This window comes from Globicephala melas, chromosome 1 (assembly GCF_963455315.2).
Source record: "Globicephala melas chromosome 1, mGloMel1.2, whole genome shotgun sequence".
Taxonomy (NCBI): Eukaryota; Metazoa; Chordata; class Mammalia; order Artiodactyla; family Delphinidae; genus Globicephala; species Globicephala melas.
Window position 1 is genome coordinate 45095885 of NC_083314.1, and position 288358 is coordinate 45384242.

The 288358-nt window shown below is 36.8% G+C and overlaps 4 protein-coding genes and 1 non-coding gene across 18 annotated transcripts; 2 read left to right on the forward strand and 3 right to left on the reverse strand.

Moving 5' to 3' along the window:
- Nucleotides 1–7909: 7909 nt before the first annotated feature.
- Nucleotides 7910–27931, forward strand: IVNS1ABP (influenza virus NS1A binding protein). Its single transcript, XM_030873037.3, has 15 exons — nt 7910–8247; nt 14160–14380; nt 15329–15456; nt 15678–15847; nt 15976–16051; nt 17146–17319; nt 17666–17791; nt 19147–19254; nt 23178–23307; nt 23544–23768; nt 24236–24357; nt 24454–24580; nt 24664–24795; nt 24901–25074; nt 26395–27931. The coding sequence occupies exons 3-15, from the start codon at nt 15346–15348 to the stop codon at nt 26646–26648; spliced, it is 1929 nt and encodes a 642-aa protein (XP_030728897.1). The 5' UTR covers nt 7910–8247; nt 14160–14380; nt 15329–15345; the 3' UTR covers nt 26649–27931.
- A 4528-nt stretch (nt 27932–32459) lies between these two features.
- SWT1 (SWT1 RNA endoribonuclease homolog) lies at nt 32460–124157 on the reverse strand. Of its 5 annotated transcripts, none has more exons than XR_009563260.1 (20): nt 124054–124157; nt 120881–120970; nt 119308–119391; nt 118073–118131; nt 112419–113157; nt 108545–108604; nt 106847–106976; nt 105789–105890; nt 105198–105386; nt 99024–99117; nt 92405–92550; nt 90634–90797; nt 89133–89271; nt 84312–84460; nt 80467–80654; nt 77659–77790; nt 51448–51514; nt 47414–47478; nt 33599–34106; nt 32460–33039 (listed from the first exon to the last, which is right to left on the reverse strand). XR_009563260.1 is itself a non-coding variant. In XM_030873042.2 (19 exons), the coding sequence occupies exons 2-19, from the start codon at nt 120959–120961 to the stop codon at nt 33977–33979; spliced, it is 2718 nt and encodes a 905-aa protein (XP_030728902.1). In that variant the 5' UTR covers nt 120962–120970; nt 124054–124157; the 3' UTR covers nt 32460–33976. The 5 variants fall into 5 exon arrangements, 2 of the variants coding, with proteins under 2 accessions (XP_030728902.1, XP_030728907.1); XR_009563259.1 differs by having other exon boundaries at nt 33440–34106; XM_030873042.2 differs by having other exon boundaries at nt 32460–34106.
- Nucleotides 124158–124384: 227 nt separating this feature from the next.
- Nucleotides 124385–161068, forward strand: TRMT1L (tRNA methyltransferase 1 like). 6 transcript variants are annotated; one of them, XM_030873049.3, is made up of 16 exons: nt 124385–124865; nt 126295–126432; nt 129283–129393; nt 130699–130812; nt 133716–133780; nt 135404–135533; nt 136993–137116; nt 137609–137688; nt 142271–142520; nt 142921–143133; nt 144059–144249; nt 153856–153934; nt 155869–156035; nt 156703–156762; nt 159101–159227; nt 159331–161068. In XM_030873049.3, exons 1-16 carry the CDS (start codon nt 124631–124633, stop codon nt 159581–159583), a joined length of 2337 nt encoding a protein of 778 aa, XP_030728909.1. In that variant the 5' UTR covers nt 124385–124630; the 3' UTR covers nt 159584–161068. The 6 variants fall into 6 exon arrangements, with proteins under 6 accessions (XP_030728909.1, XP_030728908.1, XP_060151346.1 ...); XM_030873048.3 differs by having other exon boundaries at nt 156700–156762; nt 159331–161067; XM_060295364.1 differs by lacking the exon at nt 124385–124865 and adding an exon at nt 124949–124967 and having other exon boundaries at nt 156700–156762; nt 159331–161066.
- RNF2 (ring finger protein 2) lies at nt 136274–237809 on the reverse strand. Of its 5 annotated transcripts, XR_009563262.2 has the most exons (9): nt 237505–237809; nt 196061–196149; nt 193175–193335; nt 192313–192528; nt 185876–186148; nt 184633–184804; nt 183043–183121; nt 181145–181197; nt 136274–139849 (listed from the first exon to the last, which is right to left on the reverse strand). XR_009563262.2 is itself a non-coding variant. In XM_060295367.2 (8 exons), exons 2-7 carry the CDS (start codon nt 196145–196147, stop codon nt 183080–183082), a joined length of 951 nt encoding a protein of 316 aa, XP_060151350.1. In that variant the 5' UTR covers nt 196148–196149; nt 237505–237809; the 3' UTR covers nt 136275–139849; nt 183043–183079. The 5 variants fall into 5 exon arrangements, 4 of the variants coding, with proteins under 4 accessions (XP_060151350.1, XP_060151351.1, XP_060151348.1 ...); XM_060295367.2 differs by lacking the exon at nt 181145–181197 and having other exon boundaries at nt 136275–139849; XM_060295368.2 differs by lacking the exons at nt 181145–181197; nt 183043–183121 and having other exon boundaries at nt 136276–139849.
- A 13135-nt stretch (nt 237810–250944) lies between these two features.
- Nucleotides 250945–251052, reverse strand: LOC115861887 (U6 spliceosomal RNA). Its single transcript, XR_004042924.1, has one exon. It is a non-coding gene; the product is annotated as a U6 spliceosomal RNA (small nuclear RNA).
- Nucleotides 251053–288358: the final 37306 nt, after the last annotated feature.

Genomic DNA, 288358 nt, shown 5'->3' on the forward strand with positions numbered 1-288358 from the left:
GAATAAAAATGATGCGGCATTAGATCGACGGTCAGATAAGAGAAAGCTGAGGTAGGGCCTAAACTTCTAAATTGTATAATTCAAAACTTGAGGTTATTTGTAGAGTTTACATGTGGCCTCCTGACCTTTAGTCAGAGTCACCTCCAAAGGACTTACTGTGAACTTGTTAGATAGGATCAATAACCAAACAGTCTGTGACAGAGAAATGATGTTTGCTGCTTGCTAGTTTCAAATGTGCAGTGTAGGTTCCAGGAAATATAAACATCTGCAGTATTGTAAAATGAAATAAATTGGACAGAAACAGAATAACACGCAGGAGGGACACTGTTGCAAATGATGGAAATCACTAAACTGGCTATTTCCACTTCCACCTTTGGCTTAAACAAGGTGAAAGTTTGTTATTCTTTCACACAGAGTAATTCTAGAGTTTGGCAGACCAGAGCAGGATGGCAGCTCAGAGGTCATCAGAAGCTAGACTCTTCCTATGGCACGCTGCTCTGGTCATCCTCGACTGATCCAAAATGGCTACTTGACTTCAACCCATCACATCTGCATCCCAGCCAGCAGGAAGAGGAAAGGCAGAAAGGTACTCCTTTTTCCTTTGAAGAGCACTTTTATGAAGTCTTCACATTTCAGTTTACCGTAACTAGCTGCAAGGGAGACTAGGAACTGTGGCCTTTAGCACCGCGTTTCTAAGGAGGAAAAGGAGAATGGATGGACAACATAGGCAACCAGCCATGTCTGCCTCCCCTTGTTTCTCTTAGAGACCTGTTCACGGAGTTAGGTTAATGCTGTTTACCAAGAAGTGTTACTCAATTTCTTAGGTCTGCCTGCCAAATTGGTGTGTTTGCAGCTCTATGTACTGGTTACATTATGCTTCTGATTATTCTTAGTGGCTAATTCCACTAGCACCAAAGACAAAAGTTCATTTATATAACCTATCAATATCCTCTCTGTTGCCCCTTCCCCTAGATGAATTAGTTGTGCTAGCTGATTCATTTGTCTCCTACGGAAATTAGTAATAAATCAATTTAGTAAACATGTACTGAAAGGCACGGTGTGGTGGTAGAACAGGGGTAAGCTTCAGATCAGACTCTCCTGGATTGAACTCCTGGCACCAACATTCAAGTAACATGACTTCAGGCAAGCATCCCAACATCTCTAAATTCCCATTTCCTTACCTATAAGATAAGAATGATAATATATCTTCTTTTTTTTTTTTTGGCAGTACACAGGCCTCTCACTGTTGTGGCCTCTCCCGTTGCGGAGCACAGGCTCCGGATGCGCAGGCTCAGCGGCCATGGCTCACGGGCCTAGCCGCTCCGCGGCATGTGGGATCTTCCCGGACCGGGGCACGAATCCGTGTCCCCTGCATCGGCAGGTGGACTCTCAACCACTGCGCCACCAGGGAAGCCCGATAATATATCTTCTTGAGGCTGTTGTGAGAAGTGAATAAAATAACATCAGAAGTGACTATATGCCCCTATAACAGTCAAAATTGCTATTCTGTAATTCCCTCAATCATCTGCTATGTGCCCGGCATCATGCTTGGCACTGTGGCTGTTAAAATCTGGAGAAGACATGCAAGAAGCTTGTGATATAATGGAGGAGCTTAAGAAACCCAGAAACAGGCTCTGCAGAGTAGGAGAGGCTTCTCGTATGTGCAACATTAGAATAATGAGACCTCCCTCGACTCATATCAAAACTGTGGATACATTACCTTCCAGAAAATGAAATGACTCAAACTGTTAAGAATTTGTGTGCTTGACTAGCTGTTTGGTGACTAATGTTGACATGTGGGCCATAATATGTAGGTAAACAGAGTCACGTCAAAGGCTTGCAGTGGCCCCACTGATGCATTTTTCCGAAAAGTGACAGAGAATTACCTACATGGTACTTTCTTGACTACAAGCTTTGTGAACATCGCGTATTATTTTAGTTTAGAATTTGAAAGCTAAAACGAATTGATCATCACACTACAAAAATTCAGGCAAAAGTCACTTCTTGTCTTGTACATTTTCGTGTCTTCAAAGCTCAAGGCAATAACAATAACGCATACCATTCCCTTCTTCGTTTGTTGTAGTGATGTGTTTTGAGGATCTCTACATGCCTGGTCCAGGGTAGGTACTGAAGATGTGACGGTGAACAGGATGGCATCTGTCCTCCCAAAGCATAGTATACAGATGGGGTGCCTACAAGTGGTACTTTCATTACTGTGTGATTAACGCTACAAAGAGGGGAGATGTCCCAGGATATCGCGTGAGTTCATAGGAGGGACAGTGGCCCAGCCTAGGCCCATCCAGGAAGGCTGCGTGGAAGAACTGAGTTTTCTACAGTTCTACACTGAGGTTTGGAGGATGAGTAGAAATTAACCAGGTAAAGGGTGCTTCAGTTAGTACCATGGCACACCCAAAGGCATGGTGTATTAAGGAAGGGAGAGGTTCAGTGTGGCTGAAAAGGAACTTGAACATTGAGATTTGCTAGGGCCAGATCTTGCGTCCTGGGAAGAACCTTGACCCCCAATGTATTTCAGATCATAGGCTTCTCCTAATTTTCTAGGAAATACGGAGCAAAAAAATCAGGATTTATTTTGTTATGGCAAAGAATAATTTTATGTAAAAAATCTGAGAAACAGCTACATAATGACACTTTTCCACTTGGAAGAGACACAGGAAGCAGTATTTAGGATGTTTGTATACACACTTCCCTAGGTGAAGGGAAGATGGAGTTGAGAATCCTACATCCCCTTCAGCACATTGGAGACCACTTTGAGAAAGAGAAAGGAAATCAGCCAAGGAGATCCGACGTCCTTGTTCTGCCATTTGAGGTGCCTTTATTCCCTCTGGTTTGTGATATGCCTCAATAACCACTTCCGTCCTTATTTCCCTAGTCCTCTATCATTCCAGCTTCCTCTAGCGCTTATCTTCACTATTTGGAAACATCAGTCTGACAGAAAGAGGCACGAGAGGCACATGTGGTTTAGACATTCATTCATCCAACACTTCAAGGTGTCTGAGGGCAGAGGAACAACCTGCTTAAGAGCCTGGGTTGCTGCTATGCTTCAAACCACTCATCTCTTAACTCTGCGAGCATAAAGGTACCCCAAGGTAGATTAAGAGACAAATGAATTTTATAGGTGATGTGCCAGGGTTCAGGGAGATGGGAGAAAAGTCATGTATGCTGGAGTAATTGGAGGAGGCTTTTAAGTAAAGAAATATCTACTCATTGCCCTCCATGCGCCAAGTATAGAATTCTGTGAGGCAAGTATTATTGTTCCCACCTTGAACATTAGAAAACAGAGTCACCAAGAAGACAAGAGATTTTCCTTAAATAGTTAAGTAACAAAGCCAAGATTTGGACCTAGACCTCCAATTGCAGCACTCTTTCCATTTATCTGAGCCCACTTCTTAGAAGTGGCAAAGTGCTGATTGGGTCTTGAAGGATTGGTGGGTACTGAGAGGGAGGGTATCTTACGCATAGTCACCTTTAAGGGCACTGGTAGAATATGTCACCACCAAAGTTTTTCTTTCACATTTTTCTCTCTAGTAAGACATTAGAGATGACTGGGAAAGATAACATTTCACTTGATAATTCTGTTCCCTAGGGTACCAATTTTGCAGAATTGTGGCCAGGAGGGATTACTCTCAGGGTAGGAATTCTTAGATGACAATTTTATGACTTTCCGTCTTCAGTAGTTTCGAAAGCCCAGTTCACAAGAATCTCGTAAAATTTCAACATTTTCTCACTGTGCTTCACTCTGGTCTCCTTCAGACAGTAGAAAGCATTATAGAAGAAGGGAGAACTGATGTTACAACCCCACTGCTTTATCCTTTCTGATTTTTTTGAAGTAGTCTCTTGACTTCATATGTTAAGTGATCAGTTTACACTAGCAACGGTTGGCTGGCTAGTCCGGCTGAACTGTATTGTGTAACTTTCCTCCATCAGGTGTCAAATTTTGGATGCAAATATCACAAAAGATCTCTTTCTGGATCGAACTGTACAGACTGTGCTATATGTTACCACACTTTTGTTTATACGTTTGATTTTAATATTTATATTAAAAACTCAGCTTAGTATAAAGGCTGCTTATTCCATGCCTTGCTTATTCTCAGCAGTCGATTTAAAAAAAAAAAAAGAAAAGACTTTTTGGATGAAGGCTTTTGGAAAGGTTAGGTTGCATTTTAGAATTCAAGAGCTGAATATATGATTGCTGGCCACAAAGAGGTAGCTGGCTTAAAGGTCATATAACGTCACAGAAAGTATGTTTGAATGACATGAGAAGTTTTAATTCCTAAGAAATTGTTGAAAGAGAAAGAAACTATTAGGGGATTCTGGTTGTTGGAACAGGAGGCTAGAGTTGTTCTCAAAATTTTAGCAGTGATGACTTTAGAAAACTAGCAAAAAGTCATTAGTAAAATAGTCAGCTTGGATAATGTAATAGTCAGTAAGGATAATGCAGGACCAAAATAATCTGATTTTATAATCTCTGGATTAAATATATATATATATATTTCTGAACAGCTTGCCTGTTCTCTATGGAAGTTTTATCAGGAAAATGGAAGATTCTCTCTAAAAGGGAATATTTAAAACAATTTTTTAGAGAGGCATCAAGTTCTCAATTTGTCATACGTTGAAATACATAACAGTGTCCAATGACCTATTTTAATGGAAGTTTTAAGATTTTTTCCCTGTGCTTCTTGTGTCTTTTATGACTCTACCATTTTCTTGTTTCTGCTTTTAAGGCACCACTAATGTACCCTAAAAATATTTTCAAATGCCAGAAGTAAAGAAGAGAAAGAAATTGAGAGAATAGCAGCATGACTGCAAGGGATGAGAGAAATATATGAAACAGACAAGGCAGGCACTCTGAGTACAGGAGAAACTAGTGGACTGGAGGAGGTGCAGCATTGCTTTGCCAAAGCCAGAGATTGGCAACAATTTTCATCAGACAAAGGGCATCCAGAGGATGTAGACAGTTGACCCAAAATAATGTAATATGGTATCGAAATTTTAAAATAGAAACAAGTTTCCAGTACAGGAAGACATATAAATTGTGTGAATTGCTAAATTGTAATACTTAATTAGATTATCTTATCATAATTAGCATGGCTAATAAATAAGAGAGGTAACTGATATCTGGAACAAAATGGAGCACGCACATACGCCTAGAAAAGGTTTTTGTATGTGCAGTGTTTCTCAAACTTTAGTGTGGGTAAAAGTAGTTGAGATGCTTGTCAAAATGTACGTTTCAAGGCCCCAGAGATTCTGATTTAGCAGTTCTAGGGTACAGTTTCTTAAGCTTGGCCCTGTTGACATTGGAGGTGGGATCATTTTCTTGTTGTGGAGGACTGTCCTGTGCATTGTAGGGTGTTTAGCAGCAATACCAGTAGCACCTCTCCCCAGTCCTGTTTCCAGACATTGCCAAATGTCCCCTGGGGGCAAAAAAAATCACTCCCCTCATCTGAAAATCACTTTTTAGGGTGAAGCCTGGGAACCTTCATTTCTAATAAGAATATCCACGTTATTTTGATAAATGTGGTCCGTGGACCAAACTTGGAGAAACACTGAACTAAAGTGGTATGAGTTGAATTATGTCCCCTCCAAAATTCATGTTAAAGTCGTAACCCTCAGTACCTCAAAATGTGACCTTATTTGGAAATGGAGATTTGGTTAAGATGAGGTCATACTGGGTTAGGGTGGGCCTCAAAGCCAGTACGACTGATGTCCTTATAAAAAGGGAACATTTGGACACACAGACAGGCACATAGGGAAAATGCCATGTAAAAACTGGAGCTACGGTGCCACAAACCAAGGAACTACCAGAAGCCAGGGGAAAGGCTTGGAACAGATCCTTCTCAAGTGCCTACAGGGGAATCAGGACCCTACAGATGTCTTGATTTTAGAAGTACAAACTGTGAGACCATAAATTTCTGTTGTTTAAGCCACTCAGTTTGTGGTACTTTATTACAGCAGCCCTAGCAAACTAATACATAAAGAATAAAACACAAGCCAGAGTTTAGGACTGGGACAACATTTAAAGCAGGATCAGAGAGGAAAACAGGCAGATTGCAGGTTGGCATCAATCCCTAATTTATCTCTCTCAGTGCCTGACATAAAATAGAAGTTGATAGTTTTAATTTTTATTAAACACTGTCCAAATATACGTTGTGTAATTAAAATATTGAGTGAAATCTTATAATTTATTACTTTACTGGGTTGAAATTGTCCACAATGTTCCATTGTTAAATTTTCATCTGGATTATATAGTAATTGGAAAGATAGGCTTAAATCTGGAGTTGCCTGGAAGACAAATGGAATGCATAAATTGTCATTATTCATAGAGAAGGTAATATGCAAATGTGAAATTCCATACAAGGCAAAAATGCATTGACTGATCACACTGTAGCTTTAAGAAAGTGGTGACTGTTTCAGGTCACAGAGGCACTATTTAGAGTACAGTGAGTGGGACCATGTGTCCAGCAGGCCACAAAGTCATGTGCCTACCTGAAGTGGGAAGTTCATACTCTCTCTCTGGAAAGATGAAGTCTATGGTATTAAAGGAATGTAAAAGGTATGTACTCGAATAGTTTCATTTGCAATAAAAGTGAACACTGCTGTCAATTATTATCAGAAGACAAAAACAAGAGGCCAGTGGCAAATGTCAGTCTTTTTCTCCTTAAGAAAGGTATAAGAAGTATAGATATCTTAGACCCTGTTTCCTTCCACAATTGAATTGGAAACAAAACAAAAATCTCCTTGCCTCAATATTTTAGACTAAAAAGTTGTAAAGCTTCTATTGCAGATGAAGGGCCCCAACATTTTTCCTGCTCCCATAAGCATATACGAAATAGTTAATGATAAAGAATGGTAGGGAGTGATGACAAAGAGCTCCTAGAAATATGTCTACTAATTAAGCAGAGGGATCAGATACAAACAAGGTTAGGTGTAGATGGCTTAAGCGCCCTCACCAAATCAGGATAGGCTTAACAGGACATTAACCTGGAAGCTTTTGCCAAACTCTAAACAAGTTTACCTCACGAAATCCCCTCACCTTCAATCTAGGAAGCTTTCCAGTGTGCCCTTCAGAGTCCCATGAAGTTGCTGTCAGCCTGCTATACCCCACGTTCCCCCTGAACAGGTTTGTCTTCTGGGGACAAGGTGGGTGAGTGCGTGGGGATAATTAAGGTTGCTATCTGGTCTCAAGGTTATTTTCTTTTTCCAAGAGGGCAAGTCCAGCAAAGAGCTGACTCAGTGTCGCCGAGAGGAGAGCTGCACTCAGACAAAACAAATCCCGGGGACGAAAAGTAGAAGTAAACAGTTTTTCAGAGCAACACTGATATAATATTAGGCCTTCTCTGACCTCTCCAATTATTTTCTCTAAGTTACTGAATCCTCTCACCCCTTTTCGTCGGCGTGCCTCTGCTCTTCCTCACAATCACGCTTCCTCCTCGCACCACCCTCCTACAAAGGTAAGGGCAGACGGGCAGCTACAGACTCTTAGGTCCACTGCGGCCAGCTCCAGTCCTAGGGCTGTTGCCTAGATGTACGTCTGACGCCGAAAAATCTAATCTCTCACGTCTAATCTGTCTGGCTATATTGTGCCTCCAGGGGATGGCAGAACAGGTGAGGGCGGCTGGAGGGAACCAGTTCCCACCCTGAAAGGGCGAGGGCCGACGGCGCGACAAGTGTCGGGCCCCGAGCACCCGCTCTTCCAAAGATCACCTTGCTTTGACCTAGTTGAGCTGCGCAGGACGGAACCAAACAGGGCGGGGGAAAAGGGTGGGGGCGGGGCCAGCGGAGGGCGGGGCCTCGAGCGCTATATTGCTGTGCTCGCCAGTCATTTGCCGACGCTTTCCAGCCGGAAGCGTCGGGGAGGCGTTGGCGGCGGCTACGGCAGCGGCGCACGTGGTGACGTGCGAGGGGGTGAGGCGCTAGCGGGCGGCTGCGGCGGGGGCAGTGTCTCCGGGACGCGCGTGGAGGTCGGTCTCTCGGAACTGCTGGCCACAGTTTCGCCGCCTGCGGCTTCAGCGTCGCTGTGCCAGCGAGCCAGCGAGCGAGTCCCTGCGAATTTCCGGTGCGCTCCCCTTCCTCGCAGCCTGTGCGGGCTGTTCGCTCGTCTCCCCGCTCGGTCGCTCCCTTCTCGGTGGCCTCGAGACGCTTTCCGTTGGGCCGATTACCGCCCGCTTCCTTCTGCTCCCCTTTGAAGCTCCAGAGATGAGTTTTTCCATCTCTTCAGAGATGAACCAGGTAATACGCGCTGGTCCCGTCGACGGTGGAGGAGGAAGAGGGCGCAGCCAGACTGCGAACTGGGGAATGGCGCGGAGCGGTGCCGGGTGCCGGGAGGAGGACGCCCCAAGCCGCGGCCGCTGCCGCCGTCGCTCTCTGGGGGCGAGGAGCCGCAGCCGAGCGGCCCTCGCGCTCCCGGTGCTGCTGTGGTTGCCGGATCGCGTTAGCGGCCAAGGGCGGGCTCGGGCCGCCTCGGAGAGCGCTGGAGTCGAGGAAGCAGGGCGTGAGGAGCGAGAAGTTTTTACACGAGGGGTCCTCAGGGGCCTGGGTCAAGACGCCGCGCGCGGGCCAGGGATGACCTCCCAGAAGGAGGGCGCGGGAATCTCCGTTCCTGCTGTCAAGAATCGATGCCCAGTGTTGGGGTCGGCCCGGGGTCTGGACTCTCTTCCGTGAGCCTTCCCAGGACCCGGCGAGTGTGGGCGGGGAGCTGGTCCAGGGCCCCATCGGTACCCCGGGCCTGGGGTACGGTGGCACCGCGCCCCTGATCGCCGTGGGCCGCGGGGTCCTTTGTTCCCGCTCCACGTTGCCCGCTTTTCTTGCCAAGCGCGGGGAGAAGGGGGCGGGAGGAGGGAGGAAGGGAGCGGCTGCCCTGACGTGTCGCGCTGAATGACTGCGGGGCTGGCCAATCCCGGGCGGGGGTGTGCAGACGCTGGGCGCTCTGCCTCCCAGCCTTCGGAGTGGGCTCCCGCCCCGCCGCGCGGGGATGAAGGCCTGGGACTGCAGGACTCTCCAGTCACTCTGGGGCGCTCGCCACTTCGTTTTTGCCAAAGAAAATCGGCAGAGAGGTTTGCTGTTTTTCCGTCCTTCTGCGCATCTTGCAAAGGGACTCTGGTTGTAAGCTCATGATGGTAGGAAGGTAGTAGGCAGTATCAGATTGAGGATAGACCGTAGGGAAACTTGAACCACAAATACTTCAGAAACAGATTTACTTTTCCCCCAATACAAAGTAGACAGATCTATTGTTTGAGGGCGCTGACGTTTCAAAAACTAGATAAGTAGAAATCAGAGGGCTAAAGGGTTTATTTTTGTTTCCTTAATGTCTGTTGTCAGTCATGGAGGATTAGAACACCCTGGCATCAAGCTGTTCTTTGAGAACTTGCGTGTGGTGATCTTCTGTCTAGTAGTAAATAACAACCCTGTAAGCATAGTACTACTCTAAACAGTTCAACAAGTACAGCATGGACTAGACTACCAGAGACATATTTTTTTAAAATAATTCTAGCACTGGTGGTTGTTTAAGGATAACAGTATGAGTAGCTTTAGGCATAATCATGCCTAAAGTTATTCTTTGTATATCTGGAGATGAGGTGTACACTGTTTAGAATTGGATTGAGAATACTATAACTTAATACCAGCTGGCAGGCTACTTGTCAAATGTCTATAATTTGGTAGTGAGAGGTAAAACTGGACTAGCATCACTGACCTAAAGGACACCCAGAATGGTTTTTCCTCTGTTTTCCTAATAGATGAAATCTCTATCATTAGTTAATATTAATTTCTTAATTGCCTTAATTTGCAGGTCTGTTTTTATGACTTTTCCCCCCAAAACAAAGTGTTCCAGGTTTTGGTTTTAGTTTTAAATTAGTGTCTTTTTGGCTACTTATTGGGTTGGCCAAGAAGTTCGTACGGGTTTTTCCTGTAAGAAGTTACAGAAAAATCCGAACGAACTTTTTGGGCGCCCCAATACTTTGGAGTGGGGTTTTGTTTTTTCTTGATTGAAGGATATTTTAGGTGGCAATTGAATGTGTTTCGCAAATAAGTGTTGTTGTTGTTTTTTTTAATGCAAAATGTTTTCCTGTTGGGGAACTGTCTTAATCATTGATATTAAGATGAAGTACCCCTAAAAATAATTTCATTGACTTTTCAACAGTATGATTGTATAGTCAAATCTACAAGAGGGTTGGGGAGCCTCCTACCTTGTGCTAGAGAGTGTAAATGGAGGAATTAATGAATAAGGGAGTATTTCTGAGTTTTTGTTAGAACCACAGAAAGTACACGATTATATTTACTTGTAAACTTCAATTACCGCCTTGTAAATGATTTATAAACCGATACATCGCTCACTATCCTTACTTACACTTTTGGTATCAACCTGGATGCCCAACAGGTACCTCAGCCTTATAATGTCCCAAAGCAAACTCCTCTTTTCCTTCCTGACTTTAAGCATGCAGCAAACTAAAAATGTCTCTATTATGCTTTTTGGAATTCTAATTTTGATATTGATGCCACATATCTACTCTAAAATATCCTTATTACCTTAGTTAGGATAAGCAAGGGTTATAAATAATTTCCTTGCATCCATGTTTTACCCATTCCTCCAGACCATCCCCTATATTTCTGCTAGTGTCCTATGCCTCTGTGCTAAAAATTCTGCTCTGTTTAAACCTTAATGTTGATCTCTTTTACTTCCTCTCCTACTGTTTACCATATGCATCCTGCAAACTACAGTCTACTTAAACAGAGATCGCTGCAGTTTCTGGAATATGTGTGCTTTCATACCTTTTCCCCCTTTTGTTTGAACTGTTTTCACTGCTTGGTTTGTCTTTCTGATTGGTCTGTGGAGTGTTCAAGGCTGGGGAATGGAGTTAACTTCATTGTGTTATGAGCATCCCATTCCAGACTGTGCCTGCCATATGTTTGGAGCCATAAATGTTTGTGGGATATAAGAATTACAGAACAATGGGGTTAAAAGCATGGAGTGAGTGAGTGAGTTTGGTGAGTTTTGATATAGATGGATCGTTTCAGACATTGGGAATCTATAACTTCTGGTTTTTAAGAGATTCATTGACTTACTTTGTATTATAACGTCTGTCCTTTAAAAATGGAGTAGGTTACTATTTTGTGAGTTGGCTACCCTCAAAAGATTGCCTTGAAACTTAAATAATACTTGTAATTTGCCTTGAGGTTTTAAGGATTCTTTGAAAGTTTGATAACATTTTATCTTGCTCTTACTGAAGGCCCAAGAAGAATTTGGGGGCAGGTCATATTGTACCTACATTTTTTACAGCTCCTTGATAAGGCTTACTGAATTGTATTTGGGTTCAGCTGATCTTTGGGGGGGCTGTGGTAACATGTGAACTTCTGGGTTTTACTAAAGCAGTTTAATTACTCATTTATAAGTCATCTGTATCCCTTTTCTTGCACTGGCCATATGAAGAAACTGAAGACTGTTTACCAGAATATATTGCATTTGATCTCAGTTTTAATTTTAAAAGTGGATTAGTCGAATGTGTTTTTTAAATATCAAATAAAATTCTAAATTTTATAACTGTATGTAAGCCTGGGATGTTGGGGCTTTTGGTTTGGCTTTTCAAAGATAAAAAATTCTCCGCACATTTTTATTCCATCAGTTTTTGAGCTTGAGTTTCATAGACCAAACTGAGATCTGTGACTCTGTGGAATGGCTTAAAACTCAGTTTGTCCACACTAACTTTACTGAAAGTGAATGTGAACTTTGAAAGACATAGTTTTGCAGGCAGAAGCTGAGGTGACCTCCAACTTGGGGGTGGGTGAGAGTAGGGGCATATAGTATATAAGGACCGTAATTAGATAAAGTTTGTTGCATTAACTTAAATGTTGAGTGGACTTGGGCTAGCTTTTAAAATCAAGTAGGGTTATACGGATCAGCAGATGTTAAAGAGATGAGGTTCATGTTAAGACCTTAATGTACGAGAAAATCATCGAGTACTAATGTAGTAGTACTCACTCTATTGCGGAACTAATAATATTGTACAAATTTGTATGGCAAGAGTTGCTCCAAAAATTCTCCAGTATTTTCTCCCAAAGGACTGAAGTGGTTTTAACCATCCAGGTTTTTGTTGTTCTTGTTGTTTTCCAAAATAAATTTAAGGTAGAACTTTCAATTTATCAAATACACCCACAGAGATACTGTGAGTTTGGTTCTGGGCCACTGTGGTAAAGCGAGTCACGCCAATTTTTTGGTTTCTCAGTGCACATAAAAGTTATGTTTACACTCTGCTGGAGTCTATTAAGTGTCCAAAACATTATGTCTTTAAAAATAACATACATACCTTAATTTCAAAATACTTCATTGTTAAAAAATGCTGACCATCAGCTGGCAACTCAGGGTTGCCACAGACCTTCAATTTGCAAAAAAAAAAAAAAAGTAGTATTTGTGAAGCAGAAAAAGTGAAGTGCAGTAAAACGAGGTATGTCTATATATTTATAGATGCCACTTTTATTCTTGGTAAGATCAAGGCTAGTTTACAAATAAATACTGAATAAAACTGGTCAAAGTTTAAAATACTTATAAATCTCCTTTTGTTTTTGGTTTTTCAGAGGGCATACATTTTAATAATATCCAACATAACTTGCATGGAGGGGTCCCCCCCTTTCACCCTTGCATAGATTTTCCCAACTTGAGCTAGGTCTTGGCTGAAAATGTTTGAAGGTTTCTTTTGGATAGTGTGTTCTCTCTGTACATAGAATTGTGTGTTACTTGGAAAACATTTGTTTTGTTAGAACTGGTTTCTTAAGAAAAGCTGAATTAACTAATCTGGATGCAAGTGTAGAGCAGAGGAAATCAATATTACATAAAGGTATGAAATACTTTCATTGCAGGAGTAAGCATTGACAACAGTCCCAACCTGAGTCAGAATACTCAGGTTTCCTTGAAATAAAACCTAAGCTATGGAGAAACCAGTGAAGGCGTACGGGATACAGATTGCGCGTGTGTTGCACTTAATACAATAGTTTGTTGAAATGGAACTGGACTAGCCTTCAAGTGGGTTCTGGGGTAAGGGACCATACACATTAACATAATTGTTAGATTTAGAATTGTGGGCTTGATTGATATATAAGGAAAATACAGGTAATTTGAAGATGTCCATTTTAAAAAGTATGCACATCTTTCACATAATTTCTTATTTAGTTCTGGTTTGTTGAATTAGTGGTGTAATAGCAGTTCAGATGATTAAAAACTAAGTACCATCTGACTTTGACACTTTTAGTTAATGACATGTGAAAATGGGGGGAGGACTGAATGTAATTTCCCTGAAGATTTGATTTGAACCAGAATTGTTCCATTGGTAGTTTATTACTGTATATGAGAAAAATGATCATACAAAGCACAGACATTAATATTTTCCTTTTTGTTTATTTAGTTCATTTCAACAAATTACTCATCTTTATATTCAGGTTTCTAGGCTAGTTGTTTTGGTGGGGGGAGATGGGAAGGATACAAAGATAAAGAAAACAGAGGCTCTGCCTTCAAGAGGCCTTGAATCAAGGAAGATAAGCCAGTACAGACCAGCTGGAAGATCACACATACACACTTTCAGAGAGGGTTCAGTATGTGGAGGATGGGGAGGAACTACTCAGCTGAAGGGATTTGGCAGGGGCTCTGGAGGTAAGATTTCAGCGGGCAGAGGTTGGGTTAAGGGTATTCCAAGAAAGGGAAACTTGAAGTTACAGAGGTGGGTACCTACAGAGCACATTTTGGGAAACAGTATATCTGGTTTGACTGTAACATTGTATACATGTCGGGGAATAATGATGGTTGCTTGCTGGCTGGTAACAGACAGAACACATGTTTGTATATTAGTTGGAATCTAATAGTAAAGAATATTAGAATTAACCAATATTTATATTTTTCTCTAATTTTGTGCTTGTGTATCTCACTTAAATGGTAAAAGTTACTAGCTCCTTCTGGGGAGGGATTTTATTTTTTTTAATCACCTGAGTGGTTGCAGGTTAAATGAAAATGCTTATGTATAGTAGCATTCGTGTTATTTTCTGTATTGTGCCATTTACCTCAAAATGTCTTCAAGATCAGGACTTTGCATGATCTGATCTACCTAGATCATTGGCAGTCTTTGATCATTCTGAATATCCAACAATTGTCATTATTACAGATTATGATGCATGATTATCACAGAAGAAGTTCGTGTCTATAGCTTTAAAGGACTTGATTACATCATTTTCAAGCCTGATAGTTTTGGAATCACCATTAGAGCTTCAGACACCTCTGCCTTCACTTCAGCCACCTGTCTTCATACCTCAACAAAGCGCTGAGTTTCCTTTGTCCTTGATTATTTAAAACACCCCGGAAATACATTTCTCACCAGTATAGTAGGTAAGTGGATAGTCAGTGCCCAGTGCACACATTTTTTTTTTTGAAGACTGTGCCAAGTACACTAACAGCCTTTCATAATTTTTTTAAAAGGCGAAGTCAGTAATATTCATAGAAAAAATTTTTTTCCTATATTTTCCTTTCTATAAACTATTTTGAATTTAAATAAATCAGTTACTTCAAAGTGAAATCTTCTATTACCACTTTTTAATGATGCATTTTGTGTAGCCATTAGTCACTTGTTCACAAGAAACGGTGAAATGGAAAATTTTTTAAAGAACATACATTTCTATCTTGTATGTTTATGAGATAAGTGATTTAAAATATATGAAACCTGCAAAGGGAACAGAATTTTTAAATATTTTTATTTTATTGGCGTATAGTTGATTTACAGTGTTGTGTTAGTTTCAGGTGTACAGCAAAGTGATTCAGTTATATATATACATATACAGTTATACATATATTGATTCTTTTTTAGCTTCTTTTCTCACATAGGTTATCACAGAATATTGAGTAGAGCAAAGGGAACAGAATGTAAGTTAGTCGTATATATCAGTGAGTAAAGGAATGACTGCAGCCCCAACCAAGGAATCTATATGTGATGACCACTTCACATCCTTCCAGGCTTTTCAGTTGCTTGTTATATGGGTTTGGGCAGGGCTGGGTTTACATTTTTTTCTCCTTCACAATGAATGTACTAATAGGAATAGAAACCTGGCCAAAATTGCTGGCACACCATAACACTACTGTATGAATCCTTGAAAAGACTTAGGACCAAAGTATAGGGGTACAAAGGCTTAGACGTTCAGTGTCAGTGGTGTTTTAGCAATGTTTTTGTATGATAACATTTTTATGTGTTGTTGATAGGATGAAATTTGAAAATTAAAAATACTGCATTACTCTTTAAAATGTTATAAAAATCACCATTCATTCTTTCTTTCTGCCCTTTAGCCAAATTATAAGGAAAAATGATTCCCAATGGATATTTAATGTTTGAAGACGAAAATTTCATTGAGTCTTCTGTTGCCAAATTAAATGCCCTGAGGAAAAGTGGCCAGTTCTGTGATGTTCGACTTCAGGTATTTAAAACGTAATTGGAAACTTACAGAATTGATCTTTCATTACTAAAAACCGTATGTTCTTGGATTGGCTTGTTTTGTTTTTCACAGGAGGCATTTAATGAAATAAGTTTAAAAAAGAATGATTTACCCAGAAATGTAAGATGAAGGATACGATGTAGTAATTAGCTAGAGAAATACATAGTCCACAATGCTTCTAATGTTAATTCCTCACTTTGCAGGTCTGTGGCCATGAGATGTTAGCACACAGAGCAGTCCTGGCTTGCTGCAGCCCCTATTTATTTGAAATCTTTAATAATGATAGTGATCCTCACCGAGTTTCTCATGTTAAGTTTGATGATCTCAATCCGGAAGCTGTTGAAGTCTTGTTGAATTATGCCTACACTGCTCAGTAAGTTCTCTGAAGTACATCATATAACTAGGGAATGAAATTCCAAGTCCCTCTAAATTTATTTAAATTAAGTGTCTGTGTTTCAAGGCCTTGGTATGATAAATGATAAAGAACCTTTTTTCTAATAGGTTGAAAGCCGATAAGGAATTAGTCAAAGACGTTTATTCTGCAGCAAAAAAGCTGAAGATGGACCGAGTAAAGCAGGTAGAGTAACAGAAGTAATATACAAGGAGTACTGTTACTAGGGGGTCTTATTTTATATGATTAGTGTGTACAGTTTGTTATAAGACATCTGTTGGACTCAAGAACTTGAAAATGTCCCTTTTTTTCCCCTAGAGAACCAAATATGTATGTAATTTTAACTGTTTAGCCAATGTAACACAGCAGGGTCACACTTCCTCTCAGATAATTCAAGCTACAATCTTGCTCTTTCAGTAGTCTTCTCTGGCAGGGTAAGTCTTGATTTTCTCAGTTAATCATATAACTCATATCCTTAATTCTCCGTTCTTCTACACTTCTCGGTTGTTCTTTAGAAGTATTCTTTCTAGAATTTAATGCCACTGAGAAGTGCTTAATAATTTACAGGAAAAAGGCATTTAATCCTCTAATGTGGGAGTCAGAAAACTGCAGGCCTGAGGCCAGCTGCCTGCTTTTATAACATCTTATTGTAACATAGCCTTCATTTACATACGGTCTATGGCTGCTTTCCACCTGCTGTGACAGAGTTGAGTAGTTGTGAGAAAGTACGGCCCACAAGCCTAAAAACTTACTGTCTGGCCCTTTGAGAAGAAGTTTGCTAAGCCCCTCACTCTGCTTAAAAATCCTTTTGTGGTCATAGCACACGTCCCTCAGGTTAGAATTCCAGGCTCTCCTTAATATAGTTGCTATTCTTCCAAAACTATTTTGATTGTCTTATGTTTTGTTCTGGCCAAACTAAATTGTTGCAGCATCTTCCCTAGTTTCTGTGTGCATTCAGCGTCATCTCCCCTGTAGAGCCCCATTCAGATTACTGCCTTTATGAAGTCTTATCTATTATTCTAGTTGGAAATACTTGTCTGAACATTTCATGTGCATTTTCATAGCATTTCAGTTTGTTGCATTTTTTTCTTATATATTTGAATGGCATTCTTTGATGTTTATCATTTGTATACATGTATTCTTCCTACTGTTAAACTTGTTCTAAGGCAGTGATTTTTGGTTAATCTTTATATATCCACATAGTACTTACACACTGAGTATTAAATATTTGTTAAATAAAATGTATGTAAATGTTGGCATTCGTGTATTTCTTTTCCAAGGTTTGTGGTGATTATTTACTATCTAGAATGGATATTACCAGCTGCATCTCTTACCGAAATTTTGCAAGTTGTATGGGAGACTCCCGTTTGTTGAATAAGGTTGATGCTTATATTCAGGAGCATTTGTTACAAATTTCAGAAGAGGAAGAGTTTCTTAAACTTCCACGGCTAAAGGTAAAATCTATAAAGATGAAAGATGTAAAGGTTAAATAAAGAGATACATACTACTTAGTTCCAGGAATGTAATCTTTCTCCATGTTTCAAGCAAGTGAGTAATGGTTATGAAAAAGACAATACATTGAAACCATACGGTTATTTTTAGCAGTGTAATGGTTTTCTGCCTACCAGTTTGTTTACTTTCTTTTCTTTTTCTTCTCTTTTTTTTTTTTGGCTACTGGTTTCCTTAAAAAATAGAGTAAGCGTATGGAGTGCAGTTGGGCATCTATGACCTCTTTATTATGAAATTGAGAATTAGAGGCTCAACACTGATCCATGTGTCTTTGTTTTTTCCCAACTCTAGTTGGAGGTAATGCTTGAAGATAATGTTTGCTTGCCCAGCAATGGCAAATTGTACACAAAGGTAATCAACTGGGTGCAGCGTAGCATCTGGGAGAATGGAGACAGTCTGGAAGAGCTGATGGAAGAGGTTAGTTTTAAAGTAAATGGGATTCAACAATTATTAAAAATTATTTTGCTATAACATGAAGGATTCCCTTTCACTTTTATTTTATAACCATGACCCTAAAGAATTTAAATTTTGCTATAGGTACCCCTAAGCTGAGAAACAGGGGGGGTGTCCAGGTGAGCTGAATGAACTGTTCAGTTTGGTCTTCTGCTTTTCTTTTTTTATTTCTTTGCTTATTATGTGCTGTTAACTTTCTTTAAAGTAGCATGTAATTTGCTTTAGAAATGGGAGGTGGTACTGAAATTTTCTGTAGATTCTTAATTTTTCTTCACAGGTTTTTGCTTTAAATTGACAAGTAGGTAAAAGCTTCTAATGGTTGTTCCTCCCCATTGATTTATCTCCCCATAGGTTTATTAACAAAACTAGGATACCCAAGACTGAAGAAACAAGAAGAATCCTCAAGTGTATTGACACGTAAAGAAGCAGCAGTCCTGCCCCAGTTCTCCTAAGAAAAATCCGCTGTGGGCAGAGAACGATGATGATTTAATGGTGTTTACTCCTTTACAGGATTCTTATCTTTAAAGCTTTGTGTTTTTCAATGGTGTTGTTCATACATATAGTCACTCACTTAACTTGGGCTACTTTTTGAAAAATACACAAGAAAAAATTGACAGAGAAATGGTGGGAATTAAACATGCAGATGGAACAGTGGAGTGACCTTGAGTTTATCCCTCCACTTAAGCCTTTCGGATTCACTAAAGGCTTACCAAACCTGTTAGGCCTTTAAAAATGCAGTTATCATTATGCTCTAAAAAGGCTAACAGGTGATTTTTAAATTCTATATGGTTTCCCACTTGAAAATCAGATGCATTAGCCATATGTTTGCATCTGTTAAGGGAGGTATCTCTGTAGCTTGCTTGAATTTTTGCACTTGTTTTTTATCTGTTTTTCTTGACATTGCTTGCGCAGGACGGAAATATGTTTATGCACATTAGACTACTTACTCTTCAAAGGTGTAAACCATATTCAGTATTTTATTATAAATATGTATATTCTTTAAGAGCCTATATATTGTACTAGTGCCTTTTTTTCTTAATGCTGTATAATAGAAGCTATGAAAAAACGAAGATTTCTTTCAAGCCAACCAAGCCAAGGACTCTTCAGCCAGTATTAGAAGATTCTGTATCTTATTTTTGTTTTTTAAATTTTTACCACCATGACATGTATTTTCTTTACTTTGGGATCCTGCCAGAGTAAGATGTCAAGAAGCTCAAGAAGCACACTGGAGGTTACCTTGAGGCGTTTGTGTGATCTGCATACTAGTGGAGTAGCCATGGAGACAGTAGCCACATGGGTGTTCTGTTGCTGTTTTGCAGGTTCAAACCTTGTACTACTCAGCCGATCACAAGCTGCTTGATGGGAACCTACTAGCTGGACAGGCTGAGGTGTTTGGCAGTGATGATGACCACATTCAGTTTGTGCAGGTACACATTGCACATCTGAGGTAACCTCAGGTTAAAATTTGATTAGAGCATTTTATAGTATACTGAAATTTTCCTTTAATAAAGGAAAGTGGAAGACTTTCATTAGTATGACTGCACAGAAACACTTGTGGGAGAAAACAAGCATACCTTTCATACCATTACTACCATTTTTGCCACATAAAAAGAAACTAACAGAACAAAGTAGGGAACCCCACTTAAGATTTTTTTCTCAATCAAATAGGATTTATAAGCAGTAAGAAAAGGGCCAATAAGATGAAGCAAAATAGAAATTAAATGTTATTTTGGTCAGATTATAAAAAATAGTTGTTTGTATTGGTAATGACCGTTAGACACAATTTTTTAAAAAAATATCTCAGGTATAAACTTTTTCAGTTTATGGATAAATAACATAGAGAAAAGAATACAAATCATAAATGTCACATAGTGAACCCACTGGTTTAAACACTACCTGGGTCAAGAAGAGACTTCTAGCACTCTGGAAGCCTTCCTCTTGCCCCCTTCCCAGTCACTGCCCTACACTACCCCAAAGGAAGCCATTATATCCCAACTTCTGAAGCATTAGATTAGTTTGCCTGTGTTTGAAATTTATGTAAATGGTTATACAATATGTATTCTTTTTGTTTGGCCTTTAGCTCAACATTGTATTTGTGAGGGATAACTATAAAGTAGGCTGAGTCGACCCAAGTTAATGGGTGTTTTCCTTTAATAATTAGAAGGTAAATGATAGACTCAGAAATAACGTGTATGGTGATACTATCAGGTGTTCTGTGTCAATAGTGGCTGAATATTTTTATTTTCACAAAAAGCTTTTGGGGCTGAGTTAGTTGAGAATTTTGTCCATGTTTGTGTATTTTGAACATTGAGGATATTTTCCCTCTTCTCTCTAAACATCTCTAAACTGTAATTTAATGGTTTCTTAAAGTACTCTTTCAACAAGCAGTGGTTGAGTGCCTGATAAGTGGCAGGCCGTGATGTTAGGTAAGAGGGCCCAGAAATGTGTAAGAGACAGTTTCTGCTTCCGGGACCTTACAGGAGTAGGTAAAACAGAACAGATTTGTACGAATTACCTACGGAAGACATTAAGGGGAGGGTGGAACCAAAAGGAGAAAAACTAGGGAAATTTCACAAAGGAGGCGACATTTGAGCCATCTGAGGATGTGGAAGAGTTTGCATAGCAGATGGAGGTGTGTCAGATAGCAAAGGATACCTGTGAAAGGAGGATACTGTTGGAATTGCAGGTCACATGACTGGGAGAGTAGGTAAATAACAGCTGATCGAGGATTATACTTTATTCTACAAGTAGTGTGGGACTTTCAAAGAATTTTAGACAAGGGAGTAGAGTGATCTGAACAGATATATTTCACAACTTTAATAATAGTGAAAAACTGGACAAGAGTCTAGCAATAGGGGGATTGGTTAAATTATGGTATTTCCATACAGCAGAGATCTATATGTTCATTATCATATTTTAGACAGATAGTTAACTATCAGGTGGCAGTCTCTGGGTCGTGGGAGTCTAGCTCATTTGAGGGTTTTTTTTGTTTGTTTGTTTTACTTAATGCATCGAACCCTTCTATTTTTATGACCAGGTACAGAGGGTAGATTAAAGCTTGTGAGAACAATTTGTAGACTATTACAAGCAGTAGTTCAGGTGAAAAGATGAGGGCTTGATCTAAGGATGAGAAGGGGAAAGGGTGGAATCTAGACATTTATAGTTACAAAGGTCTTTAATGATTGTTTAGATTCGGAAAATTAAGGAAACGAAGAATTTGAGGGTGAGTAGGACTCTGACCTGTGTGACTTATTCCAGGGAAGTGCCATGAATAGAGATGATAAAGTAAAAAGGATGAGGAAACACACTAAGCTTCAGGAAGAGAAAAAGTTGAGAAGCCGCCATTGGAATCAAATTGTGTTGTACAAGCTAGCTAACATAGGAAAAGAAAGTTTGAAGGAGGACTGGATTGTTAACTGTGTCAAATCATCCTCTGGGAGGTCATGTAAAAGAAGATTAGGGATATCTCTTCTACATTGGTTTTAGGAAGCCACTTTGTAACCTTTAGTGGGTATAATTTCCAGAGAGTATTAAGGTTAAGAAACGCTTAGCTTCAGAAGTGATGGTGGCTGACAAAGAAAGAGCTACCAGGGACCACCCCTTGGGGAGGTCAGAGGCAAAGAAAGTGTGGGCCAGTGGGTGGGCTGAGTGGGAGGAGTTGATAGGGTAAAGTTTGAAAATAAAGGAGAGTAAAGAATTAGGTTTGAAAGTGTTCTGGAAGGAACATAAAAGAGTTAACCAGCATTTCTATATAAGGCTTAGTTACATAACACCAAGTAGTCTTCATTGTTACTGTGCTTTTTTTTCACATTTGATTTTCTCTCAATTAAAGCCATACATTAGAACAGGTTTCTTACTACAGTGAAAGCTCTTAATCAAGCATCATCAACTTGTGTTAGTTTGGATCCCTTCTTCCCACAGATTGGGATAGAGTTTTATGTACCTTGTACTTCCTAGTAGCACAGGACACACCAGACTATCGTAGTATAAAAGAGTGGCTTTATACTCAGAATTCCTAATCCTTATTTTTCTTGCATTGCCTTAGGCAATGCATATTTTCTCTCATTTTCAGTATTTTTACCTATAAAATGGGGAGATATATTGCCCTTAATGGATTAAAAGAGACAGTATGAATAAAGTACCTAATAACACCTAGGTACATAATAAATGTCTAAATGGAATGTAATTATAACCATTAGCATGGTACATTCTCCGCCTTTTCTCAAAATAGCCTACTTAAGCTATAACCACATTTGCTGAATTGCTTACACCAAACTTGATAGTTTTTTCACAGCTTCAAGTAGCTATCAAAATCTTTTTCTCTATTGTTTCATGGCCTTTTTCTTCCACTCGAAACAGAAATTTCCGTTAGAGATTCTGTCTACCCATGAGGCTGTGGCCCTGGGGATCAAAATAAGTGGATGAGCAAACTTGGCCAGGTACTGAAGGTGGTACCTATTCATTCAGCAGGCAGTTCCTACCAGGGTAATCTTGACTCTTCTAATGACATGTGATCATATCCTTTGGAAGTGTCAAGAGCTAAAGTAATTGGAAGAAAACCATCAGAGAACTCATACACGAGGGTACAATGTAATCTTCTTACAGTCATTTGAAAATTTGCAGCTTTGCCCATTTCTCCCTCTTTTATGTTCTCATGTATTCCTTTAAAAATATTTGGTTCTTTTAGTATTATTGCTTCCTTAATTTCTGATTACCATTTTTACTTCAGTGTTTTGATGTAGTTTTACTTGTCTAGAAAACCACTCTATAATACCTTTAAGGTAATCCTAAAGAAATATACTTGTAAATATTTCTTGTAATTGCCACTTTTTTTTCCTATAAAATAACTTTCAGAGAGATTGGATGGATATATGTCTGCTAATATGAAGGATACCAGTACATATGATTTAGTTAAGTTTCGCAGTTTCATGGAGATAGTGGGTTAAATGTATTCTCTCAGTTAATTCATGCTGTTTTAGATTTATAACATTTTGGAAAATTCTATACTTAATATAAAGACTATGTGGATTATGAAGGAGGAGGTTCCGTTTTTTCCTCTCTTGACTATTCTGATACTTGACCCACAACATGTTTTTTTAATTGTTGAACTTGAACTTTTTCTTGACCAGGGTAGGTGTAGTTGTTTCCTTATTAAGTGGAGATGGAAGAATGCCAGTGATATGTGTCAGTCAGAAAGTGTTGTTTTGTGTTAAACCTAGGTGTGCTATAAATGTCATGCATAAGTGGAGGGTACTAAGGGTTTTCTCAGTGTTGTGGAATAGCTCAGGAGCAAAGGTACACCAGGTATGGTCTTTGGCTAGGTTTCTGTAGCTGCCTTTTGATTTTGCAGAAAAAGCCACCACGTGAGAATGGCCATAAGCAGATAAGTAGCAGTTCCATTGGATGTCTGTCTTCTCCAAATGCTACAATACAAAGCCCTAAGCACGAGTGGAAAATCGTTGCTTCGGAAAAGACTTCAAGTAAGTGTATTACACTTGTCAGATTGCCTTCAATTTATTTCTTTTTTTAAGAAGGAGTTTTAAGTGGAACCATATAACACTTCTAAAGTGATTGAGGAAAAAACTCAGAAGCAACTAAATTTGGAAAAGAGTAGCAGGTCATCCCCTGTCTGGAATCTGGAGTCCAATTCAGGATCACACAGCAACCAAAAGTAATAAAAATTGCATCTTTAAACATGGAACTCTTGTGCTTACAGATAACACTTACTTGTGCCTGGCTGTGCTGGATGGTATTTTCTGTGTCATTTTCCTTCATGGGCGAAACAGCCCACAGAGCTCACCAACAAGTACTCCAAAACTCATTAAAAGTTTAAGCTTTGAGATGCAACCAGATGAGTTAATAGAAAAGCCCATGTCTCCTATGCAGTACGCACGATCTGGGCTGGGGACAGCAGAGATGAATGGCAAACTCATAGCTGCAGGTAAGAATAGAAGGATGAGTGACTTATCAGAAACCTTCAACTGGCTAAGCCTCTATAAGTGGACGTTTATGCTTGCTTGTGACATGCAAACTTTGGAAGACAGGGTTTATTTAATATGCCTTCTTCTGTGACATTCCACTTTACCACATTCTAAGAAGACAAATAAAAAGTCAATACTATAGTATTGCCTAGCCTTCAAGTTAATGTCTCTAATTCTTAAAAAACTATGAAGTGGGTAATTGTTCCCTCCTAATTTTCAAGTCAAGACTAAGCAATTTACTTACACTCATAATTTTGTCATTCAGCTGTTACAGGCACTTAGTTAAAACATTAACTAATGTGGCCTTATTAAGTGTGTGGACAAAGATTCTTTTTCTCATTTGTACAGATTACTTAAACCATTCTAGACCAGAAAGGCTGGTCCAGTTTAATACTTTAAGCATAACTCTTTGTGGTTCTTGTACCAGGTGGCTATAACAGAGAGGAGTGTCTTCGAACAGTTGAATGCTATGATCCACATACAGATCATTGGTCCTTTCTTGCTCCCATGAGGACACCAAGAGCCCGATTTCAAATGGCCGTACTCATGGTAAGTGCACTATATTGCAGGAAGAAGCAGCCCACATTTAGTTTTTTCTAAGAACTTGAGAATGGCAGAAATATTAATCTCTCGCTTTTGGCATAGGGCCAGCTCTATGTGGTGGGTGGATCAAATGGCCACTCAGATGACCTGAGATGTGGAGAGATGTATGATCCAAACATAGATGACTGGACTCCCATTCCAGAATTGAGAACTAATCGTTGTAATGCAGGTAATACTTTTCTGCTGAGATCATCAGTATTTAAGTATGATAATTAAGTTATCAATTTATAACCTTATTTTATACTCACATAGGAGTGTGTGCTCTGAACGGGAAATTATACATCGTTGGTGGCTCAGATCCATATGGTCAAAAAGGACTGAAAAATTGTGATGTATTTGATCCTATAACAAAGTCATGGACAAGCTGTGCTCCTCTTAACATTCGTAAGTTGATTTTTTTTTTAAGACCTCTGAATCAATGGTATGTGTAGTGCACACTTACAGTTTGGGGAGATAGAATAATAATTTTGGTTTGACTTGATTTTATAGGTAGACACCAGTCTGCAGTCTGTGAGCTTGGTGGTTATTTGTACATAATTGGAGGCGCAGAGTCTTGGAATTGTCTGAACACAGTAGAACGTTATAATCCTGAAAATAACACCTGGACTTTAATTGCATCCATGAATGTGGCTAGGCGAGGAGCTGGAGTGGCTGTTCTCGGCGGTGAGTTTTGGGATTTGGAGAGCTGAGGAGTAGGTAGTAGCAAGAGTTTGTTCTAAAATTCCAAGAGAATGTCAGTGATAACTATCCACTTGTATAATTAAGAATTCAGAACTAGCCTTCTTTTCTGACGCAGTGGGGATTGGTGGTTTGTCTTTTAGAAATGTCTTTTCTAATCACTCAGTACTGGATATATAACATTAATTCATCTTCTTCCATAAATCATACTCATAATGCATCATCTTGGAATTTGAGTTTGTTTCTTTAGAGCAAGAATTTTAAAAAATTTGATTTGTAAAACAAAAGAAATGGAAATCATCTAAATCTAGTCTTTTCTAATTGTCTACTCCATGCCTAATTGGAAGCAGTATTTTTAGATTATTTTTAACAAGTGTTTGCAAATCATCATATGTAGACACAGTTTTCACATCCATTTTATGGATTTACATAATGTTTAATTACATAATTACAATAATGAATTCAGTTAGAATTGTTTTTAGAACAAAGCTTGTGGCTCAACTGGCAAGAGCCTAAGTGTGTAGGCACACCAGTAAGTAGCCTACTGGCCTGCAACCCCTGGCCTACTATGAGCCTTGTCGGTTCTTTTATGGGTAAGTACATGGATGCAGGTAGGCTAAGTGACAATCAGATGAGAAAATAATGAATTCGAGAATCACTAATAAGGTTTTTCCTTAAACTCCAGAGAATATTTAATGCTAACATTTTATTTGTCTGAAATTAATTTAATTATTAACTGCCCTGCATGTATATTTGAAAATAGTCACAGTTCAGTCTGTTTCCAAGAAGAAATTTCCATGCCAAAATCATTTTATACAGTTGGAGAGCTCTAGAAAATGTTCAGTTATCTGAAACCTGCTTTCCTATAACTTACTTTGAATCTTAGTTCTTATGCACTGGACTAATAACAAAACTTGCAGTGCACAGAACTACTCTGGTTTGCCACTTACTAGTTGCATCTCTAGGCAAGTTGTCCAACTTCTTTGTTCATTATATCTTCATCTGTGAAATGGCAGTAATAGAAACAACCACATAGAATTGTTGTGAGAATTGCACTGTAGTTAGATGGTGCCTCCCCTTCCTTTAAATTGCCTGACTTACACATACAAACGGGTTCTTTTCAACTCTATTCCATTTGTATCCCCAGCTTCTAGGGAGTGCTTGCTACATTAGTAGGCATTCAATAAATATTTTCTGACAGAATGAACAGTCTTTTCTACCAAGAACCACTGTTTTAGCAAAAGATCAATTTAAGGGTTTCTTTCTTAGCCTCCCTAGATTAACCTTGTCTCTTTTCTCTTTTAGGAAAACTGTTTGTAGGTGGTGGCTTTGATGGTTCTCATGCCATTAGTTGTGTGGAGATGTATGATCCAACTAGAAATGAATGGAAGATGATGGGAAACATGACTTCACCAAGGAGCAATGCTGGGATTGCAACTGTAGGGAACACTATTTATGCAGTGGGAGGATTTGATGGCAATGAGTTTCTGAATACGGTGGAAGTCTATAACCTTGAGTCAAATGAGTGGAGCCCCTATACCAAGATTTTCCAGTTTTAACAAATTGAAGACCCTTTCAAACTAACAGGCTTAGTGATGTAATTGTGTTAGGTAGAGGTACACTTGTGAATAAGGAGGGTGGGTGGGTATAGATGTTGCTAACAGCAACACAAAGCTTTTGCATATTGCATATTATTAAACATGCTGTACATACTTTTTGTGTTTATTGGGAAAGGAATGCAAAGATGAAGGTCTGTTTTGTGTATTTTTAGGGCTACTTTGGTTATTTTAGTTTTCTGGAAGTTGATATTGTAAAAGAATAAACCAAGAATTGATTGGGCACGTCATTTCAAGAAGTCCCCTCTCCTCCACATTTGTTTGCCAATTTGCACATTAAATGACTCTTCCCTCAAATGTGTGTATTATGGGGCAAGAGAGGTAGGGTTTTAAGATATAGGCAGTTGGGTTTTTTAAGGTCCCTTTTTCAATAACTGGAACATTCTATAACAAAGAGACTTATTTAACTAGATGACAATGACTATTTTTGTTTTTATTAAAAGAAAGCTTACATGCCTACCGAGGTTTAATCTTTTATGATGGCCTTTTTATAAATTTTTGTATTCTCAGCAGAGTGCTTTACTTGTTGAAGTAAAATGTGGCAGGTTCAAATTACTGAAGCAGAGTGACAGTCTTAAAAGTATGCAGTGAGGTGTTTTACACGCCCAGAATGCAAGCTTCAGAGAGCTCTTGCCTCAGCTGCAATTTTTTTTTTTTTTTTTTTGAGAATGCAATACCAATGTTTATTGGAATGGAGTTGCTGAACAGTAACATGGCTGTGATTTTTATTTGATACACTGTTTTTAAATACTTTGACTTCTTGGGAGTATATTTTATATAGCAAAACACTCAATATTGTATTAATAACAGTAAAGAACAGTGAAGTATTTTATCTTCTAAATAATTCCTATTTTTTATTTATCATTAAAAAAACAATCCTAAATGGCAGCCCTTGATTGTAAAAAAAAAAAAAAAAATTACCTTAAACTGTATTGGGTTTATGAATGCAGCCTTTATCAGAACTATGTTTTTGTTCAGTTTTCCTATTCATATGGATAAATACTGGTTGGGGTGGTGACTTGGTATCTAATGTGTAATGCTACACATATAACTTACGGTGCCAAAATTAGAACATCCTAATGCTTGCTGCTGATGCAAACATATTAAAGGTACTTTGCAGGAAATCCTTGCACCATGGGATTACTATCCAAATGTTGTTGTGTACTCATTCATTACTAAAAGTTTTGAGGGGAAATTTTTTTTTTTCAAGTAAAAATGAGCTTAAGGTATTTGTGGGAAAATAGTTAACTGGCATCTTATATCTGAAATAAGGACTGATGTAAAGGGGGTTTTTTAGTTTTGTTTTCTCTGGGAAGACAAAGAGGCACACAGGAATCTAATGAGCCAACTGGGACAACATGACTATCCACTGGCTAACCTGGGTGAGAAGAAAATTAGGTATTTTTTTTTTTTACAAATGTTCCGCTGGGACTTTGACACCTTATTTCACTCACCTATCCCCACAGAGAACCAACGAGAAAGGAAATCAGTTTGCCTGGTGGCTGTGTAGTTCCTGACTATCACTGGTTTGGTTCTGGGCTAAAACTGGGTTGGCAGATTTGAATTTGCCTAGTATGATGAAATATTTTTAAAATAGATCTGTATATGTTCTATTTATTTAGCACAAGGAAATAAAATTTTAGTGGGGGGAGTCAGTGTAAAATCCTTGAAATCACTTCTCAATTCCTATGTAACATGCTTAATGCAATAATATGTGGGAATACTTTGGGTCAAAGTTTACCTATATTACCATTGATGCCAAACAGGTAGTTTGGTAGCCAAAATTATGTTCTTTAAGTATGTTTTGAATATAAGAAAGTTTCATAAAGAAAAAAATAGTGCTCAGTGACCAGTTCTGTTTATCTACATTTAAAAGGTAATTTTTTTTTTGAGGGAAGGACAAAATGGCATAGCCTCAGCATAAATTATTTTCTTTTTAAACCAGTATGGGTTTTGGAATAGTTTAGAAATGATATTGGTAATAACCACTCGTGCAATCAATAGTAATAGTGCACAAAACATACTAGACTAAATCTCTAAAAGTAGCAAAACTATAAAATACCTGTTTGAATTAACAAAACAATTGATTATACTCAAGCATAAATCACAATAAATTCTTTTACTGTGATTTTCAAGGATAGGGTTTTGATTTTTGGCTTCTAGTATGTCTTAAATACTTTACCATTTTCAATGTTTTAGAATTCCTTACATAATCATATGTTAGGAAAAGACCTGGATTTGGGAATATCATTAGTGCTTAATATATTAGGTGTACGCCCTATAATCTCTCCAGATCTCAGAATTCTTAACTTAAAACTGAAGTAGGCAAAGGAGAAAGTCCCTCTAGGACATTACTGTAATTCCAGAGTTGCCTTTAGAAGACTATGAGTCACAGAAAACACGGTCTCTATAGGATTTATTAGTCAATTTTTTGTACCCTACTTTGTTTCAAAAAAGGATTTGAAGAGTCTCTCATTGAGACGTAAGATACAGGGTAAACTGAGTGAAAAAAGAGGAGAAAATGCCAACATATGAATCAAATATATCAATCTCAAATAGTAAGGCCAAGCCACAAATTTGGTCCTGTTAACAGGAGATCTATTAAATCAATTATCTGAAGGTTAAAAAGCAATTACTGTGAAGCATCAGTTTTCTTAATAAGACCAGAAGTTTCTTAAGAGTCTTAAAAATGATAATGATACATTGAGCAATAAGTAGAGTACATAAAGAGAGGGATGTATTCAAGTGCATATCATGGGTTCTTTAACTTACCGTTACTAGCACAATGGCCAATAAAGTACTTAGGCTTCACTGTTAGGAGCTCAATTCTCTATTGGGGGTTTGAATAAGGGTGAGAAGCAAAAGCTCGGTTATTAAGTTGAGTATATACAGAGTTGACATCTTGTGGAAATACAAGATATTTGCTCAGAGAGAACAACAGGACTAATACAATTTCAGCCTGGAGAAAGGCACACAGAATACCAAACTTCAGTGAGCGAGAGACTGAAACTTCTTACGAGATGAACTGAACTGTCCTGCAAGTTAAGAATAAGAGTTGCCAAGTTTGAAGGCATCTATCAAATGTAATGGTGGTCATCCAATCAATAATTAACAGGGCCAGCTATCCATTAAGGCTACTCTCAAATCATGATAGTAAGATCTACCTTCTGCATTATGCAAGTGTTCTGTCTCTATCTTAACCAAAAGTGATGCCAAATCCTTACAAGGTACAGGCTTGAAAGAAAACATCTGATAAGGGATTTGCATCCAGAGCTCTCTAAGCTCAATAAAACCATCCAGTTTTCAAATGGGCAAAAGGTTTAGAACAAGACACTCCACCAAAGAAGATAAATGGAGTCTAATAATAACATGAAAACATGCTTACTGTCATAGATCATTAGGAAAATGTAAAAAGCAAAATGACAACTGGAGCTCTCAAATTGCTGGAGGAATTACAAAATTGTAAGGTCAGTTTGGAAAAAGTTTGACAGTTTTTTATAAAGTTAAATATCCTATGACACAGTAATCCCATTCCTAGGTATTTATCCAAGTGAAATGAAACCCTGTTCTTACAGAAACCTGTGTATGAATATAGCAGCTTTATTCATAATCACCAAAAACTGAAAATTCAAATATCCTTCCAACTGGTGAATGAATGGAAGGGTACATGAATAAAATGGAATACTACTCAGGAATAAAAACACTGAAGTATTTATTGATAAAACAACATGGATGGATCCTCAGAAGCATCATGCTAAGTGAAAAGCCAGCTTCAAAAGCCTCCATTTGCATAGCATTCTGGAAAAGAGCTACATGGATAGCAGACACATCAGTGGCTTCCTGAGATGGGGATGGGAGTTGGCTACAAAGGGGCACAAGGGAATTTCGAGGAGCAATGGAACTCATTACTTGAGTGTGCTGGTGATTATGTGATTGTGTTTGACAAAACTCAAAACTACAGTTTTACACTTGAAAAAGTTTTGTCTTTCTAGCTTAACCAAACCTTTAAAGGGAAAAGCCTTTTTTAAAAAGTCTAGGACATGTCAATATTTTACCTGACTGGAAATCACATCAGGGAACCGTTCATCCCCACTGGCCATGCAAGGGTATGTACTGAGTTAATGTAGTTCAGCGATAACCATTAGTCTACAATAAGAGTTGCAAAGGCTAGGATACTGAATTTGGTTTGTAGTTAGGAGCAGCGAGCCATGTTGGTAACTGAGATTTGAGTGTCTTACTGCCTTACCTTATAGGTTCATAGCTGTAAATTCTGCTTAAGCTCATGGAGTTGTTTATTTTCACTGGAGTGGGGTTTTTTGTTGTTTGTTGGCAAAATAGCTTAAAGAGCCACCAACTGGGAGGGAGACTGGACTGTCAGTCCAATCTAAATCGGAAAAGGAGTATGGGTGGCAGCACTTCCTAAGTGGAGGATGCATTTCATTATTCAGTAGTGAGGTATATTCCCTCTGAGAAGATAAAGGTAACTTCATCCCATCTCACACGGTAGGGAGCTAAAAGGCTCCAATAGATAGGTGGGCGTGGGGAGATGTCACATCAGGAGTATAAACAATAAAAGCTAGGTTCTTAAGGGAGACCATGACACTAAATAATTGTGGATCAACCCTGAAAGGGTGAAAGAACTTGTGTTTTAAGATGATGGCCAAAAGATCAAGGAAATAAAGTTTCAGGTTTGTCTTGTGTCCCCTGTCTTTCATGACAGGCAAAGACAATGATAGGAGAGTGAAATTAATCCATCTATGAAGTTCCAATCTGTGCAGTCCCAAGTGCCCACTGCAGGTCCTAACAGGAGGACCCAGTAGGGTACAACAGACTCTAAGTCTTTAGCCAACTTTTCTTTGGCTCAGAATGCTGGAAGAGCTGTGGCCTGGCCAAGCCAGGGGACCCTCCCTGGTCCTTTCCAGAAGGAAATGGACTATCTTGTGGAGGTAAGCTGGAAAAGGCTACAGTAAAATGGTTCCAGGAACTTTGCTGTCAAAATCCTCAGGGATGCTTCTCAGGAAGTTATCACCAGCTTCTCACTAAGGCAAGACTTTATGTAGAGAGCCCTTGCCCTCATGTGACTTTTCCCATCAGTCCCTTCTGGTTCATGGCATGCTTATGAAGCTTCTGCCCCAAATATAATAGCTATGTTTACTGAATGGAGATTTTAAAACCTGGAGTTCTAAAGATATGATAATTTCCCATGAAAACAAACTTACCAAGGTGGGGCTTAGGATCCTTATGTCAACTGAGTTACTCCAATCCAGAGGGGAGACCCAGAAAAGAGCGAGCAGGGGATGGGAGGAAAGGGATACCTCAACTCCCACACTGTACTGTTAGAAAAAAAGTATAAATTAAAGTTTAAGAAAAGAAGGCAACAAAAAGAAGGAAAAAAAACCCCAAAACCCTTACATTTCAAAGAAACAAACACTAAAAAAATTTTAAAGAATGTCTTCTAAAGATAAAAATAAGACTAGAAAAGTTAAAACATTTTCACATATCAAAATAAATATTTAGGGCTTCCCTGGTGGTGCAGTGGTTGAGAGTCTGCCTGCCGATGCAGGGGACATGGGTTCATGCCCCGGTCCGGGAAGATCCCACATGCCGCGGAGCGGCTGGGCCCGTGAGCCATGGCCGCTGAGCCTGCGCATCTGGAGCCTGTGCTCCGCAACAGGAGAGGCCACAACAGTGAGAGGCCCGCGTACCGCAAAAAAAAAAAAAAAAAAAAAAAAAAAAAAATTTAAAAAGGTTGAAAATTGACAAATTAACGCACAAAGTGAAAGACACATAGATTAGGATAAAATTAAAATCCACATGCATAGGGTGAAATACGTAGAAGTATTCAGATGATAGGAGTGAAAAGAAATTTCCTAAAAAGTATAACATATTAAAAAGATAAGAGAGAAAAAGGGAGGTAATGAAGCACAGCAAGGAGTTCCCTGGCAGTCCAGGGGTTAGGACTCTGCGCTTTCACTGCAGTGGCCCACGGTTCAATCCCTAGTCAGGGAACTAAGATCCTGCAAGCTGCGACCAAAACAACAACAACAGCAACAAAAACAAAGCAGGGCAAAACTCAATAACAACTAGAAGCAGCTGAGGGATAAAAGTCTGAAGACATATTTGGTAGGGGGAGGGGATGGAAAAGGAAAGAGGCAGACAGCAGAGGTGCTCTGGAAGCTTCTCCTTCTACCCAGGCTCATATCCCTGAGGGCACTTTGAGCCCCAGGAGGAGGTGTGGCTTTCTAAGCAAACAAAGCTCATTCGGATCCTTCTTCCTGCTAGTGGGCATCCTGCATAGTTCTCTTTCATTGGAGGTTCACTTTTATAATCATACCTGTATGCAGTTCAGAAAAAAAATTTGGAAGTAAAATGAAAAGCAAAATCACTAAAAATAATTCATTGCTTTTTAAAAAAAATAAATTAACATTTATAATAGAATACCAAATTAGATTTAATCTAATGTATTAACAAAAGCATAATATACTTTAGTAAACAAGGATTTCCATAGATGGTATTTATAACTAAAGAAGTCAGTTAAACACTTGGTTTAGCCAGGGGCAAACATCAGCCACTGCTACCTGATAAATCCATGCTGTTTCACATTTAAGAGGACACTGAGCAGAGGGGTCTCCCTGTTTATCCCATGAGAAATGCACTGAGAAGTGACAAGGCCAGGGAAGAAAAGAGGCTACTGCAGCAAGTTGGAGCCAAAGTCAAAATTCTACTTCCCTTACCTTGGGGGAAGTAGAAGGGATACGTATTACGTATTGTGTCTACATGGAAGACAGTTTGATCATAGAACAGCCCAGGGTAAGATTTCTCTTGTGGAATATGGTGAGCATGGTCATGTCCTAATTCTTTCTTGAGGTTTGGAAACGTCTCTGGTCACATACCCAAATTTATTGTTGAGAGAGATGCTAACACTGTGTCCTGGGCCTTCCTCAGATGCCGCAGTGGCTCTTGCCCTAAGATGACCAAAAAGATGGCTCTCCTTTCCTTAGACACACTGGCTCAGTATTAGGAGTAGAGGTAGGGAGGTAAAGTCAACTTCAGACAAGTTGAGTTCACAGTTTATCCCACAATGGACACATCAGAACCTCAATGAGGTTGTCAGTAATAGGCAATCATCTTTTTGTACTTATGAGACATTGACATTTGAGACATTTCTTAAGACATTTCTTGCAAGTCTCCCGGGTTTGGCACAAAAGGTTGAAAGCTACTCTGTTGTTCCTGAAGACAGATGCATTCCTTCTAAGTTACAAAATCAGCACTTAGGTTCTATAGTTGAGCATGTCTTCACACCATCCCCTGTTTTTGGCCTCCATATAGACGGAGGCATTGCACTGTTGCATGGTGTGTTCCATCTCAACCAGCTGGCGGCATCCGATGGTTAACTTTTCCCTAGGGGATAAAGAAATTTTATATCACTACAAGAGAGCTAGTCAGATAAATAAAAAAAATCTTAATACAACAGGAGAACACTGGGAGTTGAAATACATTATTTGATATCTGAGAGCGAAAATGCCAAAGTTATGGATCCTTAGCCCAAACCAAACAACATGGGAGGATAAGCACTTAGCAGCACGTGTTCGCAGACAGTCAACATGGAGATGATTTTGGTGCAATTCCTTCATTCAGGAATAAAGCTTCCCATGGCAGACCTGCTGTCAACAAGAACGCTGTGGAGTAGATCACATATTTTTGTTTTATTTGGCTTGGGAGTTAGAGAACAGGTAAACTGGAGGATACTAAGAGGGTGCAACTCCAGACAGGAGCAGACACTGGTGAGGGGATAGGAAGTTGACAGAGCTTCAACTCTTAAAGAGAATTGTCAAGATAGGTAACCTAGTCATTAACAAATGAATACTAGATAATTACTCTAAACCAGAGGTGGGGAAGCAGGGAGTAAAGGCCTGATATTTGCCATGACTACTCACAATTTTATCTAAGATGAAGCCTGGCTGGACTCTCAAAAGCTGACAGGAGGCCTACAAGCTGTGAGGTCTTTAAGTTATCGGTTAGAGCACCAATCCATTATACATGGTGTCTATAGAGTTCAAATCTCATGGAAACCTATTTAAATCTATTGAGAGATGGTCTACACAAGTTCACGAAGAATACCCAGTACCCAGTACAGCATCTGGTATATAAAGGTGTTCAAGAAATGGCAGTTATGAAAATTACACTGTTATGACTTCTTTGGCTTCTAAGATTGCTCTGAACCATGTCCAGAGTGTCGGGGAGGACTTCCAGCTGCCTTTGCACACTGCCCCTCCTCCCTCACGGATCCCTTGATGCAGGGTATGAAGAAAAAAGAAGTCAATCAGAGCTCAAGGACTAGGATGAGAGCTAGGAGCCGCAGCAAAGTAAATACACTGTATTTTGAGCAGCCTCACTTCCTGAAGACGTGTGGCTTCCCTGGGGCTGGCTGAAACCTGACTTTTGGCTTTGTGTTACTCTAGTCCTGTTTCCTGCATTTGGAGTGCTTAAAATCAGTGTTATGTCGTTGCCAGTTCTTTATAACTGCTCAGAAAATGATTTTCCGAAGACCCTAAGAGGTCCAAAATTGGAGAGATGTAAAATGTCTTCTTATAAACTTGAAAATGAAATAAAAAGGGCAGGCCCCTATTCCTGTTCTTGGTTACTTATTCCACATGTGGAAGAAAATTCCTTAGTAACTAGACTTTTAATCTATTTCGATGTCTTTTCTTTTTCTTCTCCTCTTTTTTCCTCCTCTCATAGCTAAGAGGAGAGCCCTATCCCCTCTTTTCATCCTAATGGCATTTGGTTTTACTTGTGGGAGTCAGCATTCTGACAATGGATTATCACCTACAGATTTTGCTTCCTGCATCAAGTTGTCATTGCTGGCTGAGGAAAGTACCAGGTGTTTTTCATCACATGTGTTGGGTCTATAACTAGACTATGAAGATAGTAATTCTTGAGTTCCTTTTCCCTGTGGATTATATGTAGAATGGCAGAATATTAGATATGGCAGAATATTAACACTTTTGTCTACCATTCTGTAGCATCCCCAATGAATCATCTCACCTTGGCTTTCACCTCCAGGTGATGAGATATTTACAACTGAGAGAAAGGCCATTACATATTTTGATATCTCTTAATTGCTAGAAAGTTCTTCCTTTACATTGGGCCTTAAAAAATTACCTATCTGACCTGTCTGCCTAAATTAAAACAAAACAAAAAGTTGCTATTCTTATTTCTTCTAATAGTACAAATATTTTATGTCCCTTATAGTGACCCTATTTCTCTTTTCCAAACTAAACAATCCCAACTCCTAATCCTTTCTGGAACAAAGCTCGAGACTGGAGGTTGCTTCTAGTTCTGCAATTCTATATTGCTCATGAAACTTCTAAAGAACTGCCGCTGTCTTTCTAAATTGTCCTATTATGAGTATCAAACTTAATTTGACCAAATCTCAGATGGGTCAAAATAACTGGAAACTTGATCAGATCAATTAAAAAATAATTCCAGTGGTTATCTGACTCATTTCCATAGCTAGTTTTGTCAAAGTGGCATGGCAGTAGTGAATTTAAGTGCCCTAACTCCAATATTTGATGCAGTTTTTCCAAAATCCTTTTTAGGTACAAGAAAAAAGTCTACAATGGATATGTTTTACAACTCTCTCAATGTTTCTATACATTTGCAATGTGCATCTCAAATAAAGGAAAAATGGAATACAGTGTAGTGCATATAAAAACAGTATATAAACAGTTTCTGATTCAGAAGGTCTGGGCTGGAGCCTTAGAGTTTGCATTCCTTGCAAGTTCCCAGGTGGTGCTGACACTCAGGTCCAGGAACCACAGCTCTAATGTAATCTAGAAGATACTACCATGGAGCCAATTCCTGGAGTCAGAAAGCAGTAATCCCTGAAAGCACCTGCTAGAAGGAAAACAAGGCTGCTCCTGATACACATGCCTCAGGCAGCATATTACGTGGATACGCCAGGTACTTTATGGAGCTGATGTCACAAACTAATGTGCATTTCACATAGAAAAAATGACCTTAGAGACTTGTCTTGCCAACATGTCAGAACATTCTGTCAAACAAAGTGAATTAAATACTGTTCCTATTTCTCATATATGTAGAAGATATCACACATAAGATATTTGTTTGATAATCTTGTTATAATTTACCATCCTGGATTTTCTGAGCAAACTCCTCATCTGCTCAGGGTAAGCAGTGCTCAGACCCCACTGGCAAGAGCAAAAGCTATAACAAAGAACCTACAAACTGCAGAAGACAGAAAACACTGATTTATACATATAAACATCAAGGTTCTACTGTGTCATGGAATTCAACTTTTGATCAAAGCTACTTTCAATCTGAAACCTTAATTACTTGCTTTATCAGAACCTACAAAATAGTTTTCTGTTCTTGAGCTACTTAATTTCCTCCCTATTGCAATAAATATGGTGTTGGGCACATCATAGCCTCTTCCTTCACAAGGAACACTTTACAAATCAAAAACAAAGATTAGCAAATTCAGACAATCTAAGTAACTGTCTTTGCCAAGTTAAATCATTCTTCTGTTCTCACCTCTGAGTCACAGGGAAACTCTGCTACCTCGTACCTATTGTGTTTGGCTCTGTGTCTAGTATAGACTACTGAAACGAAAAGAACCTCTGTCTTCTGGCAGCTTACATGAGCTGTGGAGTACACCAGAGGCTAATATGGGAGGGACCATTCACTGAAAATATGGCAAATAATTTCAAAACAAACAACAGAGTAACAAATCTAAAAGCTAATAACCAAAAGCCCGTTGAACAGCAATCCCCATTTTCTAATGCATTCAAGATATTAGATGTATTTGATTTCTCTTAAAACTCACACTTTTAGGATATAAGAGGGAGCTTATTAATTAATATCATAATTCAAATCCCTGGCATAGTAAGTGGAGGGAAAACAAAGAGAAAAATGGGTACTACCACTTTAACTTTGAACATTCAAGCTTGACCCTTGCACCCTCCCCCCTGCAAAAAACAAACAAACAAAAAACCAAAACCTCCAAAGTATTTAAACAGTAAGCTGAAGTCAAAATAATTTTAGACACTTGATTGAAACCATCCTGCAAGGGACTCTGCCCTCCAAGTTATATATGGTGACCTTTCTACACCTTCAAAAGTATCACTAAGGTTGGAAGACATTATATTTTTGACACAAATCTCATGTACACAAACCTTTAAATGTGGAGTATTTGTAAAGATATATAAATAAGAGTACAACTGATTAATTGAGAGTCTGAATATCAGGGTAAAAAACCATTTTCACCCCCAGCTACAACAGATAATGCATGCCCCACTGGCTTCAGATTTTCTTAGAAAACTTACTTTAATCTAGTGAGTGAGTGAATTTTCATAGTTATGCTGCCTAGTAACATTTGTGTATGATTATCAATCCTAGTGTCTTGATATCATCAAATATATTTATCAATCTAGAGTTTTACCAGTAGAAGCACCTTGATAATTAACTCTGTCACCATGTCTTCTCATACAATTTTATAGCTACACAAATACATCTGCAAATTACAAATGGCAAATAAACTGTGGTTTAGTGATACAGTGGCACATTACATAGCAGTAAAAATACCATCAGTTCTGTTACAGCTCTTGTTTAGAACACAAGAATTTGTTGCAACACCATCAATACATTAAGGAACAATTTGAGCACAACAAAAATTTTGCATTTTCTTAAACAGGATTTCAACAGTGAAAAATGCTAGATGAACAGAGAAAACTGCACAGCAGCTAAACCAAACTGCTTAGGAATACACACAATACACACATGCATGTACTTCAAATACGTACCAGCTACCTCAGCTTTCCTCCTGTTATGAGCCACAACTATTCATATCTGGTGCTACACCCTTATATCCAATTTCAGATTATACCACATCACACTAATCCACAGGCTACAACCTTTCCTATGATCACGTCCATAGCAAACTTCACCTTCTTTTAAAGGTAAAGTGTTAGATTTATTTTAGGACTTATGTATTTTTTAACCATTTTTTAACCATTTTAGGACAAATGTGTCCTAAAATGTGTAAAACTGTGATACTATTTAGATTAGGTTCCTATCTTTTTTTCAATGTCCTTTATTAAGTTTTTTTTTTTTTTTTCAGTACGTGGGCCTCTCACTGTTGTGGCCTCTCGTGTTGCAGAACACAGGCTCTGGACGCGCAGGCCCAGCGGCCATGGCTCACGGGCCCAGCCGCTCCGCGGCATGTGGGATCTTCCCGGACCGGGGCACGAACCTGTGTCCCTTGCATCGGCAGGCAGACTCTCAACCACTGTGCCACCAGGGAAGTCCACTTATTAAGTTTGTGAGTGATGTACCCCAACTCCACCTTTTCTATGAGACCTGTGGCTTTTATTGCATGAATTTGCATAGTTCAGTATGCAGTATGCAATCTGCATAACAGTGATACTTAGGAACACATATGTCATGTTATAATAGAACTGAGTGTAAACTGACTATTGCTCCATGCCTCAATGTGGATGAATCTCAATGTTGAAATAAGGAACAATACAAAGAGGGCAGACAGCAGAAGCAAGAAGAACAATTCTGCAGCCTGTGGAAGGAAAACCACATTCGCAGAAAGACAGACAAAATGAAAAGGCAGAGAACTTTGTACCAGATGAAGTAACAAGCTAAAACCCCAGAAAAACAACTAAATGAAGTGGAGATAGCAACCTTCCAGAAAAAGAATTCAGAATAATAATAGTGAAGATGATCCAGGACCTTGGAAAAAGAATGGAGGCAAAGATTGAGAAGATGGAAGAAATGTTTAACAAAGACCTAGAAGAATTAAAGAACAAACAAACAGAAATGAACAATACAATAACGGAAATGAAAACTACACTAGAAGGAATCAATAGCAGAATAACTGAGGCAAAAAACAGATAAGTGACCTGGAAGACAGAACAGGGGAATTCACTGCTGCAGAAAGGAATAAAGAAAAAACAATGAAAAGAAATGAAGACAGCCTAAGAGACCTTTGGGACAACATTAAGTGCAACAACATTCGCATTTATAGGGGTCCCAGAAGGAGAAGAAAGAGAGAAAGGACCTGAGAAAATATGTGAAAAGATTACAGTCGAAAACGTCCCTAACATAGTTAGGAAATAGCCACCCAAGTCCAGGAAGCGCAGAGAGTCCCAGGCAGGATAAACCCAAGGAGAAACAGGCTGAGACACATAGTAATCAAATTGACAAACATTAAAGACAAAGAAAAATTATTGAAAGCAACAAGGGAAAACGACAAATAACATACAAGGGAACTCCCATAAGGTTAACAGCTGATTTCTCAACAGAAACTCTACAAGCCAGAAGGGAGCGGCACAATATATTTAAAGTGATGAAAGGGAAGAACCTACAACCAAGATTACTCTACCCGGCAAGGATCTCATTCAGATTCGACAGAGAAATCAAAAGCTTTACAGACAAAAAAGTTAAGAGAATTCAGCACCACCAAATCAGCTCTACAACAAATGCTAAAGGAAATTCTCTAAGGGGGAGACACAAAAGAAGAAAATGACCAACAAACACAAACCCATAACAATTAAGAAAATGGTAACAGGAACATACACATCGATAATTACCTTAAATGTGAATGGATTAATGCTCCAACCAAAAGACACAGGCTCGCTGAATGGATACAAAAACAAGACCCATACATATGCTGTCTACAAGAGACCCACATCAGACCTAGGACACATACAGACTGAAAGTGAGGGGATGGAAAAAGATATTACATGCAAGTGGAAATCAAAAGAAAGCTGGAGTAGCAATACTCATATCAGATAAAATAGACTTAAAAATAAAGAATGTTACAAGAGACAAGGAAGGACACTACATAATGATCAAGAGATCAATCCAAGAAGAAGATATAACAGTTATAAATATATATGCACCCAACATAGAAGCAACTCAATACATAAGGCAACTGCTAACAGCTATGAAAGAGGAAATTGACAGTAACACAACAATAGCAGGGGATGTTAACACCTCCCTTACTCCAATGGACAGATCATCCAGACAGAAAATTAATAAAGAAACACAAGCTTTAAATGACATAATAGACCAGATAGATTTAATTGGTATTTATAGGACATTCCATCCAAACACAGCAGATTACACTTTCTTCTCAAGTGCACATGGAACATCCTCCAGGATAGATCACATCTTGGGTCACAAATCAAGCCTTGGTAAATTTAAGAAAACAGAAATCATATCAAGCATCTTTTCCGACCACAACGCTGTAAGATTAGAAATCAATTACAGGGAAAAAAACGTAAAAAACACAAACACATAGAGGTTAAACAATATGTTACTAAATAACCAGAGATCAAAGAAGAAATTGAGGAGGAAACAAAAAAATACCTAGAGAAAAAAGACAACGAAAACACGACAATCCAAAACCTATGGGATGCAGCAAAAGCAGTTCTAAGAGGGAAGATTGTAGCAATACAAGCCTACCTCAAGAAACAAGAGAAATCTCAAAAAAACAATCTAACCTTACACCCAAAGGAACTAGAGAAAGAAGAACAAACAAAACCCAAAGTTAGTCGAAGGAAAGAAATCATAAAGATCAGAGCAGAAATAAATGAAATAGAAACAAAGAAAACAATAGCAAAGATCAAGAAAACTAAAAGCTGGTTCTTTGAGAAGGTAAACAAAATTGATAAACCTTTAGCCAGACTCAACAAGAAAAAGAGAGGACTCAAATCAATAAAATTAGAAATGAAAAAGGAGAAGTTACAATAGACACCACAGAACTACAAAGTATCATAAGAGACTACTACAAGCAATTCTATGCCAAGAAAATGGACAATCTGAAAGAAATGGACAAATTCTTAGAAAGGTAAAACCTTCCAAGACTGAAACAGGAAGAAACAAAATATGAACAGACCAATCTCAGGTAATGAAATTGAAACTGTGATTAAAAATCTTTCAAGGAACAAAAGTCTAGGACCAGATGGCTTCACAGGTGAATTCTATCAAACATTTAGAGAAGAGCTAACACCTATCCTTCTCAAACTCTTCTAAAAAATTGCAGAGGAAGCAACATTCCCAAACATATTCTATGAGGGCACCATCACTCTGATACCAAAACCAGATAAGGATACTACTAAAAAAGAGAATTACAGACCAATATCACTGATGAATATAGATGCAAAAATCCTCAACAAAATACTAGCAAACAGAATCCAACAACACACTGAAAGGATCATACACCATGATCAAGGGATGCAAGGATTCTTCAATATATGCAAATCAATCAATGTGATACACCATATGAACAAATTGAAGAAGAAAAACCATATGATCATCTCAATAGATGCAGAAAAAGCTTCTGACAAAATTCAACACCCACTTATGATAAAAACTCTCCGGAAAGCAGGCATAGAGGGAACCTACCTCAACATAATAAAGGCCATATACAACAAACCCACAGTAAACATCATTCTCAATGGTGAAAAACTGAAAGCATTTCCTCTAATATCAGGAACAAGAAAAGGATGTCCATTCTAGCCACTATTATTCAACACAGTTTTGGAAGTCCTAGCCACTGCAATCAGAGAAGTAAAAGAAATAAAAGGAATACAATGGAAAAGAAGAAGTAAAGCTGGCACTGTTTGTAGATGACATGATACTATACATAGAGAATCCTAAAGATGTCACCAGAAAACTACTAGAGCTAATCAATGAATATGGTAAAGTTGCAGAATACTAAATGCACAGAAATCTCTCACATTCCTATACACTAACAACAAAAGATCAGAAAGAGAAATTAAGGAAACAATCTCATTCACCACTGCAACAAAAATAATTAAATACCTAGGAATAAACCTACCTAAGGAGGTAAAAGACCAGTACTCAGAAAACTATAAGACACTGATGAAAGAAATCAAGATGACACAAACAGATGGAGAGATATACCATGTTCTTGGATTGGAAGAATCAATATTGTGAAAATGACTATTCTACCCAAAGCAATCTACAGATTCAATGCAATCCCTATCAAATTACCAATGGCATTTTTTTACAGAACTGTAACAAAAAATCTTAAAATTTGTATGGAGACACAAAAGACCCCGAATAGACAAAGCAGTCTTGTGGGAAGAAAACGGAGGTGGAGGAATCAAGACTCCCTGACTTCAGACTATACTACAAAGCTACAGTAATCAAGACAATATGGTATTGGCACAAAAATAGAAATATAGATCAATGGAACAGGAGAGAAAGCCTAGAGAGGAACCCATGCACCTATGGTCAACTAATCTATGACAAAGGAGGCAAGGATATACCATGGAGAAAAGACAGTCTCTTCAATAAGTGGTGCTGGGAAAACTGGACAGCTACATGCATGTAAAAGAATGAAATTAGAACACTCCCTAACACCATACACAAAAATAAACTCAAAATGGATTAAAGACCTAAATGTAAGACCGGACACTATAAAACACTTAGAGGAAAATATCGGAAGAACACTCTTTGACATAAATCACAGCAAGATCTCTTTTGATCCACCTCCTAGAGTAATGGAAGTATAAACAAATGGGACCTAATGAAACTTAAAAGCTTTTGCAAAGCAAAGGAAACTACAAACAAGACAAAAAGACAACCCTCAGAATGGGAGAAAATATTTGCAAATGAATCAACAGACAAAGGATTAATCTCCAAAATATATAAACAGCTCATGCAGCTCAATATTAAAAAAACAAACAACCCAATCCAAAAATGGGCAGAAGACCTAAATAGACATTTCTCCAAAGAAGACATACAGATGGCCAAGAAGCACATGAAAAGCTGCTCAACATCACTAATTATTAGAGAAATGCAAATCAAAACTACAATGAGGTATCACCTCACACCGGTTAGAATGGGCATCATCAGAAAATATACAAACAACAAATGCTGGAGAGGGTGTGGAGAAAAGGGAACCCTCTTGCACTATTGGTGGGAATGTAAATTGATACAGCCACTATGGAGAACAGTATGGAGGTTCCTTAAAAAACCAAAAATAGAATTACCATAGGACCCAGCAATCCCACTACTGGGCATATACCCAGAGAAAACCATAATTCAAAAATACACATGCACCCCAATGTTCATTGCAGCACTATTTACAATAGACAGGTCATAGAAGCAACCTAAATGCCCATCGACAGACGAATGGATAAAGAAGATGTGGTACATATATACAACGGAATATTACTCATCCATGAGAAGGAACGAAATTGGGTCATTTGTAGAGATGTGGATGGATCTAGAGACTGTCATACACAGTGAAGTAAGTCAGAAAGAGAAAAACAAATATTGTATATTAACGCATATATGTGGAACCTAGAAAAATGGTACAGATGAACAGGTTTCCAGGGCAGAAATGGAGACACAGATGTAGAGAACAAATGTATGGACACGAAGGGGGGAAGTGGCGGGGGTGGTGGTGGTGGTAGGATGAATTGGGAGATTGGGATTGACATATATACTCTAATATGTATAAAATAGATAACTAATAAGAACCTGCTGTATAAAAAAATAAATAAAATAAAATTCAAAAAATAAATAAAAACAAAATAAGCCTTGATTCCCCATTCATATCATCTGAGAGGGTCCCTTTAAAGATGGAGGCTGATGGAAAATTTGAAAATGGCTATCACTTGTAGAATATATGACCACTATTATTGTATGTAATTTTTGTTTGTTTTTTGGCTGTCTTTCCTCCCCATCCACCAGCCCCCTTCCCCTCCTTTAACATGAGCTAAAGGGCAGAATGGTGTGATGGGAAAAAGAAAAGAAAAATTTTGGTAAAGCTAGTATTTTGATAAGAACCCTAAATACTTCTTTATACATTAGTAGTTTCAAAAATAAACTACGAAAATCTTTGGGGAGAAGAATTTGTCAACAGATTATCAAGATCTTTTAAGATGTTCATAGTCTAAAGAAATAGAAACATGGTCAAAGATTTCTGCAGATACTGAACACAGTATTACATAAAGTGGTTTAAAAATGGAAATATGGTCAATGTCCAACATTTAAGGAAATACTTAACTGAATAATGGTACATTTAGACAATGTAAGTATATATAGACATTAAAAATGATGCTTGTTGAGATTCTGGTTACAGAGGTGTGGGTTATTGAGGTTTGTTAAGTTGGAAAATAAATAGTATACAGAACCATATATATACAGTATAATCTATGTAAAAGTATATTAAAAAATGAAATTTATCTGCAATTTCTGCATTTTTATAAGCATGTATTATATTGATTACATAATAAAATTTTTAAGTAAAAACAAACAAACAAAACAATATGGATCAATGGAACAGAATAGAGAGCCCAGAAATAAATCCACACACCAATGGACAATTAATCTTCTACAAAGGAGGCAAGAATATACAGTGGGGTAAAGACAGTCTCTTCAGCAAGTGGGGTTGGGAAAGTTGGACAGCCGTATGTAAACCAATGAAGCTAGAACACACCCTCACACCATACACAAAAATAAACTCAACATGGCTTAAAGACTTAAATATAAGACAAGACACCATAAAACTCCTAGAAGAAAACATAGGCAAAACATTCTCTGACATAAATCGTAGCAATGTTTTCTTTGGTCAGTCTCTCAAGGCAACAGAAATAAAAGCAAATATAAACAAATGGGACCTAATCAAACTTATAAGCTTTTGCACAGCAAAGGAAACCATAAACAAAATGAAAAGACAACCTACAGAATGGGAGAAAATATTGGCAAATGATGCGACTGGCAACAGCTTACTTTCCAAAGTATACAAACAGCTCATACAACTCAACAACAACAAAAACAAACAACCCAATCGAAAAATGAACAGAAGACCTAAATAGACATTTCTCCAAAGAAGACATACAGACGGCCAGTAGGCACATGAAAAGATGCTCATCATCCCCAATTATTAGAGAAATGCAAATCAAAATTACAATGAGGTACCATCTCACACCAGTCAGAATGGAAATGGGTGTGGAGAAAAGGGAACCCTTTTACACTGTTGGTGGGAATGTAAATTGGTGCAGCCACCATGGAAAACAGTATGGGGGTTCTTCAAAAAACTAAAAATAGAGTTGCCATATGATCCAGCAATCCCACTCCTAGGCATACACCCAGACAAAGCTATAATTTGAAAAGATACATGCAGCCCTGTGTTCACAGCAGTACTATTTACAATAGCCAAGACATGGATACAACCTAAATGTCCACTGACAGATGAATGGAGAAAGATGTGGTATACACACACACACACACAGACATACACACACACACGATGGAATATTACTCAGCCATAAAAAAGAATGAAATAATGCCATTTGCAGCAACAGGGATGGACCTTTTAAGTGAAGTAAGTCAGAAAGACAAATACTGTATGATATCACTTACACGTGGAATCTAAAATATGACACAAATGAACATATCTTTGAAACAAAAACAGACTCACAGATACAGAGAACAGACTTGTGTTTGCCAAGGGGGAGGCGGGGTCGGGGAGGGAAGGATTGGGAGTTGGGGGTTAGCAGATGCAAACTATTACATTTAGAATGGATAAACAACAAGGTCCTACCATATAACACAGAGAACTATATTCGATATCCTGTGATAAACCATAATGGAAAAGAATATGAAAAAGAATATAAATATATATGTATAACTGAGTCACTTTGCTGTACAGCAGAAATTAACACAACACTGTAAATCAACTGTACTTCAATAAAATTATAAAAAAAAACAATATGGGTTGGGGGTTGGGGGCAGGGGTTATGGGACTGGAGGGCAACCCTGGAAGGGTTAAATGGGTATTTAATCCTCATGAATTTGTCTGCCTTGGCCCAGGATTGAAGGGCTTTACACCTATACCCTGTGTGTACTACGTATATATCCCCACTAAGGAGAACATGGGAGGGAGGATACAAATAAAGGTGGGTAAAGGTCTATTTTATCAACTGAATGGCAGGCATATGAGTATTCTTTATACGAGCTGTTCTTCAAAACATAGACTGGGGAATGTAGACTCTTTCAAAGGGTCTGTGAGGTCAAAGGTACTTCCGTAAGACTAAGACGTGATTTGCCTTTTGAATTCTCGTCCTTATGAGAGTGTACAACAGTTTTCCATAGATATGTAACATGGGATTACTGAGACTAAATGCAAAAGAAGCAATGAGAATCTACCTGTCTTCTATTAAGTCAGACATTAAGAGATTTGCAAAAATCTCTTACAACGCCATGCTTGTAAGTAATATTTTGTGTTTGGGAAAAATTATTTTCATAATTATGTTACTTATCATAACATGTAATTAGCTGTTATTTTTAAATGAATATTTTTAAATTTCTCAATTCTAATTTCTAATACAGTAAATATAGATAAGACCCACATAAACAAAAGCTCTTAGGGGTGTTCAGTATTTTTAAAAAATATAAAAGAACCTTGATGCCCCAAAGCTTGAGAACCACTTTCAAACTTAAACTTGCTATATGCATACATACATACACACACAGCTCTTATGTATGTATGAGATATTTCATATTTAGAAAGGTTAAAAAAATGTCATAGTTTAGTGAAGACGTAAAAAGAACCCTTCAGCACCACCACCAAGTGGTGCTATACATGGTAAAAGAGTGTTACACTGATATATCTACACACAGATATGACTTACCGATACTCAGCCTGTGAAACACAATCATAAAGTTCCTGGGCAGTAAATTTGACATTTTTATTTACCTGAAAAGAACCAAGATATAGCTATTTAAAATGCATATTAAGTCAAATGAGTGGTGAGAGCACAATTAGAATGGCCCATATTCTGAGGAAGCAGAATGTCAAGTTTCCAGTTTTTGCATAAAAAGGACTAAATAATAACAATTAGAAGATCAGTGACCATAATACTAACACTGAACTATGTGTAAAAATATTAGTCCTATTGTTACAACTTAATCTGTTCACAGAACCAGAAGAAGTGAGATGGTCCTGGGGTTAGTGGGAATCTCAAAAAGCAGATGATCATTTTATACATCAAACGGACAGAAAAAAATGTGTAGTACATGAAACACTAAATTCTACCACTACTGGCTCTTATCAACAGATTCATACATCAATTAGCCTAGCCCTAATGTATTTATTCAATATTTATTTTCTGGGAGAAGTAAATAAATTGTTAAAAAAAATTTTAACAGCTGTACTTAAAAGACTAGAGTCTAGAGTCTACTAGTCTAGAGACTAGTAGATCATAGGTAGACTACTGTAAGCAGAATCAGCCAGCTCTTATTTCATGAATAGAAATAATTCAAGCTGAAAGAAAAAGTTAAATATTCAACTCTAACAATATTTGAATACTATGATTGACACTTCTGAAAGTTATTACTGAATAACTTTCATTTAAACACTAAGGTTATAAACTGTGTGGAAAGATCTACCTGTTTAGGAAAAAGCCTGATTTATAGACATTTTCTGAAGAAATGTGTTTTTCAGACTACTGAGGTCTAAGTATTTAAACTAATATGTTTAAGTTTATAAATATTATAATTCAGAGACAATTTACAACACTATAAAAATATAAAAGTCCTTCATCATACAAAAACTTGTTGTGGCACACGTGGAGAACACACTGAAGGAATCCTGTATTTCTTGCGACTTACCACTGATTTAGACAGTATTGTACTTAAGTTGCAAGGAACAATCTGGAAATTTGTAGAAGGAAATTCTTTTTATCAGATTACTCAAGATATAACCCAGTGTCTAAGTTTTTAGAGATTCTGTATTAGTGAAGGGAAACTAAATGAGACTGTCTTCTATTCGATTTACTTTTAAAAATACTCAAGCTATTATTAGCCGTATGCAGGTTTTTTTTGTTTTTGTTTTTTTTTGTTGTACGCAGGTCTCTCACTGTTGTGGCCTCTCCCATTGCGGAGCACAGGTTCCGGACGCACAGGCTCAGCGGCCATGGCTCACGGGCCTAGCCACTCCGCAGCATGTGGGATCTTCCCGGATCGGGGCACAAACCCGTGTCCCCTGCATCGGCAGGCGGACTCTCAACCACTGCGCCACCAGGGAAGCCCCGTATGCAGTTTTTTGATGAGGAAAAATGCTCCTACCCAGATTTAATTAACACTACTTTAAAGATTTATATCATGAAAGTTTTCTATGGATTTTAGGGTTTTGCTTATTTGCAAAAGTTCTACGAGCTTCCTCAGTATTTTCATAAGGTCACCATATTTGTATAGAAAATGTTCCATTCACTGAAGGTTAAAAACACCTAGTTTTTAAATATAACAGTTGAAATGTATATAATCCTAAATTTTCACTTAAAATTAGGATTATATATTTATATATAATTTAATGTTATTTAATTATACATAATATTTACTATTATATTTAATGATTTATGAAATTGGTATATAATTGATCATGATTAAGTACTTTATAATTTTTATTAAAATAATCTTCCAAAAATGTTCTAAAATATACATTTAGAGTTAACTTATCGACCAGTCCAATTCCTATTTCTTTACATATTCTGCCCTGGTCTCAAGGGCCTTTGATATTTTCACTACTGCCCCAACATGCTAGGACCTATAATGTATCCAAACTTAGGCCAGCAAATTTCAACAATCAACACTGCAGATCTTTGATCAGAAGATGAATGGAATAATCTATTCTCTATCAACTGCTAAGAAAAATCAGCTGAAGAACTGATTTTGAACCTGATATAATATGAATACAAAATAGTTTTTGAAGCCATTAGTAGATTTTTAGCAAAAAGTATTTAGATTTATCTTTACTTTAAAAAACAATCATCCACGTACATTTAGACACTTATGCCAGAACGTGGCTGGAGTGTAAGTGTGATGTGGCTCCAGGTTACAGCAGATGACTTATAAAGTAGGCAGTTAATCTACTACTAATAAAGGAAAACTGAAACACAAATTCATGACATACATCACAGGTTCTAGCCTGAAATATACCATTTCATTCTATTCATTAATTCTGATACAAGACATTTTAAATTACTCATATTGGGACATTTTAAATTACGCTATTAAATATCATTTAATAATTCACAGAAAACAAAGAGCTAAAAGATGCCTCCCCATCAGTAAACGTTAGAGTTGTGATTGTAAATGGATTATGGAATTGGTGTCGTTAATTCTTAGCTGTACTATTTACAGTGAATGCCAAATATCAGAAATGACTATATTATTTTTAATTCTTAAAAAATCAAGATCAGAAGGCAAAGGTTAAGTATAAAAATAGCCAAACATCTTAAAAAATTTAAATCGTTGTATCACTGTTTATGATGTGAGACAAATATATCGAATGTAGTAACTGGTACTGGGGAGGAAGTTCTGCTAAGAGAAATACTTTCAAAATCTGGGACTCAGATCCACATATTCTTATAAATAGCAAGTTGGGTATTTTCTCCTAATGCTCTCAGCAACAGAAAGCACTAAATCCAAAGAAGACCTATATATCAGATTTTTCAAGGATATGTGATTTTAAAATTGTCCCCATTGTTTCTACAAATATACTTTTATTGAATTTGAAATTCAGAAAGTATAATGAAATAATTATTTCACTGAATCATCTCAAAAGAGATGATTTAAAAAGTACATGTAACTTTAAAAAAGTACATGTAAACAACCACTCTTTCCTTAAATAAAATAAGTAACACTTATTGAACACTTACTCTGTGCTTGGTACTGTTTGGAGCACTTTATATATATTAAGTTATTTAGTCTTTAAAGAATAGCTGTAATTTATCTACTTATGTTATTCCCATTTTACAGATGAAGCAACTGAGGCAAAGAGAATTAAATAACTCGTCTAAGATCATACAGTTAATAGGCGGCAACATTTGAACATGAGTAGTTTGACTTCAGAGTCTGTGTTCTTAGTCACTAGGTTCTTAATGTAAGATGTGGCATAAAAAAGTTAAATAAAGAGCTAACCAGGAATAAAAGTGAAGAAATATATTTAAAGAAGTTTGACTCCATAAGAAAAGTGACACCTGAAAATATGTCATATTCCTTTATTTAGAGTATTTTAAAAATTAAACACACACACACTTAAAAAGAAAGAATATATGGGCATATGGGTAAAGAACTTTAGGCAAACAAAAACTGAAGATCAACGGATAAGAAAAGCATGCAGATTAATTTACAAAATACACTGGAGCCTCACCAGAACTTTAATTCCAAGGTCTATACTGCTGCTATGGAGGAAACTAAATTATAGCTTTCTTTTTCAGCAATCAGTAGTTCTCAACCGGAGGTGGTTCTTCCTCCCTAGGGGCCATCTGAGTGAGTGGGGTGCGGTGGGAAGATATTTTTGCTTGTCACACTGACTGGGGGAGCTACTGGCATTTAGTATCTGAGGAGCAGAGATGTTAAAGCATCCTGCAACGTTCCACACAATGAAGAAATGACCTGTCCAAAATGCCAACAGCACCCCTGATGAGAAACAATTCTGTGTTGGATAAAGTGTATTATTATAGGTCTCCACTGTATGTTTTTACTTAGAGAATGAAAAAAAGAAAAAAACTGACTGGCACTGGCAAACTTCTGTGGCATTCAAGAATTTAAAGCAAATATCAATTAAATAGCATTTGATTACATTTTAGAACACCTATGTTTGTTTATATTAAAGCTTGATTATAATGGAAATATGATAAACATTTAAAAATATTTCTCCTACCTCATACTTGATTAGGAAGTTATAGAGGGTCTCAACATCTTGATAATTACTACTGGGTGCCAAAATCCTAAAAAATAAAATAAAAACAAAGGAGGAAGAATGAATGATTTAAGAAAAAACAATACCTTGAACTTTTCTCCCAGCACATATTCATACTGTGAGAGATACCTTATTGTATAACAAGCTTATTAAAATGTTTACAATCTTTTGGGGGCTTTATTTATCAATTACAGTTATAAAACCATGAGCTTACTTCAACAAATATCGATTATCAATTGATATCAAATTATTAAAAAATTTTTGTTTACTTATATTAATATTTACATCATCAGTTAATCAACAACCATTAGCATTCTAACATGAAATTATAGTTCACATTTTGAGTTACAATGATACATATTTTTCAAAAGGTAGGTAGAAATGTGAAGTACCTTTACACTCCTTATCTTTTAAGCTGCAGATAAAGCTTAAAGATTTTCCACAAAAATGTGCAACCAATCCAAGTGGACAACTGATATAAACTATCAAACACATAAAAAAAAATCCTAATAAAGATTCTGTGACTAAATTCAAATAATACTGTTTGAACTAACAGCATAGCAGTTGATGAAAAAGCATTAGTAATCAGACTATGTCAGTTGTTAGAAGTAACACTGACTCATAAAAATAACATAAAAACAGGGCTTCCCTGGTGGCGCAGTAGTTGAGAGTCTGCCTGACGATGCAGGGGACACGGGTGCGTGCCCCGTTCCGGTAAGATCCCACATGCTGCGGAGCGGCTGGGCCCATGAGCCATGGCTGCTGAGCCTGCGCGTCCAGAGCCTGTGCTCCGCACCGGGAGCACAACAGTGAGAGAGCCACAACAGTGAGAGGCCCGGCCCGAGTACCGCGAAAAAATAAATAAATAAAGTAACATAAAAACATAAAATGGAAACAAGAAATAAGAAGGAAATGGAAGACCATGTTTCTCCCTCTAGCGGTAAAGTATTAATTCTCATTTTCTTATACTAAGTATTTTTTTAATTCTTTCAAGATGAATTTTTTTTCTTTTGAAAAAAGGGAAAGAAAAGGAAAGCAGTCCTTTCATTATGGTAAAGTGGTTAAGAGCAATGTCTGCCTGGGTTCTGTGTTCTTGAGTGAGTTCTGTGCGATTTATTTTCCTTATCTGCTAAATGAGGATGGTGACAGTCTTTACTTCATAGGATTATAGTGACAATTAAACAAGTTACTGTAAAGTCTTTATAACAGTGTCTGATATACAGCAAGTACAATATATATGTATATATAAAATAGTAACAACAACAACTATTACCATCTAATGCCTAATACTTTCAAGCCACAGAATAAGTTCATGATGATTTAACTTATGAGAAATCAATCCACCCCAATTAATTCTTAAATTCCAAGTGCCTTTTAATTACAACAGTGTCTCTAGGTTCTCACATCCTTGCCAATGCTTGATGCTGTCAGACATTAGAGTTAACTCATCTCAATAAACTTAATTAGATCTTTAAACAAGTTGGCCCTCATCAGACTTGTGGGAGAGCTTTTATAAATAATTTCTCAGGATATAGTCAAATTTTTAAATGGGTCATACTCTTTTGGAGGAGACACATACAGAATATCTTTAAGAACAAACAAATATCTGCCTATGGGTCTTCCCTGGAGGTCCAGTGGTTAAGACTCTGTGCTCCCAATGCAAAGGGCACGGGTTTGATCCCTGGTTGGGGAGCTGAGATCCTGCATGCCTCACGGTGCAGCCAAAAAAAATCTGCCTAAAAATGTTTCATAGAAAAAATTATTCTCCCAACAAGTAATTTTAAGACACAATCTCAATACCGAAAAAAAGAAAGAAAAAACAAGAGGATAAATACATTGGACAGAGTCCATAAATAATTTGTTTTCAAATATGAGAACAAAGCTATAGAGATAAGCTAAACTAATCTTCTAGAAAAGCAATGGAAAAATAGTGTGTTCCAACTTTGTAACCTAGTGTAAACAAACTATAAGCAATGTAGAATAATTTACACCCATTCTTTTTTATAGCTTTGGAAATAATCCAAACTGTCCATAAAGAGGGTAAAAAAAATAGATAAAACAAGATGTTTTATAAGAGAGCCTTATAAATTTCAAGCAAAGTACGCTCTTTGCCAGAGAATAAAGTTAACATTTCTCTGTACTGAAATACTTTGCAGAAAAACTAGTTTTAGGTAAAATAGTCATTTATCTATAGCAACAAGTCATAGCCATAGTACGAAATAAAGAAAACAATTACATCATCCTAGTTTTCCAATTAGCAAAAACTGAAAAAATTTTAAACTCCCAGCATGGTTTTATTTTTTTAACAGTCTTACTGTTCAAGACTGTAAAACTATTTTTTAACAATCTTACTGTTTATTTTTTAACAGTCTTACTATTCACTCATTTTAACAATTCAATGATTTTTATAAATAAATTTACTGAGATGTACAATGATGTACATTGTACAAACTTAAATACTTGATTATTTGACAAAATTACCACAGAATTATATTCTAATGAAAAAAGGCTTATTGGGATGTCAGCATCATTCACAAATATATTACTATTATAATCAGAATAAAATTGTACATGTTATTTTTTAAAACAAGGATACACATTATAGGATTTGTTATAAAATTTGCTACTCTTAAAAATGTTTTGATTCACTGTACAGCAGAAACACAGCACTGTAAAACAACTATACCCCAATTAAAAAAAAATGTTTTGAGGTAAATTGAGCCCCAAAGAGACTAGACAATATTTATTAAAATACACTCAATTTAGGGTTGAATTTAGACTTCATTATGTCCAATGAAGTTTGAGTTTATGAGAATGGAATTTGGCCTGGTATAAACAAAAACTGCCAACTTTTACTAACTAGAAGTACAGCTTGTTGAAAATACACAAAAAATGAAATGGAGAAAAATAGTTTATGGACTTTCATGCCTTAGTAATTCCCCACACAAAAATTCTTGAGAGGTCAGCCTTCTCTATAGCTTTCTCATTTCTTTTTAAAATACCAGCACAAAGACAAAAGACTCTTAGAATGAAAGCCCTAAAATTACCCTTCAATGGCAACTTTTAAAAAGAATAATAGAAAGGATTAGCCCTTAGAGAAAATGGCCATTTTTTAATTTATAAATATATCCACATCTGTTTTTCAAGAGAAATTCATAACAATCAATAAGTATATATCAAATGCATACTATTCTCTCAAATGTATATGATACTAAGAGCTATGGAATATAAAAGAAAAAAGACATGGTTGCCTATCTTCAAGTTGTTATAATCTTGAAATTTCACTTTAGAATTTTGGAATCAGAATTAGGAAATAGACTGAAGTAGGATTTAATCTGCTGCTCACAGATTATTTACAAACCAAGTTGATCAAGTTACCTACTTTTCTGTACCCCAGCTCCTCACCTGTGACATGAGGAGAAAGTAGTATTTACTGAATAAGGTTATTATATGAAGTAAATAAAACAATGTATCTAAAATACCAAAATGTTTATTAGCACAATGCCTGGCACATGTCAATAAATATTAGGTGCTATGAAAACCAGTTTTCAGATGTAGAAACCAAGGCTCAAGGTTGTAAAAAACTTGCCCAAGATTACAGAGTGGTGGTAGGTACCTGAATCTCTATTGGTTTGACTCTGGAGTCCATGCTTTTTCCACTAATAAAAAAGGATAACCCGCACATCTTCTTGCCTTAAATGATTTTATGAAATCAAATGAAATAAAATTCTTTAAAATCTTTTAAGAATTTCATATGTAAGCAAAAACAACCTCGTTAATTTGCCTTGTATCAAATGCTTCTGGCAAACTATTCCGTGTATGTTCAAACACTAAATCTTTGTAGTTGTTATATCTTTTTCAAAACCACAAAGGAAGTCAGTAGCAGAACCAACAAGTCCTGACTCTTAACCACATAAGCACTTTGAGTTTTCTATTTATTTACGCGCAATTAACATTAAGTAAGCAACAAGTTAATCTGAGTTAAACAAATTTCATTTCCATCTTATCAATATTAGACAAATATCAATGTATCTCATCAAGAAAAAGACTATGCTACTCAAAAATTTTAAAAAGAAACGAAAGTTAATCTGACTAAAATTTAAAAATCAAATAATGCATTAAAATGGACTAATTTTTAAATAAGGATTTTAAATATTCAAATAAAACTTTTCTCCTATATAGGAGAAATAAAGCATCAGACTCAGGAGTGGGGAAATAAATCTAGAATATTCAAGTTTAATATCTAATTCTAGAAATTCAAAAGAAGAGAGAGCATATTCTTGGATATTTATAAATCTTAACTTACAACCCACAGAACTGAATAAATTATGTTCCCTGCTGGCAAGGCAGTTTCACATTAATATAATATTTTAAATAGTTTTTCATGCTTGAAGAAAATTAAAAATAAGTTTAAAAACTAATTATATGACTTATTTTACTTAGCATACTGTCCTCAGGGTTCATCCATGTTGTAGCATATGTCAGAATTTCCTTCCTTTTTAAGGATGAATAATATTCCACTGTTATCCATATACCGCATTTTGCTTATTTATTCATCTGCTGACAGACACGAGTTACTTTCATGTTTTACTTACTGTGAATAATGCTGCTATGAACATAGGTATGTAAATATCTCTTTGACACTATAATTGCAGAACCAGCCCAAACTGGCCCTGTCCTGTATCTAACAAGATACTGAGTTGTTTTTCAGAGACAACAAAACAAAACCACAAGTCATGCAGCCGAAGCACACGCAGAAGAGAAAATTTTGACCTCAAATAACACCTGGAACCAAAGTTTCTCCCCTCCACAGAACCAAAGGACCAGATGTGACCAGAACCCTTTCAGAAGTGAAGGGTCCATTGTTCAGGAAGATCCAGTGCTGAAGCCCCTTTACCTAACCTTACCATAAATGGCCAAGTTCCAAAGCCCTCCAATGGAAACCTGCCCCACCAGGGCTCAAACCAACCCTCTTCCCCTAACTCATGAAAGTTTGACCAAACCCCAGATTGATGAGACAGATTTGAGAGCCGTGCCTCCTTGTTTCCTTGCCAGTCAACCTTACAATAAAGTCTTTCCTCTTCTCAAAAGCTGGTGTTATGGTACTGGCTTGTATGCGAATTGGGCAGCAAGCCCTTTGCACAGAAACAAGATTTTATTTTCAATTCTTTTGTGTATATACCTGGAGTAGTCAAAATTATAGATAGGCAGAATGGTGGCTACCAGGGGCTGGGGAGGAAGCGGAAATGAGGAGTTACTATTTAATGGGAATAGAGTTTCAGTTATACAAGATGAAAAGAGTTATGGATATGGATGGCGGTGACAGTTGCACAACATTATGAATGTATTTAATACCCCATTAATACATTTTTAAGAACACTTAAAAATGGTAACAACGGTAAATTTATTTTACGTGTATTTTACTACAATAAAGAAGTTAGATTAAAAATATGTAATTAGGGCTTCCCTGGTGGCACAGTGGTTAAGAATCCGCCTGCCAAGGCAGGGGACACAGGTTCGAGCCCTGGTCCGGGAAAATCCCACATGCCATGCAGCAGCTAAGGCCGTGTGCCACAACTACTGAGCCTGTGCTCTGGAGCCCACGAGCCACAACTACTGAAGCCCGTGTGCCTAGAGCCTGTGCTCCGCAACAAGAGAAGCCACCTCAATGTGAAGCCCGCGCGCCGCAACCAGAGAAAGCCCGCACGCAGCAACGAACACCCAACGCAGCCAAAAATAAAATAAATGAAATAAATAAATTTATTTAAAAAAAATACATAATTACATGAAGTAAAAATGTTTGTTTACAACATTATTTTAAAAACTCATTGTACATTCTCCAAAGCTAAGAACTGACTCAGAGCTTAAATTTTACTATGAATCAACTATTCCATCTTTATTGAGGACAATATTTATTCAGCATCTACCAAGTGCCAGGGATGGAACAAATGCTGTCTCCTTTAATTTCTGCAATTTAATAAAGCAATTATTATAAACTCCATTTTATAGATTAGGAAACAAATACAAAAAAGGTTAATTAACATATCTAGGTGACAGAGATAGTAAGTGGATGGAACTAGGATTCAACTTCAGATCATTCTGACCCTAGAGTTCTGTCCTTTTTCTCCTTCCTTTTTTTAAAAATAGTAGTTTGTATCTGCTACCCCCAAACTCCTAACTTATCCCTCCCCCACCCCTTTAATAACCGTAAGTTTGTTTTTTATGTCTGTGAGTCTGTTTCTGTTTTGTAAATAAGTTCATTTGTATCATACTTTAGATTCCACATATAAGTGATATCATATGGTATTTGTCTTTCTCTGTCTGACTTACTTCACTTAGTATGATAATCTCTAGCTCCATCCATGTTCCTCTTATTTTAATACAGTGACATGCAAACTGAATTTTGCTGATGATGAATTTAAGTTGTATTACTGATAAACTGGGTGAAAATTTATCAAATTAACAATAGGATATGCTCATCAGGAAAATGTTATTGGATCTTAGAGTACATTTTTGGGGGTCCTTTATTACAAGTAAAATTAAAATCATATGTTTTCTATAGTTAATTTGGTGAAATCAGCTATGCAAGTGGAAGATATCCATCAGCCCCAGATTTTAAAAGAACACCATATGCAATTAAAAAGCAAAAAATAAAGTTAAACAACTTAAACAAAATAAATTATTTTATGTTCCTGTTTTCCCTTTAGAGCGAAGAATTTTGTAGATATAGGTATTAAATGTAGGAACTTTGGATTAGTTTGGATACAGTTAATAATTAAAATTTGATCTATTCAGAACACTGGAGATTTTTTTTATAAAGTTGGTGGTAGGAACAAGGAGAGTTTATAGGTAATTTTAATGACTACATTTGAAATTTAATTATAAAAGCAAATTCTACAGAAAGAAAATATCATTTAGATTAAGGAAAAGATTATACGGCTTACATGTGTGCTACACATAAACATACATACAATTAGAACATACTGGCAAATACTACAGCTTTCTGTTAATTTTGCAGAAAGGTTAAAACACCATATAGCCATACACTTTCCACTAATTCTCTTATAAGGGTCACCAGCCTCTTCCGCCAATGTATTTTCTACATTGGCATTTAAGCATAACGATATAATGATTATGATCATGGTCTCTGGACTCAGTCTGCTTGAGTTCAAATCATAGTTCTACCACTTTCCAGCTGAGTGGCATCAGGTATATTACTTTACTCCTCTGCACCTATGCTTCTCATGTATAACATGGATAATAACAGTACTTATCTCCCAGGACTGTTAAGAGGATTAAATGAGTTAATATGTATAACATACTTGGAACAGTTCTTGGCTCAACAAAATGTTAGCTATTATTATTCTTCTACCTCTTATCTTAAAAAACACCCCCAGGGCTTCTCTGGTGGTGCAGTGGTTAAGAATCCGCCTGCCAATGCAGGGCACACGGGTTCGAGCCAGCGCCCTGGTCCGGGAAGATCCCACATGCCACGGAGCAAGTAAGCCAGTGAGCCACAACTACTGAAGCCCGTGCTCTGCAACAAAGAGAAGCCACCACAATGAGAAGCCCGCGCACCACAAGGAAGAGTAGCCCTCGCTCGCCACAACTAGAGAAAGCCAGCAGGCAGCAACAAAGACCCAATACAGCCACAAATAAATAAATAAATAAATAAATAAAATTTTTTTTAAAAAAAACCACCCCCAATTATCACTGTAGCTTATCAACTGAGAACTAAATAAATATTTAGTTCAAACCGTTAGGGGACCTGTTATCTCCTTGTAAAGTCTGTCCAGCAGTGAACTTTTATGTGATCTATATGAACGGTGACAATCTTCTCTCTTTAGTCTTGGATGTTGATGTAAACATCAATAAGGGAATTCCAGAAAAATGAAAGGCAGAGAAGATGGCCAATATGTAACCAATAACATTTTCAATCCCTAATTATTGCAATTAAGGTAAAGGTGGAGCCATACTCTAACAAAAACATGATTATTATCAATACAGAACATAATCTATAAAATATGATCTGAACATGGAGAAACACAGGAACTATGCCCTACCCATTGGCTGCCAACCAGATGAGAGCATACTGTTTCACATCACCAGGATCTAGGAGCACCCCTAGAAATAAAAGCTGTTACTATGATAATCAGCTGCAGCCATATTACTGAACTTTGCTTAGCTGTGTTGGCCACACCCAGACAGAACATGCATATTCCTAGCCTCAGTTTTATCTTTATGTGACTTCACAGGAATTATGGGAACTGACATCAGTACTACAATTTATTCCCAGAAAGGTCATGGAAATGACCTTCTAAAATATTTAGAATCTCTGACTGACGAAAAGACAGCTTGTGGTGATATCAAAAATCCATCTCACTAGGTTTAGTGTTCAATTAAAAGCCATCTTCAGAAAAATCTTAACTATGTTCACAAAGCAGCATATTCTTACCTCAGCTAATGAGTCTATAATAAGGTACAATCCAAGCCTCTGTCACATCTTCTTCTGTGATACACTGGTCAAGTACTGGATGGATGGCTCTTCATTCATAACTAAAGAGACATTTTTTAGCAAAGGGATCTGGATTGGTCTAGTGAGGCTAGGTCAGAAGACCCTAGGATCCTATACCATTATTCAGGAAATTCTGAAAAATGCCAGCCATCATGCGTCCCAAGAGTTTTATCACAACACTCGCAGTTTCCTCAAATCCAGCACTTATTATTGGGCCTTGGCTACTGTTATGGGCTGAATTGTGTTCCCCCAAAATTCATATGTCAAAGCCCTAATCCCCAGTACCTCAGAATGTGACCATATTTGGAGATGCCTATAAAGAGGTGATTAAGTTAAAATGAGGCCATCAGGATGAGCCCTAATCCAACCTGACTGTCCTTATAAGAGGTGTCCTTATAAGAGGAACTCTGATACACAGAGACACCAGGGATGCACGTGCACAAAAGGATGTTTATACGAAGAGGCAGCAAGAGGGCAGCCATCTGCAAGCCAAGGAGAGAGGTCTCAGAGGAAGCTAACCCAGCCAGCACATTGATCTTGGACTTCAGCCTCCAGAACTGTGAGAAAGCAAATTTCAGTTGTTTATGCCACCCAAGTCTGTGGTATTTCCTTATGGCAGCCCTAGCAAATGAATACAACTGACATTCCTAAATACTGAGGGCTCAGCTTTGAGGAGCCATGGACCTCAAGGTTAGAAGCAAGATGGACCACTTCCCATAACGTGAGACCGCTGTAGAATTCATTGAGTAGTTAGCTGCCAAGTAACTACTTTGCTTTGCTTCATAGCATTATGCTTCTTGCTAAAAGATAACCTTACTACTCGAGGTGGTGCTGCTGGAGGCCAGTTCCAGGCGTAGTACTAACAATGTACTCAAAGGGGCCAGAAGTATGAAAAACCAACTCATTTCTCTTCTATTTAGTGTTGAGGCCCCTATCGGGCTCAACGATGTTTTCACAATTTAGATCTTCATAACTAGGTCTTCAGTGAGTCCTATGCCCACTATATGCCAGCTAAATCTGCATAATACTCAATCACATTTCCTCCTAATATTTTATGAATGTTATTTCCTAGATGATTAATCATACCTCACTACCAGGTACCTACTATCTTTCCATTGTAACATGGCAAATAAGACCTCTCTAGATCACAAGGAAGGGGCAGAGCCAAGATATGAGCTCATAGTGAAAGAAACAGAAGACTGAGTTATCTTGTGCTCCCACCATTTAGTGCTGTAAGATCTCAATATATCCAGCTGGGGCTGAGACACAATTTTATTACTGCCTTATTATAAGCACACCTCACTATATATAGACATTGATAATAGATCAAAAACATTAGAGAAATGTTCTATTTAGAATAAGTCTGAGGAAAAAAAATTTGAAAATAAAATACCTCTTTTGTAATACAAATACATTTAACTAATCAACACTGAAAGAGCTTTTAAAATGCATTAGATTTTTTATAAAAAGAAGGCAAACCAAATCAGGAGATACCACCTCACACCCATTAGGATGGTTATTTTTAAAAACACAGACAATAACAGGTACTGATGAGGATGTGGAGAAAATGGAAGCCTAGTGCACTGTTGGTGAGAATGTAAGATGGTACAACTGCTACGGAAAACAGTATGTGGTTCCGCAAAAAAATTAAAAAATAGAATTACCACATAATCCAGCAGTTCAACTTCTGGGTATGTACCCAAAAGAACTGAAAGCAAGGACTCAAAGAGATATCGGTACATCTTTGTTCCCAGCAGCATTACTCATAATAGCCAAGGAGTAAAAGCAACCTAAGTGTCCACCAACAGATGAATGGATAAACAAAATGTGGCATATATGTGGAACATTACTGAGCTTTAAAAAGGAAATTCTGGCTACAACAGGCTATAACATGGATGAACTTTGAAAACATTGTATTAAGTGAAATAAGCCTGTCACAAAAGGACAAATGCTGTATGATTCCATTTATAAGAGGGCAAATCCTAGCAGAAAGGTCTTTTTGAGGAACCAGAAGACTTTAGAATTATTGCAGTGAAGGGGTCAAGAATAACTTCATGTACTGTTATTACAAAATCACTGTCTTTGCTGTAACTCTGATGTTTATTATAAATGGTTTTATCTTTTCATATATTGATATTATCTAAGAAATATTTACACTGACTTGACTGTTTTCTCAAGGAAATCTGGAACACAGTCTCTTCCCCTGGCCTCATGACCTCCCGCAGTTTCACAGCATCCTTCTGCCGCCCCCGCTCGGCCTACTGATGTTTAACGTCTGCCCCCACACTCTCATGAAACTGCCACCAACAAATTCACCAACGACTTCTATGTTGCTCAATCTAACAGACAGCCTTTTTTTTTTTTTGGCCTCTCAGTAGTAACAAGACACTGTTAAAGATTCCTCCTTCTTTTTTGGAACTCCTTCCTTCCTTGATTTTTTTTTTAACTTGGCCGAACCACGAGACTGGCAGGATCTTAGTTCCCCGACCGGGGATGGAACCCAGGCCCCAGCAATGGAAGTGCCAAGTCCTAACCACTGGACCGCCAGGGAATTTCCAGATATTTGTGTTGCCAGTCTCTGGAACTTTTCAGTCTATCTTTCTGCTAAATCAACTTCAGTCTGCTTTTACAGATCTGTAATAATAAATTGGGCTAATCCACCCTTGCTACATAGGCATGGCCAATTTAAAAAGGCACGAGCACTCCAGCACTGTTCAAACAAGAACGCTTTGGATCTTTTCATCCTGTTTCCTCCCTTGTCCTTTGTTCTCTACTAATTTCCAATGTGTTCCAGGCTTCTTTCTTATGCGTTTTTTTTTTTTTTCTTATGCGTTTTTACCTCAAATTTCTAGCATCACATTTGCCCCTTGGGCTTAAGGATAGTTTCACGTATCTTTATTACCCCCCTGGTACTACCTAAGATACCATGTGCACTCTTCCTCTAAAATAAATAACCATTGTTTTCCTTTCTCTTCTCAATCGTAGAAATACTGTTTCCAATCCAACTACGCATCGTAAATTCTAAGGCATTTCTGAAATACATATCTAATCCATTACAAAGTAAAAAATGTAAGCAAATGACACATTTTAAAATGCATGAAAACAACAAATTTACCTATTTTTTTTTTCTATGAATAACCCACTGTGTTGGTACATGGATGCTAACTTAATCTTGACCTAGTCTGACCATTCCACAGGATAGAACTTTTTATTCCAGCTTTAAGACAGGTCTTAACCGCTCTTCCAAATTGCATGGGGCTGACTGTCAGCAATATCACCCAGATACAGTTTTCTTTCATGCTTTTGTTACCCCAGTTGTTTCATTTGTTAACATCTGTCTCTTGAGACAAGATCATCTACCAATGGAAACCTTTTTTGGGATATTCATTTCAACCAAGGTAACTGGACTCATTCTCCTCCCAGAAAAATGAAAGGTAGAAAAGACAAATTTGGAAAAACAAAGAAGGAAAATTTCCTTCTAAGGCAAAGATATTTTGTATTTTTTTGATCAGTCATTTAATATTCTTTTAAATTAAACTTAGAAGTTTTCTAAAGTTCTATGAAACCAACTAAAAAATACCTCTGGAATATAACTAACATTAAAGTAATTTTTTCAGTCAGAAAGTTTAGTGTATTTAAAAAGTGAGCCCTCTAGAATCAGACCAATTTCAATAAGTCATTCTGCCAAGTATAAACTGTGTGACCTTGGGGAATGATATAATGCCTGTGATCCTACTTCCCCATGTGTAAAATGGGTGTGATAGTGAAAGCCTGCCCCCCACAGGCTTAAAAAACCCTTCCTGAAACCATGCCCCATAGGTTTAATAGAAACTGGTGACTAACAGAAGTTCTTGAGCTTGTCTTACAGAAGAGCAGATAAGGGAACAGCTTGTTAAAAACCCCTCTGCTCATAAGACAACAAAACTGGCTGAAACTGTGTGGAACCAATGGGGCCAATCAGAGTCTGCGCAGAAGAGACTTGTTTGTCCAGGGGATGACCTTTCCACGTCAGAGGGTCAAAAACTCTATCTTCAGAGCATGATAACGCTGCCATTTTCTGAACATGCATCCCATGAAGAAGCACGTAATTCAGATACGGCTGAGCAAAGCAGCAGTTACCGCACCTTTTTCCTACCTCCAGTCACCTTCCCCTGCACTTCTGACCACCCTATACGCTTTGCCCATAAATATCCCAAGCCCTCAGGGAGGTGGATCTGAAATCTGTTCTCCCGTCTCCTCACTTGGCTGCCTCGTAAATAAATTCTTTCTCTGTTGCAAACCTTGACATCTCAGCATTTGGCTCGTTATGAGAAAGGCAAATGAGCCTGGTTCGGTAACAATAGCATCTCTTGAGAGGGTTATTGTATGAATTAAATAAGATCACATAGGTAAAGAGCTTTACCTATGTACAGTGACTAGGACATACTAACTACTTAATAAATGTTACTTATTTATTCATTTATTACTATTATTAAATAGTACTGGGTTCAAAGCAACATGCAAGATATCTCGGGAACACCAAGGATATAAGATATTGATCCTGCCTCATGGAGTTCACAGTTTAGGAGCAGAGATAAAATGTCTGCAAATAATTATAATGGGAGGCAACACGTGCTAAGAATCTTAAGGGTTCAATACAAACAAACTGTAAAGTCTGTTTGTAGTAGGTGGCTTCTGAACTGGGATTGGACAAATGGATAGAACTTTGAAAAATACATGTAGATTAAGAGGTCACTCCAAGCTCTAAGAAGATATTGTGTCAAGGTTCAGAATTAAGATAACATAAGGCCTGCCTTGAAAACCACAAAAAAATTAATTTGGCTTAACTACAAAGTAGTCTAGAGGACTATAAGACTAAAAAGGTATGTTAGGACCAAGCAGTCAAAAGCCTTGTCTGACAAAGGCTGTATTTGAACCAGAGGGGAATAAGAGAAAATAAATGTTTTTGAACAAAGGAAAGAAATGAAACCATAAAATATGATTTAAGGAGTTTAAGGAACTGTCAAAGGAGCCTAAAGGCAAGGAGACTTATTAGAAGATTATCACAATAGTCCAGGCATTAAGGAGTTAATGCTGGAACCAGAAGTTCTGTTAACAGTAGGAAAAAAGGGCACTAATATGGAAAAGTAGTAAAGGGATTATCAACAGGATCAGTTATGGAATACACAGTAATCTAAGGTAATGCTGGATCTGAACAAGAACAGTATAAAAATGATCCTATAGTTAGTCCACACAGAGAGTATGGTTTCCAAAGAGAGTAAACCTCCACAATTTAGAACCAAGGCAAAAAAAAATTTTTTTTCTGAAATATAAATCAGTAAGAATAATAACAACAAAACAACAGCAATAGTAATAATTTATATACTATTTGTCAGGTACTGTTCTAAATTGTCCTAACTCCTTTACATACAGTAATTCACTTCCTCATTAATCCTGTGAGAGGATATTTTTACTTCTCCATTTTTGAGAAAATGGAGGACAAAGGTTTTAAGTAACTTGCTCCAGGTCAAAATCCTAGGAAGTAATAGAGCAGTGATATGAACCCAGGGAAGATGGCTTTAGGACCACTTTCCTACCCAGTATACAAAGTGCCTCTAGATATGTAACACATGAGATTAATACCAACCCTAAGAGATAGTGTGCAAACATGCTGCTGATAGACCTTAGTAATCAGCCAATTCTAATCAGTCATCAAGATAGCACCTTAGGGAAATAGGAATGTAATTTAAGCAATGTAAATAACACTGAAATCTGACCAGTTGTGTTTTGACATTTTCAGATAACTATTAGTTGACACAACTGACAAAAAGTAGTAGTCTGCACAGAGCTTAGAAAAGGGAATTAAAGAAAAAGAATATCCCTGTGTAGGGGAAAGGCTGACTATTTGGCAAATAAAATTCCAGAGAAGAAAAGAGATTACTTTAGCTTGAGGTCAACATCCCCAGCAGTCAGCAAGAAAACTTGGTAGTAATCTAGTTTGCAGCGTAAACTTTCCTCTAGGAGTCACTTAATTTATAAATATTTCAGTTCAGCTGGCAGTTACTGATTTCAATGTAAATAAATAAATGGGCATTCTGATATATCAGCTTGCTTCTAAATTTGGTTACTGTTGAGTCTGGTAAGTTTTCAGTAAACTGGTAAAATAAAATTCCTAAACTTACAAATTTGAGGATGAACTCTTCCAAAACTATGAAATCATGGTGTTAAGATCCAGGTGACCAGGCAGTTTCTTTCTCTTTATTTCTGTACTAATTGATTACTCAGTATACATTAACTCCTGGGTGAGGTGGGGCTATATCAAAAATCGAAACAAAGAGTTCTTGTCCTTATAGAGCTTACAGGCTAGTCTCACTTTAAAACAGGTAGCATAAGCAAAAGTATAGACAAGAGAGAGTCTACACTAATTAATTTTGATTGTCCTTGAAGATAATGAGCTAACTGAGGTAAAAGACATGGAAAGAAGAATTTTCACTCACTGTATATTCTTTTTCACCTAATGAATTATTTTTAAGCAATGTGAAGGCATTATATATTTTTAATGATTAAATAAAATTATTAAAAATTGGTAAAAGTAATTAATGAATCAGAAAATAAATTTGAAGAATTATTCAGAATACAGCACAGAGGGATAAAAGAGATGGAAAAAAGGAGTCAAGAGATACGGCTGACAGAATGAGGAGAGTCAGCAATAGGAATTCCAAAACAAGAGAATTACGGAGAATGAGGGGGAGAATAATTGAAGAGATAATAATTGAGAATTTCCAGAGTTAAAGATGTGAGTCTTCAGATTGAAGAAAACACACCACATCTCAAGAAAGATAAATAAAACAAAACCTATACTAGACATCTTGTGATAAAATTACCAAACATAAACGTTACAGAAGAAAATCTTGAAAGCATTCCAGGGTGGGACGGGGGTGGGAGGAGAGACAGACTACCAGCTAAGAAAAAAGCAGTATGCTGACAGCTGACTACTCATTTCCAGGAAGATATAAGATAATGAAATTACATCTTCAAAGTGTCTAGGGAGGGACTTCCCTGGTGGTCCAATGGCTAAGACTCCACATTTCCAATGCAGGGGGCCCGGGTTCGATCCCTGGTCAGGGAACTAGACCCTGTATGCCACAACTAAAATGATCTCGCGTGCCACAACTAAGACCTGGCATAGCCAAATAAATAAATAAATATTTTTTTAAAAGTGCCTAGGGAAAATAACTGTCAACCTACAATCTACACACAGTTAAGTATCAATCAAGAATGAAAGCAAAATAACACTTTCAGTCAGAAAGGCAATGTCATTACAAGCAATAGAGCTTCCACCCGTTATTTTGGGACGATCTTGGAAACCAGCCTTCAGTCTATGAGGAAGCCCAGGCTACATGGAGATGCTACATGTTTGTGTTCTAGCCGACAGCCAGCGCCAGCCAGCCTTTGAGATGACTCCAGACACCATCTGACCACAACCACACAAGAGTAGTTCTCAAGTGAGAACTACCCACATGTGTCCAGTCAAGCCCTGGAACCATTAGAGAAAATAAATAATTGACCGCTATTGTTTTAAGCTAGTAAGTTCTGGGATTTAGCAATAGGTGACCCAGAACATGAGGACTGAGGTAAGGGAAAAAACCATCAACTACATAAACTGCAAAGTATGAAATTTCTTCTGCAGCTAATCATTTGATTGGTTCAGCACAAGGAATTGCTGAACTCCTTTTGTCTAATTTTTTTCCTTTTGCTTAGTCATATATTCATTAGCCTGTTAGTGAAGGTTCCTTCTATAAAGTCCTATGGTATCTTAGTTGAACTAAGAGAGAATATTTTCCATATCTCAGCATGAGAAGAGAAATTAGTACCTCTGTTGGTGGTAGACAGATATGATCGTGGCAGCAGGAGCCAATCACCCCTGAGCCCAGGTAAGACATAGACCTGAGATGGAGTGTAGAAATCCATAAGGAGTAGGTGTATAAACAATGGCCCCTTCCTACATAGTCATTCTGTCACAGAGGTATCTAAGTTGAAGAACTGGCAGTTAAATTTCTGAACATGGAGTTCTATTTTAAGTGACTTTTCAATGGAAAGTTGAAAACACATAGGTATGAAAAATGCATTGGCTCAGGTTATAATAAAATTTCTGTACCTTCTTTGAAAATTTACACATTTATGAAAGAAAATTAATTCCTGATTAAAGGTTCTGAAAATAAGTTGGATTTTCTTTGTTTTGTTTGAGAACAGATGGTTGCTTGTACATTAGGTCCTAAGCCTATATATGTAAAGGAAGCATAACAATTACACCTTAACTGAATGGAACACTAGACTGAAGAATGTTTCTACTTCTATACACAAAATATTTTATAGGATCACATCCACTTCTTGTAATTGTTTACAACTATTTCCAAGCAATCTAGAGGAACTGTTGACTTTTTAAAAATAAGTACAGTAATCATGTAATATCGTGCTCCTATGGTACAGGGGGCACCAAGATACAGAAAATTTCAAAATTCATTAAAAACCCTCCTCTTTTTTGCCCCTCCAGATATTACCACTTTCTCCCCTTTGCTCTTCCAGTCCTTCCAATAGCACTGAAATTAAGTTTGTATATTAAATTTTGTTTGAAATACCTAGAGTGGCTTCTGTTTTCCTGACTCAGCAATGACTGAAACAGTACTTGTTAACAGAAGTTACTTGGTTTAATTGTAGAGAAACCACTACCACTTCCCTTGATTCTTGGATCTACATTCTGACTAAGGGAGAAACAGCATCATATACAGCATTATCTAGGACAGCACCCTAACTTCATAGGTTACAGCTGGTATGGAAAATAAGTCTGTTTTACCAAGCCAGTTCCTTAGATTAGTATATGATAAAGCCAGCAAATTCCATGTAACCATAGTTGTACTTCTTTTGCTATAAAATTAGTTTTTTAGCTGTATGGGTTATCAAGACAGTAACCAACAAATCCCTTAAATCGACAGATGGAGTTGCTGATAGAAGCACTGCAGTAAGAGAAGTTAATTCCATATTTAAAAGAGGTGTCTATTCCAGTGAGGACAAATCACTGCCCCTTCATGATGGAAGGGGTCTGAATCACTGCCACTAGTGGCTTGATGGTACCCTAGGGAATGGTGCCTTATAGACTGCTTAGCATTTACCTCAGCTGTTGGCAGTTTGGGCTTTCAGCAGTGGTAGCATCCGGAGCAGCCTTCTAAGGGGAAGTCCCACGTTTGAGCTCATGTTATCCAGGCTGCTATTTATTGTCCCTTTGCATATGAGATCACTGACCAAACACTGGGGTGGCTAGGGGAAGAGGGTGACTGACATCCACAGGACAGCTGATCTTGTCCATTTGACTACTGAGAGTCTCCACTGCAGTGGGTAGTCTTTGATGAGTATTCACATGGGACACATGTGCCCATTACAAGATGCCCATCCACACATCTCTCCTCTAGACTTCCTGTCACCAATCCTCAAATTCTGTTTTTTCCAAGTTTCCAAACAAACCAGTAGTCACTGCTTATTAATCAAGGTAGATCTGTTTCCCTGATCATTTCTCCAACTACAGTGAAATTTTAGGTCCCCGGAGATTAGTATTAACTCAGAGTCAGTATCTAGTAACCCCCCAAAAGGTCTGAGTATTTCACTTTTTCTAGGATAGAGTCACCCCAGTAAGTGGATACAAATCCTTTTAAAGAAGACTGATACATTCTTTATACTACCTTACACTCCAATGCTGTACGAAAGTATTCACACTTTTTCATCTACGTTCTCAAGAGTTTAAATAAAATCTGCATAAATTACTATCTTTAATATAAAAATATACTTTTGATGATTTTACTTATTTGTCTTAGCTCAACAATCAAGTTGGGGAAAATATATAGCTTTGTGCTGTCAAAACATAATCTTAATGTTAGCAAAAAAGAAACATTAATTGGAAAATCTACAACTTATAGTTCCAGTTACATTATTACTAATGGTTAAGTATATGTTGATTCTTGAAGGTTTATTATGCCTTATTGACAAGGATTGGACCATCAAAATGTAACATAATTCCAGGGGTTTCTGATGTATAATAAATGTTTACTGAGTTATCTTCTAGGGAGAAAACATTGTCCTGAGTTGGACTCAACCTTTTATATTACTAGAAACAGCCTTGAGAACATTGATTGCATCACTTCTCACTATGGGCAGATGGTTGGTCTACTACAGTGTTAAAAGTTCTTTAGAGGCACAAGAAGATATTTCTCAAAATACATGAGACTAATCCTAGAGTCTAGGGTACACTCTAATGTTAAACCTTTTGTACAACTATTCTGTAAGAAGGAATTAGAACTGATCATCTGGCTTTATCCATGTATTTATTATATACTTATTATTTAAGTTAAAATTATTATGATAGAGCCCTTGTTGAGCACCTTTGATCCCCCCACCCCATTTCATTTATTTTACTGATGTCTAACCCCACTGACTTAGTCAGTCAGTCATCCCATCTGCTTCTCTGAAAAATGTAGTGTTTGGTAGTTTTAGAATTTCTTAGGGTGACTTAATAGCAGGGATAGCAGGGAATTTTAGTTAAATTATCAGATCAATAAATCATTAGGCAGAAATAATCAGCTAAAAAAGAAAAATTTTCAAGTATTGATTTTAAATAAAAACAACTCTATAAACAAAGTAAAATATTTGTTATCTTCAAGAAGTAATCTTCATTTATATTTGATTATTTGATTCTGGTGTGATCAAGAAGTTTATGATGGGAAATATTTAACTCCATCACCAAAACTGGATTTTACTGACTAAAACAAAAGAACACCAACACTTAGAAATGCTTTAGGGGTAGCAGGAATAACTGGCATCAGAACGCAGATATTTAGGATAAAAATAAACGTCCTCACAACGCTGACATTTAGGATAAAAATAAAGGTCCTTATTTCCTATTCTTGAATTACAAATGCTAGGAAGCATAGATAAGAGCTTCAAATGTATAAAATGAAATCTAGTTATTCTAAAACGTAAGTCATGTGTGATCTATTACCTTCAGTAGCATTAAAGAGGAATGTTAAAAAAATATCAGCTGTGTTGGATAATTCAGTCAGATTAATATGTGGATGCCTAATATTTTGTCAGCTAATTTAATACAAATTTTATTATGTATTACATACATTTGATATAAATGTTATGTTAAAGCTGTGTTTATCAAACTGTAATATAGATACCATAAAAAGCTTTTATTGTCTATATTTTATATACATTATATGTCTTATATAAGAAACACCTGCTTATATTCCTTAAGTCTCAATCACTTCCATTACATCTCATCTTTCCTTCTACTAACCCTAATTTAGATAGTTGATATAGAGAGATCAGAATTAAACAATTAAGGATAACATGGGACCACAAGAGCCATTTGGGCAAATTACTGGAGGCTCCATCATCTGTTCTAGACACAAATACCTTTTTTATCTCCTCAATCTCTTTGTTCCAGTCTTTCTTCTTCCTCTCCCATTGCGGACCACAGGCTCCGGACACGCAGGCTCAGCGGCCACGGCTCATGGGCCCAGCCGCTCAGCAGCATGTGGGATCTTCCCGGACCGGGGCATGAACCCGTGTCCCCTGCATCGGCAGGCGGACTCTCAACCACTGCGCCACCAGAGAAGCCCGCTCCTGATTTTCTTATTCTTTACCCTTTCATAGCTTGCGCTTCTCTCTTCTGTATCTTTTTTGGAACCTCTATATTACCTATTGATCTAATGTCATAATGTAGTACTATTAGCAGCATTCAGCCCTACAAGAAGTTGTCCTCCACCAGATATACTATAAAAGACTCATTCAACCATTCAACACACCTCCCCTGCTTTTTTTTTTTAACCATCTGCTATGCGTCATACAGGTATAAATCTAGGTATAGAAAAGTAAAATGAAGAAAAGTAAGCAAAGTTCCTGCCCTAAAAGTGGTCAAAGTCTTAGGGAGCTGATTATGAAATAAATTATGAAAAAGGTCTAAAATGATGGCATGGAGGGTGAAGCAACTAAACCTTTTCATTTTAAAATAAAAGGTTGTATTATTTTCTCTTATTCAACATAGTGACTGATATACAGGACATGGGGTATATGAAAAATCTGATAAAGAGATGCAGTGACATCTGTGGAAACCCTAATGGGGGAGGGAAGGTGAAGTCTAATTATCTAAGGGTAGAAAGGCCAAGCCTCAAAGAAAGTAGGTCAGACCTAAACATGGATAAACCTCTCTAACCTAGACAAGGAAAATTTTTTATCAACGGCGGAACATCTTGCACACTGCAATGAGTCAAGATGCTAAAAAACCACTAATTTTAACGTCTTTATTTTCTACATCTTTCATAAAAACTTTTGTTTCAACAATTAACTTCATCTATAAAACAGCCTAAAGAGTGTTATCTTTGTGTCAACCAAAGGATGACCTTCCCTAAATAACCTTTCTAAAATCTCAAGAGGTCAGCTATCAAAACATACAATATTAAGTTAATATTCTCTCAAATGCGAACTCCACACTCTTTGAAGCTACTAATTCATTAGTAGATATAAAAAACTGCTGTGATTGTAGGAGTCCTTTTCCCAGGAATTATGTATGGTTATACCAGTATATGTTTTGTTCTTATGTTAAAATGGGGTAAGAGAGTAATAGGGAAATTCTTGTGAGACTTAATAAGAATTTATATATGTAAATAACACACACACACGTAAAAATCCCCAGTTTCATGATTATAATTGTTTTGTTTTAGAAAACCAGCTCTATAAGGTATTTCAAACCAAAGCCACAGAAATGTAACAGAGGTTACAAAGGTTTTGAAGATTACTAAAAGCATTTGAAGATGACAAAAATTAATCATCTTCCTTTCCTAAATTCAAGCAGAAGTCTCATTTTCCACAATCATGTACTATGATCACAAATGAATGTCCACTCAGAATATGACTGTGTCCAAGGCACCATTTAGCACTCAGTCTACATTTTAAAATAATCAAACCAAATATGACAGCTAGAGAAAAAAATCATCTAGCTTAAGAGATAAAAATTAATTAATTCAACTTGAGATATCCCCTCATATAAAAAAAGCTCCCTCCCCCCAAAAATGTGCCAAGTTATTGATAACTCCCCCATAAGATTCAAAATATGAAATTGAGAAAACATTATTTTAACCACTTCATCCAAGGCTACTTGAGCTGGAAATCTAGAATTCATGAAATTGACACAGAAATACAAAGTTTTACATATTAAACCAAGTGATAAAATGAATATACACACTTAAGCATGGTCTAGTTATAGTTTTGGATTCAAATGCTACAATTTGTGTTTTTTTTCTTTCTAATAATTTCAATCTTATTTTATAAAGGTGAAACACACAAACATGATTATAAAACGTAGGCAGACTGCAATTTCCTACCCTCACTCTTCCCCTTTCCTCTCCTCTGCTTCTAAACCAGGCAGCTCATCATCTACTTCACAGACACAAAAACATACATTCATGGTTGTTGTGAGTATTATCTTTCAGGTTGAAGCTGCACACATTTATAGTATGCCTCAGATTTGGATTACATGACCTGTTTAGTTAACTTTGTAGATATGTCAATCTAAGCACAAGACATTTAATGTTTTTTGATTAATGTACAAGTAGAAGTTTTCTTAGTTTTAGAATTTGCCATAGGACTCTCCGATTAATTTTTCACTCCAAATGAAGCTTTATAATCTTTATATACTAAACAAAAGGTTTTTGTGATCTTGAGAGCAACTTGATCAATCTAGACATAAGTTCACTGAAGTATAATATGAGACTAGATTGTACTGCCCTAAAAAATAAATCTTAAAGCACTTTTGTTTACATGGAAAGAGTACTGACTAGTTCACTAGTGTTTAGATAAGAAAACCATTAACAAGTGTTCAAATTAATCCTGTATATGTATAAAAGGAAAGATAAGAGAGAAGCAATCTCTAAACCAATAGCAAATAAGTTCACTCTCCTACCCAAGAAGAAAGTGTGCAGAAAGTATAGAAATCAGCAATATTCCCATCCCATTTAACTTTTACCAAATTAGGTATTCTGTTCCTAATTGTATAACTGTGTGAACAACTGTTACATCAATATTTTCAATCTTAACTTATGACAATCATGTTTAGACCCCTATTAAAATTGAAATAACACACTTTTAAACATTTCAAATTTAACATATCAGCTTTAAAGAGAAAATAAAGACTAACGCTTATAAATATGTTACAGTTTAAAAAGTATCTTCATACACATCATGTGAAGAAGAGATGAGTATTCTCACTTACTAAGGAAAGAAACTGTAGCTTAGAGAGGGTAGATGACATGCCTGAAGTCAGCTACAATGGGAAAGATCTGGACTAGAAGCCCAAACTCTTAGTTCAACAAACACATTTTCATTCACTTCTTTAAATGAAGGACCCAGTTAACAGGTCATCTATTATTGATTCCTAATGTAACACTATAAATCATCTGCTATAATAAAAAGAAATAGAGTTGACATATATTCACTGAGCATGCATCTCAAAACTAAATGAAACTATTTCATTTTAGTAAGCATCCAAAATACTAATGAATTTGTAGTCACTACAAATTTGAGTGTATTTTTCAATGTTTAAAAATCCACTCAGTTAGCCAACCTCCAATTTTTTAACTGAACTTACTTTAACATGACTGGTTTTATTTTGCGGTACGCGGGCCTCTCACTGTTGTGGCCTCTCCCGTTGCGGAGCACAGGCTCCGGACGTGCAGGCTCAGTGGCCATGGCTCACAGGCCCAGCCACTCCGCGGCATGTGGGTTCCTCCCGGACCGGGGCACGAACCCGTGTCCCCTGCATCGGCAGGCAGACTCTCAACCACTGCGCCACCAGGGAGGCCCCAACATGACTGTTTTTTAAAGGATTTTAAGACCACATATTCACTTGACAAAACAATATATATTAACTTTTACTATATTTTTTTCAAATGTCCACTGTTTGAAGGTTTAAAAAAAACTTGCAATTTTAGTAGTTTCCATTGATTAATGAATGCCTAAACGGGCAAACTTTTTAATCATAATGCCCTCTGCTGGTAACTCAAGAGGTTCTACTATATTTATTACAGGAGGTTGGATTAATTTCTTTAACTGTGGTCCCCCACCAACTGCATATAAATCTCTTGGAAAGCCTGTTAAAAATACAACTTCCCTCCTCTACAAAATACCTACAGATACTGTGATTTCAGTAAATCTGGGATAAGATCTAGAACTCTTATCTTCCCCAACAAATAAGCAGAGAATCGCTGGTTTGGTTAGTTATACTAACACCCGACTTTCAAAGCACAATAACTTTATGAAAAGCTCTGGGAAGGCATTATTATGCCTCTTTTATAGATGAAGACTGAGGCTCAAGACAATTTACTCCAGGTCACATTATAAAAAGTAGCAGAACAACTAACATTTTCTTATTCCTGGAGGTATGTACACTTACAGGAAAGATTAACAAAACTGAATCAGCCTTAAAATTCAAGTATTTACTTCCTTAGATACAGTTTATGAAAGCAGTACATGCTATACTTTCTCAACCATGACTCCACATGAGACTCACCAGGGGAGTTTATAAAAATGCATACACCCAGGTCCCACCCCCAGAGAATCAGATTGAATAGGTTTAAGGCAGCACCCAGCCATTGTTCTCTCTTTTTTTTTTAAGCTCCCAGATGATTAGAATTGGCCACCAGGGCTGAGCACCACTTAGGCCCATGGTGCTCAGCCTTTAGCCTGCACAGAATCACCTGGAGGACACAGACTGCAAGGCCCTACCCTGAGTTTCTGATTCAGGAGGTCTGGTAGAATTTGAGAATTTGCATTTTTAACAAGTTCCAGGTGGTGATGATGATGCTAGTTCTGTGCCCACACTCTGAGAACACCTGGTTAAGCATAATGGCTAGTGGTTCTCAACACTGCCTACACATTAGAATCACCTGGAGAAATTTTAAAACTCCTGACAGCTAGGCACACCCTCAGACCAATTCCATCAGAATCTCTGGGGTGGGGTCGAGGGAACAATATGTTTAAAGCTTCTAAAATTAAGAAGCTTTCTCTACAGCAAAGTCTATAAAAGCTATTAATGGATGTAAAGTGATTTTCTGAGTGGGTAATATAATATGCAATATTTCTGAAGTTTTTGGACCAGAAACACTTCTGTCAAGGCACATAATTGACAGCTCTGGATGTGTGAAATACTAGCCTACAGGATAAACTGGAAACTGCTTTATGCAGCCTATAAGTCATTCCCCTCCAAACTCGATCCAGTCTCATCTTTTCCCAGACTCTCCCTGGCTCCACTGCCTGTAATCCTATTAAAATATCAATAACTCTTTATTGCAATTATCTGTTTCAATGTGACTGCACTATTTCTACAAGCTCATTGGAGTCAGAGTTTGCATCTCATTTATCTTTGATTCCCCAGAGCTAGCATGATGCCAAGCACAGGCAGTGCTCAATAAACATTTGTTGAGTAATTGAATTCAGACTAATATCCCTACTTTCTGTAGAAAAGGTAATGTGTCAAGCATGGCTTTTATGCAATGTAGCATGTGCAACAGCTTTTACATAGCTAACATCAGAACTGAATTATTTCTTCTTCATAGAGCTACTCTTGTTTGATATTGCCTTAAATAAAAAAAGACTACATGCACTTAGAGATGATACTTGTCTTGGGATCTGTTACATCTTCAATTCATTAGTAACTTAAGAGTGGCAAAAAGCTTTGGTAATTTTTTATTCTAAGAATCATATTAGCCAAGTGATCCAAAAAGAGGTACAAATGCTTTGTACATTAACAACGAGATGAAGTTTCCAAAAACCCGTAAAGAGAAATGAAAACAAAACCAAAAGCTGCTATTGTTTCAAAAATCCAAGTTTTTAAAACTTGGACATGCTAAAATTAAATCAGTTTTGATTTTGTTTTTTTAATTTATAAAGAACAGTATTCTTCTGTCAGCAAGCTGCATGCCAATTCAGGTCAAGCAACTTTGGAATATAAAGAAAAAAATTGCAAGATTAAGTTTAGTATTCTTCTTCAGTGCCACAAAAGAAAACATCTGACTTCACACGACACAGCTGGTATGGTCCATTCTATACCTTTCTGGAACTATGTTTTCTATATACGTCACAAATATTTAAAATAATCACGTATGTATTAAGTCTCAAAGCATCATAAAACTAGGTTGCTTCTCAAACTTTTTCAGTTTGTGGTACTGTGAGACTGGATTGGATGAAATCAATCATGTTTACAAACATTAACATATATTTGTTTTTAAAGGGCAGTGATAATTACCTTAACACATATTTTTCATTCAACAAGTAATTACTGAGTGCCCATTATGTGTCAGGCACTGTTCTTGTAGCTATAGTTATGCAATAAAGAAAATAAATTTCCTTATGAAGCTTATAATCTGGTCTATTTTTTCCTAGAAAGGAAAAAAGTGGAAACATTCGTGTGGTCCAAATTAGAAACAGGGATTCTTTGCAAGGGAGGGAAAGAAGTTAAATCTAAAAGCCGTTAGTTTATAAAACTTGCTGGAAGACTCCCAGCAACTCTGAAAAAGCTGATAAACCTAAAAGAAAGATGAAAGTAATAAACTTTAAAATTAGTTAGTATTTACCTCTGAATTCCTTCAAGAATAACCTTAACAGCTTCCATTAACTTTTGAAGATATACAAATGCTTCTTCAAATGATGCTATTTTTGAAGACATCAGAGCTGAATTTGAGCCCAATCTTTGAAACACATCCATGCTAAAATAGAGAAAAAAATGCTCGTAGGTACACATGCGTATTTAGTGTAATTCAAGTATTTCGATTTCTAGTGTATAAAATTAGGTAATATTTAAAACTCCTCTCTCATAATGCTAATCTATTTAAATTAGAAATAAAAGACTAACTTGTGAATGTCCAGGCTACCATTCATGCAAAAGATATGGATCAACAACTATACAGGTCTAATCTAAAGTAATACTGTAAAAGCTATGTGAATAATGTTTCACTCTAAGAGACCATAAGAGATGGAAGGGAAGTAATAATATCAATTTATATTCAAGTCAGTACGTAAGTACTGACAGTACTCCTGTACATAAGGATGAAGAAAAAAAATCAGACATCAGATTTAGAGTTTGCTGAAACTGGATGTTATAAGTGTTCATACACTTTACTCTGGTAATTCCAATTTTAGAAATCTATCACATATTAATAATTATTCATAACTGGGTAACAATTAGTAATCACCTAAATGTTCAACAATAAAAAAAGTGTTAATAAATAGTAAATTAGCCACCTGATGAAAGACCAAACAACTATTAAAATGATGCTTATGCCATCTATGAAACAGAAAAATTAAGGTATACAAAATGTACTCAAATAATAACAACCATATAAAAAATCAAAACATATACTGTATGGGCTGAACAGTGTCCCCCCAAAATTCATGTTCACCCACAACCTCAATGTGGCCTTATTTAAAATAGGATCTTTATAATTAGTTAAGTTAAAATGAGGTCATTCTGGATTAGGGTGGGCACTACCCTATGTGAAGACAAAGGCAGAGAGTGGGATGATATATCTACAAATACTGCTGGCAGCTACTAGAAGCTAGGAGACAGTCATGGAATAGATTCTCCCTCAGAACCTCCTAAAAGAACCAACTCTGCAGACACCTGGATTTCAGACTTTCTAGCCTCCAGAACTGAGTGAATAGATTTCTGTTATTTTATTTTATTTTTCAAGATTTTTTATTGAAGTATAGTTGATTTACAATGTTGTGTTAATTTCTGCTGTACAGCAGTGATTCAGTTATACATATATGTACATTCTTTTTTTATACACTTTTCCATTATGGTTTATCATAGGATATTGAATATAGATCTCTGTGCTATGTCACAGGACTCTGTTGTTTATCCATTCTATATATAAAAGCTTACATCTGCTAACCCCAACCTCTTTAAGGTTGTGCATAGGTGCTCTAATAATAGTTTTATAAAAATTATTTTTTTTATTTTATAAAAATTGTGCATAGGGCCTACCAGATCTTCACATGACCATCTCTATGTGAAAGGCTCAAACATGAATATGTTGAGAAGTTCTACAGTGACTCTGGTACACAACCAGGCATGGAAAACAATAAAGTAGGCTTTAAAAACTATATACTGATAAAATAATATAAGCATTTTCCACTTACTGAAGTACTATAATGTAAGTCTATTATCCAGAAATTACCAAGAACTCTGTAACATCCAACACAAATTGTATGTATATTATAGGTCAGTTCTAAGGTACATAAAGTACTCAAATGTTTTCTAAATGAAAGGAACATTAAAATATCTTAGATATTGTTTTAAACTACTTTATTTTTAAAGTGATCATTTCTGGCATATACAACTTTCGGCTAACAAAAATATCTGATAAGCCACAACATTAAAAATACATTAAGACTGGACAAATCAAAACCTTTGCTTTATATGAAAATACAAAATTTTAAATGTTTTCTTTACCTCACATGTCAGATATCGTTATTTCTTTAGGATAACAGACTATATATTTGTTTGAAAAAGATTTTTAATTGTTGTCAAGGACTAAAAATGGGTCCCAAATCTATGACCGATTGAGAATAGATGTTTAAGTGGAGTGCTAATATTACTTTGCTGCTCTTGTAGACAACTCGAACAGATAAATGATCTTAATCCAAAACAACAAACTGGGCCCTCGAGACAAAATCATACCACAAAGCACGCAGTAAGATTAACATATTAATTATATAAAGACTATAGTCTTGGGGAAAAGTATGGAAGGGAGCGTCGGCCTACTTTAAAACCAGTTGTTTTCAATAATTTTTTAAGTTACTCTAGCAGCAGCCTATTTAAAGACTACTCACAAATGGTCTCTATCTTTTCATTTTACCAAGACCATAATACTTCATGTGTATGAAATAAAAGTATTTCTCCGTTTTAAGTAAAAGTATTTATCTTTCTTTTAAAAAAATTTTACATGAATTTTCCCTTATCCAGACTGATGTTTTCTTTACATTATTTTAAATCTGATTAAGGCTTTGTATCCTGCTAATTCGTTTAGCTAATCTTGGTGACTATTCATTGGTTTTGACATATATAGGCAATGATTCTCATCAAGGTTTCACATCTGAATCACCTGGAGAGAAGCACTAGTTCGGCTTCACTTAAGTCCTACTGAATCAGCACTTCTTAGAACCTAGGCATATATATTTTTTAAACTCTCCAGATAATTGTGATGCGCACCCCTAGTTAAGCACCACTGTTTCTAAGGGTACAAATTTGACAAAAGGCCCCCTTAAGATAATCTAGTACAAACTATATTGTTAAACTCACAACCCAAACACTAAATATTTAATGAATAAGAGTAATGATGGAAAACCCTAAAATTCAAAAATTCTTGGAAATTTAGTACCTGTTTTGATATATTGTAATCCAAACATTCTCTAGGATAGACCAGATCTCTTGATGCCTGTTGGGTTGGGGAAGATGAGAACCTGAGGAAATGGTGATTTCTTGGTTATTAGATTTCATCAAAGAATTATCTTCTTGCCTTTTACCCGCTGTATTTTTTGAAGGATTTTGCTTAAGTTTTGCCTTGACCTGGGGAAATAAGAATTACATAATATGCAGCTAATCCTTCACTAGTAAGTGAGAGAAAAAGAATGCTAATTGTTGCTTACAAATGTTCTAGCTTTCTGGGAAGTGCTGATTATTCTTTGTCCTTGATTATGTATAGAATATTCCCAGAATAGCATCAGAGCTAAAAAAAAATTTCCTTTTCCATTTATATCAAACAATATTTCCAATCTATTTATTACAGAGTATAGAAGTAGAATTCTACTTGTAAGGGATGAAGAAATAAGTGAGCAAAGAAATGGAAACAACTGTTATAGACTGCTCTTTTAAGAAGTTTGGTAGTTGATGGACGGAGATGGTACAGTAAATAGCATGACCAATTAAAAGTATTTAAGAATAGATCTGAGCATATTTTTAAGCAGGGTAAAAGAGTGATACTACTGGTTCAAGTGATTTTTTAAAAATATCACCTTGGGGGAAAATATTAACTTAGGTGAAAAATATATCTGATAGAATGGAAAAAAAGTTTTAACTATGATTTTAACTTGGGTTTTTTGACTTGGCACTACTATAACTTCTTTGTGAACTTAAATAAAATCTCTAGGTTTCCTTTGTTGATAAAAGTATGATTTCAAAGGTTAGCTTCATGGATTATTCATGGTTTATTAATTTCATGTTTATCAAATTAAAAAGAAAGGAAATTTCCAAAACTGTAACAGTTAATATTTATTTAGCATTCTCATGTACAAGAATTTTCTAAGAACTTTACTTATAATTTTCTTAGAACTTTATATATAGATAGAAAGTTAACCATCACAATTACATCTGTGATTATCTATATTTTATAACTGAGGCACAGAAAGGATAAGTAACTCATGCAAGGTCACACAGATGCTAAGAGGCATGAACAGAATTTGACCTTCAGTAGTCTATGAATGGGGTTATAATCTCTCTCCAACTATAAAGAGAATATTTCCCTTTTATTTCTTTTGAGACAGGAAGAAAATTGCCTGTTTACATTAATTATGAACTTAATAAATACACATGAATGGAAAGATGTATTTTGTTCTGAAATAAATGTGTTTACTCACCACATAGTGCTTTTCCTCAGCTGTCAAACAGTAGTGTATACAACTATGCAAATGGATTGCTTTTTCAAACACTTATATAGCACTGACTATGTGCTAGGCACTAAGTGCTCTACAAATATTAATTTATTTGTCATGAAAGGTCTGAAGCAGAGATTATTATACTCTTTTTACAAAAGAAAGGATTAAGGCTCAGAGAGGTTAAATAACCAGAAGGTAAAAACACAACTAGTCAGCATGGGAAGTCTGAGGCACACAAGCCTAAAGTTTATTAACAAGACTTATTTAAATTATTCTATCTCCTGGAAGAGCAAGTCTTTTTTTTTTATGGTGGTTAAAAGGCTTATAAAAGAAAAAAATATATATCCTTTTCTCCACCCCATCTATACAAAAATCTGGAAAATGATGCTACTTAACTTCCCATTTTTGTTTCTCAGAAGCAAACAAATAATGAATATTTCTCTTTTCCAGATTTTCTACACTTGGTAAATTCAGATAGGGGGAATTTTTTTTTATAGTTACTATATTTAGGTACTCTATTCCTGGAGGTAATCTACTTGTTGTTGTTGCTCATGTTAGTGACACATGACTAAGTATTCAGGTCATATATCAAATCTAATGTATTCTACAAGACAAAACACTATTGAAAGTGTATTTTAAAAGCCCAAGCTAAATCACAATGTTCCTGGCTGACTTGGGACAATGAATTGTTTCAAACATGAAAATAAAGCAACACTTGAGAGCTCTAACTGTGGAAACAACACAGGTTGTTTCAAGCAATCAGACTAATGCCGAGTGTTGAGGGAAATGCACTAATGAGGATACTAGATTCTTTGCCACTTGCCTTCTTGAAGCTTACCAATGTGACAACTGGAAAATCAGGATCCAAGAAGAAATAACTTACTAAGTAATAATTCAATATTTTTAAAAGGAGGCAATATATCTTAGGCATACCATTATGTGATAAACAACACTAAATTTTAACATCACATTTTCATAGTAACTCCCATTGCTAGGTTTCCAATTGATGAAAGAATCTTGATATTCATTAACATTTTTATCTCAGTCAATCCTAATTTTTTTTATTCTCAATAATTTTAATTCAAAAACTGCTAAGCCTGTGAGTATCGTGAACTTTTCATCTTGTTCACCATGTCTGTTTCAGTAAAGATGGGGTTCAGGGCTCAGTTCTGTGAGGGAAAAGGATAATGTATTTTCCCCTGCACAGTTCAAGTACAGTACTCAAGCTGCAACTCCTACATTTCCAGGTCCATTCTTCCCTACTAAAGGCTCTAAAAGTCACACTTGCCATAGAAAAATATAACTACCGATGTTTTGGTCATCTTAAACCAAAAGATCATTCACCCCTTAAATCAATTATTTCCTCAAGAATTATCATATATTTCCTATGAGTTTATCAAAAAGATGCTTTTTCACTCTGTAAGATACTCTCTTACAAGCAAGTAAGTTCTTTCCTCACCAACTATGACTAAGTATAATATCATCTAATCCTTTCATTACTTCATAAGTAGTGGGACCTATGTTACCAGAAAAAATCATTGAGAAAAACCTGGCCAATAACTCAAAGAAAAAAAGAATATGATATATACATACTAGATGAAAGTACCATTAATAGCTTACCTAGTAATTGTGATGCTGAGTTTTTTGAGCAATTTCAGGCATATAAGCTATCCAGAATTTTCTAGATTTGAAATTACGAGACTGTAGAAATACAGTATTACCAGGGACAAAACTCCCATAGTTACTTTAAAGGGGCAAAAAGGCCATCAGTGCTAGGTGGACTGCGTAAGACTCACATGAGGAGACTTGTTAAAAAATTGGTAGGTCGATTGGCAAGTTTGAATAGGGTCTGCAGGTTAGATAATTATGTCAATATTAATTTTCTGATTAATTATACTAGTTACATAACATACCCTTATTCTTTAGGATATAAATATATGGAAATATTTAGGGGTAAAGGAGAATGATATCTGCATCATACTCTTAAAACAGTTCAGAAAAAATATTTTGGTTAGATAAGTAGACAGGTAGATAGGGAAAACAATAAAGCAAATGTGATAAAATATTAACATTGGGAAATCGGGGTAAAGGATATATATGAGAATTCTTTATATTACTCTTGTAATTTTTTTGTAAGTTTGAAACTATTTCAAAATAAAACATGAAACAAGAACAAAAACATTACTGGGTACCACTGCCAGAAGTTTTATTCAGTAAAATTTGAGAGGGCCTTGGCATCTGAATGTTTAAAAAATTTCCAAAGTATCTTGATGCAAGTTGTGATCCACTGGTCAGGAGCACTGAAAAATGAGTAGTCAGCAACAATGCATAGCTTTCTTCTATTCATAAATGAAATAAAATAAAATCCCAACAACTGCTGTGACACTGCTTCCACAAGAGGATGTGTTTTATAACTTGTAATAAGGATTGCTTACTCGCCATTCAATTCACTTAATATTTACTTTTAGTATGTTAGAATAAGTTAAAATCTTTTACCTACTGCTGTCTGCCCAATACATTTTTAGAACGCATGTGATTAGCTACTCTAAGTGGCATTCCAAAGGTATCTTACCTCTATAAATGTTTGGAGTAGTTTGTTTACTTGAGCAAAGGCCTGTGGAAGAATACCATCATAATTTGACCTTGTACTGAAAGCATGTAGCAAACTTTTAGAATCCTGAAGCAGCAATTTCACTGTTGTAAAATCCACTGCATTGTTAGCTGGTAACAGAAAATTAAGAAGGAAAAAATATGTAAGAATGAGTATACAACACAAAAATGTTTTTGGAAAACCAATGTAATAATAATTATGAAATTTAAGAAGCGTATGCATTTACACCTATAGGCTACTCCTAATTTATCTCTCTTGTGTAAAAAGCAACAATTAGACTTAGTTTTAGACAAAGTTCTTGGGGTTCATTCTGGTATTCTGTACAGCCTTCCCTCCATATCCACCAGTTCCACATCTATAGATTCAATCAACCATGGATCGAAAATATTTGGCAACAAAGTTCCGTCAAGTTCCAAAAAGTGAAACCTGAATTTGCTGTGCACTGGCACCTATTTACATAGCATTTACATTGTATCAGGTATTACAAATAATCTAGAGATGATTTAACGTATACAGGAGAATGTGTGTCGGTTATACACAAATACTATACCATTTCATATAAGGGACCTGAGCATTGAGAATTTTGCTATCCTTGTGGGTCCTGGATACCGAGACTATATTCAGATTCCAGAATGTCCCTTAACAAGGTCAACTTCAAAGTAAAAGTAAAATGTGCAACATACTATATATAAAATAGACAAACAACAAGGTCCTACTGTATAGCACAGGGAACTATATTCAATACCCTTTAATAAACCATAATGGAAAAGAATATGAAAAAGAATATGCATATATATATATATAACTGAATCACTCCGCTATACACCAGAAACTAACACAACGTTGTAAATCAACTATACCTCAATTTAAAAAAAGTAAAAGAAAATGAAAGAACATTAAACTCTTCAGAAAAGAGATAACCACCAAACGAGTTAAACCACAGATTTTCAAAACTGAGGTTGTTTGTATACATATTACTGTTGAGGTATCAGAGAGTCACATTTTGGCGGTAAGCACTTAAATTATATGCAGAACCTTTCATAATCAACTCAGTTATCATGTAGTGATTTACCTTCAAACTTTGAAAGGTAATACTAGATTTATTGAAAATGTGTTCTCTCTGGACACAATATAACCTCAGCGAAAAGTAAGCAATTTGGGTAACAGTGAGCTGTGGGCAAGAGACGCTAGTAGAATTTTTTTCCCCCATAAATTAGCGAAGTGAGTTAATCTACAAGTAATAATTTAAAGATATAACAATTTTTTCTCAAGGAACTAAAATCGCCTGCATTAAGTTCTCAAACCAATTGGGAGAAGTGGTGTCAATAATTTCAGATTCAAAAAGTTATGAACAATGAAGTTGAATAACTTTCTAATGTCACCAAAATTCAGAACAGAAAAAAAACTATTTCTATTATTAAGACAGAATACTACATAATAGATTTTGAAGGCATTTAAAATAACCATGCTACAATGTGTTTGTTTTGTTTTCTTTTAATGCTCACAGCTTCAGAAATTCTGTTATAGTCTGAAACACTGGCATGGTTTTTCACTGGCACTGTGAGTTAAAAAAAATAAAGAGTTTCTCTGTATAACTTACACAACAAGTATTTGCTTGTGAAATATTGAAAGGTTAAGTGAAAATAAAAAATAGATTTTCATAATTAATTACACAAATTCAGAAATTCTAATCTAATGTGATGGTTATAGCCAAGCTTCTGGCTTCCCTTTTATCAAGCAAACAACCAGTCTATCTCCTTACAAAACACTTCTAGTTATTTTATTTTATTTTTTTTTTGTGGTACGCAGGCCTCTCACTGTTGTGGCCCCTCCCGCTGCGGAGCACAGGTTCCGGACACGCAGGCTCAGCGGCCATGGCTCACGGGCCCAGCCGCTCCACGGCATGTGGGATCTTCCCGGACCGGGGCACGAACTCGTGTCCCCTGCATTGGCAGGCGGACTCTCAACCACTGTGCCACCAGGGAAGCCCCTAGTTATTTTTTAAATCAATGACTAGTTTAAATTCCTGTGGGAAAAGAAGAGATGAGAGATGCTACAGAAGACAGAACGTAGGTAAATCTCCTCAGAAAAAGAAATTGGGCACAACTTCTCTTAAGGGTGCTTCTCCAGTGTAGGCTATGTTTGGTAAGGCTTATATCCTTGAATTAATCATTTGATTTCTGTCTTACAAGAATTCTTTACTAAGATTATGGGCAAAAGTATAATAACAATGATCAATTCAGTACCTAGACACAACATAAAATCTATATAGTTGAAATAATGCTTATATAAGATCAATAATTATTTAGGTTAAAGTTAATAGGGACTACAAAGTCAGAAAAAGCTACTACTCATCTTCTACACAAATTTCTACAAATTGATCTAAAGATACACGCTTGGTATACTGTAGTTAAACACATGTATAATTCAACAGCTGAGGATACTATTAAAAGATTATAAACAAAATCATGAACTGTGAGTTTTTCTAATTCAAACTTATTTTAGAGCAGAAGGCATTTTTATAATTCTATTATGTGTTCTTCACAAGTCAGTAAATATTAGGCATCAGATTCTTTCAGATCAAGGATCAATAAATTATGCACACAATAATCCTCAAAATGAGTTTTTAGCAAAAGGAGCAGTCACTGTCTCTTCAGTTTTCTTGTTACTAGAAAGAAATAGTTAGAGCTGCTGACTACTACCTCTAAGCTGTGTGTAAGAGCAAAACAGTGCCCAGCCCTGGAAAAACGGACAAATGGAACATGGCAACTAGATATCCCATTTTTGAAAATCTTGTTCAAGATCCCATTTTTGAAAATCTTGTTCAAGATGATTTATGGACTTTTTTTTTTTTTTCAGTATGCGGGCCTCTCACTGTTGTGGCCTCTCCCGTTGCAGAGCACAGGATCCAGACGCGCAGGTCCAGCGGCCATGGATCACGGGCCCAGCCGCTCCATGGCATGTGGGATCTTCCCGGACCGGGGCACGAACCCGTGTCCCCTGCATCGGCAGGCGGACTCTCAACCACTGCGCCACCAGGGAAACCCTATGGACTTTCTCTTTTGATAGAACCAACTAGTAAAAGATATGGACAATGTCTCTATATATCTTGTAAAACTGCTTTGGAGACATGTCCAGCATGTCATTCCATATATATATATTCCTTATATAATAATATCCCAATAAATATTTTCCATAGTTAAAGATCAATGCCTGGAAAGTGTGTCTTTTTTAAAAAAATCAGTAGCTTTTAAAAATAGATATTCATATATAAGTCATAAGGTATTGACTTACATCTTATGACTTATTCCATATATAAGTCATAAGGTATTGACTAGGCACTTTAAATTCCCTGGGGAAGTTTTTAAAGATGTAAAACATTTTCAAAGAGTTTATACTTGAGGAGAGAGAGAGAACTGGCATACCCCTCCATAGAATGTTTTTGTTTTATCTTAGTTTCCAGGAAGCTTAGTGTCAAAATCTGTCTTCAAGGGTGTTCAATTATTTTCACATGCTTTATAGTAAAACTATCTTTCTTATTCTTCATTACCTGGCTCTTGTACCTTAAAGCCTAACTTAAAACCTCCTGTACTCAGGTGGTCATGTAAAGGCTCACATATACCCAGTTATTTTTTTAAAAGTAGACAGGATATAACTAATACATATAATAATAAACAAAATAGATCACTTCATGTTAGAAGTTTAAGAACAGTCAAGAACCAACTGAACATCCTAACAATGGTTATACTTTGCTTTTTAAAGGTATAGCAAGACAAATCTAGTTGTTCACTTTGGACAAATCACTTACCCTCTCAAGTCTTATTTCCTTAATCATATCAATAAAACACAGACTTTAATAACATTAGACCAGGGCTTTTCGCATCTTTTGCTTCTTAGCAGAAAATCTTTTTTAATCATACATGGAATCTCTATATATAAACAAACAAAAGAAAGATGAATGGCTAAAGTTGGGGTTGAGGGCCAAAGGCTCGCTATTATCAGGCTCCCCATCAACCTTTCCACCTCCAATCTGTGGCAACTCCAGAGGCACTTCAAGAAGGTTCTGTGCAACATAGTTTTAAAACTACCAACTAAGTGGTTGATTTTAGTCTTGTCTTGGTTCTAAAATTCACTCTGCACCAAAGCCAAACGTTTCCTATTCCTTATCCATGTATTTTAAATAGAAACCTTGATAAACTATTTTTTAAATTAGTACATGAAATGTAGTCAAAGTTTGTGTGTTGGGCTTCCCTGGTGGCGCAGTGGTTGAGAGTCCGCCTGCCGATGCAGGGGACACGGGTTCGTGCCCTGATCCGGGAAGATCCCACATGCCACGGAGCGGCTAGGCCCATGAGCCATGGCCGCGGAGCCTGCGCATCCGGAGCCTGTGCACTGCAATGGGAGAGGCCACAGCAGTGACAGGCCCGCGTACTGCAAAAAAAAAAAAAAAAAGGAAAAAAGTTTGTGTGTTAAACACGATGAGAAATGAAAAAAAATCCACATAATTCTATTTGCATACCTAAATAAACTTTTAAAAGTTTTCAAACATTATTAAAAATTATATATTCACAATATCCAGGAACATCAACAATGATACAATTAACAGTTACAAGCTCTAGGAACTGCATCCAGCTGCCATAAATTTCCTTAAGAAATTAGAAGTATAAATGGTTAAGAACTAATTGACAAATCTCTTATTAATTCATCTTCACATTCCATGGAGTATATCTATTAGTCTGACTTTAATACAACACTTCCAAAGACAAGATAAAAGATTCAAACCTTTAGAGAGATTTTCATATAGGCTCTCAACAGTTAAAAGCAAGTTCTTTTCCACAACTAATCCAAATACAGCCAACCAATGTTTTCTAAAGCACTGTAATAAATGTATTAGAGTCCATGGTGGTTTCAAGTACAGCACCTAGAAAAAAATAGCATCATTGATTTATTTATTATTCCTATTATTTAAAAGTACCTATTTAGGAATTCCTACATATATTTCCAGGCAAAACATAGTTGAATTCTTTTAAAACTAAAAGATGTTTTATTAAACGCCAATCACAATCTTAAAATGCTAATTCCACTGCAAATTGCTTTTGTAAAATTCATATTAGTATTAATCCTCACAGCTTCAGAAACTATGTGTGCAAAAACACTGTTCTAATCAGAAGAAGCATAGTTCTAATCAGCAAAAGTTGTCGATCTACTTTTCAACATGGTCACTTCTATGAGGAAATCAATCTATTTCATAAAACTAGAGAAAATAATCTATATAGAAAAAAATTGCCAACTATAATTGACACTTGCTACACTCTTGTAAAGACATGTTTACAAAGAAGATTGATCATTTAGTACTACAAGATGTCAGCACATCCTTTTTTGAACCGTTCATATGCAATGACTTTCCTAGACTCTGTTATGAAATCTAATTTACGTCAACCTTCCTAGAAGAATCTGATCATTCTTCATCATCTTGGTTCAAGACTTGATAATATAATCAAGCCACATTGGCAAATATTAGAACCTCACTGAATATCTGGAAGAGATACAACTGATGGGAAACAAAGTTTCTCCTAATGATAAATGTGAATAGCAAACAAACATTAAACTAAGAAGGCCACTATTGCCAAATGTAGTGTTTTACTGATTGCAGAAAAGATGTGAATCTAAAGAAAATTCAAAATATTTTACTAATATCAAATTTATACTCTGATTCTCATATTTACATGACATAAGCTAACATTTAACTTCTCTTTCTGAAAACATATTGCTAAGGCAATTCCCTATACTAGACATTTTGACTCAAATAAACTTAAAATGAGAGGTTTTCTGAATTCAATTTAAGCTCCATGGAGGCAATGTGTCTGATACGCTGTAGACACACAATAAATATTTGTTCACTGAAAAAAATGAATGATAAGATGTAGAGAACAAACATATGGACACCAAGGGGGGAAGGGAGGGTGGGGGTGATGGTGGTAGTATGAATTGGGAGATTGGGATTGACATGTATACACTAATATGTATAAAATAGGTAACTAATAAGAACCTGCTCTATAAAAATTCAAAATAAATGAATGATAAAATAGAGTCCTAATCTTTAGGAAATGCCCAACACTTAGCGTTCAAAGAGTTATTCCAAAAACTTCAAGAAAAAAATATAATGTGATGTAGATTATTACAATAAAGCTTACACATCTTATATAAGTAATATTTCTTAAAATAAGGTAATAAATCTTCAGCAATAAAAAGGAAATTTTCAACTAAGAGTTGAAATAATCACCTCCATCCAAAGGTTTCCAAAAGCAATTTTCATTTCTGTTTCTAATATTGAAGATAAAGCTGTTCCAAGAGATTTTTCAAGATCAGATACAATGCTTTCAAGTGGAATGCAGAGTCCAGAGTTTGTAGATTCCTCCTCACAGCTCTTCTCTAAAGGTGTTGCTTCTTTAAAACAAATAGTTACAGGCTTTATTTAGGACACTAATAGTAAATATTTTACATATATAATTAGTATTTGGCCATAAATAATAAACATTTAATGGATATAATTAGTGTTTGATCCTAAAAACAAATGAATACTTTATTTTTGAAACAGTATTCATGGGAGTTCCCTGGTGGCCTAGCAGTTAGTATTCCAGGCTTTCGCTTGCCGTGGCCGGGGTTCAATCCGTGGTTGAGGAACTCCCGCAAGCCATGCGGCACAGCCAAAATAAATAAATAAATAATTTTTAAAATAAAAATAAAACAGTATTTAGAAACATTTATTTCTAGTATAGTTGTTTTAGACTCAACATAAATATATCACATGAGCAAAAGCTTTACCTTTTGACAAAAGGAGACAAAATGTTTTTACTAAAATAGAAATTTGAGAAATGTGTGTGATATTTTAACCAAAGTTTAAATTTTATTATTTTCAAAAAAAGTAAAAATTAAAATAATGCTTTGCATCTATTTATAATAGAAAACCAAGAACTATGGATCAAAATGTGTTTTCTTCCAAAGATAATATATTCTTCCAATTGCAACTCACATTTAATAAATTGCTTTGAAAAGACTAAAAGCTCTGACTTAACCACTTTTATTCCTTCCCCTTCTAAAATAAGTTTTGATTATTTTAATTGATATTATTTCAATATAATTACTACTTTGACACCTGCAAACAACTGCAATTTCTTTATGGCAAAATTCAATGTATTAAGGGGCACATCCCTACAAATACAAACCAAGGATTTAAAATGAGAGTAATATAATGGGCAAACCAAACGCATGTTTCCCTTGAAAAACCATATACTAGAATATTCTGTTACTCCCTCTAAATGCCATTTTGAATATTATGACAAAAGAAATTTTATTACCAAAAAGGTCAAATAAGTAGCATGTGATATATGAATACATGAAGCATATACATATGCTTTTAGAGACTTCAATAATTATTTTTCCCACAGAGGGAAATTGAGGGATGTATTTTTAAATTATGTAAGATTTAATATATTTCAACAAATACCAAGCGATAGAACAGATTATTCTGGTGGAAAAAAAGAGATAAAACAGCAGTATTGCCTTTAGCTTTCTTAAATATTTGTTCAAATTTAAAAAAAATTATTACTAGAGTCCTTCAAGTTTCTCTACTACTGAGTTTTTACTGTATTAATAGAAAGTTACGAATATGGAACTAATTTTTAAAATAAACTAAAAATTTCTCTCTACCTCAAATGAATTATTTCCTGTGGCTACTATTAATTTAAAAGGTATACTCTGAGGTAAAAAATAGGATGCACACAGTGATTATAAATATATAAAAATGTATGTGAGTGTACAGACAAAAATTCAAATTAATTTGTAAAAGTATATGTAGAAGGCAATAATGTTATATTTTCTCTTGGATTACCATTATAATATTCATTCATCTCTACCATTTGTGCCAGAAAATACTCCAAACAATGTTACTTTCAATGTACAAAATAAAAATTTACTATTAATTCCAACTGTTATCAATATTCTTAGTACATAAAATATGATATATTTCTAATTATTTGTAGTAAGAATACTACCTGCTTTCAATTGTTGTTTAGATATACAAGGCTGATGACATACAACTGTGTTCAGAGATAAGTTTAATAATTCTGCACTCAATTCTTCTTTACTGAGTGACTTCACACCACTTATTAGGCCTTTGTTTCTTAAATTTCTATCATCCCTAAGGTTGGGTTAGGAGGAAAAAATATTTTATTTTTTATAAGATAAATCACATGGCAACTAAAAACACATGGAATCTAATCAGAGGTTGGTGATTCTCATCATATATATTAAGAAACGATAACAATTTTTTTAATATAGAATATAAATAAATATACACTAGAATCAAATCATCTGAGCTTTTGAGAATAATTATTATTATTATATACTGAATGTTTCCCAGGTACCAGGCACTGTTCTAAGCACTTTATATATATATATCAATCCATTTAATTCTCACAAGAAACCTCTTAGGTAGGAGTGATACTAATTTTTATCCCCATTTCACACATAAGAAACTGAGGTGTATGGGAAGTCCCTGGGGGTCCACTGGTTAGGACTCCATGCTTTCACTGCTGAGGGCCTGGGTTCAATCCCTGGTCGGGGAACCAAGATCCCATAAGCCATGCGGCATGGCCAAAAAAAAAAAAGAAAGAAAGAAACCGAGGTATAAAAAGGTTAAGTAACTTGTCCATAGTTATACCCGGTAAGTGGGAGATGGACTTGAACACAAGAATATGATCATCCCAAGATAAACACAGAGAGCCATAGTAAGATAAATAATTTACACAGGGTAAGCAATTATAAATTTCCTTAGAGTGAGCATAAGACAAATGATGTGAATTTGCTATTTGCTGAAACAGCCAGTATGATTAGAGCATAGTGCATGAGACCAGTTTACGTGGCTACAGAGAAAGGCAAGAACATTAATAAATGGAAAGAGATTTAAGGGCTTCAATGGGGAAATGACATGATCAGATCTGTGTTTACCAAACTGTTCTTGCAACTAGTAGGCTTCCAGCTTTTGTTAATGGCAGAGTAGTTTGGTCAGACTAACCAACCCTCCCACAACAAGAATTAGAAAATCTGGACCAAAAGCAACAAAAAAAGACAACCCCAAAAAACCCTATTTGAAGGCACTAGAAGGCAATCAAATGTAGGCAGAAGGTGGAGGGGAATCTACATTCAAGAAGCAGATGCTGCACTGGTAAGAGCTACAATGTTCTATCTTTTTGCCTGAGGGTATTCCCTAATTCATCACTGCCTTACAACAGAAAGCCACAGCATTTATGGCTTGAAATGTCAGAGGGCACTGTTCAGGACTGGCCAGAGCATATAGAAAGTTAAGGCGGAATCTGAAGAAGGGAGGAAACCACAGAGAAGGTGAGTCCTAAAATCTGCATATAAATTCTGCCCAGAAAAAAAAGCAACATACTGCCAAAAGACAAAGCAATCAACAGAACCAGACTCAGACATGACACAGATGTTGAAGCTATCTGATAGGAAATTTTAAATAATTTTGATTAATCTGTTAGAGGCTCTAATGAAAAAGGTGAATAGCATGTAAAACCAGATGGAAATGAAGAATGCCTTCAGCAGGCTCCTCAACAGACCCAACACAAGTGAGGAAAGAAACAACATACATTAAGACAGGTCAAAAGAAATTATCCAAACTGAAACAAAAAGAGAATAAAAGGTTAAAAAAATACATAAGAGCTGTTGGACAATATCAAATGGTCCAATATACATGCATGCATTAGTTGTCTACTGCTGTGTAACAATTAATCCCCAAAATTTAGCAGCTTGAAAAAACATTTATTATCTCACACAGCTTCTAAGAGTCAGGGATCTGAGAGTAGCTTGACTGAATGGTTCTGGCTCACGGTATCTCACAAAGGTGAAGCGTGCTATTGCCTGGGGTTGCAGTTATCTCAAGATTTAATTGCTGCTCATTCATGTGGCTATAGGCAGGGAGTAGCCCTTCACTGGTTTTTGTCTGGAGGCTTCAGTTTCTCAGCATGTGGGCCTCTCCACAGGGCTCCTCACAGCATGGAACTTGCTTCCCCACAACAAGTGATCCAAGAGAGATGGAAGAAACAAGAGTGCCCAAGAAGGAATTCCCAGTCTTTTATAACCTAATCTAAGAAGTGACACACCATCGCTTCTGATGCATGCTATCTGTCACACAGACAACCAATCCTGGTACAATGTAGAAAAGGACTACTCAAGGGCATTAATACTAAGAGGCACAGGGAATTCCCTGGAAGTCCAGTGGTTAGGACTCTGCACTTCCACTGTAGGGGGCCTGGGTTCCATCCCTGGTCAGGGAACTAAGTAAGATCTCACAATGCAGTGCAGCCAAAAAAAAAAAAAGAAAAAACAAAAACAAACAAACAAAAAATACTAAGAGGCAGGGATCACTGGAGTCATCATGGATGCTGACTACTACAATGTAATTCTGTTAATACCAGAAGGAGAAAAGAAGGAATGGGGCAGAAGAAATATCTGAAGAAATATTTGGCTGAGAATTTTCCAAAACTAAAAATGAACACCAAACCATAGATCCAAGAAGCTCAGAGAGTATCAAGCAGGATAATTTCCTCTCCTCTACCACAAACATACACACAAACAACTGGCCATAACTGCTAAAGACTGCTAAAACAAACTGCTAAAAAAACAAAAGACAAAGTCTTGAAAGCAATGAGAGGGGAAAAAAAGACACATTACACACAGAGGAAAAAGACAACATTTACAGCAGACTTCTCATCAGAAACCAAACAAGCTAGAAGAAAATGGAGCGACACCTTTAAAATACCAGAAGAAAAAAAAAAAATCAACCCAGAATTGTACATCTAGTAAAAATATCTTTCAAAAATAAATAAATAAATACACTATCCGACAAATAAAAACAGAAAATTCTCTGCCAACAGATTTAACATGTCAAAGAAAGTTGTTTGGGCAAAATTAATATGACCAGAAATCTGACACCAGACAGAAACTTGGATCCAAAAAAGAAATGAAGAGTGCTAAAAATGGAATGCAAGATTAAAATATTCACTTTATTTTTAATTGCTTTAGATGGTAAATGGCTGAAGCAAAAATATTAGCAAAGTATTGTGTTTATTGTTTCTGTAAAGGTTATATATATGACAATGATAGCAAAAACAGGGGGAGAAATATGAAGCATATTAAAATCCTTACAATATACATGAAACAATATAATATTATTTAAAGGTAGACTTTGATCAAGTAAAGTTGTATATTATAAACACTGAAGTAACCATTAAAAAGTTTTTTCAAAAAGGTATAGTCAATAATGGAGATAAAATGGTACCACAATTAATCCAAGCAAAAAAAAAAAAGGAAAAGGAAGAAAAGAATAGCTGAACAAATAGAAAATAATTAGCAAAATGGTAGATTCTGATCCAACCAATTAACTGTGAATAGTAGAAACTCATCAGTTAAAAAGACAGAAATTGTCAGAATGGAAAAAAAGAAAAGTACCAACTACATGCTATCCACAAAATACTTTAATATAAAGATACAGATAGGTTAAAAGTAAATGGATGAAAAAGATATACAATATAAATATTAAGCAAACAAAACTGGAGTAGTAATATTAATACTAAACAAAGGAAACTTCAGAACCAGGAATATTATCAGTAACAAAGTGAGACATTGTATGAGAAAGGTGTCAATTCACCAAGAAGACAATCCTAAATGTGTGTGCCTCTGACTAAAGAGCTTCATAATACATGAAATAAAACAAAGAGAACAGAAAGGAGAAGTAAACAAATCCACAATTACAGTTGGGAATTTCAATACTCCTCTCTCAGTAATCATAGAACAAGTAGACAGATAATTAGTAAGGTTATAGAAGACATGAACAACACTATCAATAAAATTGACCTATTTAAAATTTATGGAATACTCTACCCACAAGAGCTGAATACATTCTTCTTAAGTGCACATAAAATATTCACCAAGTTAGACCTTATTCTTGGTCATAAAACAAAGTTTAACAAATTTAAAAGAATAGAAATCATATAAATTATGTTCTCAAGTCATAACAGAATTAAAGAGCAAATCAATAACAAAAGATAACTGGAAATTTTGAAAATATGTGGAATTAATTGTAACAAATATCTAAATAACTTATGGGTCAAAAGGAAATTATAAGGAAAATTATAATTTTTTTTTTTTTTGGCCATGCCGTATGGCTCCAGGATCTTAGTTCCCCGACCAGAGATCGAATCCAAACCAGGGCCCTGGCAGTGAAAGCATTGAGTCCTAACCACTGGACTGCCGGGGAATTCCTGAAAATTATAAAATATATTAAATTGAATGAAAATAAGAACACAACATATCAAAATTTGTGGAACGCAGCTAAAGCAGTGCTTAAAGAGAAATTTACAGCAGTCTCAAAAAATGATCTAAGCGTCCACCTTAAGAAACTAGGAAAAGAGCACAAAAGGGGCATGAGAGTATTTTTTGGGGTAATGGAAATATTCTATGTATCAAGAGAGATGTGGGCTACACCAGGGTATCCACTGTCAACACTGTATAGTTAAGATTTGGGCATTTTAATATTATACATTTTCCCTTAAAATAAAAAGAACTGTATAAAAATAATCATATAGGGGGACAGAAATATAGATAATAGAAGAATGGTAGAATCTTGATAATTGTTGTAACTGAGTATTTAGGAGTTTATTAACTCTTCTTCATTTTGAAAGTTGTTGAAATTCTTCATAACGAAACTTTTTAAAAATTAAAAATACCATTATTACTTTTTGAAAAATAAATGGAAAGTAAGTATTGAAGTAGAGAGCATAATGGGTCTTAGAACAGAAAAGGAACAGGAAAAATAACATCACTTGACATCGGATGGTGGCAGAGTAGACAAAGAAAAGAAGACCATACAAGACCTGCTATTTAACTGGATATAGATTACGAAGGAAAGGCAGGAATCAAAAATGACTCCTAAGTTTCTGGCTTTAGCAAATGGGTGGAAGATGGCACTTTTTATTCAGATGGAGAACAGTTTAGAAGGAAAGATCAGGAGTTCATTTTTGGAGATGGTAGGTCCCAGATGTCTAGGAGACATCCAAACAGAGATATCAAATAAGTAGATGAATATACTAGTCGAGACTTTAGAAGAGAGATGTGGACTAGAGATATTAACTGGGGGTTCCTGGCCCATATTTAGGATTGTAAATATGAGTAAAGCACTTAGAATGAGGTATAGTATATAGTGTTTATAGAAAGGTTCCCCTAATCAGTGTTGTTATTAATATTAATTATTATAATCATCATCCATTAAAGTAATATAAATGTATCCTCACATTAAGTATGTGTGACTTAACACAGTATGATTATCACACTTTATAGGAAAAAATAAAAAACAGGCTTGCCTGATGATGTCAGTTAAAAGTAAAGTCTGACTACAAATTTTCATTTCACTAAAAACTGTTACATCTGTTAATTCCAAAACAGTGACTGCAGAAATAATGGAGGACTGACAAAATCTCACCAATTTAATTTTCATTCTAAGTTGAACTAAAAAAATAACAAATATATAAAAATTATCTCTCAATTTTAGTTTATCACAAATTCAAAATGATTAACATATTACTAATTCTATTTCAGCCTTCAACAAACTCCAACATGATATATTATGTCCTAGATTAAAAAATAATTTGAAACTAGAGATAGAAATCTGTAATATTTCCTTTAATATAAAAAAATAACATTATCTTTGAACACAGCTAAAATGATAATTGACCAAGCCCCCTTACAAGAAAAATCTTATGGCTATTCATTTCTATAATCACTCCATTTCAGAGAACTTAGGCATGATCATGAAACTGTAAAAAGCCCATTTTTCAGTGAATACAATTCAGACTAAAACTGCAAATTAAAATTGCTCTTATCAGTTCCTTTAAAGCCTTTTCTCATACATGATGAATACAATTTTGCTTAACATTATGATACTTTTACCTTAGAACTAAGTTATGAATACATTAGTTGGGAATGGAGGAATGGAATCAGGAAGGGAGGAGGAGGAAAAAACTCTTGAGATAATTTTATGTGCTAGGCACTCTTCTAAGTCATATATATATTTTTTCTGACTAAATACTCACAATAACCTTATAAAGGCAGGTATTATTATCCTCCCTATATTTTACACATGAGGAAACATTAAGCAACTTTCCAAGGACACAAAGCTGATTAAGTGGTAGATCCAAAATTCCAACTCTAACTCTATCACAGGCATCAAGGATATAACTGCAACAAACTTAGCCCTTCTCCACAAATTAATTAATTAGTTAATTAACTCTCCTGCCTCATGACCAAAAATGTCAGATTTTTATTTCTATTTTTGGGGGATGTTAAATTGACTTTCCCTGCTTTTTCAAAAGTTTTCTAAATATCAAATAACTTAAGTTGAAATGAAACCATGAGATTCAAATCTCATTCTTCTATAGCTTGCACATTATAAGAATGTGAGATATAACTGAATATACTTACTGGCAGATTTAGAAAAGTATGTATGTTTTTCATCTTGGTATGGGGGACACAGTATGATTTTTAAAAATTCTTTAATATAAGTCACTATTTTTAAAAAAAGAGTAAAATGATAATGAAACTCACGTGCACAAAATAACAAGAGAACAAGGGAATAATTCTTGGTACTGAAGACAGCATTTTAATACACGGTCATCATTGTTCTCATCGCTCAATCCATCTGCAAATTTAGTAAAAGCAACAATCAATAAGCACACTAAAAATCTGGGAACTGTATGAATAATCTAGGCCATATATACAAATCAAATCATCTAAAAGGAAGAAAACTTTTTAAATAAGAAGAGGAAGATAAGACACAACAAAAACAATGCCTTGAAAATTCTGGATCTAGAATTCAGGCAGCATATAGTTGTGGGTTTAATAAACTGATTAGTTTGCTACTATCAGTAAAATGGAATAGGATATGCCTATTAATAAACCCAACGGAAAAACTCTGATCAGTAGGTTAAATGCCATATTAGAAACCAAAAGCTACGAATCTAGTCTCAGTTCAGTCACTTAGTGACTTAACATAAGTAAATTATATGATTACATCATGCTTAAAATTAACAACTTAAAAGAGGTCTGTAAAATTATAAGCAACTGTTCTGCCAACAACAGAACCACTTTCATGTGTCTGCTTTTTCTTAAACTCTAAGCAATAACATTTAGAGAGAGATGTACAGAAGAAGGCAACACAGGCGCTAGGCAGAGAATACAAAAAGTAATTTCTAACAAATGCTAATATGTGGCTGACAGAGTGTCCTCTAGCATTCTCCAAGCCTTAAAGCATGTAGTAAGCTTGTTTTTTTGTGAAAATAATGTAATGTGTAGGAATAGGACCAAAGACAGCATTTCTTATAAGTCCTTACACTACTTGCCTCAGAACTCCCTGGGGTACTTACCCAGACCCATTTCTGGAAAAGAATCTTTGGAGCCTGGACCCAAAAATTGATTTAAGCCTTTGGCAACTCTCTTACACACTGAAATTCAAGATGTACTGGACAGTGAGACTCAACTTTGTTCCCAGATTATAACCTTTTTTCCCCTCAACTTTTAGCCTACAGTCACTTAGTCCTCTAAACTATCAAATCAGAAAATTCATTCATGCATTCAATAAATATTTATATAGGGTCTAATTTGCACCAGGTGCCTATGCTAGGTAACTGGACATTCAAAAGACAAGCTCTTTGGGATCTCACAATCTCGTGGTGAAATCTAGACAGAACTCAACTGATCTCACAGCATGAGCCTCAGGGAGACGTGATTCAGTTCTTTAATCAGACAACCAGCCAGCCAGCCAGCCATGTATTATAGCAGTCAATTTTCCTTCTTTTAGCTCACAGAGTAAATACCACAATAATGCAAAATGGGCAGCTCAAAATCACTAGTTAACTTTAGTAACTCAATTTGACCAAAAGAAGGATGTTTAAAGGCTACAGTACATGCCCTAAAGGTATCAAAGTTCAAGATTACCTGTTCTGTCATTTTTTCTAGCACACATGGGCCTGGAAGATATACCTAAAACTACAAGAATATTCATGAAATATTTTATCAACAAATATTTTTGAGCACCTGCTCAGGTACTATTCAAAAGTGAACAAAACAGACTCTGAAAACAGACTGATCTGGGTTTGAATCCCTGCTTTCCCACATACTGGACATGTAATAATGGACAAACTGCTTAACAGGATGATTAAATGAGAAAATTTATGAAACACTTGGCCCAATATATGCTTATATCATGTGTTCCTTAAGTAGCATATATTTATTACTTAAGACTTAGCTTAAATGGCACTTCAACAGCAACAACCTCTACTCACATTCAACACCAAAATAAATTCTGTATAAATTATAGTTAATATGATTTTTAACATTTAATAGAATTAAAGCTTCTCAACAGCAGGCCTCGTATGTCTCATTCACTGCTGCAGCCTCAACACTTAGAAGTGTCTGGTACAAATATTTGGCAGATAAATGATTCAACAAAAATATAATAAAAGAAAATATAAAAATGATGGAATAAATGTCTCATGTGGGAGGTGTCAGATAACTTTATTTTTGCTTTTAATTATTTTTACCTAATTATAAAAATAAAATAATTATAGAAAATCTGGAAAATTCAGCAAATATTAAGAAAATTAAAATAACTCATAATTCCATCAGCTCAATATTACCAATATCCACCATCTATAAGTATACATGCATAATCTGAGAAATTTGGGATTGTACTTCATATTCTTTTAAATCTTATTTTTGTTTTTTATTCTTTTTGCAAGTTAAAGTGAGTCTATTAGTGTCAGCCCTAATCCAATAGGACTTAGTATTCTTATTAAAAAGGGGAAAATTGGAGACAGACGTGCACAGAGAGAAGACGATGTGAATAGACATAGGGAGAAGATGGCCATCTATAAGACAGGAAGAGCAGTTTGGAACAGATCTTTCTCTCAAAGCCCTCAGAAGGAAACAACCCTGCTGACACACTGATTTTAGACTCCTAGCCTTCAGAACTGAGACAAATTTCTAAGTGTTTTTTTGTATTAATTTTTTATAGATTCCATATATAAGTGATGTCATATGATATTTGTTTTTCTCTAACTTAATCTAAGAAATTTGGGATTGCACTTTATATTCTTTTAAATCTTATTTTAATATCACACATCATTAACGTTTTTCAAAATACAATATTCTCTCATATGACTACATCATTATACGTAACTTCTACAACTGTTAGACAGATTGTTTCCAATTTTTTTGCTGCATAAATCATGCTGTGATGAACATTATTTATATAAACCACTGTGAGCATCTCTGATTATTTCTTTAAAATAATTTCTAGAAAGAGAACCATCTCTTTTGGCTTCTTAATACACACTAATAAATTGCTCTCCTGAAAAGTTACTAATTTATATTCCCAATGCACTGAGCACTGTGTTCCTATCAAGTGCTGGGAAGGAGCAGCTTTCTAAACATAGAAGCAATAAAAAAAAAAAAAACAAAGGAAAAAGTGAAAGATATAAACTAAAACTTTATACGTAAGAAATTAACAATATTAAAAATAGCAAACAGGAAAATATTTGCCTTGAACAAAGGACTGACTAGTTGTACTTCTTTTGTGAATTACCTATTAATAACCTATGTCCATTTAGGGGAAAGGGATTTTTAGTTTTTCTAATCAATCTGTATAACCTTCTCATGTAAAAGGACACAAAAGAATTATCGCCTATTCCAGACCATAAATCATTAAGTAATATATTAGCTCAACCAATCTTCACAACCATTTTTTTCAGGGGGAGGTCATTTCCCCCCATTTCATTTACTCCGTTTCCTCACCTTCAACTTTCTCTAGGTCAGCTTATAAACCCAGGTCAATCACATTTCAAATCCTATTCTCTTCTCACCATAATGCATACTACATCAAATAAACACAATTTTGAAAAGAGTAAGGACAACACTAAAATTATGGTCAACTAAGGCTATTTTAACATGGACTATCTGCATTCAATTTGTGGCATTTTTCTTTTTTTTAATGGAAAATGCTTGTCTAAAAAAATACATTGTTATAATACTGTGATTACGTAAAAGATAATAATACAGCAAGATAAGCAATTATTAGAGTTAGTGGCAAATGTGCTCGACAGATGTAAAGTGTAAAGACTGTTTTGTTCTTGCTTTTCTCCAAGCAAGTACTTTAATTTCACTCAATAATCCTGAATTAAGTTTTTACATAAGAATTTCAATTTACCATTAGAATATAAAATATAATTTTATTATGATAAAAGTGACTAAGGATATTTCTAAAGGATATCATAAAATCACTATCAACAGAATAAATGTTACATTAGATTTTATATAAAGAATGTTTTAAATAATCAGTTTGACAGATAACAATGATACAGTGAAACACATAAAGGATTTATCTGACACAGACAATTACACAAATAATCTATCTACAACCTTACAACTAAAAGTGCAATTTAACAAAACAAAGATCAAATAATATCAATTTAAGCTTTAAAGTGAAATATGGATATCAAGGAAGACCCAGAAATCGAAGCAGCACAGAAGTTTGAGACCACTACTATGATTTATCCTCCTTAATAACCCAAAAAGCATAGACTGAAGAAGTCAAAGTATCAAAAAAGCACATAAAAATGGAAAAATCAAAAGAAACATAACAAGCATCGATAAATAATAAATGTGGCCAAAATATCTATTCTAAAATTAGCTCTTCTAAAATAAGTCTCAAAGTCAATCTACTGAAGGGACAGATATTCCATTTAGGACAAGTTCTTAACATCTCTATGTCTCAATTTCCTCATCAATAAAATGGATCTAATAAGAATTTATCTTCCACAAGTACTATAAGGTTTGAACGAGATATTAGCTGTAAAGCACTTAGAAAAAGGTCTGGAGAGTAATGGCCATGTTGTCTATTATTATCATCATCTATATAATTATATAATAAAACACAATTTGTATCAACTAACAAAGAAAAACAATAAAAGGTTAAGAGTAAAAAAAAATTCCCACCTCTTCTTAAGGATCGGGGTTTTACTGAAATGATGGTTTAGATCAGAGGTTTTGTTAACTGCATGGCTGTTTTTTTAAAAAGTCCTATCTGTTAGCAATACATACCAAAGTACTACAGGAGTTCCAGGAGTTGGGGGAGAAGGGGAAAAGGAAATGAGAGAATAAACAAGAATGACAAAATGTTGAGAATCACTGAAAATGAGTGAGAGGTACATAGGGATTCATTATTATATTATATTATATTACACTGCATTTGAAAGTTTTCATAACGGAAAGTAAAAAAAAAAAAAGACCATCTAAGGTGTTCAATTTAATATGTTTTTAATTTTAATATTTTTAATATTTTCTTAACTCTAATAAGTGATTTTTTTTAGTGGTTTCCTTTAAAAGCTCTTAAACAGCACATGATGTTCCTACTCAAAATGCATAAGCATTGTATTTGGAATATACTAAGAGCTAATAAATATTTGTAAAGAGAATAAATAAAGAAATTAATGGGAGAGGCCCTTTTTCTTCAAAGATTTAAGACTAAACAGCTGTGCCAAAAGTCTTCTCAGGGTTAATTTCGTGATTAGATTCATCTAAAGATGAATTATTTCATATCCTATAGTAAATATGGATACAGTAGACAACATAAATCCATATTTAAAATAAGATAAATCTACATATACAAATATTTCTGAGTTGGAAAGAAACCAATTTTTAAAGAATGAAATATATCCTCTAAATGTATGTATAAACTCTGCAGAGGCAACAGTGTTGCTTTACACACAGATCTTTTTCCAAATAGTTATATAAAACATGAAGAACAAGGGGTGGGATAGGGAGGGTGGGAGGGAGACACAAGTGGGAGGAGATATGGGGATATATGTATATGTATAGCTGATTCACTTTGTTAGAAAGCAGAAACTAGCACACCGCTGTAAAGCAATTATACTCCAATAAAGATGTTAAAAAAAAATTAAAAAATAAAATAAAAACATGGGGGCTTCCCTGGTGGCGCAGTTGTTGAGAGTCCGCCTGCCGATGCAGGGATCCCACATGCCGCGGAGCAACTGGGCCTGTGAGCCAGAATTACTGAGCCTGCATGTGTGATGAAGAGTGACCCCCGCTTGCCACAACTAGAGAAAGCCCTTGCACAGAAACGAAGACCCAACACAGCTATAAATAAATTAATTAATTTTAAAAAATTGTATAAAAAATATAAAAACATGAAGAACATACTTAGGTTCTAAGATTTTTAAATGACTAAAAAAAAAAACTAATATGGAAAAAAATCAGGAGAAAATCTATAGACCTCTATAATAAAAATACCTCCTTATTACAGGTTGTGACAAACGAGAGGAAAACAATGCCTGCCTCTGCATTATATTAACTGCATGCAGTGATGATTAGAAACATAGATCACTTAGTGGCCTCATCACTCAACATGGTATTTTAAAAAAAGAATCCAAAGTACTATAATATAGACAACTATGCATACAGAACTATACAGTCAGTCTCTGTGAAATATGGACATAACCTAAGAAGGTCTAGGAGAAGCAGAAAATAAAAATCAAAGGCCTCCAAACCAAGCCTAACAGAATATGCCAAAGCATCACTATGCCCTGCCATTTCACACTGTAATACTGTTAATTTTTTTTAAAGTTCTGCACCATTTCCCTTCATTAATGAGTCAGCGTCCAAACAAATCTTAATCAAGAAGCACCCTGAGAGAACAATACTTACAAAGTTTTTGAGATGCAAGTTGTATTGACTGACCCCATAGCTTTCTATCTTGATTTTTGAGACCGTCATTGATGAAATGAACGGCAGGTATAGCTTTGTGCTGGGCACGTTTCAGTAATTTTCCTGCCTTCATACGATCCAGCTCTTGCACAACAACCCAGGGAATTATTAACACAAGCCTGTCAAAGCCTAAAAAATAAAAAGATTTCTTAGATGTCAACAAATATGTATTGAGCTACTAAATCAAACTGCTATAGGAGAATTAAAAGTTTTAAAGAAATTCACAATCTGAATGAAGAGATAATAGATAAAAATAGGAACTAAAACCAGATATAAGTGTCAAGAGAATGTTACAAAAATAAATACTACTGGAAATCACAAAAGAGTAAGTTTAGAAGCTAGGTTAACGTGTAAAGGCTTTTTTTTTTTTTAACTTAAGTTGATTATGCTTCATGTATATATACACACACATACTTAATAACATATCCAAATGGAAATAAGTTTGTGGGGGGGGGGAACCCACATCACTGTTCATATAAAGTACCAACTCAAATAAGAAAATCAGAATCGGTAAATATGTTCTATAAATACCTGAGATTTCTGTTGTCTTCAAAATTCTAACAAATTTGAGATGATTCATCAGTATATTTGTGTCAACAACAATTAAAAGCTTTTTGTCTGAAGCAGTATTTGCTAAAGAAAAAGAGCAAAGTGAGGATTTCATGACATTTGATAACAGACTTGTATAATAACTACAATTTTGGTATCACAGAACTTTGATAGCATTCTTAAGGCAGTACTTTAGACAATAAAAACAAAAATGCATTTACTCCAATTCTTAAGAGAAAGAACAGTAATCAGTGTTTAATTATCCACCAATAGAATATTGTATATTGCTTACGGGTGGATTTTAAATCATAAATTAACTTGCACCAGCAGTAACTATGCTGCCAAACCCTGTACTCGATCACTGGTAGTTATGTACTTAGGAATCATAAGCTAATTTTAATGTACTCTGAAATATAACTGAAAAAACAAATATATGTAAATGAAAGAAAAAAGATAATACTAGCACTGTTATTTCATAGGGTCATGTGAGGAACAGATAAGTTGATGCATAGGAAAACACTTAATAAATTGAAAAATGCAATGTGAATGTAACATAGCATTACTATTTTTACAAATACAATTCAAAACAGTATACTAACATATTTTGGGTAATATCTATCATTATCTTCTCCAAGGAGTGAGAATAATCACAATTTTACTATATAAATAAGAAATCCATGAATATAATACCTTTGAGCAATTTGCATTATTTCTGATCAGTGCTTTACAAAGCTGAAATTGTTAAAAGTTATGATTAAGAGCAAAAATAAAAGACAGCTCATAACTCTGATTACTGCCCCTTGGCAAAAGGTGAAAGAGAAAATATGTCTAACTGCCTAATAATGTGAGATATATAAAGCAAATGATGGTAAGACAAACCTTAGACCTGATTCCTGTAGCTAAAAGAAATATACTTTATTATTTCAAATAAGCACATTTTAACATTTTTCCTCTAAATATTATAAAAATTGAATGTCGGCACATTAATTCTTAGGAAAACATAGGAGATCATAAAACTGTCATATGCATATAGGATATACCAGAAGAGGAATGTACATCATCTTCCACCAAGTCAATCTCCATACTTGTTAACTCTCCAGAAGATGGAACCACAGTTAAATCCACACTTTTTCCCACACGTGCAGCGTGAAGCTCTTCTACAATCTGCATCTAAATTGCAAAAGACCCGCAGCAAAATATTTTGAATTAGTTTCTCTGCAGATTAGTAAGAGAAAAAAGCAATTAATTCTTAATTCACTTAATATGAGATAGTTTGTGGAAAGAAAAATATTTACAAAAATATGAAAGCCACATGATAAAAGAATACAGATTTATAAACATACACAAGGTTTCTAATATAGCTCTTCTCTTCTTACTTTATTATTTCTACAACCTTAGGCAAGCATATTATTTAACAACCATGGGTCTCAGTTTGTCTACACAATAGGAATATTAAATATCTGTATCCTTTTAGTATTTTTCGTAAGGATTAAATGAAATAATGTGAAGAACCTCACACAGAGCCTAGTACAAAACAGACTTCCAAAACAAGTTAATTCTCATTCCCATTCTCACTTCAAAGTATTTTAGGAGCCAAATATGTTTTTATCTGGATGATGAGCACTTTTCCTAAGATTTCTAAGATTGTTTATGAACCATCAAAAACTGAAATCCAGATCTTAATACCCTTCTCACTTCAGGGAAGTAGTTCCCTGATGTATTCTGATGCAAAGAAATTAAAGTATAATCTAACTTTAGAGCAGAGGTGAGAAATCTTTCTTCTCTCAAGGGGCATTGACCCAAAAGACATAAAAGTATAACTGACTGTCACAAATAAAAAGCAATCAGTATGGTTTTAAAGTCTCCTTTAAATAGAAAAACACAAAGTGTTCTATGAATCTAATTTTAATTTAGAAGCAGGGAAGATAAAATTGTATGCAATAATTCTATGAGGTTCAACCAGGAGATTCTAGCTGAGAAATGAAGCAACAGGTAAAAAATAAATGTATGTGCCCTCATTTTCTTTGAAGAAATGTCCATCTTGTTGCTAATTAGAAAAATGAGGCAAAACATGCTAATATCATACTGCATTTTGGCAAGCCAAGGCATAAGCATGCAAAAACATAACATTAATTTAAAATTCATGTAACTTGTGGGCCACAGGCTCCATGCTCTTTATTCAAAACAGATTAGAGGGGCTTCCCTGGTGGCGCAGTGGTTGAGAATCTGCCTGCCAATGCAGGGGACACGGGTTCAAGCCCTGGTCTGGGAAGATCCCACATGCCGTGGAGCAAGTGGGCCCATAAGCCACAACTACTGAGCCTGCGCATCTGGAGCCTGTGCTCCGCAACAAGAGAGGCCACGACAGCAAGAGACCCGCGCACCGCAATGAAGAGTGGCCCCCGCTCGCTGCAGCTAGAGAAAGCCTTCGCACAGAAACGAAGACCCAACACAGCCAAAAATAAATAAATTAATTAATTAATTAAAAAAAAAAAGATACTCTGTCAAAACAGATTAGAGGTTATTAGAAAAAAAGCCCAAAAGGTGATAAAGTAAATGTAAATACTTCTCCAAACAGTTTTTCATGGCTTCATAAAAACTTACGTATTGAATTAGGCAGTGACATCACTGTTATTTTCATACTATCAAGGTTTTTATACTCATTATATTTTATTGAAATAGGAACCTTTGACTTAATTTCATTAAAAATATTCAGAGTAAATAAATATATCAGTAACCTCTTGATCTGTATCTTGAATACTTTCAAGTGACACTGAAGAACACGGTGCTTCAAAACTCTGAAATGAAAAGTAATTTTATTAGTTACGAAGCATATACCTAGAGTAAGGTTTTTCAACCTTAGCACTACTGACATTTGGGATCAGGTAATTCTTTGTTTTGGGGGCTATCCTATGCGTTGTAGGATGTTTAGAAGTATCTCTTCCCTCTACCCACTAGATATCTACCCACTCCCAACCCTGACAATCAAAAATGTCTCCATTCCTTTGCCCAAGCAATTTCAGTGGAGTAATAGAGATAAAATCTGATTGTAAATAGAGTTGAAGAGAAAAGGATTTATACTTCAGTTTAAAGACAAGAAAACTATGCTGTTTGGGGGTACATACTTAAACAGTCACAATAAAAAGAAAAACAATGAACTGAAAAAAAAAAAATGTCTCCATCAAGTCAGTTGCCAAATGCCCTCCTAAGAGGCAAAACTGCCCCCAGATGAAAAATTGCCCCTAGAATAGAAAAGCCTCATTCTATTAAGTTATGAAACATAGTAGAAATTCTTTAGGGTTTACTCATCTATATATATACATTCCTAAAAATACTCGTATTCTAGGATAAAACATGTCACCCTAAGAAACACAACAACCATGGCAAAGGTAAAAAGAGCTGGCCTTCGGTGGTGGGAAATTTTTATCCAGGAGTAAGTAAGCCATTTATAAAAGTGACATGACAAAACAAAGGGAACTTGAAGATTATTATATGGCTGAGGGAGGAAAAGCTGAAAAATGTTATCATTTATGGGTGTTTTATTTTTTGTCTCCTAGCAAAGATTGAAAATCTCAATTTTTCACTGGCACTTTTGGTGAGTGGATGAGACTTACTCAACCCTACATACAGGTGACAAGGAACTCAGCAAAAGCCACTACTAAACGAAATCATCTTCTAAGAATTCTCCAAGCACCAAACTCACAGGTATTTTACAAGACACTGTATAAAAATTACAGACCCTCTTTAAACAAGTGTATCATATGTTGCTTTATTGGGAATTCAGCTTCTACCCAAACTACCTAACATCAGTCTTCACCGGATACAACAACACCACATACATCACACACGTAGGCCCATTATAGCTTTACTATTCCATGACCCTGGGTTTTATAATGCCTTTTCTACCTGACTTTAAATCTCACTAGAGCTTTAGGTTCTTTTCAGCTAAGGAGTGCCAACCAAGCTAGAGATTATTATAGAACTTCCTGAAACTCGTGACATTTGAAGTCTTTTCATTCTTTTACTATTACCCTTCACTCTCGTTGATCACAGGTCACTTTCAGTGATTTCAATAAATTTTCTGTTACCTCCAAATCCAGAAAAGTTCGTGTCAGTTGTCCTGGAAAACCTCCTCCTTATTATAAAAGAAAGTCTTAGTGGGTGTTAAATGTTTGCCTTCCCCTACCATGCTTTATTAAATACATGGACCTGGATAAAGCCTTCCCTAGAGATGACAAAAGGGAATAACAATAATGATGGTATAAATGGTTTTATCTGATAGAGTGATTCCAAACTAAAAACCTGATTATACTGCTTCCCTGACTACATTTCAATGGCTCTGTACTATCTACAAGATAAAAAACCACCTTTCCCATGAGAGATAAAGAAATCCATTTTCTGGACCCTCGCTTCCTCCCCAACTTCCTCTTCTATAGACTCTCTACACAACTCAAGGCAAAATGAACAACTTAAGTGCCCACGTACGCTCTTGCCATGCAATTTCGTAACTCTGGGCCATTACACAACTGGCCCTCTCCCCTGACAGGACAACACTTCTATTCTTTGCTCTACACATTTTTCAATACCAAGCTTAAGAACCTCCACCTTAATAAGCCCTTCCTTAACTCACTCCCAAATTTATACTAATACCAGCCAAATTCCTAGGGCTCTAATATTTACTTCACTGTATTTGCAATTGTATTTGTTTACTAATCTACCTCCCTGGGAACTTCTTGAGGGTAAAAAGCATCTTATTCATCTCTAAATGCCTAGAACCTAACACATAATAGGTATCTTTAATTAATGTTTGATAAACTGATGAATCTCTACCCCACAGGCTCGTAAGAATTAAGTGGGATACCACTTATAAAAGTGGCCTATAAACCACAAATCTCTAGAACATTAGTTAGCAATGGTGAGGGGATGGTGCAAACTGAGAAGGGTCTGTATCAAAGGACGAAAAAACCTAAGAAACAAAATAAGTCACTTTCTCCTAGGAAAGCATAACAGGATTACTAAATCCAGAAAATACAGTTATTTCTTTGTAAAGTACACTCATTATTTTAGGAAGATAATTATCTACTGAGGAATATATGAGGAAAACAAAACAACAAATATAATATTAAGATGATTAGCTTCTGTCAATAATATGCTAAAGATAATATATTCAAGGTAAGAACAATATTTACTTGCTGCTCCTGTGTCTACATGACTTTGAGTCAGATAAGACTGCTATCAAGGGAATATAAAGAGTTTTAATTCCAATAACTGAAAAGTAATCATGCAAAAATTGCTTCCCCTACAACTTAATATTCATGCTATGTACCTCTTTTGGTTTGTGTAGCAATTCTACACAGAGAGCAAAAAAACCTGTAAGATGCAGTGCAGGGATTTCTCATACTGTTCCTCAGATGTACAGCACGAGGGGAACACCAAACAATGATACAAAGATGTTGTACTGGAAAATTCAGATTCAGATGTTGATACTGGAAAATTCAGATTCCTTGCTTGCATGCTACTCTACAGAACTGGTTACAGAGCACAAGAAGAAAACTGTAGCTTTCCTTTAAGAAAGCAATAAAAAGAACAGACTCAATTCTTTCCTTCTTTGGACTCCTTCAAGTTCAGTGAACAAAGAGTACTCTCTCTCAAGCTCTTCTGGCCTCCCTAGTTACAATTCCTACATTTTTCAAAGGAAGTTATCTTATACTACACTCTGTAGTCTTGATTCCTAAAAGTAGGTAGGCTCCACCACCACCTGTTTTTAAGCAGTCTCTAAATTTCAGAACTTCTGAAGTTCCAAAGTTCTAAAAGTTGTCTTAAAGGTATCAATAAATAATTTTATTTGCCATAGAAACAAGGCTGTAGCAATTAGGTTCTCAAATTAGTCCACAAATGCTGACTTATTACATAATTTAGAAGCAAAACAAGATATGCCAAGCTTTCTAGCCTGGATCTCTGTACACACAGTTCCCTTTGCCTGGAACATCCCTGCTTCTCCCATCTCACTCCATCTTGTCTGCACGTGAATAACTCCTATTCAATCCTCAGTTCTCAGTTTACTTGTTATCCCCTCCAGTAAACCTTCCTGAATTAATCCCTCCACGGTGCACCAAGGCCATGTTAATCCCCTGCTGTGTATTCCCATATTAGGTGATAAGTACTGATCAGACCTGAGGTGGCTGTTTCTGTGTCTCCTCATATTAAGTAAGTCTCTGAAAAGAAAGACAGTGATTGTGGTGCCTGGCATATAGGGCATTCAAAAAAAAATTTGTTAAACGAATAGCTATTTGGAATAATAAGCCCTGGATGTTCTATAGTTCCTGGAGTTAGAGAAGAGCCTAAGACTGTCACAGTGCTTTTCTGATAGAACGATCTATAATGGCTTCTTTCTATATTTTTACACATTCCCTCTTATTTTGGATCCTTGATACTTGCCAGGATAGCCTCCTAAGGAAGTTGGAATTATCGTGGTAAAATAAAAGAATCAACATTATCTTCCTGACTAAATAGAATCAGCTCTCTATGATCATTATCTATAATAGAAACAACACAAACCTAAGTACATTAAAACTCTTTGCTAAAGCCTATATTCATTTTGCACTACCTTACCTTGGTTAGGTTTTCACTAGAACTTGAATCATTACTTCTTTGATGCTCATGATATTTTCCTTCCCACTCACGAACAGTCTGCTTATACGTGGAATCTGAAAATAAATGTTCACTTTTGTGCCTTGTCAAATTTAACGAAAACTGGGAGCCTTCCAGGCATTCTTTTTTCTCCTGCTTGGTCTTTAACGTGTTAGAATCTAAACTGAAGACATCTTCTTCTACAAGCTTCTGAAGGGTTTCACAGGATTCTCCTAGGATTTTGAAATTGATCATTCTTCTTCTAGATTCGAGGGGTTCCTTAATTATCTTGTTGGACTTATAATCCTGAGAAAATTGGATTCTCTTGCATTTCTCCAAAACATATTTTTCACAACTGTCTCTAAATTTATTGTACCTTTCTTTCTTGAGTTCCTTCATCTTCTTCCTCTGAGCAAGTAGATGAGGCCATTTTTTTTCACTTGCCTGGCCTTCAGCTTTAGGTCTCACATCTTTGGCAATCTTAGGACTGCTAAAGTTTTTAATTCCATGGTCCAGCTCACTCTTAACATTTGTCAATTTAATATCTTTAACTTTAAAATCTACACATTTACTTATACCATTTTTAGTTCCATTTGAAGAAGGACTCTGAGAAGTAATCTGATTATCATTTGAGTATGATGTTTCTTGGAGTTTAGCAAGTCCTTGGGATGAAGAACTAATTTTTGGTCTCTTTCTTGGAGTGTCAGTTTCTACATTCAGTCTGTAAAGCAGCACAGAAAACTAGGTTACATTACAATTGTACCTGATAATATGTAATATTGCACTGTATCATTTTAGTGAGGAAGTGAAAGAACTGGCCTGATAGGAACTTCATAAAAAGTAAGAAATGGCTACATTAAGAATGAAGTGGAAAGGATTACTCAACAAACAGTTATTGGAAGAACTGGTTTGCTATTTGGAAAAAACCCCACAAACGTACAGCTTTATATAATACCAGATGGTATAATTTCAAACAGATTAAACACTTAAGTGCAAAATAATTATTATTTCCATAACTGCTCTACTTCATATTAAATACTTAAAAACCACAGGGGAAAAAGGGAATATTTATCTGATTTCTTAATAGAGAATTTCCTAAACTTAATAGCAGTGGGAAAAATCACAAAGGAAAACAGTAAACATAAATGACTATTTACTTTAAAACTTTAGCATATTAAAAAATAATAAAATTAAAATAACTTGGAAATGGTATTTACTACATATGTGACAGCTTATTAGCCTTAGTAAATAAAAAGCTCATCAAAAAGTACTAAGGGCTTCCCTGGTGGCGCAGTGGTTGAGAGTCCGCCTGCCGATGCAGGGGACACGGGTTCGTGCCCCAGTCTGGGAAGATCCCACATGCTGCGGAGCAGCTAGGACCGTGAGCCATGGCCACTGAGCCTGTGCGTCCGGAACCTGTGCTCCGCAATGGGAGAGGCCACAACAGTGAGAGGCCCGTGTACCGCAAAAAAAAAAAAAAAGTACTAAGACTCTAAACAAACATATGGACACCAAGGGGGGAAAGTGGTGGGGCAGGGGTAGTGGTGGGATGAATTGGGAGATTGGGATTGACATATATACATTAGTATGTATAAAATGGATAACTAATAAGAACCTGCTGTATAAAAAAATAAAATAAAATTCAAAAAATAAAGTACTAAGACTCTAGAATAAGGCATAAACAGAAAATTAATGAAAGAGAAAAAGGGAATAGCTAATAAACACTTTGGGGAAAAAAGTCTGACTTCCCTAGAAGTCACAGACATGCTAATTACAACATACCATTTTCTTCTATCAAATTAGCAAAGATTTTTAAATAACATTAAACACCAGCAAGAAATTGTAAAATGGACCCTCTCATATGTTGCTAGTAGAAATGCAAAATGATTTAACAGTTACACAAAGGAATCTGACAATATAATTAAGAATTCTAAAAATGTTCTTATCCTTTGACTTCTTAGTAATTCGCACTTCAGAAATTCTATACAAAGGAGGAAAAAAAGCAGAAATGGACTAAAAAATAATAACAGCAAGATATTCAATTCAGGGCTATTTATAAGAGGAAAAAATCAGGTACGAGATAAATGCTAAAATTTTTGAAATGACTAAAAAACATGTCATTCTAGCGAATATGATAGAGTGTCACAGTCATTTCAAATGATGTTTATGAAAAGTTTTCAATGACATAACGAAACATATTGATATAATATTAAGCAGAGAACAAGTAGGGTACAAATCTCTATACATAATGTGGTCTCAACAGTTTTCTAGCATAGTAAAAAAGCTAGAAAGAAATGTGCTAAAAAGTTTTAGAAGCAGCAATAGCTAGAAGTGATAACATTTTCCTGCTTAATAAAACTAGATACTACTTTGTAGTCAGAAAGAAAGGGGAAAAAAATTCAAGGAACCACAATCCGTTAATTTATATCAGTAAATCCTTAAGTGCCTTTTAAGTACCTGTCACTCTGCCGGGCACTGGGAGGCAGCGGAGGACATAACAAATACAGTCCGTACCCGCAATTAATTTACCGTCCAGCAAGGGAGAAAGAGATGGTAAATAAGGGACTTTTCAAATAATTAATTATGCAAGAGCAAACTATAAACATCTCAGAGTTTCTATAGGAGTTTCACCTGAGTCTTCATCTGGTTTTACATTCTTTACTATCTCTTTCTACAAAAAGACTGCCTAACATTATTTATCTGTTAATAAGTAGCAATAAAACAAAACTTTAATAGGACCCTAGCTTGACACTTAATAGTATATCATATAAGACATCAACTGCATTAAAGAAAAATCAGAAAAACAACAAACAAAAGAAAAATTTTAACAGGACCCTGTAGTTTTCTGAGCAGTTTAAAATTCCTATTTTATTTTTTTCTTCACAACGGCCCTGTACTGCATATATCACAGCAATCTATGCACCATGGTCCATATGGTCATAATTAATAAAAACTCAGCATTATAATACCTTTTAAAAGACCAACAAAATTAAATCTTAGAAGTTACCTCTTATCAACTAGTTTTGCAAAATGCTATATTGTGATAATGTAGTTGTATATTTGCAACCCAAAATACTAAAGTTCTGAGATCTTTTTAGACATGTTAGACATATAGCAAATACTTATTTTTTATGAATGACTTAAGCATAAACTCAGTATCAGCTGAAGCTAAATATCACCATCCTAGATTGAACTCTTGTGATACAAAAATAAATGTGAAATCTTGTCAAAAATTTAATTGTTATAATTAGATTATTTTAAAATTTAGTAAGCAAGGTTTTATTTTAATTTTTTTGGCCATGCCATGCAGCATGTGGGGTCTTAGTTCCCTGACCAGGGATCGAACCCATGTCCCCTGCAGTGGAAGCACGGAGTTTTAGCCACTGGACCACCAGGGAAGTCCCAAAATTTAGTAACCAATGTTTTAAAACATGATATACAGCAAGAAAAATAATTGCTCAACATTACCAGTGGCTAGATTACTCCATTAGCCATCATAATGCACATTTAGGATATTAAATCACATACTTACTTTCAACTTAGGTCAAATGAAGAATAAAGTACTTTTTGGTTAATTCTGCCAATAATGGGTACTGCTGATGGCAAATAGTACCATCTCTCTAATACTAACTGAGATAAAACTTATCTCCTTTTCAACTCCTAGACTTAAAGATTTGGCCAATGGTTATGATGCAATTTTTATTGAAGAAATCCCACAAACTGTGTGCAACCTGACGAAATGCTTTCTGAATATTTTCAAGAGACTGCTGCCTTCGCTTATATTTTTATTGCTAATAAATTCAACCAAGGATCTGGAATTGTGGTAACAATACAATGTAACTGGCTTTCAGCATGACAAAATTCTCTCTGATTTTCCACCTACATCTCAGCTTTCAATGTTTGCACATCAATTTCGGGACCTTTCCTGTAGTTGAATAGGGAGATCTTTTCAGAAGATGCCATGTATCATAAAGAAATATTTATAACCTTAAGGCAAATAAGTTTGTTTACTACTCCAGGAAGTAAACACAATCTCAAATGAATCATTTTCTCTGCAAGCAACCAATGGTCATGAGAAATCCCGCATTACTGATATTGATATCTACTAAGCACAGTATTACAGCTTTCTTTTGTCCAATCAACGTTTCAAATATATATCACATTGTTTAAATGCACGACAAGGTCATTCTGAAGTATATTGTATGCTGTATACTTGTCTTTGACAAAAGAAAATTTCACTACGAGTTACATCTAAACTACTCACCAACATCTGAAAGTAAATAATCAGAGATTAACAATAAATCTAGATGCTTTGCACTGTTCATGTTACTGATATTGTTACCCTGATTAGATATGGTAATAACTCACACAATAGCATGGTCATTGATCACACTTGGGTTCAGAGATACAGAAATGTCATTGAATAAGACATTCAACTATTCAGTGATGCAAGGGCTGAAGCCAAGGAGCAGATTTTGAGTAAATACTGACACCAAGTTGAACTTCATTGCATCCTTAGAATAATTTTGATCCTATTCTCAAAATAACTCAACATTATTTTTTCCTCTTCCCAGAGACTATATGAATAAGTCCAAGGGAGTTGAGTATATAGATCAGAACTCCATTTACACTCTTATACATGGATATAAAATCAAGGCTAGAAAATGTGTTCTTAAGCAAAAGGTAACTAGTGAAAAATCAGGCAGTGTTTTCAAACTTAAAATTTTTTTAAAAAACCAGATACTAGTACAAAGGCATTAAAAATCTGAAAAATTTAGAAAGTGATAGTCAATATAACATGAAATTTGTGACAGAGTATACTTCAACAGATAATAATATAGAGACGAAGATTCACAAAAAAAAAGATGATCCAAAAGAAAAACTGAAAAAGAGTCAGAGGCAAGCTGATTTTTTGATTTTAGCAAACATTAACTGAGCTTGTCAGGGAAGCAAAAGTTTTATTCATAGATTTAATGCCACTTTAATTGTTTTCCTGTAACTCCTTATTTTCAGAGAAACTTTGATCTTACCAACTTTTATCATGCATTATACTTTTTATACTTATTTACCCCCATTAGTGGCAAGAATTCCTTCACCACAAAATTCTCTGAATTTTTTATCCAAAGAACACAGAAAACTAAGGAGAAATAATCTCCATTATTTCTAACACTATTCCCCAAGTTCTCTAGTTGTAGCCATAACCTGTTTTTAATTAACGTGGTTTTAGACCCTTACCAATTCAATAAGTTACATATTCTCTTCGTGGGTAATATGCAAAGATAATTTATCCAAAATTATTAAATCAGCCTCATAACCCCTTCCATTACTATATATAATGAAGTTATATATCTTATAAGGGTGCGTCAAAATCAAATTATTTGAGATAAAAATTTACATTTTATTTGAAAGTAGTATTTACATAGCATAGAATTCTGATAGACTTTTCATTTCACTCAACTTTTTCTTAAATTTATACAAATATTAAGAAAATTAACCATAATCTGTGATTTAGCTATAAATATTTGCATGTAAAACAGTACTAAACAAAATAAAGGATTTTGCGAATCTAAGTATTTAGTCTCACAATTCAAAGCTAAAAAAAAGTGAAAATATATCAAGAAAAAGAGAAAACTTACCTTTTCAGTTCTTGTCTTCTTTTTATATTACAGTACAGAATATCTGTATCATCTGATTTCTGAAAGAAAAAAGATATCATTTAGGAAATATAAATTGTGCACTGGGGAAGGAGATTGGGAGACGGTATTTTTTCCATACCTATGTGTTAGTGAATAGGTTGACACAATAATTTAATAAATCTTTCCAATAATCTTGTGAGACAGTTATTATTATCATCTCCATTTTACAGATAAAGGCTCAAACAGAGCAAAAATATCCTCAACATCACAGAGCAAGTTAGTAGCAGAGCCGTGATCTGAAACCAGATCTGTCTACCCTCTCTATTCTACCACCCTGTCTCTCTATGTATTCTGGGTACAAGAGCTAGGCACAAGAAAAATAATAGAGAAAGAGGGTATAGTCCCTGTCCTAAAGAGTTCAGAGTACAGTAAAAGGATAAAGTAGAAAGAAGTAGAAGGATATGTACAAATAACCTAATATAAAGGACATAAGTATCAAAGCAGGACAATAAACAGTAAGTTGTAAAAAGATGAAATCAGTGTTTTAAGAAGTTTAATAAAGCAAGAATAAATTGCAACAGCAGTTTCATTATGTGAAAACAAATTCTTAAAAACCCAATTCTGCATTCATGGAACTTTCACAACTACCTTCTCTTATTACCTACAACAACTGTGTAGCTATCCTGATATACACCTAACTCTCACTTGAATATGCTGAGTACTTCACAACCACCTATGTACTAGGTTAATGTGTTTGGTCTGCTGTCACTGTTTCAAATTACTTGTGAGACAGTGGAAAGAAATCTGGACTTGGCTCTGTTGCTGCAAATAATTTTGTGTCCTTTGACAAATCACTTAACTTTCTGGATCTCTATTTCTGAATCTGAAAATGCAAACACTGTATGTGCCTTGGCTATCTCAAAATGAAATTGTAAAGAGAAATATAACCATATATGGGGAAAGACCTAAAAACTGTCTAAATTTATATTCATGCTGTCTAATCCCACATAATAGGGTCTATTAGCACAAAGAAACAAAGAACTTGATAAACGCTTTTTAGTGAGCAGCAGAAAGAAAAAACTCGTTTTCTATCAGCTACCAAAAAGTAACAATAATATAAAGAAAAAAATTAATGGAAAAGTAGTGGGGGAATTTATATCATAAACCTTCTAACTGCACATTCAAACTTAAATATAAATAATTTTTAGAGTTAGTTACAGTAGCTAAACACTCACCAGTTTTCTCTTCTCTGTTGAAACTGATATTACAGAACAAGGTGAACTAGTAGAATTTGCTGAGGTTTTTTTCTCTTTCTTATCCTAAGAATGCCATTTGGAAAAAAGGAAAGAAAAGCACAAAATAAAGCACAGCATAAGAGAGCATTATTTCATCACTTACTATAAATCAAGATTCTTTCTACATTAATAATAAATTTCAGAGGAGAACAATGTTTAAGGGCATACAAACATTGGTAAGAGGAAGAAAGACCCAACTAGAAATCAGAAGATGTAGGTGCTCTTGAACTAGGGATGAGATGGGATACAGGTGCTACAGCAGAAGGCTGCAGACGACTCAGACAAGGACATTGAGAAGTGGCACTGCCATGGTGGAATTCCATTTTCTACAAAGCAAAACCATATATCCAGTTATTTTTCAGTGGATCCTAAATTCAATAGACCCAGGACAAACATATTTTGAGTACCTACCATGTGTCAAAGACATTCTTCTAGACAGTGAGGACAGATTAATGAAAAAACAATAAAACTCCCTGCCCTCATGGAGGTTAAAAACTAGTGCAGGTATTTACAAATAAGCAAATAATATATTTAGTGTGTCAGATGATGCTACGGAAAAAAAAATAAAGCAGAGAAAGGGGTCAGGAAGGGCTGACAGGCAAGGGTGAGGCAGTTGCAATTTTAAACAAGAGTAGTCAAAAAAGGCCCCACTGGTAAGCTGACATCTGAATAGAGACCTAAAGAAATGAAGGAACAAACCCTGTGGATATCTAGGGAAAATTTTTCAATTTAAAGGGAGTAACAGCAAGCACAAAGTCCCTGAGGCAGGAATGTGCCTGGCTTATTGGAACAACAAGAAGGAAGCCAAGAAGTGGAGAAAGCAAAGAGAGAATGTAATGGAGATGAGATGGGGAGAGTAGTTCACTTTGTCAGCCCCAGCAAGGACTTCAGCTTTTTCTCTGAAGCGAAAAACCATCAGAAAATATTGAGCAGAGGAGTGACATGATCTTACAGTTTAATAGGATCACTCTGCTGTTATGTCAAGAACACAAGAAGGCAAAGGTGGAAGCAGGGAGATCAATTTAGAAACTACTGAAATAACCTAGGAAAGCAAGTTGATTGCCTGGATCATGGTGATAGAAGTAGAGGCGGGAGTCAGACTCTGCTGTTAGAATTTGCTGATAGATGGGATGCAGGTAGAGCATGATGACCAGGGTTCCGGCCCAAGCAACTGAAAGAATGTTATTGAAGTTTACTACGCTGTGAGAACTAAGGCTGGGCACTTGCAAGATTATAGTTTAAGAAGATGAGAAGGAAGCACAAAGGACACCGCCAAGCCTCAGTTTCTTCCTCTGTATAACTGGGATAAAAACAGTACCTACCTCATAGAGCTGTGAGGAATAAATAAAATAATGCAAGTAAAGAATGAGAATAACAAGTGACTTTTCCTGGGTCAGAAGGGAAGAACAAAATATTTACGTATCTCATTTTAAAACTGAGGTGTATTTTTTTCATTACACAAAAATAAACTGTAAAAAAGGGTATCTTTAGGGCAACAAACCAGAATTCTTACTTCTTCATCAACATTGGGTGATGGGGCAGTGCCTTTTCTCAGAGATTTCTCTTTTTTTCCGTAAGATTCTTTGCTGGACATTTTGAAAAGCTAAAATAAATATCAAAAGCACATTATGTTTTACCACTGCCACAACAAAAACATTAGAAATTATTTTTTTCAGTTCCTTAAAGACTGGAGTTTTACAAAATAATTTCCATATTTTACTCATTCTCAAGGTGACAGGATTCTCTCATTGTTCCACTTTATTTTACTTATATTCTCCCTCATAATGATCTGTTCCCCTCCTTCAGCTTCATCTATTACCTTTTTAGGAATGACTCTCAAAACTATGCCTTTAGCCCTGATTTCTCTCTCAAGCATCACAACACCATTTTCAACTGCCTGCCAGACTGCTGTATTTTGCCCCACCTATATATACCTCAAAACCAACTAGTCAAAAGTCTTCATTTTCCCAACACACCCTCCATCACTCACTGAGTGCGACTTCAGGCAAAATACATACGTTTTTTGAGCCCTAGTTTCATTATATGTAATATAGAGATAACTCATCCGAGAAGGTTTTTGAAGAACTCAGATGAAGCTATGGATGTAAAGATACCTTGTACAGGGTAGTACACAGCAGGGTCTTAACAAATACTGGCTTACGTGGTTGTCTTTCTTCTAGACCCTGAGCTTCTTGAAGAATATGCTGTATTGAAAACTGAGGTGTTCACAAATGTCTGCTGAGTGAATGAATGAGTGAATTTTTCTTCCCCAGAATATTCATTGTTCATTCTGAGCCACTTCCAACTCTTGCTGATCCAGTCCCTCTGTCCACTTCCCATCCCAGTCTCACTTTTCCAGCCCTGTTCTGGATCAAGTCTATACTGTTAGTTACTGATAGGAAAACAAACAAACAAACACACAAACATAGTCATTCCTTATGGTCATAAACACTCTCAAGATAGTGTATACAACCATCCTGTACTGGAACATAGAGGCCAGAGACTGGGAATATCACCAGGTTTGCTGGGGCAAGAGGATGTAAAAGGGGTCCAGAAGCAAAGTCCAAAGGAGAGTTTATTGCTGGCAGTGATATGTATAGACACTATGAACATAACAAAGACTAGAAACCAAGCAATTGCAACTACTCCTGGTCAATCACGATGACACTAAGTGAAGTTCTAAAAAAGAATGATCAATTACACTAAATCAAACTTTTAGAATGTTTTGATGATTATGGAAGAAAGAATAAAAATGCTGATAGCTAACAGAAATCTAATAATAATAAAAATTAATAAAAGAGTAGCCAACGTAAACTTCTAAGAACAAATTCTAAATTACCCAGAAATTTTGCTTTGTAAGATAATTTATGGCAATAATTGAATTCACAGTTGAGCTTTCAGATTAGAAGAATAATCTTCATTTCTCTTTCTTGTTCCAAGGATCCCATTCCATGGGGGGCTTGGCGGGGGGTGAAGCAGGAGAAGGCATAATGAAAAATAATAACTTCCATGAGATAAACTGCTTAGAGGCAATGGACTGGTTATGTTACCGTTTACAATTTAAACCCATTCACATTGTGCTGTGAATACAAAAAGAACACAATTGAACCTGTTACCCATAAGACAAATTGAAAAAAAACACTGCAGATAGTGGACTATCAAAGGAAAAACACCCATATGTGTACTATGACAAATTTTTTTTTTTTTTTTTTTTTTTTTTGTGGTACGCGGGCCTCTCACTGTTGTGGCCTCTCCCGTTGCGGAGCACAGGCTCCGGACGCGCAGGCTCAGCGGCCATGGCTCACGGGCCCAGCCGCTCCGCAGCATGTGGGATCTTCCCAGACCGGGGCACGAACCCGTGTCCCGTGCATCGGCAGGCGGACTCTCAACCACTGCGCCACCAGGGAAGCCCTGACAAATGTTTTATACTCATATTAGTGTGAAATTCATATTGATTCTATGGAAATCAGAATACAAACTAAATGAGGGGAGACTTCCTGTGCCGGCCAGTCTCCAGAATGGCTCCTGATGATCTCTGCTACCTGGTAATTACAGTCTTATGTAGCTCCCTCTCACAATAAATAGAGACAACCCACGTAACCAACAGGATATTGCTATATGGTAGTATGTGGCTAGGTCTAATGACATTGTGGCTTCTGCCTTACTCTCTATCTTGAATTGTTCACTCTAGGGAAAGCCAACCACCATATCATGAGGACATTCAAGTAACCCAAAGAGAAGGCCACCAAGGAAGAACTGAGACCTCTTGCCAAAAATGAATTGACTGCCAGGCATGTGAATGAGCTACCTTTGAAGCTGATCCTGCAGCCCTAAGCAAGCCTTCACGTGGCAGCATCCCTGGTCGGTATCTTCACTGCAGTCTCATGAGACCCAGTGCCAGATACAACCAGAAAGCCATTTCTGAATTCCTGACCCATACAAACTGTGAGGTAATAAATGTTTTTGTTGTTTTATGCCACTAAGTTTTGAGGTAACTTAGGCAGCAACAGATAAGTAATATACTCACTTAATATGATTCTTCCAAACTCTGAAGATACCTTCTTCAGGATGTCTCAGAGAGTAAAGGCAAGAGAAGTACGGGGGCCGGGGAACTCACTTGCATACGCCTTGAGGAATGTGAATCCCATCAGTCAAGTGCCCCGAAGCTCAACATATTAACGAGCTTTGGGTATTAACAGCCTAAATATAAGCGCAGGGCACTCCCCCCGCCCCCACCCCGCCAAATTCCCTATCCGCAGGAATCTTACAGCCACGGCGCAGCGCTGATACTGGGAATACGTGGGTTAGGGCAAAAATAAAAACAAAAGGAAAAGAGTGTTCGGGTCACGGTGTGCGTGAAGGTGCGAAATAAGGAGCAGACACCCGACTGACAGGCGAGCCTGTCAGCGTCCTGTAAACCGCCTAGGCCCACGGGCTCGCGTACTAACAGACCTCACCCTAGCCGGGGCGAGAGGCAGCCCCAGAAGAAGGGCTGGGCCAGAACCCCACCCTCCACAGAGCAGGCTCAACCCCGGGTCCGCCCCCAGAGTCGCCCAGCCCAGGCTCGAAGGGACCCGGAATCCTCCGTCCGTCCCGCCGGCCGCCCGCTACGGTACCTGAGTGAGGCGCGGAGCCTGCCCAGCGTAACGTCAACGATTCCCCCCACACCCCGCCCCGGCTCCCTACCTTATTCACCAGCGCTCCCGCCGGTGGCGACTCTGGACTCCCGGGCCAAGGGAAAGGGACCCCGAGCCCCGATGCCCGCTGGGAAATGTAGTTCTGCGCCCAGAGGCAGGGTACAGCTCGATCGCTCCCGAGCGTTCGTTTAGCTTTGCGTTCACTTCCTCTGAGAACTTGGAACTCCGGCCCCGCCCCCCCCGTGCGGCGCGGTGCACCCTGGGTACTGTAGTTTTGGCTGGATTCCGTGGTTGACGCCTGGGACGGAAACGCACCGCGGAAACGGAACTCTCTGACCTCATTGGACGCCGTCCCCAGCCCGCTCCTGCGCAGTCTGGGCTGGCGTCGTAACGTCTCGGGGAAAAGGAAGCGGATGGGACCGAGAATCGCTGTCTGTTGCTTTTTATTTTTCTGCTGACTGGATTTGGTCACTGGTTCTTCGTCTTTTGTCTGTTGCACGCATCCCGCCCTCCCCATTTGCTTCCCCACTCCTCGGATCCGGCCCTCTGGGCTTTCACGCCAGTTGTCTCACCCCGCCGTGAGCCCCTCCTGGTCCCCGGTCGGGCCTGGCACGGAGGCGGTAACTATGGAGAATATGGCGGAGGAGGAGCTGCTGCCCCAGGAGAAGGAGGAGGTGGAAGTGGCCCAGGTCCAGGTCCCGACCCCGGCCCCGGACTCGGCTCGGGTCCCAGCTCCGGCCCCGGATTCGGCTCCGGCCTCGGCCCCGACTCCGGCCTCGGCTCCTGTCCCAGCCCCTGCCCTGGCCCAGGCTCCGACCCTGTCCCCGTCCCTAGCCTCTGCCCCTGATGAGGCTGAAAGCAGTAAGTGCAGGAGGCCCAGATCTGTCTGCCGCAGGAGAAGCGAGAAAGTGCGCCTTGCTGGGGAGTAGGGGAGGCCCTTCTCCCCTGGGATGGTTTTTATGGGTAAAGGCAGTTTTAGAGAAATGGGGGGAGGAAGGAGGAACCCGTATAGCGGGTAAAACGGGTGTAGGATGGGGGAAGGCATCTCCACAAACCTTGGGGACCTCACAGTGAAGGATCTGTGGAGGCCAGGTGTGCTGCAGATAGAAGGAAATAATGAGGTTGTGGGCTTCTTCGTTAAAGGGAGTCTTTTTGGTACAAAAATTAGAAGTTACACCTAATTTGGTAGTTTCCCTCTCAGACCCGTCTGCCATGGTTCGCTAAGTCCTTTAAAATATGATAGAGTAACCGAGGCAACCTGTTTACTGTAGTAGATGCTAACTGCCAAGATTTAGCAACCGTTGCTGTCAATTAGCTTTTGTGCCTCGACAGAGACAAGAGATGGGTTTTCCTCATTATTTCATTTTCTTTAGCAGCTTGCTTCCAAAAAGAATTTGAGGCTGATGAACAGTTTAAGAAAGAGTCGGCTAAATTACAGGTGTCTTCCCTCAGACATAAATACCAATTGAATTTTGTACGTTTTTCCGTCAGAAGTCAGCTGTTGAAAAGTAATAGCCCGTATTATTGTGCTTCTGAATATGCTTGCATGTTTTCTAAGTGATGATTTATTGGACCATAAAGGAATTTAAAAGATTGATATAACACTTTCTTAGGAATTTTCTGAACATTTTGAAATGTTAGGTCTAAGAAAGTTTTCTTTAAAAATTTAGTCCCAAAATTGACCTTTATGCTCTTTCTGAATCATAACAAAATATCTTAAATTAATTCGTTGTCTTTCCTACTTCTAAGCCACTTGTGAGATTAATGTTTATAAAACATTTGGACAGTTATAATCTAATAGAATTATTTTACAATTTTAAAACAACATATAAATTGTTATAGTAGATTTAAGAGTAGGGCAGATCACAGAAAAGACAAAGTCAGCAGGCCTCTGGTAGGCCCCTCCTTATCACAGAAGATCAGAGCTAGTAGGTGCAAAATAAGGCCAGTTGTTTCTTCATCCACAACTACAATGGGGGAGGAGGAGGAACACTCTCCTGAGTAAGGTATCCTCCCTAACTCATCTCTAGATGGGGGATTTTTATGTTTATTAGAGGTGGTTGAACAGCTTTAGGGAATGCATGCTTTCTCCACCTCCCCACCATCAAGAATATGTTGAATATAGTTTGGAAAGATTTCTTCCTATATTCCAAAATTTACAAGTGTGTTAATTTGAAGAATGCATGATGTTTGAGAAAACTGAAAATGCATTGCTGGGACAAGTAGGTAATGACTGAGAATCTGAAATGCATTAGAAACATATTAATCACATTTTAAAAATTATTTTTAGATGGTCTAGTTAGCCCTCTGAAATCAGACTTAACTGGGCAAGATGAAGATGGCATATCTGAAATAGAATTGAAAATTGAGGAAAAAGAAGTTTTAAAAGAACCTCCTAGCATCTTGGACTCATCTGATTTAACAAGAGGTTTGCCTATTGACTTCTGGATTAGTGTGTTACAAAAAGATTGAGTGATTTTAAGTACAGATTGACTGATAACTACTGTGTTGAGCCAGAAAGTGATTTCAGAGATGTACATAGGCATATCAGGACTCTTTAGATAGATCTTTTAGAATTTACTTCAATAGCGGACCACAGGATTTTCAGTTTTCTAGCTTACCAGGCCCCTTCCGCTTACTTTGTACTACTTAGTAGTTGGAATGATTTAAATAAGCACATCGTTATGTAGCACTATATATCTTGTTTCACGCACAAAGATCTTTGAACTATGGAAGCCAAAAGCTTTTATGATTTCAAATTAAATAGATTGGTTTGTACATGTGGATTCATTGCCTGAATCTTACTAGACAGTAAGGTCAGACACCTAGCAATTAAAGGTTTTTGTAATGTGGGAAAAAATTTTACCTGTTTATAGAAATCATATCTCATTGTAAGTCATTTGAACAATACCTGGTATAAGAAGTTAAACAATAGCATTTGTTGCTCCTTGTTTTTCTCGTTTTAGAATTAAGTAAAAATTGTTTTTTAATAAATTTTAGCAGGAATGTCTGACAGTGCTGAATTGAATTCCAAAATTATTGACGCAGTGTGCTGCTGCATCCAAAAAGACTAATGATTTTTTTAAAAAAATTAGTTCAAAACTTTAGTGCCTGCGGTGTGCAAGTTACTGCACTAGGCACTTAACTGTTACAAAGATGAATAAGACATAGCCCTTGCCTACTTACTGCTTATTTGTAGAGGAGACAAACAAGAACACAAATTATACAGAAGGAAAACAAAGCAACTGGGCATGAAGCTTGGAGAGGGATGGGCATGAAGCTTGGAGAGGGATAGGCAGGAAGACAGCAGTGCCAAGAAATTGTATAATCTAATTATATAATTAATATTAGCCTTGTGGTTTACCTCCATTGACTCCTATCTCACTGGGATCCTTTCCTGTCAGTTACATCTCCTAGTCTTGCATATTCAGGATTCCACTTTGTAAATGTTCCTTTCCTTGGGGCTACACATATTCAGGTCTTTCTATCCTTAAAAAGAAAGAAAAAACAAGTTACAATCCCATCCATCTCCTTTTTTATACTACCAAACTTCTTGAAAAAAATAATCTATGCTGATTTTCTATACTTGGTTTCTCCTTCCAGTCCCATTTGTACTCTGACACCTCACTGAACCTTCTTTCTTAAAGGTCACTAGAGACTTGCTAAATACTAAATCCAGTGGTCTTTTCTTGATCTCTGCAACTATTTGTGATACTTACTGTTGAGCATTTCTCTTTTACAGTCTCTTCTCTCTTGGCTTCTGCATTATCTTGATTCTCCATACCATTTTTCCTTTTTGAATGTACCCTCTTGATTTTCCTCAACGTCTCTTACAAATATCTACATACCTCCATATCTCACTTACAAATTGTATCCATTTATATTAATCAGTAGTGGGTTCAGCAGCATTGGGGAATGCATCCCACACACGACTTACTCAAGAATGTTAAATATATTTTGGAAAGATTTATTCATATATTCCAAAATTTACAGGTATGTAATTTGAAGAATGTATAATATTTCAGTAACCCAAAAATGTGTTACTGGGACTGAGTTTTGGCTTTTTTCTTCTCTGTTTCACAAAATTTTTCCCTTACGCTTTCTTATTCATGCTCATAGTTTCATCTAACGTGTATTTTTGAGTTATATCTATTCAGAATCCCTCCTGAGCTCCAAAAACGATTCAACTGCCTACTGGACTTGAGTACCTAATACCAGTAGTAATCAAACACACTGTGTAAAAAACTAAATTCCCTTGTCTCCTCTTTCCTCTTCCTTTCTGCCAAGTGTTTTCTGCTTCCTTTATTGGTTAACAGTATTATTAAATCTCAGGATCGTCCTTTAATCTTCACCTTTACTTTCACATCCCAAGTTCTTTGCTTCTTTTTTTACCTTCTCTTCTCCAGTACTTTTCTGTTACTAATTTCTCACCTCAGTTATTGATCCTTGGTACTACAGCCAGAGATACCCTCCTGAAATGCATTCAAATCATGTCTTTGATTTCCTCAGAAACCTGAATTAACATTGCCTGAAGAGTAAAGTCCAAACTAACTTGCATAAAATTTATGTCTTCCATGATACATTTTTGACTGCATATCTTTCTACCAACTCTATCCCCCAAACATACTACTTTGCAGCCAGGAGTGGTATAGAGGTGGCTGTGTATTTTTACACCACATGCCTTTGTTTATTAGGTTACTTCAGTTTATAAGGCCTGACATGAAATCTCTACTTATTGAAATTCTCTTCCTACCTTATGAAATTCTATTCATACCCTAAATTTCAGTCAAATGCCACTTCTTCAGTGAAGACATTCCCAGGGGCACTTGTTGGAATGAATTACTTCTTCCTCTGTAGGCCACCATTATATTACCTTTACCCCTAGTGTTCATTTCATCCTGCCTTGTGTTCTAGTTAGTAGTTAACGTTTTAATCTCTCTCACGTGGTTGAAAGTTCTTTGAAAACAGGAAACATGGCTTCAGTGTTTTGTACAGACTAGAACCTTTCTTTTGTAGAATTATATTGAATAATAGGATAGAATTTGAAAGCTGTGAGGTTACACAGCAGAGTTTTTTCCCCCAACAGCAGAGTTTTTTCCCCCAACTCTGCCTTCTTAGGCACACTTGTCATTTTATAAACTGAGTTTCCCATCTAGGTACTAGGGCACTGTGCTATAGGAAATAAGTGTAAAATTCCATGTGACATGATCAAATAAAAATGAAGTTGGAATACAGATTGTTAAAGCATAATTTTCTAACTCTTAAAATTTCCTTTCAGAGAGACACATCTCAATTCAAAGGCAGCTTGCTGATCTAGAGAAGTTAGCTTTCGTAACTGAAGGGGATTTTGACTCTGCCAGTTCACTGAACTCAGATAATCTTGATGCAGGTATTTCCATGATTTGAAAATGTGTTTTTTCTCAGTTTCTAATGATTTGTCATCTTTCAACACATGAAAATTTTTCTAAGCATAGACTTGTTTATTTTCACTGAACTAGAGCAGAAATAAAATAATGGTTTTTTACTTAGGAAATTATAGTCTTCTATATGCAAAGGTGCTATGAGATAAGTTATTTCACAACTTCTCCAGGAAATTACAGTCTCATGGATATATAAGGGCTTTGTATGCTAAAAGTTAGGAATTACATTTTACTATGAGTAACAGAAATCCAGAAAGTAGTATCGAGGCTTATATTCTCTCATGTAAAAGAAGTCCCAAGGCTGGCAGTTTAGGGCTGGTACAGAGTTTCACAATGTTGTCAGTGCCCCAAGCTCTTCTCTTTCTACTTTGCCATCCTTAGTGCTTGGATTCCATCCTCAAGATCTCCTCACAGGTTTTTGAAGTAGGCAGAGTATATATATATATAAAAAGAAATAAAATTGTGCTTATACTTGCCATGTGCTATGTGTGAAAGATATTTGTTGGATTAAAAATTGAGTTATTATTTCTGTATATTTTATTGCTTTAAACCTGGACTTGAGATTTTAAGTCTCTTGTATACTATCAAAGTTTTTATTAAGGTACATTACATTTCTAATTAAATAAAACTTATTTAATACATAATCTTTCCAAGAATATGTTAATAAAGAAGGAAGAACTTACAAATTTAGTAATAGGATACAGTGGTTGTAACCATGACCCCAGTCTCAGAATAGCAATTATATAGGATCCAAGGTACTCCTTCCACTTCCTTCTTCCATTTTTCTAACTCCGCACATTAACTATTTTTGTTGCTGCTAGAGTAGAAGAGTATCAGAGCAGATACTTATGCTCTCTGCTCAGCTCCTAGCCCTCTGAGAGTGTGACAACTGCTGCCTTTTCTCCTGCCCAAAGTACAGAATGACATTCTCTCTGGCAGGCACTTTGGCTGGAGGGATATCATGTAGTTTATCACTTCCTCATCCTCTCTGCTCCCAGTGGCAACAAGGATATCTGCTAGCCACAGAGAGGAGAGTTTTAGGTAAAAAAATAAGTCACTGACCATGTGCTAAAACAACTATTGTTAAGTACCTGCTGAGGCAGGAATGACTTCTCCCTAATGTTAAGAAAGATATTATCTAAGGTGTGTGAGTGTGTGTTTTGGGGGGTAAAGGGCAGAGGCAAGAGAGGTTCCCCGTTACTTCTTTTGTAGCTAAATTTAAGCATTAACAACTAGTATATTCTCCGCTTTATTAGTTCCTTTTCCTTTAACAGGAAACAAACAGGCTTGTCCATTGTGCCCCAAGGAAAAATTCAGAGCTTGTAATAGTCATAAGCTTCATCGTCACCTTCAAAATTTACACTGGAAAGTCTCAGTTGAATTTGAAGGTTAGTATTTTTGTGCTTGCTAAAAGTGATGTAAACGAAATTAAAGATTTGGTACCAGTTTTGGAATTTTAATGAAAACATAATCAAATATTTTCAGTTTAAAATTATGAAGGATTAATGCCCCTCTTTTAATGTATTTATTAATAAAAGGCCATATAGCTCTCTAGGCAATAGATAGATGTGACACCAATAGTTTAGTGTGGCAAACATTTATTAAGCATCTCTTCTGTACGAGGTACCTGCTTGGTGCTGAAGGTCCACATTACTTATTGAACCATGTTTTAATAAGTTATACTTTTCCTTTTATATTAGAACAACTACAATTTTACACATATTTTTGAAGATATAATAAATGTAGTAAAACAGAAAATAAAATAATTGGTATGAACATTGGAAAAAAGAAGAAACATCTTTTTTTTTCTGCTGATGGCTTAAAAAAGCCAGTTGACGAGAGTATTTGGAACAGTGGTGAGATACAAGATTGATCAGAGTCTCTCTACTCTAGATAAATGGAAATTAGAAAAAACCAATTGTAATAGTGACAAAAATGACACAATTTGAGGGAGTAAGTTTAACGAGAGGACTCATATAACGAAATGAATAAAGTTGAAGAACAAAAAACAACATCTTACCAAGTTAAAATACTTCTTAGAGACAGTGAATTATTAGATTCTGAGTTAGTGAATTATATATTACAGCATTCTTGGAAAGAGATCTGGCAACATTTAAAAAATTTAAAATATTCATCCACCAGGCACTCTTTCCTAGGAGTAAAAGCAGCAATACACAAGGATAGGTGTACAAGAATATTCGTTGCAGCATGTGCTTAGTGACAAAAACATGGAACTAAAATAAGAGATTGAATAAATTATGCTCATGGTACATGGTACATACATACCATGAAATATTATGCAGCCATTGAAAAGAGTATATTACATCTATACCAGTTTACTTGGAAGGATTTCCATGGTAAACTACTAATGAAAATAGCAATATATGGGATAAAAACAAAAAGTACCCCCCCAAAAAAGCCCTAAATACCAATCTTAAACACGTATATACTTATATATGATTATATAAGTATAGTCATTGTTAAATGTGCTTATCTGGGGTTTCAACCAGACTGAATGAAATAGCCATTATAAGACACCCCAAAAAAGAAGCCAGAACTATACCAGAATTATTTTCTTAGATTATCACTAATTACTTAGAGAAAAGGGAATTAGAGACTAATTCAGAAGCTATATGTCTTATGTTTAATTATTTATAAGAATGTATAGTAAACCATATTGACTTCTTACCAAAAAAGAAAGATCTCATTTCATTTACAAAGGTCTCTTTCGTTTGCTGTATTTAAGCCATTGTTTAATCTTTAGGTTTGGTCTCCCTCCTCCAAGTTATTCTTTTCTCTTTGATGGCTCATAGTATTGCTTTACTCTGTCATGTACATTAGGTTGTTGGGTTCTTTCACATGGTGGTCATCTGGTAGATGGTGAACATGATTTTGTCTTTGTGAGCAGGCTTCAAAGTAGTTGGCAAATATGTTGAATAAGATCTGCTGAAGGAATAGAAGAGAGATGAGGTAGAAAAAGCCAAGAATGCTTGTGTTGGAGACTTGAGCAACTAGAAAAATGTTGTCCTTTACTGGGATGGAGGAGACTGCATTAGGTATGAGAAAGAAGGACAGGTCCTCAGATTTAGGCATGCAAATGTTGAGATGCATCTAGTGGAGATATCAAGTAGCCTGGAGGCTACATGAATCTAGACTTTGGGGAAAAGGTTTGGGCTAGAGATACATATTTGGGAGTTGTCAGAATATAGATGGTATTTAAAGCCGTAAGACTGGGTGGGATAACCTTAAGAGTACATATAGGTGGAAAAAAGTTGTTGTCCAAGGTCTGAGTCCTGAGACACTTCAACATATACAAATAAATGATTGGATGTAAAGTATGAGAAGAAAGGAGTTAAAGATAACTTAGTTTTTGAATTGGGAGTAACTGGAAGGCATTATCATTCATTAAAAAGGCGAAAAAGAGACCTGGTTCAAGAGGAAGTGAAAATTTTAGTCCTTGACAGTAGGTTTTTTGGAGTTCTGTTGTTGTTGGGTTTTTGTTTTTGTTTTTCTTGGCTGCGTCACACGGCTTGTGGGATCTTAGTTCCCCGAACAGGGACCAGGGATCAAACCCATGTGCCCTGCAGTAGAAGCGTGGAGTCCTATCCACTGGACCACCAGGGAATTCCCGACAGTAGGTTTTGAAATAACCAGTCATATGTCTTCAATAGGCAATTGAAAGTAGAGATCTGGCCCTCAGGAATGAGTTGGTAAGAGAGCTATAATTTGGGATTCCTTCTCACAGGGGAGATAGTTGCAATCATGAAAGGTACTACAGTTACCAAGGAAATGAGAAAAAATTTTTGTAGCACATCAAGCATACAGAAAATCTACATTTTCGAGTAAGAGAGGGAAAAGAATCTGTAAAGAAGATTAAGTAGGAAAGATGGGAAGAGAACTAAGATAGTGCTGTATCATAAATGAAGAAGAGGCTGTATAATGGTAAATGCAGCATAAGGCAGAGAAGATGAAGCCTAAGAAAAAGTCAAGATGGCAGAAAGACGATAAAACTGAGTCCCAAAGAAGCTAAATGACTAAACAAAGGTAACACAGATATTTTTGGCAGAACCAGGTTTTGACCCTAGATCCTCCTGTATTTGTTTTTATATTATGTCATATACAGCAAGTACATAAAACTAAGGCAATCTCATTCAAATAAACTATGACATTACAAATATAAGAATAATCTCAATTATTCTTATAAAATAAAATTTGCTAGTAATTTTTAATAATAACTGAATACTTAATGAACAGTGATAGACAAGCAGCAATTCTTCATTCTTCATTCTAGGTTACAGGATGTGCATCTGTCACTTACCTTGTCGACCAGTGAAACCAAACATTATTGGAGAACAGGTAATCACATGGTAGATTTGTTTTTTTTAGACTTAGCTGTCCGTAAAGAAAGTGCAATTTTGAGTTGCTTTACGACTAAAATGTGCGTATTCAGCAATGAGTTTAAGATTTTGTTTACAAGGGCTTTCAGATTACCATAGTAGGAAAAATATGAAATGTATGAAAGAAGTTGCTGTATTGAACTTTTCATTTTAAAGTTTTTAATTTCAGTCAGATCACCTGCTCTCTTGTGTTCAAAAGGAAAATTAACCCACTTACTAATTTTGGAATGGAGATTTTTAAATAGTAATTTTTTTCTTTCAAAATAAATTTTGATCATGGAATAAGAGCCTTTAATTTCTGTGGGTTAGTAAATATCTTAATATGTGTCGATTCATACTCATCCTCCCTATGTTCTTCCTCTTACTTTGTCAAAGGACAGAAGGAAGAAACTTTCTGAAATCTCACTAACTTTTTTTTTAAAGTACATGTGTTTACTTTTAGGATAGATTTGACCTTTGGGGAATACAAATTGTAAAATATTTTATAGTGACACTATCCTGAATGCATATTAGTTTAATGGGTCCTCATTATTAACTTTCCTTTCAAGTCACTAAAAAAAGTAAAGAACTGGCGGGGGGTGGGGAACAAACATTTCTTAAGTAGTTAGAATAATGCTTAGTCCATTAACCCTATCTATTTTGAATATGATAACCACAATGCCATAAGGAACCTTGCGCAATGTCCTTGACTATTCTCTCCTTGCTCTATAATCCCGAGTAAACAGGACGTAAGAGTAAAAAGGCATCAAAAGCAGGAAGAGCTGTTGGAGTGGTGGTTTTGTTCTTAGCTAAATGAGGAACTATAAAGTGAGAATTTTTACTTGGAAAAATAGACTTTTTATCCTGTCTCTAACATTTAGTAGTGTGCTAGAACTAGCTCAATTTTCCAGAAATCTTGAAAGCTCGTTGTTAAATGTGGCCATCATCAAAAATTAAATTATATAAACTTAAAAGTAAATAAATTATATTAAAAACAAAGTTAATGAATACTCACAACTCACTACTTCCCATTTATTTTACATTTTACTTTTACCTGTGCTCTTAACGTTATTTATGTATTCTGTATCTGCACGGTGGCAGTGTTCTCTGGTATGATATTGCACATCTCTTCCCAAATTCACGTTCAGTGATGTCCCATTGGTAGCTTCAGATGTCACGGTTGTAGCTTGACATCGGCCATGGTAGAGTACATAAACCACAGACAGCTGCAGACACTACAACAGGGCTTTATTTTCCTGGAGAGCCAGTTGCTATACATCTACCAGCACATTGCTGCTAGTGTCATACCGTTTGTTAAGTGCTGCTTATAGAAGATAGAGTACAGTTATTTGCTGATTAGAATGAATGGAAAAAACTAAGAAATTAAACTTGTGGCCTATTGTAAAGTAAGATTAAAAAGCATATGTAAATATAGGTAAGGAAGTAAAAATCCTTTCAAAGTCACATGGCAAAATGAATACTATCTTCTATACGTTAAACTCTAAATACACTAACATACATAAATTTACAACATTAAATAAACTTTTCTTTCATTGTCTTAGTAACTTATTTATATATTTAAATTAAATACTCTGTTTGATAGATGTCCAGTAAAATGGGAGCCCATTATCATTGTATTATTTGTTCAGCAACAATCACCAGAAGGACGGATATGCTAGGACATGTTAGGCGCCATGTGAATAAAGGAGAGACTAAATCCACCTATATTGCTGGTAAGTTGAGCAATCTCATTAACATGTTAATAATTAAATTCTTAAACAATGGTCTAATTATTCTTTTCAGATATCAAGCAGACAAAATACAGTGACTTAACCAAATCATTTAGTTAACTACTAATCTGTCAGGTTTTGTTTTGTTTCTGTGAGACTCCCAACAATATTCAACTGTTCTCAATTTAACAGATATATTTAATATCTGGAATAGATATTAAATATGGGTAGAAAAAAGTAACTGATGTTCAAGTAAATATAGGTATCTTAATGAAAGACTATAGAATTTTATTACGAATGACGGCTCCTGTACCAATAACTGTGTTATACTTATTATCGAAAAACACTGGAAAAAGGAGGTAGAGTGATATATAAAGACTCTTTATTATCCTGAGTGATATCGGGTTATTAGTAGCTTGTTAATACTGAGACAGTTCCTTCTCAAGAATTAAGAATTAAGCCCTCCTGCCCTAAGGCATCCATTATATGTAATGAATTAACTTCTCTCTTATACGTCTAGAATGGTACTCTGGACCTTCCCTTTAAGAATTGAAAAAAAAAAAGTCACTAAAATAATTATTTGAAGGGCTTAATTTGCTCACAGAACCTGGTTTGAGAAAGGCTGATCTTGTGAGATATGTGACTTGACACTGTTGAGTATAGAAAGATATATAACACAACACTAGGAAAGATTACTTTTATTTGGCATTGTAGAAAGGGAAATATGGTTCCCATTTAGTTAACATTCTGATAGTAATGTTATCAAGAAATCCAAACATAGAGAATCTCAATTATATTTCCCCCACACATATTACATATGTTTCCTTTCTTAAATATTTAAAATATATTCACACAAACATCACTGTTTCATTTGGGTTTATAGCTAAATGATTCTAATGTATATTAAATATAGAATAATTTTTTTACATTAGCTTATAGCTGTTTGAATATAATTTGTGATTTAAAATCATAATTATGAGAAAGTGTTCTGAAGTCAAGCACATTCAGGAAATATAGTGACTCTTAGTTATCCATGCCGGCTAATGGAATGTAACTACACAGAAAGGTTAATTTTCTAATGTTTAAACCACAATAAAATATATTTAGCAACCAACCTATATAAACACAATGTAGTGTTTGATGAGTAATAAAGGTATTTTAGGATTTTGTACTATCTTCGGTTGATTATTCTTAACTAGGTATACAGATATATTGATGTGCTAGACAGTTAAGATTTTAAGCTGACAAACTTTAATTCACCAAATACTTAACTGAGTACTACTCTTTTCCAGAGACAGTGCTAGGTAGGTCAGTTTGGGGGGACTTTTTTGGCATCTACTCAACTGATTTCATTAACATGAAATATTATAAAGGAAGGTTATTTTTTTAATGTATATTGTTTTTGATATTTAGAATTATTTTGTATTTCACTGGAAATCTTTTTTTTTTTTTGTAATTTTAGCTTCTGCTGCCAAACCACCTAATGAAATTTTGAAAGAGGCAGACACAGATGTACAAGTTTGTCCCAACTATTCTGTACCTCAGAAAACAGATTCCTATTTTAATCCCAAAATGAAACTAAATCGGTAAGGTAAATTGAAAACAGGGTTATGGGATGTTTCAAATAATTACAGATGTACCTTTTCCTAATCTTTTTGTTTTAATATATTGAAACAAAACTAGGTATAGATTGAAAATCATTTATTTTATTAGCATTTTCTCAGAATGATTGTTTTCTCTCTTTTATTTTTCTGCCAAACCAATTTCTTTCTCAGAGAGTAAAACAGGTCTAACTTTATATAATTAAATGAACATGTTGGGCAAGTTTGTGGGCAAGTTTTATTTATAAAATCATTATTCATCGTGAATACTTGTTAATAAAACCCAATTTGATTTGTAGTTTAATTTCACAGATTTTTAGTTCTTGTTCTGTTAAGTAAGGAATATAATATTAGGTCTCTTTCCAAAATAGTTTGCATAGTAAATAGGAGCCCCATTTCTCACTATTCTTAAAATAAAATCTACAATGATGAAACCATGGTGCCGTAAAATTACTTGATTGTTATACTTTCTTCTAGGCAGCTAATATTCTGTACACTGGCTGCTTTGGCTAAGGAACGAAAACCTTTGGAATGTCTAGATGCCTTTGGAGCTACTGGTAAGTAATGAAGCCTTTTTGGAACCCCACTTTATCAGATCTGTACAGTATCTTTTCTTTCCCTTTTTTTTTCTTGTTGTTTAGCCACTTTGAAAACTAAGGGTTTGTTTATATCATGTGAACCTGAAGAGATTTTTTTCCCAGTTATATTGAGAAACAATTGGCATACATCACTGTACAGGTGTACACGTTTGAGGTGTACAGCATGATGATTTGCTTTACATATATTGTGAAATGATTACCACAGTAGGTTCAGCTAACATCCATCATCTCATGTAGATACAATACCATAAGAAGAAAAGAAAGAAGAAAAAATATTTCTCCTTGTGATGAGAACTCTTAGCATTTACCCTCTTGATGTTCCTATATAACAGTGTTACCTATACATAGTCATCATGTTGTACATTTCATCCCTAGTACTTATTTATCTTATAATTGGAAATTTGTACCTTTTGCCCACCTTCTGGTACAGTATCTTTTCTTAGGAAATTTATATGGATATCATATGTAGCAAAATATTTTGATATAAAAAAAAGATCCAAGGTAAATTTTTTTATTATGGAAAATTTTCAAATATATACAAAAGTAGAGCATATAATAAATGAATCCCTTTATATCCATCACTCACTTCAGAAATTACCAATTCATACTCAGTCTTATATATGTATTCCCATGCACTTTCCCTCATACCTCATTCCTCCATTCTATATCCCCATTATTTTGAAACAAATCACAGATCATTTCATCCGTAAATATTTCAATGGGATATGTAAAAGACAAGGACTTTTTACAATTAAAACCCATATACCATATCACACCTAAAAAATTAAGAATAATTCTTTAATGTCATCAAATGTTTAGATATACCTATTTCATAATTTTTTTTAAATTCAAATCTGAATCCAAACAAAGACTATATATTTCAGTTGTTTAGTATGTCTCTTAAGTCTCTTCTTAATCTATATTACCTTCCATCATTTTGTGTGTATGTGTGATAATTATTTGTTGATATAACAGGTCATTTGCCCTGTAGAGTTTCCCACAGTCTAGATTTTTGCTGATTGCATCACCATGGTTCATATAAGATGAACCATCACATGGTTCCTCTGTCTCTCATATTTCTGTAAATTGGTAGTTGGATCTTCAGGTTTGCAGATTCAGATAGGATATTTTTTTTTTTGCAAGAATACACATCTACTGCAATCAGCTATCAGTTGGTATTTGGTTGTCTCTTTTTTGTGATGCAGTAAATATTGCTTAGTCATTAGGCAGTGGGGTAAGGTGAAATTTTAAAGATTGAGAACATTTTTCCCAAAAGGACTTAACAGTAGAGAAAAGATAATGGAAAAAGTAGAAAATTTCTAAGAAGCCACTTGTACCTAATCCACATCTTACTTCTTAAAGGTTATAGGAGTGTATTCTTGGGAAGTTTGTACCAATGGGATGAAAGCATGACTTAGCTCTCATGTTCCTCTCCTCAGGGAGAACTAGTGGTGAAAAACATGGACTGTGGAATCAAACTGGCTGCATTCAAATCCCAGCTTTATAACGTGTTAGCTGTCTAACCACAGGAAATTTAAGCTTCAGTTTCCTCATCTATCTAAAGGAGGGTACCCACCATAAAATAATGTGAAGATTAGGTAAATTAATACATGTAAAGAAATTGGAACAGTGTCTGGTATATAGCAAATGCTATAAAAGTACTCAGTATCATCATTATTGTATTATTACCACTTCTACTACCATCATCATCATCATTAGTAATGTCTCTGTAAATATGGTAAAAGTGATGAAGTAGTGATTTTAAGCTGATCACATCCTCTGAGCCAGTTGGATTTTTTTTTTAATATTTGTTTATTTGGCTGGGTTGGGTCTTTGTTGCAGCATGCAGCATATTCATTGCGGCATGTGGGATATTTTGTTGCAGCACTCGTGGTGCGCAGGCTCTTCGTAGTGGCATGCAGGCTTCTCTATAGTTGTGACATGCGGGTTTTCTCTTCTCTAGTTGTGGCGTGGGCTCCAGAGCACATAGACTCTGTAGTTTGCAGAACGCAGGCTCTTCAGTAGAGGTGGGTGAGCTCAGTAGTTGTGGCGCGCAGGTTTAGTTGCCCCGTGACATGTAGGATCTTAGTTCCCCGACCAGGGATCGAACTCACGTCCCCTGCATTGGAAGGCAGATTCTTTACCACTGGACCACCAGGGAAGTCCCACCAGTCGTATTTTAAATTTGAATCAATTTTTACTCCTTTTTCTGCCACTGTCCCCACATACACTCAACCACCGATCTGTTCTAATTATTTTTTTATTATGACTCATACTCCTTTTCCATTCCATATCCACCAATGTAATGATTTTTGGCAATGATATCTCTCCCACCCAGTCTGTCTTGTATGTTATTGCAAACAGCCCTTCCTCTGAAACACTGAATTGATAATGTTACTTCTCAGTCAAAAAAATCATGCATCTTTATTGTCTAAATAGAGTTCAGCTTCTCAGATTGCAATTTAATATCCTCTATAATCTGACCCAATCTACTTTTCCAGATTTATTTCCCAGCATTTTCCCTGACACAACTTCTCTCTCTCTCTCTTTTTACATTCAATAAAATTTATTAAATGTCTATCCTAGACTGGGTACTGTATACGTTTCTTGATAGTGGAGTCATTTTTTTTCTTTTTTTTCCTCCAGTTTTATTGAGATATAATCAACATATAACATTGTATAAGTTTTAGATATACAACATAATGATATGTATATATTGTAAAATGATCACCAAAAAAAATTAACATCCATCACCTCACATAGTTACAGATTTTTCTTTCCGTTTTTATGAGAACTTCTGTGTTCTTCTTTCTTAGTCACTTTCCAATAAACAGTACAGTCTCATTAACTATAATCACCCTGCTATACATTATATCCCCAGAACATATTTATCTTATAACTGCAAGTCTGTACCCGTCCATATCCACCCAGTTCTCCCACCCTTCCAGTCTCCACCTCTGGCAGCCACAAATCCGATCTCCATTTCTGTGAGTTTGGTTTTTTTAGATTCCACATGTAAGTTAGATCATACAGTATTTGTCTTTCTCTGATTTATTTCACTTAGCATACTGCCTTCAGGGTCCATCCATGTTGTCTGAAATGTCAGGATTGCCTTCTGTTTTATGGCTGAATGGTATTCCACTGGGTATATATATATATATATATATATATATATACACACACACACATACGTGTATATATATATATATATACGTATGTATATATATATATACCACATATTCTTTATTCATTCATCCATCTGTGGACACTTAGATTGTGTCCATGTCTTGGCTACTGTAAATAATGATGCAATGAACTACTCTTTTTTTTACCTGAAATCCCTAAAACTATCATTTAAGTAAGATCTTCTCAGCCTTTTCTTTTTAATGTGCCTTGGTAAACTAAAATCAAGCTCATAGCAGTCATTTTGCATGTTTCCCCATCTCTGAAACGTGGATAGGGACTTCCCTGGTGGTGCAGTAGTTAAGACTCCGCACTCTCAATGCAGGGGGCCCAGGTTTGATCCCTCATCCAGGAACTAGATCCCACATGCATGATGCAACTAAGAGTTCACATGCCACAACTAAGGAGCCAGTGAGCCACAACTAAGGAGCCTGCCTGCTGCAACTAAGGAGCCTACGTGCCACAACTAAGAAGCTGGTGAGCCACAAATAAGGAGCCCACCTGCCACAACTAAGACCCAACGCAGCCAAATAAATAAATATAAAATGTGAATATTGGAACTTACTTCACAAGCTTGTTATAAGAGTAGGAAAATGTATGTAAAGACCATGGCACATAGTAAATGCTAACTTTTTACATTTATGAAGCACATGTAGGGAGAAGATGGTTAATACTTCCCGTAAATAGGGCTTTTTCTACTCCATATTGGCTAGGCTTGTGTCACCATCTCCCACTGTGTAGTGAATGTCCCTTATGACTCAAGTCCAATAGGAATAGAAAGCCTGTGAGAAGGGCCCTCTTGGTCTCAATTCCTCTTGGTCATTTGCTTACACATACAAAGTTGTTCTTTTTCATTCACAATGATGCTGTTGTGCAGTATTTGAAAAGCACTGATCCAGGAAAGTTGTTTTCATATTTTGGTGCATTAGGGTAAACTTCAGCAGGAGGAGTTCCAACTACCCATCTTCCCTTCACGTACAGTAACTGCACTCTTACTCATATTGTATATTGGGTTTCTCTGTAAGATTTTGTTTCAAAAAAGTATTCCATTGTAAAAAGAAAGAAAAAAAAATCCTACCAAAGCCCAAATAAAGAACATACATGGATATTTTATTTGAACATGGATTATAGAAAAGTTTTTTTACAAACTATTAATGGAAATCTGTTGGACACATTTTCTTGTGGTAAATTTTCTTCAGAGGCATTTTAGTGAGAAAGTAGAATAAGAATTACTTATGAAAGTATTAAGATTTTGAAAATTGTTTTTGTTGTTTATAAAATTATATTCTTTATTATTATACTACTTTTATTCTTTATTACAATTTAAAAACTCATTTTTCCTCCAATTTCTCCCAAGGGATAATGGGATTACAATGGGCAAAACACCTTGGGAATGCAGTCAAGGTTACAATTAATGATTTGAATGAAAACTCTGTGACGTTGATTCAGGAGAACTGCCATTTAAACAAACTGAAAGTGGTAGTGGACTGTAAGGAAAAGGAAGAGAGTGATGATATTCCTGAAGAAGGAGAGGAAAACTTTGGTAATATTAAGGTGACCAAAATGGATGCCAATGTACTGATGCATTTGAGATCTTTTGATTTCATGTAAGTGAAAAAAATTGTGTCACTTTCTAAACTGACTTGGATTTGGCGGGAGACGGGGTAGGAAGGGGGCCGTTAAAAATTAACATAGTTTGTCACTGTTTGTTTATTTAAATTAATAAAGTTTTTTGGCATTGGCCTAAGGAAAGCAGTAAGAACATTTTCTAGCATTTGAAATAAAATGCCTGGGTATGACAATTTCCTCTAAGCCTGATTTATTTTTACATGTGTAACCTATCATATGATCATTTTATTGCTTACTTTAAAAACATAATTATATATTTAAAATAGATTTATGAAGTCCTTTTGAATCCATGGAATTTTGTCATTAGAAATAATGACAATGGTATTATTTTGGATACTAGTATGATTTTAAATATGTCTGTATTCTTTGTGATTTTAGACACCTAGACCCTTTTGGAACATCTGTGAACTATCTTGATTCTGCATTCAGAAATATAAGAAACCTTGGCATAGTGTCAGTGACTTCTACAGATATCAGTTCTTTATATGCCAAGGCACAACATGTTGCCCGGCGTCACTACGGCTGTAACATTGTCCGAACTGAATATTACAAGGAGCTAGCAGCCAGAATTGTTGTAGCTGCAGTGGCAAGGTACCAAATGGCCAACAGTGTACCTTGTCTGGGTATATGATAAAACGAAATAATATTACAAGAAGTGTTTATTTCATTCTTCAAAATATGCACGAAATACAAATTCCGTATTCCATATATGTAATCTTGATTTGTTTGGTAATCTTAAGTTAGAATTTGATTTGAAAGCTTGTGCCTAAAATAGTTTACTCTTCAATTTAAAATGTTATTAAAATAATTAAAGTACTAAGAAAGGAAATATTGAAAGTTAATTTCAAATCAGTTTATTTCAACAATGTAGGGGACAGCACCATGAAAAGGGAAAGCAAAGCCTGTTTTTAGATTTAGAAACAATCATTTTTTGTCCATTTCATCTTTTATTTATGTAGTTTAAAAAAATGATGGCTTATAAACTTGATTCAAATCAATACATACAAAGTTTAAGTTAGTTTAGAACTGTAGAGGGAAAACTAAGTACATAAATGGTGTATCAAGTAGAATTTAATCCAAAAGTATATAAAAGTAATAATGGCAAGGACTTTGCTTATTCATATTTCACTGACTGTTCAGTTCCTGCATGTAGTTAGTACTCAATAAACATATACTGTTTAGAGGAAGCTTTTATAGAAAAAAGTAGATAAAAAGAAAGAAAGATGGTTGTGATGACAAGAAACAAAGTGACACTGAAAACCAGAGAATGTTGAGAAGATTTCATAAGGGAAAATGTGTAGTTACTAAAATCCTGCCAAGCATCCTATATATCCTGTGTTTCAATTTGTGTAGAAGTTATAGTAATGATCTTTTAAAATCACTGCTACTAAGAATTGAATTTTCCTTATTTTCCCATAACCCATCCATAGTTTAGTGTCCAAGTTAGTACTGTCAGTATAATGCCAAACAAAGGAAAATGATAAGCTCCCAAAATAACTTTAATAAATTTTTCCAGAGCTGCAGCCCGATGTAACAAAGGCATAGAAGTACTGTTTGCAGTGGCTCTGGAACATTTTGTATTGGTTGTTGTGAGAGTTTTGAGGGGGCCTACTTCTGCAGATGAAACAGCCAAGAAGATTCAGTACCTAATCCATTGTCAGTGGTGTGAAGAGAGAATTTTTCAGAAGGATGGTAATATGGTAGAAGGTAAATTCAAGTTTCTTTTGACTGTATATTCAGTTTAATTTATCTATAAGCCTCCAATGAATAAGCCTTTATCACATCCCTAATTATACATATTGTTGTCCTTTGATTTTAAAGATTACAGTGCTAACTTTATTTCCTATACTGGATTTCCTTTCATCAACAGACAAGACATTCGTGTGAGTTCATTAAAATCATTTACTCATCATAATTAATGCTCTTTAGCCCTGCCCTCTGTTGAAACATCTAGAAATAACTTAGTTTCCAGTGTCACTAATTTTAGGAACATTAAGTCAGATTACCTCTTTATCTAGGATGTTTCAAATCATTAATTCTATAAAAATAATTTTCATGTTTCTGACTGAATATAAAAGCCATCAGTTATAAAATTCATTCAGTAAACATTTATTGAGCCTCTACTATATGCCAGGCCTGGGGAATCAAGGAAAAAGATGTGGCTTGTGCCCTCATCAAGCTGTTTCTATTTTGCTTTTCTGGGACATAGAGTTGCCCATTGTTTTCTGTTAGGTTCTTGGCATTTTTTAAATACGGATTTTTAAGAACTCCTTTATATACTAGAGTTTAACCCTTGTGATATGATACGATAGTTGCAGATATTTTTTCTCATTTTGTCACTTGTGTTTGCATCTTTTTTTTTTTTACGTTTTCATGCAGAAATTTTTCATTGTTGCTGTTGTTAAGTTAATCAAACTTTTAATGTACTCTGGATTTTGTCTGTAGTTGGAAAGAGCTTTCCTATCCTATATTATTCAAGGGAGGTTATGTTTCATTGAATAGTTCACGTCTTCAGTGATTTGAGACTACCATATTTATCTTATACTAAAATCCCACATGTATTTGAGTTTGTTTCTGGATTTTCTATTCTTTTCCAGTGGTTGGATGTTCATACACCTCTATCCCACTGTTTTGATTACAGAAGACTTTTAGTGTTGTTTAATATCTGTTAAGACAATCCCTTCTCATAGCTCTATTTTCAGTGTTCTGACATTGGATCCTTTGTTTTGGCTTAACAAAAAATAAATAAATAAACCAGTTGGTGGTTTATCTTGATCACATTAAGGAGGATAGAGATATTGTTACAGTTCTGAAGCTTCCTAAGAACCCAGTATGCTTTTCTTTTGTCCAAGATTTAATACTTTTGCTACAGTGTTAATTGATAGTAGGAATGGAGGGCATCCTGTCATGTTCCTTGTTTTAGTTCCCTCTGGTGCTTTCCGATTCATACTTGAATCTGAGATACCTATCATTTATCATGTTGAGAAAGTAACCTTCATTTACAATTTTACTATGTTTTATCACGATGTTGAATTTTGTCACATGTTTTTTCAGCATCTGTGGAGGTGATTATATGGTATTTCTCCTTAGATCTATTAATTTGATTGATTGTAATAAAATTTTCCAATATCAAATCATTCTGACTTTCTAGAATTAACTACTCTGTCAGGAAGTATTCTTTTATTATGGATTCTGTTTACTAACTTTTTAAAGGAGTTCTGTTTCAATATCATAAATAAGATGGTATATAGTTTTCCTTTTTAGAATAATTTTGGTTGGGCTTTAGAATTAGTTTAAATTCCCTTCAAAAAGAATTTGGAACTTTTACATTTTTTTCAATGCTTGGGAACAGTTTAGCTAGCATCAGAATTATTTGTTCACTAAAGGGTTAATAGTATTCACTCAGCTTTTCTAATTTATTTGCATAGAGTTGAGCCAAGTGTTGTCTAATGATTCTCATTTCTTTGGTTTCTATGGTTATATTCTCCTTATTTTTTTAAAGTTTTAGTATTTGTCCTTTCTGCCCTTTTCTCTTAACTATATGAGATACTGACTTATGTAGTCTGTTGTTTATTTTCTTAACGTTTACTTTTGTAGTAGCAAATATGTGTATGTTTCTGTAATTTGGATTTATCGGTTTTAAGTAATATACTTTGGCTTTTTGCTAACATAAATGAGGTAATAGCCTGCCATTTTCCATTTTCCCTTCCTAATTTTTGTCCATTATACCATTTTTATGTTATATGTAACATTTATATTCTATTTTGCCAGTATAATCCACACATTAAATATATTCAGTGCTCATCATCAGTGTTCTTGCCATAATTTCTTGAATTATGTGTTGGTTGGCTAAATTTAACTTTCTGAGTTTAGTCAAGAGGGTTCATGGGGAAAATACTCTTTGATTTCTTGCATGTTTAAAGCTCCCTGTTTATAGCTTTATACTTAAAAAGTTTAGAGTTTGAGTGCCTTGTCAAAATTCTTTTATTGTCTTCTATTACTGAATATTATTGTAACTTTTCCTTCTTTTATATGACATAATTATTTTGCCTGGCTTCCCAAAGGAATATTTACTTTTGAAATACTATGTTCTAACCTTAATTTTAGGATTTTTCCTAATCATGGCATCCCCTTTCATCATGTAGCTTCAAATATCCTTTCAAGAAAGCTTTCTTAAATATTTTTTAATTCTAAAATTTGTCTTACGTTGTACTATTATGCGTGTGCTCTCTTCAACCTGTCTTCTTTAACTATCATTTTATCTAAAAATATTCATATATATTTATAATTGTTGTATCATCTTTGGCTCTTTTGTCATTATGAAATGTCTGTCTTTATCCCTGATATTTATCTGAAAGCCTATAGTCTGATATTAATACAAATACCACTCTCATAGTTACTATTTGCATAATATATTTTTTATCCTTTTAGTTTTAATCTGTGTCTTATTAGATCTTGCTTTTTTTATCCAATCTGATTGTTTCTGCCTTTTGATGAGTGTTTAGACCATTCATATTGAATGTAGTTATTAAAATGTCTGGCTTTTCAGCACTTTTACTATTTGTTTTATATGTATCTCATGTCTTCTGTGTTCCTCCTTTGCTGCCTTCATAGTGTTAAATATTTTTTTACTGTGTCATTTAAATTAATTCCTCTGTTGGTTTCTTAGCTATGTTTTTTCCAGTTATCTTCTTAATGGTTTCTCCAGGGATTATAATATATACCTTTAACTTATCTTGATCTACCTCAGGTTAATACTGACTTAAGACTGGCAAAATGTGGCAGCTTTGCTCTAATATAATTCTATTTTTCTCTCACCTCCTGTGCTATTTTTGTCATATGTTAATTACATCTACAGACCCAATCCAATAATATAGTATTATTTTTTAAATCCTATGAGTTTAAAAGAAAATTAAGAAAAGAGACACACACACATATCTTTCATTGTTACCCACATAATTACCTTTCCAGTACTTTTTATTCCTTCCTTTGGATTCAAATTACTCTGTAAAATTTCCTTTCAACCTGAAGAACCCCCTTTAGTATTTCTTATAGGGTGAGTCTGCTACAACAAATTCTCCTAGTTTTTGTTTACCTGAGAATGTCTTTATTTCACCTTCTTTTTTGAAGGATAGTTTTGCTGGATGTAGAATTATTGGTTGATAGTTCTTTTTTTTCCTCTGAGCACTTCAACTATGTCATTCCAGTGCCTTCTGGCCTCTATTATTTCTGATTAAAAGTCAGCCATTAATTGGTTTTTTTTTGTTTTTAATTAATTTATTTATTTATCTATGGCTGCACTGGGTCTTCGTTGCTGTGCGTGGGCTTTCTCTAGTTGCAGCGAGCGGGGTTTACTCTTCGTTGTAGTGGGCGGGCTTCTCATTGCGGTGGCTTCTCTTGTTGCGGAGCACGGGCTCTAGACACGTGGGCTTCAGTAGTTGTGGTACGTGGGCTTCAGTAGTTGTGACTCGTGGGCTCTAGAGCGCAGGCTCAGTAGTTGTGGCGCACGGGCTTAGTTGTTCCGCGGCATGTGGGATCTTCCCAGACCAGGGCTCAAACCCATGTCCCCTGCTTTGGCAGGCGGATTCTTAACCACTGCACCACCAGGGAAGTCCCCATTAATTGTATTGTTGTTCCCTCATACTTGATGAGTTATTTTTCTCTTACTGCTTTCAAGATTTTCTGTGTAGCTTTCAGCAGTTTGATTATGATGTGTCTGAGTGAGTCTCTCTGTGTTTATCCTACTTGGAATTCAGAGCTTCTTAGGGCCCTAGATAATTGTTTTTTATCAAGTTTGGGGCACTATCTTGCTTCTCCAACCTAAACCTTTATCACTTCAAACTGAAGACAAATATCTTCTGTAATTACTAATCATGGATTAGAGGAGTTATATAATCGTAAGCTGCTTCAAGTAGTTTCTAACCAATCCCTTTAACAGTTGTCCTAGAGCTACTCTAGTGCCATTCGTCCTTGCTTTTTAGGTTCATATAGCCCCTAGGCTATTTCTGCCTTTAATAGCTATTCTCCCCAGTGTGGTTTTCTTCCAGTAGTATGATCTCACAGCTTGTAGGCTTTCAGAAAGCACTGAATGATTTGGGATGTGTGATGGCTCATCTTATTTTCCAGCACTATTTAGGAATTTTTCATAAAAATATATTTTCTATCATTTCTAGAGATTTGGAATAAGAAGAGAAGACAGGTTTAAATGCTCAGTCCACCATCCTAATCTTGGTTTCAATGCAACATAATCAGAGGAGTTACAGAATCCACTCTGGCTTTTTAAAATATAGATTTCATAAATATCTTTGATGAAACTTTGGAAAGTTTTGGTCCTCCTGGATAATTGGTTTAGTGCCCTATGGTTTCTTTTCTGTTTTTTCCTAATTCAGTTTTCCTTTATGTAAGAAATAACAGACCTCTTCAGTGTTTAAAAGGGTATCAGTAATGTGAGTTTCCCTCAATAAAAAAGAATCTCAGTGTTTTTTACCTCATACCCCGGTGTTACTGACAGTGTTCCTGCCCTTAAAATTATGAATCAGTTCTTTCTTACATGGAGTTTATTATCCTTTCATATCTCACCATGTGTGTTTTACAGTATCGACAAGTAACTAAACTCAAATACACTCTGTTCAGATTTGATCCTGAATCCATAAAAACCTAACATCTTTCCCTCTCCATCAGAAGTGCTTCATGTTGCTGTATAATTTTGGACTGTTACTACAGTGGTTTTTCTTTTTTTTAATATTTTTTAATTGACATATAGTTGATTTACAGTGTTATGTTTATTTTTGCTGTACAGCGAAGTGACTCAGTTATACACACATATACATTCTTTTTTATATTCTTTTCCATTATGGTTTATCCCACGGGATTGGATATAGTTCCCTGTGCTATACAGTAGGACCTTGTTGTTTATCCATCCTAAATGTAATAGTTTGCAACTACTAACGCCAAACTCCCAATCCATCCCTCCCCCTCCCCCTAATTAAACATTTTAAAGGATTTTTTACTTAATAAGTTGCTATAAAGCAATATGATTTGTTGTCTGCATTTTGTTTGTAATCATACAGGACTTGCAGAGTGTAAATGATTATGTCTTTCAAAAAAGTCAGGTCACTTAGAATTTTTTATGTTTATCAATTTGTAATACATAATTTAAAAAGTCAAATAGTTCCATAAGTCTTATTAATAAAATAATGATATCTGCCCCACTCCCTAAAGTCAACAGCTAAAACCTCATAGCTGTTTCTTCTAATATTTAAAGTCTTTAATGTTTAGTGTCTTCCCTATTTCTAAGTAGCATGCTTATACTGCCTGTAACTTCCTTTCATGGAAGAAGAGTATTCAGCATCTCAAGCCAGCCCAGTCACATGCATGTAGTTCTCCTCTCCAGTGTTGGCTTAATCAATATTCAGTGTTTATATTTTTATAAATACAAAAATATTGTTCACAAGTCATATTGGTTATGTATTACTGTGTAACAAATTACTCCAAAACTTAGTGGCTTGAAACAACTTTTTATTATCTCATAGTTTCTCTGAGTCAAGAATCTGGGTATGGTTCAGTTGGGTCCAGTAGCTGAGGATCTCTCACAAGGACACAGTCAAGGTGTTGGCCAGGGCTGCAATCATCAAGGCCTGACTGAGGAAGGATCTGCTTACAAGCTCATTCACATGGTTACTGCTTGTCATGCAGTCCTCTTCATACTCACAGCATAGCAGCTCACTTCGTTGGAAGGATTAAGCAAGAACCAGAGAGAGAAAGGAAAAGAAGGAAAGAGAAAAAGAGAGAATATTGCCATATTCTAGTCACTAGAAATGAGTCTCTAGATCCAGTGATCTCACATTCAAGAGGAAGGGATTATAGAAGGGTATGAATGCCAGAGACAGGAATCATTGCTGCCTATCTATCTTAGAAGGGTGCTACAACACAGATGAACCAGTTAATATGCTGTAATAACATTTCTTTTTTTATACAACTCTTTGCTTACTCTGGAATTAATTACTATGTATTTGTCACCTTTTGTGTATATATACTTTTCATAATCCATAATCCAATTTCAGTGTTCCTGTGATTTTGGTTAAGAACATCAAGTAATCTTTGGGTTTCATTTCATTCCCCTGGAGACAGTCCTCCTGCTCTAGTTTGGGTTGTTTTCTAGGTCTTCTGAGAGCTGTTGCCCTAGGGCTTCCTTTTAGACCATCATACTGGAAATTTTCTTTGGCTTTCTCCTTCTGAAGAATTTCCTATATCTTAAATCTTATGTATTTTCCACTTTTCCTTCTTTACTTTCGCCTTTTGAAACTACACTTTTTCCCATAGCTTCCTGAGAAGGATTGCATGGCCAAGTATAGAAGCCTAGGTTGGAAATCGTTTTTCCTCAGAATGTTTAAGATATTATTCCATTGTCTCTTAGCCTCCAATACTGACAAGTCTGCTATTGTTATTATATATATGGTCCTTTGTGTTTTTGTCTCTGAGTGCTCCTAAAATATCTCTTCTTAACCCAGTATTCTAAAATAACTTCATTTTGTGTGTGAATTCATCTTTTTAAATTCAATGTGCTGGACAATCTGTGAGCCCTTAAACTTGAGTTCTTCAGTTCTGGTAAATTTTTTTCTATTATTTCTTTGATAATTTTCTTCTCTCAAAATATCTCTTCTGTCTTCCTGGAACTCATTTTAGTTATATGATGGATCTTCTAGATTAATTCTCTAATTTTTTTGTATCTCTACTATTAATTTATTTGGCATTTAGTTCTACTTTATAGATTTCCTTGAGTTTTATTTTCCAACTTTCCTGCTTAAATTTGTCATACTTGGTTTATTTCCAAGAGTTATTTCATATTTTTTCATTGCCCCCTTTTTAGTAGTATCCTATTCTTGTTTCAGAGATGTAAAATCTAATCTTACCTCTCTAAGACTATTGATTATAGTTGGGTATATTTTATATTTTAGGGAAGGATAGGATTTTTGTTTTGCTTATTTTTGTATTGTTGCCATTATTTTGTTTTAGTTCTCTTTCCTATTTCTCTCTTGTAATTTTGTTCTCTGTTGTAGTATATCTCAAATGTCCAGTGGTCTTTAGTTTTCCATGCTGAAAAGTTATGTGGAAGTACTTGCGGCAGGGCTTATAAACAGATAGACTTTACTGTAATGAGAACGCAGTCTGCCTTTTCACTACAAGAACCCCCAAATGCCAGTCAGTCAGTCAGTAAGTGTGTGTGTGTCTGTGTGTGTATCTCTTTTCTCTTGGATTGGTAAGTATTTCTACAGAGGAATCTTGCAGTCTTCTATCAGCTTTCTAGGAACCATGTTGAAGAAGGAGACTGAAAGGTCTTAACATTTGTACAGACTTTTACTTAGTCCCTTTTCATATGTCTCCTCACTCTTAACTGTGACTAATGTCCCTGGTCCCAGATTCTCTGCGGTTGAGCCTCACCCAAGATTAACTTACTCTTTTGGGATGGGGAAGATGCAGAAGCCTAACTGTTGGTATTAGAGAAGATCCACAAGTCTTAAAATTTTAAACGAGGCCTTTTTTTGTGTGGTACCACCCTATTCCCATCTTCAGAGACCATCAATACCTTCAATTCTCAAGCCTTTCCAGGTCCCCCACACCAGTGGGCTTGCTGTTTATTGGTAGCCCTTCTACCCATTTCAGGCTTAGGCTTTAGCTTTCTCTGACCTGCTAAATCCCCTTGTGTATGTCCTTCCCACTTCTAAAATTTTATTGACATTTCTCATCATCTTTTGTCATCTCCTTTACCATTTTATTTATCTTTGGGGTTTGAATTTTATTCCTTTGTTCTCATTTTAATAACGCTTTAAGAAACAGCAGAGATAAAGTATGTGTTCAGTCCATTGCATTTAAATAAAAGTCTCTAAATATGTTTGAATTCCTTATCTGGAATTACCTTCATAGCCTGTTTTACCAGTGACATAGAAATACTAGTTTTCTTTTTTTACCCCTTCATTTTTTGCTACTGGTAACTTGAAATGATAGCCCTGATCCTTCAAGATGCTGATGCTAACCAGGCACTGAGAAATCTTAGGTGAGGGGCTTGAAAAAAGATATAGGTTTATATGATGGGAGCATTTTGCAAAATGCATCAGGAAACAAACTGACTAATACAAATTTATGTCTGTGCTGTCGGCGGTAAGTTGGTGTGACTGACAGAACCGTAACTGTAAATCGCCCTAATTTCAGTAACCCTGCCTGTAGTATTTGTAGTTTAGTTATTTAATGGTTTCAGGGAGAACTTCTTGAATATATTAATATAATAACTGAGGAACATCATGCTCAACAAAGCTAAGGTCAATGATAACCACACCTTCTTTTAAGGCTGAAAGGTAGACCTAGGAATGAACAATGAAGGAAGCCTTTAAGTAAATATAAGATTTTACAACTGTGCATTTTGCCATTTAATTGCATTGAATGACAGAGTGATATCAGATAGCAAGAGGTTATAGACCCATGTCCCTACCACCATAATCCTGGGTTCTGGATATATCTAGGACCCACTGATCAGATGAGGCCATTCCAAGAAAGTGAATGATCAACCCAGGAATGGCCTGCGGGAACTCAGAGAGAGTCTGATTTAAAATGACTATTCTGGGTCTGAAGTGAACTGAAAAAGTCCATGGTAGAATATCACCCTTTTTTGGAAACTAAGAATAGCTCTCGTACCTCCCCAGTCACCTTGTGATTACATCAGGCCCCTCATTGCTCTTTAAACTGAATTAGTTTCTTCTAGTCTAGATTTTTGGGGCTGAATATGCATCGAGCCTAGGGAATAGAGTAATTCATTTTCTTCCCAGTTACGGAAGAGTTAACTTATAAGAAATGTCTTTATTTTGATGGGATGTTAGTTACCAGGGTATATACATTTGTTAAAGCTCATCAACCTTTTCACATAAAATGTATACATTTTACTGCGTGTAAATTATATCCCAATCAGTTGATTTTAAAATATGGATATCTTGTGGAATTTACAAGACTTGCTCCTACTTAAATTATTTCAGGTAGTATATACTGACTAAAAGCTATGCCTCTAATAAGTCGTTTGATGTGGATTTCTACATCTTTCTTAAGCTTTAATCCTCTGATCTATACAACTGAGATCTTAACAGTACCTACTTCAGAGAGTTGTAAGGATTAAATTTTTTTAATGCATATAAAATACTTAGCACAATACCTGGCACATAGTAGATCCTCAGTATATTGTAGCTGCAAATTATTGTTAATATAATACTTACTACTGTTTACATTGTCAATTCCCCCTTGACTTCTCTTTTTATTATCTTTTCACAGAAAACCCATATAGACAGCTACCCTGTAACTGTCATGGAAGCATGCCTGGAAAGACAGCAATAGAACTTGGACCTCTATGGTATGTGCCTAAGCATAATATATTCAAAACTGATATATGTATTGATTGTTTACTTTTGATTATGTGTGGTAAAAGACAAGCAAATTAAGGTTCAATTTTTTTTTAAGTATAGGAAAATAATTATGATTCTTTTCCCCCTATGAACCTGAGGTGTTTTGTTTTCACATTTTTCTATATCATTATTCTTCCAAGTTCGTGACAGGGCTAAGATGCAGTAGGATCAAAGAGAAGCCTAGCTGATCTGCAAATAATTTATTTCTGCATAGTAAGAATGAGGCTTTTTTCAGGTAATAACTATAGAACTAGGGTGTGATTGTAAAGTGTCACTTTTATAGACCAGTCAAGTAATATATTAATAAAAGATCTTTGAGGAATTTAAGTAAGAAGGGCATGTGAAAGTAAACGTCTGCTTTTGTGTTAGGTAAAGCTGTTTAGACAGGACACAGCTGCAGATATTCAATGTATGTGTGCTTTTGCATCCTTAGTAACTAGTTATTGTGTTTTTAATGCCTTAAAGTTGAATTGCTTTTACTCAGACACCTTCCCATAAGCGTCTGTTACTAGATATTCTTGTAGAAATTTGAGATTCCTGACAGCATTGTGACAAGAATCACTGCAAACTTCAACCTCATTACTTTACCAGGCCAAGGTTTGGCCATCTACTAAGCCTAAAAATTAACCTAATAGTAAACATATTTGTGCTGATACCCATTATTTTATCTTCATTTCATGTAAATACTTGTAGATTAAGAATGACCTGGCCAGCCTTACCTTCTAGTACTCTCTTACTTATATCACACATTGATCCTACTCACTGATCTTGGAACTAGGGAAATTAAGAACAACAGGTTGCTGGATCCAGAAAGATCTAGCCCAACTCCTCCCTCATTTTACAGATGAGAAAATTATGGCACAGTGTATTTAAGTGCTGGCTAAAACTGACCCCCTAAAATTTAGTTAGTAGCACAGGCAGAGCCAGAACTCAGGTTTTCTGACCTCCAAAACTGAGGTCTAAACTGTGACTTAAGATTTTCTCACTTAAAGCCATTGTTCATGTCTTTACACTCATCCAGGCTCTTACCCCTTCCCCACCTCCAGTTTAAATTATACATCCTCTTTGAAGTTTCTCCTTAAGTGTTTAAACCCAAAATAATCTTTAAATTGTCTTTTAGTAAATCTTATATTGATCACTCATTTGACACTTAAAATCACGTATCCTTTCATAATTTGCTAACCTTAATAGCTTCTCTTCCTTGAGGATATACTTTGTACTAGGGATCGTAAGTGTACTACTATCTCACTTAACTCCCATAACAAGTCTGTCAGAGGTTTTATTTTCCATATTATGATGAGGAATGTGAGACTCAAAAGCAGTAGTTATTCAAGATTTCATAGCTAGTGAGTGGTGGAGCGAGGACAGGAATTCAAGTTTATCTGACTTGGAACTGATATTCTGTCCATTATACCTGTGACTCTCAAATTAAATGGGAAGCATATCAGACTCAGCCCTGAGCCATTTCTTAACTACATCACCACCTGCATATGTAATTCTCATGTATCTCACCCTGTCCCACCATGTATACACTGGAATTAAGGTTTACTATTACTGGAATATGCATTGTGAAAACCTCTGCCTTACACTATGTCCCTGTCTAGATTCTGTCTAGATTTATAAGCTTTCATAAGGTAAACACTGAATTTTATACTTTGGTATATCTTACACCTCTGTGTACCACAGGACTTAAACACCTTATGAGGGCTCAATAAATTTCTTGTTGACATAATGTGAATAAAATATCCTTGACTAATCCCACTAGCTTAGAGAACTGACATGATAAAAGGTGTGGGCAAATTATCTTACTTGTTGTTAAATTATGAAGACATTTTTTTTAAAGAAAACATTTCTCAAACCCAATTCTATGTTCTTTTTTCAGGTCAAGTTCCCTTTTCAATACTGGATTCCTCAAAAGAATGCTATTTGAATCTCTTCACCATGGTTTAGATGACATTCAGACCCTAATAAAGACATTAATCTTTGAGTCAGAGTGTACTCCTCAAAGTCAGTTTTCAGTTCATGCACCTTCAAATCTCAACAAGCAAGGTGACTAATTGAACACTAATTTACTAGCTTACAAATTGGTTATCAGAAATATCCCATCTTTTTATCTTTATTTGATGTTATAATCAAAAGCAGTATAATTATAAGTTGTGTGCTTTAAGTAAATCCTAATGAGTTTCATCATAATCCGGTTAACTTTTTTTTTTAATTGCATAGTTTTCTTCAGGTTTATATTAGGGGCATGAAATAAATAATGATTTTGTTAAGACAGATGTATTTTTTAAATTTTAGTAGATGAAAAGAACTAAAAGTCTGTTGTGATTTTATTACCCTACATCCACTTTCTAGAGAGAATTCTGAGATCACTCAGAATAGTGTGGCCAAAAATTTTGTAATATCCATTAAGACATGGACACTAGCTTTACATTTATCACTCAGTAAAGCTAAGTTTTTTCTCCTTTGTTTTATCTGGCTATTGATATAAGGGTGGGCTTGTTAGACATCCTAGCATTGTCATGAGTCATTACAAGAAGCAGCTCTTATTAAAGGATTAAAAAATGAATTCTTGTAGCCTGTTTTGGTCACAGAATCTCATATTCATAAAAGCAGTGTGCACAGAATTAAGTAAGCTTTTATTTAAACTTCGAATTGTTGCTTACTGTTATTCTGTAAAATATTTTATCATTTCCATTTGTTTTTATTTAAGAAGAATATGGTGTATTTATTAAAACTACAGATGATACCACAACAGATAATTACATTGCACAAGGTATGTATGTATATGTGTGCGTATGTATGTGTCTGTGCAAAAGGGCACATAGCAGAAGGATAATTGGAAGGGAAGAGATTGCTTTGGTAGCGTACTTCAAAATGCATTTTCATATTACACCAACAACAAAATTATAATCAACCTTGTTTATCTGGCATTTGCACAGTTCAAGGTTTCTATTAATGTGTACTTTGTTCACATCTCTAATATATGGTGATCCCCTTGCAAGAGCTATAAGATCTTAAAGAACCATATGAACCAAAATAAGATCAAATTATATTTGATAAAGGTTATAGAGTTAAGATTAAATTTTATTCTAATTCTTATAAACTTTCTCATCAACATATGATTTATAGGAATTCCATTGATTAACCAGAAGACCCTATACTCTGGCCATAAGAATTTATTACGTGGCCTTTCTTACAATTTGGGGTGTGTGCATACTTTAAAATTTACTTATATTAGACACTGCAAATTCATATCAAAAGGGTGTTAAGATTTATAATGTCAGTGCCTTAATGTCTAAAGTTTTAAAAAGACAATGGTAGATTCTAAATGTGTTTTGTATACAGGTAAAAAGAAAACACAGTGTTAAGACTGAAAGAACAGAGGACTATAATTACAAGCTATAATTTTGTATTAGTTGCTCAACATTTTAGTGTTGATCTTCAAAGACAAGAAAATTTCAACTCCTGCTAATAGCTTACAGTTTAGTAATTACTGCATACTCTTGCCAACAGTCATGTTCATTTGGCATCTTCAACTAATTAGCGAAGATTCAAATCACTTAAATGATTTATTCTCCTTAATTTCTCTGTTGGAGGAAGAAAAAGGCATTATGGTATACTCTGAAGCACATTAGATTTAAGAGCATCATTCTACTTCCTTGTGTCATTTGTTGTATAACCTCAGCCAGGTCCCCCACCTTCAAAAGAGTTGTCATAAAACCTTTTTAGAATAAGGTAAAACATAAGTTTTAAAAATATTTTAAATCTCTGAGCCTTTCTCATGTATAAATTAAGGGAATTAGACTAATCTCTTTAGGTTCTTTTATAGCTCTGAAATTATATGATTATTCTAAACTAGTATATCAACATACAGAATCTTCCATGATAGAAAATATCAGGCAAAAAAAATCCATGTACTGCTGATGATAGTAATTATTAAGGTTTGATATCGGATTTTTAGTCTCAGATTTTCCTAAATCTTCTTAGATTTAATGTGAGAGTATAATCAAGTTTTAATTATTTGATTTAATGGGGGAGTCATGAGGCAACAGTTCAACAATAATTTATATTTATCTTTGCAGTTTATCATTTTCATGCATCAAATTTTGCTTCTGAATACTTTTGCTTAAGTGAATGTTAGTTTTCATAAAAATTTAAAATTTGGCCATAATAACATCCTTGTAGAAATAATTAATTGAGTTGAACATTCAGAAAAAATCTCATAGTAACTTGGATATCTCAATTGTCTTCCTTTTGTGATTTTTGGAAGGATACATTGCTAGAAACTTAACTTGCTAGCTGCCTTTCACTTAAAATGTAAAGGCTAAGTACTGCGGTAAGAAGTAGGCAATGAGATCATACATTATACCTTTTTAAATTCCTGTATCCAAGCCCTTGAGACTGATTTTGTGTTGGTTTTGTTTTGTGTTCATTGAAGACCTACTGTATATCAAATACAGTTGACGCTTGGAACAACCCCAGGGTTAATCCATGTGTAACTTAGAGTCAGCCCTTCATCCACAGATTCAACCAACCATGGACAATGTAGTACTGTGGTTTTTACTATTAAAAAATATCCATGTTGAAGTGGACCCACACAATTCAAACCTGCATTGTTCAACTGTATTGGCATTCAGTAGAGAATACAAGTATAGAAATAAAGGACATTATTCCTAGGAACTTAGATTAGAATATAATTTGGGAAGAAAGGATTTATACACATAAAAGACCTAAATATGTGAAACAGAGAAAACAAAAAAATGACAGAACTTAAACTCTGAGTAGTGTAGTGTGGGATGGCTGGCCCAGAATTCATAAATGGCTTTCTACAGAAGGTGGAAATAGACTTGAGGCTTAAAATTGAAGAAGGTAGAAAAGAAGTTCTGATTCAGCAAACAGTTAAATATTAAAATTACATGGGTGAAGGATAGTGAAAGTATCAAGAATATATATTATTCTTACAATAAAAGCTGCCTAGAATTAAGATTAGATAGGTTGAAATGGTGTGTGTCAGAGGATTTATACTCGAAGACAGTATGTAGTTATAAAAGTATTTGGCTGTAATTTTTAAGGGAATGCTAACTTTCTGTGTTTATATATGTATGTTTCAGGGAAGAGAAGAAGTAACGAAACCACCACAAATTTAGCCAAGAGGCAAAAGACTGATGTGAATACTGAACATCCTCCCTTTTATTACAACATCCATAGACACAGCATTAAAGGAATGAATATGCCAAAGTAAGACAGTCAGTGAATGACAGTGTATATATTTAATATTTTAATGACATTGTGATTTAAATAAAAGTACAAGAACCTCATTTTTTTCCTTTCCTTGTTCCAGGTTAAAAAAGTTTTTGTGCTGTCTTTCTCAAGCAGGCTTTCGAGTAAGCCGAACTCATTTTGACCCGATGGGTGTCCGTACAGATGCACCTCTAATACAGTTTAAATCTATCCTTTTAAAGTACAGCACCCCCACCTACACTGGAGGACAGTCAGAGGGCCACGTCCAACCAGCGTCCGAAGATACAGTAGCTGACACGGTTGAAATGTCAGTGAATGACAAAGCAGAAGCAAGTGGCTGCAGAAGATGGTAAATATAAAAGAAGTTTGTACCCAGATGTCTGTGTTGATGGCCTAATAGTTCTCTATATCAACTGTAGTGCTTTTTCTATTCTTTCAATTCAGTTGTGTAAAAATAAAAAAAAACAGTGCTGTTTTCATTCAGAAAATTAGCAGTTTCTAACTTAGCTGGTTTGGGAGCTATGCTTTCCAAGTTTTTCTTATTTTAAAGAAAACTTAAAATTTTAATGAAAACATTTCACGTGAAGGCCAAGTTTGTGACTGAGATCACCCCACTGTTTAATACTCAGAAATTTTTCACATGCAAAGTGTTTGGAATTTTATTTATGTTATGGAAGCCATCCTTTACTATACTTAATCACATCTCTACTTAAACTGATTCATGATATTTATGTTTTTCTGTTTGTAGTGTATAAGATGAAGCCAGAGCCTTTTATTAAAATGACCCTAAATAGAATAGGAGGAACAATGTCCTTTCAGGTCACTAATATATTTTTTCACAAATACAAGCTAAAATATATTCCCAATTTCAAGAAATCATATCTCTACCCACACTGATCTTTCATTACTAGCTTTTGAGAAATTAAATAATTGCCTGAGATAGAAATACATTTTCTTATAAGTTTAAGGTCTACATGACTAAACTTCAGAGTAAGATTTTGTTAAAGTAAATTGAGACCACTGTTCTTATATAGTGATTGTTCACAGGCACTAAATTCTGAAGAGAGATTTTGTTATGAATTAAATAAACTGGGTGATCTCAAGTGCCTCAGTTAATGCACGTACAATATTCATTTGCTTGGTTGTCTACCTCTCAGGAGTAAAACTTGTCACCTTATGACTTTCTGAAGTGAGGATTTTCTTGTTTTTTGGGGGGTGGTTTGGCTTTTTTGTTGTTTTGCTTGTTTTTTGGTGTGTGTATGTGCTAATTTTTTGTACAAGTAGCTCAGGCTAACATGACTATGAAAATTAGTTGGAAAAAAATCTCATTTCCATTAATAAATATTGTTCTTGCTTCATTTGAATGTAAGACTTTGGATAAAAAGATATACCAAAAATTTAGATTTTTGTCTCAAGGATTTAATACATATTTACCTTGTTAGAGGAAGTAACTTTTTACAAGCAGTAAGCTTGACAATTAAGGGAGAGTAACAACTGAAAGGTTTAAATACACCATGTAAGCACTCCCATGACATATATAGAAATTCAGATAGTCTAGGTTGCATCAACATAGAATATTAACTTAGAGGAAATAAAAGAAAATCTCTTTGTGTTATTACAGCATAGTCCTAGAAGGTTGCTTTTTCTTGTCTCCAATTAATAGAATTTTAGTAAAATAAAGGAACAGGTGAAGTGCAAATTAGTCTCTATAATGACCATTAAAAAAACCTTTATTATTCCTGCCAGTTAAAATTATAACTCACAAAAGAACACAAAAAGAAATAAAAAGTTATTACTATTTTTTGTATACTTAAGAAAAATTACTATAAATCCGTAAGACAAACCAGCACATGGACCATCTGATTATTTACAATATATGTGTATGGGGAGAGGAATCGAGGTGAAGGAGGAGGAGGATGTGGAACTCACCTCCCCCTACAAACACTTCAAAAATACATCTACACGTGGAACAATTCTCACTGAAAACTGGAAACTGTCATAAAGACTCCTGTACAACCAAGGCTGTAAGAAAGATTCACACAGAAACAGGTAAGAAGGGAAAACAAGCAATCAGGTTGGGACCTGTGACCCTGGGAGGGAACTCAGAGGAAAAGGGAGATTACATGGGCAAAGGCCCTCCCTGCAGGGTGAGTGGTTCAAGCCACATATTGGATGCCTCAGCCCTGGGGTCCAACAAAGGGAAGATGAGCCCCCTTGGCTGGTTGGAGGGCCAGTGAGACTAACAGGTGGGCTGTGGGAAGGCTGCTGTCCACTCATGAGCACGTGGATACTCACCTGCTCGCAAAGCTGGGCGGAAAGGGAGACTGAATTTGAAACCTCTCGAGTGGCTGACTCCTTTCCTGTGAACGCCCTGGTATACCCCCCAACCTGAGCTGAGCAGATACTCCAGCACTGCTTGCCTCGCATCACATCTTCACATTGGAACAAGGGTTGCCACAACCAAGGAAAAAGCTCAGCTGGCCATAAGATGCCAAGGCAGCTCAAACCCTAAGGGCTGTCTTAACAGGGAGGGGGGCAGCCATTACTAGCAATTGCACAGGCAGTGTGGCAGAGGCACTCAGGATCTCTGACAGGCCAGACTGCCATAGCCAGCACCTCAACCCTTGACCCTCGCTGAATACCCATTTCTGCACCTCTTGCTCCAGCACTGCTCCCCTCTGGTGTGAGGGTGACAGTGCTGGGAGGGGCAAAAGCACACACTTAAAGGTAACCAAGCCAGCTTAGACCTGACCCTCAGGGCTTCTGCTCCAGCAACTTGGGACCTGACCCCACCCCTGATAGGCCACTGAGAACATGGGAAGCCCTGCCTCACACCTGACTCCAGCCCTAGCCCCTCCATCTCCAGCCCCACCTCCCACCAAGGTGATAACTGCCAGCACACACTGAAGAAAGATGTGACCTGTGTTTATGTCAGATACAGCTCTCCCACCAAAGAACATGCAGACTATATAGAGACACTCCCACATAAGGACCCCTTCAAGAATGCCATAGGTAACTGTCACACCTAATTTCATAGGGACAGAGAAAGATAAGCCAAATAAGGAGAGAGGAATCTGTCTCAATTGAAAGAGCAAGAGAAAATGGCTGGGGGCGGGGGGCGGACTAATGAAACAGAAATAAACAATTTACCAGATAAAGAATTCAAAGCATTAGTAATAAGCATGCTAACTGAATTAGGGAAAGGAACAGATGAATACAGTGAGAATTTTTAAAAGGAACTAGAAAATATAAAAAAGAACCAGTCAGAACTGAAGAACACAATAACTGAAATGAAAAACAAACTAAAAGGAATGAACAGCAGACTAGGTGATACAGAACACATAAGTGATCTGGGAAGATAGATTAATGAAAATTACCCAATGAGAAAAGCAAAAAGAAAAACTAAAAAAACAAAAAACAGTTTAAGGAATCTCTGGGGTAACATCATGTGTACCAACATTCACATTATAGGGGTCCCAGAAGGAGAAGAGAGACAGGGATCAAAAATGTACTAATGAAATTATGGCTGAAAACTTCCAAAGCCTGAAGGAAACAGATACCCAGATACAGGAAGACAAAGAGTTCCAAACAAGATGAATCCAAAGAGACCCACAACAAGATATATCAAAATTAAAAATGGCAAAAGTTAAAAGAATTCTAAAGGCAGCAAGAGAAAAACAGTCATACACCAGGGAACCCCCATAAAGCTATCGGCTGATTTTCCTTCAGAAACCACAGGCCAGAAGGGAGTGGCATGATATATTTAAAGCGATGAAAGGGAAAAACCCGCAACCTAGGATACTCTACCCAGCACGATTATCATTTAGAATTGAAGGCGAGATAAAGAATTTCTCAGACAAGCAAAAGCTGAAAGAATTCATCAATACTAAGTCAACCCTAAAATAAAATGTTAAAGGGTCTTCTCTAAGTGGAAAAGAAAAGGCTATAACAAGAAGGAATTACCTATAGGAAAGGAAAATCCCACTAGTAAAGGCGAATATGTAGTAAAAGCTGAGTATCAACCACTTAAATAAGCTAGTACAAAGACTAAAAAACAAAAAAATTATTAAAATCAAGTATAACTTGATACTTGATACTGGGATACTTGATATCCCAGTAAAGGGATAAACATGAAGATGTAAAATATAAGAAATACAAAGTGTAGGAGAAGGTAGTAAAAAAAAAAGATCTTTTCAGAATGTGTTTGAACTTAAAGGACTACTATTTAAAACAAATAGATATAGGTCAACATATTTGAACCCCATGGTAACCACAAATCAAAAACCTACAATAGATACACAAAAACAAGAGAGAAAGGAACACAAACATACCACTAAAGAAAATCATCAAACCACATGAGAAGAAACTAAAGAAAGAACAGGGAAGAAAATAACAAAAATAACCAGAAAACAAGTAATAAAATGGCAATAAGTGTATACCTAACAATAATTACTTTAATGTCAATGGACTAAATGCTCCAATCAAAAGACACAGGGTGGCTGATATGCTGCCTACAAGAGACTCACTTCAGAGCTAAAGACCCACAAAGACTGAAAGTGAGGGGATGAAAAAATATTTCATGCAAATGGAAACGACAAGAAAGTGGTGGTAGCAATACTCATACCAGACAAAACAGAATTTAAAACAAAGGCTATAACAAAAAACAAAGAAGGGCATTATATAATGATAAAGGGACCAATACAAAAAGAGGATATTACACTGGTTAACATACGCTCCCAAAACAGGAGCAGCTAAATATATAAAGCAAATACTAACAGACACAAAGGGAGAAACTGACAATAATACAATAATAGTAGGGGACTTCAACACCCCACTTACATCAATGGACAGATCATCCAGACAGAAAATCAATAAGGCAACAGTGGTCTTAAATGACCGAACAGACCAGTTGGACTTAACAGATATCTACAGTACATTCCATCCCAAAAGAGTAGAATATATTCTTTTCATGTGCAATGGAACATTCTCCAGGACAGGTCACATGCTAGGACACAAAACAAGTCCCAACAACTTTAAGAAGACAGAAAGTATATATCAAGCATTTTTCCCAACCATATGGAACTAGAAATCAATTGCAGGAAGAAAAATGGGAAAAACACAAACATATGGAGACTAAACAACATGCTACTGGGGGTGGGGGAGCTCAATGAAGAAATCAAAGAGGAAATCAGAAAATCCCTTAGACAAAATCTATGGGATACAGCAAAAGCGGTTCTAATATGAAGTTTATAGCAATACAGACCTACCTCAGGAAACAAGAAAAATCACAAAGAAAGAGCATAACCTTCCACCTAAAGGAGTTAGAAAAAGAAGAACAAAAAAAGTCCAAAGTCAGCAGAGAAGGAAGGAAATAAAGATCAGAAAGGAAATAAAATGGAGACCAAAAAAACCAAAAGCAACAGAAAAGATAAGTGAAACCAAGAGCTGGTTCTTTGAAAAGATAAACAAAACTGATAAACCTTTAGCCAGGCTCATCAAGAAAAAGAGAGGACCCAAATAAACAAAATAAGAAATGAAACAAAAAATAACAGCTGATACCACAGAGAAAAATCATAAGAGAATACTATAAACAGCAATATGCCAACAAACTGGACAATCTAGAAGAAATGGACAAATTTCTAGAAACATACTACATTCCAAGACTGAATCAGGAAGAAATAGACAATCTGAGCACACTAATCACTAGTAGTGAAATTGAATTTTCAATTTAAAAATACTCCCAGCAAACAGAAGTCCAGGACTGGACAGCTTCACAGGATAATCTACCAAACATATAAAGAGGAGCTAATACCTATCCTTCACAAACTACTCCAAAAAATTGAACATTCCCAAGTTCATTCTACAAGGACACTATGACCCTGAAACCCAAACCAGAAAAGGACACTGCCAAAAAAGGAAATTACAGGCCATAACTTTGATGAATACAGATGCAAAAATCCTCAATAAACTATTAGCAAACTGAATTCAATAATATATAAAAAGGAGGGCTTCCCTGGTGGCGCAGTGATTCAGTCTGCCTGCCGATGCAGAGGACACGGGTTTGTGCCCCGGTCCAAGAAGATCCCACATGCCGCCGAGCGGCTGGGCCCGTGAGCCATGGCCGCTGAGCCCGCGCATCCGGAGCCTGTGCTCCACAACAGGAGAGGCCACAACAGTGAGAGGCCCGCGTACCGCAAAAAAAAAAAAAAAAAAAAAAAAAAAAGATATACAATCTATTAAGTATAAAGACCTAAATGTAAGACCAGACACTATAAAACTTAGAGGAAAACAGAGGAAAAACATTCTTTGACATAAACCACAGCAAGACCTTTTTGACCCACCTCCTAGAGTAATGAAAATAAAAACAAAAATAAACAAATGGGACCTAACTAAACTTAAAAGCTTTTGCACAGCAAAGGAAACCATAAACAAGATGAAAAGACAAACCTCAGAATGGGAGAAAATATTTGCAAACGAAGCAACTGACAAAGGATTAATCTCCAAAATATACAAAGGGCTCATGGAGCTCAGTATCAAGAAAACGAACAACCCAATCAAAAAATGGGCCGAAGACCTAAATAGACATTTCATCAAAGACATACAGATGGCCAAGAGTCATGTGAAAAGATGCTCAACATCACTAATTATTAGAGAAATGCAAATCAAAACTACAATGAGGTATCACCTCACACTGGTCAGAATGGCCATCATCAAAAAATCTACAAACAATAAATACTGGAGAAAAGGGAACTTTTTTGCACTATTGGTGGGAATGTAAATTGATACAGCCACTGTGGAGAACAGTATAGAGGTTCCTTAAAAAACTAAAAATAGAACTACCACATGACCCAGCAATCCCACTACTGGGCATATACACTGAGAAAACCGTAATTCAAAAGGACACATGTACCCCAATGTTCACTGCAGCACTACTTACAATAGCCAGGACACGGAAACAACCTAAATGTCCAACGACAGAGGAATGGATAAAGAAGATGTGGTACATATATATCATGGACTATTACTCAACCATTAAAACGAACAAAATTGGGTCATTTGTAGAGATGTGGATGGACCTAGCGTCTGTCATACAGAGGGAAGTAAGCCAGAAAGAGATAAACAAATATCATATATTAACACATATATATGGAACCTAGAAAAATGGTACAGATGAACCTATTTGCAGGGCAGGAATAGAGACTTAGACATAGAGAACAGACATGTGGACATCTGAGGGGGGAAGGGGAGGGTGGGACAAACCGGGAGACTAGGGGTTTTTTTTTAATTATTTTACTTTTGGCTGCGTTGGGTCTTCGTTGCTGTGCATGGGCTTTCTCTAATTGTGGCGAGCGGGTGCTACTCCTTGCTGTAGTGCGCAGGTTTCTCATTGTGGTGGCTTCTCTTGTTGTGGAGCACAGGCTCTAGGCACATGGCCTTCAGTAGTTGCAGTGCACAGGCTCCAGTACTTGAGGCATGCGGGCTCAGTAGTTGTGGCTCACTGGCTTAGCGGCTCCACAGCACATGGGATCTTCCCAAACCAGGGCTCGAACCCGTGTCCCCTGCATTGGCAGGCAGATTCTTAACCACTGCACCACCAGGGAGGCCCAGAAGAAGATTAGGTTTGACATAAATACACCACCATGTGTAAAATAAATAGCTAGTGGGAACCTGCTATATATAGCACAGGGAGCTCAGCTCGGTGCTCTGTGATGACCTAGATGGGTGTGATGGGGCAGGGGGGGTGGAAGAGAGGTCCAAGAGGGAGGGGATATAGGTATACATATAGCTGACTCACTTCATTGTACAGCAGAAACACAACATTGTAAAGCAATTATACTCCAATTTTTTTAAAAAAGGAAAAGAAAAAAAAAATAAGCAACAAGGATATATTGTACAGCACAGGGAAATATAGGCATTTGGAATAACTTTATTTTTTCGATTTATTTATTTTTGGCTGCATTGGGTCTTTGTTGCTGCGCACGGGCTTTCTCTAGTTGTGGCGAGCAGAGGCTACTCTTCGTTGCAGTGCGCAGGCTTCTCATTGCGGTGGCTTGTTGCAGAGCACGGGCTCTAGGCACGCGGGCTTCAGAAGTTGCAGCGCGTGGGCTCAGTAGTTGTGGTGCACGGGCTTATTTGCTCCGCAGGATGTGGGATCTTCCCGGACAGGGATCGCACCCTTGCCCCCTGCACTGGCAGGCAGATTCTTAACCTCTGTGCCACCAGGGAAGCCCCATTTGGAATAACTTTAAATGGAGTATAATCTGTAAAAATACTGAATCACTTACATATCTATATGTATTAATATCACATATACAGGCAGATTTCCCAAAGAAAGTTTGGTAGGAAGTAGTTTGGAACTCTGTTAAGGTATTTTACCAACCTAAAGAGGAAATACCTTTTAACAGTAGTAGCAATTTAGGACACTGTAAATGTTGATCACATTGTAAAGTAATATCAGTTGTATCCCTCCATTAAAATTTGGTAAACACAAGAAACCAGTTCCTATTCCACCATGAGGAAACCAGTGTGTTGACTCTGCTAGTTGCTATTGTTAATACTCTTAACCATACACTCATGAAATGAATGGGAAGTAACCAAGAGATGGGTTTAGGGGCCACTGTAGCAGATATGGGTTAAAACTCCATTTTATCACCTGACTTTCATAAGCCTCCACTCTGAATAAATGCATGATGTTCTGGTTCCCACAAATTAGAACTAACTCAAGACCAGTTCAGTAATCCCAAAATGTCTAGGAATTTATTTCCTTGTTGCATAATTGCTCTGGTAAACGGCCACAGGTTACTTTGGAGAAGATTAAGAGGAACATACATATTATACTTGCGATGTTAAGGCTCTGGGAATAGGCATTAAATCGGGCCTGTGGGGCTTCCCTGGTGGCGCAATGGTTGAGAGTCCGCCTGCCGATGCAGGGGACACGGGTTCGTGCCCTGGGCTGGGAAGATCCCACGTGCCGCGGAACAGCTGGGCCCGTGAGCCATGGCCACTGAGCCTGCGCGTCCGGAGCCTGTGCTCCGGAACGGGAGAGGCCACAACAGTGAGGCCCGCGTACCGCAAAAAAAATATCGGGCCTGGGAATTGGGTAAGAGATGGTGACTACAATATTGGCTCAAGTCAGATCTATAGTTTTCAGTTATATAAATCAAACAGAACCACTTTTGTCCTTTGGATCACACAATCAATTAGCCAAACCCAAGAAAAACAGACTATACTGACCACCCTGTTAGTCCTACTGCCTATTATAGTAACTACACCACCTTTCTAGTCTAGCATTAAGGGAACTACTTGGTTTCTGACACACTGAAGTTCTGGCAACGGCCACGGCATCAAGGAGTCCATTTCAATGTATGCACCTCCCACTGGCGTTCATGGCCTACAGACATACTATAAAGCTTCTCAAGGGTGTAGTTCTCTGCTCAGCAGTGTATTTCTCAATGCCTTGGTAAACAGAGTGAATCAGGCCCTCAGGAGGGATATAGTGAGATTTGGTTGAGCAGATCATATTATAAATCCTCCCCAACATTCCCCCTCCTAAGTCTTTGATTTCCCTTCTCTACATTATATCAAGGAATTTCTAGCATCCTACTTCCAATTTAGATAAGCCATTGCTGAGTCAAAATAACAAGCGAACAGAACTATCCCCAGCTGTTCAAGCTGGCAAACTGAGCCTTAACCTTGGGTATAAGTATACCCATATTGATAACCTGACCCAATTTAAAATTACATTCCTCCCTTCAGGAGCCAGCATACTCAAAATCTATTTCCCTGGTATTCTCCGCATATCAGTATATATGATTAAAAAAAAAAAAAGCAAAACGTTCTTTCAGGTCACACTTTGTTTCTGTATGTCCTGGAGACAATGGGGGATTTTAAGGATAACAGAACATATACACTGCTTTTTCCCAGGTAACTAACCACCTGAAGTGAGGTTATTAAGCAGTCATACACCAAGGCAGCAAATATCTAAGGAGTTTCTTTCAATTTTAAGTTAGGCTCAGTGGAGTTAAGGATTTAAGATACTCATTCATCCAAATCTTTCTGAAACTCTTATTCCAATTCTGAGAATGCCAATCTTTCCTGCCCAGTGTCTCTACTCTCATTGAAGAGACCCAGCAAGACAGCAAATTCACACAATTTGTAGGATCAAATTGTCTTTTATAACAATCTCAGCCTTAAAGTTACAAAGGAGGCTGGAAAAGTGGGCATCTCACAATGTTAGACTTCATACGGAGATTGACTCCCATACTCTTTAGGAAAGGGAAATCACAAGGCCCAGGAAGAGTTTACAAAAGCTGAACATCTAGAAAGAAAGACTGTCTACACTTGCCCACGCCGCTTTACAATCATAGCCATGTTCCCTTTCTCTGTTGCCTCTCTTTCCCCACTCTACAAAGAAACTCCTCTTCTAGCTCAAGGATCCTTTTCTGGCTCTTGGGGGTGGGGGTGGGGGTGGGGGGATGATAAGACTATTAACTTTAAAATGTGAGTAAATTGTAAGTGTGAGTTATCCCAAAACTGTAAACTTCTTCAACCTATTTTATGCAATTGAAGTTGACTGTGAAGAAAGAATTTTTTTATTATTGTTTTTTAATGTGCTGGGGTAGATTACTATATAATGGCCCCCAGTGAATCACTCTTTTTTTTTTAAGAGGTCTAGGGGGCTTGCCTCCACCCCAGACTTTTTTAAAATTTATTTTAGTTTTGGCCTGCATGGGGTCTTAGTTGCAGTATGCGGGATCTTTGTTGCGGCATGCAGGATTTTTCATCGTGGCGTGCGGGCTTCTCTCTAGTTGTGGTGTGCAGGCTCCAGAGCATACAGGCTCTTTGTTGTGGCACACGGGCTTCTCTCTAGTTGCAGCACATGTGCTCTCTAGCTGTGGCATGTGGGCTCCAGAGCACATGGGTTCTGTAGTCGTGGTGTGGGTTCCAGAGCACGTGGGTTCTGTAGTTTGCAGCACACGCGCTCTCTAGTTGAGGCATGCGGGCTTAGTGTGCCCCATGGCATGTGGGATCTTAGTTGTCCGACCAGGGATCAAACCCATGTCCCCTGTGTTGGAAGGCGGATTCTCAACCACTGGACCACCAGGGAAGCCCCTATGAAGAGAGAATTTTAGATCATGTAGACCAGCCGTCCCCCACCTTTTTGGCACCAGGAACCAGCTTCGTGGAAAACAATTTTTCCACAGACCGCGGTCAGGGGGAGGGGGGATGGTTTCGGGATGATTCAAGCACATTAAATTTATTGTGCACTTCATTTCTATTTTGTAATATATAATGAAATAATTATATAACTCACCATAATGCAGACTCAATGGGAGCCCTGAGCTTGACTGTCACTTGCCACCCATTGATAGGGTTTTGATATGAGTCTGCAAGCAGTTGATTTATTATGGTCTCTGTGCAGTCAAACCTCTCTGCTAATGATAATCTGTATTTGCAGCCACTGCCCAGCGCTAGCATCACCGCCTCAGCTCCACCTCCGATCATCAGGCATTAGATTCTCATAAGGAGCACGCAACCTAGATCCCTCACATGTGTAGTTCACAGTAGGATTCACGTTCCTATGAGAACCTAATGCCACCGCTGAACTGACAGGAGGCGGAGCTCAGGCAGTGATGCAAGCGATGGGGAGCGGCTGTAAATACAGATGAAGCTTCGCTTGCTTGCCCGCCGCTCACCTCCTGCTGTGCAGCCTGGTTTCTAACTGGTCCATGGTCCAGGGGTTGGGGACCCCAGATAGAGACCTGAGAATAAAATTTGCCAAGTAAAAACATTTCCTAGGAAGTGACATGTTAATTTTAATAGCTTATATTTATGTGAGATTTAGCACTACACATTGTTGTCTTTACACAGATTATATCATATAAGCTTACAGCAAAGCTCAATGAGATTTATCCAATTCCACTCTAAAACTGGCAAATGAAAGAGCCAGGATCCAATCCCAGGCTGACTTCAGTACTCATGCTTTTAGCCACTTGGTGATCAACCCTTATTAAAGGAAATATAGACATACGTAAAGTTTAATTGTCAACTTTTGACTAAAGGCAGTTCCATAGAAACTTCAGGAACAGAATTATTACAAAACTATGGTTAACCACTGGCCTACTGAGCATCTTCCATATCTGAAACCGTCAACCATTCATTATACTTTGGACTCAATTGACAGCAAAATCATTGCAAGCAACATTTTGAAGATAACAGGTAAACTTGCATTAAATTCCAGAGCTCTCTCAGTAATCTGTCACAACTTGAAAATCTCAATACATTTGATAAGAATCTATTAAGTGTGTGCTCAACCCTGTAAAGATTTTATTCCATACTTTCAAAGATAAAAGTTCATGTTTTAGAGATAGAAAGGACCATAGGCAACATCAACCCCTTCATCTTACAGATGACACTGCTAATGGGGTAGAGGAACTAAGACACTTGGCCACAGTTACATCAGATTCACATACAGAAATGAGAACAGAAGGCAAATTTTGTTTGTTTGTTTTTGTTTTTTTACCGAAGTAGTACATATACATTATTTCACAAGTTAAGTAAATTCTTAGAGGTGGAACGAGTGGGCCAAAGATCCACTCCTTATTTCTACGTAATATACTAACAGTCCTCTTATTTTCAATTTTGAATTTTCAATTCAATTTTAGGCACCACCTATTAAATTCCTATATACTAAATACTGTAGAAGATAAGGATATAATTTTCTTATACTATTTTTGAGATGCCTGGTACTATGTTTTTTTACCTCTTTGAACATGTGCATGTGTTTTCTCCTTTCTGGATCTTTCAGAATCCTTTTATCACATGCTCCTGTCCTTGATATGCAGCTTCTTACTATTCTTTGTGCTAGGCACTCTTGGGGTCCTTTCAATCTGGAAACCCAGGTCCTTCACTTCTGAATCATTTTATTACATTGTTTCTTCAATAATTTCCTCTCCATTTAACCTTTCCGCTCTTCCTAAAACTTTTTACAGTTAAATTTTGGGCCTTCTAGATAGATTTTTAAACTTTTTTCTCTATTTTCCACCTTTTTGTTTACCACTTTCTGTGAGATGCATCTGACTTGCATTCCAATACTTCTGTTGGTCTTAAACATTTTTCCTATTGTATTTTATAATCTCCAAGTTCTTTTATTCTCGCATATTTCCTTTAAAAGATATTATTTTTAATTTGTGAATGTTAAGAGTGAGGTTTTTTTTTTTTAATAAATTCATTTATTTATTTTTGGCTGCGTTGGGTCTTCGTTGCTGTGTGCAGGCTTTCTCTAGTTGCAGTGAGTGGGGGCTACTCTTCGTTGTGGTGCGCGGGCTTCTCACTGCGGTGGCTTCTCTAGTTGTGGAGCACGGACTCCAGGCACGCGATCTTCAAGAGTTGTGGCTCGCGGGCTCTAGAGTGCAGGCTCAGTGGTTGTGGCGCACGGGCTTTGTTGCTCCGCGGCATGTGGGATCTTCCTGGACCAGGGCTCGAAACTGTGTCCCCTGCATTGGCAGGTGGATTCTTAAACACTGCGCCACCAGGGAAGCCCCGAGTTTCTGAGATTTTAAAGTTGGGTTTTTTTCTGCTTCCTGCATTATCTTTTTCATTTTTTCATCTTTTCATCTTTCATCAGTTTTGATCTGTTATAGTTTCAGCCTGTCTTTCATGTCAGAGGCTTTCCTCAAATGCCTGGTGACTTGGGCTAGCTTCTTATATTTCAGTGTGCAAAGGTCTATTCAAGTCTATTTACTGGTGCACCATACTGCAAGGCGACTGAGAAAGTGCAACTTTTTTGTTTGGGTTACCCTCAAATGTCATTGTGGGTTTCTCCAAGAGGAATCCTCCAGTCTTCTACCTAGTGGTCATCAGAATGCCAGCATTCTGGGGACTTTGTATGGGAAGGGAACAGGGTCATCTCAACATTCAGGATGGGGCCCCCTCTGCTATGCCTGGTGTCCCAAGTCTCACACAGCTCTGGCTCATATTTTATAGAGAACCAATCACCCTTCTCCTGATGGGACAATGGAAAGGCAGTCTTCTAGTGGTGAGGATGGTTTCTGTGGATCCAAATACTCCTTATACACACATTCAACCAATCCAATTTTCATGCTCATTTTGTACCCTTATCTTTTCCAGCAGTCCAAGGGCTCCAATTTTTAAGGTTTCTGTGGACATTCCTGATCTTTCTTTATGCTGCTCTATCAGTTACCACTGACCATTCACCATCCATGTGAAAACATTCGTCTTCCCAATGTGCTGACAGCTAACATCTGTCTCCAAAATCCTTATCTTTGACCTGTTGAGTTTACTCATTTTTTAAAAAATGTATTCCTTTGGTACCATCTTAATGGAGTTTGGTTTAAAATTTAATCCATTGACTAAACAGAAAAAGTACACTTTTAGAAAATAACTTTTACTTGCCAACTGAGCAGTACTTTCAATATATTTTTATTACTGGTCACCAAATGAATAAAATTTAGTCTAAGACTCCGGCCATCTTATGTTTTGCTAAAAGATAAATTTAGCATAATTTAGTAGTATGCTTTCATCTTTACGTTAGGAATTGCCTGCTAAATTGTGTCTAGGCCAATAACAAGCATTAGCCACTGTTATGGGCCGAACTGTGCCCCCCCACCCTCCCCAATTCATATTGAAGTCCTAACACCCTGAGTACTTCAGAATGACTATATTTGGAGATAGCGTCTTTTTTTTTTTTTTTTTTTTTTTTTGCAGTACGTGGGCCTCTCACTGTTGTGGCCTCTCCCGTTGCGGAGCAACAGGCTCCGGACGCGCAGGCTCAGCGGCCATGGCTCACGGGCCCAGCCACTCCGCGGCATGTGGGATCTTCCCAGGCCAGGGCACGAACCTGTGTCCCCTGCATCAGCAGGCGGACTCTCAACCACTGTGCCACCAGGGAAGCCCGGAGATAGCGTCTTTTAAGGGGTATAATTTAGATTCAATGAGGTCACTGGGAATGGGCCCTAATCTGGTATGACTGGTGTCCTTATAAGAAATTAGGACACACATGCACAGAGGAAATACCACGTGATGACAAAAGGAGAAGATGTCATCTACAAACAAAGGAGAAAGGTCTCAGAAGAAACAATTCTGCCAACACCTTGATCTTGGAATTCTAACCTCCAGAACTGTGTGAAAATAAATTTCTGTTGTTTAAGCCATCTGTCTGTTCGTTATGGCAGACCTAGCAAACTAAACCAGCCACCTGAAGTGGAGACTGGTATTAAGGGCTATACACAATGAAAGAATACCACTTAAGATTTTGAGGAGCTCATTTGAAAGAAATTTGGTATAACTTAAGAACACTGAAGAGAGCTCTTCAATTACATTCTGCTAAAATAATCACAGATTAGCTACACAACTCATTTATTAAATCAATTCCTAATTAAACAAAATTACAAAAGGAAGCTTGTGGTTTCTAGCTGTAAACTTTCAAACACATAGCAGCTACAGGAGAATTTCTGTAACAGTAATAAAATGTATAGCCATATTCAAAAAGGTCACAGTTTTATACCAAATAAATCATCTGTGATAAGAAAACATGCTGTTTGTAAGCATGAGAATGCATCATTAAATGTTTAAGCTGGAAGCAACCTTAGACACCATCTAAGATACATCTCTAATTTTAACTGGGCCCAAAAGGCAAGTAGGGTTAGACTAAAAGTATGCTGAATGGCACTGAAAGTTATATCTGTAACTGAAGACCCATTTGTCTTCTATAAAGGGAGTCATTTAAAAAAATAACAACCTGGGCTTCCCTGGTGGTGCAGTGGTTGAGAGTCTGCCTGCCGATGCAGGGGACGCGGGTTCGTGCCCTGGTCCGGAAGATCCCACATGCCGCGGAGCGGGTGGGCCCGTGAGCCATGGCCGCTGAGCCCGTGCGTCCGGAGACTGTTGCTCCGCAACGGGAGAGGCCACAACAGTGAGAGGCCCGCGTACCACAAAAATAAATAAATAAATAACATTATTGAGATATAAGACACTTACCATAAGATGCACCCTTTTAAAATATTATTTAAGGAATTGTTTCAGGGGGGTTTAAATATTCAGAGTTATACAAGCATCACCAACTTCAGAATTACTAATTTTCATTCCCCCAAGAAGAAACCCCATAGCCATAATTTTCAACTCTTCTCCAGCCCTTAGCAATGACTAATTGATTTTCTGTCTGCCTATTCTGGGAAAATACTACTCCATCTTCCTAGAATCAGATGTCCTACATTAATCATTTTATATGTTGTTGGATTTGGCATGCTAGTAGGGCTTTTTGTTGTTGTTGTTTGAGATTCATGTCTGTATTCATAAGACACACTGATCTGTAGTTTTCCTTTCTTGTGATGCCTTTGGTTTTGGTACCAGAGTAAATACTAGCCTCACAGAATGAGTTAACAAGTATACTCTATATTTTGCGAGAATTTACAAAGGACTGGTTTTAGTTCTGTAAACATTTGGTAGAATTCACCAGTGTAGTCATTTGGGTCTGGCCATTTTTCTCTGTGGGAAGTTGTTATTTTTTTGTAACTAATTCAATCTATTATAAATCTATTCAGGTTTTCAATTTGTTCTTGAGCCAGTTTCAGAGTTTGTGTCTTTATAGGAATTTGTCCATTTGATCTAGGTTACCTAATTTGTTGGCATACAACTGTTCATATTATTCCCTTATAATCATTTTTCTTTCTATAACGTCAGTAGTTGATATTCTTCATTGCTGATTTTAGTAATCTGAGTCTTCTCAACAGGTTTGTAAATTTTGTTGATGTTTTCAAAGAACCATCTTTTATTTTTTTGTTTTCCTATGACCTATTTCAGTTATTTCTGCTTCAATGTTCCCCCCTCCCTTATGCCTGTTTTGTGGTTAGTTTGCTCTTTACAGTCTTAAGGTGGAAGGTTAGGTTATTAGTTTGAGATTTCCTTTGTTAATATCTACACCTGTAATTTTCCCTCTAAACACAGCATCCTATAAGTTCTACTATGTTGTGTCTTCATTTTCATTCACTTCAAAATATTTTCCAATTTGCTTTTTGATATTTCCTCCGACCTTTTTTTAAGTATTGGTTAATTTCCACATATTTACGAATTAACGAAATTTCCTTCTGCTATGGAATTCTAATTTCATTTCATTGTAGCCAAAGTCCATAAACTGAATAATTTTTTCTTTTAATTTACTGAGACTTGTTTTATGATCTAGCCTATCACCGACCCTGGAGAACATTCTATGTCCACTTGAGAATATGTATTCTACTATTGTTGGGTAAAGTTTTCTCTTGCTGTGTTAGGTCTAGTTGGTTTACTGTGCTGTTCAAGTCTGTTTCCTTGTTGACCTTCTACCAAGTTAAACTGTCCACTATGAAAACAGCGTGTTGACTTCAACTATTATTGTTGAATTGTCTATTTCTCCCTTCAATTATGCTGCTTTCTGCCTCATCTGGGAATGTATTTTAGGGCCCTGTTGTTTGCTGGACACATATTTACAATTGTTACATTTTCCTGAAGACTGGCTCTTTTATCATTATAAATGATTATGTCTCTACTAACAATTTTTGTCTTAAGGTCTCTTTTTTTAAATAAATTGTTTTTCTTTATTTTTGGCTGTGTTGGGTCTTCATTGCTGCGCTTTCTCTAGTTGGGGAGCGGGGGCTGCTCTTTGTTGTGGTGCGTGGGCTTCTCATTGGGTGGCTTCTCTTGCTGCAGAGCATGGGCTCTAGGTGTGCAGGCTTCAGTAGTTGTGGCACACGGGCTCAGGAGTTGTGTCTCGTGGGCTCTAAAGCACAGGCTCAGTAGCTGTGGTGCACAGGCTTTGTTGCTCCACGTCATGTAGGATCTTCCCAGACCAGGGCTCGAACCCATGTTCCCTGCATTGGCAGGCAGATTCTTAACCACTGCGCCACCAGGGAAGCCCAAGGTCTCTTTTGTCTAAAATTAGTATAGCTATTTAGGTTCTTTTGGTTTCTGTTGAGGTTTTCCACCTTTTTACTTTCAACCAATCTGTTTCTTTGAAACTAAACATGTCTCTTGTGGACAGCAATATAGTTGCATGTTTTTAATCCATTCTGCCAACTGCCTTTTATTGGACTGTTTCGTCCATTCACATCCAATGTAATTCATAGTAACAGGATTTGTATCTGCCAGTTTGCTTATCGTCTTCTCTGTTATGTCTTATTTCTCTATTCCTCTATTACAGCCTTCTTTTGTGTTAAATGTTAATTTCTTATATACCATTTTAATTCCTTTTACTAATTTTGGAGTTATTGTTTTAGTGGTTGTGCTAGGGATGATAACATCTTAATTTAAAATAATCTGACTGCAGATTAACACCAATTTAATTTCCATAGTCAATAAAACCTTTGCTCCAATATAGCTCTTCCCTCCGTGATGTTTTATGCTATTGCCATACAAATTACAACTATACACATTATAACCCATTCAACAGTCTCATATTTATTACTGTATGTGATTTTCTTTTAAATCAGAAGACTTACAAATAAGAAGTACTACTGCAGACTGAATGTCTCTTCCCCAAACCCATTATGTAATGGTAGCTGGAGGTTGAGCCTACGGGAGGTACTTAGGTTCAGATGAGGTCATGAGAGTGGGGCCCCCATTATGGGACTAGTGTCCTTATAAGAAGAGAAAGAAACCAGAGCTCTCTCTACCATGCAGGGAAACAGTGATAAAGCAGCTGTCTACAAGCCAGGAGGAGGGCCCTCACCAGGAACTGAAGCTACCCACACCTTGATCTTGGACTTCCCAGCCTCCAAAGCTATGAGAAACAAATGTATTCTGTTTAAGCCATCCAGTCTATGGTATTTTGTTATAGCGGCCCAAGCTAATACAAATATACTGTCCTTTATGTTTAATTATGTAGTTAACTTTACCAGTGCTACTTATTTGTGTGGATTCAACTTACTATCTAATGACCTTTCAATTCTGCCTAAAGGATTCTTTAGTATTTCTTGTAAGGCAGGCAGGTCTGCTAGTGACAAATTTGTTCTGTTTTTATGTGTGAACATCTTAATTTCTTTCATTTTGAGGAATAATTTTGTGGCATACAGAATTCTAGGTGGACTGTCTTTTTCTTTCAGTGCTTTTTATGTCATTCACTACTCTCCCAGCCACCATGATTTCCCATGAGAAGTGAGTTGTTAATCTTACTAAAGATACCTTGTATGCGATCACTTTTCTCTTGCTGCTTCTGAAAGTCTGTCTTACTTAGCATTAGTTAAGCTTCTGAGATGTGCGGATTCTTTTTCATAAAATTCTAAAGTTTTGCACAATTATTTCTTCAAATACACTTTGTGCCCCTTTCTCTTCTCTCCTTCTAGGACCCCAATTATGCTAATACACTTGACAGTGTCCCACAGATCTCTGCAGCTTTTTTTCCCCTTCATTCCTTTTTTTTTTAATTTAATTTTTATTTTATATTGGGGTATAGTTGATTTACAATGTTGTGTTAGTTTCTATTCCTTTCCTTTTTTTCTGAGAGGACACTCTCAACTGATACCTCTTGATACTTCTGTTCAAGTTTGCTGAATATTTCTACCAGTTCAAATCTGCTTTTGAGGCCCTCTACTGAATTTATTTCACTTGTTATATTTTTCCAAAACAGGATTTCTATTTGGTTCTTTTATCATAATTTCTCTTTACTTTTATTCTCTATTTAGTGAAAGATTACCCTCAAATTTAGCTTTTAAGATATTTTCTTTTAGTTCTTTGAACATGCTTTTAAAAGCTAACAAAGTTTTTGCTTAATAAGTCAAACATCTGGGCTTCCTCCCAGACACTTTGTCTCTTTGCATGTCTTGTAAATTTTTGTTGAGACTAGACATTTAATATGATGTGGCAACTCTGAACAACAGAATCCCTTCCCTCCCCAGGGTTTGTTGTGTTTGCTATTTGTTAGTGAACTTCTTGGACTAATTCTGTAAAGTCTGCATTCTTTGCTGAGTGTGACCATTATATTCTGTTTTGTTAGCTTAGAAGTCAGCTAATGATTGGACAGAAATCTCCTTAAATGCCTTCAAACAATAACTCTCCTAGCATTGAAGAAGTGCTCTGTGAATGTGTTGGGATAGGCCTTCAACACTCCAACACGCAGTTTACAACTCTGCCCTAGCCTTCACTTTCTACTTGCAGAGCCTCAAGTTCTGTCACAGGTGAGAATGGTGCCTTCTTCATTTTTCTCTTGGGCATGCATACAGCCTTGCGCATGTGGCCTTCTAGATTCCCAGGAATATGCTGGAGTTTTTCAAAGTCCTCTACAGATATGTCATTCCTCAGCTTTTCCTTTTCTTTTTTGGTCAGTGTCTTTTTAGCCCCAATTGTTATCACTGCCTCAGGCAGCTTCTATGGTAAACAACTTCAGCTGCTTTCCACAAACAGGCTGAAGACAGAGCTATGTGCACACAGTGAGTCGAGTCAGGTTAAATAAAGACAAGCTCTGAGAATAGAGCTTTTCAGTGAGGTACCAGACAGGTCAAATAGTGACAGTTCTCTGGGGTGGGCTTTCTGGTTAGCTTCAAGTCCCCTCCAGTGTCAACTAGGCTGCTGGTTTTAACAGCTACCATAGTTGCAAGGCTACTTGTTTTCAAGGCTACCCTGGAACTAGGGAAAGATAGAGCAATATAAAATGTTACAAACCAACTTGCCCATTGCGGCTGGGTGCTGGAGAAACGAAAAAAGAATTGCCCAAGGTCAAATGATGACCTTGGCATCACCTGCCCAAGGCTAGTGATGCATGGAATTTAAATACAGGCAGATTGCATTGGAATTTTGGAATTTAAATCCAGACTCTAAAGCAGGGTTCTTAAGCAGTATAACACATACATACATACACACACACACACACACAGACACACACACACACAAGTTACAAAATATATTGTTACGGTTTCTGTTTAATAAGTGCTTTTTAGACTATTGGCAGCCTTTAGTTAATTTTTAGAGTTCTGACAAAGTTGATTTTGACAACTTTTAGTGTTCTCATTGCTTTTATGGAACATCAGATTTTCAGAGGTCCTTACTCCATTAAGTTCTCAAAGAAGCCATTTTTATAATTACAACAATGGAACACTAATTACTATTCCTTTCTAATAATCATGTTTCTAAAACTTAGAAAACCAAATATTTCTAACTAGAAATGTGATGGGAATTCAAAAGAGGCACCTCTTCTCATCTGGCATTTTAATTATTTCTTGTTTAGTTGTCCAAGTCAGAATCCTAAGCCTCAATTTTCTTAAACGTACAAGTGAAATATTGTCTTCCCCAGCCTTAAGATTTAAAATGATAACGTAAAACTAATTACAAAGCTACAATAATCAAAACTGACTGGTGGGGAGGGTGGGAGGGAGGGAGACGCAACAGGGAAGACATATGGGAACATATGTTTATGTATGACTGATTCACTTTGTTATAAAGCAGAAACTAACACACCATTGTAAAGCAATTATACCCCAATAAAGATGTTAAAAAAAAAAAAAAAACTGACTGGTACTGGCAAAAGAACAGTCATACAGACCAACGGAATATGACCTCAGAAATAAACCATGACATATAAGGTCAATTAATTTTCATCAATTGAAAATTAATTAATTAAGGCTGCCAGGACCATTCAATGGAGAAAAGGCAGTCTTTTCAACACATGTTGCTGGGGAAACTGGATATCCAAATGCAAACAAAGGTGAATCCTTACCTTTCGCCACATACAAAACTCAAAATGGATCAAAGATCTAAACTCTCGGAGGAAAATCTTCGTGATACTGGATTTGGCAATGCCTTCTTGGATATGACACCAAAAGAACAGGCAACAGAAAGAAAAACTAGACTTCATCAAAATTAAAAACTGGTACATCAAAGGACACTACTGAAAAGAGTGAAAATGCAACCCACAGAATGGGAGAAAATACCTGTAAATCATGTATCTGATGACAGATTAATATCCAGAATATATCGAGAACTCCTACAACACACACAGAAAAACAACCCAATTAAAAATGGGCAAAAGACTTAAATAGACATTTCTCCACAGAAGATATATACAAATGGCTAATAAGTACATGAAAAGATGCTTAGCATCACAAGCCATTAGGGAAATGCAACCAAAACCACAATGAAATAACACTTCACATCCATCACGACAGCTATTAAAAACAAAAATAACAAGTGTTAGTTAGGATGTGGAGAAAGTGGAATCCTTCTACATTGCTGGAGGAATTGCAAAATGGTGCAGCCACTGTAGAAAAGTTTGCAGTTCCTCAAAAAATTAAATATAGAATTACCATGTGATTCAACAACTTCACTCCCAGGTATATACCCAAAAGAATTTAAAGCAGGGACTCACACAGATACTTGTACAAAAATGGTCATAGCAGCATTATTCACAACAGCAAAAAGTGTCCAGCAATCTAAGGGCCCATCGACAGATGAATGGATTAAAAAAATGTGGTATATTCATACAGCGGAATATTATTCAGCCATAATAAGGAATAAATTCTGATATATGCTACAACATGGATGAATCTTAAAACTATTATGCTATGAGAAATAAGACACAAAGGACAAATACTGTATGATTCCACATATATAAGGTGCCTAAAATAGTCAAAGTCAAAGAGAGAAAGTAGAACAGAGTTTACCAGGAGCTGGGGGTAGGAGTGGTAATGTGGAATTATCATTTAACAGGTACAGAGTTTCTGACTGGGATAATAGTTCTGTAAATAGATAGTGGTGATGGTTATACAACATTGTGAATGTATCTTAATGTCACTGAACTAATTGTATGGTTAAAATGATAAATTAGGTTATATATATATTTTACCATAATAAATTTTTAAATGATAATGTATTATCCAAAGGTCCTATTTAGTGAGCCTTTTGTTCCTCAGGTGAGACGGTGGTTATAGAAGTTACTTAAATAATAAATACTTTATGAAATGGCTGGTAGTTAATAGTAAATAGTACCCACCCTCCAAAACACACACACATACACATACATACACACACACGACACTACACATTCAATGCTCTTATCAAATACCTATAATTATATTTTTCAAAGGATTACACATCCAATAAATTCACTAATGATGCAAAGAATTTACATCCTCCCATACTGACAGATAAAAACACATACATTCTCTAAGCACAAAGCTTATATTCACAAATAACTTTTTGCCTAAAGACAAATTTCAATTAATAATCACAATGGGAATTTAGTTATTTAATGCAACCATTAACCTAATGTCACCAATAAAATCTAAGCAGTTATATCACAAAACCAGGGTTATATTCAGTGGACATGCATTAATAATCTATACAATTTAACATTATACCAGAAAAGGAACTGACTACAAAATTTCCCTTGATTTTTGGTGGTTTTCAAATTTCATGGCACAGATTCCCAAGGTAAAAACAGATTTTAAATATTTTCGATAAAATGGTAAAAAATTTCACAAGCCTTTTAATTTTCGTATTGGGGTGAAGATTTAAAACATCAAGCTGGCCCCAATCTGTCAAAAATGACAGGTAAATATTTACAATGACAACACAGGCTTTAGTTACAATGGTATTAGAGGATGACTCTCCCCTGGCAAAAACCTTTTATGGTTAATTCTCAATGCAAACATGTTTTTGTAAATACTGTGATAATATAAACTTGGAAACATACCTGGAATCAGGACAGGGACGAAAAATAAAACGCAAGTCAATCTTATTTCTGACCTGTAATCATAAAGCCTTTTGGCTCTAAACACCAAACACTGTCCTTCAATATAAAACTAAATTAAGAAGAGTAGAACAACTTTACCATGCTGGCTGACATTCTTCTACAGAATTATCTTTCACTACACATCAAGGCAGGGCTCAAGCTCCATTAACTTGCTTCTCTAGAAAGAGTATAATTAGCAGAGCACCAAAATTTATAAACTGATATGGCAACCCAAAATGCTAAACACACTTTTCAAACAGAAGCAAATTTTTCCCCATTGTTACTTCTATGTACCATGTTATTTTTGAAACTTATGTGGCTACCAATAAGAAAAGAATCAGGGAAGCTTTGAACATATCTTGTACTTTTCATCAAGGCTAAAGTGCAAAATATCTCCATGTCTCTGGTATTTTAATAGGAAAAAACATAACACATAATAAAGGAACTGAGGTGACAGTAGAACTAATGCAAAAAAGACTTCTTTAAATATACACTTGAAGACTACATAAGACCAATTTAATTTTTCTTTCTTCAATGAAATCTGTGAATGAACCAAGTTCTCACAGAACTTGAGATCTTGTTTGGTTCTCTTCCCCAGGATCAGAAATTCCAAAATTAGAGAGAAAAAAATGGAAGAAAATAACATTGCATGACAATGGACACTAAGTTCATAAAGAACTTTTTTTAAAAAAATGAGATATTATGGAAGAAAACACCATGAAAATAATAATCCTATGAGAATTGTTTTTTACGCACAGTAAATTTGAGCCTTGGTCTTCATGAAGATACTACAGCTTATATAGAAAACTATAAATATACAAGACTCCAGGAAAAAAAGTCAAAATACATATTATTTAACATTCTGTAGGCCTAAAAAACTTCTGAGGGGAGGGGAAAGGACGGCCAACTGAATCTTCACTTAAGAATACAGAACTATGAAAAATTCCTGGGTCAAAAGCTCCAAGATGCTCCAAATGGAACCACACTTTGTGAAAACATACAACCCTAGATATAGTTTTAAAAGGAAAGAAAAAGTACTGAATAACTGCAGTCCCTTCCAAAAAAGGATATCTTAAATTAAGGGGAAAAGATTCTAATAGTGTAAACGAATCTGGCTCAGAAAGAAAACTGAACAACATATCCAATGTTCTGTCCATAAAAGTAATGACGGTACATCTTTAATATTAAAGAAATAGGCTATAAAAAAGTTCATTCTCAGAATTGGTTTTAGTAAAAGCTCATTTGTGCTCCTTTGTGGGTGCATAATAAAGTTCCATGGGTTTGTTCACCTTCCAGTATTTCTCACTGACCAATTCCAAAGAAAAAGAGCCATTTAACACCTAAAACAAAAACAAAAACAAAAACAAAAAAAAAAAAAGAAAGAATTATGAAAACTGCTCAAAGCACAAAATTGTGAGATGGAACAAACAGAGAAGTCCATCTTAGCACAACAATGTAAAACAACTATACCCCAATTTTAAAAAAGTCCATCTTTAAAAAAAATCCTAAGATAAACTTGTCACTTACACTATTCATAAAAGAACAAAGGATATATCAAGTTAACTACCTGTTGCAATTTCTCCTCCTTCCAGAGTCTGTACCATTTTATTAGGCCCCACCCCACAACCTTCCACTCTCAGATGATCAATGTACTCCCAATTTCAACAGCCTATTATTTTAAATACTTACAGTGAACTGGCCACTGGCTGTTGCTATGTAAATGGTATACTGCTTCTCACTGGCTGTATCAAGGTTCATCTGGTTTGATTCTCCTTTGTTTCGAAGTTCTTCTAAAGCTAACCTCACAGCCAGATACTTGGATAAGTGATCAACAGTGGCATTACCTGAAGTCTTTATGTATCTGGAAAAATAAATCATTAAAACCTTACTTTCTAGATTAGTCATAAAACATACATAAATTATAAAACTAATACATTTCTAAGGGCTTCCCTGGTGGCACAGTGGTTGAGAGTCCACCTGCTGATGCAGGGGACACGGGTTCTTGCCCCAGTCTAGAAAGATTCCACATGCCACAGAGTGGCTAGGTCCGTGAGCCATGGCCGCTGAACCTGCGCGTCCGGAGCCTGTGCTCCGCAACAGGAGAGGCCATAACAGTGAGAGGCCCGCGTACCGCAAAAACAAAACAAAACAAAACAAAACTAATACATTTCTAAAAAGGTATATAAAATGTAAAATGTCTCAATTATTGACAAAATACCAGAAATTTATTCCTCTATTATCTAAAAATTTCTTATTGAAAAGGTACAGAAACGGTAAAAGTACAAGCTCACTATCTACCAGGCCATGAAAGCTCTACCTACCTTACCATCCATAAAATATGACACAGAATGACAAAAATCAAATAGAAATAACACTGTACCGAGAGGAAAAAAAAGAACATACCCCTCAATCCCAATGATCAGAAGTTTTGAGTCTACAGCAGCAAGAAGAAAACTAAGAATATGAGCAAATTTCTTCTTGTCTAAGAATTAATAAATTTTAGGTTTTTAAGACAAAGCACTGAAATGCTAATTGTTTTTTAAAGCATCATATACCATTTACTCACTCACTCAACAAATATTTGATGCTTATATGCACTCAAGGACAGGCTCTCTAGAGTTATATAGTGGTAAAGCAGTCATCCTGGCCAGCATGAATTTTAGAGCCTTCTGACACCCTAGCATCATTGTTAAGAAATTTAAATGATCCTTTCTCCTCCTCTACCTAGAAGGGTCATTCCTTTCAGATACGCAACTGTGGGTGGGAAGCACATGAGGAAAGACGAAAACAACAATTCAGGCAGCCAAAATATCCAACCAAACCCTGGCAATCAATGGGATGACAAATGTCACCCTGAATTCTTATCTAAAGTTGCCTTTTAACTCCTTAACATTCTAAATTCAGATAATCTGAAACTAACCCACACGCTTACCTTGTCTGTGCACTGTCATCTTTTTCCATAAGTGTGGGATGAGGCCTGAATACTAATTCAATTTCACTAGCACCATCCATTACTGGATCAATTGCCACTGTTGCATTGTTATTATCAAGCTCAAGCCCAGAATCATCAGATGTTTTGGTCCGTTTGTTACTAGGTCCTGCTTCCTGATTGCTATGTGTGGATGCATTACTACAGTGAGAACTGTCTCCATTGTCTTCTGCTCCACTACCATTTTCAATCTGTTGTTTCTTGCCTCGCTGTAATCTAGTTAAGGAAAACAAAACAAAAAACATGAAATCTTCATTTAGGCCTTTTCAATGCATCAATTTTGAAGTATGTTTACTGAATTTACTACATTCTAAGTTCCCTGGTGGTCTAATGGTTAGGATTCCGGGCTTTTACTGCCATGGCCTGGGTTCAATCCCTGGTCGGGGAACTGAGATCCCGCAAGCCACGCAGCGTAGCCAAAAAAAAAAAAAAAAAAAAAAAAACCCAAAACTAAATTCTAAAAACATCTTGATAACTGAATTTGCTCCAAGTTGAATAATGTCATTTATTTCCCACATGTCCCTGAAAGGTCTAGGGAATGTCACTTATACACAGGCAAACATCTGAATAAATTAAACAAATGTTTATATTCCCTTAAAACTTTTCTTTATTGATTATAGGAATTATTGGCAAATATTTACATTTTGATGATTTCCTTTATTATGAGATTTTAAATCTAAAGAAAGGCATAATTCAGTTATGAAAAATTTACAGTTCTGAGGGAAGATATTTATGCCTTTTTAATTAGAATTTCTTAGGGAAACAGGATTTAAGAGTAATGGTAAGCACTACCTGCCCGCTGCTGACCTCACCCAAAGTCTGCTAATGCAATGCAAAATTATTCCAATGCAGAAGATGCGATGGTATCTAAATATGGAGCATAAACACAGAAGCAGCTCTCTAACAAGCTCAAATACTAAAAACCAGTAACTGGGCAAGGTACTTTGTGTATACATCTTATTTACCCATCAAAACAACTATCAAGGCAGTTAACGTTATTATCATTTTATAATTGGGAAAAACCAATGAAACTGAGGTCCAAGGTCCATGGCTATAAGCTAGTAAGCACCAGAACCAGAGGAAGAACTCGATACATTCTTTCTACCATATGTATTGCCTCTCCAGCTGTATATACAAGAAAAAGGAGGGAATATGTGATGAAAAAGAAATATGAAAGAACGACATGCACTTCTAAGAATAGTGTCATTACTACATTTTTATTGCCAGAACAAGGAAATAATAGCCCACTGCTTGGGAAAGATGCTCAAGAACTTTTTTTTTAAATTGAACTATAGGTGATTTACAATTCTGTGTTAGTTCTGGGTGTAAAGTAAATTATATACACACATACATATGTACATATGTATATAAAATTCTTTTTCAGATTCTTTTCCATTGTAGGTTATTACAAGATATTGAATATAGTTTCTTGTGCTATATACAGTAAATCCTTGTTGTTTATCTATTTCATAAATAGTGATGCGTATCTGTTAAACCCATACTCCTCTACTTTATCCCTCCCCCTCCCCTTTTCCCCTTTGGTAAATATAAGTTTGTTTTCCATGTCCATGAGTCTGTTTTGTAAATAAGTTCATGTGTATTATTTTTTTGATTCCACATAAGTGATATCATATATTTGTCTTTCTCTGACTTACTTCACTCAGTATGATAATCTCCACTTTTGCTATGAATGACAGTATTTCATTTTTTATGGCTAATATTTGAGAGAGAGAGAGAGAGAGTGTGTGTGTGTACGTACCACACCTTCTTTATCCATTCATCTGTTATGGACACTTGGGTTGCTTCCATGTCTTGACTAATATAAACAGTGCTACAATTAACACTGGGATGCATGTATCTTTTCGAATTAGTTTTCACCTTTTCTGGATATATGCCCCGGAGTGGGACTGCCGGATCATATAGTAACTCTATTTTTAGTTTTTTAAGGAACCTCCATACTGTTCTCCACAGTGCTGCACCAATTTACATTTCCACCAACAGTGTAGGAGGGCTGGCTCCCTTTTCTCTTCTGTCCATTTTTTGATTGGGTTGTTTGATTTTTGATACTTAGTTGTATGAGGTGTTTACATATTTTTGAAATTAAGCCCTTGTCAGTCTCATCATTTGCAACTATTTTCTCCCAGTCTGTACGCTGTCTTTTTGTTTTGTTTATGGTTTCCTTTGCTGTGCAAAAGCTTATAAGTTTGATTAGGTCTCATTTGTTTACTTTTGCTTTTATTTATTTTGCCTTGGGAGACTGATCTAAAAAAATACTGCTGCAATTTACATCAGAGAATGTTTTGCCTATACTCTCTTCTAGGAGTTTTATCGTGTCATGTCTTATATTTAAGTCTTTAAGACATTTTTAGTTTATTTTTGTGTATGGTATGAAGCCATGTTCTAACTTCATGGATTTACATGTGGCTGTCCAGCTTTCCCAACACCACTTGCTAAAGAAACTCTTTTCTCCATTGTATATTCTTGCCTTCTTTGTCAAAGATTAGTTGACCACAGGTTGTGTGGGTTTATTTCTGGGCTCTTTATTCTGTTCCACTGATCTGTATGTCTGTTTTTGCACCAGTACCATGCTATTTTCATAACTGTAGCTTTGTAGTCTTGTCAGAAGTCTGGGAGGGTTATGCCTCCAGCTTTGTTCTTTTTCCTCAGGACTGCTTTGGCAATTCTAGGTCTTTTGTGGTTTCATATAAATTTTAGGATTATTTATTCTAGTTCTGTGAAAAATGCCATGGGTAATCTGACAGGGATAGCATTAAATCTGTAGACTGCTTTGAGCAGTATGCCCATTTTAACAATATTAATTCTTCCAATTCAAGAACATGGGATGTCTTTCCATTTCTTTGAATCATCTTCTATTTCCTTTATCAATTTTATAGTTCTCAGCATACAGGTCTTTTACTTCCTTGGTTAAATTTATTCCTAGGGTTTTTTTTTTTTGAAGCAATTTTAAACAGGATTGTTCTGTTTTGTTACTTTCTCTTTCTCATATTTCGTTGTTAGTGTAAAGAAATGTAACAGATTTCTGTATATTAATCTTGTATCCTGCTACTCTGCTGAATTCATTTATTAGTTCTAATAGTTTCTGTGTGGAGTCTCTACAGTTTTCTATAGAGTATTATGTCATTTGCATATAATGACAATTTTACCTCTTCCCCTCCTATTTGGATACCCTCCCTCCCTTTCTTTTTTGTTTTGACTGCTGTGGCTAGGACTTCCAATACCATGTTGAATAGAAGTGGTGCGAGTGAGCATCCTTGCTTAGGAAAGATGCTCAAGAACTTCCCCCCCCAAAAAATAAAATACTGTTTATGAAATCTATACAGCATTTCAAAATTAAGAGGGGGTGACTAATATGTTAATTGACAAAACTATGATTCAAAAATATATGAACACTGGGACTTCCCCGGTGGCACACTGGTTAAGAATCTGCCTGACAATGCAGGGGACACAGGTTCAATCCCTAGTCCTAGAAGATCCCGCATGCTTCAGAGCAACTAAGCCCATGTGCCACAACTACTGAGCCTGCGCTCTAGAGCCCGCAAACCACAACTACTGAGCCTGCACACCACAACTACTGAAGCCTGCACACCTAGAGCCCCTGCTCCGCAACAATAGAAGCCACCGCAACAAGAGAAGCCACCACAATGAGAAGCACGCACACTGCAATGAAGAGTAGCCCCCGCTCACCGCAACTAGAGAAAGCCTGTGTGCAGCAACAAACACCCAACGCAGCCAAAAATAAATAAATTTATATATAAAAAAAAAAAGTGAACACATACAATGGATTAGTCTTAAAAAGGAAGGAAATTCTGCAGGTGCTACAACATGGATAAACTTTGAAGACATTAAGCCAGTCACAGAAAGACAAATACTGTATGATTCCACATATATGAGGTATTTAAAGTAATCAAAATCACAGAAACACAAAGTAGAATGGTGGTTACCAGGAGCTGAGGAGAGGAGGAAGAAATGAGAAACTGTCGCTTAATGGGTACAGAGTTTGTTTTATAAGATGAAAAGAGTTCTGGAAATTGATTGTACAACTGTGTGAATGCACTTACAATACTGCACTGTATATTTAAAAATGCTGAATATGGTAAATTTTATGTTTTTTATCATAATTTTCTACTGTGATATGGAAAGACCAAAATAATGAAACAAACAAAAAACTCAACAGGGTTACTTGTCTAATGTATTTATTTTTACCTCACACTTCTTTCCAAAGAACAGAGCTAGATTAATGTAATTTCAGGCAGCATTCATAAAATAATGTTCAGATAATGGAGGTAGATCAATAGCCTATCATGTCCTGCATTTATCAAATCATATCCATAACACTACATACTGTTCTAGAGGTAGCATTTCAAGAATTATACACCAACAAACTTGAATGTCATATGAGGAATAAAAGAAATTAGGAATGTAAATATTTAGCCTTTAGAGGAGCATATAAGAATGTATATTTATATGAAATTATTTGAGGACTAGTAGATAGAAGCAGAATCTGAAATAAATATAGAACCCAACATAAGTATTTTGACAAAGACATATCAAGACTGCTACACACAAAAGACTAATTTTAATTCAATATAAGGGAAGAACTTTAAAAATATATATATTCATACAAAACTATTTACTTTAAGCCAAACGTAGTTCTATGTACTGGTGTTATAAGAATCAGTAATACTCACACAGTCTCTACCCTCTTAGGGCTTATATTATTCTAGTACAGCAAATAACACACACATGTTCAGAGAATGATAAGTGCTATGAAGAAAAATGAGGCAGAGAGGGTAAGAAAGTATGGAGTCCTGTGGTGGAAGACGGGAACTTAGCAGACACCTGAAGAATGAGTGTGTGTGCCATGTGGACTATCTAGAAGAAGAGGGTTCCTGAAAGAGAGAACAGGAAGTATAAAGGCCCTGAGGCAGAAACAAGCTTGCTAAGTCTCAAAAACAGCCAAGAAGCTTTAATAAAGTTATTAACAAATGAAAGAAGCTTCTATCACATACTCCCACCACTAGAAATGTTCAAGCAAAATCAAAGGTCTATCTATAAAGGATTTTATGAAGGGGATTCTTTCTCCTGGTAAAAGACTAAAAGTTTACTCTTCAGAACCACTTCTGGAACTTTTAAAATACGAATGCCTGTACCCCAATCAAAGATTTTGATTTACTTAGTCTGGAGTGATGCCTTTGGGGCCCTAGGATTTAAAAGCTTTCCAAGTGATTCTGATATTCAGCCAAGGTGAAAGCCACTAGATTGGGATGTGGCTTTATTGGTGGCTGACTTTATTGCAATGTGGCTTTGGAAGATGCTGACTCTCCCTGAGGCCTAAACATATCAGGAGATGTCAGAGCAGAAAAGAGAATAGGGGTGAGGAAAGTGCTCAGATTATATAGGGTCTTGGAAGCTATCATTAAAGTCTTTTAACCTGAATGTGAATAGAAGCTATTAGAGGCTTCAAAGCAAAGGAGAACTACGACCTGACTTCCAATTTATCACTCTGGCTGCTGTGCTGAGCACAGACAATGTGGAGGTAAGCATGGAAAGTTGAAAGACCAATTGGGAGGCTATTTCAACACTTTCAAATGAAAGATGGTGGTTGCCTAGACCAATTTGCATATATTATGGAAAAAGCTAAAAATATATTTATTCACAAACTGGAATACGGACTGGGAAAAAAGAGAGAGGTGAAAGGTAACTCCAAAGTTTTTGGCTAAAGCAAGTAGGATGATGGAGTTGCCATCAACTAAAATGAGCAAGAATGAAGAGAAGTAGGGGATAAGAATTACAAGTTCAGTACTGAACATGTTAAGTTTGAAATAAGGAACAGCTAACGACATATACAAAGGGAACCAGGAGAATATCGTCTCTTGAAAGCCAGCGGAAGGAAACCAGTCAAACAGAAAAGAGAAATTAACTGTATAAAATGCTGCTAAGTAAGATGAGATCTGAGAATCAGCAATTGGGTTTTGCAATGTGGAGGTCAATGGTAACTTCAACAAGGGTGATATGAGGCATTGGGATAAAGCCTGACTGGGGGAGTTCAAAATGGGACAGTAGAAGTATTGGATATAGTAAGCACAGACAACTCTTTTAAAGAGAAGAAATACAATGGTAAGTGGAGGGAGAAGTGGGTATAAGAGGGTATTTGTCTTGTCTTGTCTTTTTTAAGACTCTAGTACTTTAAATCGAATACCGTATTAGGCCTAGAGACATATTTTATACCTTCAAGAAAAGGTAACCACACAGAACTACTATTTGTTACTGCATTTTATCTATCTCAAAATGGAGGGTGTTAATTCAGTATTTAATAGAGTGGAAAAATGGCCACCTGCCTGGCCTTCTCTCCCATATACCTGTTCATGGCCTGTATCTTCAGTCCTTCCTCAATGCTGTGACTGAGTGCTTGCTGATTATTGTGCTTGTTGATCCTGGCTAATACTCTTTCTTGATGAGCTTCATACTCATCACGACTTGGATAAATTTTGCTGATGAGTGCATCAAAGTTTGGGTCTGGTCTTAGTGATCTTTTGGAAACTAGCTTTTTCCGACAGGTAGGGCATTCTTTATTGCTAAATAAAGAGAGAGAAAAGAAAATGTAAATAATGCCAGGATCTTTGGGCTAAAGACAAAAATAGCCAGCTTCCAGATAATTATCATCTTTATTCCAATAGCTTTACTAAGTCGCAGAAATTTAAACTGATTAACCTGACTTTCCTTGAATATCTGACTAATGACTAAGCAAGATTTTTGAAACATGAGACTCTCCATACTACTTGCCAATAGAGAAAAAACTAAATACTTCCCCATGATAAATTATATATAACCATTTTAGAAATAAAAATCTATTCCTTCCTAAATTTCCCGTTTCTGATATCCATGCTACACATGGAAAAACTATCCACTAATATATATTAATTTATATGTTATGAATTATTTTATTAAAATAGTCATCAGGACATTATACTTAAGTGAGAAAATCATGGTTTCATGCTTTGTAATTTCCTCAAAACAAAAACTCATCCTAAAAAGCTTCTAAAACTATATAAAATCAACTGTTTCGAAACAAAGATTCTCCAATAATTAAAACCTAGACTTTAGATAAATTTCCAATTCTCAAATGAACACTTATAGAAAATGTATTTCTCAAAACCCACAGAGCACTAGAACACTGTCCTTGTATAATTTAAGTACCTAGCATAATTCATTTTAACATACCCACTTCTGAGGGCTGTGATAATGCAGTCTGCACAAAAACGATGTAAACACTCTTTTGTAGTCATGGTGTTCTTCAACATATCCAAACAAATTGGGCACATTAATTCACTGTGTAGACTTCGAGGTGAAACCACAATTTCCAAGCCATCCGTTATTGCCTCCTGTAAAAAGCATCACTTTAAAATTAAATGCTACCTAATTAAAAAAAAATTATGGACAAGTTCAAACGTAAGAATATAGAAAATGACAAAAATGAACATCTATATACCCATCACCCAGTCACCATCACTGTCAACTCACAACCAATCTTGTTTTAGCTATAATCTCCTCCAACTCCCCTCAGCCCCAGCACCAAAGCATTATATAAATGCCCTTATTTTAATGCTAAAGATAACATATTATATATTTAAAAGATAACTAATGTTAAATCACCCTGGTATAGCAATAAAAAAAGCATTGAATATGGAATCAGATGGCTTAGGTTCTATTAGTTCTACAACTAGCTTTGTGACACTAAATAATTAGTTTTAACATTGTTTTCTTACCTGCAAAATGAGGAAGTTAAGCTAAATGAACCCTAAAACTTCTTCCATCTGCAAAACTGCACCATTTTGATAATAAACTATACATTTCACGCCATCCATTAAAAGATTTTAAAATTCAAATACAAGTATTCCCTATTTATACACAGCTTAACAGGATTTAATTTTAAAATCACCTTTTGAACCTTAAAAAGTCTTGATCCACAGAGAAGTTTCATACAAAGTGGTCAGGTTCTCAAGCTAACCTACAAACTGATTTAAACCACAGCACCTCTGAAGTATAAAAAGTATTAGTATTTCTAATTGTCATGTCTAAAAATGTTTTCAGTGCGAAAATGCATTTGGAGTTCCAATGTAGAATTCAGGACAAACCTCCCAAATGCACAGATTAGTGACTCCAACTTTCTTTGCCACTACCACTACTCGCCCTTCCCACAAGGTGGCACTGAGAACAAAGATTATGTAGCTCTAAAGGCACCAATACAGGCTCCTATGGATTGAGGAAAAAGGTCTAGTATGTGGCCACTGAAAAGGAAGATGCAGGTAGAATAAGGGGCTTCCATATGTTACACTTCCTGTCTCCACTGGCTCTCCGTCGTACTTGTGTTTTCTCTATAGGGTCAAAGATTGATGACCCCACAAGGAAAGCCATCGAAACTACAGATATTGTCCATTATCAAGTATCCATTATGTTTCAACCTCTCTATATAAAGCACTTTCTGTATTTTACTTAGTTTAATATACACACAAACTTTTGATTTAGGAATTATAACCTCGATTTTATAAATCACACAGAGAGTATGATGATGACTTAGCTAGTAATCAAGTCTGGTCCCCTCTTCCTCTTTAGAATTTGCCTAGCAAAATCTGAACCCTGGATAAACCATCCATCCATATTTTCCATGCCTATACCTGTGCATCTGCATAGCACTGCAGGGGAAAAAAAGGGAGGAATCACACAACCAGACTGATATCACTAAAAACTCATTTTTCTTTTCACTGCACTATTTTACAACTTTTCTTCTATCTGCAGACCTACCACCTAAATGTTCAATAGATTAATTACCTTACCTCAAATTTCATTTAAAGAACTCTCTCGTTTTCTCTCTACCAAATCTTTATAAAGCATCTTCCTCTTTCTTCTTACAAGGAGAAAGTACACCTCTTCCTATCACATGTCCATTCCTTCCTACCTTCTCAAGTATATCCCTCTTTGGATTTCTATTTGATCTCAGACTTCAGCAATCTCTCCCTCTTCACTAAATCAGCCTAGATTAATATAGGGTTGCTGCATAGTGAAATGTGAATGATGAGCTTAGAGCTGTGTGTAGAGGAGGGTGGGGTGAGAGTGGTTCCATCTCTCATCTTATTAACAAAACAAAATTTAAATAACTTCCCGATTCTATGTTGCCCTCAAGTTTTCACTCCATTTCTCTGTTTCTCTGCACAGCCAAACTTCTCTGAAACATTACCTATTCATTTTCACCTCCCCCTCCCCTTTAACACAGCAAAAGCTACTCAAGTGAATCTGCTCTGGTCAAGGTCACCAAGTATATACAGCCAACTCTAGTGCTCACTTTTGTAATCTTCACCTTATTCATCCTCTCAGTAGTACTGAACACAGTAACTGCATCCTCCTTGAAACACTTTGTCCTTTGTTTTGATCTCCTCACTTCATCTTCCATTTTTCCTTACTTTTCTTTGGCCGTTCCTTCTCAGTCTCCTTTGCTGGCTCCTTTTCCATTACTTAATTTCTAAATCTTGAAGCTCCTCTGGATGAAGTTCTGGGCCTTCTGCTCATCTCTCTCTAGGTGATCTGGCATTCTCATGCTTAAAATGTACTGACAAGTCCTAAAACTTTATATTTAGTCCAGACCCCTAGGTAGCATCTCTACTTGTCTTATAGGCATTTCAAACTGAAAATGACTTCAGTTTTAAGCATGTTTTTCTCCTTCAAACCTGTTCCTCTCCCAGTCTTCCCCATCTTCACCTTCTCAAAATAGTCTTCCCTGGTTCTCCCGTTATTATTTATTACAGCATTAAGAACCTTCCCTTTACATAACTTCTCATATGTGTAATTTACTTGTTTGATGTCCATAAACTCCCTGGGCTGGTGCCACATCTGTTTTATTCACCATTTTACCTATTGCCTAGCTTAGGACCTGGTACAGAATATGCACTCAAATTATTTGTTCAAGAAATGAAGTGTCAACCAAACATACATAAATTAGAACTGTATATAAATTTATTATTACTGTTATGTTCTTTCAAGTTTTCACTTTCTAAAACTATATCCCAGTTTATATGCCTCATATTTCCCCTAAGTTATCTTAATCTATATTACCTGAGGTGTTCGTTGTAATTCATATAAACTGAGTTCCCATGTTTTGCTTAATGGTTGAGTTCCGTTTGTCTGCACAGCCTGAGACATTGCTAGGAATAAAGAAGAGAGAAAACCAATTTTAGTATCTGAAAGGGAAGTAAATCTCAAAACTAATTTTTAGACATTGTAAATCCTGAGAGTAAAACCAACAGAAATTACACACTGGCTCCTCAAGAACGAAGAAGAAGAAAAGTTCAAGAATCTTTCCATTTATAAATACAAGCTACTTGAGAGCAAGAAGCTATCACTGATCTCTGAATGCCTAACAGCTCGCACACGGAGAATGCTTAATTATTACTGATGTATAGGAAACTCTCTTCACCCAAAATAAGAAGTATCTTTCTGAAACTGGCAGTCATGGAACTTAGAACTGTCAGGAAAATCTCAGACTCTTCAGCATGGCCATCTAGTCCAACTTTTGCCAAAGATACAAAATCTACTTTAAAGCACTTTAAGCCACAGGTCATTCTGCCTCTACTTTCACAGCTCCACTCATGAAAAATCCCCTTTCTAATAAGTCAGCTTATCTCCTCCTAATGATGAGCCCAAAACTGCTTCCTATTCACCTTACAGCTGTCCTCTGGAGGCAAACTGACTAAGTCGAATAATTTTTCTACAAAACAGTCTTTCAAATACTTGGACACTGTTATCATATTCCACCTGATTTTTCTTTACTTCTGGCTAAATGTCCTAGTTCTTCCTACTGCTCACCATGTGACACAATTTCAAGGTCTCCTCACCACTGTGACTTTCCTCTTGTTATGAATGAACAACGTACAGCCAACTTCTCTGCCTGTCTTTGAATAGGGGGACGAGATCTAGTATACATGTAAGGAAGATGGTCTTAGACAACTAACTCCTCTAGGGCAAAGGAAGAGGCTCCAATCATTCAAGTATTCAGTAAACATCTATTATTGGCCAAGCAGAATTGCTCTAGGTCCTTGCCTCAGAATTCAAAGCCTATAAACAAAGAAATGTGTGTAAACAGCTAAACTACAAACTGACAAGATCGAGTCTAAGCAACCATATGGAAAAAACAATATGGAATTAGAGAAGGATCAGGAAATTTAAGGAGTCAGGGAAGGCTTAAATGGAGATTAAACAGCCTTAAAAAAAATACTACACTGGGATGGGAGTAAAAAAGAAACGGGGTTCCAGGCAAAGTCGAGCAACATGTATGTAGGTATGAGTCTGGAAGCCAATGGAAGTTTTAAACAAGAGATGACATGATCAAATAGTTTCAAAGAAATTCAAGCAGTATGTAGAAGACAGAATAGAAAGCAACTAGCAGTAAAAAGAACAATGAGGAGGCTGTTAAAAAACCTCAGTGATGTTAACTATCTGAACCAAAGCAGCAAAGCACAGACAGAGAGAAAGAATCAGACAGATCACTACATGATACATACAACACTGGTCTAAGAGGGAAGGGTCAAATAAGATTTTAGGAAAGCAACCATCCTTTACTGAGATAGAACACAGAAGGAAGGTGTGGGTTAGAAGAGAAGTGGAGCTGCTACACACACTGAGTTCCAGTTATTTAATGGAGCACTGAGGGAGGTAGAGTTGTCCAGTAGATAGTGAGAAAGAAAAATATCACACTTGCCTAAAGATACAACTTGCACAATCACAGTATGGCATATATTCTACACTGGCACATAAACAATGAAGGACATGATCTATTTGTATCCAGGATGCTGAATTTCCCACTTTTAGCAGCTACCATTTAAAAGTACCTGCTCTTAGACTTCCCTGTTGGCACAATGGTTAAGAATCTGCCTGCCAATGCAGGGGACACGGGTTCGGGCCCTGGTCCGGGAAGATCATACATGCTGCCGAGCAACTAAGTCCGTGCACCACAACTACTGAGCCTGCACTCTAGAGCCCGGGAGCCACAACTGCTGAGCCCATGCGCCACAACTACTGAAGCCCACGCGCGTAGAGCCCGTGTTCCACAACAAGAGAAGTCACCGCAATGAGAAGCCCGCGCACCGCAACAAAGACCCAACGCAGCCAAAAATAATTAATTAAAAAAAAAACCCTGCTCTCAAGAACCCACCCAATGAGCAATTAACTTACTTTGCTTTTATAAGTAAAAGCACTTCACTGAAATTTAACCTAAATTCTAGCCCCCTCTAAAATTCAATATACATTGTCTCTTCAAAACAGCTACATTTCCACATAAAGTTTCTCCCTGTGCAAGCAAAAATTTGAAATATGTTCAAATTTTTCAAATGTGAGTGAGTCATGGCTTTTGTTTATAATTTTGAGGCTGTCCACTGAGTCTACCTTGAAGACTCACTCATTTTGCTTATCAGAACCAGTGGACTCCCAAACAAGCAAACATTCCTTGAATCTTCTGTGCTTGAAATACAATTATCTTTCAGCTCCATCATGGTTCCTGATCAGTGTCCCAACAGTAGCCTGAAATCTGAGCAATTTTTCACAGAGCTCTGGTCACTAATCTAGCTGAGTTTGTTATCCTATGATTAGTAGCCTGTGGTTCTTTGAGTATCTCCCTGAGTGTGGGAATCACAAATTGAAAGAACTCTGTGACAGAAAACTTCTCCTTCATGAAATACTGTCTTTTCTCTATCATTCAATCTTCAGAGGATCAAATGATGGCACAGACTCTACTAATTGCTATCTAGTCAAACTGATGGATACAAGAGACCCAACAGACCAGTATCTGCTCTCTGGAGCAAAAAACGTTGCCATAAGCCTCTCTAAAAAGCCTTCATGAAGAGATTAACTAAAATAGAGATCACTTTGTTTAATGTAGGAGGACTTTCTCCTTCATTTCTGTACTCTGGGGTTAAAGGTTAACATTTCTGTACTCTAGGGGCTAAATCATGGTCGCTAGCCACCATTCATTCATTCATTCATTCATTTATGGCTGCATTGGGTCTTCGTTACTGTGTGCGGGCTTTCTCTAGTTGTGACAAGTAGGGGCTACTCTTCATTGCAGTGCACAGGCTTCTCACTGCGGTGGCTTCTCTTGTCGCGGAGCACGGGCTCTAGGCATGCGGGCTTCAGTAGTTGTGGCACATGGACTCAGTAGTTGTGGCTCACGGGCTCTAGAGCGCAGGCTCAGTAGCTGTGGCGCACAGGCTTCATTGCTCCACGGCATGTGGGATCTTCCCAGACGAGGGCTCGAATCCATGTCCCCTGCGTCGACAGGCAGATTCTTAACCACTGCTCCACCAGGGAAGCCCCCCTAGCCACCATTTTATAAGCATCACTTGATCTTATTGTATGTAGTTTGTGTATTGATGTGGGTTTCTCTACATCTACGATACAAACTTCTCCTGACAGAACTCCTGCCCCTATATACACTCTTATTATAATCCTAGTTATTCTGCTTACCAGGCTAGACGGCACAATTTCTCCAAGGATGTTTATAATTACCTTAGCTATTATTGGTAATTTTGGACATGTCAAAGATAATACAACTAAAAGAAGCTCTAGAAAAGAAAGGGGAAAAAGTACCAAATACACAATGGGCAGTCTTTTTGACTGGTATGCTGAGGCCTCAAAATTAAACCCAAACTTCAAAGTAGCATCCCTTTAAAGTTCTCTAGCAAAGACCAAAGAAAATAAGCATTCAAACTGCCCTCCTTATGCATCCAACATTATCATGTTTTAGCATCACCACCTTTACCTATATTCCCTCTGTTCCCCTCTACTGCCACCCCTAGAATCCTAAGTGAAATATCCTTTCCTCAAGGTCTTCCCCCAAGAAAACAACCAATGACCCATACCCACTTAAGACTGCTACAATGGTAGGTAAACCAATGGAAACTAAGTTAAGGTACAGTTTAGGGCTAACAGTCACAATAAAAGACTTTCCAAAACCAAAAGGCAGACAGACCAATGGCTGCTACTGAATTTCATTCTATTAAGAAACTGTCCAGGAATCCCAGGCTTATATTAATGATTCCATTTACTTGTAGCCCCTCAGATGGATAAAAATAGTTGAAAAGTGGCTGGAAAAAAGAAAAAAAAAAAAACCTTGCAAAACATTCAACAGGGACTAGAGAAATCAAGAAAACCAGGGTGATAAATAAAGTCTTTTCTGGTGCCCTTCCTTTAAAACTTAGACTAAAATTCTAGGCTGCAAACAAGGAATGGACCAATAAATAGGAGACATAAGAAACTGGCTTCAAGGTGTTCAACCTGTATTGTGGGATAGACCCAAGAGGCAATGTAAAAAGAACCTGCCCCCTCTTTTTCTTAATAGGCTAAAATCTAAAATACAGGATTTAAAAAAAAGTGGAACAGAAAATTGCAAATTTGGATGATTTCCAACACAGAGCTGAAAGAAAATGTTAGAAGACCTTTAGAAAACTGACAAACTAAAACAAACATATGATCCTTCAGATAAAAAAAAAAAAATCAAAGATCCTTCAGCCTCTAAGTTTTAACGACCTATTCATAAAGATACTGGCAGATACAGCAATCAGAAAAATATCTGGAAGAGGCACTGCTCCATATTAGCAAATAAAGCGTGGTGTGTGTGTGTGCGTGCATGCACGTGTGTGTGTGTGTAAAGAACAATGGCCCCAAATCTACCGATGATGCTGCTCTGAAGTTGACTCTAGAATTCACTGATTCAAAGTGAACTACCTTTAAATACAGCTCCCCTGTAGATACATGTACCACTATTTCTACCATAAATCCTACAATAGCATAATGAATTTATCGAAGAACTAAAACTACTAAGATAGGAGGAATTTCTAAGACTTCTAAATCCTAACCCATGTCTCAACACTGTTACCCTGGGGTCAACTATAAACAGAACACTCCTTTCATCTGTATCTAGAAAGCTTCCCCAGAAAATTAATAGGAACTGTCAAATGAAATATTCTCCTAAATATATATATATATTTTTAAAGTCTTCTTTCTAGAGATGCCAGTTCTCCTGAACACAGCCAAATTATATCCGATTTGGATATTTGTATTCCTGTGGCAACTAAGATTCAGGAAGTAATTCACAAGTTAGTTGTAGTTCCAGAACTTCCTGGTATCATCATTTGGAAAACTAGGATCTACACGAGTTTTAAAAATTTTCCAGTCTTTCTGTTTGAATCTGTATTACAATCAATCATATGTTCCCTGATAGTTAGAGTCTTAAATGCTACTGCATGGATGCCATCTTATCAGATAATACAGCAGGTAATCCTAGACCAAAAAAAAGGATACAGTCTTGCTGATCACCAAAACTGCTATCTTAATTTTTAAGAACATGTCAGCAGTGTAAATCTGAACAATAGTGACCTCTACTGTGACCTGGCCAAGGAGGGTCAAAAGGTGATCTGAGAATGAAAAATGCCGTTTTTTGCCTCAAGACACAATCTACATATACAGAGGAAGCTGTAAATTCTACTCTGGCCTAAAGCACATTATCTACATGTATTTAGGAAGCTCAAGTTTCTACTTTTGGCAGTTACTGAACAGATAAGCTCTCTAGAATTAGTTCCTCTTTGCTTTAGGTCAATATATTTTTTCATTTAAATTTAACCTAAATTCTACCCTTCCCCCAAATCATGTATAACCTTTCCTCTTCTTTGGTTTAGTGAGAAGCTGCATTTCTGTCTGCAGCTCACTCTTGCCCAAGCCAACAATGTAAAAGACATTTAGCTTCTGTTTTTCGGATGGGAATAAATTGTGATTTTGATGACTGGTATTTGGGAGTCATCTATGTATACAGACAGAGCAACGAAAAAGGAAAGGAACAAGAATGGATGGCCTAGGTAATAGTTATAATCTGAAAGGATGGAGAGTAGAGTTGAAGCCAGCAAAGAAGGGAAATTAGGTGTCAGACAAAGTAATCTTAGGGATTCTTTCCAGCAACAGGAATGTGCTTCCCAGTTGACTACTGCCTGAAGATCCCTGCAGCACAATGGAAGATCTAGGTCTACCTGTGGCCCAATACCCACCTAAATTATACTTCTGAATAAAAGATACCCCCAACAAAACAGAAATGTTTCTTGCACAAAGTAGGCACTCAAATTTGTGGAGAGAATGTTAGCATTATAGTTTGGACAAGATAACTTTAGTAGCACTGACAGAAACAGAAAATAGATCTTGAGGAAAGATCTAGTCACAGCTAAATTTTGAAAGCTCCCGGCTTCAATAACCAAAGGGGAAACAGCAATAGGATATTCAGAATGCTCTTTTAAGGACCACAAATACCTGGCACTCATGCTGACTTTCCACATCTTCGCATATGGTAGATCACAAAGTCCTTTTGTGGAGGCTCAATGTGGTTTCAAAAGCTTTTTCAATACAACACCCTCAAGAAGTGACTACCCATAAAGCAAAGAGCAGAGCAGGCAAAAGAGACGAAAACTCCTATGCATTCTACACAAAAAGATTTAGTAAGCGTACCTTTTTTTAAACAAGAAAAAGGTTAGACTTTCATTTCCAGTTCTGCATGTAAGTTACCATTCAGTCCTAACAAGTAAAAAAGCTGAACAGACTGAAAAATCAACTACTCTTCTGGGATCCATAAGCGAGAGGAGGACACAAGGCAAATCACTGCCCCAAAACTGAAGAGACAGAATACAGGGAATCTCAACATATCTGAGCAGACTGAGGCACTGAAACCGCAGTAGCAAGCAGTGTCAGATAGGAAACTCTTGAACTATAACTGAAAAATGGTTGGAGGAAGCTCAGTGTGGACAAGTCTGAGAGTTAAAAACTCCAGGAGGATCCAGTCACAGGGAGGCCCCCACAATACTGTGAAATTTACCTCCAGCAGCCCAACCAGATTCCCACACTAATTATCAGAGAAAACTCCCCTCATGCTTCCAGCAGAGGAAGGGGAAAAGGAACCATTTCTAAATATGCCAGAGCATTCTAGTTCTTCGTAACAAGTCCTGCCCTCAGGGAAAATTAGTTAACCAGAACCTAACCTGCTGGGATATTACCAGAACCTAAGTGAACTGGAGAAGGGAAATACCCAACTCCAGTCCATTCTAGTCTTCCTGTCCCACCTAAAAGGGGTTAGAAAAAAACTAAGAACCACTAGCGAAGTTCAGCGCCCAGAGACATAGGCTCTGAGACCAATTACAGGACTACAGAACCCTTGCCCTCCCCCTACACCTCACCACCACATTACCAAAGGCCTTTTTGCAGCAGTTCCTTTTACCCAGTACATCATGTCCGGCTCTAGAAAAAATTACTAGGCATACCAAAAGACAAAAACACAATTTGAGAGACAAAGCAAGCATCAGAACCAGATATGGCAGGGACACTGGAATTATCAGACCAGAAATTTAAAATAACTATGAATAATATGCTAAGGGCTCTAAAGGATAAAGACCACAGAAGAACAGATGGCCAATGTATGCAGAGAGATGGAAATCCTAAGAAAGAACTAAAAAGAAATGAGAGCTCAAAAACTCTGTAACAGCCATAAAGAATGCCTTTGATGGTCTTATTAGTAGCCTGCCTACCGCTAAAGAAAGTATCTCTAAGTCAGAGGATGTACCAGTAGAACCCTCAAAAACTGAAAAGCAAAAAGAACAAAGACTGAGAAAAACAGAACAAAATATCCAAGGACTGTGGAATATCTACAAAAGATGTAACATACATGTAATGGGGATACTAGGAAGAGAAGAGAGAAAGGAACAGAAGAAATATTTGAAACAATAATGACTGAGAATTAATTTCCCCAAATTAATGTCAGATAATCAAACCACAAATCCGGGAAGCTCCAAGAATACCCTGCAGAATAAATGTCAAAAAAACCACACCTCAGCATATCATTTTCAAATTACAGATATTCAAGGACAATGAAAAGATCCTGAAGAAGCCAGAGGAAGAGGTTATACTTACTTGAGTAGAAAAAAAGGGATGCAAAGTACGAAGTATTTTCTGTACTTTGAACTTACTTGTATGCATTAGAGCTGCTTACATGTCTATCCCACTGACTTAAATAATTTGACACATCTTAATATTTTCTCCTACACCTAGAAATGAGCCTGCTTTTCAATAAAAGTTAAATAAATGAGGGAAGACATTTAGAAAGGAAAAAAAATGAACCTTAAATAATACATAAATGGAAAGAATTTCCTAATGCTGATCTTTTATGATTTAACTAGGACTCTTCAACGCGGGGTATGCATGTGTACTCCTGAGCTACACAAAAGGCTATAAGTCTTCGATACTTTGAAAGGAATTTAATTTCCAGATTATCAATTTTCCTGAAGTATTTTTACCAAAATTGATCTGCCCTGACAAAAGGCCTATGTATCTGGGTAGGTCCCTCTCCCTACCCCAATCCTTTCATAAGATTACATATCATTTACTCACTCATTCAAATACTGATTATCCATTGCACCCCATGCACTGTACAAGGTGCTAAGAATGATAGCAGTAAACACAAGTATGTACACAATAAAGTAAAAATTCTTAAGTTCTAAATAAGAGATACAAAAAAGGGCATTGGTTTAGATAGTCAAGAAGAGAAAAGGAGCTATTAAAAACAGAGGATCAAGGAAAGACTTCAAAGGAACAGACATGTAGGAAAGACAGAAAGGTCAGTGTGACAGGTAAGTAAATGGGAAAATACACAGAACTAAAGAAGGGGCCATGATGGTGATCTTCCCAAGAATCAAATGGGGTTAAGCTGAGGGGCAAAAGCCACACTGGAATGGGTTAAAAAGGAAAGCAAAATTGACACTATAGGGGCTTCCCTGGTGGCGCAGTGGTTGAGAGTCCGCCTGTCGATGCGGGGGACACGGGTTCGTGACCCGGTCCGGGAGGATCCCACATGCCGCGGAGCGGCTGGGCCCGTGGGCCATGGCTGCTGAGCCTGCGCGTCCGGAGCCTGTGCTCCGCAACGGGAGAGGCCACAACAGTGAGAGGCCAGCGTACCGCCAAAAAAAAAAAAAAAAAAAAATTGACACTATATGTTCTTTAGAAATTAATAAAGTGAAAATACAACCTTATCAAAATGTATAGGATGTGTAATGAGAAAAATGGGCTTCCCTGGTGGCGCAGTGGTTGAGAGTCCGCCTGCCGATGAAGGGGACACAGGTTCGTGCCCCGGTCCGGGAAGATCCCACATGCCGCAGAGCGGCTGGGCCCGTGAGCCATGGCCGCTGAGCCTGCGCGTCCGGAGCCTGTGCTCCGCAACGGGAGAGACCACAACAGTGAGAGGCCCGCGTACCGCAAAAAAAAAAAAAAAAAAAAAAAAAAAAGGACTTGTTCATGAAAGCAAAATTTAGTAACCTGATACAGCTAATCCAATAGCTAAATTTCTGACATAATCAAAAGGGGAAAAAACGTTAGAAAATGCACATACATAGATATAAAACATATTTTTAAATTAGATTATTAGGGAATGCTATATTCATCTTTACACACTTAAGAAATTCAACTATTCCTAATTAAAAGTCTTAGAAAGTTAGAAATAAATGGAAATATCCTTAACTTGATGAAAATACGCCAGAAGCCCCAAAGTTAAAACTTTTGAAGATTCCTATTAAAAAGTCAGGAGCAAAACACGACTGCCCTACAACATTCTGCTGGAAGTCCTAAATTATGCCACCACAAAAAAAAAAAAAAAAGAGACACACATACACACACACACAGTGGAAGAAGAAATGACAAAATTATCAGCTGCAGATAATATCGCTACCTGGAACGTCCAGTAGCATCAAATGAAAAACTACTAGATCTAAAAAAAAAAAAAAAAAAGGGCAGTAACATGTTTGGCTTGAGGAGAGAAAACCAGGCCAAAAAGCCACAGGTTTCCTATAAACCAGGAATAACCACTTAGAAATGTACTTTTTAATAGCTCCCATTCACAACCATTCACAATGGCAACAAAAACTATGAAATATTTAGGAGTAAATTTCAAAAAATATTGACCAGACAAAACTCTACAACTTAACTGAAGGCCATTAAAGAAGACCTAAATTGGATAAACATATAAATCCAATGTAAGGCAATCCCAATCAAAATATCAATAGATAAAGTGATTCTAAGGTTCACTTAGAAGATGCACAAGAACACCCAGGATATTTTAAAAGAGAAAAATAATCAGTGAGGCTTACCTTACATCTAACAATAAAGCCTAATAAAAAGCAACACTATGGTCCGAAGAAAAGACGAATGAATTAATGAACAAAGATGAATGAAATAATGCACAAAACAGAGGGTTCAAAAGCATGTGAATTTATGTAATTTAGGATACTTTAAATCAGAGGGATAACAAAAGTTTTAAGTTTTTTGAATTAAATCAGATGTACCTACACAGATAAATAAAAAAATTCTAGAAGGATTAAACATTTTTTAAAAACTATATGAAAGAGCTAGAAGAGGGTAGAATGTCTTCATATGATTGGGATTAGGAAGGCAGTCTAAGCAAGATGCAATATCCAGAAGGCTTTAAAAATAGTTCACATTTCACCTCATAAAAGTTTTAAACTTATATACAAAAAACAACAAAAGATATAAGCACATTTAAAAATAAACAACTGACACGGAGAAAATATTTGCAACATACATAATAAACAAAGCCCAAAATCCATAATACACAACAAATCTTCCCCCAGGTCAATTTAAAAGACAACTCAATATAGGCAAAATGATAAATGGGTAATTAACAGAGGAATACAAGTGGCCAACAGAACTACATTGTGCTTAACTTCACTACAAATCACTAAATTGCAAATCAAGACAATGTTATCTACATATGCTCTATTTTTTGTCTGCAATACTGACAAAAATTAATTTGACTGATAATACTGGGTGTTAAAAGGGTGTGCAGAAACAGGAATTCTCAAATCACTGGAAGTGTACAGTGGCATGGTTTTGGGGACAGAGCAATTTGGCATTTAAGGCATAACTGCGGTTTTTGGCATTAAGAATGTACTCTTTGCAATGGAAACTGGTTGAATCAAGCTATACACGACTGTTACAGAAATCTCTATGGAAATGCATTCCCTACTTTTCACTTTATTACCTTTCACCAACATACAATTAACTTACTGGTTGATGTCATTTTATCCACATTCTTTATAAGTCTAATAGTAGACACATCAGCTTTTAGAACTTTAGTACAACATGTATTTTAACACACGAAGGCAACCTTAAACTACAAAATAATCACATTCGTTTATCCTTCAAACAATTTAATAAAATTAACTTGTGAATCAAAAGTCAGTATCTGAAAAATAGATGCCAATGAAAGAATACACCAAAAGAACTGTCTGCTCTTTGGCCAAATCAAAAAATAAAACTCACTGTACGGTACTGGTTGAACCATCACCACTCAGAGCAGCCTATATTTGTCAAAATTTTTAATGCACCGAAGTTTTGACCTCATAATGGTTCTCTTAGGAAATCTACCTGACAAAAATTCTCATACAGGTATGCAATAAATATATATACATGAAGAGTCATCACAGCATTGTAACAGCAAAAAATCATGTACATATATATTTGTTTATCAATGGGAATATGGCCAATTAGAATATATCCATAGTACAAAATACTATGTAACTATACACACTGACATGGAATTCAACATATGTATACCTCATACATTAAGTTAAAAACAAAAGCAAGTTGTAGAGCAAAATGTATAATGTGATCGACCTCTTTTAAGCAATTAAAAAGGAAATCCAAATCCAAATTCCGTGTTTTAGCCACATTTGCCATCTTTATCAATCTTGGCAACGCATTCTAATTTTAGAATCTTTTCAGTAGCCCATCCTTCTACCTGGAACAGAATGCTCTCTTCTTCCACTATATTCCCACAGCTAGCTCCTTCATGCATTCTAACAAAATTCTAACTTTGTCATTCTCTCAAGTCTTCCCTTGTTTGTTTGTTTTTCACCATTACACTTTTATAGCCTCTAAGCTCCTTGAAAGCAGGGTAGTTACCTATCTTATTCACCACAATATTCCCAGTACCTTGCAATGTGCCTAGCGTATAATAGTTAATAAGTATTTGCTGAACAACTCAACAATGGTGATGACTACATAAAGAAAGGAGCTCAAATTAGGCAACCTTAACATTTCATATTTTCATGACTAAAAAAAAAAGTCAATTCAAATTAACATGAGAAAAGATAAAACAAAAAGGAAGATTTATCAGTTGGTCTATTTTCTATGTGCAGAGAAAATAGTTCTATGTTTCTGCATGGTGAGGGCTTTCTAAGCAAAGAAATCTGTCCTTCAAAGGACAAGCTTTGAAAACTTATAGGTAAGAGATTCACCTCTCTAGGATATGTGTTTATATTTCAGGGTGGGACAGCTGTGAGACTATAGAGACATTCCAGGGGTTGTAAATTCTGAGACTCGTCTAATTTTCCCCCCAGAAGCATTCATTTAATAGTCCAAAGATTAAGAATCTAGGATCTTCCCCTTCCGTAACCAAAGAAAATTTGTTTTTATTTCGGAGCAAAGGTCTCTCTCCCTCTCTCAGAAGGAGAGCTGGGCAACTGGTATACAAGCACCTAGAATCAAATTTTGGGGATTCATCACCTACTAAACGAACATCCCATTCTCACTGCATCACTCTAGGGGTGAAGAACTGGGGCAAAAGGGAACTGATGTGGTTACTACTGTAAAATCTATCCTGGCCCCAGAAATTTTGTCTACTTTCAGGATAATATGAACAAATATAGATATCAAAATTTTATCATTCTAACAGAATTTGATTGGTAAAACATATCCTGTAACTCAGGCTTTAGGAAGAGTGACAAATTTTTTTAAATGAATATACAAATTATTTTGTCATTAATCCCCAACTTAGAAACTAAAATTTCCACTTTAAGTTTTTCCATTAAAAACATATCATACTTAAGTTACATGTCTAAACTATTGGAAAATTTGTATTTGTATACTAATTCAATTACATTATGGATTAGTCTTTTGAAGACTCATCTAGGGACTTAGACACTAATCATAACATCGTCTCACATAAATATTCTCTTAATAGTACCTAGCAAAGTAATGTAAAGGATCCCCAAAGTGCCATTTTTATCCCACCTCTCATCTATAATCCTCAAATTGGCTGAGGGGAGTATTAAAAACCCATAGTCTAGTCTATAGACGTTAGATGTGGCAAATAGCAGGTTTCACATGAAAAAACTAAGGACAATACTAATACAGATTCCATTAAACTCTTTGAGACCTCCAAGACCCTCAAATTCCTTGACTGGGCCATGCATTTGCTCCGAAGATCATTCTCTGGCTCCCCTAGAAGGAAAAACAGATCCACTAAACCATAAATTCTTCAAGCATAGAGTCAGAGAACTTCATATTTTAGGGATATCCTTGTTATAGTACAACAAATGAGACAACTAGAAAGCAGAGTGTTTTTGGAACTGGATCAACCTGAGTTTGCATGCTAACGCTGGCTGTTACTGGCTATAGATCCACAAGCATCTCAGTCTCTCAATGCTTTTTTTTTTTTAATCTGCAAAATGACAAAACTTTTCAGTGTCATTGGTAAAGCTGAATGAGATGTTCATATAAAATGTCTGGCATTTTATAAATGATAACCCATAAAACTGAAAAGATATAATTTCCTTTATTTCAATAAATAGGAATTATTATTTCTTAGGCCCCCAATATGTAAAAGACTAGGGGAAAAAATGACTTAGCTACCCCCTAACTTATTAAAAATAAAAATTTTTACATAAAACCCCTTTCAGAAATAATAATTTTATTATTTTAGAAAGGAACTCAAGAATGCTTGATCATGTGCCTCATGTGATTAAAAAAAGAAAATCAATCAACAGGCTTATTTGTTCCCAAGACTACTTATTTAAGGCCTTTTCTATAACAAACAGAAGTTGCCAGAAAGGGCAGATATCTTTGTCAGTTGTTTACTGCTAGTCACCTGTATGTAACTGAATACTAAGAGTAGTTCCTGGAAGCTTAAGGGAAAGAAAGAAGTATTAGATAGAGACATTTCTGGCTCAAATCCCATTAGAAACTTATGAATTCTTTATAAAAGGGGCACTAGGTGACATAAAGAAGGGCATCTTTAACCACAGCTTTGAAGAACATTTAGAGGCATTCAAATGGATGTTTCTTGAATTATCCTTCTCTTTCCCCAAACACAAATATAATCGAGAAGATTAATATAGGCCAGGTACACTGCTGTCTGATCATTAAGGATACAGGGCTAAAGTGTAGGGAATCTATACGGTCTTTACACTTTGGTCAGACTCCTAATAAACCAACGTGTCAAGTCTCAAAGACTCCCTGACACATGCTGGGTCATAAAAAACTCATAACTCCATTCTCAATAAAAGCCTCAAGTGTACATTTTCTGTAGTACAGGTGAAAGAAAAATTCTTATCAAACAGCAGATACACAGGCAAAAGGGCTGACACTGTGTTGTAAAGTTTTAGGACTCTAAATTGTACTCTCACCAGAGTGTAGCTATTCAAAGTAGCCACCAGGGAGATTCCAGAATGAATAAAAACACTCTTCCCCAAAAAAGAGCTTTAAATGTAACTTATTTTGAGCTAAAACCTCAAAGTTCTGTGCCTAAAAATGTTTACCAGTTGTTTTAATCATAAAAATTACCTGGTCTATTCAGAGTATTTGAAATAGAACTACAGTCTAACGTGCTTGAGCTATAAATATACCCCCACAAAAGAACAAAGAGTTAACAAAGAGTTAAGGTATATGAGGTTACTTATAGAAATGTCCATTCATACTTTGAAGAAAGATTGATGTATTAGTTTCCTGCAACTGCTGAAATAAATTACCACAAGTTTTGTGGTTTAAAACAACAGAAAATTCTCTCGCTCAGTCCTGGAGGCCAAAAATCCTAAATCAATATCACTGGGCCAAAATCAAGGTGCTGGCAGGGCTGTGCATCCTCCAGAGATCTTATGGGAGAATCTGTTCCTTGTCTCTTCCAGATTGGAGTAACTGCTGGCATTCTTTGACTTGTGGCCACAACATGCCAATCTTTGCCTCTGTGGTCACGTTGCCTCCTCCTCTCCTGCATGTAAACTCTCTCTGCCTCTCACTTACAAGGACAAATGTAATAACATTTAGCGCTCACCCAGATAATCCAGGGTAATCTCTTTATATCAAAATTTTTAACTTAATGACATCTGCACAGACCCCCACCCCCAAATAAAGTAACATCACAGATTCCCGGGATTCGGATGTGGGTATCTTTGGAGGGTCCATTTTTCAGCCTACCACAACTGCCAAAAGTAAAAGTAACTATATAACTAACTCCTCACAGTCAATACTTCTGTCTTTATCCTGTATATGATTTGTTTCCTTAATTTGTTTTTTAAACTGTGAACCATGTATCAGAAAATACAATCACTTTAAAATTTCTTAGATTATCCCATTTTCCTATAAAGCATTTTTCTTCATTTGTTTGAGATTTATTTCTCTACTATGAAACAAAAACTATGAAACTCTTTTTTTGTAACAAGAAATTTATCTTTTTCTTCCATAGTTATTGCCATCTCTGAACATAAAGTAAATAAAGGTCACATCAAATTAACTCTCCCAACCTTTAGCATTTTTCTTTTCCTCTTGCATTACATTATACAACATGTGAATGAGCAAACGATTTGTTCCTTAATTAAAACACTGCTTGCTCACAGGATACAGGTGTTAGAAATTTATTCAAGACTAGGCAAACCAGGGTGCAATAATTCTGAGTAAGCAATCCAACTGCCATCATAACATTGCCTGCAATAGGCATCACCTCATAAAAGCCACTCACAGCAGTTTAATCTAACGCTACAGCTGTAAGACAGACATTAATTTCTGTAAGTTTCTAAAAACACAAAGAAAGTGTTCTTTATTGGAAAAGTTGTCATTGTACTAAACATCTGGAATAAAAAGCTAAATTACTTTTGGTAACCCAATAGCTTTATTTTAAAAGGTAATATAATCACTTCCTAATTGGATTATATCTTTCCACACTGTGGAACACAAAGCAGGAACCTTTCAAAGGTGATTTACCATATCTTCATTATCCAGTCTTAATTAAGTTTCTGAGTACTACTGGTAACAGACAATATTTTCTGGTCTCTATATAAAATTAAGTTATAGTTACAGGAAAAATAAACGTTTTAAGATTTTTTTAAAGCATTTAAAATGCAGATCTAGATAATTTAGTGTGATCTGTGCCCTCCTATAATACTTCTCATCACTATCTCATCTTCTCAAACACTACTCCTTCACTTTCCCCACCCCCACAGATTCTTTCTTTCTTTTTTTTTTTTTTTTGCGGTACGCGGACCTCTCACTGCTGTGGCCTCTCCCGTTGCGGAGCACAGGCTCCGGACGCGCAGGCTCAGCGGCCATGGCTCACGGGCCCAGCCGCTCCGCGGCACGTGGGATCCTCCCGGACCGGGGCACAAACCCGCGTCCCCTGCATCGGCAGGCAGACTCTCAAACCACTGCGCCACCAGGGAAGCCCCCACAGATACTTTAATGGCCCAATTCAGTCTCTCCCCAAGACTTCAGAAAGCACCTATCAAGGGCTATTAATAGCCAACACCAGTTATATCAGCAGCAGCCTGGTTTCCCTTCTGTCCCTCTGCCTACCCATATGAGACACTAACAGACCGATCCATAATGAAAAACAGTTGAGTTCAAAAGTTTAGGAAACATTTGAGAGCTACCACAGCACATGATGGAAATGAGACCCTCCATGAGTTTACTGGCTAGTGGGCCCTGAACATATTTTCAACACAGTTTGATAAATGCTACAAGAGCACAAAGAAACCTGGAGAAAGACATTCCTCCTTGGAGGAGGAGAGTTGACAGTTAAGTGGAAGTTAACCAACTGAGGAAAGGAAAGCAGTCCTGAAGGACCAACATAAAGCAAAGGCACAACTCAGCATGGTGTTTGTGAAACTCCAAGTAGTTCACCATTAAATTGGTGATAAGAGGGAGAAAGGGAGTGGCACAGAGTGAGGCTGAAGAATTAAACTGCGGGTGAGACCAGGGAGGCCCAATATGACATGCAAAGGTGTCAGGAGAAATTCACAGTGCAATGACAAGAGCAGATTTGCATTAGGACAAAAAGACCAACTCTGGCAACAGTGGAAGATGAGGGAGGCATACTAGTTAAAGGCTAGTATCCAAATAAGAAATGCCTAGAATGGGGCTGGTAATAATAAGGACTTAGGAGGGACAGAGCTGAAAAATACTGAGAAGGTAAAATACATGGGATATAGGAAATAAGAAAAGAGGAGAGTAGAGCCACAAGCTTGTGGGTTTTTTAAGATGTTGACGCTAAGAAAGTGAGATAACAAAACAGGAAATGGTATTTTCACCACTTCTACTCAAAGTATTTTTGGAAGTTCTAGCCAGATCAATTAGGCAAGAAAAAGAAATAAAGGCATCCAAATTAGAAAGGAAGTAAAAGTATCTGTTAACAGATGCCATGATCTTATATGTAGAAAACCCTAAAGATTCCACCAAAAAAATGTTCAAAACTGAACTGATGAATTCAACAGTTGCAAAGGGGGGAAAAAAAAAATCAACACAAAAATCAGCTGACCTTCCATATACTAACAATGAACAGTTTGAAAAAGAAATCAATAAAACAATTCCATTTACAAAAGCATCAAAAAGAATAATACTTAGGAATAAATTTAACCAAGGAGAAAAAAGATTTGTACACTGAAAATTACAATACACTGCCAGAAGAAATTAAAGACATAAATAAATGGTAAGATATCCCATCCCTTGTTCATAGATCAGAAGACTTAATATTGTTAAGATGACAATACTACCCAAAGCAATCTACAGATTTGGTACAATCCCTAACAGAAACTCAACAATATTTTTTGCAGAAAAAATAAATTCCCTCTAAAATTCATATAGAATCTCAATGGACCCCAAATAGCCAAAATAATCTTGAAAAAGAACAAGTTAGAGGACTCATACTTCCTAATCTCAAAACTTGCTACAAAGCTACAATATTCAAAATAATTTGGTGCTGGCACAAAGGCAGACATACAGACCAACCAATGGAATCGAACAGAAAGCCCAGAAGTAAATCCTCATGTATTATGGTCAATTACATTGACAAGGGTGCCAAGATCATTCAATGGGGAAAGATCAGTCTTGTCAACAAAAGTTACTGGAAAAAAATGGCTATCTACCCGCAAAAGAATGAAGTTAGACCCCTACCTTATCCCACATAAAAAAATTAACTCAAAATGGATAAAAGATCTAAATGTAAGAGCAAAAACTATAAATCTCTTAGAAGAAAACACAGGGGAAATTCTTCATGACACTGAATTCGGCAATGATTTTTTTGGATATGACACAAAAAGCATAGGCAACAGAAGCAAAAACTGATAAATAGGACTCTATTAAAATTAAAAACGTTTGCACATCAAAGAACGCTATCCTCCTGTTACTGGTGGTTCTGAATGTTAGATCCCCCCCACCCCCCAATGAGGTCAAAAAGTACCTAAGTACATGACTGGAAAAATAGGGGACAGAAATCAGGTACTGGCAGTTTTTCCATTTTCATTTGTGTGTGAATTTTTAATATAAATGAGAGGACATAAAGCATTAATGCAAGTCAAAATGTCTCAGCCGTTCAACTTTATAACAATTATAAATAAACCTGTTAAATTTTTCTGGACAATGCCAGCATTTGGATTCTTTTAAAACGAGTAAATTTCTTACTGACTGCAACTAGTGTTTGTAGCATGTTTATCATATAGTAGATTCCATTCATTCACTATGCTTTTCTGAGTTGTCCTATATGCAAGTACATGTTTTTAATGTTGTCTGTCTTCTGTGCTCTTCCTGTAAGTTTGCTATTAAAATACATTAAACTATTAAATAAATAAATAAAACATTATACTAGGTAAAATAAGCCAAACACAAAGGAATGAAGATTGCGATTCCACTATATGAAGTACCTAGAATGGTCAAATTCATAGAAAGTAGAATAGTGGTTACTAGGGGCTGGGGGCGGGGGTGGATTGGTAATGAGTAGTTACAGTGTAGGATGATGAAAAAGTTCTGGAAATAAACAGTAGTAACAGTTACATTAACAGTGTTAATGTACTTACTGCTACTTCAAACTATGCTTAATAATGATTAAAAATGGTAAATTTTACATAGTATATATTTTACAGCAATAAAAAAATATTTTAAATGTTTTTTAAACAGGAAATGGTATGCATCTTCTAGGAAGGGATGAGAAGGTGAATTCAGTTCTGGACTTGTTGCACATAAGGTACATGCAAGGTCATCCAGAAGAATAAACCCATCTGAAGAAAGGTTCTGGTGGGAAATTTCAGCTTATATTAGCCAAAACTATAAGAGAAAGGAACTGCGCAGTATAAAAAGAAAAAGTGGAGTAAGGGTCAAAGGAAATTCTGGGCTTGTTAACTGAACTCACAGGTGTAGGAACAGAAGTAGTTAAAATTATCCCACCATATATCAATCTTTATGGATTATCTGCAGCTGGTTCGAAAACAACTCATCAGCAATAGGAAGAAACCTACTGGTGAACCTCAACCCTGCTATAAACTACTCTTTGGAGATACTACAAATATCAAAATATAAAATCCTGCCAGGGTTGAAATAAAGTATGTACCTATTTTGTACCATTCTGTGAAGAATATATGATAGCTATTATTGATTTTATAATAGAAACAAGAATGCCTAGCCTATCCAACCCACATTTCTAACAATAAAAGAAAAACTGCAGATTGTTTCTGAGGCGCAATAAACATTAATCATAACTTACCATAAAAAGGCTAATTTCCTTTGGGCTGCAATATGATATCAATTTAAAATACAATAAAATATTCCATTTGTAAATTTTTAGCGGCTTCTGAATTAGGTCTCCAACTGTGGCAGGCTGAATAATGGCCAGAATTTGTGAACATGTTACCACACATGGCAAAAAGGACTCTGCCAATGTGATTAAATCAACAATCTTGATATGGGGAGTTTATGGATTATCTGGATTTGGCCCAGTGTAATCACAAGGGTCCTTAAAAGAGAGAAGGCAATGTGATGGAGGCAGAGGTATAGGTCAAAGAAAGAAATGTGAAGATGCTATAGTGCTGGCTTGACGATGCAGGAAGAATTCATGAGCCAAAAGGGTGTAGGCAGCCTCTAGAAGCTAAAAAAGAAAAGGATATGAATTCTCCCCTAGAGCCTCCAGAAGGAACACAGCCCCGTCAACACCTTGATTTTAATTCCCCAAGACCCACTGTGGACTTCTGGCTGTCAGAACTGTAAGATAACAAACTTGTGTTATTTTTAAGCCACTATGTTGTGGTAGTTTGTCATAGCAGCAATAGGAAACTAACGTACCAGCTGAACCCAAATTGTAAGCGAAAGTCAAAGGCAGGGTGGGACAAGGTGGAAAAAATATGAACTTCAGCTTACTTGCCCAATAAAGTCTTATCTTCTGCCAGAAGAAAATTAATGTATTCACAGGAAAAACAACCTTAATCTAGAGATGTAGTTCTCAAATTTGGCTGCATACAGGAATCACCTGGAGAGCTCTGATACCATTCTGATACCAACGTCCCACTTCAGAGCAACTGAATCATTATTTCTGGGGCTCTTGGTATGGTTAGAAAGCCAACCGGATGGTTTTTATGTATAGCCAGGGTTGAGAACTGTTCTAGCTAAAGATTAGTTTTAAGTGACCTTAGGAAACTCCTGGCATTTCCAAATGATACTATAAGTTCCTGAAATTGTTCCCCAATAAAGATGTGGTTTACCATTCATTCATTCATTAGTTTAATGTATGTTTTGTTGACTTTACATTGGACAGAAAATTATATTAGATAAGATGCTGCCTAGGCAAATTCCTAAAAGTGTAATTACTGGATCAAAAACCAGGTAACTTCTTTTATTCAGACAAATACTGCTAAATTGCTAGACCAATGTACCCTTTTACCAATTAAGAATTAGCAACACTGTTAAAAAGCCTGCCGAATCTGATCGGTGGGAAATGATATTTCATTGCTGTTTTAATTTGCAAGGCTTCAACCATGAGTGAAGCTGAGTATCTTTTCAGAGCTTTGTTGGCCATTTTTGGGGGGGGGGGGTCTGTCAATTACTTATTCATATCCATTTCTATTAGTTTTTTAAAAAATTAATTTGTAAGAACTTTTTCTGTTAAGGAAATTGACCTTTTGCTTGTCATGACTGTTAAATATTTTCCCCCAGTTTGCTGTCTTTTGCCTTTGGCTTCTTTAGGCCATAGATTTTATTTTTTATATATTTTTAATGTATTTATCTTTTCCTCTATGGCTTCTTTGGAAAGCTAATTCATACTCTAAAATTGTACACAATATCCACCATCCACCCATACTTTATTCTAATACTTTCAGAATTTCATTTTTTACAAAGGTTAGGACCTGTTCCCCTCCACAGAGCCCCCCGCCAACATCACTGGCAATTGTCCCAACATCATTTATTGTTTAGTTCATCTATTCTCCACTGATGAAGTTATCATGCTATCTTTTAACTCATTATAAAGATGGGAAAAGAGGGGGAAAAAGTATATATGTGAGTATATATACATATTTGCTTATATGTGTGTGTGTGTGTGTGTATACATGAAAAGAGTACAAGCTTAACACACGAACTTCTTACATGGTCAACGATAAATGTGCTGCCTAATTCAAGTATAAAGAGTTTACAAATTCCTGTAAGGTTACAGAAAATGTACTAAGCATTAGGCACACTGTCTCCTTTCCCTTCCCCAAAACAACACAACTGTCACCAGGCTGACTTCCTCAAAAGCAGTGAGGAATAAAGGCCCCCTGCAGTTTTTCCCCCAGTGGTTGTACTCAGCCTTGCAAAATATTTGTTGCCACTAGGTGGAGACAATTTGATAATAGGAAGATCGGTTACTGAAACAGGAATAGCCACAAATCTTCTACAAATATACTCAAATAGTAACGAAGGTCTGCTTCCAAATTCTTGGGTGAACTAAGGCTAGTCACTTTAACTGAGGATCTAGTTTCCTTATTTGTTAAGTTTAAGAATTTACATTAAGTAATATCAAGAGCCCCCTTAGCTCTCATATTTTGTGGATCAAAAAGCTTGCTTAAGAGCTTCCGTGGTGGCGCAGTGGTTGAGAGTCCGCCTACCGGTGCAGCGGACACAGGTTCGTGCCCCGGTCCGGGAAGATCCCACATGCTCCGGAGCGGCTGGGCCCATGAGCCATGACCGCTGAGCCTGCGCGTCCAGAGCCTGTGCTCCGCAACGGGAGAGACTGCAACAGTGGGAGGCCCGCGTACCGCAAAAAAAAAAAAAAAGCTTGCTTAAATATCCTTAATAGTACAAAGCCTAACACAGTCGTGTCCTCTTGAGCTAAGAAGGTATTCTACCTTTAGCAACTTGAACACTTCAACCAACCTCGACCAGTCGTTTCCTCCACTCTTTTCTTTTCAAAGCAGGTCAAAAAGAGGCGTATTGTGCATTAAAGTTCACACGTCTAGCATTCCAAGTCATATACAAAGCTTTCTGCACTTTTTTCCTTGTCTTAAAGAAAAGAGCTGATACCATAGCTCTCCACATTCATCTGGTATGCTTGCATACATATTTTAAACAGAGAGCTAGCTATACATTTTCCTCTGAACTGGTATCTTTGTGCTAGAGGCTGTACGCGTGGCGGGTTTTGTTTGCTTTTTCCTCCTGTTATTTTTTTCTTCTTTGCTCCATTTGGTCAGAACCTCCCATTTTTGTTGATTTCCTGAATTCTTAGTTGTCTGTCCCTCTGACAAGACAGTCCTTAACAGTGGCACTTTACCTCCTGGTTCTCATCTGCCAGTCTGGATTCTCTAACTCTTGTAACATGTATCAACCTCTGCTTGCCTAAGGGGTTCCCAGTCAACTGCTTCAACCAATTATTTGAATCTAGCGACCTACTGGCAAACTACTGACTCACTAGTACTATAGTTTAGACCTCAAACTCTAGCATAATCTAGGTCCTCAGCCCTGAACATGCACCAGCTCTATACCACAAACTAACCACATTCTTAGAGAGAGATTAATTTTCATTCTCCCCATGCTACAAGACCAAGAGACACAAAGGACATTGATAATTTGCTGAGCAGAGCAGAAAAATTCTGAGTTCCTAAGTAGAGCAAGAGGGAGTACCAACTTCACTTCACATCCGTACCCAGATTACAGGAAACTGTAAACAGGGGAGCATACTGATGTGTGTAACCAGCTTACTACTGACTGTGGACTGTTGCTCTATGCCATCAGCATACATGGTTGGCTCCCAATAAAAACCTGCAGATTTAACAGCAGAAACAGATTTGTATTTCTATTTTTGAAAGAGAGATATGAAACACAAGCAAAGCATAAAGCAAAGCTTAAAGATTTACATATGCTTATCATTAATGGCAAAGCTAAAAAGAGAATTCTAGTAACTAATGACTTTTAGTCCAAAACCCAACATGTCAGAATAGATGTTAACTTTTTTTTTGGCTGCACAGCATATGGGATCTTAGTTCCCCGACCAGGGATCCAACCCACGCCCCCTGCTTTGGAAGCTCAGCATCTTAACCACTGGACCGCCAGGGAAGTCTGACGTTAACAACTTTTGAAAAGTGGTATACCAAGGTTGTCATCCTTTCTTGGGAAGAGAAATGCCTATCAAGTGCAGATTCCTGTCAGAAGCAGCAGAAGTGCTGATGAACACACATTAGGTTTAGCAAGTAACAACGTACAAAGTAACAGCAACATTCCCTGTGTCACAGAAAATATACCAACAGGGTCTAAATTTCTGACAAGGGCAGAAAAGAAAAAATAAGATTGAGAAAGATAAGAAAGCTGAAGGCTGATGCCTCCACATTCTCCCAACAGCAACTGGAATAACCCTTTCAGAAAACAGCTAGGCAATCCATTTCCAGAGATACAAAACATTCATATTCTTGCACCCAGTAATACCAGTCCCAGAAAATAATGCTATTAATAATAATAGGTAACATCTACAGAGTATTTACCACTTTATATGAAATCTTGCTTAATTCTAACAACCCTATGAAATATGTACTATTACTGCCCACATTTAATAAATAAGGAAATCAAGCCAAAATATAAATAACTGAATAAACAAACAAGCAAGCAACTTGTTTAAAGGTCTCACAGGGTCAGAGGAAAGACTCAAACTCAGGTCTATCTGACTAAGAAAGCCATGCCTTTAACTACCACGCCAATTATTATTATTACTACTACTACAATAATAATGCCATCAGCATGGAGACATCTGCTGCAACATCAACATCGGGAAATTTCTTCAATCATTAAAAATAACAATTATTAATACCATATGCAATAAGTAGTAATACTTGTAAGGTAAAGAGATGAGAGAGGCCACTAACTTGCATTTGTGCTACAATCATAGCTATGTAAAAGTTCTATTTTAGAAGATAACACGGAGTTGCTGGAGTTTGTAGAGGGGGTTTCCCTCTATTTTTCAACTCCCATTACTATTATTACCAAAATACAACAAGCACAGATTTTAACAGTTTTAAAACAATAGATAAGATTGGAGAAGTAAAGAATGTGTTTCTGGTGTCCCTTTACTTAGGGTAGATTTTCTTTTGCAGAAAAGCAACTGTTATGGAAAACAGTAGCAGCCAGACAGGGATTCAGGAGACCTCAATTCTCATTTTGGGCTCTTGATACAATTTCAAAAGGTAAACTGATTTCTGCCCCTATCTCCTGGTTTCTGCAACTTGCATCAAAAAAAGTTTAAAACTGGCAAAAAGCAGCTCCTGCAGTTTCAAAGGCCGGGGTCTTAGATGAAGAAAAAAGAAACCAGAAACTTTAAGGATAGAAAGATGTCTTATAGCTCTAATAAATATAAAGATTAGCATAACCTCTAGATTCATAAAAGCAGCAAAAATCTGGCATAGCTCATATATACGAGAAATCAACATGACTGAGCAAGTCGATATATACCTCTTATCCTCTTTATCTGTAAAATGAGCATGTTTTAGGTGATATATATGTGTGTGTGTATACATATATTTTTAATGTCCATTACGGCAGAGTTCCTGGTTAGCAATTTAAAGATATTCAAATATGTATACATTAAAAATATATAGACATATGTATATGTCTATTAGGGCAAAGTTACTTATTAGCAATTAGACTTTGAAAATCTTAATGTGAGTTCTTCAAACAACCAATGTTAAAAAAAGAAAACCATAATAATACTACAGTAAAGAAGAATTTAAGTAGCGAAAGCAGCAAAACCCTTTCTCTCCTAAGGAAAACTGATTCAATATTATTGAACAATAAACGGAAAGGAAAACTAACAGTAATTTGATACAACAGACACTGTTTTACTGCTTTCAGGCACTTTTTAAATATAGTTTTCCCTCTACCTCCACTTTTTAAACAAAATCCTGTAAGTCCATGGCCCTTAACTTTTCTGAGTCTATATGCCCCTTGAGAATCTGATGAAAGCTAGGAACTCTCATCTCTGGGGGGTGGGGTCCAGAATACAAAAAAAAAAAAAAAATACAAAAGAACACACAAGCAAAATTCCAGACTACTCATGGATCCTTAAGAGATCCTTGGACTGAAGGTCAAAAACACTTGCTACACACTGTGTAAAAAAGAATTCCAAATCTTAAACAGGGAAACGGAGGCTACCTTCTCTAACTGCTTCTCAGTTTTCTTCAGCTGTACTGCACAACAAGCCACTGCCATCAAAGACAGGTTTATTTTAAGCAAAAATAAACGAATGGGACCCAATCAAACTTACAAATTCTTGTACAGGAAAAGAAACCATAAACAAAACTAAAAGACAACCTATGGAATGGAAGAAAATATTTGCAAATGATGCAACTGACAAGGACTTAATTTCAAAAATATATAAACAGCTCATACAACTCAACAACAAAAAAACAAACAACTGAATTGAAAAATGGGCAGAAGACCTAAAGACACATTTCTCCAAAGAAGACATACAGATGGCCAACAGGCACACGAAAAGATGCTCAACAATGCTCAACATGGCTAACTATTAGAGAAATGCAAATCAAAACGACAGTGAGACACTACCTCACACCAGTCAGAATGGCCATCATAAAGTCTACAAATAACAAATGCTGGAGAGGATATGGAGAAAAAGGAACCCTCCTACACACTGTTGGTGGGAATGTAAGCTGGTACAGCCACTATGGAGAACGGTATGGAGGTTCGTCAAAAAACTAAAAATATAGAGTTGCCATATGATCCAGCAATCCCACTCCTGGGCACATATCCAGACAAAACTATAATTCGAAAAGATACATGCACCCCAATGTTCACAGCAGCATTATTTACAATAGCCAAAACATGGAAGCAAGCTAAATGTCTGTAACAGATAAATGGGTAAAGAAGATGTGGTATATATATACAGTGGAGTACTACTCAGAGATTAAAAAAAGAATGAAATAATGCCATTTGCAGCAACATGGATAGACCTAGAGACTATCATACGAAGTAAAGTCAGAAAGACAAATACCATATGATATCACTTAAATGTGGAATCTAAAATGTGACATAACTGAACCTAGCTATCAAACAGAAACAGACTCACAGACATAGAGAACAGACTTGTGGTTGCCAGGGGGGAGGGGAGTGAGGGAGGGAAGGATTGGGAGTTGGGGTTAGCAGATGGAAACTAGTATATATAGAATGGATAAATAACAAGGTCCTACTAACTATATTCAATGTCCTGTGATAAACCATAATGGAAAAGAATATAAAAAAGAACATATGTATACATATAACTGAATCACTTTGCTGTACAGCAAAAATTAACACAACATTGTATATCAACTATACTTCAATTAAAAAAACACAGGTTTATTCTTGCAAAGATAAACTTATGGAGACAATAGGTACTACTTGTTAATTACTTCCATCTGGTTGCCACAATGAATGTTGTACTTCCCTACCATCAACATAAAGCTAAAAGGAACCTTAGGATCCAACCACAAGGAAGTGTATAAATACACTATGGTACAACCACCTGAAATATTATGTAATCATCAAAAATGTTACCAAATTGGTTATGGCATAGAAAATGTTAGTGATATCTAAAGTTAGATTTTAAAATAAACATAAATTTAAGTCTATATACAAAAGACAGTTAAAACTATGTTTCAAACAAAACAAAAGCCAAAGGCTAAAATTTATTTCCAAAGGGAAATACATCAAAATTTAAGAGCAATTAAAACTGAGTATTGAAAGCATGATTTTTTCCATTTCTTAAATTTTCCAGTAAAAAAATTTTAATTAATAAAGTGACAACTGAAAGTTATTATATTTCATTAAAAAGACAACTTAATTCATGGATTTTTTTCCCATTCTTAGCTCTTAATTACTTTTCAAAGGACTAAGCACTATTTTGCACATAGGGATTAAAACTAAAAACAATCCATTTAAGAAGTGAATGACAGCTTCTTGACTCTGTAAAACTGTTTTTTTCTCACTGGCACAACCGTATTGTCTTAATTCTCCTAAATCAATTATTCCAGTATCCTTGACTCAAAGGCTTCAGAATAAAGTAAACTGGAATTGACAATCATGTTATTTAAATTATACAAAACTGTAACATTAAATTTTCAAGTTATAGAGACTTCTCAGGAAAAAAAAATATTTCAGGACACTAAACTGATAAATTATGACTAGTTAACTCAAACTGGTAAATGAGACCCACATCTGAATACAAACATAACTGATCATAATAACATTAAGAATGGAGAAATTTAGTCTTAATATTTTAGACAAAATTCAACTATCAATATTTGAGAGCCTTTAACATGCTTCCATTACTTTACAATCACAAGAGGAAACATTCCTAGAGAACAGTACCTCACAAAAATAAAAAAGCATCTTTCCACTAATTCTATGAGGCATGCTTTCTTCACAAATATGTCAGTTAAAAATTTTAAGATCGACACTGAAGATAGTGGAGTAGAAGGACGTGCTCTCACTGCGAGAGCACCAGAATCACAACTAACTGAACAATCACTGACAGGAAGACACTGGAACTCACCAAAAAAGATACCCCACATCCAAAGACAAAGGAGAAGCCACAATGACATGGTAGGAGGGGGGCAATCACAATAAAATCAAATCCCATAACTGCTGGGTGGGTGACTCACAAACTGGAGAACACTTATACCACAGAAGTCCACCCACCGGAGTGAAGGTTCTGAGCCCCACGTCAGGCTCCCTAACCTGGAGGTCCGGCAACGGGAGGAGGAACTCCTAGAGAATCAGATTCGAAGGCTAGTGGGATTGGATAGCAGGACATTGACAGGACTGGGGGAAACAGAGACTCCACTCGTGGAGGGCACACACAAAGTAGTCTGCATATCGGGACCCAGGGGAAGGAGCAGTGACCCCACAGGAGGCTGAACCAGACCTACCTGCTAGTGTTGGAGGGTCTCCTGCAGAGGTGGGGGGTGGCTGTGTCTCACCATGAGAACAAGATCACTGGCAGCAGAAGTTCTGGGAAGTACTCCGTGGTGTGAGCCCTCCCAGAGTCCGCATTAGACCCACCAAAGAGCTGGGTAAGCTCCAGTGTTGGGTCGCCTCAGGCCAAACAACCAAAAGGGAGGGAACCCAGCCCCACCCATAAGCAAACAAGAGGATTAAAGTTTTACTGAGCTCTGCCCACCAGAGCAAAACACATCAGTCCCTCCCATCAGGAAGCTCGCACAAGCCTCTTAGATACCCTCAGCCACCAGAGAGCAGACAGCAGAAGCAAGAATTACAATCCTGCAGCCTGTGGAACAAAAACCACATTCACAGAAATACAGGCAAGATGAAAAGGCAGAGGTCTATGTACAAGATAAAGAAACAAGATAAAATGCCAGAAAACCAACTAAATGATGTGGAAATAGGCAACCTTCCAGGAAAAGAATTCAGAATAATGATAGTGAAGATGATCGAAGACTTCGGAAAAAGAATGGAGGCAAAGATAGAGAAGATGCGAGAAATGTTTAACAAAGACCTAGAAGAATTAAAGAACAAACAGTGAGAAAAATTAAAGAACAAACATACAATAATGGAAATGAAATATACACTAGAAGGAATAAATAGCAGAACAACTGAGGAAGAAGAACGGATAAGTGACCTGGATGACAGACTGGTGGAATTCACTGCCACAGAACAGAATGAAGAAAAAACAATGCAAAGAAATGAAAACAGCCTAAGAGATCTCTGCGACAACATTAAACACAACAACATTCTCATTATAGGGGTCCCAGAAGCAAAAGAGAGAGAGAAAGAACCTGAGAAAATATTTGAAAAGATTATAGTTGAAAATTTCCCTAACATTGAAAAGGAAACAGCCACCAAGTCCAAGAAGCACAAGAGTCCCAGGCAGGATAAACCCAAAGAGAAACATGCCGAGACACATAATAATCAAATTGGCAAAAATTAAAGACAAAGATAAATTACTGAAAGCAATAGGGAAAACAACAAATAACATACAAGAGAACTCCCATAATGTTAACAGCTGATTTCTCAGCAGAAACTCTACAAGCCAGAAGGGAATGGCATGACATATTTAAAGTGATGAAAGGGAAGAACCTACAACCAAGATTACTCTAACTGGCAAGGATTTCATTCAGATTCCATGGAGAAATCAAAAGCTTTACAGACAAGCAAAAGCTAAGAGAATTCAGCACCACTAAACCAGCTCTACTACAAATGCTTGTAGAGCATTTGGAACTTCTCTAAGTAGGAAACACAAGAGAAAAAAAGGACCTACAAAAACAAACACAAAACAATTAAGAAAATGTTCATAGGAACATACATATCGATAATTACCTTAAATGTGAATGGATTAAATGCTCCAACCAAAAAACACAGGCTTGCTGAATAGATACAAAAACAAGACCCATATATATGCTGTCTACAAGAGACCCACTTCAGAACTAGGACTGAAAGTGAGCGGATGGAAAAAGATATTCCATGTAAATGGAAATCAAAAGAAAGCTGGAGTAGCAATACTCATATCAGATAAAATAGACTTTAAAATAAAGAATGTTACAAGAGACAAGGACACTACATAATAACCAAGGGATCAATCCAAGAAGAAGATATAACAATTATAAATATATATGCACCAAACATAGGGGCACCTCAATACATAAGGCAACTGCTAACAGCTATGAAAGAGGAAACTGACAGTAATACAATAACAGTGGGAGACTTTAACACCTCACTTACACCAATGGACAGATCATCCAAAATGAAAATAAATAAGGAAACAGAAGCTTTAAATGATACAACAGGCCAGATAGATTTAATTGATATTTATAGGACATTCCATCCAAAAACAGCAGACTACACTTGCTTCTCAGGTGCGCACGCAACATTCTCCAGGATAGATCACATCTTGGGTCACAAATCAAGCCTCAGTAAATTTAAGAAAACTGAAATTGTATCAAGCATCTTTTCTGACCACAACACTATGAGATTAGAAATCAACTACACGGAATAAAACGTAAAAAACACAAACACATGGAGGCTAAACAACACATAACTAAATAACCAAGAGATCACTGAAGAAATCAAAGAGGAAATCAAAAAACACCTAGAGACAAATGGCAATGAAAACACGACAATTCAAAACCCATGGGATGCAGCAAAAGCAGTTCCAAGAGGGAAGTTTATAGCTATACAAGTCTACCTCAAGAAACAAAAAAAATCTCAAATGAACAAACTAACCTTACACCTAACGGAACTAGAGAAAGAAGAACAAACAAAACCCAAAGTTAGCAGAAGGAAAGAAATCATAAAGATCAGAGCAGAAATAAATGAAATAGAAACAAAGAAAAGAACAGCAAAGATCAGTAAAACTAAAAGCTGGCTCACTGAGAAGATAAACAAAATTGATAAACCACTGCCAGACTCATCAAGAAAAAGAGGGAGAGAACTCAAATCAATAAAATTAAAAATGAAAAAGGAGAAGTTACAACAGACACCGCAGAAATACAAAGCATCCTAAGAGACTACTACAAGCAACTCTATGCCAATAAAATGGACAACCTGGAAGAAATAGAAAATATGAACAGACCAATCACAAGTAATGAAATTGAAACTGTGATTTAAAATGTTCCAACAGGGGCTTCCCTGGTGGCGCAGTGGTTGAGAGTCTGCCTGCCGATGCAGGGGACATGGGTTCGTGCCCCGGTCTGGGAGGATCCCACATACCGCAGAGCAGCTGGCCCCGTAAGCCATGGCCGCTGAACCTGCGCATCCAGAGCCTGTGCTCCGCAACGGGAGAGGCCACAGCAGTGAGAGGCCCACGTACCGCAAAAAAAACAAAAAAAAATGTTCCAACAGGTCTTCCCTGGACGGGTTCGTGCCCCGGTCCAGGAAGATCCCACATGCTGCGGAGCGGCTGGGCCCGTGAGCCATGGCCGCTGAGCCTGTGCGTCCGGAGCCTGTGCTCCACAACGGGAGAGGCCACAACAGTGAGAGGCCCGCGTACCGCTAAAAAAAAAAAAATGTTCCAACAAACAAAAGTCCAGGACCAGATGGCTTCACAGTCTATCAAACATTTAGAGAAGAGCTAATACCCATCCTTCTCAACCTCTTCCAAAAAACTGCAGAAGAAGAAACAATCCCAAACTCATTCTGTGAGGCCACCATCACCCTGATACCAAAACCAGACAAAGATACTACAAAAAAAGAAAATTACAGACCAATATCACTCATGAATATACATGCAAAAATCCTTAACAAAATACCAGCGAACAGAATCCAACAATACATTAAAAGGATCATACACCATGATTAAATGGGATTTATCCCAGAGATGCAAGGATTCTTCAAAATACGCAAATCAATGTAATACACCATGTAAACAAGCTGAAGAATAAAAAACATATGATCATCTCAATAGATGCAGAAAAAGCTTTTGTCAAAATTCAACACCCATCTATGATAACTCTCCAGAAAGTGGGCATAGAGGGAACCTACCTCAACATAATAAAGGCCATATACAACAAACCCACAGTAAACATCATTCTCAATGGTGAAAAACTGAAAGCATTTCCTCTAAGATCAGGAAAAAGACAAGGATGTCCACTCTTGTCACTATTATTCAACAGAGTTTTGGAAGTCCTAGCCACAGCAATCAGAGAAGAAAAAGAAAAGGAATACAAATTGGAAAAGATAAAGTAGAACTGTCACTGTTTGCACATGGCATGATACTATACACAGAGAATCCTAAAGATGCCACCAGAAAACTACTAGAGCTAATCAATGAATTTGGTAAAGTTGCAGGATACAAAAGTAATGCACACAAATCTCTTGCATTCCTATACACTAATGATGAAAAATCTGAAAGAGAAATTAAGGAAACACTCCCATTTACCACTGCAACAAAAAGAATAAAATACTTAGGGGAGAATAAGGGAGAATAAAATACCTACCTAGGGAGACAAAAGACCTGTATGCAGAAAACTGTAAGACACTGATGAAAGAAATTAAAGATGATACAAACAGATGGAGAGATATACCATGTTCTTGGACTAGAAAAATCAATATTGCAAAAATGACTATACTACCCAAAGCAATTTACAGACTCAATGCAATCCCTATCGAATTACCAATGGCATTTTTTTACGGAACTAGAACAAAAAATCTTAAAATTTGTATGGAGACACAAAGGACCCCGAATAGTCAAAGCAGTCTTGAGGGAAAAAATGGAGCTGGAGGAATCAGACGCCCTGACTTCAGACTATACTACAAAGCTACAGTAATCAAGACAGTATGGTACTGGCACAAAAACAGAAATAAAGATCAATGGAACAGGATAGAAAGCCCAGAGATAAACCCACGCACATATGGTCAACTAATCTATGACAAACGAGGCAAGGATATACAATGGAGAAAAGATAGCCTCTTCAATAAGTGGTGCTGGGAAAACTGGACAGCTACATGTAAAAGAATGAAATCAGAACACTCCCTAACACCATACACACAAAAAAAAACTCAAAATGGGTTAGAGACCTAAATGTAAGACCGGACACTATAAAACTCTTAGAGGAAAACATAGGAAGAACACTCTTTGACATAAATCACAGCAAGATCTCTTTTGATCCACGTCCTAGGGTAACGCAATTAAAAACAAAAATAAACAAATGGGACCTAATGAAACTTAAAAGCTTTTGCAAAGCAAAGGAAACTACAAACAAGACGAAAAGACAACCCTCAAAATGGGAGAAAATATTCACAAACGAATAAACGGACAAAGGATTAATCTCCAAAATATATAAACAGCTCATGCAGCTCAATATTAAAAAACAAACAACCCGATCAAAAAATGGGCAGAAGACCTAAGTAGACATTTCTCCAAAGAAGACATACAGATGGCCAAGAAGCACATGAAAAGCTGCTCATCACTAATTGTTAGAGAAATGCACATCAAAACTACAATGAAGTATCACCTCACAGCAGTTAGAATGGGCATCATCAGAAAATCTACAAACAACAAATGCTGAAGAGGGTATGGAGAAAAGGGAACCCTCTTGCACTGTTGGTGGGAATGTAAATTGATACAGCCACTATGGAGAACAGCATGGAGCTTCCTTAAAAAATTAAAAATAAAGTTACCATAGGACCCAGCAATTCCACTACTGGGCATATACCCAGAGAAAACCATAATTCAAAAAGACATATGCACTCCAATGTTCACTGCAGCACTATTTACAATAGCCAGGTCATGGAAGCAACCTAAATGTCCGTCGACAGACGAACGGATAAAGAAGATGTGGTACGTATATACAATGGAATATTAGTCAGCCATAAAAAGGAATGAAATTGGGTCATTTGTGGAGATATGGATGGATCTAGAGACCGTCATACACAGTGAACTAAGTCAGAAAGAGAAAAACAAATATTGTATATTAACGCATATATGTGGAACCTAGAAAAATGGTACAGATGAACCGGTTTGCAGGGCAGAAATGGAGACACAGATGTAGAGAACAAATGTATGGACACCAAGTGGGAAAAGTGGCGGGGCATGATGGTGGTGGTGGTGGTGTGAGGAACTGGGAGATTGGGATTGACATATATACACTAATATCTATAAAATGGATAATAAGAACCTGCTATATAAAAAAATAAAATAAAATTCAAAAAAAATTGTTCATATTTACCCACAAAGAAACAAAAAAGCTTTTAAGATCAAGGATAAGAAATTAAATTCATTAGAACTAAACAACATAAAAAGAAACTAAACTGAGTTATTTGCAATGAGGTGAATGGACCTAGAGACTGTCGTACAGAGTGAGGTCAGAAAGAGAAAAACAAATACCATATGCTAACACATATATATGGAATCTTAAAAAAAAAAAAGTGTCTGAAGAACGTAGGGGCAAGACAGCAATAAAGACACAGACCTAGAGAATGGACTTGAGGACATGGGGAGGGGAAGAGTAAGCTGGGACGAAGTGAGAGAGTGGCATGGACATTTACACACTACAAAGGTAAAACAGATAGCTAGTGGGACGCAGCTGCACAGCACAGGGAGATCAGCTCCGAGCTTTGTGTCCACCTGGCGGGGGGGGGATAGGGAAGGTGGGAGGGAAGCGCAAGAGGGAGGAGATATGGGGATATAAGTGTATGTATAGCTGATTCACTTTGTTATACAGCAGAAACTAATACACCACTGTAAAGCAATTATTCTCCAATAAAGGTGTTAATAAAAAAAAAAAACTAAACAACAGGTATAATTTCTAATCTTGCTAAGTGTCTTTTTAAAAGCACAGAGAGGGACTTCCCTGGTGGTGCAGTGGTTAAGACTCCAAGCTCCCAATGCAGAGGGCCCAGGTTTGCTCCCTGTTCAGAGAACTAGATCCCACATGCACGCAGCAACTAAGGGTTCACATGCCACAACTAAAGCGCCCACGTGCCGCAACTAAGTCCTGACGTAACCAAAAAAATAAAAGCACGGAGATTTTCTGTAATTGATATTATAAAACAACATAAATAAAACAAAACCAAAATAGGTAATTTCCAGTCAAAATAGTAACAGCATCTATTTCTTCTACTCCCTTAGGCCCCTGTCATTTAAACAATCTGCAAAGTGGTAGTTCTGTGCCTAAGTGTATAAATTTGGGGTATTGTCTCATGACATAAGATATTTAGCCCTGGTGAAAGGAAATTAATGAAGCACATCAACCTTAACAGACAGTTATTTAAGGAGATTGGGAATACTACACTATTGACCAGACTTGGGAAAAGTAGGGTTATAGGACATCTACAACTCCTCCCACACTCCATTTCACCCTAAAAATCTTCTTTTAAATATGGAGACTCAAAAACTTGAAAGTAGACACACAACTATGCCGCAGATCAATCTCTGTCTTTCTCTCTTTCAAGATCCATGCCACAGATCAATCTGTCCCTCTCTCTTTCTTCAAATACACCCTCTTACATTTACAATGCTCTTTACATTACCTCTTAAACCTTTACAAATAACATGGAAGGTCAACGAGAGTGCTATTTTTTATTATTATTATTTTTATAGAAAAGAAAACAGAAAGGCCAAGAATCTTGCTAGTAGTGGAACCAGACCTAGAAACCAAGCCTCCTGCCTTCAATTCTGAAGCTCCTTCTACTATACACAACACTACCCCTTCTGTAATACAGGAAAGCCTACAAAACATTTGGCTGGATTCCAAGACAGCCATCCCAGACTGAATTAGACTCTATACAGACAGCTGTCCCAGACTGAATTAGACTCTATACAGACAGCCGTCCCAGACTGAATTAGACTCTATACAGTAAATAGTGTAAATAGTGAGGATTTAATGCAATTACTGGCATGGAGGCATACATCTTTTTATAAGTGAAAAATCAGTTGGTTTTAAGTTAAATCAACATAGTCTGTGTATGGTGGGGGAAACACGCAGAATACTCTTCTAAAAAAGAAGTCGAAATGAAGTATGCAGATTTGCACATTTTACAATAGCTAATAGAGGTAGTGTAATCAACACAGTGAGTAGAAAAAAGAAAACAGTAGACAGCTAAAAAGAACAATGTAAATAGAAACTGCATGATGTTTTTATTTTTAAGAAATAAAAGGAGGGGCTTCTTTTCTTCCTCCCCCCACCCCAAAATAATTTGAGATTTTAGAACATTAGGCTCTAAAATGAGAAGTAGAAGAGGATGTTATTTAGCCATCAAACAAAATCCCTGCCAAAACTGCTGGATCTGGAATACAACACATCAGAAATCCAAAGTCCTATTTGTAGATCAGTTACTTGTACTATATAGTTTATATTAACCAATTATTTAAATCTTTCAATTCTCATATCTATAAGATCATAACACTCTAGCCAAACTATTTTCTAGTGACCTTGGAAGGAGGAAACAATGTCTACAAAGGTAATGAGCAATACTTTAATTCCCATTATCCACTGCAAAAATGAATATTCCTCAAACATCTTCTATGTGTGAAATACTAGGCTAGGCTATAAGGACAGAGAAAATGATGGTCTTTATAATCTAGAAAAATAAAGCACAGAGAAATGCTTAACTAATGACAATAACTGCATGATAAATCTGAGGCATCTCAGAGAAACAGCTTTCATAGGACAGCAGTCAAACAGAATGAAATTGGATTTGATCAAGATACCAAATAAAAACAGCAGTCATTAGGTTTAGCTGGGAAGAGAAGAGGCAAGTGGGCTGCTATGTCCTTTGGGTTCCCAAAGCATATCACTTATCTGTTACTGCATTTAACACACTGTATGGTAGTTTGTCATCTCTGCTTATTCAATTGAATAAGAGACCCTATTCGCTTCATTTTTCTATCCCTAATCCCTAGCAGAAGGTCTGGCACACAGAACATAATCAATATATGTTTTTTGAACAGGCCAGGTAAGGACAGGATTCCCTATTTAAATTATTTGAATCTATACTACTTGTGCAGGTAATTTACTCCCTGTTTCTCAACTCCAAAACCACCACTCTAGACTGCTCTGTGGTGCTTAGGCTGAGACTGTGCAACTGTATTTCACCAACTCTTCTGCCAGGGGGCTCCCTGTTAGGCTTTGCCAATGGAGGTAATGAATGGTGATGGGAAAGCAGGAAGATGGGTGAGGGGACTTCCTTCCAGTTACTGGCAGCAGCAATTGGTTCCAGCCTCCAGCTTCTATCAGTATCCCCCAGAACTAATCAGCAGCTCAACAAGGCTGACCTCAAAAGTTCAGAACCAGGCCAGTAGAACCTCTTCTCTGAGCTCTTTAACTGATTACTATAACGTTCTCTTTTTGCTCTTAACACTCATCTAACCATCTCCCTATATTAAATCCCCTCTGTTCAAATTCCTATTGAAGTTTGTTTTCTCTGTTGGACACTAATACATTGTTAATCACAGTGATTCTAGCTGCTCTCCTCTGAGATACCTTGCTTCTTTACTGAAGGGAAAAGCAAAGGAACATTGGAGTTATAGGTAAAATATATTTTGGGGAAAAAAACCCACCAAACCCTTTAAATTAGTGTCTATTAAATTGCAACAAAAAAATCATTTAACTTTTGTGATTTAAACTATCCAGCTTGCAAAGGAAAAAAAAAGAGAGGAAATGAGAAACACTTAAACAGTTCAGGCTATTCCAAGCACACACCCCCACATCCTCTCACTAGAGCACATGTATCCTAGAGAAAATGTGAGATAGTGGAGCTGGTCTGCTGTTCCTCAGTGGTCTCAGTTCCCACAAGCCTCTCCTGGTATGAGCATGATGCCATGCTGAATGTGATTCTTATATTTAAAGACTTTTTTTCTTTTTGCTGTGTTCAACACAGCCCATACTGCAGGCTGACTACTTCATCTAATGTTCAACAAAAGAAACAACAATCTATTCCAACACTAAAGCTGAACTGAACTTATTGGTATGTTTTCCTATCCTAAGGGATTTTCAAGCATAATTTCTTACTACATGTGTTTTTCATTTTATGCACTGACGTTTAGAATCCAACTTCTTCATAAACTATTACTACACGCTACAGCATAGGAACAAAAAGAAATCCCTCTTGCAGAAGAGCCCCAAATCAACACAACTGTTGAAAACAAACGACCAAAATGCTTTGTTCAAATGTTATGGTTTGTTACTTCATTTAATAAAATGCCCTCATTAGACAATTTAATCTGAGGTTAATATCAAAAATAATTTTTCGGGCTTCCCTGGTGGCGCAGTGGTTGGGAGTCCGCCTGCCGATGCAGGGGACACGGATTCGTGCCCTGGTCCGGGAAGATCCCAGCTGCCGCGGAGCGGCTGGGCCCGTGAGCCATGGCCGCTGAGCCTGCGCGTCCGGAGCCTGTGCTTCGCAACGGGAGAGGCCACAACAGTGAGAGGCCCGCGTACCGCAAAAAAAAAATAATAATAATTTTTCATTATTGTACTTAATAAATTGATTTTTAAAAATTATGACAAAATGGCAGATACGTAGAGAGAAGGAAAATTCAAGCAATGAGAATCTTTCTCAGAATTCTTAGTAACGTATGTATATAGTTCCTGAGCATCCAAGAAAAGGTATCACTAGTCCGAGACATTATTAGTCCACTTCGGCTGCCTAACATCCATAAGACAAAAGAGAAGTGAAAAAAATTTTAAAGTTGAAAGTCCATGCCAGTTCCACTGGGGTTCCTCCACAAAGCACAGAAGTGGAGAGGGGGCCACCTACTCCCTTAGCATAATTCGGGGACTCATCACCTAGCTCCTGCCCATGGACATACTAACACCAGCTGCTACTTAACTGCCAAAAGTCCCATTACCACAGTCAGTATATCCATGTAAAATCAACCAAGCTATACACCTTACAAGAGACACCAGAGGACCCGTCTGACACATTAGGTAGACAAAGTGAAAGTCTGGGGGGAGGGGGGGATGGTGGGGAATAGACAGGATAGCTGGATCTACAGAGAATGGACAGGGTAAATTTTACTGTACCTTTGTACCCAAATTATATGGGGATCTACTCACTTAAATGCAAATAAACATTCAATAAGTTACTATAATAACTTATTGATATCTTGAAAGATTCCAAAGAAATGAAAAACATCAGGAAATTAAATAACTAATGTCTGACGACAATGTCTGTCTTCCACACCATGCGTAACAAACATTAATTAAAAATCAAGTGTAGATCTGTATGCCCTCATACTGTACATAATCTCACAGTATTTTTCCCTTTTTAAAAACTGCAAACTGTGATACATTGTCTAGTTTCCCCATATTTAACAAATGAGTCGATACAAAGGTGTGAGGTGCTTTAAGTCACACCAGAAATGCTGCCGTAATTTTAATAAAGTGCATTTTAATGTTAACTCACTTTTCTTGCTAGAAGGAATTATGCTTCTGTGCTAATGTATAGAAAAGAAACTGTCACTGAAACATCTGGTTATATATTATTCATTAGACATATATCACCTTTACTCCAAAGACTGCATAATATAAACACAAATCACGAATAAATCAAATTAAAGAGACAGACCTGACACCACATGCTGCAGGTCAGTAATAGACAAATGAAATTCCAAAGATGTTTGCTGACCTGCTCCATATTTCTATCCACACAAAGCTGGGAGCTAGCAGTCTGAGTGTTCCACACAGGCAGAGGAAAAAACTCAAAATTCGCAGTCTGTTGAATGTCTGCATTGCCTACAGTATATTAATGGTTCTAATTTAAAATCTTTCTTTGCAGCACATTTGAGGACCATCAGCATATTTTTCTAATACTCAAGCGGACTAGCCTACTCAGGCAGTTTTCCTTCATAAATTCTCCATTTCACTCTCACAACTACTATAATTTACCTCAAATGTGTATTCCACAACGGTACCTGAAGGAAATTATCTCCAATCCTTAGAAAAAGTAAGGGGCCATATTTGCTGTGTTAGCCTTGGAAAATGGAGTCTTATATAACTACCCATTATTTTACTAAAAATCACATTAAATGTACAAACAAGATTTTAAAAGATACCTGTTGATTGTGACAAGTAGAAATTTTAGGGGAAAAAAGGAATAACCAAGAGTCATATTGCTGCCATTTAAATGCTTTATAAGTCAAAGGATGAAACACTCACTTTAAAACCAAGCTCTAACACCAATCTAAGTTATTAAAATACTCAACAACTACACTCTAATGCAAGTGAGGAAAGTAGATTATCTGCCAATTACACTAAGTATTCCAGCTGATCATCTTGGAACTACCAAAAGTAGACTGTGTGATGCAAATCACACACACATTAGTTTTAAACATAATTCTCAGTCTAAAACAATGAAACCATGTCTCAATTTTTTTACTTTTTAAAAGAAGTAAACCATATTACTACAATACCGAATGCAAAGCTACCCTTTTCACAGCAAACAAGTATCTTTACACACCTTCGAGAAACCTGACATTTTCAAACCATTTTACGACGTAAAGGTACACATTCTCTAAAACTTCTAACAGCCAGGCAATAGATACCCCAAAAAGATTCAAGGAGATAAGCCTATAATTGGTCTTAGGGGCCAAATAATCGGAATGAACCTCAAAGTTTTAGAGACCAATTTTTACTAACAGTATCTCTGGGAGCATGGATGCAACGTCTGTAGGAGGGAAATGATCCTGACAACCAGGACGAGGGCTCCCCGGCGACAGTCGGTACCAAAGACCTCAGTGTACACGACTGGGTTCAAAACGCGAAGCTTCCATCAGAAACAAACCAAGACACCCCCTCCCCCCACGACTCCTCCGGGGCAACCTCGAGGTTTCAGAAAGCAGCAACAGATACTCCCGAGCAAGCAAGCGGCAGTCCAGGAATGTTTTAACCAGGAGGGGTCTCCCCGCAGCCTACAGAGAACCCCGACGCCGAGGAGCGCCTCTACACTCGAACCCTGACTCCAGCACCCCGGGGGGAAGCGGGCTATTTGCACAAAGCGCCCCTACCTCACCCTCCACAGTGCGGACACACACACCCGGTTGCGAGGGGGAAGCCCGGGGAGGAAAACCCTGCATTCCACGCGGTTCGCCCCCGGAGAGCGGACGTGGAGAGGTTGGGGTCCCCGCCCCGGGAGGCGAGGGGGCCGCACCGCAGCCCCGGCCTCCGCGCAGAGGAGCGAGCGGTTCGCACGAAGGAAGGAATCCCCGAGATTCGCCCACGGGGTCCTCCCCAAGCCGGACTCCCCACCCCCGCCAAGACCCTCGAAGAAACGGGAACAATGAGAAGCCGCCTCCCCCGCCATCCCCGCCCCGAGAGCGGCCGGGGGTGGCGGCGCCATCTCTCCTCACACCCCCGCGAACACACACCCCCCCGGCCCCGGGGCGGCCGTCAGCCTCCCGCAGCCACGCCGAGCTAACGCGCGGCCGAGCCCGCCGCTTCCGCGCCCCTCGCCTACCCGCCCGCCCCGCTCACCGGCTCCTGCTCCAGTCCCGGGCTGCGCTAGCCGCGGCCGGAGCGAGACTCAGGTACAGTGTGCCGCGGCTGCCGGCGCCGCCGCACAATATGGCGAGCCTCGGCTTCCGCAATGGAGCTCGGGAAATACAACAGGGGCCGCTCAATATTCATGAGAGACCGAGGGGAAGCCGGCTCGGCCGGGGCAGCGGAGAGGGCGGGAAGGAGCGAGTGGGCGAGGGGGCGGAGGCGCGGGACGGGGACGTGCACTGCGCCAGGAGGCCGGTGGCGCAAGGGGAGGGGGCGCCGCCGCGTGCTGCCAGGAGGACCCGAGCCACCGCCCCGCCCCGGGCCGTCCGGCCCCGCCCCCCGGCGCCCTCCGCGGGGCAACTGAGCCCCCGGCCAATGCCCGGATGACGACTGCGCAACTTCGTACTCGGCGTTCTCTCTCCTTGAGGTCTCCTGACCCTACCTGTGACCCCCGTTAAGCCTCCCTGGCCGGCTGCTGGGGATCGGGTTAGGACTCCTCCTCTCGCCTGTGACGCCCTAAAACACAACCAGTTAGTCTACCAAAGAGTATATAAAATGTGTATAAATTAAGCTACAAACTGAAGTAACGAAAGAGTTCCGTGAACTCAAGATATACTATTGGTGAGATGACCTGTTCTCTGGAAAAGGTAACCAACGCTACCAGATAGTTAATGTGAAGGCACTTGTGGCACGAAGGAATGGACTGCACTGGGGATTGGGCGAACTGGGTTTATAGCTTCTAATGTGTCTCTTAACTATGTGACTTAACTAAATTATATAATAGCTCTGGACTTTACTTTCCTTATTTGCAAAATGAGAGGATTGTGTTGAATGATTCTTCGGTCCTTTCCAGCTTTTGAATTCTGTAAAATTCTCTACAAGCAATGCCAAATAAATGGTATGAATTTACATAAGATTTTGGAAAAGCAAAGGAACCGTTCCAGCTGGTGTGTTCAGGGGAGATTTCCTGAGGAGCTCGGAGTCGAGTAGGACTGTGAGTGTTAGCTTTGGATAGGTAGAAAGAAAGAAGACAGGCATTAAAATATTAAACACAACACACTGTGTGCCCTACCTAACAATCCATTAAGGTAAACAAGAGCAAAGACAGTGACTTCAAAACTGTCACTAACTATCTAAAGCTTTAAATAAGAAATGACAGTTCTCAGATTCTACCAGCCCTTCAAGGTTAAGGTCTTTTTCCAATGTGGAAAAAAAAAAAAATCAAAATAATTAGGAATGCTTCTGCTTCTACAAGGTCCACTTTCTAGAGACAGGGCAGTTGCAGAAGCATCTCCCTTCTTTATTCACAACTGCACATGTTCAATTAATGCTTCTCATAATTCAGAACGTTTTGCTTTAGTCAAAATGCTTATGAAAATAATGTGTGGTTAGTTTAAGAAATTCAATTGATGTTGAGGAAAGTGATCATCTGTAAAAAGCATAGGAACTTTATGGATAAAAGTTAAATATGGTACTTTAAAAAAATTCACAGGACAATTGATGGAAAACTTATGGGATATCTGGATTAAATGTGATTAAAAAGCTAGACCTCAGGCTAGCATCCTTAATATGAAAGACACTACTGACAAATTAATGGAACTCATTATCTATTTTATCTCTTACTCAGAAACTTGGACTGAGTATTATGGGCCTTCCCTGACTACCTTAATCAGGAAAGGCTGTGTTATGGTATAGTAAAAAATCTCCATGCCTTAACACAACAGAAGTTTATTGCTTGCTCATGCTTCATGTGAATCAGACTCATTCTATTTCAGTCACTCCAGGACTGACAGAGGGCTCCAGATTGACAGAGGGCTCACCATCTTGTAGCTGTATCACCCAGAACACAGCAACTGAGTCTCTGTGGCAGAGGAAGAAAGTGAGTAAAGAATCCCTTTGAACTTTTCACAGCCTTAGCTTGGGAAGGAAACAGATCGCTGATCACATGTCATTGGCCCAAACTAGTTACATAGCCTCCTCCATCTGCAAGGGGACTGAGTCCTTGAGCTGAGGCTGAACCGAGTTCAGAAGAAGTGGTGATGTTGGTGGCCAATACTGATGTCAGTCACCCTAACCCCACCAGTCAGCTTCTAGATATTATGAAAAAACTCTAAGAAGTTTTATTTCATAACACTAGCACTTTTGAGTGGCTTCAAGAAAGGTATGCTTTCAAAACATAAACTCTCTGTACTTGTTAAGAGTTGATTATCATATAAATAGAAAGGTCTTTCCATTTTTCTTCCCTTTTGTTTTAATTGTGTATTAAATCAATGTCAAGTCCATAGTCAGCCTGTCGGTAGTGATTTGACATATCCAGGCTATATTCTTTTTGCTAATTTTTCGACCTGGCATGAGGGATACCACCCTGAAAAACATTTTCTACTAACACCCTGCTCCTTTGTTAAATGTACTAATTGGAAGTGATAACTATATTTTAAGCAGGAAGACATTAAATTAATACTGTATAATACTAGATGAACTCTAGTTAGAAAGTTTCTTTTCCCTCAAAACTTCAGAAGTAGTACCCTGTTAATCACATGGTGAATTGGGTAGATATCTCTGATCACAAAAATCATCTCTTTACTGGCTTTCTGCTATGGTAATGCTACAAAATTAGATTAGTTCAGCTCAGTCGACTTTTACTGAGCATCTACTATGTGCTAACACTTTGCCGAGTGCTTGGAATAAAGATATTAATGTAACTAGGGCACAAGTTCCTTAAGAGCAGAAATCTTGTTCACCAGCGTATACCTAGCACAATGCTTGACATGTAATAGATGCTCCTTAAATAGGCGTTAAGAGAATGAAAGACTGGGAATCTTTGATCCCAGTGTGTATATGAAATAGAATAGTTCATATGAGCTTGGTTTGCCTCGCTTTACCACTTAAAAGCAGACATTCCTATCAAGATTGCATTTAATCCCCCAGAGGCTTTCTCTGTTTAGGCAGTGTGTCTCAAATGGAAATTCACGCCTGCCTATTCTATATCCACTCCATGGATTTCTTTTCAGCTGTGCTCCAAATATCTAATTGTTATCTGCTTATCTGAGATGAAAATTGCAGGCCACCAATAGTTTGTTAATAACAAGCTATGTATATATCACAGTTTACAGAACACTTTTATATCCATTATTTCACTGACTCTTCAGAACAGTTCTCCAAGGTATTATTCCTACTTCACAGAGGAGGGAAATGTGATTTCTGTGGTAAACTAACTCTCCCAAACATTGAGTTCATAAGTGGCAGAGCTGAGACTCAAACCTAGGTAATCTGACTCCAAGTCCAGGATACATTCCATTATGCCACACGTGCCTTCCCACTCTGTGCTGCATACACAACTCCAGCATTTTTCTTCTTTCTAATGGGTAAGCAGTCTGAGGCAAACATCTCCAGAGCTTCCTCTCAACACTAGTATTTATTCCAGTCCTCAATGTGGTCTACTTTCAAGAAGCCAGAGATAATGCTAAATATAATAGTATATGAACCTGATCTGTTGACAAAAAACCATCAGGTTTTGTTTTTGTTTTCTTAGAAAAGTTACTTTAAGAAAACAAAACAAAATTAAAACTAAAAGGTAGGTTAAAAGACTGGAATATCTTGGGATTTAATCACTATATATATAAGTATATAAATATAAATATATAAATATATATATATATATATACTGTCAAAATATATCTTCTACCAGAATCTTTATTTGCCATCTTTTAGATGTGTTGTGCTTTCTTTGAAAGGGTCAAATTAAGTAGAAACATTGTAGAAAGGCCTAAAGAGACCTATAATTCAAGGTGGCTTCAGGAAGCAGGCAACTCAAGATTTACTACCTCTTCAGCTGAAAAAATATAGCTCTAGCCACAAGCTTTAGTGAAGTTTTTTTAATTTGTATTTCAACATAGTGCATTTCTTTTTGTGACACTTCCCTTTTGGTGTTTTAATTCATTGTTCCTTTTTATATTCCTAAGACAACCAAAATAATTGGTGCTACTCTTAACTCTTCAGCTTAAACAGATTAAATGAGATGGGCTGGTAGAGCTTTTGGGGAGAACTAAACAATACTGCTATTTCCCTTCTATGGAGACTTGGAATGGTATTTTATATGTCCCAGATGTGGCCACATTCTGCCTAACATCTGTTAGTGCCTTTTAGTAAAATAATGAACTAGGATGTGTTTGAAAAAAGGCAAAAGAATAAAAGTTTTCATTCTGATGCGGCACAAATAGCCAACTGTTTCTTTGTAGTTAATAATGGAGGATATTATTGTGATATCCAACTTGATATATAAAATAAAGTATGATTTAATAATTAACTGGCTTTAGTTTTCTAATGTGAAGTAAGTTTATTCTATTCAAAGAAACTTTGCAGGGTTTTTCCTTTTAAAATGTTTACTGCAAGAGATGAGAACTGTGCCTTGGCATTGATCTAGGAACACCAAGAATAATCCTGGAAACTAGCAAGGAATAGATAATTAAGATCAAAACTTAGAACTAAAATGGAAATTTCTCTGGAAAAGAAGGCTGGAAGATCCCAGGGGAAAGTACAGATGAAGAGTGCGAAATATTTAAATCAAGTTACAGCTTGCTCAAACTGCCCTTGTGGACAATTTAATTTTTCCCACTTAAAACAAGCATGGAAGAATAGTTTTTGTGGGTGAGAGAGTGGAGGGTAAAGACATTTCTTATCTAACACATTTCTTGGAAATGTTTTTCAGTAAAGAATTTAAAAGAACTGCCAGATCCCAACCATACAAAGAAAATTTTGTTTTATTTTAGACCACATCAAGATGTAGAAAACCCTGCAGTATCCATTAGCCTTTAATACTCCACAAAAGTAAACCATTGAAATATACATTGAATAACATACTGAAGTAGGTTACAATTCAGGTAAATCTGAAAACCATTCTGGTCAACCTAGAATACCAAGGTTTTATGTGTTACATCCAGGAAGAGATTTTTTCCTAAGGATTTTAGTCTGTAGAAAATTTTTTGTTTTATATTTTTTTAAAAATTTATTGAAGTATAGTTGACTTACAATAATAGTATATTATTTCAGGTGTACAACATGGTATTTCAATATTTTTATGGACTATACACCACAAATATTATACAATATTATAAAGTATTGACTATCTTCCCTGTGCTGTACATTACATCTCTGTGTCGTATTTATTTTATAACTGCTAGTTTGTACCGCTTAAGCCTTTCACCTGTTTTGCCCCTCCCCTGCCCCCTCCCCTCTGGAAACCACTAGTTTGTTCTGTGAGTCTGTTTCTGTTTTGTTATATTTGTTCGTTTGTTTCATTTTTTAGATTCCACGTAAAGGAAAACGTACAGTATTTGTCTTTCTCTGTCTGAGTTATTTCACTAAGTATAACACCTTCCAGGTCCATCCATGTTGTCCCAAATGGCAAGATTTCATTCTTTTTTATGGCTAATATTCCATTGTATATATTGTTTCATCATTTTTAAATAAACACATTTCATAAGTCATGCTTATAAGATCAGAATTGACTGTGGTTCCTTAAGAATTATGAGTTCTGCCACAGATGGAGTAAAATAAGATACAGGTAGCTGCAAATAAATCTTCTTGTCATAGTATCCTGTTAGGTATATACGGGTGGCCTAACTCACCTGGTTGTGTCCCTCTCCAATACTCACTCATCCTCTGATCTAATCAGCTTTTGTTCTAGAACAGTATTGATGTTCAGAGTTAGTGGATTTCCAATTCCTTGACTTCTTGACTCATACATCCTTAGCTCCAGTTTCACTTTTGGACTTCATCACATTAGCTGCCCTGTTTTGACTGTCCCTCTCCTAAAATTCAAAAGACTTCTCTGGGCCTGAGCTCAACACAGCTGTCCTTTCTTCTACATGATCCAGTTCTTAGCTATTTGCCAACCTATTCATTTCCTGACTTGGCTCTTTAATTAGGCTTGGCCATATTCTCATCTAAGCCGTTAGCTTGTGGCTTCACACATAGTGAATGCAAATTACATTACAAGAAGATGTCACAAATATAACCTGTAGACACCATGTCATTCATGGTATAGAAAAAGAGCCATCTCTGTCAACAAACAGAAAATACAGACCTCTTCAGTGGAAAAGAACAGAGAAGCAATGAGATTGCTATCTTTAGAAATGAATACTCCAGGAATGATCTTGGGTCAGGAGAGCCCATGTTAGGAATGTCATGTGATGTTATTGCAGCTACCTGAAGAAAAATTCTGACCAACAGAAAAGTTTGTTATTGGGGGACTTTCAGGTAGAACTGCATTTGGATGTTGATTTTAAAGTCTTGTCAAAACACAGTAACATTTCATACCAAGAGTAGAAGTTTAAAATGCTATATATTAATCCTAAATTCCAATTGGGACTCAAAGTTTGACTAGTTCTCAAACCACATTTAGTGTCTTTTCTCCCCAATTCACTTGCTTAGATTAGCAGTGTGCAAGTATGTCCCCCCTCCTCCCAGAGTGAAAGTAGCAGGAGGGCAAAATGTCATTACTCATCTTTCAACACCAGTCATTATTCAGCACTTGAAACAAGGTTTTATATATTTTATGTAGATATAGATGTAGATATTGAATATATATGTGTATATATGTATATATATATATACATATATGTTTCTGCCTTGCTCCTAAGATACATTTGGTATACCTTTAATTAATGATAACTACAGTTTTGTAAAAGCAGTCAATAAAAATACTTTATATATTTTACAAAAAGTATCTAACTTGATCATTACCATAACATTTAGAGAAATGCAAACTTGAATAGATATAATTTTCTACCTACCATGTTCAGGCAATTATAATACTCACTGTTGGTCAATGTTTATGAACACAGATATTGCACACTTTGTTGATGTTCATGAAAAATGACACAACCTCTTAAAAAGGCAATTTGGTCATTATCTCTCAAAATTTTAAATGTGTATATTTTTAGCCTAAGAAATCCAATTCCAGGAATATATCCTACAGAAGTACTCACACAGTGTACAAAGAAATATATACATGAACGTTAATTTTTGCATTGATTGTGTTTGTAAAAAACTTAATATAACCTACATTTTTGGCTAAACAAATTTTGGTAAATCCATACAGTAATATATCATATACCCATTAAAAATGAGACAGAGCTACAAGTACTGACGTAGAGAGGTATCAAAGGTATATTATCAAATAAAAGTTCTCGGCAATATGTTCCATATATCCCATTTTTGTAATACAGAAATATTTTTTAAATATACACCAAACTATTAGGAGGGATTGAGTATTATTTAAGGAGAGGAGGACTTTAGAGGACTTTCAGTTTCTAAATTGTTTACTTTCTGTATTGTTTGAATGTTTCACAATGGAATAAAACATTGTGTTTTATCACAACAGTAATAAAGGTACAATTACATGCTTATCTGTTAAAAATGAGTGAAAATTTCAGCACATATCTACCTATTATTAACTGAAGGACTGAGGTAAAGAAAACAATTGTTCTAGATCAGGCATCATCAACAAAACAAATAAGAAAACTAGAACTTGGGAATTCTTGACTTTCTAAGAGATCTGGTAGTGTAGTGGGCTTGAAACTCAGGAATTCAAATGGCTTGTCACTAGACCTCAGTCTCTATTCCCCTAAACATTCCTAACCCTACTTGATAAGAATTTAAGCTAAACAGGGACCAACCAATGCTTATAGAGCCCTCAAAAAGAGTTCTAGGACCAATATAATTATTTTGGGATTCTCTTCTCCTCCTACTAATTTATATCCCACAGTCTCTAAGGCAAATGTTAGGTGTCGTTTGCTATTTAGACTCCTTAGTTCTCCCTCAAGAAATTCCTACTGATTTAGCATGTGATTGCAGGAAGCAAGTACAAATTGTAGGCTGAGAATCAAATATTTGAATTTTCCATCTTATACATCTCTATTCCAGGGAACTTTTTCCCCAGATTCTTTGAGATCACCATATAGTAAAAAGCTTGGGCAGTATATTAAGGTGGGTTCAGGAGACTTGACCTCCCTCCAACTATGGCTCAAATGACCTGAGGGGTCACAGCAAAAAGTGCTATCCACTGAAGTTGGGGAAGAGTGGGGATGGGGTTGTGCAGAAATAGAGGGACTCAGGGACTGACTGGAAAGTACAGGTGGTTTTCCCAAAGTGGCCGAATGCCCAGAGCTGGAGCCAGAATACAATACACAGGCAAGGAGAAAGTCCAGGAAAGCAGGGCTTAGGATAATTTTAAGGGGGTGCAAGGCACCCAACCTGAAAGCTGAATCAGAGGGTCTGAAGCGAAGAACATCAGGAGTAGCTATCTCTCTGTCTCTTTCAGTTGAGAAGACGAGAGGTGAGGTGAGGAATAAGGGAAACGTACAGCATGGCTTATGTGAGCTGAGGCTGCAAATGGACACCCCGACCTTATGTCCTCAAGTTGCAGGTGGGCCAAATCTGAAGACAAAGGCAAAACAGAGAATTACTGAGTGAGGGTCATGAGAAGCAGAGGGGCAGATAGGAAAATTAGTGATGATGCCCCGAAGTTGGAAGAAGCTGCTGATATAGATGAGAACAATCAGAGTGCGTGTTGAAAAGAGCCAGGGACAATGAGAGCTGAACATGTGATGACTGGTTTTCTCTTGGTTCTTCTAATCTCTCTGACCCTCTCTAGCTCAGTCTCTTTTGTGGCTTCTCATCATTACCCCAAACTCTAAGTTTTGGAATGTCCCAGGGTTTAGTCTTAGGACCTTATGTCCTCTTAATTTATATCCCTTCCCTTGGTGATCCTATTCAGCCTATCCTATGGCTCTAAGTACTACCCATATTGACAACTCCCCATTTTCTCCAAACTATGAACTTCTGTAAGTTTCTGGAAACTTGAGGACCTCTCCAAACTTATGTCCAACTCCCTATTCAGTCTCTCCACTTGGATGTCCAATGGGCATCTCAAACATAAAATACCTAAACTGGACTTCATCTTTGAAATGTGAACAAAGAAAAATGTGATTGATAACTGTCCTTTTATTTGTAGCTGTAATGTCTATATTGCTCTACTGGACCCAGTTAAAAGAAATTCTTCTTCTAATTACTTAAAACCATTTAAATAACTCAAATTTAAAATGAATGTTTCAAGTATATTCACATACATGTTCATTTATACATTCCCTTAGCAAGAGTCGACAAATAACCAGAGTCAGTAATTCAGAGACATAAGACATAGATAGACCCTATCCTCAAAGAACCCAGCATCTAGTAGGGGAAACAGACACATACTAAATGTGGTGAGGCCAATAAGAGAAAGGCCACAGAAATAATTCTCCCTCGACCGCCATTATTAATTACACACTATGGAACAGCATTTTCTCTCATAAGACTCCACTCTTGGCAATATCGGCTTTAATCCTAGAAGTTGGAAGAGGTGTAGGCAGAGTCACAGCTGTGCTAATATCCAACAACCTCATAAACTTTGTATGTGTTAGGTACCGTGCTAAGTATTTTATAAGCATCATCTCATTTAATCTTTACAACAAACCTATGAGGAAGTTACTATCATCATAACTACCATTTTATGGATTAGAAAATGGAAGTTTAGGGAGTTCCCTGATGGCCTAGTGGTTAGGATTCTGGGCTTTCACTGCCATTGCCCAGGTTCAATCCCTGGTCAGGGAACTGAGATACCACAAGTCACACGGCATGGCCAAAGAAAAAAAAAGAAAAGAAAATAGAGGTTTAAAGCATTTCAGTACTTGCCTAAGGCACCTCAAGCAATAGGGTGTGCAAATTCATGTCCTTAACCATTATTTTAAACTGCCCTCTCACAACTGGTGGTCCTACTTTAATTAATAAAAATGGGGATACATTTTTTTGGATATTTGTACTAAAATAAGAGAATAAACGTATGAATAATCGAAATAGTGAATATCCAGTACACTTTAGTAATAATCCCCAATTACTAAACATAACTGGATAAAAAGGACTATAGCATAGGAAGTTGTGAAATGGTGGTTCAGTTTTTCAAAGCTCATGGAGACACAGCAAGGATTGATCATTTGAAGTTTCCCACTGATTGCCTTTGGAGACAAGTTCTGAGTTCTAAAGCACATTCTGTGTGAGCTAAGAATGGAAAAATCATCAGACTTGCAAAGGCTAAAAGAATAGAAGCCAAAGTCTATAGGAATACAGTCTTCCAAATTTATTATCTGTTATGCATTGATTTATCACATGTGGCGGGAATTTAAAACAGATGTGTGTTTTGTGGAGGAGACTATCCCATGACAGGGGAGAGGAATGTGACCTCAACTTGAAAGTAAAGAATCAGAACTCGTACATGGTTCAGAAGTTTCCTTTTATGCTAGTCATATAATGAAATAAAAGTTCTCCAATCATCTTTTGAAATTAACTGGGACTTCATTTCTTAATCTGGAACTTGTTGAAACTTCTGGCTTTTGAAATGCCGTTATTTTCATTGAAATGCAATTATATTTGAAAAATATTTCAAAGATCTAAGATTTTCTGAGTAACTTTTACTTAATCTAAAGCAAAATATCCTCGGAAAATACAGCTTTGATATGTAAATATTTACACATCCCTATTTTCTCTGTTCTCATCTGTAATTTCAGACATCACATTTCAATAGCTAGAATTCAATAACACATCTTTGTCTGACATCTGCTTTTTTTTTAACTGAAGCTATAAAGAAGTCTATTCTTTTCAGATCACATTTAAGTACCGAAAGTAATTTCATTTTAAAGATTATATCTAAGGGAAAAAAAGATTCTTTTCTACATTAGCCTAACATATCTACCTACAGTTATATAAACTTTCTATTTTTCAATACTTTGAAATTATTCGTAGAGATTTCTCATAATAAGTGTTTTAGTTTGGAAACAGTCTTGAGACAAAAAATGCACAATATAGAATAACTTTGTAGTCATTCGTCTAGTTTTGAGGGAAAATTATCTTAAAAATCATTAGTTAAGCAAAAATGCTTTTCTCAAAAGTACCTGTGATTTAGCTTTCAGTTTATTTTTACTATCCATTTATATGATCAGATAAAATTTTAAAAATAATTCATCAATTTAGACAGTTTCTATCACAGGAGAAAAACTCAAGACAACTGATCATACTGTGGAGACGTCCACATGTGCACACATACATGTATATTGAACACCAAAGAGAGTTAATTTGCTCAAAGCTAGAGTGATCATTGACAGTCTAAGAAAAGCAGAGAAGGAAGGTCCCTCTCCCTGTAAGAAGTTATTGAAGGAAACTAGACACATGCCTGGAAGAAGCTACCTGAATTTCTCATTGCACGTCTATAAACTGCCAAAACGATTTGTTCATTTGTTTAACTTTCCTCAAACATGTATTGAGTACTCATTGTGTTCTGGACATTCTTCTAGGCATGAGGGGGAAAGAAAATGAAAAAGATGTATAAATGATATGTCTTGCTTAACAAGCTTAAGGTTTCTTAAGGAGGTAAAAGTGACATGCAGTGAAATGCAATACCTGGTAAGTGTACAACTGGGTGAGCTTTAACAAATGTAACCATGTAACCAACACCCCAATCAAGATATAAGACACTTTCATCACCCCTAGAAAGTTCCTTTATGTCCTCCTTCAGTCAATCTCCCTTCCCAAATAGGCAGTCATGTTCTGATTTCTATCACTATGGATTAGTGTGTCTGCTCTTGAAGTCACATAAATGGAATTATACAATACATATTCTTTTGTGTCTGATTCTTTTACTCTGTCCAGTGTTTTAGAGATTCATCCATATTGTTGTATTAGTAGTTCATTCCATTTTATTACTGAGTAATATTCCTGTGTATAAATATGCAACATTTTTTCAAAAATCCATAACCTTGTTGATGGACATTTGTGTTTGTTTCCAGTTTTTGGAGTAAAGCTGCTATTAGTATTCTTGGTCAAGTTTTTGTGAATTTATATTTTCCTTCTCTTGGATAAACACCTAGGATTGGAACTGCTGGGTCATTAAGTGGGTGTATAATTTTATAAGCTCCCAAACAGTTGTCCAAAAAAGCTGTACCATTTTATACTCCCATGAGCAGTGTATGAGAGTTCCACTTGTACCATACACTTGCCAACAACTGATGTTGCCAATCTTTAATTTTAGCCATTTTAGTGGGTGTGAAGTAGAATTTCAATGTAGTTTGAATTAATATTTCCCCAATGACTAATGATGTTAAGTATCTTTTCACGAGCTTATTGACCACTTGTATGTCTACTTCTGTAAAATGTCTGTTCAAGTCTTTTGCCTATTTTTAATTGGGTTTTTAAATCCTTTTATTTTTTATTTGTAGGAGTCCTTTATAATGGTATAATGATATAAGTTCTTTATCAGGTATATGTATAAGAATATTCTCTCTCAGTTTTTTAATAGACTTTATTTTTTAGAACAGTTTTAGATTAACAGCAAAACTGAGCAGAAGGTGTAGAGAATTCCCATATACCTCATGCCCCTACACCTCCTCCCTCACTATCAACATTCTGCACCCAAAGTCCATGGTTTACATTAGGATTTTCTCTTGATGTTGTACATTCATTGGATTTGGACATACATCCACCATTATAGTATCATAAAGAGTAGTTTCATATGGAGGAGTTTTAATGCCCTAAAATTCCTGTATACTCTCCCTATTCATCTCTCTCTTCCCTGAACCCCTGACAACCACTGATCTATCTACTGTCTTTGTAGTTTTGCCTCTTCCAGAATAGTTGGAATCATACGGTATGTAGCCTTTTCAGATTGGTTTCTTTCACTTAGAAATATGCATTTAAGATTCCTCCATGTCTTTTCATGGCTTGATAGCTCATATTAATATTTCAGTGTCTGGATGTACCAGTTTATTTATCCATTCACCTACTGCAAGATATCTTGCTTGCTTCCAAGTTTTGGCAATTATTAATAAAGCTGCTATAAACATCCATATACAGGTTTTTGTGTGGACATAACTTTTCAACTCATTTGGGTGAATACCAAGGAGCACAATTGTTGGATCATATGATAAGAGTATGTTTAGTTTCGTAAGAAACTGCCAAACTCTTTTCCAAAATGGCTGCATCATTTCGCATTCCCACCAACAGTGAGAGTTCCTGTTGCTCCACATCCTCACCAGCATTCGGTTGTTAGTATTTTGTATTTGGGCCATTCTAATAGGTATATAGTGGTATCTCATTGTTGTTTTAATTTGTAATTGCTTAATGACACATACTATTGATCATCTTTTTCATATGCTTATTTGCCATCTGTATATCTTCTTGAATGAGGTGTCTGTTTAGGTTTTTGCCCATTATTTAATTAGATTGTTCTAATTAAAGAATTTGGTATATACACACATTGTGAATAGATTGACACTATCAAGCTAATTAACGTAGTTTCTATTTTTTGTGTGTGTGGTAAGAATACTTAAAATCAACTGTCTTAAAAATATGGACTGCTTCTCGAATTTGCATGTCATCCTTGTGCAAAAGCCATGCTAGTCTTCTCTGTATCATTCCAATTTTAGTATACAGGCCACTGAAATGAGTACTCAAGATTTATTTTTTCCACACATTTTTTCCGGTTGTTCCAACACTATTTGTTTAAAAGGCTTTCATATCCCATTGAATTGACTTGGCACCTTTGTATTGATAAATATTCAATTAACCGTATATGTGTGGGTCTATTTTTTATTTCACTGTTCTGCTTTACACACACACACACATTTTATTTTATGACTGTGTTGTATAATCCAGGCTGGATTCATTATTATATTTTTACTATAATTTATATATTATATTTATTATAATTATATTCATTTTAAAATTCTATTTTAAAAAACTAAAACAAAAACATTTTCATGGCTTCCTAAAAGTGTTGTGGGCCCTAGGCACTGTACACTGTGATTAAGGATAATTGGCTGTGGTAGGGATAAAGCTAGCTTCTGCACCCGTAGCCATGTCAGAGACTAGGCACAGGGGCCTATGAAATTTCTCTGTGAGCGCAGGCTGGGCTTGTAGCCCCCGAGAGCAGCAATTATCTAGTAACCTGTGATAGGTTACTTTTAATACAGTATTTTCATTTTGTTATCCCTGACCCTTCAGTAAAGTCTTTTAAATATTATGATCCTGACTTAGTTGGTCTATGGGGAATTAAGGAAAATATCTTTATCAGTCAGCGTTCTTGGTTGTAAGCAACAGAAGCTGACTTTAGCTGACGGAGTGGGAAAGGATTTTTATTAAAAGGTATGAAATAGTTTACAGAATGGTTGGAATATTTGGAACATTAAACTCAAGGCTAAGCTTTTAGGAAGATTGCCCAAAACCACATTCCATGAGCAGGTCTAATGAGGAAAATGTTGCCACCACCAGGCACTAGAAGTTACAATTTACCCCATTGCAATTTTGTGCCAGGAAAGCAGTTGTACTCTTACTGCTATAGTCATTAGCCCCAATGTATTATTTGTGCCAAGAATTCAATCTTGCAGCCCCTGTACTGCTAGCACAGAGTGAGAGACTGAATGTTTCATTAATAATTATGTAAAAACACTTTGCCGCATATAAGACCAACCAAAATGTCTGAAAAGCAGAAAGTCAGGAGAATAGGGGATTCTCAATTTCTCAAGAAACCAAAAATACCACGTAATATATATACTCAAGGAGCTCACAGTTTCTGAAGGAGAGAAACATATGCACAACTACTAGTAAAGCCACTCTCCTCTTTAATATTAGTGAAATGCTGTGGGAGCAGAGAAGAGAAGACAATTTCAAACAAGGAGAATTTGAGTCTTAGATCTTGAATAATAAGCAGGATTTTGGTAAGCAGAGAATGAAACATTCCTGGATAAAGGGAACCAAGTGGGCAGATAAGCAGAGTTCAATTGCACGGTGTATTTGAGGAACTGTAAGTGGTCTACTGTGGGTGGTGGAGAGGCTGCGGTGAGGTGTGAGGCTGAAGAGGTTGATGACTATTATGTCGTGTGAACCTTACTTAAATATGAGCTCCGGAGTTCAAATTTTACTCTGGAAAGCCCATTGGAAGTTTTTGAAAACAGGAAGTAATATGGTACTCAACTTCATCACTGTGCTTGAGGTGGATTAATTATCCTAGGTTAGAGGAACAGTAAGAGACGCTGGGGAAGTGATACAAGAGTTAGATGGACTTTGGACTAGCTTACTCCAAGGTGTTTTCTGACCATAAGACTTGATCATTGGAGAGAAAAAGACAATTGGCAGAGATAGCAAATACTGGCCAAAGTACTTCAGGAATAAGGTAATGAGAACCTGGACCTGGTGGTAATAGAGGGCGTGGAAAAGAAAACACACATTTGAGAGACATATTTGAGAAAGAAAACCTGTGTTAGTGTCAGACTGAATGTGAGAAGTGAGAGAAAGGAGTCCAAAAATTCCACAGGGTGCTTGAGAACAGAATACTCAGAGTCAATGTTCAGGAAGAGCTATGGCCCTGAAGTCGGTGGATTTGCTTGGATGCTTCTGAAAAGAAAAACTCTTGAGCTCTATTGTATTAAAACAGCTTTGTTTTTTAAAACTAGTGGAGAAAGCTTTAGCCCACCAGGAAGCTTGTCCTTCCCCAACAGATGGAGTTACAAAGCTTGAACTTGGTCTGGGGCAACTCTGTTCCATAGCAACTAAACCTAGCAAGACACGTAGCCATGAATTAGAATGGGATCCGGAATGTAACCCTTAAGTCCTGGTGTTTTGCTTTGTTCCCTCTGAAGATTCTATTCTAGATATGTTAATTCTGTTCTATCATTCCTACTGCCCCCTTTGCCCTTACAATTCCCAATCCTCTCTTTTTATAAGGCTACCACTTTTCAGGTCTTGCACCTGGGAGAATACTAGTACCCATAAGGGAAGGTCAGAGAGGGTGTTCATTTGTGAAAAGGATAAAGAATTTTATTTCAGATGAGTTGAGTGTGAACTAAAGGCAAGAAATCTAGGTGCAAATTTCCAGCAGTAGATAGAAAACACAGATCTGAGCTCAAAAAAGAAATTGGAAATAGAGGTACAGATTGCAAAGTCCTGGTCAAAAGCTGAGAGTTAAAGTTGCTGAAGATTCCAATGGAAAGTGGTTATAGAGAGAGCCAGAGGGCTCTGCTGTGAAACTTGGAGCTTGGTCACCTCTATGCAGTGTAGGGAGGAAAAAAGAGTGAAAGGATCCAAGAACAAAAGAGGCAGTGAAGACAGATGAGAGAAAATCCAGGAGACTGTAGCCTCATGAAAGCAAGGGAAACAGTTTCCAAAAAAAAGAGGATCACAGTCCGTATTGGTTAAAGTATTTTAAGTTTAAGAGGTTTGCCAATAACAGGGAGGCCAAAAGAAAGACAAAAAAATAATATAGAATTCAATTAGGCAGAGAGGAGATTCTTAGCAAGTCACAGTAACATCTAAGGTTGTAAAATATGTTGTTTAAAAGGAAAAAAGGTCTGTCTGAGGGCATATGCTCTGTCTGTTGGGATCTTCAGCAACTCTAACTCTCAGTTTCTGACTAGGACTTTCCAATCTGTATTTCTTTTTCTAACTTCCTTTCTGATTTCATTCTGTGTTTGATATCTATTTACTAGGTTGGAAGAAAGTGGGCAGGCAGGAGAATGACCATCACTGAAAGAAAGGGCTCAGGAAAGAGCCCTAACTTCATAATCTCTGATAGACCTCAATCTATGGCATTTTTGTGCCCCAAATTTTAGGCCAAGTAGGATGGTAAATCTGCTACCTTTGGTTGGATAAGTGATTCTGTAACCCTGGGAATATATAGAAAATTATGATATAGCTCAGAAGTATTGAATTCCCATTTTTGTAGTAGTTTAGGGCTATGTTTTATAATATTGTGATAATCCATATGTGTTTGTTGATTATTTAAATATTTAGATAAATTATGCTGTTTATTCTGTCAGATATTTGAAGTATTTGAAGATTATATAAAATTGGAAAACATAGTTTAAAATATTTTAGGGGAATTTAACTTTTTTAAACATAATTAGCTGAATATTATTAGCCTAATAACAAGTAAAAGTGACCTTTTATACTTTAAATTATTCGATTTATAAATAGAATATGTTGAGCTTAAAAATGAGGTTTAACTCTTTTTTTTTTTTTTTAACATCTTTATTGGAGTATAATTGCTTTACAATGGTATGTTAGTTTCAGCTTCACAACAAAATGAATCAGTTATATATATACATATATTCCCATATCTCTTCCCGCTTGCGTCTCCCTCCCTCCCACCCTCCCTATCCCACCCCTCCAGGCGGTCACAAAGCACCGAGCTGATCTCCCTGTGCTATGCGGCTGCTTCCCACTAGCTAACTACCTTACTTTTGGTAGTGTATATATGTCCATGCCTCTTTATCGCTTTGTCATGAGGTTTAACTCTTAAAAAACATAGGGTAAAATATTTATAACATTGGATTTGGCAATGATTTTGTAGATAGGACACCAGAAGCACAGGCAACAAAAGAAAAAATAGATAAACTAAACTTCATCAAAAGTTTAAAACTTTTGTGCATCAAAGGACACTATCAAGAAAGTGAAAAGGAAAATCACCATGAGATACCACCTCACACCTGTCAGAATGGCTGTTATCAAAAAGAACACAAATAACAAATGTTGGCAAGGATGTGGAGAAAAGGGAACCCTCATACACTGTTAGTGGGAATGTAAATTGGTGCAGTCACTGTGGAAAACTATATGGAGGTTTCTCAAAAAACTAAAAATAGAACTACCATATGACCCAGCAATTCCACTTCTGGGTATATATCCGAAAAAAACAAAAAAATCCCACTAATTCGAAAGGATACATGCACCCCAATGTTCATGGCAGCATTATGTACAATTGCCAAGACATGGAATCAATCTAAGTGTCCATCAACAGATAAATGGATAAAGAAGATGTGGTATATATATACACAACAGAATACTACTCAGCCATAGAAAAGAATGAAATTTTGCCACTTGAAGCAACATGGATGGACTTGGAGAGCATTATGCTAAGTGAAATAAGTCAGACAGAGAAAGACAATTACTGCATTATATCACTTATATGTGGAAACTAAAAAATACAAGAAACTAGTGAGTATAACAAAAAAGAAGCAGACTCATAGGTATAGAAAACAAACTAGTGGATATCAGTGGGGAGAGGAGAGGAGGGGGGCAACATAGGGGTAGGGAAATAAGAGGTACAAACTATTAGGGGTAAAATAAGCTACAAGGATATATTGTACAACACAGGGAATATAGCCAGTATTTTGTAATAACTATAAATGGAGTATAACCTTTAAAAATTGTGAATCACTATATTGTACACCTGTAACATATAATATTGTACAGCAACTATACTTCAATCAAAAAAGAAAGTGAAAATAATCTATAGAATTAGAGAAAATATTTGCAAATCATGTATCTGTTAAGAGATTAATATCTAGACTATGTTAAGAACTCCTACAACTCAACAGTGACAACAAAAACCCAATTAGAAAGTATAAAGATGTTTTAGGAGTGGAAAGGACTTGAATAGACATTTATCCAAAGAAGATATACACATGCCCAATAGGCACATTAAAAGATACTCAACATCACTGCTCATTAGGAAAATAAAAATTAAAACCACAGTGAGATACCACTTTAACCGATTATGACATCGTTTATCAAAAAGTGAGAAATACCATTTGTCATTGGGAATGTGGAGAACTTGCAATCCTTATGCATTGCTGGTGGAAATGTAAAATGGTGCAGCTCTGTGGAAAACAGTTTAACAGAAGGTTGAACATAGAATTAACTATGACCCAGGGATTCCACACCTAGGTATATACCCTCAAAGAATTGAAAGCAGGGACTCAAACAGATACTTATACAACAGTGTTCACAGATGTATTATTCACAATAGCCAAAAGGTAGAAACAACCTAAATGTCCATCAACAGATGAATGGAAAAACAAATGTGGTATATATACACAATGGAATATTATTCAGCCCTAAAAAGGAACTAAATTGTGATAAATGCTACAACATGGAGGAACCTTGAAAATATCATGCTAAGTAAAATAAGCCAAGCACAAAAGGACAAATACTTATATGAGGCACCTAGAATAGTTAAATTCATAGAGACAGAAAGCAGAATGGAGCTTACCAGCAGGGATAGAGTGGAGCAGGCATACTTGTTTAATGGGTACAGAGATTCTGCTTGAGGTGATGAAAAAGTTCTGGAAGTGCATAGTGGCAGTGGTGTTTATACAATATCATGAAAGTACTAATGCCACTGATTTCTACACTTGAAAATGATTGAATGGTAACTTTTATGTTGCATGTATTTTACCACAATAAAAGATAAAATTACATTTTAAAAACCCCAGGGTTTTAAGATTTACAACTCTAACAAATGGAATCCTGATTTTAATACAAGTAATTGTAGATGGGTATCCCTTTCCAAATCAATCTTCCCTGGACAGTGATAATTATCAATTGACAGAACTGTGAACAGGGTCCAGGAGCAATTTGACTTCAGGAGTCAAGAGATTAGTTTAAGTTGTCTGAAGCGGGCAGAAGGCAGAAATCGGAGGCCAAAGAGAATATCGGTGGTGAGGAAATTGAAAGTATTTGATTTTAAACGGAGGAAATAGCCTATACTTAGAAGAAACATTTAGGTCAAGTGACAATGGTGTTTTAATTTAGAAAAGACTGCTGCCTATCTGAAGAGACAGAATGGGAAGAGATTGTAGATGGTGGAAATCAGAGTAAATGAGGTGAGGAGGATGGGGAAGACACAGGAAAGCAGTGGACATTGGAAGGAGGAGCACTTATTCATCTAAGATGTGAAGGAAAAGAAAAAATGTAAGGATGTGTTAGAGATGCAAAGGAAGAAAAGCCAAAGAGATCATTTACCAATAACTTTGATCTCTATACAGCAGGAGGTTGGAGTTTAAATTATCTCTGCATAATGAGGAGTTGTTAGAATGTAAGACTTTGCATGGCCTGTTTCCTCTGTCCTGAAAGCTTTTCCCCATCAAATGGCTCATTCCTCATCTTCTCAGTGAGCCCAACCCTCACACCATGTCTAAAATCTTCACCTGCTCCCTGCAGTCCCGAACTCCATTACCCTCTCCTTTTTCTTTTTTTCCATAGCTCTTCTCACTTTTAAACATTCTATGTATTTACTTACTGTATTTGTTTTCTCTTACCTATGACTCCCACTAGAATGTAAGGCCATTTGGACGGGGGTTTTTTGGGTCTCTTGTTTACTTAAAATGATGCAAGGTGCTCAATAAGTATTTATTTATTTATATTATTATTTTTAAAATATATATTTATTTATTTTTTTTGGCTGCGTTGGGTCTTCGTTGCTGCACACGGGCCTTCTCTAGTTGCAGCAAGCAGGGGCCACTCTTCGCTGTGCCGCGCAGGCTTCTCATTGCAGTGGCTTCTCTTGTTGCGGAGCACGGGCTCTAGGTGCGCGGGCTTCAGTAGTTGTGGCATGAGGGCTCAGTAGTTGTGGCTTGCGGGCTCTAGAGAGCAGGCTCAGCAGTTGTGGCGCACAGGCTTAGTTGCTCCACGGCATGTGGGATCTTCCTGGACCAGGGCTTGAACCCGTGTCCCCTGCATTGGCAGGCAGATTCTTAACCACTGTGCCACCAGGGAAGCCCAATAAATATTTTTTGAATGAATAAATAGAAAGGTTGATGTTGAGTGGGGGCAGGAAAAAAAGGAGAGACAGTTTTTAGAAAAGTCATAGTTGAAAGCAGGACTGATATTCAGTTGTTTCAAACCATACAGCTGTACTGGTTGTTTAAAATGCTGACATGCTTTCATATCAGCTGGTAAATATCTGCTGCTCCTGCAACCTCGCTTCTCTCCCAAGTTGCCTCAATCAGCAACTAAAAGGTAAATACAGGGACTTCCCTGGTGGCACAGTGGTTAAAAATCCATCTGCCAATGCAGGGGACATGGGTTCGAGCCCTGGTCCAGGAAGATCCCACATGTGGCGGAGCAACTAAACCTGTGCTCCACAACTACTGAGCCCGTGTGCCATAACTACTGAAGGCTGCATGCCACAACTACTGAAGCCTGCGTGCCTAGAGCCCATGCTCCGCAACAAGAGAAGCTGCCGCAATGAGAAGCCCGCGCACCGCAGCGAAGAGTAGCCCCGGCTCACCGCAACTAGAGAAAGACTGCACGCAGCATCGAAGACACAGTGCAGCCAAAATAAAAAATAAAAATAAATTTTTTTAAAAGGAGGTAAATACAGGGTGCAGCTGGGATTCTCTCTCAGACCTTGCTGTATCAGTTCAAGGATGGTGCCTCTGCTATAGTAGTTAAAATTTTTTAATATTATCCCCAATATAGACAGTGCTAAGGAATCAGTAAGAGATGACCCAAAAGATTCCTGGGCAGCAGTATGGGCTCTGTGGAGGTGACAAGTGTGAAGTTAGAGAAAGCAACATCAACAAAGTTCACTGACTTTTTCCAGCAACATTTGTCAGCTTGGGGACCAGCATGCAGAAAGTGGCAACAGAGGTAATCCAGGAAGGTCAGATGCAGTCAGAAGAGTACAGGGGCTAGAGACTTAAGGTGCTAGGAGGAAGCTTCTTTGGCATGGTTGATAACGGAATCCAGCTTAAGGGTTACATGTTCTTAGGAGACTAACAGGTTAGACAACTTGGGAGGGCTCTGGTGTTGAGAGAATCCAGAATGGGGGTCACCCTACCATCCAACTAATCTGAGCTTTGGGGCTAAAAGGGCAGAGAGATAGTGTCTACTTCAACGATTTTTTTTTCCTGCTGTAACAGATCTGAGGAACTTGTCATTTCAATATTATATTGAGACAGAACCTCTTTATCGTGGGTTGTCTTGAACATTATAGGAAATAGCATAATCATATGATATGGTGCCTGCCCTCAAGATATTTATCATCTAGTGGGAGAGAAGAGATTGATATTCTTCAAACAACGTATGTCACTTGTAAGATTGTGTATTATAGATTATAAATATGATTTGACTTAAAATTCTATGAAACCAATGTAAAAACAGTGGGTAGTAGACAGCATCTATTAATCATCCAATGTTCTCCTGGACTCCATCACCAGTATATACTATGGTTTCAGATTCCCTAGAGCATTCTGCCTGCCAGTGAAAGTGCTGCCTTGAAATTGTGTTGTAAAGTGTTCAGACCCATTTCAAATGTAATGCATGTTATCATTGCTGTGATTAGCACCCATACAAGCTCCTGACCACCACCATGCCCATTCCAAATTTCCTCTTTGGAAAGAGCAACCCTGGTAATAATTATTGCTTGGCCAGTAACCATTTCTGTACCTTTCCTTTCACTTTTGGCTTGTTGTTTGTTTAAATATTATTAGCAATCTGTAAAACATATCCTGCTTTAATTTCTACTCTTGAATCATGCCATAATCTGTGTGATTTTAATTTAACTAGTGCCTGCTTTTCAGTCTAGATACATGCTTGCCTTGCAGTAATAGGTGATACCATCTCTACATAGGAATATGCTTATTAAAGCTCTCGTTGAAAGTACCATATTTTTGTGAGAAACTATGTAGCAATAGCTCTGCTTGTATTTGGGTGGGATGGAGGGAACGATATAGTTCTTCCTTAGCTTTTTATAATTAGAGATATTTGTGTGAAAATAGAATCTCTGTTGCCTGAGTGTTGCTCAGCTCCTGCTGGTCAGTTCTCACTCACAGGCATCTTCCTTTGTGGTGTAATAGTCAGTTGCTGTGGAGATGATTATCCTGTCATGGAGAAAAGAGACTTATGAATTTAAATGAAGAATGAGCAGCAGGAGCAAAAGAACTCTGCCAAAAGCCAGGATTTCATCCAATTTAGTTTTCCCTTGCCTTTTAAATATATATCATAAAGTTGGATGTATCAACTTAAATACTACAGTTTCAGGATTAATTAAGAATAATGACAGAAGAAAATTTAAAAGAAAAGCAAAATATAATGCTGACATTCTATAGGAAACAAGAAGGGGCTCAATTTAAAGAAAACTCAGCAATAATAAACAGATACTATTGGACCATACCACCATGGTTTAGATGAACAAACTATTTGGACAGCTCTACTGCAGCATCAAAAACAACTTGTGATGAGTTGTTGAGATAATTTAAGCATGCAACAAGTAGGAAATAGAATGTAGAGTTAGAAGAAAACAGACTTTATAGCAAGAAGAGCTGGATTGAATATCACTTAGAAATCACTGATTCTAGGCGGGCCAGTTGACCTTCTCTGAACTTCATAAATTTCATCAACTATGAAATTGGGATAAGTTTGTAGAGTTATTTTCTGGGCTGTTCAACTGGTATGGACTCATATGGCCATACCAGCTGTGTACAGCCCATGTCTGTTCTGATTGTTCGTTACATTCATTCTGATATGTCAGTGCCCATTCTGTACTAGTTATTAAATACTCTGAATATTATCTATGTTAGTCGGGACAGGATAGGCTATGCTGAAGTTACAAATTGTGAAATCTTAGCTGTTTAACACAACCAAATTATATTTTTTGCTTTCATAGATTCCTATGTGGATGTGACAGCTGTGCTCCCTCTTGTGACTAATAGCTTCCAATCCAGGAATGTTATAGCAGGAGAGGTATGGAGGACCTCCATATCGGCTTTTAACTTCCTTGGCCTTTAGAGACATATGTTATTTCTACTCAGTCCATTGCCCAGAACTAGTCACATGGCCCTAACCTATCTGCAAGGCAGTCTGGGAAATGCGGAGGAGGTTATAGAGTCATTGTTGAGCACTGTCTTCTCCACATCACCCCTTGTTTTGTGAGGATTAGATGAGATGATGTATATTTACAATTGTACCTGAAGAGGCAGGTCAGATCACAAAGGCTGATTCAGGTTTAAAGCTTGGTTTGGATGACGAGTTGGTTGAGATCATTTTCATTTTCACCTGTAACCAGCAAAGAAGCAGAAGAAAGGATACATGCGAAATTGATCAAGAATACAGGGTAGTGCATGTTGAACCTGCCTTGTTCCTTATGGAAGCATGTCTCACATTCAGCTCATGTCTCAGCAGCCCATGTAGGGGAGGAATTTGTGAGGTCAGAGGAGCCCAGAGCAGAGGGTTGCTGCCTTTCCACTATTTTAGGCTGCGCTGGATCATGGCAGTATGATGAATGATGGGAGAAGTCAACATGTAAAGACCCACTCTGTTAGCATAAAGGGATTTCTTGCTGAGTCAGTTACCTATTACATAATTTATTCCTTACTGCATCTTTGGGGCTGCATTCATTAGAATTTCCTGAGTTCCTACTTTATGTCTGTGGTAGAATTACACCGGGTGCTATGGGGGATGTTAAAGAAAAAGAAATCCTAGTCTTTTCTCATAAAGAATTTATAATCTAGGAGATTAAGTCACTAACAGTAAAGAAGTCAACTCAATAAAGGGCAAAAATATACTGTGAAAGAAAGACAATTTAAAAATAGGGCAACATAAGACTCAAAGATATAGAGAACAAACTAGTGGTTACCAGTGGGGAGAGGGAAGAGGAGAGGAGCAATATAGGAATAGGGTATTTTGAAAAAGGGTTATTATGAGATTGTATGAAATCGTGTGTGTGAAACTTTTGGAGATTGGAAAGCACTGTAGAATTTAAAGAACATTTCATTCAATAAAATTAAAAAAAATAAAAATAAAAGTAGGGCAGCATATAAGATTGATTTAGAGGTACAAATGACAAAAAAGTAAATGAAAGGAGAGAATAATTACTAGGAAAGTTAGTAGAAGTCAGGCAGCATTAATTCTCTGTGGACAGTTAAAGAACATTTCAGTTTAGTTTCAGGTACCAAAGCCAAGAAGCGCAAAGAATTTCAGATCATATTTAATAACACGACTGGTCTCGGAGGCAGAAGAAATTTCAACCCTGTTGCTATGGACTAGGTTACACCAGGAATAGCCTGGATGTTGTGGGAATGTAATATACACAAGATATACCCTGGGGCTTCCCAGAAATCCCTAGGAATACTGGAGAGACAGAGCTGAGGTCTTGCAGTTACCCAGAGAGGGGCTGATGAGAAAAAAATGTTGGACATTAATACAGTAATACCAATAGGTTACAGGTATATTTGGATTATATTACAACTGCAATTGTTATCTGCATATAGTTCAAATCTTAATATTGTATTGTAAGCATTTTCCCATATTCTGAAATATAACTTTATTGTATTATAAGCATTTTCCCATATTCTGAAATATTACTCTAAATATCATTTGTAATGGACAGAAAATAATATTTCTCAAGTGTTAGATAATGTGCTAAATGTTTAGAAGCATACATTCTTTCTTTTTTTAATTAAAAATTTTTTTTTTTATTTTTGGCTGTGTTGGGTCTTTGTTGCTGTGCACACTTTTCTCTAGTTGCGGCGAGCGGGGGCTACTCTTCTTTGCGGTGCACGGGCTTCTCATTGAGTGGCTTCTCTTGTTGCAGAGCACGGGCTCTAGGCGTGCAGGCTTCAGTAGTTGTGGCACTTGGGCTCAGTAGTTGTGGCTCGCAGGCTTTAGAGCGCAGGGTCAGTAGTTGTGGCGCCCGGGCTCAGTTGCTCCACGGCATATGGGATCTTCCCAGACCAGGGCTCGAACCCGTGTCCCCTGCATTGGCAGGCGGATTCTTAACCACTGAGCCACCAGGGAAGCCCACATATGTTCCTTCATTTAATTTTTATATCTATATGAAGTAGGTATAATTATCAACACTTTGTAGATGAAAAATATGAGGCTAGAAAATATTAAAGTCACACAGCAAGTAAGGATCAAACCTTAGTTTGTCTGATTTGGAAACCTCTCCTCTAACTAGCATATTATACTGCCTTTCCTACTGTATGTTATCATGTCGATGTGCCATCAGTGAATAAAATAAAATCCTGGGCTTCCCTGGTGGCGCAGTGGTTGAGAGTCCGCCTGCCGATGCAGGGCACACGGGTTCATGCCCCGGTCCGGGAAGATCCCACATGCCGCGGAGTGGCTAGACCCGTGAGCCATGGCCGCTGAGCCTGCGCGTCCGGAGCCTGTGCTCTGCAACGGGAGAGGCCACAACAGTGAGAAGCCGCGTACCGTAAAAAAATAAAAATAAAAAAAATCCTTATTGTTGCATTTAAGTTGCTTCAAATTTTTTTAATATCAATAATTTATGGTGAATATCCTTACACATAATCTTGTGTACGTAAGATTTACATACATCCTTACACCTGAATCTCTTTAACAGTGAATATTTCTGTAGGACAAACTCCTTAAAGAGGAAATACTTTTCATCAAAACAGTTTAAACATTTGAAAGTTTTTGATAACATAATAAAATTTTCCAACTGAAAAGTTTTATCAACTATACTTTCACCTATAATGTATAAAAGTTACTGTTTCCCTGAAATCTTCACACAGTGGGGACTGTATCTTTAGAATTTTTGGTCAATCTAACAGCAAAACCTCAAGAACTCGGAGTCCCCAATAATTGGCTAGATCTGTGGTCTTCTAGAAGCCCTAGGTGTTCCTCATTTGGTATTAGTATTTAATGTAATAACAAATGATGCAATAATTAATTATAACCCATTTGCATATTTAACGTTAGCCGCTCTTGAACCACAAAAACAAATTTATATTAAGAATTTCATGTTAAGTTCCTGAAATTTATTTAATTCAGGTCAGCAGCATTGCTCAGCCAAAGACAATTACTCGTCCATCAGGAGACTTTTGACTAATCCATATCTGAAATTCCTTCTATAAAGGAGAGAGAAAAAAAAAAAAAGCACTATTCTTTTTTTCCTTCCAGTTTTGTTGAGATATAATTGACCTATATAGGTTTAAAGTGTACAGCATAATAATCTGACTTACATACATCATAATATGATTACCACAATAAGTTTAGCGAATATCCAACATCTCATATAAATACAAAATTAAAGAAATAGAAAAAATTTTTTCCCTGTGATGAGAACTCAGGATTTACTCTCAACTTTCATATAGAACATACAGCAGTGTTCATTATATTGATCTGGTTGTACGTTACATCCCTAGTACTTAGTCATAGCTGGAAGTTTGTACCATTTGACTGCTTTCATCCAATTTCCCCTCCTTCCACCCCCCCACCTCTGGTTACCACAAATCTGATCTCTTTTCCTGTGTTTGTTTGTTTCTTTGTTCGTTATTAAAGTATAATTAACCTACAACACTATGTTAATTCCTCTTGAACCACTACTATGTTATACAACATAGTGATTCAATATTCTATACATTTCAAAATGATCACCATGATACATCTAGTTACCATCTGTCCTAAAAAGATATTATGTAATTATTGACTGTATTCCGAACACTATACATTTCATACCATGACTCATTTATTTCGCAACTGGAAGTTTGTACCTTTTAACTTCCCTCATGTATTTCTCTCCTCTCCCCAATGCCCTCTCCCATCTGGCAACCACCTATTTGTACCTATGACTCTGTTTCTCTTTTGTTATGTCTGTTCATTTGTTTTGTTTTTTAGATTCCACATATAACTGAAATCATATGGTACTTGTGTTTGTCTGACTTCTAGGTCCATCCATGTTGTCTCAAATGGCAAAATTTCATTCTTTTTTCTGGCTGAGTAATATTCCATTGCATATGTGTATACCACATCTTCTTTGTCCATTCATCTATTGATGGGCACGTGGGTTGCTTCCATATCTTGGCTGTTGTAAAAAAATGCTGTGGTGAACATAAGGATGCATATATCTTTTCAAGTTAGTGTTTTCATTTTCTTTGGATAAAAACCTAGGGGTGGAATTGCTAGATTGTATGGTAGTTCTGTTTTTAATTTTTTGAGCAACTTCCATACTGTTTTCCATAGTGGCTGCACCAATTTACACTCCCACCAACGATGCACAAAGGTTCCTTTTTTTCCACATCCTTGCCAACACTTGTTATTTGTTACCTATTTGATAATAGCCATTCTAACAGGTATCAGGGAGTATCTCACTGTGGTTTGATTTCCATTTCCCTGATGAGTAGTAATGTTGAGCATCTTTTCATGTGCTTGTTGGCCATTTGTGTGTCTTCTTTTGGGAAAATGTATATTCATATCCTCTGCCTACTTTTTTTAAAGCAATAAAATACCACTTTATTTTTTTAAAATTTTATTGAAGTACAGCTGATTTACAACGTTGTGTTAGTTTCAGGTGTACAACAAAGTGAGTCAGTTATACATATACATATATCTACTCTTTTTTAGATTCTTTTCCCATATAGCCCTGCCTACTTTTTAATTGGGTTGTTTGTTTTCCTGCTTTTGAGTTGTATGATTCTTTCTATATTTTGGATATTAATCCCTTATTGGATATAGTATTTGCAAATATCTTCTCGCATTCAGTAGACAGCCTTTCCATTTTGTTGATAGTTTCCTTTGCTGTGCAAAAGCTTTTTAGTTTGTTGTAGTCCCATTTGTTTATTTTTGCTTTTGTTTACCTTGCCTGAGAAGACGTATCCCCCAAAATATTACTAAGACCCATGTCAAAGATTGTACTGCCTATTTTTTATTCTAGGAGTTTTATAGTTTCCGGTCTTACACTTAAATCTTTAATTCATTTGAATTTATTTTTGTACGTGGTGTGAGAGAGTAGTCCACTTTAATTTTTTTGCACTTAGCTGTCCAGTTTTCCCAACACCATTTATTGAAGAGGCTGTCTTTTCCCTTTGTATATTCTTGCCTCCTTTGTTGTAGATTGCCCATATAGGTGTGGGTACATTTCCGGGCTCTCTATTCTGTTCCACTTATCTCTGTGTCTGTTTTAGTGCCAATACCATACTGTTTTGGTGACTAGCTTTGTGTTATAGTTTGAAATAAGGGAGTGTGATACCTCCAGCTTTATACTCCTTTCTCAAGATTGTTTTGGCTATTCAGACCTTTTGTGTTTCCATACAAATTTTAGATTTATTTGTTCTAGTCCTGTGAAAAGTGTCATTTGTATTTTGATAGGTTTTGCATTGAATCTGTAGATTGCTTTGGTAATATGGTCTTTTTAACAATATTCTTCCAATCCATGAGCATGGTAAATCTTTCCATCCATTTGTTTTGTCTTCGGTTTCTTTATTCAGTGCCTTATAGTTTTTAGAGTACAGGTCTTTTACCTCCTTAGTTAGATTTGTTTCTAGGTATTTTATTCTTTTTGATGAGACTGAAAATGGGATTTTATTTTCAATGTAAACTAACTCTCTTATTTAAAATTCTTTTTTCCCCAGTTTCATTGAGAAATAATTGACATATATCACTGTATAAGTCTACGGTGTACAGCAGGATGGTTTTATTTACATATATTATGAAATAATTACCACAATAGGTTCAGCTAACACCCATCTTCTCATATAGATACAATAAACAGGGAAGAAAGGAAAAAACCTTTCTCCTTTTGACGACAATTCATAGGATTTACTCTCTTCACAACTTTCCTACATAACATACAGCAGTGTTACCTATAGTCGTCATGTTTTACATTACATCCCTAGTACTTATTTACCTTTAATTTTTAACAACTTTGTTGGAGTATAATTGCTTTACATTGTTGTGTTAGCTGCTGCTGTATAACAAACTGAATCAGCTATACGTATACATATATCCCCATATCCCCTCCCTCTTGAGTCTCCCTCCCACCCTCCCTATCCCACCCTCCAGGTGGTCACAGAGCACCGAGCTGATCTCCCTGTGCTATGCAGCTGCTTCCCACTAGCTATCTATTTTACATTTGGTAGTGTATATATGTTCATGCCACTCTCTCACTTCGTCCCAGCTTACCCTTCCCCTACCTTATGTCCTCATGTCCATTCTCTACATTTGCGTCTTTATTCCTGTCCTGCCCCTAGGTTCTTCAGAACCTTTTTTTTTTAAGATTCCATATATATGTGTTAGCATATGGTATTTGTTTTTCTCTGTCTGACTTAATTCACTCTGTATGACAGACTCTAGGTCACTACTATGTGTGACCTAGAGTCCACCTAGGACTCACTACACCACCTCACTACAAATAACTCAATTTCGTTTCTTTTTATGGCTGAGTAATATTACATTGTATATATGTGCCACATCTTCTTTATTCATCTGTCAGTGGACACTTAGGCTGCTTCCATATCCTGGGCTAATGTAAATAGTGCCATGATGAACATGGTGTTACACGACTCTTTTTGAATTATGGTTTTCTCAGGGTATATGCCCAGTAGTGGGATTGCTGGGTCCTATGGTAATTCTATTTTTAGTTTTTTAAGGAACCTCCATACTGTTCTCCATAGTGGCTGTATCAATTTACATTCCCACCAACAGTGCAAGAGGGTTCCCTTTTCTCCACACCCTCTCCAGCATTTATTGTTTGTAGACTTTTTGATGATGGCCACTCTGACTGGTGTGAGGTGATACCTCATTGTAGTTTTGATTTGCATTTCTCTAATGATTAGTGACACTGAGCATCCTTTCATGTGTTTTTTGGCAATCTGTATATCTTCTTGGGAGAAATGTCTATTTAGGTCTTCTGCCCATTTTTGGATTGAGTTGTTTGTTTTTTTGATATTGAGCTCCATGTGCTGCTTGTATATTTTGGAGATTAATCTTTTGTCTGTTGATTCATTTGCACATATTTTCTCCCATTCTGAGGGTTGTAGTGACAGCTTTACTTCTTCTTTTCTGATTTGGATTCCTTTAATTTCTTTTTTTTCTGTGATTGTTGTGGTTAAAACTTCCAAAACTATGTTGAATAATAGTGTTGAGTGTGGGCAACCTTGTCTTGTTCCTGATCTTACTGGAAATGGTTTAAGTTTTTAACCACTGGGAACAGTGTTGGCTGTGGGTTTGTCATATATGGCCTTTATTATGTTGAGGTAAGTTCCCTCTATGCCTACTTTCTGGAAGGTTTTTATCATAAATGGGTATTGAATTTTGTCAGAAGATTTTTCTGCATCTATTGAGATGATCGTATGGTTTTTCTCCTTCAATTTGTTAATATGGCTTATCACATTGATTGATTTGCATATACTGAAGAATCCTTGCATTCCTGGAATAAACCCCACTTGATCATGGTGTATGATCCTTTCAATGTGCTGTTGAATTCTGTTTGCTAGTATTTTGTTGAGGATTTTTGCATCGGTGTTCATCAGTGATATTGGCCTGTAGTTTTCTTTCTTTGTGACATCTTTGTCTGGTTTTGGTATCAGGGTGATGGTGGCCTTGTAGAATGAGTTTGGGAGTGTTCTTCCCTGTGCTATATTTTGGAAGAGTTTGAGAAGGATAGGTATTACCTCTTCTCTAAATGTTTGATAGAATTCAACTGTGAAGCCATCTGGTCCTGGACTTTTGTTTGTTGGAAGATTTTTAATCACAGTTTCAATTTCAGTTTAAATTGAATCACAGTTCAATTCAGACCAATCACATTGGTCTGTTTATATTTTCTATTTCTTCCTGGTTCAGTCTCAGAAAGTTGTGCTTTTCTAAGAATTTGTCCAGTTCTTCCAGTTGTCCATTTTTTGTGTGTGTGTGTGTGTGTGTTTACGCAGACCCCTCACTGCTGTGGCCTCTCCTGTTGCGGAGCACAGGCTCTGGACGTGCAGGCTCAGTGGCCATGGCTCACGGGCCCAGCTGCTCCGCGGCATGTGGGATCTTCCCAGACCAGGACACGAACCCGTGTCCCCTGCATCAGCAGGCCGACTCTCAACCACTGCGCCACCAGGGAAGCCCCCAGTTGTCCATTTTATTGGCATAGAGTTGCTTGTAGTAATCTCTCATGTTGTATTTCTGCAGCATCAGTTGTTACTTCTCCTTTTTCATTTCTAATTCTATTGATTTGAATCTTCTCCCTTTTTTTCTTGATGAATCTGGCACATGGTTTATGAATTTTGTTTACCTTCTCAAAGAACCAGCTTTTAGTTTCATGGATCTTTGCTATCGTTTCCTTCATTTCTTTTTCATTTATTTCTGAACTTATCTTTATGATTTCTTTCCTTCTACTAACTTTGGGGTATTTTTGTTCTTCTTTCTCTAATTGCTTTAGGTGTAAGTTTAGATTGTTCATTTGAGATGTTTCTTGTTTCTTGAGGTAGGATTGTATTGCTATAAAATTACCTCTTAAAACTGCTTTTGCTGCATTCCATAGGTTTGGGGTCATTATGCTTTCACTGTCATTTGTTTCTCGGTATTTTTTGATTTCCTCTTTGATTTCTTCAGTGATCTCTTGGTTATTGACTAGGGTATTGTTTAGCCTTCATGTGTTTGTATTTTTTACAGATTTTTTCCTGTAATTGCTATCTAGTCTCATAGCGTTGTTGTCGGAAAAGATACTTAATATGATTTAAATTTTCTTAAATTTACCAAGGCTTGATTTGTGACCCAAGATGTGATCTATCCTGGAGAATGTTCAATGAACACTTGAGAAGAAAGTGTATTCTGCTGTTTTTGGATGGAATGTCCTATAAATATCAATTAAGTCCATCTTGTTTAATGTATCATTTAAAGCTTGTGTTTCCTTATTTATTTTCATTTGGGATGATCTGTACATTGGTGTAAGTGAGGTGTTAAAGTCCCCCACTATGATTGTGTTACTGTTGATTTCTCCTTTTATGGCTGTTAGCGTTTGCCTTATATATTGAGGTGCTCCTATGTTGGGTGCATAAATATTTACAATTGTTATATCTCCTTCTTGGACTGATCCCTTGATCATTATGTAGAGTCCTTCTTTGTCTCTTGTAATAGTCTTTATTTTAAAGTCTATTTTGTCTGATATGAGAATTGCTACTCCAGCTTTCTTTTGATTTCCATTTGCATGGAATACCTTTTCCATTCCCTTACTTTCAGTCTGTATGTGTCCCTAGTTCTGAAGTGGGTCTCGTGTAGACAACATATATACGGGCCTTGTTTTTGTATCCATTCAGCCAGTCTATGTCTTTTGGTTGGAGCACTTAATCCATTTACATTTAAGGTAGTCATCGATATGTATGTTCCTATTACCATTTTCTTAATTGTTTTGGGTTTGTTACTGTAGTTCTTTTGTTTCTCTTGTGTTTCCTACCTAGAGAAGTTCCTTTAGCATTTGTTGTAAAGCTGGTTTGGTGATGCTGAATTCTCTTAGCTTTTGCTTGTCTGTAAAGGTTTTAATTTCTCCATTGAATCTGAATGAGATCCTTGCTGGATAGAGTAATCTTCATTGTAGGTTTTTCCCTTTCATCACTTTAAATATGTCCTGCCACTCCCTTCTGACTTGCAGAGTTTCTGCTAAAATATCAGCTGTTAACCTTATGGGGATTCCCTTGTATGTTATTTGTTGTTTTGCCCTTGCTGCTTTTCATATTTTTTCTTTGTGTTTAATTTTTTTTTTTTTGTGGTACGCGGCCTCTCACTGTTGTGGCCTCTCCCGTTGTGGAGCACAGGCTCCGGACGCGCAGGCTCAGTGGCCATGGCTCACGGGCCTAGCCGCTCCGTGGCATGTGGGATCCTCCCGGACCGGGGCACGAACCTGTGTCCCCTGCATCAGCAGGCGGACTCTCGACCACTGCACCACCAGGGAAGCCCTGTGTTTAATTTTTGATAGTTTGATTAATATGTGTCTTGGCATGTTTCTCCTTGGATTTGTCCTGTATGGGACTCTCTGCACTTCTTGGACTTGATTGATTATTTCCTTTCCCATATTAGGGAAGTTTTCAACTAAAATCTCTCCACATATTTTCTCAGTCCCTTTCTTTTTCTCGTCTTCTTCTGGGACCCCTGTAATTCGAATGTTGGTGCGTTTTATGTTGTCTCAGAGGTCTCTGAGACTGTCCTCAATTCTTTTCATCCTTTTTTCTTTTTTCAGTTCTGCAGTCGTTTTTTCCAATATTTTATCTTCAGGGTCACTTATCCTTTCTTCTGCCGCAGTTATTCTGCTATTGATTCCTTCTTGAGAATTTTTAATTTCATATATTGTGTTGTTCATCATTGTTTGTTTGCTCTCTAATTCCTCTAGGTCCTTAGTCAGTGTTTCTTGTATTTTCTCCATTCTATTTCCAAGATTTTGGACCATCTTTACTATCATTAGTCTGAATTCTTTTTCAGGTAGACTGCCTATTTCCTCTTCATTTGTTTGGTCTGGTGGGTTTTTACTTTGCTCCTTCATCTGCTGTATATTTCTCTATCTTCTCATTTTGCTTAGCCTACTATGTTTGGGGTCTCCTTTTCACAGGCTGCAGGTTCGTAGTTCCCATTGTTTTTGGTGTCTGCCCCCAGTGGGTAAGGTTGGTTCAGTGGATTGTGTAGGCTTCCTGGTGGAGGGGACTGGTGCCTGTGTTCTTGTGGATGAGGCTGGATCCTGTCTTTCTGGTGGGCGGGACCACATCTGGTGGTGTGTTTTGGGGTGTTTGTGAACTTACTATGATTTTAGGCAGCCTCTCTTCTAATGGGTGTGGTTGTGTTCCTGTCTTGCTAGTTGTTTGACATAGGGTGTCCATCACTGTAGCTTTCTGGTCGTTGAGTGGAGCTGAGTCTTAGCATTAAGACAGAGATCTCTGGGAAAGCTCTTGCTGATTGATATTACTTGGGGCTGGGAGTTCTCTGGTGGACCAATGTCCTGAACTCCACTCTCTCACCTAAGAGGCTCAGGCCTGACACCCGGCCAGAGCACCAGGACCCTGTCAGCCACATGACTCAGAAGAAAAGGGAGAAAAAAGAAAGAAAGAAAGAAAGAAGAAAAATAAATAAATAAAATAAAGTTATTAAAATAAAAAAATTGTTAAATTATTAGAAATAAAAAATTAAAATGTAATAAAAAAAGAAAGAAAGAAGAGAGCAACATAACCAAAAAACAAATCCACGAATGATAACAAGTTCCAAAAACTATCCTTAAAAAAAAAAAAAAAAAGGACAGACAGAACCCTAGGACAAATAGTAAAAGCAAGGGTATACAGACAAAATCACACAAAGAAGCATACACACTCAGAAAAAGAGAAAAAGGAAATATATATATATATAAAAGGAAGAGAGCAATCAAATCAATAAACAAATCTACCAATGATTATAAGCTCTAAATAGTAAACTAAGATAAACATAAAACCAGAAACTAGTTAGATGCAGAAAGCAAACCCCAAGTGTACAGTTGCTCGCAAAGTCCACTGCCTCAATTTTGGGATGATTTCTTGTCTACTCAGGTATTCCACAGATGCAGGGTACATCAAGTTAATTGTGGAGATTTAATCCGCTGCTCCTGAGGCTGCTGGGAGAGATTTCCCTTTCTCTTCTCTGTTTGCACAGCGCCTGGTGTTCAGCTTCGGATTTGGCCCCACCTCTGCGCGTAGGTCACCTGAGGGTGTCTGTTCCCTACCCAGACAGGATGGGGTTAAAGTAGCAGCTGATTAGGGCACTCTGACTCACTCAGGCCGGGAGGAGGGAGGGGTACAGAATGTGGGGTGAGCCTGCGGCAGCAGAGGCCAGCATGACATTGCAACAGCCTGAGCCGCAGCATGTGTTCTCCCAGGGAAGTTGTCGCTGGATCACGGGACCCTGGCAGTGGCGGGCTGCACAGGCTCCCGGGAGGGGAGGTGTGGATAATGACCTGTGCTGGCACACAGGCTTCTTGGTGGCTGCAGCAGCAGACTTAGTGTTTCATGCCCGTCTCTGGGGTCCGCGCTGATAGCTGTGGCTCACGCCTGTCTCTGGCACTCGTTTAAGCAGTGCTCTGAATCCCCTCTCCTCACACACCTAGAAACAGTGGTCTCTTGCCTCTTCGGCAGTTCCAGACTTTTTCCCAGACTCCCTCACAGCTAGCTGTGGCACACTAGCACCCTTCAAGCTGTCTTCATGCAGCCAACCCCAGTCCTCTCCCTGGGATCTGACCTCTGAAGCCCGAGCCTCAGCCCCCAGCCCCCACCCGCCCCAGCTGGTGAGCAGACAAGCCTCTCAGGCTGGTGAGTGCAGGTCGGCACCGATCCTCTGTGCGGGAATCTCTCCGCTTTGCCCTCTGCACCTCTGTTGCTGTGCTGTCCTCCGTGGCACCAAAGCTTCCCCCCGATCCCCACCGTCTCTGCCAGTGAACGGGCTTCCTAGTGCGTGGAAAGTTTTCTTTCTTCACAGCTCCTTCCCAGAGGTGCAGGTCCCATCCCTATTCTTTTGTCTCTGTTTTTGCTTTTTTCTTTTGCCTTCCCACGTACATGGGGAATTTCTTGCTTTTTGGGAAGTCTGAGGTCTTCTGCCAGTGTTCAGTAGGTGTTCTGTAGGAGTTATTCCACAGATAGATGTATTGTTGATGTATTTGTGAGGAAGAAGGTGATCTCCACGTCTTACTCCTCTGCCATCTTGAAGGTCCTCTCCTTATTTACCTTATGAATGGGAGTTTGTACCTTTTGACCACCTTCCTCCAATCTCCCCTCCCCCCACACTCTGTCTCTGTTAACCACAAGTTTGATCTCTTTTTCTATGAGCTTGCTTTTTTGTGTCTTATTTTAAATTCCACATATAAGTGACATCATATAGTACTTTTCTTTCTCTGAGTTATTTCACTTAACATAATGCACTCAAGGTGTAAATGGGATTGTTTTAATTTCGCCTTCTGATAGTTCATTGTTAGTGTATAGAAATACAAGAGACTTCTATATATTAACTTTGTATCTTGCAACTTTACTGAATTCATTAATAAGATCTAGTAGATTTTGGTGGTGTCTTTAGGAGTTTCTGCAGAGAGTATCATGTCATCTGCAAACAGTGACAGTTTTACATTTTCTTTTTCAATTTGGATTTATTTTATTTCTTTTTCTTTTCTGATTGCTTTGACTAGGACTTCCATACTATGCTGCATAAGTGTGGTGAGAGTGGGCATCCTTGTTTTGTTCCTGATCTTGGAGGAAATGCTTCCAGCTTTTCACTATTGAGTATGATGTTAGCTGTGGGCTTGTCATATACAGCCTTTATTATATTGAGGTATGTTTCCTCCATACTCACTTTGTTGACAGTTTTTATTATAAGTGGATGCTGAATTTTGTTAAAAGCTTTTTCTGCATCTATTGAGATGATCATATATTTTTTATTGTTCAATTTGTTGATGTGTTGTACCACATTGATTTGTGGATATTGAACCATCCTTGCATCCCTGAGATAAATCCCACTTGATCATGATGTATGATTCTTTTTTTTTAATGTTTTAAAATTAGATTTAAGTAACATAATGATACGTTTATTCATGGTATACACCATTTAAAAGAAATAAATAATTTGGTTATGTTCCTGAATTTTCATGAGGTGAAATTCCATCACTATCCTTGAGTAACTGAAACTCAGTGATTTTTAGAGCCATCCAATTATAGGAATTCAGTGCAATTATTTTTCTAATAAAGTTAGTTTTCACTTACATGTTTCTGTCATTTCCTGTTGATATTAGGATTTATTTAAATTAAATTAAATTAAATTAATTTATTTTTTATACAGAAGTTTCTTATTAGTTATCTATTTTATACATAGTAGGGTATATATGTTAATCCCAATCTCCCAGTACATCCCACCCCCCCCCACACACACACTTTCCCCCTTTGGTGTCCATGTTTGTTCTGTACATCCGTGTACCTATTTCTGCCTTGCAAACCAGCTCATCTGTACCATTTTTCTAGATTCCTCATGTATGTGTTAATATACGATATTTGTTTTTCCCTTTCTGGCTTGCTTCACTCTGTATGACAGTCTCTATGTCCATCCACGTCTCTACAAATGACCCAATTTTGTTCCTTTTTATGGAACAAAAAGTAATATTCCATTGTATATATGTACCACATCTTCTTTATCCATTCATCTGTCGATGGGCATTTAAGTTGCTTCCATGACCTGGCTATTGTAAATAGTGCTTCAATGAGCATTGGAGTGCATGTGTCTTTTTGAATTACAGTTTTCTCTAGGTATATGCCCAGTAGTGGGATTGCTGGGTCCTATGGTAATTCTTAGTTTTTTAAGGAACCTCCATAGTGGCTGTATCAATTTAAATTCCCACCAACAGTGCAAGAGGGTTCCCTTTTCTTCACACCCTCTCCAGCATTTGCTGTTTGTAGATTTAATGATGATGCCCATTCTAACCGGTGTGAGGTGATACCTCATTGTAGTCTTGATTTGCATTTCTCTAATAAATAGTGATGCTGAGCAGCTTTTCATGTGCCTCTTGGCCATCTGTATGTCTTCTTTGAGAGATGTATATTTAGGGCTTCTGCCCATTTTTTGATTGGATTGTTTGTTTCTTTAATATTGAGCTGCATAAGCTGTTTATATATTTTAGAGATTAATCCTTTGTCTGTTGATTCATTTGCAAATATTTTCTCCCATTCTGTGGGTTGTCTTTTTGTCTTGTTTATAGTTTCCTTTGCTGTGCAAAAGCTTTGAAGTTTCATTAGGTCCCATTTGTTTATTTTTGTTTTTATTTCCATTACTCTAGGAGGTGTATCAAAAGAGATCTTGCTATGATTTACGTCAAAGAGTGTTCTTCCTATGTTTTCGTCTAAGAGTTTTATAGTGTCTGGTCTTACATTATCTTTTTAATCCATTTTGAGTTTATTTTTGTGTATGGTGTTAGGGAGTGTTCTAATTTCATTTTTTACATGTAGCTGTCCAGTTTTTGCAGCACCACTTATTGAAGAGACTGTCTTTTCTCCATTGTATGTCCTTGCCTCTTTTGTCATAGATTAGTTGACCATAGTTGTGTGGGTTTATCTCTGGGTTTTCTATCCTCTTCCATTAATCTGTATTTCTGTTTCTGTGCCAGTACCATATTGTCCTCACTACTGTAGCTTTGTAGTATAGCCTGAAGTCAGGGAGTCTGATTCCTCCAGCTCCATTTTATTCCCCTCTAGGTTCCTTTGTCTATTTGGGGTCTTTTGTGTCTCCATACAAATGTTAAGATTTTTTGCTCTAGTACTGTACAAAATGCCATTGGTAGTTTGATAGGGATTGCATTGAATCTGTAGATTGCTTTGGGTAGTATAGTCATTTTCACAATATTGATTCTTCCAATCCAAGAACATGGTATATCTCTCCATCTGTGTCATCTTTGATTTCTTTCATCAGTGTCTTATAGTTTTCTGAGTACAGGGCTTTTACCTCCTTAGGTAGGTTTATTCCTAGGTATTTTATTCTTTTTGTTGCAGTGGTGAATGGGATTGTTTCCTTAATTTCTCCTTCTGATCTTTCATTATTAGTGTATGGGAATGTGAGAGATTTCAGTGCATTAATTTTGTATCCTGCAACTTTACCACATTCGATTAGCCCTGGTAGTTTTCTGGTGGCATCTTTAGGATTCTCTATGTATAGTGTCATGTCATCTGCAAACAGTGACATTTTTACTTCTTCTTTTCCAATTTATATTCCTTTTATTTTTTTTTCTTCTCTGATTGACATGGCTAGGACTTCCAAAACTCTGTTGAATAATAATGGTGACAGTGGACATCCTTGTCTTGTTCCTGATCTTAGGAAATCCTTTTAGTTTTTCACCATTGAGAATGATGTTTGCTATGGGTTTTTCATATATGGCCTTTATTATGTTGAGGTAGGTTCCCTCTATGCCCACTTTTTGGAGAGTTATATCATAAATGGGGGTTGAATTTTGTCAAAATCTTTTTCTGCATCTATTGAAATGATCATAAGTTTTGTTTGTTTGTTTTTTTTTTGTGGTACGCAGGCCTCTCACTGTTGTGGCCTCTCCCGTTGTGGAGCACAGGTTCCAGACGTGCAGGCTTAGTGGCCACGGCTCACGGGCCCAGCCGGTCCACAGCATGTGGGATCTTCCCGGACCGGGGCACAAACCCGTGTCCCCTGCATCAGCAGGCAGACTCTCAACCACTGTGCCACCAGGGAAGCCTGATCATATGGTTTTTATTCTTCAGTTTGTTAATATGGTATATCACATTGATTGATTTGCGTATATTGAAGAATCCTTGCATCCCTGGGATAAATCCCACTTGATCATTGTGTATGATCCTTTTAATGTGCTGTTGGATTCTGTTTGCTAGTATTTTGTTGAGGATTTTTGCATCTATATTCATCAGTGATATTGGTCTGTAATTTTCTTGTTTTGTAGTATCTTTGTCTGGTTTTGGTATCAGGGTGATGGTGGCCTCATCGAATGAGTTTGGGAGTGTTCCTTCCTCTGCAATTTTTTGGAAGAGTTTGAGAAGGTTGGGTGTTAGCTATTCTCTTTTTTTTTTAGCTCTTCTCTTAATGTTTGATAGAATTCACCTGTGAAGCCATCTGGTCCTAGACTTTGTTTGTTGAAAGATTTTTAATCACAGTTTCAATTTCATTACTTGATATTGGTCTGTTCATATTTTCTGTTTCTTTCTGTTTCAGTCTTGGAAGGTTATATCTTTCTAAGAATTTGTTCATTTCTCCCAGGTTGTCCATTTTATTGGCGTAGAGTTGCTTGTAGTCGTCTCTTAGGATGCTCTGTATTTCTGTGGTGTCCATTGTAACTTCTCCTTTTTCATTTCTAATTTTATTGATTTGAGTCCTCTCCCTCTTTTTCTTGATGAGTGTGGCTAAAGGTTTATCAATTTTGTTTATCTTCTCAAAGAACCATCTTTTAGTTTTATTGATCTTTGCTATTGTTTTCTTTGTTTCTATTTCATTTATTTCTGCTCTGATCTTCATGATTTCTTTCCTTTTACTAACTTTGGGTTTTGTTTGTTCTTTTTTCTCTAGTTCCTTTAGGTTTAAGGTTAGATTGTTTATTTGAGATTTTTTTTTGTTTTTTGAGGTAGGCTTGTATTGCTATAAACTTCCCTCTGAGAACTGCTTTTGCTGCATCCCATAGGTTTTGGATCATCATGTTTTCATTGACTTTTTTCTCTAGGCATTTTTTTATTTCCTCTTTAATTTCTTCAGTGATCTCTTGGTTATTTAGTAACATAGTGTTTAGCCTCTATGTGTTTGTGTTTTTTATGTTTTTTTCCCTGTAATTGATTTCTAATCTCATACTGTTGTGGTCAGAAAAGATGCTTGATATGATTTCAATTTTCTTAAATTTACTGAGGCTTGATTTGTCACCAAGATGGGCTCTATCCTGGAGAATGTTCCATGAGCACTTGAGAAGTAAGTGTTTTCTGTTGTTTTTGGATGGAATGTCCTATAAATATCAATAAAATCTGTCTGGTCTATTGTGTCCTTTAAAGCTTGTGTTTTTTTGTTAATTTTCTGTCTGGATGATCTGCCCATTGCTGTAAGTGAGGTGTTAAGTCCCCACTATCATTGTGTTACTCTTAATTTCCTGTGTTATAACTGTTAGCAGTTGCCTTCTGTATTGAGGTGCTCCTATGTTGGGTGCATATATATATATAAAATTGTTATATGTTCTTCTTGGATTGATCCCTTGATCATTATGTAATGTCCTTCCTTGTCTCTTGTAACATTTTTTATTTTAAAGTCTATTTTATCTGATATGAGTATTGCTATTCCAGCTTTCTTTTGATTTCCATTTGCATAGAATATCTTTTTCCATCCCCTCACTTTCAGTCTGTATGTGTCCCTAGGTCTGAAGTGGGTCTCTTGCAGATAGCATATATATGGGTCTTGTTTTTGTATCCATTCAGCAAGCCTGTGTCTTTTGGTTGGAGCATTTCATCCATTCACATTTAAGGTAATTATTGATATGTATGTTCCTATTACCATTTTCTTAATTGTTTTGGGTTTGTTTTTGTAGCTTCTTTTCTTCCCTTGTGTTTCCCACTTACAGAACTTCCTTTAGCATTAGTTGTATAGCTGCTTTCGTGGTTCTGAATTCTCTTAGCTTTTGCTTGTCTGTAAAGCTTTTGATCTCTCCATGGAATCTGAATGAGATCCTTGCTGGGTAGAGTAATCTTCATTGTAGGTTCATCCCTTTCATCACTTTAAATATATTGTGCCACTTCCTTCTGGCTTGTAGAGTTTCTGCTGAGAAATCAGCTGTTAACCTTATGGGTGTTCCCTTGTATGTTATTTACTGTTTTTCCCTTGTTGCTTTTAATAATTTTTCTTTGTCTTTAATTTTTGTCAGTTGGATTACTATGTGTCTTGGCATGTTTCTCCTTGGATTTATCCTGCCTGGGACTCTCTGCACTTCCTGAACTTGGGTGGCTATTTCCTTGACCATGCTAGGGAAGTTTTCAACTATAATCTCTTCAAATATTTTCTTGGGTCCTTTCTCTCTCTCTTCTTCTGGGACCCCTATAATGCGAATGTTGGTGCATTTAATGTTGTCCCAGAAGTCTCTTAGGCTGTCTTCATATCTTTTCATTCTTTTTTCTTTATTCTGTTCCACAGCAGTGAATTCCACCAATCTGTCTTCCAGGTCACTTATCTGTTCTACTTCCTCAATTATTCTGCTATTTATTCCTTCTAGGGTATTTTTCATTTCAGTTATTGTATTGTTCACCCCTGTTTGTTTGTTCTTTAATTCTTCTAGGTCTTCGTTAAACATTTCTTACATCTTCTCGATCTTTGCCTGCATTCTTTTTCCGAGATCCTGATCATCTTCACTATCATTATTCTGTATTCTTTTTCTGGAAGGTTGCCTATCTCCACTTCATTTAGTTGTTTTTCTGATGTTTTATCTTGTTCCTTCATCTGGTACATAGTCCTCTGCCATTTCATTCTGTCTATTTTTCTGTGAATATGGTTTTCATTCCACAGGCTGCAGAATTGTAGTTCTTCTTGCTTCTGCTGTCTGCCCTCTGGTGGATGAGGCTATCTTAAGAGGTTTGTGCAAGCTTCCTGATGGGAGGGACTGGTCGTGGGTAGAGCTGGGTGTTGCTCTGGTGGGCAGAGCTCACTAAAACTTTAATCCAATTATGTGCTGATGGGTGGGGCTGGATTCCTTCCCTGTTGGCTGTTTGGCCTGAGGTGACCCAGCAGTGCAGCCTAATGGCTCTTTGTTGGGACTAACAGCAGACTCTGGGAGGGCTTATGCCAAGGAGTTCTTCCTAGAAATTCTGCTGCCAGTGTCCCTGCCCCTTGGTGAGCCACAGCCACCCCCCGCCTCAGTAGGAAACCCTCCAACACTAGCAGGCAGGTCTGGTTCAGTCTCCCATGGGGTCACCACTCCCTGAGTCCTCATGTGCACACCTCCCTGTGTGCACCCTCCAGAGTGGAGCCTCCACGTCCCCAGTCCTGTCAAACTCCTGCAGTCAAATCTTGCCAGGCTTCAAAGTCTGACTCTCTAGGAATTCCTCCTCCCATTGACAGACCCCCCGGTTGGGAAGCCTGACGTGGGGCTCAGAATCTTCACTCCAGTGGGTGGACTTCTGTGGTATAAGTGTTCTCCAGTTGTGAGTCACCCACCCGCTTTTTGATGGGACTTGCCTTCATTGTGATTGCACCCCTCCCACTGTCCCACTGCGGCTTCTCCTTTGTCCTTGGATGTGGGGCATCTTTTCCGGCAAGTTCTGGTGTCTTCCTGTCGATGATTGTTCAGCAGTTATTTGTGATTCCGGCGCTCTCGCAAGAGAGAGTGAGCGCACGTCCTTCTACTCCACCATCTTGAATCAATTTCGTATAATTCTTTTTTTTTTTGCGGTACGCGGGCCTCTCACTGTTGTGGCCTCTCCCATTGCGGAGCACAGGCTCCGGACGCGCAGGCTCAGCGGCCATGGCTCACGGGCCCAGCCGCTCCGCAGCATGTGGGATCTTCCCGGTCCCCATGTCCCCTGTATTGGCAGGCGGACTCTCAACCACTGCGCCACCAGGGAAGCCCTCGTATGATTCTTTTAATGTATTTTTTTCTTTTAGTGTATTGTTGAATTCAGTTTGCTAATATTTCATTGTTGATTTTTGCATCTATGATCATCAATGATATGAGCCTTTTATTTTCTTTTTTGTGATACATTTGTCTGCTTTTGGTATCAGGGTTATTCTGGCCTCATAGAATGAGTTTGGAAGCATACCTATCTCTCCAGAAAGCACTATTCTTTAACTTCTTTGTAAACATGAAGTCATTGGGGACTCTTGTGTTTGTGGTCCTGAATATGTGCTTATGTGTGTATGGGCAGGAGCAGAAGATAGGTGACCTATTGTAAAATATGAATGACATTTAGGAAAAGGAAGGAGTGATGATGAAAAGTGACATTTTTCTAGACTCACAGACAAAGAAACCAGACTTATGGTTACCAAAGGGGAAAGGGAATAGGGAGGGATAAATTAGGAATTTGGGATTAATAGATACACACTATTATATACAAAATAAACAAGGACTTACAGTACAGCACAGGAAACTATACTCAATATCTTATAATAACCTATAATGGAAAAGAATCTGAAAAAGAATACATATATATTACCTACATATATATATAACTGAATCACTTTGCTGTATACCTGAAACATTGCAAATTCACTATACTTCCAAAAAGTGACATTTTTCCTAATAATAATTGTTAAGAAATAAAATTTTAAAAATATTTTGTATATTTCTGTATGTTTTAGGAGAAATAAAAACTTGCCAGGATTTTTTAAAGTAATGTCTAGAAAATAAGTGTAGCTCATCAGCTAAAACACAAATAAGTTTATTATGTGAAAAGCAATTTAAATGTTTCTTGGAGGTATTAAAATTACTTAAAACAAGTGGCTCATTTTTTGTAAATAGTGCAATGCTACCTTAATTGTTTCTGTTCAACAGACTGAGGCACAGTATCTACAGTGGAGCTAACTGAATTCCTAATTTTGGATAAAAATATCCATAGTGCAAATGCGTGTAGAATGTGAAAAGTAGCACATGACAAAATTTTATTGTATTAAGGGCATAGGCTTTTGAGTCAGAAAAAAATATTGAATTTATATCAAGTTCTGTCATGTCTTAGCTATTTAGTTTGAGGGCGAGGGGCAGTTGCTTAACCTCCTTCACTGTCATTTCCTAAATTATAAAATCGGTATGCTTATACTCACCTGCCACCAGATTGTAAAACTTAAAGAGAATATGCATCTAAAATGACTAGACATAATAGATAGCTAATAAGTGTTACCTTTATCATTCAGCATGTTCTTGGTAGATAGAGTAGCCATTCCAGACTCATCATTATTTGCTTACTTACAACAAGTGGTCATTCTCACTGAGGGTTCTACTAGGTGTGACGTAAACAATCTGTAGTTTGTGGTTTTCAGCTAATAGTTATCCAAGCCAGTCTCCAGAGATGAAAAATGAAAATGGAGACTAAAGGTCCATGGGCAATAGAATAAAAAGTAACTCTTGGAGAATTTTGAGGAAATGGATTCTTTCAAGGCTGACATTTATTTAAAAATGAGAAATAGCATTAGATACGTGTAGGGAATTTTGTACTTTGGGCGGACATATGTTAGTGCTAAAGCCTTTTATGTATTACATTTAATAGACTCATAATGTGTTAAATAGCTACATGATTTTTATTTTTATGTATTTTATGCAGCAAAATAAATAGCTATTTAAGTGCTTTTTGATGTGTGAAGTAATGGACTTTTTAATTGCCACTAGTAAGTGTCTTTAATTTAGTGAAATTTCTCCCCTGTGTGTCGATGGTTTTGCTTCTCTGATAAGGCAGAGAATACTTACTTGCTTCTTGATACCTATAGGTATTACAATCATCTTTTATCAGCATGGTGATAAGGGATTCAATAATGATATGCAAATAGGTAAATATGAAGATTTATATGAATTGTATCAAGGTAAAAAATTCTCTTTATAAGTGGCACTGGAATTTATCTTAGGGAGGGAATTGTCTTACTTTAGGAAATACTTCAGTCAACTTCTTGGGGTGGAAGGTGAGAATCTCAGCAGTCAGCGGGAGACACAGGAACAAAAGAGGTAGCAGACTGCTTGGTACAAGAAAGGAATGGTGTCCAAGAAGCTAGGAGAAGAGGAGGTGAGGAAGGAGAGAGGATGGCTGAACAATATAGCAAGAAGGTAAAGGGCTCTGTAAAAGGATCTATGATATTCTATTTTAAGCATTTACTTTTCTGTGATGTAAATTACCTCTTTCTCCCTCATGTTTCAGTAAAACTGGCTGTTCACACTAATTACTTGTAGAAGTTTTGTTTTGTTTTTAAGGAAATTAGGGAGAGGTATTGGGTTTTGCAACAGGATCCACGTGGTATGTGAAAAAGAAATGGCACATGTGGGACAGTGAGACCTTCCTTTACCTAAATTAACCCAGCAGAAGCAAAAATGAAAGAAAAACTTTGTACTGAACACTTGTTAAAAACAGCAAGACCGATTTTATTTAGTACCACTGCAGTAGAGGAGAGACCTCAGTATATCCTGAGCTCAACTCCAGCAAAACAAAAGGTGGGAGGCTTTTTAAATGCTGGAATGTGTGAAAGAAAAAGTACTGGACGACATCAGTGGGGAAGGTTTAGTCAATATGATGAGGTCATCAGTTTGCTAAGTGATGCTTATTGAACTTAGGCCCCTACCCTCCAGAAACTGGGAGACAGGGGTTGTATCTTTCCTGATGACTACATTTCAAAGAGATGGCTCCCAGGTACATGAGAAACACATTCTTGAGTGTAGAAGATAGGTCTCAAAGAGACAGAGAAAGAATTTATGATTGCAAGTTTTTTTTAAAGTAAATGCTGTAAGAAAAAGGAGGCCAGGGCCCTATAGTCAAGTGTTGGCTGGAACAAATAGTAAATTCTTTTGGCAGCGTCGAGCTTTATTAGGCAGGAACTTAAGGGGGCTGGGGCCATCGTCCTAGGGACGTAAACTCTAACTGAGAAACTATGCTAGCGTTTCTTCACGTTTTTTGGTGAAGGGGACGGGGGTGGATGAAATTGTACTAAAAGTTGCAGTTCTTACAGGCCTTGTTGAGAAGAGGACTCAGTGGTGCTTAACTAAAGTTTGGTCAAATTTTATCAGAGCCAGGTAACGACATGAATATGATCTCCCTAGAAATTTTCAGGAATTTTGAGGAAGATATGGGACTTTCTTTCTTTTCTTTTTCTTTTTTTTTTTTTTAATTTATTTTTGGCTGCATTGGGTCTTCTTCATTGCTGTGCCTGGGCTTTCTCTAGTTGTTGAAAGCAGGGACTACTCTTTGTTGCGGTGCATGGGCTTCTCATTGTGGTGGCTTCTCTTCTTGTTGCGGAGCACGGGCTCTAGGTGAGCAGGCTTCACTAGTTGTAGCACACGGGCTCAGTAGTTGCAACATGAGGGCCTTAGAGCACGTAGACTTCAGTAGTTGTGGCGCACAGGCTTAGTTGCTCTGTGGCATGTGGAATCCTCCCAGACTAGGGATTGAACCCGCATCTCCTGCATTGGCAGGCAGATTCTTAACCACTGCGCCACCAGGGAAGTCAGATATGGGATTTTCTAATAGTGCAGTGAATATTTGAGCTGATCCAATCCATATTTCAATGGACAGGATGATCCCAACTGACATATCCTGTGCATGTAAAGTATTCCTGGTTTTGATTACGTTTATAGGTAATACACTGCAACATATTTGAAGAGTTATTGGGAGAAATAATCCTCTTAAATTAGTATGCTTACATAATTAAATTTTATTTGTCTTAATTCTCTGTAATATTTTATGAATTTGTCCATTTCATCTAAACTTTCAAATTTTTGGCATAAGTTGTTCATAATATTATCTTATTAATTTTTTATATTTCAAATTCACAAGTGGCCTTTATTTCACAAAGTTTATATCCTCTAAAATAGCTTTTATACAACTTTTGCTGTATGATGCTATTTTAATGGAAAATAGACAAATACACAAATTATGTTCTTTAAGCTATTTCTTCTACTTAGAGGAAATGTAAATGTAAGAAAGTATTAGTTCCCAAGCCTGGGTCAGTAAATTCATATTGCCTGAACTTGGATTTTCACATTAGATTGGGTATATATTACACCAAGGGGAGCTTCTGAATTATCTGTTGCCTTGCTCTGGTAGAGTGATTTTTTTTTTTTTTTAACATCTTTATTGGGGTATAATTACTTTACAATGGTGTGTTAGTTTCTGCTTTATAACAAAGTGAATCAGTTATACATATACATATGTTCCCATATCTCTTCCCTCTTGCGTCTCCCTCCCTCCCACCCTCCCTATCCCACCCCTCCAGGCTGTCACAAAGCACCGAGCCAATATCCCTGTGCCATGCGGCTGCTTCCCACTAGCTATCTACCTTACTACGTTTGTTAGTGTGTATATGTCCATGACTCTCTCTCGCCCCGTCACAGCTCACCCTTCCCCCTCCCCATAACCTCAAGTCCGTTCTCTAGGAGGTCTGCGTCTTTATTCCTGCCTTACCCCTAGGTTCTTCATGACATTTTTTTTTCTTAAATTCCATATATATGTGTTAGCATACTGTATTTGTCTTTTTCTTTCTGACTTACTTCACTGTGTATGACAGACTCTAGGTCTATCCACCTCATTACAAATAGCTCAATTTCGTTTCTTTTTATGGCTGAGTAATATTCCATTGTATATATGTGCCACATCTTCTTTATCCATTCATCCAATGATGGGCACTTAGGTTGTTTCCATCTCCGGGCTATTGTAAATAGAGCTGCGATGAACATTTTGGTACATGACTCTTTTTGAATTTCGGTTTTCTCAGGGTATATGCCCAGTAGTGGGATTGCTGGGTCATATGGTAGTTCCATTTGTAGTTTTTTAAGGACCCTCCATACTGTTCTCCATAGTGGCTGAACCAATTCACATTCCCACCAGCAGTGAAAGAGGGTTCCCTTTTCTCCACACCCTCTCCAGCATTTATTGTTTCTAGATTTTTTGATGATGGCCATTCTGACTGGTGTGAGATGATATCTCATTGTAGTTTTGATTTGCATTTCTCTAATGATTAATGATGTTGAGCATTCTTTCATGTGTTTGTTGGCAGTCTGTATATCTTCTTTGGAGAAATGTCTATTTAGGTCTTCTGCCCATTTTTGGATTGGGTTGTTTGTTTTTTTGTTGTTGAGCTGCATGAGCTGCTTGTAAATTTTGGAGATTAATCCTTTGTCGGTTGCTTCATTTGCAAATATTTTCTCCCATTCTGAGGGTTGTCTTTTGGTCTTGTTTATGGTTTCCTTTGCTGTGCAAAAGCTTTGAAGTTTCATTAGGTCCCATTTGTTTATTTTTGTTTTTATTTCCATTACTCTAGGGGGTGGGTCAGAAAGAATCTTGCTGTGATTTATGTCATAGAGTGTTCTGCCTATGTTTTCTGGTAGAGTGATTTTGCATATCTTTGTGTGTACCTTTTCCCCAGCCCTTTACTAAATCAATAAGCCATTCCCTGAAAACCAGAGCCGATATTAATGAGGTCTATTATCATGAGGAAGGATGGAAAAATAAAGAATCCAAGCAAGAATTTTAGAAAATAAGGTAAAAAAGAGGGAAATTTCTACATGAGACCTAAATAGTTCTAATAGTTTGGAGAGCTGAATACACAATTTCTTTTAGGGGAAAACCAAGTATGTTTGGCAAAATACTTAAAAAAAGATCTTGATTGAGATATGTACAGTTTGCTAGGGATACCATAACAAAATACCACTGACTGAGTGGCTTAAACAACAGAAATTTATTTTCTCACAGTTCTGGAGGCTAGAAGTCCAAGGCCAAGGTGTCAGCAGGTTTGGTGTTTTTTGTTTGTTTGTTTTTTTCCTGAGGCCTTTCTTCTTATTTTGCAGATGACTAGCTTCTCACTGTTTTCTCACATGGTCTTTTTCTGTGCACGTGCATCCCTGGTGCATCCAAAGTTCCTCTTCTTATAAGAATAGCAGTCAGATTGTACTAGGGCCCATCCTAATGACCTCATTTAACTTAACCACTTATTTAAAGGCCCTGTCTTCATATCTAGTCACATTCTGAGGTGCTGGGGGCTAGGGCTTCAATATATGAATTTTGGAGAGATATAACACAGCTCATATGTAATTTCCATACCATAAAATTTATCCATTTAAAGCATGTAATTCAACATTTTTAGTATATTCACAGAATTGTGCAATCATACCACAATCTTAAGTTTAGAACATTTTCATCACACCCCAAAGATTCTCTGTAACATTAGCAGTCACTCCTCATTGACTACCACCACCCCTCTACCCCACTTCTAGGCAACCACAAATCTACTTCCTTCTTATAGATTTGTCTATTCTGGATTTTTCATGTAAATGGAATCGTATAATGTGTTGTCTTTTGTGATAGGCTTCTGTCACCCAGTGTAACATTTTAGTGGTTCATCCAGGTTTAGAAAGAATCAACACTTCATTCCTTTTTATTGAAAAATAATATTCCATTGTATGGATGTACCACGTGTAGACATATGGTTTCATTTATCCTGGATACCTATGAGAAGAATTGCTGGACCATATGGTAACTCTATGTGTAACATACTGAGGAACTGCCAGAGTGTTTTCCAAAGTGACTGTACCATTTTACATTCCCACAAGCAATAAACAAGGGTTCCCATTTCTCCAAATCCTCGCCAACACTTGTTATTGTCTATTGTTTTTTATTATAGCCATCTTACTGGGTGTGAATTGTATGTCACTGTGGTTTTGATATCCATTTCCCTACTGACTAATGATGTTGAGCATCCCTTGATGTTCATTAGTCATTTGCATACTTTTCTTGAGAAATGTCTATTCAAATCTTTATTAACTTTCTGATGTCTGTAGTAACTATAATTTTGTCCTCCTTTTCATCCTGATATGATTATTTGTTCTTTCTTTTCTTAATCCATATCAATAGAATTTTATCAATTTTTAATTTTTTCAAGGAAACATCTGGCTTTGTTGATACTCTCTACTATATTTTTATTTTGGAGTTCCTTTTTTTTGTTGTTACTTTATTATTTTCTTCCTTCTCCTTCTTTGGGTTTATTTTGCTATAATTTTTTCCAACATCTTGAGAAGTCTGCTTAGCTCATACATTTTCAG

Excerpts from the sequence above, each read along its gene's own strand:
- IVNS1ABP (XM_030873037.3), top strand. The coding sequence starts at position 15,346 with ATGATTCCCAATGGATATTTAATGTTTGAAGACGAAAATTTCATTGAG. Across the intron at positions 23,308-23,543 it reads TGCTTCGGAAAAGACTTCAA|ATAACACTTACTTGTGCCTG; the intron begins GTAAGTGTATTA and ends TTGTGCTTACAG. Across the intron at positions 24,796-24,900 it reads CTGTGCTCCTCTTAACATTC|GTAGACACCAGTCTGCAGTC; the intron begins GTAAGTTGATTT and ends TTGATTTTATAG.
- TRMT1L (XM_030873048.3), top strand. The coding sequence starts at position 124,631 with ATGGAGAATATGGCGGAGGAGGAGCTGCTGCCCCAGGAGAAGGAGGAG. Across the intron at positions 133,781-135,403 it reads CAAACATTATTGGAGAACAG|ATGTCCAGTAAAATGGGAGC; the intron begins GTAATCACATGG and ends TCTGTTTGATAG. Across the intron at positions 153,935-155,868 it reads ATAGAACTTGGACCTCTATG|GTCAAGTTCCCTTTTCAATA; the intron begins GTATGTGCCTAA and ends TTCTTTTTTCAG.
- SWT1 (XM_030873042.2), bottom strand. The coding sequence starts at position 120,961 with ATGTCCAGCAAAGAATCTTACGGAAAAAAAGAGAAATCTCTGAGAAAA. Across the intron at positions 106,977-108,544 it reads TTCAAGATACAGATCAAGAG|ATGCAGATTGTAGAAGAGCT; the intron begins GTTACTGATATA and ends TTTGCAATTTAG. Across the intron at positions 47,479-51,447 it reads ACTTCCTAATCAAGTATGAG|GTAAATAAAAATGTCAAATT; the intron begins GTAGGAGAAATA and ends GGTTCTTTTCAG.
- RNF2 (XM_030873057.3), bottom strand. The coding sequence starts at position 196,147 with ATGTCTCAGGCTGTGCAGACAAACGGAACTCAACCATTAAGCAAAACA. Across the intron at positions 193,336-196,060 it reads AATTACAACGAACACCTCAG|GAGGCAATAACGGATGGCTT; the intron begins GTAATATAGATT and ends TGCTTTTTACAG. Across the intron at positions 184,805-185,875 it reads GATGACAGTGCACAGACAAG|ATACATAAAGACTTCAGGTA; the intron begins GTAAGCGTGTGG and ends TTATTTTTCCAG.